Source organism: Alosa pseudoharengus, unplaced genomic scaffold, assembly GCF_046254945.1.
Source record: "Alosa pseudoharengus isolate Yale_2024_CS ecotype anadromous, Long Island Sound unplaced genomic scaffold, YU_APseudo_1.1 YU_APseudo_1.1_scf_12, whole genome shotgun sequence".
In the NCBI taxonomy this organism is placed as follows: Eukaryota; Metazoa; Chordata; class Actinopteri; order Clupeiformes; family Clupeidae; genus Alosa; species Alosa pseudoharengus.
This window is the reverse complement of record NW_027468587.1, coordinates 20,887,579-21,134,724: the sequence shown is the minus strand read 5'-3', so window position 1 is coordinate 21,134,724 and position 247,146 is coordinate 20,887,579. Positions and strand designations below refer to the sequence as shown.

The following is a 247,146-nucleotide window of genomic DNA, read 5'->3' as shown; positions in this document are numbered from 1 at the left end:
AATGGGCGCATAGGATCTCCCAGTAACAGAGGACCAGGGGGACGGTCAGAGAGCCGTCCACACAGCCAGACAGCTCTGCAGGAGGAGAGACCGCTCCACAGACACAGACTGTGAGTGACAGAAGAAGAGGGGGAAAAAGAAAGAGAGGGAACGACAGAGGGACAGTGACAGAGGGGGAAACGAGAGTGACAGACAGACAGGGAGACAAACAGAGAGTGGAGGAAGAAAGGGGGAAGCACACGGTCATCTCCTCATCCGTTACGGATGTTGAAAGGAAGAAGAGCTTTCAGGGTGATCGCTCTCTCTCTCTCTCTCTCTCTCTCTCTCCCTCTCTTCCTATCTCTTTTTCTCTCACTGTCACCTATCACTCACTCACTTTCCATGTCTTTTTTTTATTCAGATGCTTAAGCATATACACACACACACACACACACACACACACACACACACACACACACACACTCGCATATCACGGTTCAGACTGGCAAATGACTTGGGGGGTGATTGAGGAAGTTGGGGGGGGTGACAATCTGGCGTCAGGACCCATTTCTGTAGTGCATATCAGTGTCCCAGTCCACCACACAGCGATGCACAAGGCTCCCGCCTCACAGAGCGCTAAATAAATAAATAAATAAATAAATACAATGCTGCCTAATGACTGAACGTCAGCCTCCGTCTTGCTTGGGCTCACTACGATGGTCCCCCGTCAGTAACACCACCACTCCCTAAATACACACACACACGCACGCACAGACTCATACAAACACACATACACATACATGCACAGAAGCATACAGACACACTTATATACACACACACACACACACACACACACAGAGGCATACAAACACGCATACATACACACACACACACAGGCATACAAACATGCATACACGCACACACAGAGGCATACAAACACGAACACACACACACACACACACACACACACACACACACCCACACACACACACACCACACACACCCACACACACACACACACACACCCTTCCTCCTCCTTACACGGCTCTCCCTGGTTTGGTGATCCAAATGACCAGAGCTGTGTCAGTGAAGGAAGGAGAGTGCATTATGAAAATCCTGTCAGATGAGGGCAGAAAGCATGCAATATGTTTTTCATGATCCCTGTGAATAGGGAACGAGCCTATAAAGCATCCCAGTGTGACTAAGGAGCACTCCAGCACTCACAGAGATAGATAGACAGACAGGCGTTCACACACACACACACACACACACACACACACACACACACACACACACACACACACACAGGGCTAAAAAGTGTGGAGGGGATCAGACAAGGGGAACAGGACATCCCAGACCCAGCGATTATCCAATCTTACTCCGACTTGTTCCATTCCCTTCAAACACAAATGCACAAGACAGGGGGACCTAGAAATCCTCTGCACCACGCTTTAAAAGAGTAGTTAAAAACACGGCAGATCCCTTTCTTGTCAATCTCCGAGGCTATTTTGCGTGGCATTAGTGGAATGCTAGCTCCTGTGTTCGCTGATGGTTGCACACGGCAAAGTGAGAGAGAGAGAGAGAGAGAGAGAGAGTGAGAGACCTTAAGTAAGGTGCCTTTGTCTCAATTTGGGAGTCAGACTTCCATGAGCAAATGTGAAAAGAAAAAAAAGATGTTATTGCAACCCTAATTCTGCAACTATTCTAATATATAAAGGAAATTATGTGAATTATGATTTGTACACATATTAATGACACCACAGAGACGTATAGAGTATCTAATGTGTGTTTATTTGACTATTTTACAGAGTTTCATCATTAATGCCAGGGTTGAGGGGGTGTGACGTGTGGCACTGATAAAGCAAGGCAATTTCGATGGCTGCTATGCTGCCAAATTATAGTAGTACATCATGCTGATTCTCTCTCATCGTTCTGGTGTGTAAAGCTAACATTTCATTTGCATGCTGGCCACCGAGGCGACTGTGGATGAGAAAAGTATGGACACCTACTACGTCCAAACGGCGTACGTTGGCGACATCTTGTGGTCATAGATGTGGTACACTGTAGAATATCCGAGAATATCCTATGCCCCCCTAAGTGATCAAAACCTCATTATTAGTAGGCTAGTAGCCACTAGCCAGGCCTATGTCTATCCTGCATCTGGTAGGAATTCAAACATCTATCTAGGCTATCATAGGCCTACGTCTGGTGGGAATAGTTTCTTTGTATATCCTACAGCCATCATTTAATGTTTAATTCCTCAGCAAAACACAGACATCTGCTGGGTGCGTTCCCACCATGTCTCCAAGACCATGTAGCACTATAGACATGAACATTATCTAGGCCTTTTTATAGGCTAATAATTATAGTAGTTTTAGTAGTCTATAATGAAGGCCTATTTCCTTTTTTAATTAAATCAAATTACTCCATTCTGCAACATATAGAGGCTATCACATCATCACGTCGGGACAATGATCATTTAGAACGGCAGGAAGCCATTTACAGGATTAATGCGAGGATTTTTGAAAGAAATTAGTGGCCTAATGAAGTGGATAAATATGCTGTCATTGTTTTATTGTGTCTAAATTGTGTGGAAGGAGTCGAGCTGCCTCGCCGGCGCCCCACATAATGAGTCGTGACAGTAGCTGCGAGGCTTATTTAGCTTTGCCTGTCAACATTGGGTAACGTGCAGATACACAATGGCCTACCCCTATAATCTCTCGCCTCTTCAGTGAGCGAATTCAAAAATACTTTTTTTACATTGATAAAGACTGCCAAATAATTTACTCACCTTGGCCCAGAGGGTTTATTTAACCACAAGTGAGAGGATATTAAGCCTGTCCTCAAATAAATCGACTTCACTTCCCTTAATCGGCAAGTGAGGCCCCGGCCGTTTTGCAGTGCTGACATTGTAGGCCTAATCAAAGTTATGTGAAAACTCTGAATGCTTTCTTTCAAGTATCCTAATAAATCTTTAAAAAAAAAAAAAAAAACTTTAAGTAAAAAGAGTAGGACTAAGCACTTGGTTTAAAATGTTTCTTTTATTCTATTGAAATCATAATAATAATAATAATGTTTTAATAAGTAATACTAAGTATTAATAAGTAATAATAAGTAAAGACTTAATTGTCTATTATGGACAAAAAAACATCTTTTGATCTTTTAGACCAAACTGACCCCAACATTTAAAAAAAAAAACATTTGTGAAAAATTGTGAAGATGGATGTGTAAAAGGAATGAAACAGTGCAGTGCTCTGTTACTGTTCAAACAAGCCATGCACACATTTTGCATTGGTACACTGAGCCAGACGCACAATTTATCCCTATTCCTGGTACAAGGCATACCATGTCAGCATATCCACTGAGACACTAAGGGTGGGGGAAATCATGCCTCCTCTTTCTCCCTTTTTTTACATGAAATAGATTGTGTGTTCACACTTGAATTTGCAAATATAAAATGTAAAATCAGAATTATCCACATTACCCTCAGTCTACGACACCTGGTATGTTGCATCCATAGAATTATGGGGGTGAAGCTACATTCGTTCATGTTGGTTTAAATCATCAACTGACCATTTAATTTAAACTTCTTCGGACAGAGTAGATTCAGTATGCAAATAACAAGAAACCAATAAGATTGCTTTTGTTGATAATTTATTGGTTGCATTGCATGACGACAGTGATAAACAGTAAGGAGGGGTGGATGTGGGTCGTTGGGGTGGGGGGTGAGAGTCTGCACCTTCTCAAGGGCAGTCCAGGTGTGGCGAGTGAAGACATTAAACTCTGAATCCATAGATGGCCACTTGGGAGGAAATCTGAATCAAATCCATGCTGTTTTAATAAAATATATACTAAATGTGACGAGTAACCTATGACAGGTTAAAATGGCTCGCTGCGATTAAAAAGCTCTGCCTGGAAAGAGAAAGGCACTAACTTAAGGTGTTTACATGTTTATTGTCGTGAACATTTACACCTTGGGCAGAACTTAGGACAGACACATGAGAAATGAGAGCAAGCAAGAATCACTAGCAAAGGGTGACCCCACTGTTTCATTAACAAGTGATTTTGGTCACGATTCTTTTCCAGGATTTCTTAGAACTGTTAGTGCTGATCCCTTTCTAAACAGTCAATGGCATACAGATTACAAGAACTGTGTGTATGTATGTATGTATTCAATATTTTTTTCCATGATTCCAATTGATGCAAACATGCAGAGAAAAGATAGGCCAAGGGAATTTTGTCACACCGTAGGTGACGTGTCTGGTTAAACAGTATCCTATGCTATTTTGTCAGACACTTTAGTGAAATACATCATTGTGAAATAGGTGAAACATGGACGTTAATTACGTCGTTAAGCCTTTACTGACAACTTAATATACTGCTACAGACACCCTGCTCTGACTCCAGTAAGCAAAAGTGCAAAAATGGCATAACATCAAAGAACATTCATAATTTCTTGGTTCTCCTGTGCGCTTGGGGGCGGGCTAATAGCTGATCAGTGCCATTTGTGTTGCTCAAAGTTCCCCTTACATTCTCGAAAGTAATCTACGTCACAGTGATGCCGTCATTTGCACCAAAGATGGCGACTAAATTTGGGAGCATCGTCATAGAGGGTATCCTGGCTTCCGATCATAGCTATGGCACTGGCATCCGTAGTAAAACCAACACATTTTGGAATGCATGTCAGCATCCATGGATGGCCATCCAGCCTACTCCTAGGCCTCTGTCCATACACAACAAGCGTCTCAACAGACTCACAAAGTGGTTTCTGCCATAGACATTAAGCTACCACAGTTTTGCTGTGGAAGCATACTGAGGAAGGGCTCCAGATGTCACAACAGCTTTGGGCCTTGAGTCTACCCTATATGCCTCTAAATTCCACTAGTTAAATCAGTCGCTATATTCAATTAATCAACCACCTTGTCCTCATTCACTCCCTGATTTCGCAGGTACAAACAATACACGTCTGTTTCACTCTCTCGCTCACGCTCACACACACACACACACTAAAGTATGATCCCTTTTCAAGCTTGACAATCTGAAAATATGAAAACAAAAAAATGAAGAAAAAAAAAATCACAGGAAAGGTTTGGGGTGCATTGAGTAAAGTGGACAACAAGCTTGCAGCAAGCAAGCCAGCTTGCAAGCTCCATCTACGTAAGGCTTCGGAAGGGTAGGCCTGCTATCTGCAGGGCTAGACTCCAAGTGGCAGAACTCATCCCTGTCACCTACTCACATGCGAGTCTTTACTTCCCTTCCTCACATCCGTGGACAAGCAGCAAAAAAAAAATATTATACAGCAGATTCAAGAGGCTTCTTATGTTCACCAGATGGCGAGAGAGAGAGAGAGAGAGAGAGAGAGAGAGAGAAAGAGAGAGAGAAGATAGTCCTTGCAGGGAAGATTCTGTGTGCTTTCATTAATATGTCTAACTATGTTTCTCTCATCATCTACTCACACTTCTGCCCCCTGCTGGTCTGTTTCCCTCTCCTGTCCTGCCAGACAGTGTGTTAATGCCGTTCGTTCACGAAAAAGAGATTCGGCAATCGTCCCTCGCCTTCTCTTTTTGTCTCGTGTTCCCTTCCTCATCCTAACTTAGCAACACTCAGAGCTCTGGCACCGCTCCCTTACAACAGTCTTTTTTTTATCTTTTTAAAATGATTTTCTTGATTTATTTATGTGTTTAGTTATTTTATACTGTGGAGGTAGAGTCTCTGTCTCTGTCCCTGTACGGGGGGTTTACTCAGGTGCTGGTTTTAGGGTGGAGGGCAGGTGGGGATGGGGTAGGGTGGTAAGGTGGGGGGGTTATGGGTGGCATAAGGACATGCCCCTCTGCCATCTCCCTCTCCCAATACAGCAGCGCGCATTCCTTTCCTTCTCTTTTGCCTCCTTGCATTTCTTTTGCCCCATTCCGTTTCTTTTTCCGTTACATCTTTCTCTCGTCCTTGTGTGGTCCGCTCTTCCTCTTTTTTTTGTGCCAGGCCGCGGTCTTCTACACCGTGCTGCGCGGGGTGCCGTTGAGTGCCACGCCTTTCATCAGGCAGGGCGTGCCCGTCGGTGTGGACACTGTTCGCGTGCTTGACATGCCCACCTCAAACACCTCGTGGATGGCCTTCCGGAAACAGTGGAAGTTGTAGTCGATGAGGCCTACGGGACACAGCAAGCACTAATAATGGCACTCTGCTTTTATTGGCCAATGGTCATGTTTGTACAGTGATCATAAAGCAAACAACATCTAGCGCTAATCTAGGTGGACACCTGTGTCGTGTGGACAATAGTCCCAACAGTAGCTATCAATGAGACGTGACACAATGGCCAACAGCATTTACAACTTATTTTCCAGATTCATTGTATACATATTTAAATACATCTCTCAGTCACTGGCCACTAATGCCATAATAGCATTTTATTTCATACTGACAATATCAAAGTGTTAAACGTGTGTAATTTAGTTATTCAGACGTATTCCTTACTCAAGACACATACAGGACCAAGTGCTCCGTACGTCTTAAATCATTTAGCGTAGCTGGCAGTAAAAAGGCACCAGAGTAGTGTCAGAGGAATGACCGAGTACCTTTGCGCTCAAAGCTCTCCTCTCGGAGGATGCAGACGAGAGCCAGGAACTTGGTGACCTCCTTAAGGTAGAGCACTGTGGTGTTGTTCAGCTTAATGATAGCCATGGACTCCTTGTCATATGCACTGCCACTGCCATCCTCTTTAAGACTGGAGGAAGGGAAGACAGACACACACACACACAAACACACACACACACACACAATCAGGGTTTCTATTTTTTTCATTTAAAAATTCCATACTTTTTCGATTTCAAATTCCAACACTTGACAGTAGATTTTTCTAATCATATTTCACCACTTCCAGCTTCCAAACTGTGTTGGAATGTCTTTTCATGGATATTTTGTTTAGTTCTCTGTAGGTGCAGCATACATATGATAGGTCACTGCTGACAAAGGCCTAAGACTCTACTTCAGACACATTTTTGGTTGTAATAACAGGGTTATCAAATAATACAGTGTCTACTGCCTCTAACTTTTACCAAATCCAAGTGGATAAAAAGGCCGACCAAATTGTGTGTTTGTAAAAACACAATCATCTACAGAGTCTACCAGCACTTTAGCGGAGAATAATAGAGAAATGCAAATATATCAGTGCACATGTACATGCACACACTAGTGTAGGGCACTTACTATGGCCTAGATTCAACACTGAAACAAATCACGCTGTTGAACATCTCGCCTTGCTTAAAGTCAACAACATCAAGCTGACTCTGGTGAACCTTTTCTCACACGCTCGTGAACATTTTGGCAATTTCATATTTCAGAAAATGAAGTACATGCAATAGTCTAGAAAAAAAATTTCCCCCATAACCTTTTTCCTTTTTTCCATATTTTTCTTCAGACATGGAAAATATTACAAATCAAATTCTCTTCCTTTCCATGACTAAGAAACCTGAGTTATTCTTCAAATGCATTCTAACAAAGAAACCACACTGAACTGAGAAGCACTACCACGCTGCTGTGTGTATTTATAGAAAATAGAAACGCAAACACTCACTGCTCGCGTTTCATGAGTTGAAAAATAAATAAATAATAAAATACTATATATATCAAATGGTGTAAAAATGAAGATGGTATCAGCCACACTGCCATATCTCAGCCATCTGTTTGGCAATCTCCATTTCCTTCCCCCTATGGTTGGCCTATCTATCAACAACATTTGTAAATGGACCAAACTTTCAAACTTTGTAGTGGGGATTTAAAAGTTGTTTTTTTAGATGAATCAAACTATTGTCACATGAAGGACATGCTATCCACTGGGCCAACTCACCCATAGATACAGGACACATCAATGACCACGTCAATCATGTCACAGCACAACTCATACGACTGCATGTCCACCGGAGAGCTGTCTGTGGCAATGTAGATCTTACTAACCACATCGAACAAAAAAGCCTTCTCGATCACTGAATTCTGTTGCAGACAAGGAGAGAAAAAAAAAAGATTCAACTTCCTGGAAGTTAATAGTCATGCTCAGTGTGAACATAATTCGGGGGTTAAAAAACTGTGATAATTTAAAAAAAACTCCCATATCAGACGATGCTGAGGAATACAAGCACAAACTTCAAAACAGAGACTGTAGTTAAAATAGATTAGACATAACTATATCAGATATCCCATATTAACAGTAACTTGAACCAAACAAAAACTTACTGGAGCGTTCATGTACAAAAACATGCTTAGCCTTTCAAAAAAGAAAAGATAGCAAAAGTGCAAAAATTAGTACTTACCGATATGAAAATGTTTAGAAGATTCTCCAGAGTCGGCAGCTGAGGGATCAACTTCTGCACTACTTTACTGAAGGCTTCGAATATAGAATGGTCGTAGATACTCGTCAGATAGAAGCTGTGGCACAAGAGAAGATAGAGGTTAGGACAGATCAGTTTCAATCAGGCCCCATGAGAGTACTACTACCTCTAGACATATCTGAACAGCAAGCTGGGGGGGGGGGGGGTGTCCAAGAAACAATTCTCCAACATACTTCACTGAAAACCTCTGTTTTGAGTAGCATTGAGTAGTAGTAGATGCTCGTCAGAAACTATGGTGCAAGGTAAGACAAAGCAAATGCCTTGTAATCTTGTAATCTATCGTATGAAGGGGGGGGGGGGGTGTTAGGCAGGGATCACATTGACTAGAGGCAAGCGGCAGATTTCCTATTGTTCGCTATGGTTCGGCAGCCGAACAGTTGGAGCGGCCACGTAGTGCTAGCATTTGACACACAGTATCACATAGGAGTGAATAAAAAGGCACTGTGGCCATTAGATCATGGAGTTTGGGGTCATGGTGGGATGCCTGGAGACGTGGTTCATGGCCTCAGCCTCATACAGGCCTCACCAAGTTCAGAGGTCCGATGACCGGAAGGGTCAGTGGTGACGTGCCACTGCGGCACGCGACCCAAAACAGTAACTCGTTTGTTACCCGACTCCCCACCCTACCCCCATCATCTACCAGTACGCACAAACACACGCACACACGCACACACACACACACACATACACACACAAACTGTTAAACCAGAGATGGACAAGAGAAGACAGAACACACAGAGACATTTGACTGTGAATGCTCTGTACTCCACTACTTCACAAGCCACCTCAACACAATGAATGGACGCAACGAATGATAAAGATGCTTCATATGTAAATGAGTTACCAACATGAACTGGAGAAAACATTAGCAATCCTACTTCAGGGATGAAAAAACTAAAAAGCTAAAAAGACATCCTGTTCCGTCCATGAAAATGGCCATTCTCGTCCTTGTAAAATCAAAACGTTTGAAGTCAGAAACCACCAGTTTATTATACAGTCACTTAGGCGATTGGTTCTTATGTGTGGTGCACCGTTTCCATGACAGCAGTTTCTCTGGATCCAAACAGTCTTTCGAAGTAGCATCGATACCATACCAGGCAGAAATATTGCTACCATGGCAAACAACACATCATGGCTTCGGTACTCCATTGCAGAAGGTAATATTCGCGGGAGCAGGACTAATGTTCTGGCTCGGACACCGGGTCAGGGTCACGCTTAGTCTTATCCCTTTCCCTTTTCCGGTACAGCATGAGCTTCACTGACTTTGTCACAGAGGTCAAAGGGGTCACAGGGGTCACGTGGGTCCTTGGGTGTCCGCACAATAGCAGCGTGGCGATCTGACTCAGACGTCGCAGCACAGAGGAGAGGCCTCAGAGGAATCTGGCAGAGCGGACTAGAGAATGCAGAACATGTATTGTCTGCGTGCAAGCTACTGTGCCACAGTGTCCCATCTAATCATCTAGCCCTCCAAACATGGCAGGCGACCGCAGTATAGCTACAGCTGTTGCCATTGCGCCACTTTTTGCACCTCACTGTTAAAGCTCAACAGCTTTCGTAACTACTATCCCCTCATGCATCGGGCCTCTTTGACAAATCTGTGGCCTTCAGTCATGCATTTGTTTCAGTTGGTCTGCAATCGTGCCCAGTTTTCTTGGAAATAGCTTTGCTGAACAACAGGCTTTCAATGACACCAACAGGATTAACACAAGTAGCATAACCACACAAGCTAAGCTTGATGTGTGGATGGGAGCCAAATGCTTAACACACTTAACAGGCTTTTTCCTTGATTCAGATAGGACAGTGGAGAGTGACAGGAAACAAACAGGAGAGAGATAGGGAGCGATCAGGAAATGACCACGGGTCATACTCATACCCAGGTCCCCATGGACACTTGGAACCGAAAATGGCATGGAAACAAACAAAAATGTTGAATCAGTACAATTCCTGACGATGTCTATTGTGTGTTGCAAGTGTCTCACCACCCACCTGAGGTGCAGCTTCTCCAGGCTAGCGTCTGCCAGGTCATCATTGGCCCTCTGGTTGATGTCCCTTTGTGTCTCAATCTTGTGATCGTCGGACAGGCCGTCCACCTTGTGGATGAAGACCTCGAAGTTGATCTCGGGGTTGACCCTGTAGGCCCGCGACACGGTAAGGTGAAGCCGCCCCAGAGCCTCCACATAGTCATCCTATACGGCAGAACAGGGGAAGGGTAGCAGTCAGAATGAAAAGTGCTTGTTTGTTTACCTGCACTGTTTGTTTAACAGCGCAATTTAAAACACAAAATCATACTCATAATCAAATGCAGTCTTTCCTGATTCCCACTGGTTACAAGCCAGATTTTCTCAGACTCAGAGAAAAATGGTGTCAGAACTGGGTTTTGGATTAGCGTCTGACAAATAAACTTCAAACACAAACATGGATACGTTCCTACGCCAAGTGATCAACAGAGCTGAACCATGTGACAAATGGTACTTGAACAAAGAACTCATTACTGAAACTGATACGCTTGTATTTAAAACCCTTCCTCGTGATCAGGTGCTGCTGAAATGTGTGAGTTGTGTCATAATCCAACACCACCACATCAGGCAGACTCACCATGCCTAACAAGTGGGCAGATTTTCATATGTGCATGAATAGGTGAGACAATACTTTTAAAAGAAGTTAACATAAAGGTAATGAATATCCTGTCCTTCGGTCATCATGTTTGGTTGTAGTTGGTTACTGTACAGCAGTGTGAATCAGCTTTACTGCATGTTGAATTTTAAGAATATATATTGACATACAGACCGTATTCATTTAATGGCAAACATCCATGTCATGTGCTGAATGCCATGACTGGGGTGAGGCTAGCCTTGACGAGTCTGACACACTGGCAAGGTCTGATGACACTGGTGTAACCTGTGTTCATAACTCACTCTTTGTCTTAACAGTAAAATTAAGGATTTCATTTCCTTATGACAACCAAATAGCTTCGTCTGACTCACAAGTAAGAATACAAAACTCAAAGAATCCAAAGGTGTCAGAGAATGTGCGAATGGTTTGTCTACAGATCTCCTTAGAAATGGTCAACTCTACGATTTCACCTTGAGGGAAAGCATTCAGATCCAGCAATGCCACAGTCTGCAGGGCTTAAAGCAATAGAAATGTCTGTGCCTGAAGTTTCAGACATTTATGAGGACGTCATATATACTGTAGTCTCATTGTCCATTTTCAAATCTTAGGCATACCAGGTCACGCCTGAATTAATGCACGGTCCCTGAACACTTTAAGCCCCCGAGTCTGGGACTTAAATGAACTTCAACATCTCATGTTTAACATCAATCTTTACCTGAGCATCAATGACAAATATCAGGGCCCCCGTGCCTCTGAAGATCATCTCATAGTCGAAAGTGGGGTCAAAAAAGTCCACCTGCCCAGGAAAGTCCCAAATCTGAAAATTGACGAAGGAGCTACTCGAGATGTCATCCTTGTAGATCTTGTTAGTGCTCTCCAAGAACAACGTCTCGTTTGGAGACATCTTGTGAAACACCACCTAAGAAGAGATAAACATTTGAGATCAAAGCAGTTTTAAGGTAGCTTGGTTAGTACGCAGACCTTCTCAATTGTAAGTGAGAGTAGGTCTGGAAAAGGTTCACTGACGTACGACTTCCAGCAGTGGCATAACTAGCAGTGAATTTAAACTTAAATTGGTGCATTAAAACTCTTACCAAATCATTTCAAAAGCGTAGCAATCTCGCAAACCAAGGTTTTAAATGCAGTTGTTTACTCAATTCCAAAGAAATACACGTCAATGCCGGATTAGCAATTGTATTTGAGTGTCTGTGTTTTAGAGACATTGGAAAAGGGCTTCAATTGCTTCTTGGCCAGACAGACCTGCAGAGCAAATCTCAAATTTGCCAAAGGTTTGTATGGGTATTCCCAGGCTAGTGTTAAGGTGCTTTTAAAACAAATGGGAAATGTTCCAACCACTCAATTTAGGCCAGTTAAAAAGGCAATATGCAATATGAGTTTGCTTAAGGAACCCAACCCAAATCAAATGACATTGCTCACTCACCAGAGTAGCCCAGGCATTGAAAACACAATGAAGTGCTGTATTTTTTTTGTCTTAAGAACAACCTTTTCCTCAGTTATGAAACATGTTCCGTTGGGTACAAACATTTTATGAAACCAGTTTCCATTTTCAGAGCAAATTCCCCTGTGCACTGATTCATATTTTATAAAGCACTTTAATGTCATTTACCACACATGAAAAGATATCTTGCAAAAAACAAAAGTGTAGATATGTGATTAATTATTCATCTGTTCGATTCAGCTTTGTCAGGGAAAAAGCAACCAGATAGACCTTTTGTCAAAGTGCTGAGATTAAATTAACTCTGGTCTGTGGTAGTCCTAGCCTAGTGTGAATTACACTGTTAAACCCTGATAAACTTGCTTTGCCTCACAGGATATATGGAAATATTGTTTAAAGTGAAATTAACTATTAAAAGTAATACATTAACCCATCATCATTGGCAAACGCCAAAGTTCAAGTTATGCCTATATCAATTAATTAATGTTTGTGGTAGCAATTATTGTCGGACAACAAATTGTTATCGAAATTACTAAAACACTAACTGTGCGTCTGTCATCTCGAGGGATCCGTCACGCACACAGAACACATAACAAACAGTCATCGCTCCTCTCCGTCACGTGCCCTGTTCGCACCGGATGAGTGCCACTAGGCTACCGTCGGAGTAGGGAATGACTTGGATTTATGCTTCTTCATGCAGCTAGAAAGTTAGCTAATGATTAAGCTGACTGATTGACTACGAACCTATATCACCACGTATTGGGGGAACTGCTTTTACGTAATGACACTATAAGATTCATGGATCGTATAATGCTGACACTACATGTAGGCGAGGACATAGGGACAGCAAGCTAGCAAGCATTTGCAAATATGACCATTACATAGCTTGCTAGCCAGGTAGCCAATTTGCTGCGGTTACTGTACTGCAACTGGCTGACTGTATGCTCAGCAAGTTAGTATTTGTACCCCATTATGGATCATGCTTCTTCATCACTGTAGCCACCGTTAGCTGTTTAGCATGCCTGGGGATAACGTTATGTTTGGTTGGTGATATAATCGCCCAAGCAGGCATCAAGAATACACTACACAGATGAGCTCTAGGCTTCAGTGCTAACTTCGCTCATGTTTGCCAGTAAGCAAGTGTTAACGGTACCTTTTGGATCGAAGACTTGCCACTCCTTCGCAGCCCCATCAACAGTATTCTCGGTTTACTGTCTGAGGGTGATGGACTGTCTTCGATATCGGCCTCTTCCTCCTCCCCATAACCAAAATCTTTTGGGAAAGAGTCCGCTACCCCAAAGCTATCTGCCAGTGGTTCTTCATACTGTATCGACATTTTGACCCGACGACGCTCGCTTCCCCAATCCCCCCCTCCCCCTTTCTATTAACTGTGGTCTGTTATGTAAAGATTTCTTCGCCGTTACCTATGTCCATCAAATACTGGTCAGCGGGCATGGGTTATGTCTGAGAAGATCTCTACAGAGCAGAGATAAGTGATTCCCCGTCTCCTTTAAATCGTCAGGTCCCCAATGTTTCCTCTCCTGAAACGAAAGCTTGATCTGGTCCCGCCTTAAAATGCGATTGGATGTGTAGCAGTCGATGTCAACCACCACTGGTTAAAATATGTGTCATTCATTTACAGGAGTTGTTAGGTGGGCCATCCCAAGTCATGTGTTTTTATATCACCTGACTTGGCCAGTCGGCTGGCTGGTGTGCAAGGCATGGCTTGTTTTACTGACCTTTCACCTGGAGAAAATTTGTTTTTTTCCAAATTTACACTTAAGACATAACCTAACGTGCAGAATTGGTGATTCAAAAGGATTATACACTTTCGTAACACTAGAATTTGACACCTTATAAAGTTCAAGTAGCCTACAATGTTAGAGTAGGCCTAGGAGTTAGCCTGCCCTTGCATTTAAAAGCTATAGAAGCGGTCATTTATTGTAACCTAGCCTACTCAATCTTTTATCATTCAGTTACTTCCAACAGTTAGATCATTTGCAGTTCACTATTTCACCCCTGGATGGCGCAAAATAACATTTTCAGACTGCCCAAAACTTTGAAGCATGGTTATTTGGTCACTCTCGTTCTTGATACTGTCAACGTTTAATATCCATGTATATGTATAATACAAGTGTGGTCATATGCAGCAATATTAGACAACAACAGGCCTAATGTTCCTCAGCCCTCCAGTATGGTGTTTGTGTGCTAAACAAAAAAAGGAGGCCCCTGGTTAAAATCTTAGACAAGCCTTATAATCTGGGCCTGGTTTTACAAATTTTACACTATTAAATTTAAACCTAAAATATACCTTACTGTACTGTAGGCATTCCCAAAACCTAAGATAAGTAGAAGCTACATTTGGAATGTCTGGAGTGGACCACTCTTAGGGCTGTATTTTGCACCCTGGCGCATGGCGTAAAATTCGTTTTCCACCCGCGCAAAGTTTAATTTCTTATTTTGAATGTTTATTTTTTAAACAATGCGCCCAGGGGTGTGGCAATTAACAACTTAGGGAGTGGCTTAGCGCATTGTCTAAAAACCGCTATTGTACACCTGGTCAGAAGTCTATGGCGAGTTGTTTATATGTTATTTTAAGAGTTCATTGTCAACAGTCATATTGGCAGGTGCACAACGCACCATCCTTCTATCATCCATGAACGCACACCATTGCACATCCATGCAAAACATTACAAATTGGAAACATATTACAATGGGAAACATAATTAGAATAAAGATATTACGAAATACTGTAGGCCTACATCTCATGATGAGTAGTTATTCACCATCATTTGCAAATTGGTAATGACGGTTAAAAGTGATTAGCGGAGAGGCGATAGACACGTATGGAGCACAGCTGAAGACGCACTGTCACGAGATATAAGCAACTCCTCTGCAGGATAAATGTTTTTTATTCAGTCGTTTGAGCAATATTAGGGTAAGTGTTGCTTTTTCCAGCCTATGTTTTCGATGGTAACCCATTGTCAGTCAATAAGTAACTGCATATAACTGTCTTGTCGTTGACTGACACCATGGTGAAGTTAGTTTCACTTTGCCAATGAGTTCAAATAATAGAGTGCAAATGTGTGAAGGCTATGCTAGCCTAGTCTCGCAAGCAGCCTCCTTCAAATGTGCCGTTGAATGTCAAAATACCGATGCATTTATTTGACATCGCGCTTTGCGCCGGTAAAGGGAATGGCAGATGTCATTCTCATTGGTTTAAATGATGTTATACTCCCCAAACACACCCATGACTGATTAAAAAACCTAGGAACACCTTGTTGCGCCATGCGCTCGACGTTTGATAACGAACACCATCCCAATGTGGATTGGACATCCTACTAAATTTGAATAAGCTTTTGACGAGTGACGATGCGCTTTTGACTGTCATGTTAGGGCCCATAAAGTTATAGGCCTTCGCATCACAATTTCAGGATAAAACAAACATAGGTTTCTCTTTGGGGAATTCTTAAGAGATTGTTTGGGAAACAACTTCAGTAAGGTGTCTTGAAATGTTGTTGTAAAACTATTTAACATTACATGCTTATGCCAACAAGCATATAAGACCTACAGGACTTGGGGTGAATTATTTACAAACACTCTCAGAATTCACTTGCAAAACAGCGCATGAGTTCGGCTGTGACATCCAGGCAAACTTTTTTTGGTTACACTTGAAGGTATCTACATAGAGTGACATGACACTGTCATGAACGTGTCATAAACATTATAAACAAGTCATAAACGTTTATGACATAACGCTTCTGTCACTCGCTTCTGTCAAGTGTCATTCGGTTTTTGTCATGACAAGTTAGGGTTAATGTCATTTGTTTTTTGTCGGGAGCGTGTCTATGTTCCCACAGCCCTATGTTCCCTTACCCTAACCTTAGAAATGTGGGAACATAGGGCTGACCCCTTTTTGTCATGACAAGTTAGTGTTAGGGTTAGGGTTATAACAGTGTCATGTCACTCTTATGTAGATACCTTCAAGTAAAGTGTTACCCTTTTTTCTCTCTCTCTCTCATGTCATACTGTGTTGATAGTGGTATTATGAGAGAGGTTTAAAACAGAAGTGGCAGAGTGTGTAACAGCTCTGCTGAGTTACCGGGTTTGAAGTGCCTTTCAAACATCAGCAAAATAAAGCTTTGCTCAGTGTTGGGAAAGTTCACTTTCTATGTGAACTAGTTCAAGGTTCAGTTCACAAATTTTAAAATGAACTAGTTCAGTTCATAGTTCATAATTCAAAATTTTGAACTAAGTTCACACTTTCCAAAAATGAACTAGTTCATAGGTTTTTTTTTTCATATGTTGCTGCGAGCTATTATTTTTCAAAATTATTGCCACAGCCCATATAAAATGCAGCTCATTTGGGTTGAGGTAGTGATGGGGACGAGACCGCCTATGCCGAGTCCGAGTCAAGACCGAGTCTTTGAAGGGTCGAGACCAAGTCGAGACCGAGTCTGTAGGTTTCCAAATACAGTCGAGTCCGAGTCATGACCGAGTCTTTGAGGAAGCAAGTCCAAGTCGAGACCGAGTCCTTTAGGAGTCGAGACCGAGTCGAGACCAAGACCATAAAAAAATGTCAGTTTTCATATTCATAATTTAATATTACCCCAGTTAATAATCAACCATTAGGCCTACAGACTAAGCTAGATTGGGAATTGTTTAGAGGAGCAGTCTTAACGTCTTAATATGGACTATGCTGACCTACAGACACTCACCGGCAGCAGAGCCATAGAGATAAATAAACGGCTCTGACGGCAGTATCTTTGCATTGCACCATGGGATGTCATTTTTAAATAATGCCGGTCAACATTGCATTTTATTATTATTGTTGTTATGTGTTGTGTGTTTTTTTTATATGAACATAAAAAATGCGTTGGTCTCGAGGACTCTGTCTGAAATTACGAGTCCTTCTCCACCCACTGTGGTCCGAGACCGAGTCAAGACCGAGTCTTTGTAGGAACGAGTCCGAGACCGGACTCGAGTACTACATCACTAGGTTGAGGATCTGTCTTGACAGTCTTTTGATTTTGTATTGGCTTGCACATACCTTGAAAGGCTAGCCAGCTTAAGTTCAATGTGCCGTTTCAGGTTTGCTGTGGATGTGACTGAAGTGCGAAGTTTGCACAGAAATGTACGATTTTTCCCATCCTCACCGACCTTGTCATAAAACTTGTTTAAATGATCGTACGACGCCTCCTTGCTGCTTTGTCGTCTACATCAGCCTTTCTCAAACTTCTTTGACCTGAAGCCCAGTCAAGGCATACTTTGGGCCCACCTACATGAACCCACCCCCTCCTCCCACCCCCCATCAAATTATCATAATGATATCACAATTATTATTATTTATATACTATATTGCTATACATGCACTTCAAAACAGTCAATGTTTAAAGTGCTAAGATTGTTCACAAAAGTTTGTGAAAACATGCACATCAGAGTACTGCTTTACTAATGTAAAATATAATTACCTACAATAGTTTCATTGTTTTTGCATTGTTGCATGATGCTTGCATGATAAATACTTCTCAAAACAACAGCAATTATATGAGTGCCACTGCCGTTGTTTTGGGATGTTTCCCTCATGCAAGCATCATACACTGATAGAATATGTATATGCTATTTAATTACATTTCATTTGAATGCCTGAATGTAAGGATTCAGGAAACACAATACCAGCTTTTGTGAATGGTAAATGGCGGATCAGAGCATGCGTAAATCACTGATCTGGAGATCTTTAACTATCTTTAACTAAGACTAATTAATAGCTTTTGGCTGACTTTGGCAAATACTTAATGCTAGACAGTGTTTTATATAGTCTGTGCTCTGTTTTTTATGGAAGTTGCATAAATCCACGTCGTAGCCTTCCAATAGGTTGAAGCTTAGCTTTGCTACCAACGTGCACACGCATGCATTGAATAAACTCTCATACCACGACTTTTCTATGCCTCTATGTTTGATGACACCAAATTAACAAGTATTTCCTACTAATTGCAGAAACGTTTTTTCTTTTTCTGTCCTCGGTTCCTTGATCAATTGCGCAGCAAATTATCAGACGATGCCCCGGGAATAATTTCACTCTGCAGACCAGCATTGTCCATGTTGCGGACCGCGGCCCATAGTTTGAGAAATGGTGACCTGCATGCTGCCATATTAAGGTCTTTTTACGGTGTGTTTTAGCCGGGTTTTCGCGTGGAAGGCTGTGTAGAAATCTGGCACCCTGTTGAACGAAGTTAAACTGAAAGAGCGTGCCGTTCACAGACACCAGAATGAACGAGTTCACAGTAACGTTCATCAGGCAGTAATACAGTACGTTCAGTTCACGTTCGCTCAAAATATGAACGAGTTCATGAACTTTCGTTCAATGAACGCGTTCAGGCACAACACTGGCTTTGCTAAGCATAAGCTTTGATGAAAGTTTTCTTGCATGCTAACTAGTGCCTTTTGGTAACTTGCAGTGTCATGCTGCAAAATCTCTTCTTATTTTTTACCACATTGTAGCTAATTCCAGACCACAGAACTATAGTGCATAATAGTGTGTTTATCTGTCCTTGACATGACACATGACCATACCTTCAACCCCAAAACAGAAAAAGTTGGGACGTTGTGTAAAATGCAAATAAAAACAAAATGTGATAATATACATGTCTCATAAACCCATATTTAGCAGCAAAAAGGACATATCTAATGTTGAAAATGAAAATTTGGACTATTTCATGGAAAATATGTTCATTATGAATTTGATGCCAGCAACATGTTTCAAAAAAAGTTGGGATGGGAGCATGTTTACCACTGCACTGCTTCACCTCTTCATCTAACAAAATTCTGTAAATGTTTAGGAACTGAGGAGACTATTTGCTAGAGTTTTGAGAATGAAATGTTATCCCATTACCCCCCAATACACGATTTCAGTTGCTCAACAGTATGGGGTATTCTTAGTGATGTTTTTAATTCCATTGCACCTAATTTGACAAATCTGGACTGCTGACAGGCCATTTTAGCACATGGACTCTTCCTCTATGGATACTATTTAAATATGTGCAGAATTCATTTTGCCATTGTTTTCCTGAAATATGCAAGGTCTTCAAGTTGGATAGGTTGGATACTTGGATAGGCCCTCTCCTCTTAAGCCCAGATGAGTCCATGATTTCCAAAGAGAATGGCAAATTTTGATTGGTCTACCCACAGGACCTTTTTCCATGTTACTTCAGTCCATTTTAAACAAGCTCATGGCCCAGATAAGACGGTGGTATTTTCTGTATCGTGTTTCAATACAATTTTGGCTGAATTGAGTATCAACCTGTGCACATAGACCAGGTTGTCCTGAGCCCATACAATGACAGGTGTGGAAACAGGTCTGGTGTTGATGCAGTGCCATCTGAGGTCCAAAAGACCAAGACCATCCAATGTGTTTTTTAGCTCCTTCCCTTGTTTGCAAAGATTTCTCTGGATAAATAATAGTGTAAAAAATAATATTATGTCCTGTAGATGATGAACCCCCCAAATACTTCACCATTTCATCTTAATAAGAAGTATTAAAATGACATTGTTTCTTCATTTGTGCACACAGGTTTTACACAGAGTGATGAAAACCCCTACATCTTTACTTCTAAGAGACCCTGACTCTCTGGGATGCTCTTTTTCATACCCAATCATGTTGCCAGTTACCCTAATTAGTTGAGAAACATTCCTCCTTTTGTTTTCTTTATCATTACACACCTTTTCCAGCATTTTGTTATCCCTGCCCCAACTTTTTTTAAAACATGTTGCTGGTATCAAATTCATGAAATAGTCAAATTTGTAATTTTCAACATTTGATATGTTGTCTGTGTCCTTTTTGCAAGTTTAAGAGATTTGCAGATTATTACATTCTGCTCAACATTTACTTAGTTGTTTAAGCGCTTATGTGTTATGGTTTGTATAATATTGTTTTATTTTCATTAGGCTGTTGATTAATTTGACATTATTGTTTATTATTGATATTCTCCTTAATGTAGCCTTATGTCATTGTTTGTATATTATTGATTGAATGGACATTATTGTTTTATTATTGCTTTGTAACACACTGACGAAGGCCATCAGGCCGAAACGTTTATTTAACGTCAATTAACCCCTGTGCTAAAATGGATTAAAAGCTAGAAAAGATTTTTGGAGTGCGACCATTTGTTATTTTCTATGAGTTCCCTGGATTACGCACCCACAAAGAAACGAGAATAATCGGGAGAGCGCGGTGTTGGCCAAGAAAAGGATTATTGCTTTTCCCCTCATTTTCATTGCTTATTTTATTAGGCTATTGATTGAATTGATATTGTTGTTTATTATTACTATTCTCCTTATTATATTTGACCAACATTCTAATCTGTTCCCTGTTCAATTTTAATTATGTTGTTTTGTATTTGTGTGTCGCTTTGGACAAAGGCGTCTGCCAAATCCATAACCATAACCATAACATATTATTGTAATATTTCTGGCCATTTACATATTACAACTTTTGGACCTACATACCATCTTGACAAAATGTAAATAAAGTCATTCTCAGATTTGAAATTGTTTTATTATTATTATTATTATTATTATTAATAATAATAGATTTTATTTGTAATGCATTTTACATTTTCAAGAAACCTCCAAGTGCTAAAAGTTTGCACAGAAGCCTAAGTGAGAGAGAGAGCAGAGTGATCACAGAAAAAGCCCAGTGGTTTTGAGATCAGTGTTATGTAGAAACATTATTTTGGTGATATTTGTCTGTTTCCTTCCATTCCATGTAAATTGTTGTTTCAATGCCCATATGCCCTTGAAAGTGTATGGAACATTTATGTATTTTACATATCACAATAACATTGTATTTTTTTATTTTTTTTTATTTTACAAAGCAAACAAAGTCACACATGTTCAAATTTAACTACAAACCGTCACTTTCATACTGGCAAAAGCAGTTCAATGAGTAAACATCTAATCCTATCCCTAGGCCACTGGTTGCTCAGCTCAAATGAATGTGTACAGTATTGCTAATAACTAGTAATAATGTATTTGCAAAGCACACATGTAAACTGCTGCAAAATCATTGGAGCTATGCATATGTCTTAAGCATGGATTTAGGACATCCTTTGATTTCAGTCTGATGATTTGTACTGTGCAAAATCACTTTAAATTTAGTCCAACTCGTCACACAGAAATATTTCTACTGTAAATGAATAGTTACTTTGTACTGCAGTACTGAAACGCTCTGTAAGAGCCCCAATCCAGTCAACCAACACTTTGACATCTCAACAGAACTTTCTTTTAACAAACAAAAAGCCTTAAAAGCATGCAGATTGTCTCTATGTTTTGTGTGATGATGTCATCATGATGTCATGACCATGGCTAGAAAAGTTTTGGATAAGTGGACTCTACAGACAGTTCACATGTCTTTATTTTCTAGGGTTCTCCAAATGAATATCCTGTCACCTTGCGGTCGAAGTTGGGCACTTCTGATGGCCCGGCTGTCAGGCCGTTATATCTGCAGGTCTGTTGGGGCGGCTCGTCTGCTGCTGGTGCTGCTGCTGGCCACTGATGTGCGGCGGGCCGGAGACAACATTCTAGGGCTCCCCCTCGATTCCGAGCTCGTCTCCTCGATGGAGTCCGGTGTGCAGGGCCGGCTGGGTCTCTTGGACTTGGAGCCCGAGCGGGACCGAACGACGGTGTAGGGTGCGCTGCCGTTGGCACCGGCGCGACCCTTGGCACTCCCGTACGAGTCCGCCTCCGAGGTGTTGCCCTCGACCACCGTGGAGCAGTGCCAGGGTGCGGTGACCTTCCAGGGCTTCTTGACCGCACTCACCGGCAGCGTGGGGCACGAGGAGTGCGTGGAGTCCCTGGGCAGGACGGGCAAGTCAGGGCTGCTCTCCGACTCCCGCTCCTCGTCATGCGGGGGGAGGTGTGCCTGCTCCTCCGCCTCGTCCGGCTTGGGTGGAGTGACCGAGTTGCTCGGCCCTGAGCTGCTGGTGTTGTTGGAGTTGCTGTTGTATTCCGTGGGGCTATGCGCCGACTCTTTGAGGGCGTCCACCCCACCTTTAGGCGGCCCGTCCCCCTGAACCGGTACGAAGGCAGAGGAGGGGTTGATGAGAGGGGGGTAGGCTGGACCGTCAGGCGGCTTCTCCATGAGCAGATTGTAGCCGCTCGGTGCAGAGGGCAGCGTGGCCTTTCGCCCGGTGGTCATGCCCATTTGGGGGACCACCGAATCCTTCTTGCACTTGCTGGGGTAGTAGCTGTCTTCCAGGTCGTCCCTCAGGTGCGGGTAGATGTCCAGGATGCCCTTCTTGAGTGTCTTGTAGCCCAGGTGCATGATCTCCAGGATGTTGAGGAAGAGTGAGATGAAGGCGATGCACTGCATGAACACCATGAAGACGCTCTTCTCGGTGGGCCGCGACACGAAGCAGTCCACGGCGTTGGGGCACGGCTCGCGCTCGCACTTGAAGAGCGGGTCCAGCTGGAAGCCGTAGAGCATGTACTGGCCCGTGATGAAGCCCACCTCCACGGCGGAGCGCGTGATGATGTGCGCCACGTAGGTGCGCAGCAGCGAGCCGCGCAGCGGCGCCTTGTTCAGCTTGCCCTGGTCCAGCTGCCGCATCTCGCGCTCGATCTTCCGCCGCACCTCCGCCTGCTCCACGTCCACCTCCTCCAGCTCGCGGCGGAGCGCGATCTTCTTGCGCTGGCGCTCCTTCTCCAGCGCCCGCAGCCGGTAGAGCGCGTGGCCCATGTAGACGAGGGAGGGCGACGAGACGAAGATGACCTGCAGCACCCAGTAGCGGATGAGCGAGATGGGGAAGGCCAGGTCATAGCAGACGTTGCGGCAACCGGGTTGCTCCGTGTTGCAGATGAAGTCGGACTGCTCGTCGTTCCACACGTCCTCGGCCGCCACGCCCAGCACCAGCATGCGGAAGATGAAGAGGATGGTCAGCCAGATCTTCCCCACCATGGTGGAGTGGATGTGGACCTCCTCTAAGATCCCACCGAGGAAGTTCCAGTCCCCCATCTTCACACGCGCATCTTTGTGACTGTCCAGGAAAGGGATACATGGGTTAGAAGGAGTTTAGTTTTACGTTTACATTGATATGTATTCACAGCAGGCTTGTGCAAAATTCCAGAATTGAATTGAAACTGGCACTTAAATTCCAATTCAATTCTTGAATTTCACTTGCATTTCAATTGAGGTAGCAAACAGGAAGCAGAATTGCAATTCGAATTGTGCACAACCCTGATTCACAGCACTCAAGCTACAGTGCTTTAGGAGACCTACAGTAACAGTTAACAGAATACTACCTTACATACAATACAAAATAACCACAGGATCATAGGATAGTGCAGACGTTTAAGTAGAACCAGATCATGTATTGGAGAGAGGTACAAAAAAGAAGTGCATAAGTGCAATTTAGACATGTTGATAGAACTGTTAGGAGAGGAGGTATTCTCGGAAGAGCTGGCTTTTTTTTTTAAAGACATTAGATTAAAGACATTTGGTGACAGAGTAAGTGAGTTGGTTACAATAATGTCCGACTGGGCTATAGTCAACCTCTTATTTAGCCTCATTAGCCTTGCCAACAACAGAGACTGTACCTTTAAATAGACTATTGATGCTGATGCATGTTGTTATATAAACCCTTGAAAGAGAGAACAATGAGCAGTACCTAATGCCTGCAGCAAACAATGATTAATTACATTTTATTTCAAACAAATTGTACCTCTATGACATGCATCAGACATCTTGTTAATTTAATTTATCTAACTTTAAATGGCACATAGGACTGTCAAGCTAACTACTACATTATGAATATTACAATTATTTAGTATTGCCTATGACTGAAAGTAATAAGTAAAATTGATATTAGATTTTAAAAAACAGTTGCTGTATATTTGGAGATAGTGAAATGGCATTCAATTCAAATGGCAATCTATTAGACTTCAAATAGCCTACAGTAAACTAAGCATGTTGAAATTCTTTTTCATTTGATTTCAACTTAACTTTAATCAAATAGGCTATAGCCTACACATTGTTTGTGCTACTATTCATTATATTCACTAGGCTACATTTGCTAAACTTATTTAATTTACACATGTCAAAAGGGCGGGCGTTATGATAAGCTATAAATACATAATTATGACCTGTTTTAACAATATTGCAACAAACATTTGAATTAGGCTACTAATTAAGAAACAAAAAGTAGGAAGCTATATAATCTTACCTTCAGCCAGAAAAAACATATGTGAAACGCAACATAGTGCGGATTAAATCCCAGAATTTCACATTGTTAAACACTTGGCTTGTTAGCTCATGAGGAGAGCATCCACACACATAACAAGTTACATCCCCTTGTATCAGCAACTCCCTTTTATTGCACCCATTAGCCTCTCTTGTCATCCAAAAAAAAGTTGTTAGCCTCACTGACGATACACCATGTCAGGGATTGATCAATGCACCAGTAGTTGCCAGTTACCTTGCAGCAGTATGGACAGACTGCCGGTGATTTAAATCCCCTCGGGTCATGCAGGCGCGACGAGGCCGCCAAAATGCTTAAAAATCGTTGGTGCTCTGCACATCTGTCCCGGCGCATTACCTGAACTTTTTTGACCCCCCCTCGTTCGGTACTGCTGGCAGCAGGATGGTTTTCCACAACTGGGCAGCTCAGTGTGCGTGGGGGTGGGGACATCGGTGTTGGCATGTAGTCCGCAATCAATAAGGACAGCCACTACGGCTGAAATGAGCGCCGAGTTAACATGCACCATCTAATTGATCCAGCGTCCTCTTTGTAGCCGTGCTGTTCAGTTTTAGCCACTGATACCATATGTGCTCTTTCCCATGTTCGTGCATTTGTTTCAGTTAGTAGTATATGTTCAAGATTAATTGTATGCAGTTGAATTCACGTTTGGCCTCCATCCAACAACTGATAATCAAAACAATGATTATCCAAACTCGGAGTAAAAATGTAACTGCATTGTCTCCTACCAATGATTTAAGCTTCAAGTTGCAGTCTCTTTAAGTTATAGGCCTCTAATAATTTATACATTTTATATGTGCAGAGTATGGAGCTTGGCTGATTACATAACAAGGTTTTTGGTAGAGATGAACATACTCGACCATGGTGCTTTTACTAATCAATGTTTTTTGTGATGTAATCAATTGGTTATGTCCGATTTCATACTCTGCTAGTTCCCAACTGAATGTAATTAAAATGGTGTCCAAGTTGTGGCAAAATTTTATTTCATTTACAAGAAATCAATGGAGCCCACTTGTTTCACTTGCTAAATGTGTGGGTAGATTCCAATCAGCTTGGTACTATTTGAGGGCATTTTAGGATAGTCCAAAATGGTCTTTTGTTCTGCGGTTTCCTACAATACTGTTCTTCACTGTCAAACTTTTAGCAGTTTCAGATTCATCAGTACAAAAAACGTTTGTTTTTAATAATTATCCTGAGTAGATGAACATAAAACAATTTAATTAAATATTTATGACTCAGCACACTAATTAAAGAGAACTGGACCACAATGCATGTGAATGTCCATCAGAGCATTTCTCTTTTGCAAGAGGTGAATTAATCAGTCCTGTGGAGCAAAGAGTATAGCTCTGTTATGTTTCATACACATTGTCAGACCAGTCTCTGTGCTGAACAAAAAAAAAAACTGTTCAGAGCCATCCTTTTTAATAAAACATCTGAGGGGTATGAGGGGTTCAGAGCTTGATCCTCACGAAAGGTTGTTGATACCTGAGCTCAGGAGCCTATAGACACTGCATTCCTGAAGCAGTGATGTTGCTATCATCATTCTGTGATGATTGGCTATGTGAGTGTGTGCAGCAAAGTCAGGGCTGTGTAGGGGGTCTCACACACATAATGGACATTCAGCCAGGGTAATGTGGGGACAAGATTGCTAAATTCAGCAGGAAAGCTGAATGGGTTACAATCAAGGACAGCAACTTTACAAAAATGACTACCAGGCAGCAGAATACTTCCATCAACTTGAATCACGGGATCACAGATTCAGGTTTGATGACATGCAATAAAAGCAATATTCCTCTATACAAGCATACTGCTGGACCATGTGGACAATAAATAATAATAATAATAATAATAATAATAATAAACAATCTGCTTATGTCCATTGTTTGTTGGTTGGCTATCAAAATTATGCAAAAAATGACTTTCTCATGAAACTTTGGAGTGAGGTGTAGCACAGGCCAAGGAAACCCCTGTTACATTTTGGAGCAGTTCTGACTGTCAGAGTACCTGCACAATTAGGTTAGATCTTCCAAAAACAACAACACTTTGTATTTAATGTTGCAAGATGCATCATTGGCCTTGAATCTTAACTCTCCAAGTGTTCTAATGTAATGTAACCTACTGATTTCCCTCATCACTGACTCCCCTGGGACACAAATCCACACACACCGAACATCTCACACTTTCCATTCAGTGCTTCCAGTAGCTACCTACATACTGCGTATGTAAACATAGAGGTCATGGTTTATGACCAGACAGCATTCATAAACGGAAAGCAATGCGCTGTGTGTGCCCTACCTGTACCGTAAGTCCTTCTAAATAAAAGCTACCAAAAATTAAATGAGATGATACCAACAGCGGTTCACAATGTTGTCCAAAAAATCCAGCCATTCAAGCTAGACCCTGGCAACTCCCTTGTGGACGAAGTATAGAGCTGAAACAAGGGGGTGCAGCTGGAGTTCACCCAAGCAAAATGCCCTGCATCAGACCACTCTTCACCACCTCACACCAATGGCTCCTCAGGGCTGTATGCTTGACGTCCCCAGACTGCAGGCCAGGGTCAGCATCCCCCAGGAGGCAGCAACTTCTGCAGCAGACCTGGCTGTTGTCGAGGTCATGTTTATAACACCCAGTCAAAAATACATACATTATATCATCATCATCATTATTATTGACTGGCATGCCGTTTTCAGGTTGTCCGTCCATGCATTATGGCACAGGGTTTTTGCAATATCTCCCAGGTGAAAGGTCAGGGTCTCGTGGTCCGAGGTCAAGGTTTACAGCACTGGAGGAATAAGTAAGGATCTACTGAATCTAAATTCAGATATGAGGCTGCATGAGAATACATAAATACTGCTTATCCCAAACTCATCACAGATGGTTCCTCATCTACAGTAATTTCTCAACAATTAGCCATGGCTTACATTGATTTAGCAAAATTTCTTCAGCTATGAGGTTAATACACAGGGCAGTTAATATGGTATTAATATGGTTTTGTTTCTTTTAACTTGCATAAAACACTGTCCTCCTGCAGCTTACACAATGTGGCTAATACACAGGAAATTACGTTGATAAGCTGCTAATAAGTTTACAGATACAGCATGTAGTAGCCTGCTAGTGTATCTTAAGGAAGTTATGTCAATAATATCAAAATATTCACACAGTTTTTCCACAATATTTTAACAGTGTATGCTTATTGTCTATTTTGGACCTGTTCAGAACCACCTTGTAATGGTACCCTGAATTAAATAATTCTTAAAATCAATCAGTTAAAAAATGATTAAACCCTTCAGAACCAATCTATGCTCAACTCCATGCTAAAGTGCAGTGACTCATGATTGGGTCACCAGAGAGAGCCAACATCTCACTATCACCATATTTTGAAATAGTGGCCTGCAGCTCAGTAGTATAATGACACACTGAAAAGCCATAGCATTTAAATCCTCTTTTTTTAGCCATGCAAGACACGGGTAGTAGTCGGACCCCTGCTGTGCGCTGGGATGTCCCCATCGATGACCCCCTGGTGGAGGTAGGTCGAACAAATCAGAGCCTTTTGATACGGATTTGGTCATGCACATTGACCCATCATTTCAATTGCAGGTTATAAATAGCTCCATGTTGGGCGTGAGGGGGAGCTTTTTTGGGATCCATTGACCAGCCCTCACACATCACACAAATGAACCAAAGCTGAATTTTGTTTTGTTTTTTTGCCCTTTGGTTGTTCCAGTTGCTTATTGGTTTAAAAATGCTGTTATTGATCCTGTCTGGTGTGGATGGCATGAAATGATGGTCTCATGGTGAACGGTACGAGTCCCCACATGCCCTGCCCAGACCATTGTATGCTGATGTGGTCAGATCAGGTGTTTTAAAATGCCCCGCAGTTTCAGCAGTTCAACTTTTTGCATATTTAGAGTGCAACATACTCTGAAGTTTTGTACATTTTATTTATGGATACTATTTGATAATGGACTAAATTAGATGCTATCTCTTATAGACCCACAGCCAGACAAACAGTGTATGTATGAGATTGTGAGTTTTATGATGTTGGCTATGGACTACATTAACTGTGAGCAATAGGTGAAATAAGTTGATGCATTCAATGTATAAAAGAATTTTGTATTTCAAAGGAATTTCCAAGCATCATTCCGGAACTCTGTTAGACATCGAACACATAGCGACAACTCACTGTTTCTTCATTCAAATCTCACGCACAGCCACTCTGCCTGTTACAGAGTTTGTCTTTAATTATAACATCATGATGAAAATTAATTAATGTTGTGCAGCCACTCGAAATGAAGGTCAAGTCCTTACATTTGTTTATTAGTCCTATTTAGTGTGTTTAAGCCCATGTATTTTAGTGCATTCCAAATTAGTGCTGTCTTTGACCCGTATGCCTGGAACCAAGGTTTCTGCTTCTTTAAAATTGGCCCAAAGCAGTGACCTTTTAGGGTACTATGAAGCTCATTTGTGAGCTGATTTGGATAGAAGTGCTTGGCAAATGAATGAATGTAAATGCCAGATTATTTAGCATTGGGCTGAGGAACTACTTTCCACATGAGTAGGTCATATTTGAGCAACCAAAGGGAAGCAACTGTAAAATTCAGTGAATATTGATGATTCAGACTGGACCTGTTCCCTTAGTTGCTCCAATCATAACACTCTCATATCAAACCCCATTGATATATCAAACCCCTTTAAATGAATGCAATTGTAATCAATTTGATATTTTGTTTATTTGCTATGATTTCATTTGTTTCCTTAGAAAATGCATTGCCATTTAAAAACAAACACTACTTTACATGTGCTTTTGTTTTCAGATAATTATTGTGAAATGGCTGAAACCACTCACATTTGCTGACAAAAATGAAATCTTACCAAATATTAATATACTTACAAAACCCCACTAGATGGCACTGCAATGCATGTACACACAGAGACAGACAGACATGCAGACAGAGTGAGTGAGTGCATAATCAAATAGTTAAGTTATAGTCCTGTAGGAAGTTCCTACTGGAAATTTGTTCTCTGCATTTAAGCATCCGGGGGTAGTGTACACACATTCATACACACACACTCACTAGGGGCACACACACACACTTGGAGCACACATACACACCCGGAGCTGTGGTCAGCCCTTAATCCAGCGCCCGGGGAGCAGTTGGGGGTTAGGTGCCTTGCACCTCATCTGTGGATGTGGGAGAGCGCTGTTCAATCACTCCCCCCACCCACATTTTTCCTATCAGTCAGGGATCGAACCAGCCACTCTTCGGTCAAAAGTCGGATTCCCTATCAATAGGCCTTGGCCGGAATGTTCCACAAAAACTGGAAAGCTAGTAGCTCAAAGAGTATGATCAATAATTTTTCTGAAAGCTCCCGTCTATTCATTAGAAACAGAAACAAACAGTACCTAGTGCTATGACACACAGCCCTGCCAGGACACGGACACACACACACACACACACACACAAACACAAAATTACCCAACCATAACCCATTAATGGATTACACTTCATTAACCCTGCAGGAACACAAGTTACATAATAAAAACAAACTGGCTCAGATAGGTAGAAATAATGTATTTAAATGTTATTCAGTGAATGAAAAGGTCACATGCATTGGAATGTAAACGAAGGAAAACAACCTGAAACAAACAATACGAAAATGCACTACAATTTGCAAACTAAACCTGGATTGATGTCCATTTAACAAAACATGTTTACTAAATCACATGCGCTTTCTGTCTCTAGTCTCTTTCTTCTTCTCTAGAGGACGTTAATGTGTCCCACTACATTTGATGGACTATTTTCTTGCTGATTACAGGGAAATCTTCCATGATGAAGAGCAGCATGACACAGATGAGTGATACCCTGAGTGACTGCCATGGCCTGCCCTCTAGTGCCCAAAAGCTTACAACACAAAGCAGATGGACCTGGGGTGGTCATACAACATTATACATATTTTTGTTTACCAATAGATAATAAAAAAAATTACTGCATTAAAGCTTTTCTGTGATTAACAAAAACTAACCCTTCTGGACCACCTGCAGTGCCATCATTAGGACTGGAAGCATTACGCAAATTAAATGTGAAGCCTTTGCGGCCGTCACGGCGCCATCAACTGGTCTGGCATATGCACTACAGCACATTTAGCCGCTTTCACCTCTGTGTGTGCAAGCAAGTTTTTTCTTTACTGCTATCATTAAAGGTGTGAAAGCGGTAAGAAAAAATACACCCCGTTCTCTTACTTCAACATTTCCAAATATGCCACTAAACTACTTGGCAAAAAGTTCACTGGTGTGTGGGAACCAAGATACCAACTAAGGCTTGCATGGGACCTAAATCACTGCCAGAGCATCAGAAAATGGATACAGCAACAATAACACAAGTATGATGCACTTCACTGGTGATTACAGTTGACTGATAGCACTTCCTGTTTGGGAGGAAGTGACTACAATGTGCCAGGCCTACCAATCATCACCACGTGAAGTATGTTTTTCAGAACCTGACCTATCTCAGGACAAACACACCAACAGATAAAAAGAGCTATGGAAAAAAACAATCTTACAAAAGCTTGACAAATGCTCCCATTCTTTTAAGAAAGGAGTCAATATATGCTGCCGTTTTAAAAAAACGACCATATAGTATAGTACTATGTAAATAATATAGCCTATAAGTATTGCATCTTATCAAACTTAATATGAAATGGCCATATCGTACAAATTGTTTTACACAGAGTATTTTTTGTATTGAATCATTATGCAATCTGTGTGAATCTGAATTGCTTGAAAAGCTTTTCAGCAGACTTGCTGTTTTTAAAAAAAAACATAGAATACTTGGCCTACAACAACGCTCAAATCTTTGAAATATCACAAGCACCATCTAGCTCCTTAGACAGTTTAACCATTTTAAAATATAAGGCCAAATACAAACAAACAAACACTACAATTCAAATAATCATGCTGTCCTCATGCCGGAAACAGAAAGATATTGAAAAGTACAGCAAACACGAGACAAACTATGTATCCCACAATGCACAGCCAGAAACGTGGGTCCTTCAGGAGCTTCTGGTTATAGCTGCTGAAGAAGACGTAACCGATGGTCATTCCGGCCACTCCTCCAGCGATGTGAGCCACAAAGGACACCTACGGGCAGACACAGAGACAAGTCTCATCACCCTCAGAAACTGTGTAACGTATAGATAATTGAACTGCAATGCATTGCATTATGGCATTGAGGCATTAAGGTCGAAATTGGCATTCGGATGCCAGTGCTTTGGGTTTTCAAAGATTTGTTAAGCTTGATCTATTAGCTAGCAAGCACCCAACTTCACCTTCAAGGGGACAGCAGCATGTCTACATCGTTAAAACAAAACAAAAATACAGACTCTTGTACTGTAGTGTCACACAACCCATTGTAACTGGCCAGCTTTGAAAAGCAGGGCTTTCCAGTATTCGTTTTCATGGACGGACACCTGCTCCATGAATAGTATGGTCTTGCTCCAGCTAATAGAAACTATCTAGAAGTGTGGTAATGTGGAGACTGTGGAAAGGGGGAGTATTAGGGGGTAGTATTGTCTCAGGATTGTCTCATAGTATTGGGGGGCAGCCGTGGCCTACTGGTCAGGGCTTCGGGCTTGTAACCGAAGGGTTGCCGGTTCGATCCCCAACCAGTAGGAAAAATGTTGGTGGGGACAGTGGTTGAGCACTGCTCTCCTATGCCCACATCCACAGCTGAAGTGCCCTCAAGGCTCAAGCAAGGCACTTAACCCCTCACTGCTCCCCGAGCACCGCTGTAGCAAGCAGCTCACTGCTCCGGGTTAGTGTGTGTTTCACTAATTCACGGATTGGGATAAATGCAGAGAACAAATTTCCCTCACAGGATCAAAAGAGTATATAAACTATACTATACTGGATTGTCTGAAAAAATAGTGTAACTAAAGTGTATGTGGATCCCTTCCCCCACCCCCGTCTCTTTCCAGCCATAGCTAGGAATATGGCATGACTAAACTGGCCCATAGCCCTGAGACAATCATACTCCCCCTCCCACGGTCTCCACATTACCATACTTTTAGATGCTTTCTGTTAGCTGGAACAAGACCAGACCGGTTCAGAAGTGTGACCTGATCAAGTTACTGTTTATACAATTTAGGGGAATACTGGAAAGGCCTGCTTTTCAAAGCTAGCCAGTTACAATGGGTCTGTGACAGTACAGCAGTACAACACAACAACCCTCTCACACGAGGACACAAGGGAATATACAGTAGAGTTTCCCGTCATTACCTTCATACCAACTTCATCACTCAGAAATCTTCTGTAGAGTGCAAACCCAACATCTGTTCCCACTGGAAAAGAAGAGGAAATGCTACATGAGCAAATAATGGCCAAGTGTACACTGCCATGGATAGATATCAAGGACATCTAGCCTTGGATGTGTTTGGAAGGAAGGGTACAGGAAAGAGATTTCAATCAAACAGACCGATGGCTGACCGTGCTTTGATTATACATACCAATGAGCAAGATGAGCATTATACGAAATATTCCTAAAAGAGGCAGCATCTCTTTATAATTCTGCAAGGGAATAGAGAGACATTTTTTATGGGAAGGAAGAGTAACAGTGTTATAGTTACAGATGGGATTTGCATTCTGAAACGTCATGCATTTCAATTTTTTTACAGGAACATAATGTATAATGTTATAGGTGAACCAAAAGCAAACCACTACCTAGTGAAAATAGTGAGTGATATGACTTGCTACAATAAATCTACTTGCTGTGGATAATCACTAACATACATACTTTTGGATTTCTACAGACAAGAGGAAGAAGAACAAGATTGTTCTATCATGAAACCATGTGTTTCACTAAACCACAAAGGACTTGGTGTTGTCTCTTGGAGCTTCTGTCAAGAATAAATGAATGAATGAAGAATGAATACTATCTCGCTAAATATGTCATTGCCTTGAAGGAAGCTGGCCTGAAAATGTCTGTGACCTTTTGTTACTAACTGTTTACTCAGCAGCTAACTACACCATTGGGACATGACTATGGGGCATGTTTCAACTGATACTGGGGAAAATGCCTCTGCACACAATTGGATAAACCTTACCAATCAGAGCAACAAAATATGTGAATCCCGTAGGGAGAACAGCCAAAACATTCTTCTTTCTTGACTAATGCTTTAATCACTGTTTCAAAATCTAGCGAAATCTAACATCTAGCTTCTCCAGCGACAACATTTTACTTGTAAACAAAATCAAGTGAAGCACACTCAGGTGATGTGAATGGTAAGGCACATCACCTGTCCATCATCATATAAAGCCCGCCCAGACGATTTGATTGGTGTGCACAGCTCTCAGACAGGGCAAAGAGGCTTCTCAATGGAGCAAGTCTGACCGGATTTTGTAGGCAGGGTTAAATACAGGGTTGGCTTCCAGGCTAGCCATTCTACACATCAAAACAATTTGTGGTTCAGTAAACAAATTTCAGCAAAGTCAGGAGGAGCTAGGCTCAAACCCGCAAACTTTGTTGTAGAACGACTCCCGTCGTACAGACATACAGGACAAGGCACTCACCACCACTGCATTCATGAAGTAGCCACCCATGAGGGCGTAGACACCTCCAGATGCCCCGACCAGCGCACTCGAAGAGTCAAAGATAGAGCTGGCCAGAGATCCTGAGAAAAACACAGTTCAGTTTGAGAAGCGATCTACAACTCGACACACAGAGGGCTTCACAGTGACCCGCCACGTTAAACAGACTTTACACAAAACAGACTTATCTCTTGTTTTCTCTTTTTGGCACTGCCGTCATCCGGTCTTAAAATCAAACTTAAGTTCAACATTTCACCCTATATCCTCCTGTGAAAGCAGAGTGAATATTCCTTGAACCCTGACTTTGATTATCAGACTACAGGGACAAGTGTGACGGTTCACAGCCTACCAGCAAGTACTCCGGCCAGGTAGACCATGCCAACTTCGAAGCCTTTGTGTACCAGCTCCAGAGGGATGCCCAGTAGAAGCTGCATGATCAGGTTACCCATGATGTGCTGCACCCTGTTGGGGTGGATGGGGGATGTGGAGAGACAGGACAGGTTAGGTCAGATGGTGGGAAAAGAATCGAAATCCTCTCAGCTGAAATTCACATCAGCTGTTTCAACATCCCATGCTAGCCTATTTATTTAACTAAAGCACAGATGTGGAGTGATTACATGGGCAAACATGACGAACGCCCAAGCTCCTCTGAAGTTATTTCCATTCACTGTATGGAGACAGTAGAAGTAGAAAAATGGTCAACCGCACTGCGCTCCACCCCAGTGGATGAGGGCCAAGCACAGAACACACACAGGTTTGGGGTGGGTGGCAGGCAGAGACAAGTACCAAGTCCAAGTACCAGTAACTCACAGTTACTCCCTTACCTCATTTAGTAGTAACTTTTACCGCAATAGTCACTAGGTTATGTAATGTTCTGGTAATATGACACTACCACAATTTGGGTGACAGTCTGAGAGACGTGGAGAGATTACTACAAAACTCACAAAAATAAGAGAATTAACTTTGATTCATGTTGTATGTCATTATTTATGTCAAAGTAGGCATCGATCGAGTGCATCAGGCTGTGTGGGTTTTGAAAGTCCCAAAAGTGGATGATACACAGGGCAACATTTTGAGCAATTTTGCCGGTAATGTTATTGACCAATGTTGCCAAGTAATGTTTCTGACCAATGTTGTTTGAGCATCACTGTGTGTGCCTCCACCGCCACTGAACTTCTTCCTACATAAGCATTACAATTCATTCTAAAACTGATAGTTCCGGTCCTTGATTGTGATTGGCTGAATCACATTCGATGCCGTTGTAAAATGCAGCATAAACATACACCTTGTGTACCTATATTACTGCGCTACCATAACTTGATACAAAAGTTAAAGTAGCTGCGTCTCGACGTTGCTTGGCAACCATTCAGATAGAGGAAATATATTTCTTGGCGGAAGATTGATTATCTACGGCCTCTCGGGGCTTATTGCTTAATTATAACACAATGCCAACAACTTTGGATATGTAAAATGGTATATACCTTCTCGTTCAAGCTAGGTCATAACACCCACACAGTTTACACAACGAGGCAGATAGTGCCGCTAAAGGGTACATACAGATCACCATGGAGTTCAAGCACACCCAAATGCAGTTAAAAAAATACATGCTGCATGCGGTTAATTATCACAACATCTATTCAAATTGTGGCTTAACTGCATTATTTCATCTGAATCTAGTTAAACAGCTAGCATTATTTTTACAGAAATACAGTACAATGGTCAAACACACACTTTGGTTAAATAGTTAGACATTATTTTACCAACATCTGGTCAAACAGAACATGTGTAACATTTTGTGTGAATCAGTTATATTATAAGGATCCTCCTACAGTAGCTTCTGCTATTCTAACCCCAGACAAACACACTATAAGCTGTTGAATATCTGTAGCACATAGGAGACTTACTCACCCTGCATGGACAAACATATAGGAGATAAACCGCCAGGCCTGTTCCCGCAGATCCGGCCTGTACGATAGCGGACTGTTCCAGATGCCTTCGCCCAGGGTCACCCACTGCTTCTGCGGCTTCCACACTGCATAGTAGATAAACACCGCCAGCTAACCAGGGGGGTCAGAAACAGGGGATTCATCAAGAGTCTGTATGTAACTGAAACACCTTAGCCGTCCATCATACAGGAAAACCCTGTGAGTTTTGATCAAGTAGGGCTTTATCTGAATATGTGGTGCTGAGGCCATAAGGGCCATGTTCAAATATTGACACAGAAAACTACTCAAGTAAAAAAGTGACAAAAAGTCAGTAAATATTACATGTGAGGTCAGCGTTAGTAGTGCTTTCCTTCCTGGCTGCCCAGTCAGAGGGAGGAAGGGATGGTGGGAATACAAACAAGACATTCATGGCACATGCTTGGCCATTTTCATGCTTTCTTTGACTGGTGGACTGGTTCTGTTGAGCTGAATCTGGGCATTCAGACTGGCACAGTGTACCACCACAAACTGACCCACAGCAAGGTGGCGAAGTGAAATCAAAGTGTTCCTCAGTTATGCTACTCTCTTTGCTAGTCCTACATCACACTGGCAAAACTATCTTAGTTTTGGATGAGTAACAGGGACCATAAGACCAAGATGTCTCTGGCAACATGGGACGCCAACTGGCATTTATCTGTACTGATGCAAATAAACCAGAACAAAGTTGCTGGTGTCATATAGTTGCAAGTGTCATATAGTTGTCTGTGTGAAGCTGCATTATAAATGCCCACTCTTTCCCTTTAAAATTAGCACCTATAAACTATGCCACAAATCCTGATGAGGGTTGTTTGTCATAGAAATTGCTGTATATTTGTAAGGTAAGAATCTATCAATCCTCCTACATGGTGTAGCTCAAAAGCAGGTCTGATTCATAAAGTAAGGTGTGATCCAACTGATACTCCCTACCTCTACAAGGCTGATAGAAATTATAAAGATGGGTGGGGGGCAACAGTTGGCTCGTTCCATGTATATGCTGTGCAGGTCTTCTGGAAGCATCCATCTAGACAGAGAGGTATGAAACTTTCCACAGCAGCCGATATCATCAACCTCATCAGCACCTTCACCTCTCCTTCGGACCCTTTGCTCTTGCTGGTCAGATAGAGGGTCCTTCTCTTCAATCTCAATAGTCTCCATGATTCTGTGGACACAGTAAAATTATGTTGAAAAGGTCAACATTGCCGTTGAATTGTGGTAAGCTGCTATTCTATCCACATTCAACTGTAAGGAAAGTAGAGGTGGCCGCCAAGGGGTCATCCCTATGTTCCCCGGGTCCTATGTAGGCTATTTATTTATTATTATATCTGCAGCACCAGCTGATTTTAACTCTGTTGAAGAGGATATATTTAGAACTTGTCATTATTTCAATAAATTTGACAATTTTAAGCTTGACCTACCACTTTCTTAGAGCGATGAGGGACAGGTGGGGCTCGAGAATGCCCCCTCAAAGTGGGGAATGAAAGAAAAAGTTTGAGAACCACTGATCTAGTTTGTTAACTACCACAGTCACGAGTCGCGATAGTCTGTCATTTTTAAAAAGTGGGTCCCCAGAAAAAAAGTTTGAGAAACACTGTTAAATCTAGCCGAGTCTGCATGGCTTCAGTCCCAAGCTTGTCATTGTCTTTGCACTTGGCATGTCATTGTTGATTCTTACTGTACAAGAGGTAAGGGAGGTGGTGATCTATAGCCTTTGGTTGAGCTGTCGGAAGAATGGGATTAATTTAAATGGAACAAAGAGATATGAAAATATAGCTGCAAGCAGCAATGAGGGGGCCAAGCAGAATAGGCCGGAGTAGCCACGGTGACAAGATAGAACTCAGCAGACACTCGGGATCAACAGGGCTGAAACAGGGCTGAGAATTGCCACCGCCTCCGCCAGCCAGCCCCCCCCACCTAATCACCCCAGCCCGTCCCACCCCATCCTGCCCTGCCCTGCCCTTGCACGCAAGAATTAGAATTAACTGGATGGAACATGTTGTCATCAGTTTCACATCAAAAAATAAAAGATTGCTAAAACATCAGCAACTACAGATCAAAATACAATATTGCTAATTGCAGCATCCCCTACAGGTCAAAGGTCACCAAATTTTTTGAGCGTCCTCCTAATGGGGTCACAAATATATGTAGTAAGTTTGGTTATGATACATGGCAGGGTTGCTGAGATATGAGCTCACTTCCTGTTTGGCGGCTTCGCCACCAATTTCGATTGGCTGTTACGGGCGAATGCTTTTGTCAATTGTTCCAGAGAGCAATATATTGAAAGGTTATGGTGTGAAGATGGTCTCTGCCAATTTTGGTGAGGATCCGCTGAAATTTGTGACCTGCGAACACTTGTATGTATTTTTGATTAAATCCAATATGGCGGCCGAATCAATTACGATGACATCACAAGTTGGCTTGGGTCAGCCTAAGGACCTCCAACAGTATTACCAGACACCACTAGTGCATTTTAATTCTAAGCACAACTTCAGCTACAGGCCAAAAGGCATGTTTCTTAATTAGAGCGCCCCCTAGAGGTCAAAGGTCACCAGATTTCTTGAGTGTCTCCCTGATTGGGTCCTGAGGCCATGCACCAAGTTTGGCTTTGATACATGCAAGGGTTGCTGAGATATGAGCTCACTTCCTGTTTGGCGGCTTCGCCGCAAGATTCGATTGGCTGTTACAGCCGAATGCTTCTGTCAATTGTTCCAGAAATCAAAGCACTGATAATGCATGGTCTGAAGATGATGTCTGCCAATTTTGGTGAGGATCCACTGAAATTTCTGACCTGCGAAAATTTTTTACGTGTTTTTGATTAAATCCAATATGGCGGCCGAATCAATTACGATGACATCACAAATTGGCTTGGGTCGGCCTAAGGACCTCCAACAGTATTACCAGACACCACTAGTGCATTTTAATTCTAAGCACAACTGCAGCTACAGGCCAAAAGGCATGTTTCTTAATTACAGCGCCCCCTAGAGGTCAAAGTTCACCAGATTTCTTGAGCGTCCCCCTGATTGGGTCCTGAGTCAATGTACCAAGTTTGGCTTTGATACATGCAAGGGTTGTTGAGATATGAGCTCACTTCCTGTTTGGCGGCTTCGCCGCAAACTTTAATTGGCTGTTACGGGAGAACGGGTTTAGTTCCGAAAACAAAAAGGAATAACTTTTGTGAGGCTTGGTCTGAAGATTATGTGTGTCAGGTTTGGTTTTGATCGGACAAAATTTGTGACCTGTGAAGACTTTTAAGTGTTTTTGATGAAATCCAAAATGGCGGAAAATCCATCATGGCGGAAAATGACGTCACAGGGTGCGTTGAACTCGGCTTGGTCCAAGGATTCTAACAATACCTAATTTTTGACAATCAGATCAACGGGTCAAAAGTTACGTGCGTGAACGCACATCCAACTTTGGCCTGTTGGTGGCGCTAGAGCGCTCAAGGTGCCGGTATGAAACTTGGTGAAATTAATCATGAGACTGTCTTTAATCAGTGTGCCAAATTTCAGAACTTTTCACCAGACGGTTCTATGGGCTGCCATTGACTTCAATGACGGAAGCGTAATAATAATAATAATAAATATAGCTGCAAGCAGCAATGAGGGGGCCAAGCAGTATAGGCCGGAGTAGCCACGGTGACAAGATAGAACTCAGCAGACACCCGGGATAAACAGGGCTGAAACAGGGCTGAGTATTGCCACTGCCTCCGCCAGCCAGCCCCCCCCCCCACCTAATCACCCCAGCCCGTCCCACCCCGTCCTGCCCTGCCCTGCCTTTGCACGCACGCATTAGAATTAACTGGATGGAATATGTTATCATCAGTTTCAAATAAAAAAATAAAAGATTTATAAAACACATCAGCAACTACACATCAAAATGCAATATTGCTAATTGCAGCACCCCCTACAGGTCAAAGGTCACCAAATGGTTTGAGAATCCTCCTAATGGGGTCATGAATATATGTAGTAAGTTTGGTTATGATACATGGCAGGGTTGCTGAGATATGAGCTCACTTCCTGTTTGGCGGCTTCGCCACCAATTTCAATTGGCTGTTACAGCCGAATGCTTCTGTCAATTGTTCCAGAAAGCAATGCACTGATAAGGCATGGTCTGAAGATGGTCTCTGCCAATTTTGGTGAGGATCCGCTGAAATTTGTGACCTGCGAAAACTTGGACGTGTTTTTGATTAAATCCAATATGGCGGCCGAATCAATTACGATGACATCACAGGTTGGCTTGGGTCGGCCTAAGACCTCCAACAGTATTACCTGAAACCAATAGTGCATTTTAATTCTAAGGACAACAGCAGCTACAGGCCAAAAGGCATGTTTCTTAATTATAGCGCCCCCTAGAGGTCAAAGGTCACCAGATTTCTTGAGCGTCCCCCTGATTGGGTCCTGAGTCCATGGACTAAGTTTGGTTATGATAGATCAAAGGGTTGCTGAGATATGAGCTCACTTCCTGTTTGGCGGCTTCGCCTCAAATTTCTATTGGCTGTTACGCGCGAACGGTTTTAGTTCCGAAGATAAAAAGCAATGCATTAATGAGACATGGTCTGTAGATGATATATGTAAAGATTGATGTCGATCGGACAAAATTTGTGACCTCTGATACGTTTTAAGTGATTTCGATGAAATCCAAAATGGCGGAAAATCCATCATGGCGGAAAATGACGACATAGGGTACGTTGAACTCGGCTTGGTCAAAGGATTCCAATGATACCTCATTTTTGACAATCGGGTCAACAGGTCAGAAGTTACGTGCGTGAACGCAAGTCCAACTTTGGCCTGTTGGTGGCGCTAGAGCGCGGGAGGTGCCGACATGAAACTTGGTGACATGAATCAATGGACTGTCTTAAATCAGTGTGCCAAATGTCAGAACTTTTTGCCAGACGGTTCTATGGGCTGCCATTGACCTCCATTGCAAAATAATGCGCATCAGCAGCTACAGGCCAAAAGGCATGTTTCTCAATTACAACGCCCCCTAGAGGTCAAAGGTCACCAGATTTATTGAGTGTCCCCCTGACTGGGTCCTGAGTCCATGCACCCAGTTTGGCTTTGACACATGCAAGGGTTGCTGAGATATGAGCTCACTTCCTGTTTGGCGGCTTCGCCACAAATTTCGATTGGCTGTTACAGTCGAATGCTTCTGTCAATTGTTCCAGAAAGCAATGCACTGATAAGGCATGGTCTGAAGATGGTCTCTGCCAATTTTGGTGAGGATCCGCTGAAATTTGTGACCTGCGAAAATTTGTACGTTTTTTTGATTGAACCCAATATGGCGGCCGAATCAATTACGATGACATCACAGGTTGGCTTCGGTCGGCCTAAGGACCTCCAACAGTATTACCAGACACCACTAGTGCGTTTTAATTCTAAGCACAACTGCAGCTACAGGCCAAAAAGCATGTTTCTTAATTACAGCGCCCCCTAGAGGTCAAAGGTCACCAGATTTCTTGAGCGTCCCCCTGGTTGGGTCCTGAGTCCATGTACTAAGTTTGGTTATGATAGATTTATGGGTTGCTGAGATATGAGCTCACTTCCTGTTTGGCGGCTTCGCCGCAATTTTCGGTTGGCTGTTACGCGCGAACGGTTTTAGTTCCGAAGACAAAAAGCAATGCATTAATGAGGCATGGCCTGAAGATCATGTGTGTCAAGTTTGGTGACAATCGGACAAAATTTGTGACCTGTGAAAGATTAGTTTCACTTTCACTAAAATCCAATATGGCGGAAAATCCATCATGGCGGAAAATGACGTCATAGGGTGCGTTGAACTCGGCTTGGTCCAAGGATTCCAAGGATAGGTCATTTTTCAAAATCGAGCCAACGGGTCAGAAGTTACGTGCGTGAAAGCATGTCAAACTTTGGCCTGTTGGTGGCGCTAGAGTGCTCGGGGTGCGGACTTGAAACTTGAAACCCCACCTAATCACCCCTGCCCGTCCCACCCCGTCCCGCCCCGCCCTACCACACACGCATTAGAATGAACTGGATGGAACATGTTGTCATCAGTTTCACATCCAAAAATAACAGATCGATAAAACACATCGCAACTACAGATCAAAATGCAATATTGCTAATTGCAGCACCCCCTACAGGTCAAAGGTCAACACATTTTTTGAGCGTCCTCCTAATGGGGTCCTGAACCTATGTAGTAAGTTTGGTTATGATACATGGTAGGGTTGCTGAGATATGAGCTCACTTCCTGTTTGGCAGCTTCGCCGCAAGTTTCGATTGGCTGTTACAGGCGAATGCTACTGTCAATCGTTCCGAAAAGCGATGCACTGATAAGGCATGGTCTGAAGATGGTCTCTGCCAATTTTGGTGAGGATCCGTTGAAATTTGTGGCCTGCGAAAATTTGTACGTGTTTTTGATTAAATCCAATATGGCGGCCGAATCAATTATAATGACATCACAAGTTGGCTTGGGTCGGCCTAAGGACCTCCAACAGTATTACCAGACACCACTAGTGCATTTTAATTCTAAGCACAACTGCAGCTACAGGCCAAATGACATGTTTCTTAATTACAGCGCCCCCTAGAGGTCAAAGGTCACCAGATTTCTTCGACGTCCCCATGATTGGGTCCTGAGTCCATGCACCAAGTTTGGCTTTGATACATGCAAGGGTTGCTGAGATGTGAGCTCACTTCCTGTTTGGCGGCTTCGCCGCATATTTCGATTGGCTGTTACGGGTGAACGGTTTGAGTTCCGAAGACGAAAAGGAGTATCTTTTGTGAGGCTTGGGCTGAAGATCATGTGTGTCAAGTTTGGTGACGATCGGACAAAATTTGTGACCTGTGAAGAATTAGTTTCACTTTCACTAAAATCCAAAATGGCGGAAAATCCATCATGGCGGAAAATGATGTCATAGGGTGCGTTGAACTCGGCTTGGTCCAAGGATTCCAACGATACCTCATTTTTGACAATTGGGCCTATAGGTCAAAAGTTACGTGCGTGAACGCACGTCCAAATTTGGCCTGTTGGTGGCGCTAGAGCGCTGAAGGTGCCGGCATGAATCTTGGTGAAATTAATCATTGGCCTGTTCCCAATCAGTGTGCCAAATTTCACAACTTTTCACCAGACGGTTCTATGGGCTGCCATAGACTCCAATGGCAGAGGAAAGATGTTAAATAATAATAATAAATATAGCTGCAAGCAGCAATGAGGGGGCCAAGCAGAATAGGCCAGAGTAGCCAGGGCGACAAGATAGAACTCAGCAGACATCCGCGATCAATGCTTTCAACTAGTGTAACATCAAAACATAACTGACTTTGTAGGGCTGAAACAGGGCTGAGTATTACTGCTGCCTCCGCCAGCCAGCTCCCCACCTAATCACCCCTGCCCGTCCCACCCCGTCCTGCCCCGCCCCGCCCCGCCCTTGCACGCACGCATTAGAATGAACTGGATGGAACATGTTGTCATCAGTTTCACATCAAAAAATAAAACATCGATAAAACACATCAGCAACTACAGATCAAAATGCAATATTGCTAATTGCAGCACCCCCTACAGGTCAAAGGTCACCAACGTTTTTGAGCGTCCTCCTAATGGGGTCATGAATCCATGTAGTAAGTTTGGTTATGATACATGGCAGGGTTGCTGAGATATGAGCTCACTTCCTGTTTGGCGGCTTAGCTGCAAGTTTCGATTGGCTGTTAAAGCCGAATGCTACTGTCAATCTTTCCGAAATGCGTGGCACTGATAAGGCATGGTCTGAAGATGGTCTCTGCCAATTTTGGTGAGGATCCGTTGAAATTTGTGACCTGCGAAAATTTGTACGTGTTTTTGATTAAATCCAATATGGCGGCCGAAGCAATTATGATGACATCACAAGTTGGCTTGGGTCGGCCTAAGGACCTCCAACAGTATTACCAGACACCACTAGTGCATTTTAATTCTAAGCACAACTGCAGCTACAGGCCAAAAGACATGTTTCATAATTACAGCGCCCCCTAGAGGTCAAAGGTCACCATATTTCTTGAGCCTCCCCCCGATTGGGTCCTGAGTCCATGCACCAAGTTTGGCTGTGATACATGCAAGGGTTGCTGAGATATGAGCTCACTTCCTGTTTGGCGGCTTCGCCGCATATTTTGATTGGCTGTTACGGGCGAACGGTTTGAGTTCCGAAGACGAAAAGGAGTATCTTTTGTGAGGCTTGGGCTGAAGATCATGTGTGTCAAGTTTGGTGACGATCGGACAAAATTTGTGACCTGTGAAAACTTTTTAGTGTTTTTGATTAAATCCAAAATGGCGGAAAATCCATCATGGCGGAAAATGACGTCATAGGGTGCGTTGAACTCGGCTTGGTCCAAGGATTCCAAAGATATCTCATTTTTGACAATCGGCCATACGGGTCAAAAGTTACGTGCTTGAACGCATGTCCAAATTTGGCCTGTTGGTGGCGCTAGAGCGCTCAAGGTGCCGGTATGAAACTTGGTGAAATTATTCATGAGACTGTCCTTAATCAGTGTGCCAAATTTCACAACTTTTCACTAGACGGTTCTATGGGCTGCCATAGACTCCAATGGCGGAGGAAAGATGTTAAATAATAATAATAATAATAAGAAATCATAGAAACACAATGGGTGCCTTCGCAGCTTCGCTGCTTGGCCCCCAATAATAAGAAATCATAGAAACACAATGGGTGCCTTCGCAGCTTCGCTGCTTGGCCCCCAATAAATATAGCTGCAAGCAGCAATGAGGGGGCCAAGCAGAATAGGCTGGAGTAGCCACGGCGACAAGATAGAACTCAGCAGACATCCGCGATCAACACTTTCAACTAGTGTCACATCAAAACATAACTGATTTTGTAGGGCTGAAACAGGGCTGAGAATTGCCACCGCCTCCGCCAGCCAGCCCCCCATCTAATCACCCCTGCCCATCCCACCCCGTCCTGCCCCTCCCCGCCCTTGCACGCACGCATTAGAATGAACTGGATGGAACATGTTGTCATCAGTTTCACATCAAAAAATAAAGGATCGATGAAACACATCAGCAACTACAGATCAAAATGCAAAATTGCAGCAACCTCTACAGGTCAAAGGTCACCAAATGTTTTGTGCGTCCTCCTAATGGGGTCATGAATCTATGTAGTAAGTTTGGTTATGATACATGGCAGGGTTGCTGAGATATGAGCTCACTTCCTGTTTGGCGGCTTCGCCATCATTTTTGATTGGCTGTTATGGAAGAATGCTTTTGTCAATTGTTCCAGAAAGCAACATATTGATAAGTTATGGTCTGAAGATAGTCTGTGCCAATTTTGGTGAAGATCAGATGAAATTTGTGACCTGTGAAAACGTTTTGATGTTTTTGATTAAATCCAATATGGCGGCCGAATCAATTATGATGACATCACAAGTTGGCCTGGGTTGGCCTAAGGACGTCCAACAGTATTACCTGAAACCACTAGTGCATTTTAATTCTAAGCACAACAGCAGCTACAGGCCAAAAGGCATGTTTCTTAATTACAGCGCCCCCTAGAGGTCAAAGGTCACCAGATTTCTTGAGTGTCCCCCTGATTGGGTGTTGAGTCCATGCACCCAGTTTGGCTTTGATACATGCAAGGGTTGCTGAGATATGAGCTCACTTCCTGTTTGGCGGCTTCGCCGCAAATTTCGATTGGCTGTTACAGCCGAACGCTTCTGTCAATTGTTCCAGAAAGCAACGCACTGATAAGGCATGGTCTGAAGATGGTCTCTGCCAATTTTGGTGAGGATCCGCTGAAATTTGTGACCTGCGAAAACTTGTACGTGTTTTTGATTAAATCCAATATGGCGGCCGAATCAAGTACGATGACATCACAAGTTGGCTTGGGTCAACCTAAGGACCTCCAACAGTATTACCAGACACCACTAGTGCATTTTAATTCTAACCACAACTGCAGCTACAGGCCAAAAGACATGTTTCTAAATTACAGCGCCCCCTAGAGGTCAAAGGTCACCAGATTTCTTGAGCGTCCCTCTGATTGGGTCCTGAGTCCATGTACAAAGTTTGGTTATGATAGATCAATGGGTTGCTGAGATATGAGCTCACTTCCTGTTTGGCGGCTTCGCCGCAAATTTTGATTGGCTGTTACGGGCGAACGGTTTTAGTTCCGAAGACGAAAAGGAGTATCTTTTGTGAGGCTTGGTCTGAAGATCATGTGTGTCAGGTTTGGTGTCGATTGGACAAAATTTGTGACCTGTGAAAACTTTTTAGTGTTTTTGATGAAATCCAAAATGGCGGAAAAACCATCATGGCGGAAAATGACGTCATAGGGTGCGTTGAACTCGGCTTGGTCCAAGGATTCCAACGATACCTCGTTTTTGACAATCGGCCATACGGGTCAAAAGTTACGTGCGTGAACGCACGTCCAACTTTGGCCCGTTGGTGGCGCTAGAGCGCTTGAGGTGCCATCATGAAACCTGGTGACATTAATCATGGGACTGTCCCTAATCAGTGTGCCAAATTTCACAACTTTTCACCAGACGGTTCTATGGGCTGCCATTGACTTCCATGGCGGAATAATAATAATAATAAGAACAAATAGAAACACAATGGGTGCCTTCGCAGCTTCGCTGCTTGGCCCCCAATAAATATAGCTGCAAGCAGCAATGAGGGGGCCAAGCAGACAGTTCAGCAGGCCAGATTTGCCATGTAAGTCAATGCCGTTGCATCAGACATATAGCCTTAAGCAGTCACAGCATGTTCCATGCCATACAACCCAAGATTGGCTGAGTTACAAGGTCAAGTTTCACATCAAAACATAACTGATTTTATGGGGCTGAACCAGGGCTGAGTGTCGTCGCCCCTCACCCAGCCAACCCACTGCCGCAATCGCCCCTTCCTGTCCCACCCTGCCCCACCCTTGCACCCACGCATTAGAATGAACTGGATGGAACTTGCTGTCATCAGTTTCACATCAAAAATAAAAGATCGATCACTCTTGCTGTGATTTAAACATAGAGGTCAAACATTGACGTCATAGGGTGTGTTGAACTCTGCTTGGCCCAAGGATTCCAATGATGCCTCATTTTGACATTCGGGTCAACGGGTCAAAAGTTACGTCCGTGAACACACGCCAACTTTGGCCTGTTGGTGGCGCTAGAGCGCTTGAGGTGCCGTCATGAAACTTGGTGAAATAAATTATTGGACTGTCCCCAAACAGTGTGCAAAATTGAATATCTTTTTACCAGACTGTTCTATGGGCTGCCATTGACTTCCATTGCAGAATAATGCACATCAGGAACTACTGGCCAAAATGCATTTTTGCCAATTACAGAGCCCCCTGGAGGTCAAAGGTCACCAAATTTCTTGAGCGTCCTCCTGATGGGGTCTGAGGTACATGTACTAAGTTTGGTTTTGATACATGAAAACGTTGCTGAGATATAAGCTCACTTCCTGTTTGGCGGCTTCGCCGCGAATTTCGATAGGCTGTTACAGACCAATGCTTTTGTCAATTGTTCCAGAAAGCAATGCACTCATCAGGCATGGTCTGAAGATGGTCTCGGACAATTTTGGTGAGGATACGCTGAAATTTGTGACCTGCGAAAAATTGTACGTGTTTTTGATTAAATCCAATATGGCTGCCGAATCAATTACGATTACACCACAAATTGGCTTGGGTCGGCCTAAGGACCTCCAACAGTACTACCAGACACCACTAGTGTGTTTTAATTCTAAGCACAACTTCAGTTACAGGCCAAAAGGCATGTTTCTTAATTACAGCCCCCCCTAGAGGTCAAAGGTCACCAGATTTCTTGAGCGTCCCCCTGATTGGGTCCTGAGTCCATGGACTAAGTTTGGTTATGATAGGTGAATGGGTTGCTGAGATATGAGCTCACTTCCTGTTTGGCGGCTTCGCCACAAATTTCTATTGGCTGTTACGCGCGGACGGTTTTAGTTCCGAAGACAAAAAGCAATGCATTAATGAGGCATGGTCTGTAGATGATATATGTAAAGATTGATGTCGATCGGACAAAATTTGTGACCTCTGATACGTTTAAAGTGATTTTGATGAAATCCAAAATGGCGGAAAATCCATCATGGCGGAAAACGACGACATAGGGTATGTTGAACTCGGCTTGGTCCAAGGATTCCAATGATACCTCATTTTTGACAATCGGGTCAACAGGTCAGAAGTTACGTGCGTGAATGCAAGTCCAACTTTGGCCTGTTGGTGGCGCTAGAGTGCGGGAGGTGCCGACATGAAACTTGGTGACATGAATCAATGGACTGTCTTAAATCAGTGTGCCAAATGTCAGAACATTTTGCCAGACGGTTCTATGGGCTGCCATTGACTTCCATTGCAAAATAATGCGCATCAGCAGCTACAGGCCAAAAGGCATGTTTCTCAATTACAGCGCCCCCTAGAGGTCAAAGGTCACCAGATTTATTGAGTGTCCCCCTGATTGGGTCCTGAGTCCATGCACCCAGTTTGGCTTTGATACATGCAAGGGTTGCTGAGATATGAGCTCACTTCCTGTTTGGTGGCTTCGCCGCAAATTTCGATTGGCTGTTACAGCCGAAAGCTTCTGTCAATTGTTCCAGAAAAAAATACACTGATAAGGCATGGTCTGAAGATGGTGTCTGCCAATTTTGGTGAGGATCCGCTGAAATTTGTTACCTGCGAAAACTTGTACGTGTTTTCGATTAAATCCAATATGGCGGCCGAATCAATTATGATTACATCACAAATTGGCTTGGGTCGGCCTAACGACCTCCAACAGTACTATCAGACACCACTAGTGTGTTTTAATTCTAAGCACAACTGCAGTTACAGGCCAAAAGGCATGTTTTTTAATTACAGCGCCCCCTAGAGGTCAAAGGTCACCAGATTTCTTGAGCGTCCCCCTGATTGGGTCCTGAGTCCATGCACCCAGTTTGGCTTTGATACATGCAAGGGTTGCTGAGATATGAGCTCACTTCCTGTTTGGTGGCTTCGCCGCAAATTTCGATTGGCTGTTACAGCCGAAAGCTTCTGTCAATTGTTCCAGAAAAAAATACACTGATAAGGCATGGTCTGAAGATGGTGTCTGCCAATTTTGGTGAGGATCCGCTGAAATTTGTTACCTGCGAAAACTTGTACGTGTTTTCGATTAAATCCAATATGGCGGCCGAATCAATTATGATGACATCACAAATTGGCTTGGGTCGGCCTAACGACCTCCAACAGTACTATCAGACACCACTAGTGTGTTTTAATTCTAAGCACAACTGCAGTTACAGGCCAAAAGGCATGTTTTTTAATTACAGCGCCCCCTAGAGGTCAAAGGTCACCAGATTTCTTGAGCGTCCCCCTGATTGGGTCCTGAGTCCATGTACTTAGTTTGGTTATGATAGATCAATGGGTTGCTGAGATATGAGCTCACTTCCTGTTTGGCGGCTTCGCCACAAATTTCGATTGGCTGTTACGCGCGAACGGTTTTAGTTCCGGAGACAAAAAGCAATGCATTAATGAGGCATGGTCTGTAGATGCTATCTGTGAAGTTTGGTGTCGATTGGACAAAATATGTGACCCCTGATACATTTTAAGTGATTTTGATGAAATCCAAAATGGCGGAAAATCCATCATGGCGGAAAATGACGTCATAGGGTGCGTTGAACTCGGCTTGGTCCAAGGATTCCAACGATACCGCATTTGTGACAATCGGGCATACGGGTCAAAAGTTACGTGCGTGAACGCAAGTCCAACTTTGGCCTGTTGGTGGCGCTAGAGTGGTCAAGGTGCCAACATGAAACTTGGTGAAATTAATCATGGGACTGTCCCCAATCGGTGTGCCAAATTTCACAACTTTTTACCAGACGGTTCTATGGGCTGCCATAGACTCCAATGGCAGAGGAAAGATGTTTAATAATAATAATAAATATAGCTGCAAGCAGCAATGTGGGGGCCAAGCAGGCAGTTCAGCAGGCCAGATTTGCCATGTAAGTCAATGCCGTTGCATCAGACATATAGCCTTAAGCAGTCACAGCAAGTTCCATGCCATACAACCCAAGATTGGCTGAGTTACAAGGTCAAGTTTCACATCAAAACAAAACTGATTTTGTGGAGCTGAACCAGGGCTGAGTGTCGCCACCCCCTCCCCCAGCCAGCCCACCGCCGCAACCGCCCCTGCCCATCCCACCCCGCCCCACCCTTGCACGCACGCTTTAGAATGAACTGGATGGAACTTGCTGTCATCAGTTTCACATCAAAAATAAAAGATTGACTGAGATATGATCACACTTGCTGTGATTTAAACAGAGAGGTCAAAAATTGACGTCATAGGGTGTGTTGAACTCGGCTTGGCCCAAGGATTCCAATGATACCTCATTTTGCCATTCGGGTCAACAGGTCAAAAGTTACGTCCGTGAACACAAATCCAACTTTGGCCAGTTGGTGGCGCTAGAGCGCATAAGGTGCCGTCATGAAACTTGGTGAAATGAATTATTGGACTGTCCCCAATTAGTGTGCAAAATTGTATAACTTTTTACCAGACGGTTCTATGGGCTGCCATTGACTTCCATTGCAAAATAATGCGCATCAGCAACTACTGGCTAAAATGCATTTTTGTCAATTACGGAGCCCCCTAGAGGTCAAATGTCACCAAATTTCTTGAGCGTCCTCCCGATGGGGTCGGAGGTACATGTACTAAGTTTGGTTTTGATACATGAAAGCGTTGCTGAGATATGAAATCACTTCCTGTTTGGTGGCTTCGCCGCAAATTTCGATTGGCTGGTACAGGCCAATACTTCTTTCAATTGTTCCAGAAATCAATACACTCATCAGGCATGGTCTGAAGATGGTCTCTGCCAATTTTGGTCAGGATCCGCTGAAATTTGTACCTGCGAAAACTTGTATGTGTTTTTGATTAAATCCAATATGGCGGCCGAATCAATAACGATGACATCACAAGTTGGCTTGCGTCGGCCTAAGGAACTCCAACAGTATTACCAGACATCACTAGTGCGTTTTAATTCTAAGCACAACAGCAGCTACAGGCCAAAATGCCTGTTCCTAAATTACAGCGCCCCCTAGAGGTCAAAGGTCACCAGATTTTTTGAACGTCCCCTTGATTGGGTCCTGAGTCTATGTACTTAGTTTGGTTATGATAGATGAATGGGTTGCTGAGATATGAGCTCACTTCCTGTTTGGCGGCTTCGCCGCAAATTTCGATTGGATATTACGGGTGAACGGTTATAGTTCCGAAGACAAAACACCACAACTTTTGTGAGGCTTGGTCTGAAGATCATGTGAGTCAAGTTTGGTGACGATCGGACAAAATTTGTGACCTGTGAAGTTTTAGTTTCACTTTCACTAAAATCCAATATGGCGGAAAATCCATCATGGCGGAAAATGACGTCATAGGGTGCGTTGAACTCGGCTTGGTCCAAGGATTCCAACGATACCTCATTTGTGACAATCGGACATACGGGTCAAAAGTTACGTGCGTGAACGCACGTCCAACTTTGGCCTGTTGGTGGCGCTAGAGCGGTCAAGGTGCCAACATGAAACTTGGTGAAATTAATCATGGCACTGTCCCCAATCAGTGTGCCAAATTTCACAACTTTTTACCAGACGGTTCTATAGGCTGCCATAGACTCCAATGGCAGAGGAAAGATGTTAAATAATAATAATAAGAATATAGCTGCAAGCAGCAATGAGGGGGCCAAGCAGTATAGGCCGGAGTAGCCACGGTGACAAGATAGAACTCAGCAGACACCCGGGATAAACAGGGCTGAAACAGGGCTGAGTATTGCCACTGCCTCCGCCAGCCAGCCCCCCCCCCCACCTATTCACCCCAGCCCATCCCACCCCGTCCTTCCCTGCCCTGCCTTTGCACGCACGCATTAGAATTAACTGGATGGAACATGTTGTCATCAGTTTCACATCAAAAAATAAAAGATTGATATAACACATCAGCAACTACACATCAAAATGCAATATTGCTAATTGCAGCACCCCCTACAGGTCAAAGGTCACCAAATTGTTTGAGCGTCCTCCTAATGGGGTCTTGAATATATGTAGTAAGTTTGGTTATAATACAAGGCAGGGTTGCTGAGATATGAGCTCACTTCCTGTTTGGCGGCTTCGCCACCAATTTCGATTGGCTGTTACGGGAGAATGCTTTAGTCAATTGTTCCAGAGAGCAATATATTGATAGGTTATGGTCTAAAAATGGTCTGTGCCAATTTTGGTGAAGATCAGATGAAATTTGCGACCCGCGAAAACTTTTTGATGTTTTTGATTAAATCCAACATGACGGCCGAATCAATTATGATGACATCACAAGTTGTGCTGGGTCAGCCTAAGGACCTCCAACAGTATTACCTGAAACCACTAGTGCATTTTAATTCTAAGGACAACAGCAGCTACAGGCCAAAAGGCATGTTTCTTAATTATAGCGCCCCCTAGAGGTCAAAGGTCACCAGATTCCTTGAGCGTCCCCCTGATTGGGTCCTGAGTCCATGCACCAAGTTTGGCTTTGATACATGCAAGGGTTGCTGAGATATAAGCTCACTTCCTGTTTGGCGGCTTCGCCGCAAGTTTCGATTGGCTGTTACAGCCGCATGCTACTGTCAATTGTTCCAAAAAGCAATGCACTGATAAGGCATGGTCTGAAGATGGTCTCTGCCAATTTTGGTGAGGATCCGCTGAAATTTGTGACCTGCGAAAACTTGTACGTGTTTTTGATTAAATCCAATATGGCGGCCAAATCAATTACGATGACATCACAAGTCAACATCGGTCGGCCTAAGGACCTCCAACAGTATTACCAGACACCACTAGTGCGTTTTAATTCTAAGCACAACTGCAGCTACAGGCCAAAAGGCATGTTTCTTAATTACAGCGCCCCCTAGAGGTCAAAGGTCACCAGATTTCTTGAGCGTCCCCCTGATTGGGTCCTGAGTCCATGTACTAAGTTTGGTTATGATAGGTGAATGGGTTGCTGAGATATGTGGTCACTTCCTGTTTGGCGGCTTCGCCGCAAACTTCGATTGGCTGTTATGGGCGAACGGTTTGAGTTCCGAAGATGAAAAGGAATAACTTTTGTGAGGCTTCGTCTGAAGATCAAGTGTGTCAGGTTTGGTGTCGATCAGACAAAATTTGTGACCTGTGAAGACTTTTAAGTGTTTTTGATAAAATCCAAAATGGCGGAAAATCCATCATGGCGGAAAATGACGTCATAGGGTGCGTTGAACTCGGCTTGGTCCAAGGATTCCAACGATACCTCATTTTTAACAATAGGGTCAACGGGTCAGAAGTTACGTGCATGAATGCAAGTCCAACTTTGGCCTGTTGGTGGCGCTAGAGCGCTAGAGCTGCCCACATGAAACTTGGTGAAATGAATCATTGGACTGTCTCCAATCACTGTGCCAAATTTCAGAACTTTTTGCCAGACGGTTCTATGGGCTGCCATTGACTTCAATGGCAGAGGAATAATAATAATAATAATAATAATAATAATAAGAAAAAATAGAAACACAATGGGTGCCTTCGCAGCTTCGCTGCTTGGCCCCCAAATATAGCTGCAAGCAGCAATGAGGGGGCCAAGCAGAATAGGCTGGAGTAGCCACGGCGACAAGATAGAACTCAGCAGACATCGTGATCAACACTTTCAACAAGTGTCACATCAAACATAACTGACTTTGTAGGGTTGAAAGAGGGCTGAGTATTGCCACAGCCTCCGCCAGCCAGCCCCCCCACCTAATCACCCCTGCCCGTCCCACCCCGTCCCGCCCCGCCCTACCACACACGCATTAGAATGAACTGGATGGAACATGTTGTCATCAGTTTCACATCCAAAAATAAAAGATCGATAAAACACATCGCAACTACAGATCAAAATGCAATATTGCTAATTGCAGCACCCCCTACAGGTCAAAGGTCAACACATTTTTTGAGCGTCCTCCTAATGGGGTCCTGAACCTATGTAGTAAGTTTGGTTATGATACATGGTAGGGTTGCTGAGATATGAGCTCACTTCCTGTTTGGCGGCTTCGCCGCAAGTTTCGATTGGCTGTTACAGCCGTATGCTACTGTCAATCGTTCCGAAAAGCGATGCACTGATAAGGCATGGTCTGAAGATGGTCTCTGCCAATTTTGGTGAGGATCCGTTGAAATTTGTGGCCTGCGAAAATTTGTACGTGTTTTTGATTAAATCCAATATGGCGGCCGAATCAATTATGATGACATCACAAGTTGGCTTGGGTCGGCCTAAGGACCTCCAACAGTATTACCAGACACCACTAGTGCATTTTAATTCTAAGCACAACTGCAGCTACAGGCCAAATGACATGTTTCTTAATTACAGCGCCCCCTAGAGGTCAAAGGTCACCAGATTTCTTCAACGTCCCCATGATTGGGTCCTGAGTCCATGCACCAAGTTTGGCTTTGATACATGCAAGGGTTGCTGAGATGTGAGCTCACTTCCTGTTTGGCGGCTTCGCCGCAAATTTCGATTGGCTGTTACAGCCGAATGCTTCTGTCAATTGTTCCAGAAAGCAATGCACTGATAAGGCATGGTCTGAAGATGGTCTCTGCCAATTTTGGTGAGGATCCGCTGAAATTTGTGACCTGCGAAAACTTGTACGTGTTTTTGATTAAATCCAATATGGCGGACGAATCAATTACGATGACATCACAAGTTGGCTTGGGTCGGCCTAAGGACCTTCCACAGTATTGTCAGACACCACTAGTGCGTTTTAATTCTAAGCACAACTGCAGCTACAGGCCAAAAGGCATGTTTCTTAATTACAGCGCCCCCTAGAGGTCAAAGGTCACCACATTTCTTGAGCTTCCCCCTGATGGGGTCCTGAGTCCATATACTAAGGTTGGTTATGATAGATGAATGGGTTGCTGAGATATGAGCTCACTTCCTGTTTGGCGGCTTCGCCGCAAATTTCGATTGGATATTACGGGTGAACGGTTTAAGTTCCGAAGACAAAACACCACAACTTTTGTGAGGCTTGGTCTGAAGATCATGTGTGTCAAGTTTGGTGACGATCGGACAAAATTTGTGACCTGTGAAAAATTAGTTTCACTTTCACTAAAATCCAAAATGGCGGAAAATCCATCATGGCGGAAAATGACGTCATAGGGTGCGTTGAACTCGGCTTGGTCCAAGGATTCCAATGGTACCTTCAAATGGTTTTTCAAAATTGGGCCAACGGGTCAGAAGTTACATCCATGAACGCATGTCCAACTTTGGCCTGTTGGTGGCGCTAGAGCGCTCGGAATGCGGACTCGAAACTTGCTGAAATTAATCGTGGGACTCAGCCTAATTAGTGTGCCAAATTTCACAACTTTTCACCAGACGGTTCTATGGGCTGCCATAGACTTCAATGGCAGAGGAAAGATGTGTAATAATAATAGGAAAAGCTAGAAACACAATGGGTGCCTTCGCAGCTTCGCTGCTTGGCCCCCAATAAGAAATCATAGAAACACAATGGGTGCCTTCGCAGCTTCGCTGCTTGGCCCCCAATAATAAGAACAAATAGAAACACAATGGGTGCCTTCGCAGCTTCGCTGCTTGGCCCCCAAATATAGCTGCAAGCAGCAATGTGGGGGCCAAGCAGGCAGTTCAGCAGGCCAGATTTGCCATGTAAGTCAATGCCGTTGCATCAGGCATATAGCCTTAAGCAGTCACAGCAAGTTCCATGCCATACAACCCAAGATTGGCTGAGTTACAAGGTCAAGTTTCACATCAAAACATAACTGATTTTGTGGAGCTGAACCAGGGCTGAGTGTCGCCAGCCCACCGCCGCAACCACCCCTGCCCGTCCCACCCTGCCCCACTCTTGCACGCACACTTTAGAATTAACTGGATGGAACTCGCTGTCATCAGTTTGACATCAAAAATAAAAGATTGATTGATTGCTGTGATTTCAATGCCCCCATAGAGGTCAAAGGTCACCAAATTATTTGTGCATCATCAGGATGAACCAGACGGTTCTATGGGCTACCATTGACCTCCATTGCAGAATAATGCAGCAACTACAGGCCAAAATACATTTTTGCAAATTCCAGAGCCCCCTAGAGGTCAAAGGTCACCAAATTTCTTGAGCGTCCTCCTGGTGCGTCCTGGGGACCATGTACTAAGTTTGGTTTTGATACATGAAAGCATTGCTGAGATATGAGCTCACTTCCTGTTTGGCGGCTTCGCCGCAAAATTCGATTGGCTGTTACAGGCGAACGCTTCTGTCAATTGTTCCACAAAAAAATACAGTGATAAGGCATGGTCTGAAGATGGTCTCTGCCAATTTTTGTGAGGATCAGCTGAAATTTGTGAAATGCGAATACTTATTCATGTTTGTGATTAAATCCGATATGGCGGCCGAATCAATTACGATGACATCACAAGTTGGCTTCAGTCGGCCTAAGGACTTCCAACAGTATTACCAGACACCACTAGTGTGTTTTAATTCTAAGCACAACAGCAGCTACAGGCCAAAAGGCATGTTTCTTAATTACAGCGCCCCCTACAGGTCAAAGGTCACCAGATTTCTTGAGCGTCCCTTTGATTGGGTCCTAAGTCCAGGTATTTAGTTTGGTTATGATAGATGAATGGGTTGCTGAGATATGAGCTCACTTCCTGTTTGGCGGCTTCGCCGCAAATTTCGATTGGATATTATGGATGAACGGTTTTAGTTCCGGAGACAAAACACCACAACTTTTGTGAGGCTTGGTCTGAAGATCATGTATGTCAAGTTTGGTGTCGATCAGACAAAATTTGTGACCTGTGAAGTTTTAGTTTCACTTTCACTAAAATCCAATATGGCGGAAAATCCATCATGGCGGAAAATGACGTCATAGGGTGCGTTGAACTCGGCTTGGTCCAAGGATTCCAACGATACCTCATTTTTGACAATTGGCCTTACGGGTCAAAAGTTACGTACGTGAATGCACGTCCAACTTTGGCCTGTTGGTGGCGCTAGAGTGCTCGAGGTGCCGGCATAAAACTTGGTGAAATTAATTTTTGGACTGTCCCCAATCGGTGTGCCAAATTTCACAACTTTTTACGAGACGGTTCTATGGGCTGCCATAGACTCCAATGGCGGAAGAAAGATGTTAAATAATAATAATAATAGTAAGAAATCATAGAAACACAATGGGGCTTCGCAGCTTCGCTGCTTGGCCCCCAATAAATATAGCTGCAAGCAGCAATGAGGGGGCCAAGCAGAATAGGCCGGAGTAGCCACGGCGACAATATAGAACTCAGCAGACACCCGCGATCAACACACTCAACAAGTGTCACATCAAAACATAGCTGATTTTGTAGGGCTGAAACAGGGCTGAGTATTGCCAGCCAGCCCCCCCCACCTAAACACCCCTGCCCGTCCCACCCCGTTCTGCCCCGCCCCGCTCTTGCACGCACGCATGCATTAGAATGAACTGGATGGAAAATGTTGTCACCAGTTTCACATCAAAAAATAAAAGATCGATAAAACACAAGCAACTACAGATCAAAATGCAATATTGCTAATTGCAGCACTCCCTACAGGTCAAAGGTCACAAGATTTCTTGAGCGTCCCCCTGATTGGGTACTGAGTCCATATACTAAGTTTGGTTATGATAGATTAATGGGTTGCTGAGATATGAGCTCACTTCCTGTTTGGCGGCTTCGCAGCACAAATCGATTGGCTGTTACGTGCGAATGGTTATAGTTCCGAAGACAAAAAGCAATGCATTAATGAGGCATGGTCTGTAGATGATATCTGTGAAGTTTGGTATCAATTGGACAAAATTTGTGACCTGTGAAGACATTTCAGGTTTTTTGATGAAATCCAATATGGCGGAAAATCCATCATAGCGGAAATTGACGTCATAGGGTGCGTTGAACTCGGCTTGGTCCAAGGATTCCAACGATACATCATTTTTGACAATTGGCCATACGGGTCAAAAGTTACGTACGTGAACGCACATCCAACTTTGGCCTGTTGGTGGCGCTAGAGCGCTTGAGGTGCCGGCATGAAACTTGGTGAAATGAATTATTGGACTGTCCCCAATTAGTGTGCAAAATTGTATAACTTTTTACCAGACGGTTCAATGGGCTGCCATTGACTTCCATTGCAAAATAATGCGCATCAGCAACTACTGGCCAAAATGCATTTTTGTCAATTACGGTGCCCCCTAGAGGTCAAATGTCACCAAATTTCTTGAGCGTCCTCCCGGTGGGGTCTGAGGTACATGTACTAAATTTGGTTTTGATACATGAAAGCGTTGCTGAGATATGAAATCACTTCCTGTTTGGCGGCTTCGCCGCAAATTTCGATTGGCTGGTACAGGTCAATGCTTCTGTCAATTGTTCCAGAAAGCAATGCACTCATCAGGCATGGTCTGAAGATGGTCTCTGCCAATTTTGGTGAGGATCAGCTGAAATTTGTGACCTGCGAAAACTTGTACGTGTTTTTGATTAAATCCAATATGGCGGCCGAATCAATTACGATGACACCACAAGTTGGCTTGGGTCGGCCTAAGGAACTCCAACAGTATGACCAGACATCACTAGTGCGTTTTAATTCTAAGCACAACAGCAGCTACAGGCTAAAAGGCATGTTCCTAAATTACAGCGCCCCCTAGAGGTCAAAGGTCACCAGATTTTTTGAATGTCCCCTTGATTGGGTCCTGAATCCATGTACTTAGTTTGGTTATGATAGATGAATGGGTTGCTGAGATATGAGCTCACTTCCTGTTTGGCGGCTTCGCCGCAAATTTCGATTGGATATTACGGGTGAACGGTTATAGTTCCGAAGACAAAACACCACAACTTTTGTGAGGCTTGGTCTGAAGATCATGTGAGTCAAGTTTGGTGACGATCGGACAAAATTTGTGACCTGTGAAGTTTTAGTTTCACTTTCACTAAAATCCAATATGGCGGAAAATCCATCATGGCGGAAAATGACGTCATAGGGTGCGTTGAACTCGGCTTGGTCCAAGGAATCCAACGATACCTCATTTGTGACAATCGGACATACGGGTCAAAAGTTACGTGCGTGAACGCACGTCTAACTTTGGCCTGTTGGTGGCGCTAGAGCGGTCAAGGTGCCAACATGAAACTTGGTGAAATTAATCATGGCACTGTCCCCAATCAGTGTGCCAAATTTCACAACTTTTTACCAGACGGTTCTATAGGCTGCCATAGACTCCAATGGCAGAGGAAAGATGTTAAATAATAAATATAGCTGCAAGCAGCAATGAGGGGGCCAAGCAGTTGAGCAGGAGTTGTCATGGCAACCCAATGTTGCTACATTATACACACACCCAATTAACCCCCCCTGTCCCACACACACACATATACACAGATAAACTTCTTCCCCCACACACCCCAATAACCCCCCACACATATGCATACCTCAAACATCACCAAATTTATTGTGCGTAGTCAGGTTGTAGTCACAAGTCCACATACCAAGTTTGGTGTCGATACAAGAAAGTGTTGATAATTGTAGCACCCCTAGTGGTCAAAGCTCACTAAATATATTGTGCGTCTTCAGGATGTGTTCCCGAGTCCATGTACCAAGTTTGGTGTCGATACGATAAAGTTTTTCTAATTATAGCGCCCCTAGTGGTCAAAGGTCACTAAATGTATTGTCCTTATTCAGGATGTGGTCCCGAGTCCAGGTACCAAGTTTGGTGTCGATACGAGAAAGTGTTGCAAATTATAGCACCCCTAGTGGTCAAACGTTGCTAAAATTATTGTCTGTCCTCAGGATGAGGTCCCAAGTCCATATACTAAGTTTGGTTTCAATATGTGAAAGCATTGCTGAAATATGAGCCCACTTCTTGTGATTATAGCGCCACCTATAGGTCAAAAGTCATCAAATTTATTGAGCCTCCTCCTAATTGGGTCCTGAGACCCTGTACTGAGTTTGGTGTTGATACGCAAAAGCCTTGCTGAGATCACTTCACTTCCTGTTTGGCGGCTTCGCCGCCAAACTTGATTGGTCAAGACGGGCGATGGGTTTTGAATATGGGTCCAAAAAGCAATGCGTTTGTGAGTCATGGTCTGAAGATCATCTGAACCAAGTTTCATGAAAATCGGATGAACTTTGTGACCTTTGATGCCTTTTAAGTGATTTTGATTAAATCCAATATGGCGGCCAGATCAATTATGTTGACATCACAAAATCACATCTGTCAGCCTTAGGACCTCCCAGAGACATCACTAGTATATTAACATTAACATTAACAGACACCAATAGTAAGTTTTAATTCCAAACACATCACCCGTTACAGGCCAAAATGTAATTTTGCTTATTATAGCGCCACCTATAGGTCAAAAGTCATCAAATTTATTGAGCCTTCTCCTTATTGGGTCCTGACCCCATGTACTGAGTTTGGTTTTGATACGTTAAAGCTTTACTGAGATATTACTTCGCTTCCTGTTTGGCGGCTTCGCCGCCAAACTTGATTGGTCGTCTCAGGCAACCGGTTTTGAATATGTCTCCAAAAAGCAATGCGTTTATGAGTCATGGTCTGACGATCATCTGCGTCAAGTTTCGTGAAAATCGGAGAAACTTTCTGACCTTTGATGCCTTTTAAGTGTTTTTGATGACATCCAATATGGCGGTCGAATAAATTATGTTGACGTCACATGTTGGCATGTTTCGGCCTAAGGACCTCTCAAGGTATTAACAGATATCACTAATATGCTTTAATTCTAAACACATGACCTGTTACAGGCTAAAACATAATTTTGCTAATTATAGCGCCACCTATAGGTCAAAAGTCATCAAATTTATTGAGCCTCCTCCTAATTGGGTACTGAGACCCTGTACTGAGTTTGGTGTTGATACGCGAAAGCCTTGCTGAGATATCACTTCACTTCCTGTTTGGCGGCTTCGCCGCCAAACTTGATTGGTCGTCACAGGCAACCGGTTTTGAATATGTCTCCAAAAAGCAATGCGTTTATGAGTCATGGTCTGACGATCATCTGCGTCAAGTTTCGTGAAAATCGGACAAACTTTGCGAACTTTGATGCCTTTTAAGTGTTTTTGATGAAATACAATATGGCGGAAGATCCAACATGGCGGAAATTGACGTCATGGGGTGCGTTGAGTTCGGCCTCATCCAAGACTTCCAAAGATATTGCGATATTCAAAATCGGGCATACGGTTCAAAAGTTAATTGCATGGATGCAATGTCAACTTTGACCCATTGGTGGCGCTAGACTCTCTGTGGTTCAGGCATAAAACTTGCTCAAATTAATTTTTATACTGTCCCGAATCAATGTGCCAAATTTCACAACTTTTTACTGTACGGTTCTATGGGCTGCCATAGACTTCAATGACAGCGGAAAGATGTGTAATAATAATAATAATAAATATAGCTGCAAGCAGCAATGTGGGGGCCAAGCAAATAAGCAGAAGTTGGGATTGGACTGGACTAAACTAAGATAGACTAGACAAGTCTGGATTGGAATGGACTGGATTGGAATGGGATTGCTGAGATATTAGCCTACTTCAAGTGATTGTTGATTGGATTGGATTGAATTGGATTGGATTGGGATTGGACTGGACTGGACTGAATTGGAGAGGCCTGGATTGGATTGGACTGGACTGGACTGGACTGGACTGGATTGGACTGGACTGGACTGGACTGGACTGGACTGGATTGGATTGGACTGGAATGGATTGGGATTGGGATTGCAGAGATATGAGTTTACTTCATGTGATTGTTGATTAGATTGGATTTAATTGGGCTGGACTGGATTGGATTGGATTGGATTGGATTGGACTGGATTGGATTGGGATTGGACTGGACTGGACTGAATTGGACAGGACTGGACTGGATTGGATTGGACTGGACTGGACTGGACTGGACTGGATTGGACTGGACTGGATTGGGATTGGGATTGCAGAGATATGAGCCTACTTCATGTGATTGTTGAATAGATTGGATTTAATTGGGCTGGACTGGATTGGATTGGATTGGATTGGACTGGACTGGACTGGACTGGATTGGATTTGATTGGACTGGATTGGGATTGCTGAGATATGAGACTACTTCATGTGATTGTTGATTGGATTGGATTGGATTGGATTGAATTGGATTGGACTGGACTGGACTGGATTGGATTGGATTGTACTGGACTGGACTGGATTGGATTGGATTGGACTGGAATGGACTGGAATGGAATGGAATGGATTGGATTGGATTGGGATTGGACTGGACTGAATTGGACAGGACTGGACTGGATTGGATTGGACTGGACTGGACTGGACTGGATTGGATTGGATTGGGATTGGACTGGACTGAATTGGACAGGACTGGACTGGATTGGATTGGACTGGACTGAATTGGACAGGACTGGATTGGATTGGATTGGATTGGATTGGAATGGAATGGAATGGAATGGACTGGATTGGATTGGATTGGGATTGGACTGGACTGAATTGGACAGGACTGGACTGGACTGGACTGGACTGGACTTGACTGGACTGGATTGGATTGGACTGGATTGGATTGGATTGGATTGGGATTGGACTGGACTGAATTGGACAGGACTGGACTGGATTGGATTGGACTGGACTGGATTGGGATTGGGATTGCAGAGATATGAGTTTACTTCATGTGATTGTTGATTAGATTGGATTTAATTGGGCTGGACTGGATTGGAATGGATTGGATTGGATTGGATTGGATTGGACTGGATTGGATTGGATTGGATTGGGATTGGACTGGACTGGACTGAATTGGACAGGACTGGATTGGATTGGACTGGACTGGACTGGACTGGATTGGATTGGACTGGACTGGATTGGGATTGGGATTGCAGAGATATGAGCCTACTTCATGTGATTGTTGAATAGATTGGATTTAATTGGGCTGGACTGGATTTGATTGGATTGGACTGGACTGGACTGGATTGGATTTGATTGGACTGGATTGGGATTGCTGAGATATGAGACTACTTCATGTGATTGTTGATTGGATTGGATTGGATTGGATTGGAATGGAATGGAATGGAATGGAATGGACTGGATTGGATTGGATTGGATTGGGATTGGACTGGACTGAATTGGACAGGACTGGACTGGACTGGACTGGACTGGACTGGACTGGATTGGATTGGACTGGATTGGATTGGATTGGATTGGGATTGGACTGGACTGAATTGGACAGGACTGGACTGGATTGGATTGGACTGGACTGTATTGGGATTGGGATTGCAGAGATATGAGCCTACTTCATATGATTGTTCATTGGATTGGATTTAATTGGACTGGATTGGATTGGATTGGACTGGATTGGATTTGATTGGACTGGATTGGGATTACTGAGATATGAGACTACTTCATGTGATTGTCGATTGGATTGGATTTAATTGGATTGTACTGGACTGGATTAGATTGGACTGGATTGGATTTGATTGGATTGGATTGGGATTGCTGAGATATGAGCCTACTTCATGTGATGGTTGATTGGATTGGATTGAATTGGACTGGATTGGATTGGGATTGCTGAGATATGAGCCTACTTCATGTGATTGTTGATTGGATTGGATTGAATTGGACTGGATTGGGATTGGGTCTTGAGTCCATGTACAAAGTTTGATTTCAATCCATGAAAGCGTAAGATTTGAGCCTAATTCATGTCATAGTTTTCCCTAGTGGTCAAAAGACACCAAATGTATTGTAGCTATTCAGGATGTGTTCATGAGTCCACGTACCAAGTTTGGTGTTGATACGAGAAAGTCTTGCTAATTATGGCACCCCTAGTGGTCAAAAGTCACCAAATGTATTGTGCGTCCTCAGGTTGTGACCACGAGTCCACGTACCAAGTTTGAGGTTGATACGAGAAAGTATTGCTAATTATAGCGCCCCTAGTGGTCAAAGTACACCAAATGTTTTGTGTGTCCTCAGGATGGGGTCCCAAGTCTATGAACCAAGTTTGGTTTTGATATGTGAAAGCGTTGCTGAGATAGGAGCTAACTTCCTGTAACTCTAGCGCCCCCCTAGTGGTTGAAGGTCACCAAATTGATTGTGTGTCCTCAGGGAGGAGTTCCAAGTCCATATACCAAGTTTGGTTTTGATATGTGAAAGTGTTGCTGAGATATGAGCCTACTTCCTGTGATTATAGCGCCCCCATAGTGGTCAAAAGTCGCCAAATTTATTGAGCCTTCTCCTAATTGGGTCCTGAGCACATGTATCGAGTTTGGTTTTGATACATGAAATCTTGGCTGAGATAACAGTTCACTTCCTGATTGGCGGCTTTTCAATTTTGATTGGTCGTCACGGCCGACCTGTTTTGAATAAAGGTCAAAAAAGCAATGCGTTTGTGAGACATGGTCTGAAGATCATCTGTGCCAAGTTTCATGAAAAATGGATGAAATTTGTGACCTGTGAAAACTTTTAAGTGTTTTTGATTTAATCCAATATGGCGGTCCAATCAATTATGTTAATGTCAAAAGTTGATATGTGTCAACCTAAGGCCCTCCCAAAGTATTAACAGAGATAACTAATATGTTTTAATTTCAAACACATCACCCCATAGAGGCCAAAACATACTTTTGTTAATTATAGCGCCACCTGTAGGTCAAAAGTCATCAAATTTATTGAGCCTCCTCCTAATTGGGTCCTGAGCCCATGTACTGAGTTTGGTTTTGATATGTGAAAGCCTTGCCGAGATCTGAGTTCACTTCCTGTTCGGCGGCTTCGCCGCCAATTTTGATTGGTCGTGACTGGCGACCAGTTTTGAGTATGGGTGTCAAAGTCAATGCAATTATGAGACAGGGTCTGAAGATCATCTGTGTGAAGTTTCGTGAAAATTGGATGAAGTTTGTGACCTGTGAAAACTTTTAAGTGTTTTTGATGAAATTCAATATGGCGGTCCAATCAATTATGTTAATGTCAAAAGTTGATATGTGTCAGCCTAAGGACCTCCCAAAGTATTAACAGAGATCACTAATATGTTTTAATTTCAAACACATCACCCCATAGAGGCCAAAACGTAGTTTTGTTAATTATAGCGCCACCTGTAGGTCAAAAGTCATGAAATTTATTGAGCCTCCTCCTAATTGGGTCCTGAGTTCATGTACTGAGTTTGGTTTTGATATGTGAAAGCCTTGCTGAGATCTGAGTTCACTTCCTGTTTGGCGGCTTCGCCGCCAATTTTGATTGGTCGTGACAGGCGACCAGTTGTGAGTATGGGTGTCAAAGGCAATGCAATTATGAGGCATGGTCTGAAGATCATCTGTGTGAAGTTTCGTGAAAATTGGATGAAGTTTGTGACCTGTGAAAACTTTTAAGTGTTTTTGATGAAATAAAATATGGCGGAGGTCCAATATGGCGGAAAGTAACGTAATAGGAGTTAGTGAACTCAGGTCAGTCCAGGGGTTCCAACTGTATATGGATGTTCAAAATTGGACATACGGTTCAAAAGTTAAGTGCATGGATGCAATGGCAACTTTGACCCATTGGTGGCGCTAGACTGCCTGGGGTTCAGACTTGAAAATTTGTGAAATGGAATATGGGAATGTATGGAATGTATGTGCCAAATTTCACAACTTTTTACTGTACGGTTCTATGGGCTGCCATAGACTTCAATGGCAGCGGAAAGATGTGTAATAATAATAAATATAGCTGCAAGCAGCAATGAGGGGGCCAAGCAGTTGAGCAGGAGTTGTCATGGCAACCCAATGTTGCTACATTATACACACACCCAATTAACCCCCCCTGTCCCACACACACACATATACACAGATAAACTTCTTCCCCCACACACCCCAATAACCCCCCACACATATGCATACCTCAAACATCACCAAATTTATTGTGCGTAGTCAGGTTGTAGTCACAAGTCCACATACCAAGTTTGGTGTCGATACAAGAAAGTGTTGATAATTGTAGCACCCCTAGTGGTCAAAGCTCACTAAATATATTGTGCGTCTTCAGGATGTGTTCCCGAGTCCATGTACCAAGTTTGGTGTCGATACGATAAAGTTTTTCTAATTATAGCGCCCCTAGTGGTCAAAGGTCACTAAATGTATTGTCCTTATTCAGGATGTGGTCCCGAGTCCAGGTACCAAGTTTGGTGTCGATACGAGAAAGTGTTGCAAATTATAGCACCCCTAGTGGTCAAACGTTGCTAAAATTATTGTCTGTCCTCAGGATGAGGTCCCAAGTCCATATACTAAGTTTGGTTTCAATATGTGAAAGCATTGCTGAAATATGAGCCCACTTCTTGTGATTATAGCGCCACCTATAGGTCAAAAGTCATCAAATTTATTGAGCCTCCTCCTAATTGGGTCCTGAGACCCTGTACTGAGTTTGGTGTTGATACGCAAAAGCCTTGCTGAGATCACTTCACTTCCTGTTTGGCGGCTTCGCCGCCAAACTTGATTGGTCAAGACGGGCGATGGGTTTTGAATATGGGTCCAAAAAGCAATGCGTTTGTGAGTCATGGTCTGAAGATCATCTGAACCAAGTTTCATGAAAATCGGATGAACTTTGTGACCTTTGATGCCTTTTAAGTGATTTTGATTAAATCCAATATGGCGGCCAGATCAATTATGTTGACATCACAAAATCACATCTGTCAGCCTTAGGACCTCCCAGAGACATCACTAGTATATTAACATTAACATTAACAGACACCAATAGTAAGTTTTAATTCCAAACACATCACCCGTTACAGGCCAAAATGTAATTTTGCTTATTATAGCGCCACCTATAGGTCAAAAGTCATCAAATTTATTGAGCCTTCTCCTTATTGGGTCCTGACCCCATGTACTGAGTTTGGTTTTGATACGTTAAAGCTTTACTGAGATATTACTTCGCTTCCTGTTTGGCGGCTTCGCCGCCAAACTTGATTGGTCGTCTCAGGCAACCGGTTTTGAATATGTCTCCAAAAAGCAATGCGTTTATGAGTCATGGTCTGACGATCATCTGCGTCAAGTTTCGTGAAAATCGGAGAAACTTTCTGACCTTTGATGCCTTTTAAGTGTTTTTGATGACATCCAATATGGCGGTCGAATAAATTATGTTGACGTCACATGTTGGCATGTTTCGGCCTAAGGACCTCTCAAGGTATTAACAGATATCACTAATATGCTTTAATTCTAAACACATGACCCGTTACAGGCTAAAACATAATTTTGCTAATTATAGCGCCACCTATAGGTCAAAAGTCATCAAATTTATTGAGCCTCCTCCTAATTGGGTACTGAGACCCTGTACTGAGTTTGGTGTTGATACGCGAAAGCCTTGCTGAGATATCACTTCACTTCCTGTTTGGCGGCTTCGCCGCCAAACTTGATTGGTCGTCACAGGCAACCGGTTTTGAATATGTCTCCAAAAAGCAATGCGTTTATGAGTCATGGTCTGACGATCATCTGCGTCAAGTTTCGTGAAAATCGGACAAACTTTGCGAACTTTGATGCCTTTTAAGTGTTTTTGATGAAATACAATATGGCGGAAGATCCAACATGGCGGAAATTGACGTCATGGGGTGCGTTGAGTTCGGCCTCATCCAAGACTTCCAAAGATATTGCGATATTCAAAATCGGGCATACGGTTCAAAAGTTAATTGCATGGATGCAATGTCAACTTTGACCCATTGGTGGCGCTAGACTCTCTGTGGTTCAGGCATAAAACTTGCTCAAATTAATTTTTATACTGTCCCGAATCAATGTGCCAAATTTCACAACTTTTTACTGTACGGTTCTATGGGCTGCCATAGACTTCAATGACAGCGGAAAGATGTGTAATAATAATAATAAATATAGCTGCAAGCAGCAATGAGGGGGCCAAGCAGGCAGTTCAGCAGGCCAGATTTGCCATGTAAGTCAATGCCGTTGCATCAGACATATAGCCTAAAGCAGTCACAGCAAGTTCCATGCCATGCAATCCAAGATTGGCTGAGTTACGAGGTCAAGTTTCACATCAAAACATAACTGATTTTGTGTGGCTGAACCAGGGCTGAGTGTCGCCTCCCCCTCCCCCAGCCAGCCCACCGCCGCAACCGCCCCTGCCCATCCCACCCCGTCCCACCCTTGCACGCACGCATTAGAATGAACTGGATGTAACTTGCTGTCATCAGTTTCACATCAAAAATAAAAGATTGACTGAGATATGATCACACTTGCTGTGATTTAAACAGAGAGGTCAAAAATTGACGTCATAGGGTGTGTTGAACTCGGCTTGGCCCAAGGATTCCAATGATACCTCATTTTGCCATTCGGGTCAACAGGTCAAAAGTTACGTCCGTGAACACAAATCCAACTTTGGCCGGTTGGTGGCGCTAGAGCGCTTGAGGTGCCGTCATGAAACTTGGTGAAATGAATTATTGGACTGTCCCCAATTAGTGTGCAAAATTGTATAACTTTTTACCAGACGGTTCTATGGGCTGCCATTGACTTCCATTGCAAAATAATGCGCATCAGCAACTACTGGCCAAAATGCATTTTTGTCAATTATGGAGCCCCCTAGAGGTCAAATGTCACCAAATTTCTTGAGCGTCCTCCCGATGGGGTCGGAGGTACATGTACTAAGTTTGGTTTTGATACCTGAAAGCGTTGCTGAGATATGAAATCACATCCTGTTTAGCGGCTTTGCCGCAAATTTCTATTGGCTGGTACAGGCCAATACTTCTTTCAATTGTTCCAGAAATCAATGCACTCATCAGGCATGGTCTGAAGATGGTCTCTGCCAATTTTGGTCAGGATCCGCTGAAATTTGTGACCTGCGAAAACTTGTACGTGTTTTTGCTTAAATCCAATATGGCGGCCGAATCAATTACGATGACATCACAAGTTGGCTTGGGTCGGCCTAAGGAACTCCAACAGTATTACCAGACATCACTAGTGCGTTTTAATTCTAAGTACAACAGCAGCTACAGGCTAAAAGGCATGTTCCTAAATTACAGCGCCCCCTAGAGGTCAAAGGTCACCAGATTTTTTGAATGTCCCCTTGATTGGGTCCTGAGTCTATGTACTTAGTTTGGTTATGATAGATGAATGGGTTGCTGAGATATGAGCTCACTTCCTGTTTGGCGGCTTCGCCGCAAATTTCGATTGGATATTACGGGTGAACGGTTATAGTTCCGAAGACAAAACACCACAACTTTTGTGAGGCTTGGTCTGAAGATCATGTGAGTCAAGTTTGGTGACGATCGGACAAAATTTGTGACCTGTGAAGTTTTAGTTTCACTTTCACTAAAATCCAATATGGCGGAAAATCCATCATGGCGGAAAATGACGTCATAGGGTGCGTTGAACTCGGCTTGGTCCAAGGATTCCAACGATACCTCATTTGTGACAATCGGACATACGGGTCAAAAGTTACGTGCGTGAACGCACGTCCAACTTTGGCCTGTTGGTGGCGCTAGAGCGGTCAAGGTGCCAACATGAAACTTGGTGAAATTAATCATGGCAGTGTCCCCAATCAGTGTGCCAAATTTCACAACTTTTTACCAGACGGTTCTATAGGCTGCCATAGACTCCAATGGCAGAGGAAAGATGTTAAATAATAATAATAATAAGAAATCATAGAAACACAATGGGGCTTCGCAGCTTCGCTGCTTGGCCCCCAAATATAGCTGCAAGCAGCAATGAGGGGGCCAAGCAGAATAGGCCGGAGTAGCCACGGTGACAAGATAGAACTCAGCAGACACCCAGCAGACACCCGGGATGAACAGGGCTGAAACAGGGCTGAGTATTGCCACCGCCTCCACCAGCCAGCCCCCCCCACCTAATCACCCCAGCCCGTCCCACCCCGTCCTGCCCTGCCCTGCCCCTGCACGCACGCATTAGAATTAACTGGATGGAACATGTTGTCATCAGTTTCACATCAAAAAATAAAAGATTGATAAAACACATCAACAACTACACATCAAAATGCAATATTGCTAATTGCAGCACCCCCTACAGGTCAAATGTCACCACATTTTTTGAGCGTCCTCCTAATGGGGTCATGAATATATGTAGTAAGTTTGGTTATGATACATTATAGGGTTGCTGAGATATGAGCTCACTTCCTGTTTGGCGGCTTCGCCACCAATGTCGATTGGCTGGTAGGGGCGAATGCTTTTGTCAATTGTTCCAGAGAGCAACATATTGATAGGTTATGATCTGAAGATGGTCTGTGCCAATGTTGGTGAAAATCATATGAAATTTGCGACCTGTGAAAACTTTTTGATGTTTTTGATTAAGTCTAACATGGCGGCCGAATCAATTACGATGACATCACAAGTTGGCCTGGGTCGGCATAAGGACCTCCAACAGTATTACCAGACACCACTAGTACATTTTAATTCCAAATACAACAGCAGCTACAGGCCAAAAGGCATGTTTTTTTAATTACAGCGCCCCCTAGAGGTCAAAGGTCACCAGATTTATTGAGTGTCCCCCTGATTGGGTCCTGAGTCCATGCACCTAGTTTGGCTTTGATACATGCAAGGGTTGCTGAGATATGAGCTCACTTCCTGTTTGGCGGCTTCGCCGCAAATTTCGATTGGCTGTTACAGCCGAATGCTTCTGTCAATTGCTCCAGAAAGCAATGCACTGATAAGGCATGGTCTGAAGATGGTCTCTGCCAATTTTGTTGAGGATCCGCTGAAATTTGTGACCTGCGAAAGCTTGTACGTGTTTTTGATTAAATCCAATATGGCGGCCGAATCAATTACGATGACATCACAAGTTGGGTTGGGTCGGCCTAAGGACCTCCAACAGTATTACCAGACACCACTAGTGCATTTTAATTCTAAGCACAACTGCAGCTACAGGCCAAAAGGTATGTTTCTTAATTACAGCGCCCCCTAGAGGTCAAAGGTCACCAGATTTCTTGAGCGTCCCCCTGATTGGGTCCTGAGTCCATGTACTTAGTTTGGTTATGATAGATCAATGGGTTGCTGAGATATGAGCTCACTTCCTGTGTGGCGGCTTCGCCACAAATTTCGATTGGCTGTTACGCGCGAACGGTTTTAGTTCCGGAGACAAAAAGCAATGCATTAATGAGGCATGGTCTGTAAATGATATCTGTGAAGTTTGGTGTCAATCGGACAAAATATGTGACCTGAGAGGACTTTTTAGTGTTTTTGATGAAATCCAATATGGCGGAAAATCCATCATGGCGGAAAATGACTTCATACTGTGCGTTTAACTCGGATTGGTCCAAGGATTCCAATGATACCTCATTTTTGACAATCGGCCATACGGGTCAAAAGTTACGTGCGTGAACGCATGTCCAACTTTGGCCTGTTGGTGGCGCTAGAGTGCTTGAGGTGCCATCATGAAACTTGGTGACATTAACCATGGGACTGTCCCTAATCAGTGTGCCAAATTTCACAACTTTTCACCAGACGGTTCTATGGGCTGCCATTGACTTCAATGGCGGAATAATAATAATAATAATAATAATAATAATAATAATAAGAACAAATAGAAACACAATGGGTGCCTTCGCAGCTTCGCTGCTTGGCCCCCAATAATAAGAAAAGGTAGAATCACTAAGGGTTGCCGCGCAGCTTCGCTGCTTGGCCCCCAATAAGAAAAGGTAGAATCACTAAGGGTTGCCGCGCAGCTTCGCTGCTTGGCCCCCAATAAGAAATCATAGAAACACAATGGGTGCCTTCGCAGCTTCGCTGCTTGGCCCCCAAATATAGCTGCAAGCAGCAATGAGGGGGCCAAGCAGAATGGGCCGGAGTAGCCACGGCGACAAGATAGAACTCAGCAGACACCCGCGATCAACACTTTCAACAAGTGTCACATCAAAACATAACTGATTTTGTAGGGCTGAAACAGGGCTGAGTATTGCCACCGCCTCCGCCAGCCAGCCCCCCCCACCTAATCACCCCTGCCCGTCCCACCCCGTCCTGCCCTGCCCTGCCCTGCCCTGCCCTTGCACGCACGCATTAGAATTAACTGGATGGAACATGTTGTCATCAGTTTCACATCAAAAAACAAAAGATTGATAAAACACATCAGCAAATACAGATCAAAATGCAATATTGCAAATTGCAGCACCCCCTACAGGTCAAAGGTCACCAAATTTTTTGAGCGTCCTCCTAATGGGGTCATGAATCTATGTTGTAAGTTTGGTTATGATACATGGCAGGGTTGCTGAGATATGAGCTCACTTCCTGTTTGGCGGCTTCGCCACCAATTTCGATTGGCTGATATGGGCGAATGCTTTTGTCAATTGTTCCAGAGAGCAATATATTGATAGGTTATGGTCTGAAGATGGTCTGTGTCAATGTTGGTGAAGATCAGATGAAATTTGCGACCTGTGATAACTTTTTGATGTTTGTGATTAAATCTAACATGGCGGCCGAATCAATTACGATGACATCAAAAGTTGGCCTGGGTCGGCCTAAGGACCTCGAACAGTATTACCAGACACCACTAGTACATTTTAATTCCAAACACAACAGCAGCTACAGGGCAAAAGGCATGTTTCTTAATTACAGCGCCCCCTAGAGGTCAAAGGTCACCAGATTTCTTGAGCGTCCCCCTGATTGGGTCCCGAGTCCATGCACCAAGTTTGGTTTTGATACATGCAAGGGTTGCTGAGATATGAGCTCACTTCCTGTTTGGCGGCTTTGCCGCAAGTTTCGATTGGCTGTTATAGCCGAATGCTACTGTCAATTGTTCCAAAAAGCAAGGCACTGATAAGGCATGGTCTGAAGATGGTCTCTGCCAATTTTGGTGAGGATCCGCTGAAATTTGTGACATGCAAAAATGTGTACGTGTTTTTGATTAAATCCAATATAGCGGCCGAATTAATTACGATGACATCACAAGTTGACTTGGGTCGGCCTAAGGACCTCCAACAGTATTACCAGACACCACTAGTGCGTTTTAATTCTAAGCACAACTGCAGCTACAGGCCAAAAGGCATGTTTCTTAATTACAGCGCCCCCTACAGGTCAAAGGTCACCAGATTTCTTGGGCTTCCCCCTGATTGGGTCCTGAGTCCATGTACTAAGTTTGGTTATGATAGGTGAATGGGTTGCTGAGATATGAGCTCACTTCCTGTTTGGCGGCTTCGCCGCAAACTTCGATTGGCTGTTACGCGCGAACGGTTTTAGTTCCGAAGACAAAAAGCAATGCATTAATGAGGCATGGTCTGTAAATGATATCTGTGAAGTTTGGTGTCGATCGGACAAAATATGTGACCTGAGAGGACTTTCTAGTGTTTTTGATGAAATCCAATATGGCGGAAAATCCATCATGGCGGAAATTGACGTCATAGGGTGCGTTGAACTCGGCTTGGTCCAAGGATTCCAACGATACCTCATTTTTGACAATCGGCAATACGGGTCAAAAGTTACGTGCGTGAACGCACGTCCAACTTTGGCCTGTTGGTGGCGCTAGAGTGCTCTAGGTGCCATCATGAAACTTGGTGACATTAATCATAGGACTGTCCCTAATCAGTGTGCCAAATTTCACAACTTTTCACCAGACGGTTCTATGGGCTGCCATTGACTTCAATGGCGGAATAATAATAATAAATATAGCTGCAAGCAGCAATGAGGGGGCCAAGCAGGCAGTTCAGCAGGCCAGATTTGCCATGTAAGTCAATGCCGTTGCATCAGACATATAGCCTAAAGCAGTCACAGCAAGTTCCATGCCATACAATCCAAGATTGGCTGAGTTACGAGGTCAAGTTTCACATCAAAACATAACTGATTTTGTGTGGCTGAACCAGGGCTGAGTGTCGCCTCCCCCTCCCCCAGCCAGCCCACCGCCGCAACCGCCCCTGCCCATCCCACCCCGTCCCACCCTTGCACGCACGCATTAGAATGAACTGGATGTAACTTGCTGTCATCAGTTTCACATCAAAAATAAAAGATTGACTGAGATATGATCACACTTGCTGTGATTTAAACAGAGAGGTCAAAAATTGACGTCATAGGGTGTGTTGAACTCGGCTTGGCCCAAGGATTCCAATGATACCTCATTTTGCCATTCGGGTCAACAGGTCAAAAGTTACGTCCGTGAACACAAATCCAACTTTGGCCGGTTGGTGGCGCTAGAGCGCTTGAGGTGCCGTCATGAAACTTGGTGAAATGAATTATTGGACTGTCCCCAATTAGTGTGCAAAATTGTATAACTTTTTACCAGACGGTTCTATGGGCTGCCATTGACTTCCATTGCAAAATAATGCGCATCAGCAACTACTGGCCAAAATGCATTTTTGTCAATTATGGAGCCCCCTAGAGGTCAAATGTCACCAAATTTCTTGAGCGTCCTCCCGATGGGGTCGGAGGTACATGTACTAAGTTTGGTTTTGATACCTGAAAGCGTTGCTGAGATATGAAATCACATCCTGTTTAGCGGCTTTGCCGCAAATTTCTATTGGCTGGTACAGGCCAATACTTCTTTCAATTGTTCCAGAAATCAATGCACTCATCAGGCATGGTCTGAAGATGGTCTCTGCCAATTTTGGTCAGGATCCGCTGAAATTTGTGACCTGCGAAAACTTGTACGTGTTTTTGATTAAATCCAATATGGCGGCCGAATCAATTACGATGACATCACAAGTTGGCTTGGGTCGGCCTAAGGAACTCCAACAGTATTACCAGACATCACTAGTGCGTTTTAATTCTAAGTACAACAGCAGCTACAGGCTAAAAGGCATGTTCCTAAATTACAGCGCCCCCTAGAGGTCAAAGGTCACCAGATTTTTTGAATGTCCCCTTGATTGGGTCCTGAGTCTATGTACTTAGTTTGGTTATGATAGATGAATGGGTTGCTGAGATATGAGCTCACTTCCTGTTTGGCGGCTTCGCCGCAAATTTCGATTGGATATTACGGGTGAACGGTTATAGTTCCGAAGACAAAACACCACAACTTTTGTGAGGCTTGGTCTGAAGATCATGTGAGTCAAGTTTGGTGACGATCGGACAAAATTTGTGACCTGTGAAGTTTTAGTTTCACTTTCACTAAAATCCAATATGGCGGAAAATCCATCATGGCGGAAAATGACGTCATAGGGTGCGTTGAACTCGGCTTGGTCCAAGGATTCCAACGATACCTCATTTGTGACAATCGGACATACGGGTCAAAAGTTACGTGCGTGAACGCACGTCCAACTTTGGCCTGTTGGTGGCGCTAGAGCGGTCAAGGTGCCAACATGAAACTTGGTGAAATTAATCATGGCAGTGTCCCCAATCAGTGTGCCAAATTTCACAACTTTTTACCAGACGGTTCTATAGGCTGCCATAGACTCCAATGGCAGAGGAAAGATGTTAAATAATAATAATAATAAGAAATCATAGAAACACAATGGGGCTTCGCAGCTTCGCTGCTTGGCCCCCAATAATAAGAACAAATAGAAACACAATGGGTGCCTTCGCAGCTTCGCTGCTTGGCCCCCAATAATAAGAAATCATAGAAACACAATGGGGCTTCGCAGCTTCGCTGCTTGGCCCCCAAATATAGCTGCAAGCAGCAATGAGGGGGCCAAGCAGTTAGGCCGGAGTAGCCACGGTGACAAGATAGAACTCAGCAGACACCCGGGATCAACAGGGCTGAAACAGGGCTGAAACAGGGCTGAGTATTGCCACCGCCTCCGCCAGCCAGCCCCCCCCACCTAATCACCTCTGCCCGTCCCACCCCGTCCTGCCCCGCCCCACCCCGCTCCGCCCTTGCACACACGCACGCATTAGAATGAACTGTATGGAACATGTTGTCATCAGTTTCACATCAAAAAATAAAAGATCAATAAAACACATCAGCAACTACAGATCAAAATGCAATATTGCTAATTGCAGCACCCAGTACAGGTCAAAGGTCAGCAACGTTTTTGAGCGTCCTCCTAATGGGGTCATGAATCCATGTAGTAAGTTTGGTTATGATACATGGCAGGGTTGCTGAGATGAGCTCACTTCCTGTTTGGCGGCTTCGCCACCAAATTCGATTGGCTGTTACGGGCGAATGCTTTTGTCAATTGTTCCAGAAAGCAATATATTGATAGGTTATGGTCTGAAGATGGTCTCTGCCTATTTTGGTGAGGATCCGCTGAAATTTGTGACCTGCGAAAACTTGTACGTGTTTTTGATTAAATCCAATATGGCGGACGAATCAATTACGATGACATCACAAGTTGGCTTGGGTCGGCCTTAGGACCTCCAACAGTATTACCAGACACCACTAGTGCGTTTTAATTCTAAGCACAACTGCAGTTACAGGTCAAAAGGCATGTTTTTTAATTACAGCGCCCCCTAGAGGTCAAAGGTCACCAGATTTCTTGAGCGTCCCCCTGATTGGGTCCTGAGTTCATGTACTTAGTTTGGTTATGATAGATCAATGGGTTGCTGAGATATGAGCTCACTTCCTGTTTGGCGGCTTCGCCACAAATTTCGATTGGCTGTTACGCGCGAACGGTTTTAGTTCCGGAGACAAAAAGCAATGCATTAATGAGGCATGGTTTGTAGATGATATCTGTGAAGTTTGGTGTCGATTGGACAAAATATGTGACCCCTGATACATTTTAAGTGATTTTGATGAAATCCAAAATGGCGGAAAATCAATCATGGCGGAAAATGACGTCATAGGGTGCGTTGAACTAGGCTTGGTCCAAGGATTCCAACGATACCTCATTTGTGACAATCGGGCATACGGGTCAAAAGTTACGTGCGTGAACGTAAGTCCAACTTTGGCCTGTTGATGGCGCTAGAGTGGTCAAGGTGCCAACATGAAACTTGGTGAAATTAATCATGGGACTGTCCCCAATCAGTGTGCCAAATTTCACAACTTTTTACCAGACGGTTCTATGGGCTGCCATAGACTCCAATGGCAGAGGAAAGATGTTTAATAATAATAATAATAATAGTAAGAAATCATAGAAACACAATGGGTGCCTTCGCAGCTTCGCTGCTTGGCCCCCAAATATAGCTGCAAGCAGCAATGAGGGGGCCAAGCAGAATAGGCCGGAGTAGCCACGGTGACAAGATAGAACTCAGCAGACACCCGGGATGAACAGGGCTGAAACAGGGCTGAGTATTGCCACCGCCTCCGCCAGCAAGCCCCCCCCCACCTAATCACCCCAGCCCGTCTCACCCCGTCCTGCCCTGCCCTGCCCTGCCCTGCCCTTGCACGCACGCATTAGAATTAACTGGATGGAACATGCTGTCATCAGTTTCACATCAAAAAATAAAAGATTGATATAACACATCAGCAACTACACATCAAAATGCAATATTGCTAATTGCAGCACCCCCTACAGGTCAAAGGTCACCAAATGTTTGAGCGTCCTCCTAATGGGGTCATGAATATATGTAGTAAGTTTGGTTATGATATATGGCAGGGTTGCTGAGATATGAGCTCACTTCCTGTTTGGCGGCTTCGCCACCAATTTCGATTGGCTGTTACGGGCGAATGCTTCTGTCAATTGTTCCAGAAAGGAATGCACTGATAAGGCATGGTCTAAAGATGATCTCTGCCAATTTTGGTGAGGATCCGCTGAAATTTGTACATGGCAGGGTTGCTGAGATATGAGCTCACTTCCTGTTTGGCGGCTTCGCCACCAATTTCGATTGGCTGTTATGGGCGAATGCTTTTGTCAATTGTTATAGAGAGCAATATATTGATAGGTTATGGTCTGAAGATGGTTTGTGCCAATTTTGGTGAGGATCCGCTGAAATTTGTAACCTGCGAAAACTTGTACGTGTTTTTGATTAAATCCAATATGGCGGCCGAATCAATTACGATGACATCACAAGTTAACTTGGGTCGGCCTAAGGACCTCCAACAGTATTACCAGACACCACTAGTGTGTTTTAATTCTAAGCACAACTGCAGCTACAGGCCAAAAGTCATGTTTCTTAATTACAACGCCCCCTAGAGGTCAAAGGTCACCAGATTTCTTGAGCGTCCCCCTGATTGGGTTCTGAGTCCATATACTAAGTTTGGTTATGATAGATTAATGGGTTGCTGAGATATGAGCTCACTTCCTGTTTGGTGGCTTCGCCGCAAAATTCGATTGGCTGTTATGCGCGAATGGTTATAGTTCCGAAGACAAAAAGCAATGCATTAATGAGGCATGGTCTGTAGATGATATCTGTGAAGTTTGGTATCAATTGGACAAAATGTGTGACCTGTGAAGACATTTAAGTTTTTCTGATGAAATCCAATATGGCGGAAAATCCATCATAGCGGAAATTGACGGCATAGGGTGCGTTGAACTCGGCTTGGTCCAAGGATTCCAACGATACATCATTTTTGACAATCGGCCATATGGGTCAAAAGTTACGTGCGTGAACGTACATCCAACTTTGGCCTGTTGGTGGCGCTAGAGCGCTTGAGGTGCCGGCATGAAACTTGGTGAAATTAATTATTGGACTGTCCCCAATTAGTGTGCAAAATTTTATAACTTTTTACCAGACGGTTCTATGGGCTGCCATTGACTTCCATTGCAAAATAATGCGCATCATCAACTACTGGCCAAAATGCATTTTTGTCAATTACGGTGCCCCCTAGAGGTCAAATGTCACCAGATTTCTTGAGCGTCCTACCGATGGGCTCAGAGGTGCATGTACCAAGTTTGGTTTTGATACATGAAAGCGTTGCTGAGATATAAAATCACTTCCTGTTTGGCGGCTTCGCCGCAAATTCCGATTGGCTGGTACAGGTCAATGCTTCTGTCAATTGTTCCATAAAGCATTGCACTCATCAGGCATGGTCTGAAGATGGTCTCTGCCAATTTTGGTGAAGAACAGATGAAATTTGTGACCTGCGAAAATTTGTACGTGTTTTTGATTAAATCCAATATGGCGGCCGAATCAATTACGATGACATCACAAGTTGGCTTGGGTCGGCCTAAGGACTTTCAACAGTATTACCAGACACCACTAGTGCGTTCTAATTCTAACCACAACTGCAGCTACAGGCCAAAAGGCATGTTTCTTAATTACAGCGCCCCCTAGAGGTCAAAGGTCACCAGATTTCTTGAGCGTCCCCCTGATTGGGTCCTGAGTCCATGGACTAAGTTTGGTTATGATAGGTGAATGCGTTGCTGAGATATGAGCTCACTTCCTGTTTGGCGGCTTCGCCACAAATTTCGATTGGCTGTTACGCGCGAACGGTTTTAGTTCCGGAGACAAAAAGCAATGCATTAATGAGGCATGGTCTGTAGATGATATCTGTGAAGTTTGGTGTCGATTGGACAAAATATGTGACCCCTGATACATTTTAAGTTATTTTGATGAAATCCAAAATGGCGGAAAATCCATCATGGCGGAAAATGACGTCATAGGGTGCGTTGAACTCGGCTTGGTCCAAGGATTCCAACGATACCTCATTTGTGACAATCGGGCACACGGGTCAAAAGTTACGTGCGTAAACGCAAGTCCAACTTTGGCCTGTTGGTGGCGCTAGAGTGGTCAAGGTGCCAACCTGAAACTTGGTGAAATTAATCATGGGACTGTCCCCAATCAGTGTGCCAAATTTCACAACTTTTTACCAGACGGTTCTATGGGCTGCCATAGACTCCAATGGCAGAGGAAAGATGTTTAATAATAATAATAATAATAGTAAGAAATCATAGAAACACAATGGGTGCCTTCGCAGCTTCGCTGCTTGGCCCCCAAATATAGCTGCAAGCAGCAATGAGGGGGCCAAGCAGGCAGTTCAGCAGGCCAGATTTGCCATGTAAGTCAATGCCGTTGCATCAGACATATAGCCTAAAGCAGTCACAGCAAGTTCCATGCCATACAATCCAAGATTGGCTGAGTTACGAGGTCAAGTTTCACATCAAAACATAACTGATTTTGTGTGGCTGAACCAGGGCTGAGTGTCGCCTCCCCCTCCCCCAGCCAGCCCACCGCCGCAACCGCCCCTGCCCATCCCACCCCGTCCCACCCTTGCACGCACGCATTAGAATGAACTGGATGTAACTTGCTGTCATCAGTTTCACATCAAAAATAAAAGATTGACTGAGATATGATCACACTTGCTGTGATTTAAACACAAAGGTCAAAAATTGACGTCATAGGGTGTGTTGAACTCGGCTTGGCCCAAGGATTCCAATGATACCTCATTTTGACATTCGGGTCAACGAGTCAAAAGTTACGTCTGTGAACACATGTCCAACTTTGGCCTGTTGGTGGCGCTAGAGCGTTTGAGGAGCCGGCATGAAACTTGGTGAAATTAATTATTGGGCTGTCCCCAATCAGTGTGCCAAATTGTATAACTTTGTACCAGACGGTTCTATGGGCTGCCATTGCCTTCCATTGCAGAATAATGCACATCAGCAACTACTGGCCAAAATGCAATTTTGTCAATTACAGAGCCCTCTAGAGGTCAAAGGTCACCAAATTTCTTGAGCGTCCTACCGATGGGCTCAGAGGTGCATGTACCAAGTTTGGTTTTGATACATTTAAGCGTTGCTGAGATATTAGCTCACTTCCTGTTTGGCGGCTTCGCCGCAAAGTTCGAAAGGCTGTTACGGGCCAATGCTTCTGGCAATTGTTCCAGAAATCAAAGCACTCATCAGGCATGGCCTGAAGATGGTCTCTGCCAATTTTGGCGAGGATCCGCTGAAATTTGTGACCTGCGAAAACTTTTTGATGTTTTTGATTAAATCCAATATGGCGGCCGAATCAATTACGATGACATCACAAATTGGCTTGGGTCGGCCTAAGGACCTCCAACAGTATTACCAGACACCACTAGAGTGTTTTAATTCTAAGCACAATTGCAGTTACAGGCCAAAAGGCATGTTTCTTAATTACAGCGCCCCCTAGAGGTCAAAGGTCACCAGATTTCTTGAGCGTGCCCCAGATTGGGTCCTGAGTCCATGGACTAAGTTTGGTTATGATAGATGAATGGGTTGCTGAGATATGAGCTCACTTCCTGTTTGGCGGCTTCGCCGCAAATTTCGATTGGCTGTTACGCGTGAACGGTTTTAGTTCCGGAGACAAAAAGCAATGCATTAATGAGCCATGGTCTGTAGATGATATCTGGGAAGTTTGGTGTCGATTGGACAAAATATGTGACCCCTGATACATTTTAAGTGATTTTGATGAAATCCAAAATGGCGGAAAATCCATCATGGCGGAAAATGACGTCATAGGGTGCGTTGAACTCGGCTTGGTCCAAGGATTCCAACGATACCTCATTTGTGCCAATCGGGCATACGGGTCAAAAGTTACGTGCGTGAACGCAAGTCCAACTTTGGCCTGTTGGTGGCGCTAGAGTGGTCAAGGTGCCAACATGAAACTTGGTGAAATTAATCATGGGACTGTCCCCAATCAGTGTGCCAAATTTCACAACTTTTTACCAGACGGTTCTATGGGCTGCCATAGACTCCAATGGCAGAGGAAAGATGTTTAATAAATATAGCTGCAAGCAGCAATGAGGGGGCCAAGCAGGCAGTTCAGCAGTCCAGAAGTCCAGATTTGCCATGCAACTCAATGCCGTGGCATCAGGCATATAGCATTAAGCAGTCACAACAAGTTCCATGTCAAACAACCCAAGATTGGCTGAGTTACAAGGTCAAGTTTCACATCAAAACATAACTGATTTTGTGTGGCTGAACCAGGGCTGAGTGTCGCCGCCCCCTCACCCAGCTAACCCACCGCCGCAATCGTCCCTGCCCGTCCCACCCCGCCCCACCCTTGCACGCACGCATTAGAATTAACTGGATGGAACTCGCTGTCAATAGTTTCACATCAAAAATAAAAGATCGATTGAGATATGATCATGCTTGCTGTGATTTCAATGCCCCCATAGAGGTCAAAGGTCACCAAATTATTTGTGCATCATCAGGATGAACCAGACGGTTCTATGGGCTGCCATTGACCTCCATTGCAGAATAATGCAGCAACTACAGGCCAAAATACATTTTTGCCAATTACAGAGACCCCTAGAGGTCAAAGGTCACCAAATTTCTTGAGCGTCCTCCTGATGGGTCCTGAGGACCATGTACTAAGTTTGGTTTTGATACATGAAAGCATTGCTGAGATATGAGCTCACTTCCTGTTTGGCGGCTTCGCCGCACATTTCGATTGGTTGTTACAGGCAAACGCTTCGGTCAATTGTTCCAGAAAAAAATACACTGATAAGGCATGGTCTGAAGATGGTCTCTGCCAATTTTGGTGAGGATCAGCTGAAATTTGTGACATGTGAATACTTATTCATGTTTTTTATTAAATCCAATATGGCGGCCGAATCAATTACGATGACATCACAAGTTGGCTTGGGTCGGCCTAAGGACCTTCCACAGTATTGTCAGACACCACTAGTGCATTTTAATTCTAAGCACAATAGCAGCTACAGGCCAATAGGCATATTTCTTAATTACAGCGCCCCCTAGAGGTCAAAGGTCACCAGATTTTTTGAGTGCCCTACTGATGGGGTTATAAGTCCATGTACTAAGTTTGGTTATGACAGATGAAAGGGTTGCTGAGATATGAGCTCACTTCCTGTTTGGCGGCTTCGCCGCATATTTCGTTTGGCTGTTACGGGAAAACGGTTTTAGTTCCGAAGATGAAAATCGATAACTTTTGTGCGGCTTGGTCTGAAGATGTTATGTGCTAAGTTTCGTGAAAATCGGACAAACTATGTGAGGCGTGAAACTTTTTAAAGGTTTTTGACAAAATCCAAAATGGCGGAAAATCCATCATGGCGGAAATTGACGTCATAGAGTGCGTTGAACTCGGCTTGGTCCAAGGATTCCAACGATACCACATTTTTGACAATCGGGCAAACGGGTCAAAAGTTACGTGCGTGAACGCACGTCCAACTTTGGCCTGTTGGTGGCGCTAGAGGGTTCGACAGGGAGGCATGAAACTTGGTGAAATAAAATATTGGCGTGTCCCCAATCAGTGTGCCAAATTTCACAACTTTTTACCAGACGGTTCTATGGGCTGCCATAGACTCCAATGGCAGAGGAAAGATGTTAAATAATAATAATAAATATAGCTGCAAGCAGCAATGAGGGGGCCAAGCAGGCAGTTCAGCAGTCCAGAAGTCCAGATTTGCCATGAAACTCAATGCCGTGGCATCAGGCATATAGCATTAAGCAGTCACAACAAGTTCCATGTCAAACAACCCAAGATTGGCTGAATTACAAGGTCAAGTTTCACATCAAAACATAACTGATTTTGTGTGGCTGAACCAGGGCTGAGTGTCGCCGCCTCCTCACCCAGCCAACCCACCGCTGCAATCGCCCCTGCCCGCCCCTGCCCGTCCCACCCCGCCCCACCCTTGCACGCACGCATTAGAATTAACTGGATGGAACTCGCTGTCAACAGTTTCACATCAAAAATAAAAGTTCGATTGAGATATGATCATGCTTGCTGTGATTTCAATGCCCCGATAGAGGTCAAAGGTCACCAAATTATTTGTGCATCATCAGGATGAACCAGACGGTTCTATGGGCTGCCATTGACCTCCATTGCAGAATAATGCAGCAACTACAGGCCAAAATACATTTTTGCCAATTACAGAGCCCCCTAGAGGTCAAAGGTCACCAAATTTCTTGAGCGTCCTCCTGGTGGGTCCTGAGGACCATGTACTAAGTTTGGTTTTGATACATGAAAGTGTTACTTAGATATGAGCTCACTTCCTGTTTGGCGGCTTCGCCACAAATTTCGATTGGCTGTTACAGGCGAACGCTTCTGTCAATTGTTCCAGAAAAAAATAACACTGATAAGGCATGGTCTGAAGATGGTCTCTGCCAATTTTTCTGTGGATCAGCTGAAATTTGTGACTTGCGAATACTTATTCATGTTTTGATTAAATTCAATATGGCGACCAAATCAATTACGATGACATCACAAGTTGGCTTGGGTCGGCCTAAGGACCTTCCACAGTATTGTCAGACACCACTAGTGCGTTTTAATTCTAAGCACAATAGCAGCTACAGGCCAATAGGCATATTTCTTAATTACAGCGCCCCCTAGAGGTCAAAGGTCACCAGATTTCTTGAGCGTCCCCCTGATTGGGTCCTGAGTCCATGTACTTAGTTTGGTTATGATAGATCAATAGGTTGCTGAGATATGAGCTCACTTCCTGTTTGGCAGCTTCGCCACAAATTTCTATTGGCTGTTACGCGCGAACGGTTTTAGTTCCGAAGACAAAAAGCAATGCATTAATGAGGCATGGTCTGTAGATGACATATGTAAAGATTGATGTCGATCGGACAAAATTTGTGACCTCTGATATGTTTTAAGTGATTTTGATGAAATCCAAAATGGCGGAAAATCCATCATGGCGGAAAATGACGACATAGGGTACGTTGAACTCGGCTTGGTCCAAGGATTCCAATGATACCTCATTTTTGACAATCGGGCCAACAGGTCAGAAGTTACGTGCGTGAACGCAAGTCCAACTTTGGCCTGTTGGTGGCGCTAGAGCGCGGGAGGTGCCGACATGAAACTTGGTGACATGAATCAATGGACTGTCTTAAATCAGTGTGCCAAATGTCAGAACTTTTTGCCAGACGGTTCTATGGGCTGCCATTGACCTCCATTGCAAAATAATGCGCATCAGCAGCTACAGGCCAAAAGGCATGTTTCTCAATTACAGCGCCCCCTAGAGGTCAAAGGTCACCAGATGTATTGAGTGTCCCCCTGATTGGGTCCTGAGTCCATGCACCCAGTTTGGCTTTGATACATGCAAGGGTTGCTGAGATATGAGCTCACTTCCTGTTTGGTGGCTTCGCCGCAAATTTCGATTGGCTGTTACAGCCGAATGCTTCTGTCAATTGTTCCAGAAAGCAATGCACTGATAAGGCATGGTCTGAAGATGGTGTCTGCCAATTTTGGTGAGGATCCGCTGAAATTTGTTACCTGCGAAAACTTGTACGTGTTTTCGATTAAATCCAATATGGCGGCCAAATCAATTATGATGACATCACAAATTGGCTTGGGTCGGCCTAAGGACCTCCAACAGTACTATCAGACACCACTAGTGTGTTTTAATTCTAAGCACAACTGCAGTTACAGGCCAAAAGGCATGTTTTTTAATTACAGCGCCCCCTAGAGGTCAAAGGTCACCATATTTCTTGAGCCTCCCCCTGATTGGGTCCTGAGTCCATGTACTTAGTTTGGTTATGATAGATCAATGGGTTGCTGAGATATGAGCTCACTTCCTGTTTGGCGGCTTCGCCACAAATTTCGATTGGCTGTTACGCGCGAACGGTTTTAGTTCCGGAGACAAAAAGCAATGCATTAATGAGGCATGGTCTGTAGATGATATCTGTGAAGTTTGGTGTCGATTGGACAAAATATGTGACCCCTGATACATTTTAAGTGATTTTGATGAAATCCAAAATGGCGGAAAATCCATCATGGCGGAAAATGACGTCATAGGGTGCGTTGAACTCGGCTTGGTCCAAGGATTCCAACGATACCTCATTTGTGACAATCGGGCATACGGGTCAAAAGTTACGTGCGTGAACGCAAGTCCAACTTTGGCCTGTTGGTGGCGCTAGAGTGGTCAAGGTGCCAACATGAAACTTGGTGAAATTAATCATGGGACTGTCCCCAATCAGTGTGCCAAATTTCACAACTTTTTACCAGACGGTTCTATGGGCTGCCATAGACTCCAATGGCAGAGGAAAGATGTTTAATAATAATAATAATAATAGTAAGAAATCATAGAAACACAATGGGTGCCTTCGCAGCTTCGCTGCTTGGCCCCCAATAAATATAGCTGCAAGCAGCAATGAGGGGGCCAAGCAGTTGAGCAGGAGTTGTCATGGCAACCCAATGTTGCTACATTATACACACACCCAATTAACCCCCCCTGTCCCACACACACACATATACACAGATAAACTTCTTCCCCCACACACCCCAATAACCCCCCACACATATGCATACCTCAAACATCACCAAATTTATTGTGCGTAGTCAGGTTGTAGTCACAAGTCCACATACCAAGTTTGGTGTCGATACAAGAAAGTGTTGATAATTGTAGCACCCCTAGTGGTCAAAGCTCATTAAATATATTGTGCGTCTTCAGGATGTGTTCCCGAGTCCATGTACCAAGTTTGGTGTCGATACGATAAAGTTTTTCTAATTATAGCGCCCCTAGTGGTCAAAGGTCACTAAATGTATTGTCCTTATTCAGGATGTGGTCCCGAGTCCAGGTACCAAGTTTGGTGTCGATACGAGAAAGTGTTGCAAATTATAGCACCCCTAGTGGTCAAACGTTGCTAAAATTATTGTCTGTCCTCAGGATGAGGTCCCAAGTCCATATACTAAGTTTGGTTTCAATATGTGAAAGCATTGCTGAAATATGAGCCCACTTCTTGTGATTATAGCGCCACCTATAGGTCAAAAGTCATCAAATTTATTGAGCCTCCTCCTAATTGGGTCCTGAGACCCTGTACTGAGTTTGGTGTTGATACGCAAAAGCCTTGCTGAGATCACTTCACTTCCTGTTTGGCGGCTTCGCCGCCAAACTTGATTGGTCAAGACGGGCGATGGGTTTTGAATATGGGTCCAAAAAGCAATGCGTTTGTGAGTCATGGTCTGAAGATCATCTGAACCAAGTTTCATGAAAATCGGATGAACTTTGTGACCTTTGATGCCTTTTAAGTGATTTTGATTAAATCCAATATGGCGGCCAGATCAATTATGTTGACATCACAAAATCACATCTGTCAGCCTTAGGACCTCCCAGAGACATCACTAGTATATTAACATTAACATTAACAGACACCAATAGTAAGTTTTAATTCCAAACACATCACCCGTTACAGGCCAAAATGTAATTTTGCTTATTATAGCGCCACCTATAGGTCAAAAGTCATCAAATTTATTGAGCCTTCTCCTTATTGGGTCCTGACCCCATGTACTGAGTTTGGTTTTGATACGTTAAAGCTTTACTGAGATATTACTTCGCTTCCTGTTTGGCGGCTTCGCCGCCAAACTTGATTGGTCGTCTCAGGCAACCGGTTTTGAATATGTCTCCAAAAAGCAATGCGTTTATGAGTCATGGTCTGACGATCATCTGCGTCAAGTTTCGTGAAAATCGGAGAAACTTTCTGACCTTTGATGCCTTTTAAGTGTTTTTGATGACATCCAATATGGCGGTCGAATAAATTATGTTGACGTCACATGTTGGCATGTTTCGGCCTAAGGACCTCTCAAGGTATTAACAGATATCACTAATATGCTTTAATTCTAAACACATGACCCGTTACAGGCTAAAACATAATTTTGCTAATTATAGCGCCACCTATAGGTCAAAAGTCATCAAATTTATTGAGCCTCCTCCTAATTGGGTACTGAGACCCTGTACTGAGTTTGGTGTTGATACGCGAAAGCCTTGCTGAGATATCACTTCACTTCCTGTTTGGCGGCTTCGCCGCCAAACTTGATTGGTCGTCACAGGCAACCGGTTTTGAATATGTCTCCAAAAAGCAATGCGTTTATGAGTCATGGTCTGACGATCATCTGCGTCAAGTTTCGTGAAAATCGGACAAACTTTGCGAACTTTGATGCCTTTTAAGTGTTTTTGATGAAATACAATATGGCGGAAGATCCAACATGGCGGAAATTGACGTCATGGGGTGCGTTGAGTTCGGCCTCATCCAAGACTTCCAAAGATATTGCGATATTCAAAATCGGGCATACGGTTCAAAAGTTAATTGCATGGATGCAATGTCAACTTTGACCCATTGGTGGCGCTAGACTCTCTGTGGTTCAGGCATAAAACTTGCTCAAATTAATTTTTATACTGTCCCGAATCAATGTGCCAAATTTCACAACTTTTTACTGTACGGTTCTATGGGCTGCCATAGACTTCAATGACAGCGGAAAGATGTGTAATAATAATAATAATAATAAGAAAAGGTAGAATCACTAAGGGTTGCCGCGCAGCTTCGCTGCTTGGCCCCCAATAATAATAATAGTAAGAAATCATAGAAACACAATGGGTGCCTTCGCAGCTTCGCTGCTTGGCCCCCAAATATAGCTGCAAGCAGCAATGAGGGGGCCAAGCAGTATAGGCCGGAGTAGCCACGGTGACAAGATAGAACTCAGCAGACACCCGGGATCGATCAACAGGGCCGAGTATTGCCACCGCCTCCGCCAGCCAGCCCCCCCCCCCACCTAATCACCCCAGCCCGTCCCATCCCGTCCTGCCCTGCCCTTCCCTTGCACGCACGCATTAGAATTAACTGGATGGAACATGTTGTCATCAGTTTCACATCAAAAAGTAAAAGATTGATATAACACATCAGCAACTACACATCAAAATGCAATATTGCTAATTGCAGCACCCCCTACAGGTCAAAGGTCACCATATTTTTTGAGCGTCCTCCTAATGGGGTAATGAATATATGTAGTAAGTTTGGTTATGATACATGGCAGGGTTGCTGAGATATGAGCTCACTTCCTGTTTGGCGGCTTCGCCGCAAATTTCGATTGGCTGTTACAGCCGAATGCTTCTATCAATTGTTCCAGAAAGCAATATATTGATAGGTTATGGTCTGAAGATGGTCTGTGCCAATGTTGGTGAAGATCAGATGAAATTTGCGACCTGTGATAACTTTTTGATGTTTGTGATTAAATCTAACATGACGGCCGAATCAATTACGATTACATCACAAGTTGGCCTGGGTCGGCCTAAGGACCTCCAACAGTATTACCAGACACCACTAGTGTGTTTTAATTCTAAGCACAACTGCAGCTACAGGCCAAAAGGCATGTTTCTTAATTACAGCGCCCCCTAGAGGTCAAAGGTCACCAGATTTCTTGAGCGTCCCCCTGATTGGGTCCTGAGTCCATATACTAAGTTTGGTTATGATAGATTAATGGGTTGCTGAGATATGAGCTCACTTCCTGTTTGGCGGCTTCGCCGCAAAATTCGATTGGCTGTTTATGCGCGAATGGTTATAGTTCCGAAGACAAAAAGCAATGCATTAATGAGGCATGGTCTGTAGATGATATCTGTGAAGTTTGGTATCAATTGGACAAAATGTGTGACCTGTGAAGACATTTAAGTTTTTCTGATGAAATCCAATATGGCGGAAAATCCATCATAGCGGAAATTGACGTCATAGGGTGTGTTGAACTCGGCTTGGTCCAAGGATTCCAACGATACATCATTTTTGACAATCGGCCATACGGGTCAAAAGTTACGTGCGTGAACGCACATCCAACTTTGGCCTGTTGGTGGCGCTAGAGCGCTTGAGGTGCCGGCATGAAACTTGGTGAAATGAATTACTGGACTTTCCCCAATTAGTGTGCAAAATTTTATAACTTTTTACCAGACGGTTCTATGGGCTGCCATTGACTTCCATTGCAAAATAATGCGCATCATCAACTACTGGCCAAAATGCATTTTTGTCAATTACGGTGCCCCCTAGAGGTCAAATGTCACCAAATTTCTTGAGCGTCCTCCCGATGGGGTCTGAGGTACATGTACTAAATTTGGTTTTGATACATGAAAGCGTTGCTGAGATATAAAATCACTTCCTGTTTGGCGGCTTCGCCGCAAATTTCGATTGGCTGGTACAGGTCAATGCTTCTGTCAATTGTTCCAGAAAGCATTGCACTCATCAGGCATGGTCTGAAGATGGTCTCTGCCAATTTTGGTGAAGAACAGATGAAATTTGTGACCTGCGAAAATTTGTACGTGTTTTTGATTAAATCCAATATGGCGGCCGAATCAATTACGATGACATCACAAGTTGGCTTGGGTCGGCCTAAGGACTTTCAACAATATTACCAGACACCACTAGTGCGTTCTAATTCTAACCACAACTGCAGCTACAGGCCAAAAGGCATGTTTCTTAATTACAGCGCCCCCTAGAGGTCAAAGGTCACCAGATTTCTTGAGCGTCCCCCTGATTGGGTCCTGAGTCCATGGACTAAGATTGGTTATGATAGGTGAATGCGTTGCTGAGATATGAGCTCACTTCCTGTTTGGCGGCTTCGCCACAAATTTCGATTGGCTGTTACGCGCGAACGGTTTTAGTTCCGGAGACAAAAAGCAATGCATTAATGAGGCATGGTCTGTAGATGATATCTGTGAAGTTTGGTGTCGATTGGACAAAATATGTGACCCCTGATACATTTTAAGTGATTTTGATGAAATCCAAAATGGCGGAAAATCCATCATGGCGGAAAATGACGTCATAGGGTGCGTTGAACTCGGCTTGGTCCAAGGATTCCAACGATACCTCATTTGTGACAATCGGGCATACGGGTCAAAAGTTACGTGCGTGAACGCAAGTCCAACTTTGACCTGTTGGTGGCGCTAGAGTGGTCAAGGTGCCAACATGAAACTTGGTGAAATTAATCATGGGACTGTCCCCAATCAGTGTGCCAAATTTCACAACTTTTTACCAGACGGTTCTATGGGCTGCCATAGACTCCAATGGCAGAGGAAAGATGTTTAATAATAATAATAAATATAGCTGCAAGCAGCAATGAGGGGGCCAAGCAGAATAGGCCGGAGTAGCCACGGTGACAAGATAGAACTCAGCAGACACCCAGCAGACACCCGGGATGAACAGGGCTGAAACAGGGCTGAGTATTGCCACCGCCTCCACCAGCCAGCCCCCCCCACCTAATCACCCCAGCCCGTCCCACCCCGTCCTGCCCTGCCCTGCCCCTGCACGCACGCATTAGAATTAACTGGATGGAACATGTTGTCATCAGTTTCACATCAAAAAATAAAAGATTGATAAAACACATCAACAACTACACATCAAAATGCAATATTGCTAATTGCAGCACCCCCTACAGGTCAAATGTCACCACATTTTTTGAGCGTCCTCCTAATGGGGTCATGAATATATGTAGTAAGTTTGGTTATGATACATTATAGGGTTGCTGAGATATGAGCTCACTTCCTGTTTGGCGGCTTCGCCACCAATGTCGATTGGCTGGTAGGGGCGAATGCTTTTGTCAATTGTTCCAGAGAGCAACATATTGATAGGTTATGATCTGAAGATGGTCTGTGCCAATGTTGGTGAAAATCATATGAAATTTGCGACCTGTGAAAACTTTTTGATGTTTTTGATTAAGTCTAACATGGCGGCCGAATCAATTACGATGACATCACAAGTTGGCCTGGGTCGGCATAAGGACCTCCAACAGTATTACCAGACACCACTAGTACATTTTAATTCCAAATACAACAGCAGCTACAGGCCAAAAGGCATGTTTTTTTAATTACAGCGCCCCCTAGAGGTCAAAGGTCACCAGATTTATTGAGTGTCCCCCTGATTGGGTCCTGAGTCCATGCACCTAGTTTGGCTTTGATACATGCAAGGGTTGCTGAGATATGAGCTCACTTCCTGTTTGGCGGCTTCGCCGCAAATTTCGATTGGCTGTTACAGCCGAATGCTTCTGTCAATTGCTCCAGAAAGCAATGCACTGATAAGGCATGGTCTGAAGATGGTCTCTGCCAATTTTGTTGAGGATCCGCTGAAATTTGTGACCTGCGAAAGCTTGTACGTGTTTTTGATTAAATCCAATATGGCGGCCGAATCAATTACGATGACATCACAAGTTGGGTTGGGTCGGCCTAAGGACCTCCAACAGTATTACCAGACACCACTAGTGCATTTTAATTCTAAGCACAACTGCAGCTACAGGCCAAAAGGTATGTTTCTTAATTACAGCGCCCCCTAGAGGTCAAAGGTCACCAGATTTCTTGAGCGTCCCCCTGATTGGGTCCTGAGTCCATGTACTTAGTTTGGTTATGATAGATCAATGGGTTGCTGAGATATGAGCTCACTTCCTGTGTGGCGGCTTCGCCACAAATTTCGATTGGCTGTTACGCGCGAACGGTTTTAGTTCCGGAGACAAAAAGCAATGCATTAATGAGGCATGGTCTGTAAATGATATCTGTGAAGTTTGGTGTCAATCGGACAAAATATGTGACCTGAGAGGACTTTTTAGTGTTTTTGATGAAATCCAATATGGCGGAAAATCCATCATGGCGGAAAATGACTTCATACTGTGCGTTTAACTCGGATTGGTCCAAGGATTCCAATGATACCTCATTTTTGACAATCGGCCATACGGGTCAAAAGTTACGTGCGTGAACGCATGTCCAACTTTGGCCTGTTGGTGGCGCTAGAGTGCTTGAGGTGCCATCATGAAACTTGGTGACATTAACCATGGGACTGTCCCTAATCAGTGTGCCAAATTTCACAACTTTTCACCAGACGGTTCTATGGGCTGCCATTGACTTCAATGGCGGAATAATAATAATAATAATAATAATAATAATAATAATAAGAACAAATAGAAACACAATGGGTGCCTTCGCAGCTTCGCTGCTTGGCCCCCAAATATAGCTGCAAGCAGCAATGAGGGGGCCAAGCAGCATAGGCCGGAGTAGCCACGGCGACAAGATAGAACTAAGCAGACACCCGCGATCAACACTTTCAACAAGTGTCACATCAAAACATAGCAGATTTTGTAGGGCTGAAACAGGGCTGAGTATTGCCACCGCCTCCGCCAGCCAGCCCCCCACCTAATCATCCCAGCCCGTCCCACCCCGTCCAGCCCCGCCCCGCCCTTGCATGCACGCACGCATTAGAATGAACTGGATGGAACATGTTGTCATCAGTTTCACATCAAAAAATAAAAAATCAATAAAACACATCAGCAACTACAGATCAAAATGCAATATTGCTAATTGCAGCACCCCCTACAGGTCAAAGGTTACCAAAGTTTTTGAGCGTCCTCCTAATGGGGTCATGAATCCATGTAGTAAGTTTGGTTATGATACATGGCAGGGTTACTGAGATATGAGCTCACTTACTGTTTGGCGGCTTCGCCACCAATTTCGATTGGCTGTTACGGGCGAATGCTTTTGTCAATTGTTCCAGAAAGCAATATATTGATAGGTTATGGTCTGAAGATGGTCTCTGCCAATTTTGGTGAGGATCCGCTAAAATTTGTGACCTGCGAGAATTTGTACGTGTTTTTGATTAAATCCAATATGGCGGCCGAATCAATTATGATGACATCACAAGTTGGCTTGGGTCGGCCTAAGGACCTCCAACAGTATTACCAGACACCACTAGTACGTTTTAATTCCAAACACATCAACAGCTACAGGCCAAAATGCATTTTTGCTGATTGCAGCGCCACCTAGAGGTCAAAGGTCACCACATTTTTTGAGCATCCCCCTGATGGGGTCCTGAGACCATGTACTAAGTTTGGTTATGATAGATCAATGGGTTGCTGAGATATGAGCTCACTTCCTGTTTGGCGGCTTTGCCGCATATTTCGATTGGCTGTTACGGGCGAACGGTTTTAGTTCCGAAGACGAAAAGGAGTATCTTTTATGAGGCTTGGTCTGAAGATCATGCGTGTCAGGTTTGGTGTCGATTGGACAAAAATTGTGACCTGTGAAAACTTTTTAGTGTTTTTGATTAAATCCAAAATGGCGGAAAATCCATCATGGCGGAAAATGACGTCATAGGATGCGTTGAACTCGGCTTGGTCCAAGGATTCCAATGATATCTCATTTTTGACAATCGGCCATACGGGTCAAAAGTTACGTGCATGAACGCATGTCCAAATTTGGCCTGTTGGTGGCGCTAGAGCGCTCAAGGTGCCGGTATGAAACTTGGTGAAGTTATTCATGAGACTGTCCTCAATCAGTGTGCCAAATTTCACAACTTTTCACCAGACGGTTCTATGGGCTGCCATAGACTCCAATGGCGGAGGAAAGATGTTAAATAATAATAATAATAATAAATATAGCTGCAAGCAGCAATGAGGGGGCCAAGCAGAATAGGCCGGAGTAGCTACGGCGACAAGATAGAACTCAGCAGGCATCCGCGATTAACACTTTCAACAACTTTCACATCAAAACATAACTGACTTTGTAGGGCTGAAACAGGGCTGAGTATTGCCACCGCCTCCGCCAGCCAGCCCCCCATCTAATCACCCCTGCTCATCCCACCCCGTCCTGCCCCTCCCCGCCCTTGCACGCACGCATTAGAATGAACTGGATGGAACATGTTGTCATCAGTTTCACATCAAAAAATAAAGGATCGATGAAACACATCAGCAACTACAGATCAAAATGCAAAATTGCAAATTGCAGCAACCTCTACAGGTCAAAGGTCACCAAATGTTTTGTGCGTCCTCCTAATGGGGTCATGAATCTATGTAGTAAGTTTGGTTATGATACATGGCAGGGTTGCTGAGATATGAGCTAACTTCCTGTTTGGATGCTTCGCCATCATTTTTGATTGGCTGTTACGGAAGAATGCTTTTGTCAATTGTTCCAGAAAGCAATATATTGATAGGTTATGGTCTGAAGATAGTCTGTGCCAATTTTGGTTAAGATCAGATGAAATTTGTGACCTGTGAAAACTTTTTGATGTTTTTGATTAAATCCAATATGGCGGCCGAATCAATTATGATGACATCACAAGTTGGCCTGGGTTGGCCTAAGGACGTCCAACAGTATTACCTGAAACCACTAGTGCATTTTAATTCTAAGCACAACAGCAGCTACAGGCCAAAAGGCATGTTTCTTAATTACAGCGCCCCCTAGAGGTCAAAGGTCACCAGATTTCTTGAGTGTCCCCCTGATTGGGTCTTGAGTCCATGCACCCAGTTTGGCTTTGATACATGCAAGGGTTGCTGAGATATGAGCTCACTTCCTGTTTGGCGGCTTCGCCGCAAATTTCGATTGGCTGTTACAGCCGAATGCTTCTGTCAATTGTTCCAGAAAGCAACGCACAGATAAGGCATGGTCTGAAGATGGTCTCTGCCAATTTTGGTGAGGATCCGCTGAAATTTGTGACCTGCGAAAACTTGTACGTGTTTTTTTGATTAAATCCAATATGGCGGCCGAATCAAGTACGATGACATCACAAGCTGGCTTGGGTCGGCCTAAGGACCTCCAACAGTATTACCAGACACCACTAGTGCATTTTTAATTCTAACCACAACTGCAGCTACAGGCCAAAAGACATGTTTCTAAATTACAGCGCCCCCTAGAGGTCAAAGGTCACCAGATTTCTTGAGCGTCCCTCTGATTGGGTCTTGAGTCCATGTACAAAGTTTGGTTATGATAGATCAATGGGTTGCTGAGATATGAGTTCACTTCCTGTTTGGCGGCTTCGCCGCAAATTTTGATTGGCTGTTACGGGCGAACGGTTTTAGTTCCGAAGACGAAAAGGAGTATCTTTTGTGAGGCTTGGTCTGAAGATCATGTGTGTCAGGTTTAGTGTCGATTGGACAAAATTTGTGACCTGTGAAAACTTTTTAGTGTTTTTGATGAAATCCAAAATGGCGGAAAAACCATCATGGCGGAAAATGACGTCATAGGGTGCGTTGAACTCGGCTTGGTCCAAGGATTCCAACGATACCTCATTTTTGACAATCGGTCATACAGGTCAAAAGTTACGTGCGTGAACGCACGTCCAACTTAGGCCTATTGGTGGCGCTAGAGAGCTTGAGGTGCCATCATGAAACTTGGTGACATTAATCATGGGACTGTCCCTAATCAGTGTGCTAAATTTCACAACTTTTCACCAGACGGTTCTATGGGCTGCCATTGACTTCCATGGCGGAATAATAATAATAATAAGAACAAATAGAAACACAATGGGTGCCTTCGCAGCTTCGCTGCTTGGCCCCCAAATATAGCTGCAAGCAGCAATGTGGGGGCCAAGCAGGCAGTTCAGCAGGCCAGATTTGCCATGCAACTCAATGCCGTGACATCAGGCATATAGCATTAAGCAGTCACAGCAAGTTCCATGTCAAACAACCCAAGAATGGCTGAGTTACAAGGTCAAGTTTCACATCAAAACATAACTGATTTTGTGGGGCTGAACCAGGGCTGAGAGTCGCCGCCCCCTCACCCAGCCAACCCACTGCCACTGCCCGTCCCACCCCGCCCCACCCTTGCACGCACGCATTAGAATGAACTTGATGGAAGTCGCTGTCATCAGTTTCACATCAAAAATAAAAGATTGATTGAGATATGATTATGCTTGCTGTAATTTCAATGCCCCCATAGAGGTCAAAGGTCACCAACTTATTTGTGCATCATCAGGATGAACCAGACGGTTCTATGGGCTGCCATTGACCTCCATTGCAGAATAATGCAGCAACTACAGGCCAAAATACATTTTTGCCAATTACAGAGACCCCTAGAGGTCAAAGGTCACCAAATTTCTTGAGCGTCCTCCTGGTGGGTCCTGAGGACCATGTACTAAGTTTGGTTTTGATACATGAAAGCATTGCTGAGATATGAGCTCACTTCCTGTTTGGCGGCTTCGCCGCAAATTTCTATTGGTTGTTACAGGCAAACGCTTTGGTCAATTGTTCCAGAAAAAAATACACTGATAAGGCATGGTCTGAAGATGGTCTCTGCCAATTTTGGTGAGGATCAGCTGAAATTTGTGACATGTGAATATTTATTCATGTTTTTTATTAAATCCAATATGGCGGCCGAATCAATTACGATGACATCACAAGTTGGCTTGGGTCGGCCTAAGGACTTCCAACAGTATTACCAGACACCACTAGTGCGTTTTAATTCTAAGCACAATAGCAGCTACAGGCCAAAAGGCATATTTCTTAATTACAGCGCCCCCTAGAGGTCAAAGGTCACCAGATTTTTTGAGTGCCCTACTGATGGGGTTATAAGTCTATGAACTAAGTTTGGTTATGACAGATGAAAGGGTTGCTGAGATATGAGCTCACTTCCTGTTTGGCGGCTTCGCCGCATATTTCGTTTGGCTGTTACGGGCAAACAGTTTTAGTTCCGAAGATAAAAATCGATAACTTTTGTGCGGCTTGGTCTGAAGATGTTATGTGCTAAGTTTCGTGAAAATCGGACAAACTATGTGAGGCGTGAAACTTTTTAAAGGTTTTTGACAAAATCCAAAATGGCGGAAAATCCATCATGGCGGAAATTGACGTCATAGGGTGCGTTGAACTCGGCTTGGTCAAAGGATTCCAACGATACCACATTTTTGACAATCGGGTCAACGGGTCAAAAGTTACGTGCGTGAACGCATGTCCAACTTTGGCCTGTTGGTGGCGCTAGAGGGTTCGACAGGGAGGCATGAAACTTGGTGAAATAAAATATTGGAGTGTCCCCAATCAGTGTGCCAAATTTCACAACTTTTGACCAGACGGTTCTATGGGCTGCCATAGACTCCCATGGCGGAGGAAAGATGTTAAATAATAATAATAAGAATTCATAGAATCACTAAGGGTTGCCTCGCAGCTTCGCTGCTTGGCCCCCAAATATAGCTGCAAGCAGCAATGAGGGGGCCAAGCAGAATAGGCCGGAGTAGCCACGGTGACAAGATAGAACTCAGCAGACACCCGCGATCAACACTTTCAACAAGTGTCATATCAAAACATAGCTGATTTTGTAGGGCTGAAACAGGGCTGAGTATTGCCATTGCCACCGCCAGCCAGCCCCCCCACCTAATCAACCCTGCCCGTCCCACCCCGTCCTGCCCCGTCCCGCCCCTGCACGCATGCACGCATTAGAATGAACTGGATGGAACATCTTGTCATCAGTTTCACATCAAAAAATAAAAGATCAATAAAACACATCAGCAACTACAGATCAAAATGCAATATTGCTAATTGCAGCACCCACTACAGGTCAAAGGTCACCAAAGTTTTTGAGCATCCTCCTAATGGGGTCATGAATCCATCTAGTAAGTTTGGTCATGGTACATTGCAGGGTTGCTGAGATATGAGCTCACTTACTGTTTGGCGGCTTCGCCGCAAATTTTGATTGGCTGTTACAGGCGAACGCTTCTATGAATTGTTTCAGAAAAAAATACACTGATAAGGCATGGTCTGAAGATGGTCTCTGCCAATTTTGGTGAGGATCCGCTGAAATTTGTGACCTGCGAAAACTTGTACGTGTTTTTGATTAAATCCAATATGGCGGCCGAATCAATTACGATGATATCACAAGATGGCTTGGGTCGGCCTAAGGACCGCCAACAGTATTACCAGACACCACTAGTGTGTTTTAATTCTAAGCACAACATCAGCTACAGGCCAAAAGGCATATTTCTAAATTACAGCGCCCCCTAGAGGTCAAAGGTCACCAGATTTCTTGAGCGTCCCCCTGATTGGGTCCTGAGTCCATGTACAAAGTTTGGTTATGATAGATTAATGGGTTGCTGAGATATGAGCTCACTTCCTGTTTGGCGGCTTCGCCGTTATTTTTGATTGGCTGTTATGGGCAAACGGTTTTAGTTCCGAAGACGAAAAGGAGTATCTTTTGTGAGGCTTGGTCTGAAGATCATGTGTGTCAGGTTTGGTGTCGATTGGACAAAATTTGTGACCTGTGAAAACTTTTTAGTGTTTTTGATTAAATCCAAAATGGCGGAAAATCCATCATGGCGGAAAATGACGTCATAGGGTGCGTTGAACTCTGCTTGGTCCAAGGATTCTAACAGTACCTCATTTTTGACAATCGGGTCAATGGGTCAGAAGTTACGTGCATGAACGCAAGTCCAACTTTGGTCTGTTGGTGGCGCTAGAGCGCTAGAGGTGCCGACATGAAACTTGGTGAAATTAATCATTGGACTGTCTCCAATCACTGTGCCAAATTTCAGAACTTTTCACCAGACGGTTCTATGGGCTGCCATTGACTTCAATGGCAGAGGAATAATAATAATAATAATAAGAAAAAATAGAAACACAATGGGTGCCTTCGCAGCTTCGCTGCTTGGCCCCCAATAAGAAATCATAGAAACACAATGGGTGCCTTCGCAGCTTCGCTGCTTGGCCCCCAATAAGAACAAAGAGAAACACAATGGGTGCCTTCGCAGCTTCGCTGCTTGGCCCCCAAATATAGCTGCAAGCAGCAATGTGGGGGCCAAGCAGGCAGTTCAGCAGGCCAGATTTGTCATGTAAGTCAATGCCGTTGCATCAGACATATAGCCTTAAGCAGTCACAGCAAGTTCCATGCCATACAACCCTAGATTGGCTGAGTTACAAGGTCAAGTTTCACATCAAAACATAACTGATTTTGTGGAGCTGAACCAGGGCTGAGTGTCGCCACCTCCTCCCCCAGCCAGCCCACCGCCGCAACCGCAACCGCCCCTGCCCATCCCACCCCGCCCCACCCTTGCACGCACGCTTTAGAATGAACTGGATGGAACTTGCTGTCATCAGTTTCACATCAAAAATAAAAGATTGACTGAGATATGATCACACTTGCTGTGATTTAAACATAGAGGTCAAAAATTGACGTCATAGGGTGTGTTGAACTCGGCTTGGCCCAAGGATTTCAATGATACCTCATTTTGCCATTCGGGTCAACAGGTCAAAAGTTACGTCCGTGAACACAAATCCAACTTTGGCCTGTTGGTGGCGCTAGAGCGCTTGAGGTGCCGGCATGAAACTTGGTGAAATGAATTATTGGACTGTCCCCAATTAGTGTGCAAAATTGTATAACTTTTTACCAGACGGTTCTATGGGCTGCCATTGACTTCCATTGCAAAATAATGCGCATCAGCAACTACTGGCCAAAATGTATTTTTGTCAATTACGGAGCCCCCTAGAGGTCAAATGTCACCAAATTTCTTGAGCGTCCTCCCGATGGGGTCGGAGGTACATGTACTAAGTTTGGTTTTGATACATGAAAGCGTTGCTGAGATATGAAATCACTTCCTGTTTGGCGGCTTCGCCGCAAATTTCGATTGGCTGGTACAAACCAATGCTTCTTTCAATTGTTCCAGAAATCAATGCACTCATCAGGCATGGTCTGAAGATGGTCTCTGCCAATTCTGGTCAGGATCCACTGAAGTTTGTGACCTGCAAAAACTTGTATGTGTTTTTGATTAAATCCAATATGGCGGCCGAATCAATTACGATGACATCACAAGTTGGCTTGGGTCGTCCTAAGGAACTCCAACAGTATTATCAGACACCACTAGTGCGTTTTAATTCTAAGCACAACAGCAGCTACAGGCTAAAAGGCATGTTCCTAAATTACAGCGCCCCCTAGAGGTCAAAGGTCACCAGATTTTTTGAGCGTCCCCTTGATTGGGTCCTGAGTCTATGTACTTAGTTTGGTTATGATAGATCAATGGGTTGCTGAGATATGAGCTCACTTCCTGTTTGGCGGCTTCGCCGCAAATTTCGATTGGATATTACGGGTGAACGGTTATAGTTCCGAAGACAAAAAGCAATGCATTAATGAGGCATGGTCTGTCGATGATATCTGTGAAGTTTGGTGTCGATCGGACAAAATTTGTGACCTCTGATACGTTTTAAGTGATTTTGATGAAATCCAAAATGGCGGAAAATCCATCATGGCGGAAAATGACGTCATAGGGTGCGTTGAACTCGGCTTGGTCCAAGGATTCCAACGATACCTCATTTTTGACAATCGGGCATACGGGTCAAAAGTTACGTGCGTGAACGCATGTACAACTTTGGCCTGTTGGTGGCGCTAGAGCGCTCGGGGTGCGGACATGAAACTTGGTGAAATTAATCATGGGCCTCAGCCTAACTAGTGTGCCAAATTTCACAACTTTTCACCAGACGGTTCTATGGGCTGCCATAGACTTCAATGGCAGAGGAAAGATGTGTAATAATAATAATAATAGGAAAAGATAGAAACACAATGGGTGCCTTCGCAGCTTCGCTGCTTGGCCCCCAAATATAGCTGCAAGCAGCAATGAGGGGGCCAAGCAGTTAGGCCGGAGTAGCCACGGTGACAAGATAGAACTCAGCAGACACCCGGGATCAACAGGGCTGAAACAGGGCTGAAACAGGGCTGAGTATTGCCACCGCCTCCGCCAGCCAGCCCCCCCCACCTAATCACCTCTGCCCGTCCCACCCCGTCCTGCCCCGCCCCACCCCGCTCCGCCCTTGCACACACGCACGCATTAGAATGAACTGTATGGAACATGTTGTCATCAGTTTCACATCAAAAAATAAAAGATCAATAAAACACATCAGCAACTACAGATCAAAATGCAATATTGCTAATTGCAGCACCCAGTACAGGTCAAAGGTCAGCAACGTTTTTGAGCGTCCTCCTAATGGGGTCATGAATCCATGTAGTAAGTTTGGTTATGATACATGGCAGGGTTGCTGAGATGAGCTCACTTCCTGTTTGGCGGCTTCGCCACCAAATTCGATTGGCTGTTACGGGCGAATGCTTTTGTCAATTGTTCCAGAAAGCAATATATTGATAGGTTATGGTCTGAAGATGGTCTCTGCCTATTTTGGTGAGGATCCGCTGAAATTTGTGACCTGCGAAAACTTGTACGTGTTTTTGATTAAATCCAATATGGCGGACGAATCAATTACGATGACATCACAAGTTGGCTTGGGTCGGCCTTAGGACCTCCAACAGTATTACCAGACACCACTAGTGCGTTTTAATTCTAAGCACAACTGCAGTTACAGGTCAAAAGGCATGTTTTTTAATTACAGCGCCCCCTAGAGGTCAAAGGTCACCAGATTTCTTGAGCGTCCCCCTGATTGGGTCCTGAGTTCATGTACTTAGTTTGGTTATGATAGATCAATGGGTTGCTGAGATATGAGCTCACTTCCTGTTTGGCGGCTTCGCCACAAATTTCGATTGGCTGTTACGCGCGAACGGTTTTAGTTCCGGAGACAAAAAGCAATGCATTAATGAGGCATGGTTTGTAGATGATATCTGTGAAGTTTGGTGTCGATTGGACAAAATATGTGACCCCTGATACATTTTAAGTGATTTTGATGAAATCCAAAATGGCGGAAAATCAATCATGGCGGAAAATGACGTCATAGGGTGCGTTGAACTAGGCTTGGTCCAAGGATTCCAACGATACCTCATTTGTGACAATCGGGCATACGGGTCAAAAGTTACGTGCGTGAACGTAAGTCCAACTTTGGCCTGTTGGTGGCGCTAGAGTGGTCAAGGTGCCAACATGAAACTTGGTGAAATTAATCATGGGACTGTCCCCAATCAGTGTGCCAAATTTCACAACTTTTTACCAGACGGTTCTATGGGCTGCCATAGACTCCAATGGCAGAGGAAAGATGTTTAATAATAATAATAATAATAGTAAGAAATCATAGAAACACAATGGGTGCCTTCGCAGCTTCGCTGCTTGGCCCCCAAATATAGCTGCAAGCAGCAATGAGGGGGCCAAGCAGTTAGGCCGGAGTAGCCACGGTGACAAGATAGAACTCAGCAGACACCCGGGATCAACAGGGCTGAAACAGGGCTGAAACAGGGCTGAGTATTGCCACCGCCTCCGCCAGCCAGCCCCCCCCACCTAATCACCTCTGCCCGTCCCACCCCGTCCTGCCCCGCCCCACCCCGCTCCGCCCTTGCACACACGCACGCATTAGAATGAACTGTATGGAACATGTTGTCATCAGTTTCACATCAAAAAATAAAAGATCAATAAAACACATCAGCAACTACAGATCAAAATGCAATATTGCTAATTGCAGCACCCAGTACAGGTCAAAGGTCAGCAACGTTTTTGAGCGTCCTCCTAATGGGGTCATGAATCCATGTAGTAAGTTTGGTTATGATACATGGCAGGGTTGCTGAGATGAGCTCACTTCCTGTTTGGCGGCTTCGCCACCAAATTCGATTGGCTGTTACGGGCGAATGCTTTTGTCAATTGTTCCAGAAAGCAATATATTGATAGGTTATGGTCTGAAGATGGTCTCTGCCTATTTTGGTGAGGATCCGCTGAAATTTGTGACCTGCGAAAACTTGTACGTGTTTTTGATTAAATCCAATATGGCGGACGAATCAATTACGATGACATCACAAGTTGGCTTGGGTCGGCCTTAGGACCTCCAACAGTATTACCAGACACCACTAGTGCGTTTTAATTCTAAGCACAACTGCAGTTACAGGTCAAAAGGCATGTTTTTTAATTACAGCGCCCCCTAGAGGTCAAAGGTCACCAGATTTCTTGAGCGTCCCCCTGATTGGGTCCTGAGTTCATGTACTTAGTTTGGTTATGATAGATCAATGGGTTGCTGAGATATGAGCTCACTTCCTGTTTGGCGGCTTCGCCACAAATTTCGATTGGCTGTTACGCGCGAACGGTTTTAGTTCCGGAGACAAAAAGCAATGCATTAATGAGGCATGGTTTGTAGATGATATCTGTGAAGTTTGGTGTCGATTGGACAAAATATGTGACCCCTGATACATTTTAAGTGATTTTGATGAAATCCAAAATGGCGGAAAATCAATCATGGCGGAAAATGACGTCATAGGGTGCGTTGAACTAGGCTTGGTCCAAGGATTCCAACGATACCTCATTTGTGACAATCGGGCATACGGGTCAAAAGTTACGTGCGTGAACGTAAGTCCAACTTTGGCCTGTTGGTGGCGCTAGAGTGGTCAAGGTGCCAACATGAAACTTGGTGAAATTAATCATGGGACTGTCCCCAATCAGTGTGCCAAATTTCACAACTTTTTACCAGACGGTTCTATGGGCTGCCATAGACTCCAATGGCAGAGGAAAGATGTTTAATAATAATAATAATAATAGTAAGAAATCATAGAAACACAATGGGTGCCTTCGCAGCTTCGCTGCTTGGCCCCCAAATATAGCTGCAAGCAGCAATGAGGGGGCCAAGCAGGCAGTTCAGCAGGCCAGATTTGCCATGTAAGTCAATGCCGTTGCATCAGACATGTAGGCTTAAGCAGTCACAGCAAGTTCCATGCCATACAACCCAAGATTGGCTGAGTTACAAGGTCAAGTTTCACATCAAAACATAGCTGATTTTGTGGGGCTGAACCAGGGCTGAGTGTCGGCGCCCCCTCCCCCAGCCAGTCCACCGCCGCAACCGCCCCTGCCCATCCCACCCCGTCCCACCCTTGCACGCACACATTAGAATGAACTGGATGGAACTTGCTGTCATCAGTTTCACATCAAAAATAAAAGATTGACTGACATATGATCACACTTGCTGTGATTTAAACAGAGAGGTCAAAAATTGACGTCATAGGGTGTGTTGAACTCGGCTTGGCCCAAGGATTCCAATGATACCTCATTTTGCCATTCGGGTCAACAGGTCAAAAGTTACGTCCGTGAACACAAATCCAACTTTGGCCTGTTGGTGGCGCTAGAGCGCTTGAGGTGCCGTCATGAAACTTGGTGAAATGAATTATTGGACTGTCCCCAATTAGTGTGCAAAATTGTATAACTTTTTACCAGACGGTTCTATGGGCGGCCATTGACTTCCATTGCAAAATAATGCGCATCAGCAACTACTGGCCAAAATGCATTTTTGTCAATTACGGAGCCCCCTAGAGGTCAAATGTCACCAAATTTCTTGAGCGTCCTCCCGATGGGGTCGGAGGTACATGTACTAAGTTTGGTTTTGATACATGAAAGCGTTGCTGAGATATGAAATCACTTCCTGTTTGGCGGCTTCGCCGCAAATTTCAATTGGCTGGTACAGGCCAATACTTCTTTCAATTGTTCCAGAAATCAATGCACTCATCAGGCATGGTCTGAAGATGGTCTCTGCCAATTTTGGTCAGGATCCGCTGAAATTTGTGACCTGCGAAAACTTGTACGTGTTTTTGATTAAATCCAATATGGCGGCCGAATCAATTACGATGACATCACAAGTTGGCTTGGGTCGAACTAAGGAACTCGAACAGTATTACCAGACATCATTAGTGCAATTTAATTCTAAACACAACAGCAACTACAGGCCAAAAGGCATGTTTCTTAATTACAGCGCCCCCTAGAGGTCAAAGGTCACCAAATTGTTTGAGCTTCCCTCTGATTGGGTCCTGAGTCTATCCACCAAGTTTGGCATTGATACATGCAAGGGTTGCTGAGATATGAGCTCACTTCCTGTTTGGCGGCTTCGCCGCAAATTTCAATTGTATATTATGGATGAACGGTTATAGTTCCGGAGACAAAATACCACAACTTTTGTGAGGCTTGGTCTGAAGATCATGTATGTCAAGTTTGGTGTCGATCGGACAAAATTTGTGACCTGTGAAAAATTAGTTTCACTTTCACTAAAATCCAATATGGCGGAAAATCCATCATGGCGGAAAACGACGCCATAGGGTGCGTTGAACTCGGCCTGGTCCAAGGATTCCAATGGTACCTCAATTTTTAAAATCGGGCCAACGGGTCAGAAGATACATGCGTGAACGCATGTCCAACTTTGGCCTGTTGGTGGCGCTAGAGCGCTCGTGGTGCGGACTTGAAACTTGGTGAAATTAATCATGGGACTCTGCCTAATTACAGTGCCAAATTTCACAACTTTTCACCAGACGGTTCTATGGGCTGCCATAGACTTCAATGGCAGAGGAAAGATGTGTAATAATAATAATAATAGTAGGAAAAGATAGAAACACAATGGGTGCCTTCGCAGCTTCGCTGCTTGGCCCCCAATAATAGTAAGAAATCATAGAAACACAATGGGTGCCTTCGCAGCTTCGCTGCTTGGCCCCCAATAAGAAAACATAGAAACACAATGGGTGCCTTCGCAGCTTCGCTGCTTGGCCCCCAACTATGGCTGTAGACCCAAAGGGACATTTTTGGATTATTGACGAGTCAGACCAAAGGGGCTTCGGAGCAACGCGCAGTCCCCCCTGCAGGGTGCCAGCGAACGGAAAAATGAACAAAACCAATGAAATATCAACTTAAAAAGGCATGTAGTTGTAGCGCGTTTCTTCTGTGAGAGGTGCAGCTCGTGTACTTTGCTGTCCTCAATTTAGTGCTGAAGCGGACAATGCGAAGTTACCTAGAATGTTAACTTTGAACTCGTTATATTCAGTAAAGAAGCACAAGTAAAACCATTGTAGGCCTATGTTATGAAAAATGTTCTTCATCTATTCTTTTACTCCGCTATACTCAACGTGGAAGTTAGGAAAATCGCCCTTCTGGCTTGTGTCAATATTGCACCGTGCGCGTATGTGTGGTCTACCTGGTGTGCTACGGCAAGCAACATTGATAGAAAAATACACTTTGCTACCGTTTGTGCACGAAATGTGCACTCGCAAGCATATCTCATGCAATTTCCGTGGTCAGATACAAGGCGGGGAACATACAAATAGCGGGGTAGGACCCGGGGAACATAGGTACGCTCCCGCAGCCAAAGCCATACAGTATTTTGCCCTCGTAAAATAATTCGTTAAGCAGCAAAGAGATGGTAAATATAGCTTTCCTTAGAGATTAAGGGACTGACTCGCGCCCAAAATCTCTTCACTGGAATGCGCATGATGGTAGGCTACTCCAACAATTTTAAAACCTATGACGTCTTCTTGTTTTACACTAATGGAGGTGCGCCCCTTTCACTATTTTTTTTTTCAAGTAGGCTAACTTTAGTTACAGCCCCCAATGCACAAGTTTGCTTGTTCTGTACATATGCGCTTTTTTCAATAACCGTAGGCAACCCTCATTAGACAGTGGAGTAGACTAATGAAATAAAAAAGTTACTTACCAAATAGATTTCCTTTTTGTCTTTCTTGTAGGCTGCAGCCAAGTATGCTACAGACAGCAGTATAGGCTACGTTCACTTGCACCTCAGGCGCAACTCTCCCAGAAATATCACATCAAACTTCAGCCAAAGTTCCTGACGCGCGTGGCTTTGTGGACTATGAACCAGAAACTGTCTGTAGCTTTCAGAAATATTTACAATAAAACGACACAAAGGGACAATTTCATTCCAAAACTTGTGAGTAGGCTACCGTGATATTAACATGACCTACGATAGCCTAACTCTGGCCAAAAGTTGCTTTTCCTGCTTGGGGAATTTCCTTTGCAGCGAGAAACTGCTCTGAGCATCCCACACAAAAACAGACGCCACAAGTCCCCTTAATTTCAATAAACACAGCACAAGTAACGTCTTCACTCGACGTCAAATTCTGGCAGCCATTAAGCCTAACCCTGCATTTCCGCACCTTTCTCACCTGAGATCGCTGACGTCACTAAAGGTAAAAACGTAGGAGAGTAGGCTATAGCCTACAGCAGCTCATCTGATTTAGCCTAGGCCTACTCAGGGCCCGTCCACACGGAGACGCTTTTTGGGTTAAACACTGAGTTTTTGCTTAGTCTTGCCCGAGCGTCCAAACTAATCCTGTAAACGCACTGCCCGAAACAGAGTGGAAAAATCTGAAACCGTAGCCCTTTTGAATTCGTTTGGACAGCGAAACCTGCACATCCTAATTGGTATCGATGATGTAGGCTAATCGCCACACCTCAGCTGCCCTAGTATTGCCTAACAATACTAGTTTTCATACATGACATTACCTTCGATTACACTCCGTAGGATAAATATGAAAATATCACAACTGATGCTGCGCCGATAGCTTATGACTTGGTGGACTGAACACTTTTCCCCGGTGTTTTTTATGCATTTGTGACGCGAGAGAACTTAAGTTATTAGGGAAGTGCGGTGTAAGTTTACATTAATTTGTGCGTAGTGCCGGTGTCATTAATTTATTTTACATGTCTTACAACATAAATAAATGCATAGTGAAGTCAGATGTGAACATACAAAGACGCTTAGAACTCATGTTAAGCTATATAGATGCGCACTAAATGCCAATGCGCGATTTGATGCAAGCAAAAATATCGACTGTTACTAACAAAGGTATTATAGCAATATTATAAATGTGGCGACGGAATAGCCTAGAACTTGGGTACGCCTTTGCACTTGCGGTGATAACCAAAACTAATGTGAATCGCGGACTATCCTACAACCAAAGAAAGTAAAGGAGATTATTTGTACCTGAGTTAGCCAAATAAAGGATGGGACTGCACCCTTCACAAACCGTAAAAATTAAGTTTATTAGTTTTACAGTTGACTACAGTTGACAGTTCACTATAAGTCCACACAAACAATTCTGGTTTCCTTGCACTAGCCATTTCGTCGTAGCCTATTCTGTCTGTTTGTATACAGCGCAAGCTTTGGTCAATTTCTGTAAAGAAACAGTGCCACCTATAGGCCTGGGATATGAAGTAACGTGTTGTATGGAGGGACAAAGATGCCATAAGTTTTCAAAACAAAACTAGACTGCATTTCCGGCGGGAACTGCGAAAGTGTGCTTGCCCTGGTCCGGTCACCAACGTGAGCAGACAGTGACATACGCTATGCTGAACCTGGCTTGATCCAAGCATTCTAACAGTGCCTTTCAGTGTTGGAGCAGTGGCAATACCTCAAAAGCTCTATTCAATGAATGCGGTTCGTTGGCTTTTACCTGTGGCCTGCCTTCGAATTTAGCTTCTATGACTAAAATCAAATCAATAAAATAAAACAAAAGCAGTGATTGGCTGCAAAAATAAATAATGTCACGCGTCTTGCACCTCTCAAACTGGGCTATCAGGTAACCTAGAGAAAAATTTGAAATTATGAAATATGACTAAGGCATTAAAATGCTGCTTGTTTGTCAGGATACTTTTTCACTGATTTATTTTAGAAATATGAGCTATGAGTGTGAATGTTATATATTCCATCCCCTAATTCTGTTTTACTGGTTTATTTGACAAATAATCTATATGGATTTGCTCTATAAAGACCTTATGTCTGTTTAGGATTGTTTTGAGAGCCTATTGATGTATCTCAGAATAAAGGAATGTCCACAACATTAGTGATGGGGTTTTTTTTTGTGTGTGAATGTATTTTACTTAACTCATTGAATGTAGCTGGATACTCATGAACGCATGTCTCTAATAGCCACAATAGGAGTAATTTTAGCAACACCGTATTTTGTGTGGCCCATAACGACCCAGTGGATCATGAAAATGTGCCAAAATTCACATTCCTTGCTTGTTGTTGGTACATTAATCCCATTCAGATTGCCACTTATCTGAGATGTAAGAGTTCAGTATAGGTTTAAGGTCTGGGTTCTAGTTGATCAAGCTCAGCTTTGGTTGTACTTTTTGCGTGACATTAAAGCCTACTGGAAAGATTTTTAATTGCAATTTAATTGAATGCAATTTACTTTTACGATTAAATCAAATTAATTTATCCCTCTCACCCATAGTTTTTTATTTATTTACAAATGTACATAGGCCTACTGTAATTACATTTATACATAGTTATTCTACTGATCTTTATACTATTCATCCTGCACATAGACTTATTCTTACTACTCTTATAATGTTGTTTCTGCACTACAATGACACTGTTTCCACACTGCACATAGCTGTATGTTATGTACATATCTGTTATATATTTGTCTATTGAATATCCATATTTATTCTGTTTTATTATATTCTGTTAATACACTGCATATATCTATATTATTATTTCTACTATTATAATGTTACTGCTACATCTACATAGCCTACATTATTCTACTTATTGTATGAGATAACTGCTAATACACTGTACATATTTATATTTAATTCATATTACTCTAAACCACGTTCTGTAAATCAACTGTATACTACTGTCTACACTGCACTATATTTCTTGACCTGTCTCTGTATGTTTCATCACCTTTCTATACTTTGCCTCACATTGCAACACAGCTCAGATCTTTGGTTGCTATGAAGGCCAGTTGTTCTAAATGGATGGTTGCTATGGCCAAAGGCCAGTTCTATCTCTGCTGTTGTCAAGCGGGCATATCGTAGAATTCTGATTAACCTTATCTTATTTAAAACATCTCTATTTTACTTAGCCCACTTCCATACAGTGGGTCCCATTAAGAAGTGGCCACTTCATTCACCGTGATTACCGTGATTCACACAGCAGCATTATTAAACTAGAAAATGCAATTCCAGGGAATTACCAGTGCATGAAAATGCAAAACATATGGTGTGAAATATATTGTTAAAACAGATGATGTGCTAATTGGCAACCAACATGATGAGGTTTAATATAGTTCAAATGACTGAACTAGGTAGATGAGGTTTAATATAGTTGGAATGACTGAACTAGGTAGATGAGGTTTAATATAGTTGGAATGACTGAACAGTTAAATAGGTGGATAGTTTATATAGTTAAATGATTTGCTTGGTAGATAAGGTTTAATATAGTTGGAATGATTTAACGGTTAAATAGGTGGATAATTTAAATGGTTAAATTATTTAGGTAGATAATTGACGATAACTGACAGTTGGAATGGCTCTAATGTTTGCTAGTAGTTATGCTAACTATGTTATCAAAGATAATAATGTTAACTAAGTTAGCTAATGTTTTCATTTTTAGTAGTTATGCTAACTATTCTAACTAGCATGCTAACTATGCTAACCATGTTACTTAGCTAATCATTTTAGCAGTCTTGCTAAAAATGCTAACTAGCATGCTAACTATGCTAACTATGTTACTTAGCTAACTTAGCTAATAATTTTTAGCAGTTTTGTAAAAAATGCTAACTAACATGTTAGCATGCTAACTATGTTAACCACGTTACTTAGCTAATCCTTTTTAGCAGTTTTGGTAAAAATGCTAACTAGCATGCTAACACCTCAGCATGCTAACTATGCTAACCACGTTACTTAGCTAACTTAGCTAATCATTTTTAGGAGTTATGCTAACTATGCTAACCATGTGACTTAGCTAATCATTTTTAGCAGTTTTGCTAAAATGCTAACTAGCATGCTAACATGCTAGCATGCTAATTATGCTAACCATGTGACTTAGCTAACTTAGCTAATCATTTTTAGTAGTTTTGCTAAAAATGCTAACTAGCATGTTACAGTTAAAAAGTTCAGTAGTTTAAAGGGTTAAATTGTTTAACAGTGAAATATTGTAGTGAGGACTTTTATTTTGAAACAGTTTTTGGCAGAGGAAGCAGTCGAACAGGATGTGTAGTCTTAATAGGGCCAGTTTGTATGCTTAAAGCCTGAGAATGGCAGTTGATGCAGGTGGGGCAAACGCTTTCGAAAATCAATGACCTGTGACCTGTGAAACTTTAGTTTCGCTTTCCATTCAATCCAGTATGGCGGAAGAATGACAAGGGTCAGTGACATCATTTTCAATTTCCGCACTACACCGGTTCCGGCCGGACGTTCCAGAGTTGGACCGGTGGCGATATCTCAAAAGGTCTAGGAGCAGGAGCTGGCCAAAAATCGGGCTTACAGGAATAATAAGAAAACTTAAGAAGAACAATAAGTGTGCTGCTTTGCAAGCACACTTAATAATAAGAAAACTTAAGAAGAACAATAAGTGTGCTGCTTTGCAAGCACACTTAATAAATGAATATTGAGTAATTGAAATCAAATAATTATATTTCAACCGCACAAATTCGGGTTGGAAAAATTCAGATGGAAAAAATTCAGATAAAAAAAATTCAGATCGACAAAAGTCAGATGGGGAAAAATTCAGATGGAAAAAATTCAGATTGAAAAAATTCAGATCAACCTTTGATGCAAAGATTCTAGAGCACTGCCGTTCACATGAAGAAACAATGGACTGTTACTATGGACAAGTTACAACTGTTGCTAAGGACAGCTGACGCCTGACATGATTCAAGATAGCCTACTAGCAGCTAGAATCTACCCTTCTCATCTCCACCAGCTCAACACTCTCTGGCAAGATGAAGCGGTAAGTGAAATCATCTGAGACATCTAACTTTTGTTTCGTCTGAGTTTTTTAATAGCGAAATTATCATAACATAACATAATGCAACGCCCACCGGTTGAGTAGGCTAACGTTACAAATGTATGAATGAATTTAGAAAATGTATAATGATATTGTAGCGATCTCACCCTCAGACCTCAGACAAGATTCACCTTTGGCCAGGACGGCCATTTATTGGAACAGGAAGACTCAGACGCACACAGACATACGGATAACTACATAGGGCAACACAGGGGTAGTCTCAGCCGCACATGTAACACACAATAAGGGTTTACCACACACATCAACACGAGGATAAACACATGAGGTACAACTAAAGAGACTAACACGCTAACAAATACACAACATGCTAAACGTAACTACAACTATTATAACCGACATTACACATTCTAGCATTCACTCGCACTGCATTCTGGGAGACACTCATTCAACGTTAGACATGTACATCCACCGACGCTACAATATGTAGCTAGCGCTAAACAGTGGAGTAACGCCCACTGGCGTCATTTATTAATTATAAAGTTGAACAGCGAATTACATGTCATAGATATGCATAACGTTACTTCGTGAAGTTTGATTTAGTTTCCTCATCATTATCCCGGTCTATATGCTTAAGGTAGCGCCAGAGGCACCTTATATTTCTCCCTTATCTTTGCTGCTAGGTGTTCTGTGCAACGGTTCTCCTTAAGTAGGCCAAGATAAGGAGAAACCTTAAGGGAATTCTAAAGAAAAAATTAGGAGAATAGCCTACTTTAAGGGAAAATCTTAACTTAAAGGAACACGCCACCCAAAATCTGTAGTAATATATGTTCTTACCTTAACTTTCACGAGTTGAGTCATACCTCTCCCGCGCCGGTAGGTGCACTCAAACGCTCTGTCGCGCGGCGCGAATGTGTTAGCATGTTGCTATGCTAGCGGGCTCTGCCGTGGCCGTAGAGAGGAACATAGCAGTAATCAAACACCTCCATTTTTTCCCTACTTAAATACAGTTGCACGAGTAGTTGATAAAAATGTGTACGTCACACAACATGAAACGTGGCGATTTTCCAAGCGAATAAACAGGAGAACTACAATGTGTGGCGCAATAGCACTTGGGAGTACTTCGACCTAGCGTGGTAATATTATTAACACCTAATTGTAGATCCTATCCACCACAGAGTTTAGAATCCATGCTGGATCGACCCTCAGCCTCTCCCTCCCCTCTGAGCGAGAGAGAGGCACACACACTAGAGATGCGCTGATGGGCTATTATTTCAACCATAACTGCATAGCAAAACTTATCATCCATCAGCCATCCATCAGCACCAAAGTTTGTTGACCAATTTTCAAAACTGCACCCGCCCTCCGTTGGTTGTTTTAATGTAGGCTATATGGGTGATGCAGCGCTGCTGACGTGAGGCTAGAAAGCCCTTGCCTGTTCTAGAAAGACTGATCTAATGCAGCAAATATATTAAAAGGCTGAAGTCGTACATTGGCTAGGCCTATCCCCAGAATATCAGCAGCAAACTCAGTCTCTGTCGCGCAAAACAGTCTCCAAATAAAACGCACATCGGCCTGTTGCCTATTCTGCCATGCAGCTTGTGACAATATATCGTCCAAAATGCTTGATTGCATTGCATTCTCCACATTTTTAGCTAAATTTTCATGTACCACATCAGCATTTTTGTTCAGTGAATCTTTTGTAAATTGCTTTACAATTACCGTCGGGCCTATAGGCCTATTGCCTGGCTTGCCTCAGCTTCGGTCACGTCCTTTTACAATTTTATCATTGTAGCCTAATAAAAAACGCAATTTGCCACATAATTTCAGCATGCTCCTGGCCTACTAATGAATGCCTATTGTACTTTATTTTTTGCAAAAAGAAAGAAATCCTTGATAAAATAACAAGTCATTCACATTATAGGCTACTTTACACATATGTCAGGTTGACTGACAAGCCTGTTCTGAAGACTCCCATTCATTTTGACTGCACGAGCGCGTCTTTTTCAGACAGACATCGCAATTCATTTTATAGCAGGCCATCGGACAAATATGACGCCTCGATATTAAAGAAACTCCGACTCCATTCATTCTGAAAGTCCACCGCACAACAGTGCAACGTGCATGTTCACATTTTTAGTAACAACCGCCAAACTTGCTTGCTTGCCTTACACATCTAAGTTTTCCGACTATTTTTCTTGCCTTCTTTTTCCGCTGTGGATGTTATGGAGTTTGTAGAAGTTTTAGCTCTTACGTTCTAAACATCTCGCACTGCCATCGCCCGATGTCATTTCTGAGTCATATCACTCTCTGTCTCTCTTTTAAATGCCTATTCCCTGAATGGTAGGCTACAATTATGTGTTTTATATATAGGCTAATATCTAAACAAAATTACCCAGGCAGTCTCATCTAGGATATAACACAGGTTGAAGTCAACGTCAAGTTGGTTCTATTTAGGGAGGTGAATGTGTGTAAACATCTGTAGATGACTCAGAAATGACATCGGAAGACAAGGAGTGAATAGTGGCAAGAGGCAAGCCGAAGTCTGCTGACAAGGGCCCGACAGTAATTGTAAAGTAATTTACAAAAGATTCACTGAACAAAAATGCTGATGTGGTACATGAAAATGTAGCTAAAAATGTGGAGAATGCAATGCAATCAAGCATTTTGGACGATATATTATCACAAGCTGCATGGCAGAATAGGCAACAGGCCGATGTGCGTTTTATTTGGAGACTGTTTTGCGCGACAGAGACTGAGTTTGCTGCTGATATTCTGGGGATAGGCCTAGCCAATGTACGACTTCAGCCTTTTAATATATTTGCTGCATTAGATCAGTCTTTCTAGAACAGGAAAGGGCTTTCTAGCCTCACGTCAGCAGCGCTGCATCACCCATATAGCCTACATTAAAACAACCAACGGAGGGCGGGTGCAGTTTTGAAAATTGGTCAACAAACTTTGGTGCTGATGGATGGCTGATGGATAATAAGTTTTGCTATGCAGTTATGGTTGAAATAATAGCCCATCAGCGCATCTCTAGTGTGTGCCTCTCTCTCGCTCAGAGGGGAGGGAGAGGCTGAGGGTCGATCCAGCATGGATTCTAAACTCTGTGGTGGATAGGATCTACAATTAGGTGTTAATAATATTACCACGCTAGGTCGAAGTACTCCCAAGTGCTATTGCGCCACACATTGTAGTTCTCCTGTTTATTCGCTTGGAAAATCGCCACGTTTCATGTTGTGTGACGTACACATTTTTATCAACTACTCGTGCAACTGTATTTAAGTAGGGAAAAAATGGAGGTGTTTGATTACTGCTATGTTCCTCTCTCTACGGCCACGGCAGAGCCCGCTAGCATAGCAACATGCTAACACATTCGCGCCGCGCGACAGAGCTTTTGAGTGCACCTACCGGCGCGGGAGAGGTATGACTCAACTCGTGAAAGTTAAGGTAAGAACATATATTACTACTGATTTTGGGTGGCGTGTTCCTTTAAGGTGTTTTGTGCAACTGGGCCTGCCTTTCATTCTAGTCTAAGATAACCGTATCTTGGGCTAATATAACAAACACCCCTTTTCTTCCTCAGAACTTGCTCTTGGATTATATTCTGGGACGTTTCCGCTCTCGTTTGGAGCTTGCTCTTGAGCGTACACCTATCGACAGTGACTTCTTGGAGTTCATCTGCACACAGGAATTTATCTTTTTAAGTGCAATTTCTGAACAGACTCCGATTGATCCACGGATTGTATCTGAGCTTGGAGATGTTCTAACACATATCAGAGCGCAAAGGTCAAATACAGAAGCCCCCACAGTTACAGTAGGCCTACAGCAGGTGCAAGGAACTATGGGACGTCCACGTCTAGTGGTTTCACCTGAGCACATCGGAAATTTGTTAGACTCGAGGGTGGCAGTGTCAACCATTGCCGGTCTGCTTGGGGTGAGCAGAAGAACACTGTTCAGACGGATGGCTGAATTTGAACTGTCGGTTCGTGGCAGATACAGCCAATTGACTGATGAGTTGGACGCTGCTGTAAGAGCGGTGAAAGCAAGTATGCCTCACTGGGGATATCGCAGTGTAAGATCAGCGTTAGTGACTGAGGGAATTCGAGTACAGTAGGCCTACGGCAGAGTCCGAGCGGCAATGCACCGAGTTGATACGGTGGGGGTGATTGCTCGCCTGTCACAGATCGGCTGTGTGGTCAGAAGAACCTACTCCGTCCCTGGCCCAAGATCCCTAATGCATATAGACACAAACCACAAACTGATACGGTAGGCTTGTATGCTATCCTTAATCATTGCTTATTACAGTGCATGAAAATGCACTGTATTGTTCTTCCAAAGTTTCTTATTATTACAGTGCATGAAAATGCACTGTACTGTTCTTCCAAGGCTTTTTCTTCTTCTTCTTAATCTTCTTCTTCTTCTTCTAATGCAGTTAATGCAGCTTCAACCGTTTAACGTAGAAACTTCATTCAAACATTGATGCGTAGGTCTTAATTAGGACATGTGGGCTTTGTATTTTTCAACTTTGTAACTTTTATACTTTTTAAACTATTAATTAAAAACGATAAAAATGTCCCCATTGACTTAACATTGCCCTTTATGACATCACAGCAATTAGAATCCTATGGCAGGTGTTCAGGCCACCTGGATCAACTGCCAGTCTCAGGCTTTAAGCATTCAAACTGGCCCTAAAAGACTACACATCCTGTTCAACTGCTTCAAAATAAAAGTCCTCACTACAATAATCCACTGTTAACGGTCTACTTTTAAACTATCATTAAACTTTCTATCTATTAAACTAGCTGTCTATCAACAACATTTAAACTATCTACATTCAACTTTTAAACTTTTAAACTATATACATTCACTAGCTGTCTATCAACAACTTTTAACTTGTCATCAACTATGTCAACACTTTTCATCAACTATGACTCCTACCCACTGTAGCTAGTTAGCATGGTTAGCATGTTAGCATTGCTAAAAATGATTAGCTAGGTTAGCTAAGTCACATGGTTAGCATAGTTAGCATGTTAGCATGCTAATTAACATTTTTAACAAAACTGCTAAAAATGATTAGCTAGGTTAGCTAAGTAACATGGTTAACATAATTAGCATGTTAGCATGCTAGTTAGCATAGTTAGCATAACTGCTAAAAATGATTAGCTAGGTTAGCTAAGTAACATGGATAGCATTGTTAACATGCTAGTCAGCATTTTTAGCAAAACTGCTAAAAATAATTAGCTAAGTTAGCTAAGTAACATGGTTAATATAGTTAGCATGTTAGTTAACATTTTTAGCAAAACTGGTAAAAATAATTAGCTAAGTTAGCTAAGTAACATGGTTAGCATAGTTAACATGCTAACATGCTAATTAGCATAGTTATCATAACTATTAAAAATGATTAGCTAAGTTAGCTAAGTAATGGTTACTATAGTTAGCATGCTAACATGTTAATTAGCATTTTTAGCAAAACTGCTAAAAATGATTAGCTAAGTAACATGGTTAGCATAGTTAGCATGCTAATTAGCATAACTACTAAATATGAAAACATTAGCTAAGTTAACTAAGTTAAGTAACTTGGTTAACATTATTATCTTTGATAACATAGTTAGCATAACTGCTAGCAAACATTAGAGCCATTCCAACTGTCAGTTATCGTCAATTATCTACCTAAATAATTTAACCATTTAAATTATTCATCTATTTAACCGTTCAATCATTCCAACTATATTAAACCTTATCTACCAAGTAAATAATTTAACTATATAAACTATCCACCTATTTAACTGTTCAGTCATTCCAACTATATTAAACCTCGTCTACCTAGCAACCAAAATAGTTTGTTTTTACTCTATGATATTTTACATCATATTTTTTGCATTTTCATGCACTGTATTTCCTTCAGGAAATGCTTTTCTAGTTCTTCTTCTAACGCAGTTAATGCAGCTTCAACCGTTTAACGTAGAAACTTCATTCAAACTATGTTACGTAGGTCTTACTTAGGACATGTGGGCTATGTATTTTTCATCTTTGTAACTTTTATACTTTTTAAACTATTAATTAAAAACTACTCAAAATTTCCCTGGTACAGGTATGATAAGGGATCAGATTCCTAAAATAATTCAGTGGAAATGCATGGATTCCAGTTTCTTCCAGTAGCAGCAACTGGAATCCATGCATTTCCACTGAATTATTCTTGGAATCTGATCCCTTATCATACCTGTTCATTCTTACTCGTAGCTCGACTTATCGTGACTAAATTCAAGATGGCTGCAAACGCTAAACTTCGTGAAGATACTGTCTGTATAAATCGTCTTGTAAGTAAACTACCAGTGCTTTTTCAAAGTTCTCAATGTCTCGTTTTAAATGTCAGGGCCCTCGGAAGTCTACCAATTAAGTGTGGAGATACATTGAGCCTCGTAAATGGTGTAAAACAGTTATTTATTTGCATGGCTAGCCCGATGCAGAAGCACCACAATTGAAAAAGCTGTTGGTAGCATCGGCTAACTAGCGCCAGATTTTGGAGTGCAGGGGACAAGCCGAGATGGGCTATGAGACATACGTTCACACTCTGTATCATGTTTCAATACACTTTAGGTCAATATCACACCGGAATTCTCCTTTAAGCATACAAACTGGCCCTATTAAGACTACACATCCTGTTCAACTGCTTCCTCTGCCAAAAACTGTTTCAAAATAAAAGTCCTCACTACAATATTTCACTGTTAAACAATTTAACCCTTTAAACTACTGAACTTTTTAACTGTTCAGCCATTGTAACTGTTACTTGTCATCAACTATGACTCCTACCCACTGTAGCTAGTTAACATAGTTAGCATGGTTAGCATTGCTAACATTGTTAACATTTTTAGCAAAACTGCTAAAAATGATTAGCTAAGTTAGCTAAGTAACATGGTTAGCATAGTTAGCATGCTAGTTAGCATAGTTAGCATAACTGCTAAAAATGATTAGCTAAGTTAGCCAGTGGTGGAATGTAACGAAGTACAAATACTTCGTTACTGTACTTAAGTAAATTTTCCACGTATTTGTACTTTACTTAAGTAGAATTTATAGTGCATACTTTTGACTTTTACTTCGTTACATTTTACAGCAATTATCTGTACTTTTACTCTGCTACATTTCTATAACACCATCGTTCCTTTTTATGATACATTTTATGATCAGATTTTTTTTCTCTCTGACAAACACGTTTGTTTTACCAGGGGGCGGGGTTGCTACCACAGATTCTGGAGCGCTACGTGCCCAGCTTCTAAATCTTTGAAACATAAGCTTCTAGTCTAGACCAGGCAAAGCGTGAGCTTGTAGCCATTTGCGCAAGCTTGTAGCCATTTGCGCAAGCCATTTTGTAGCCATTTGCGCAAGTGAAACTAAACCTAATCATAAAGACACCTTTCTCAGCAACTTTTCTGTTCAATCAGCAGAATTGGCATTACGATCCACCCGACGTTTCCCTGGTCTACCCCGTTAAACTTCAGGCTCTCGTGTTTTGCTGAATGATATACTCAGCAGATCACCCTAGTAGATAACCAGAATTACAGTCTCTAGAATTGTAGGCTAGGTCAAAATGTAAACTGGGCCACAGAAGCACAATTGCATTAGCTTAAAACTATCTAGTCGAGTATAACCTAAAACTAGCTTAATTAAAATGCCACAGCCCATACTAATTTTTCTTTTAGAATATAGATATTAAAAGAATAAATCATTATGCAAATACTTTTACTTTTAATACTTAAAGTACATTTAAAACCAGGTACTTTTTACTTTTACTTAAGTAGGGTTGTCATTGTGGTACTTTTACTTTTACTAAAGTAAATATTTCTCTGTGTATTTGTACTTTTACTTAAGTACTGAGATTCAGTACTTCCTCCACCACTGAAGTTAGCTAAGTCACATGGTAAGCATAGTTAGCATGCTAACATGATAGTTAGCATAGTTAGCATAACTGCTAAAAATGATTAGCTAAGTTAGCATGCTAGCATGTTAGCATGCTAGTTACTGGTTCAGATTAAAAGACACCATGTCGAAGTACCACGCAAAATGCTCTGTTGTTGGCTGTACAAAAGAGCACAAAATACTTCATCTTGTCCCAGCCGAAGAGGACAGAAGAGCGGCATGGATTGAATTTATTTTTGATGGCAATATCCATGCTACAGTTGGCAAGAAACTGGCAACAATCATTTTGAGACTGACTGTTTCTCAAACTACAGTCAGTACAAGGCAGGATTAGCCGGGAAACTCATCTTAAACGACGGCGCAGTTCCAACTTTGTGCGAAATACCTGCAGATACCTGCAAATACCTGCAAGTGTGTGTGTGGGCGAGATTACAAGTTTGGTCGTCAAGCTAACGTTACAGTAGATTTTTGCCCACCACATCAGAAGATACAGTAGCTAGGCCTAGCTCGCCCCTAATCCAAACATATGTTTCTGATCTTTTTAGCAGCTAATTCATGTACAAGGGAGGTGTCAAATTGTGCACGTATTTACCTGTGTTTATTTTGCAATTGTACACGAACTAACCAAGCAGTGTTTTGCTAAACTAACCAAGTAGGTAGTGTTTTGCCACCGTACAAGGTAACGCTAACCGCTAGCTTAGCAATCAGCATTGTCTCGACATTCAAACCCTGTGACAAAATCGGTCATGCAGTACACATCCCCGGCGGTTTCGGGGAATTTGCTAAAATAATGCGTTTGGAAATGTTTTCTGAACTGGAATATGTTAGTGTTGTCCAGGGTAGAACGAGTGTATGGTTGAAATTGCTACATCACTGGACAATTTACACTCAAAGCCAAACATTATTTGTAATTAGTTTCTTCTCATGTGTAGTATTTATTAGTGATCCTGTTTTTACTTGTATGTAGCTGTTGGCATACATGTAAGATGAAGTTGATGTCATTTCTCTTTTTGTATAGGCCAGTACATCATTAACATTACATACAGAAGAAAGACCAGCTACAAAATATATTGGTTGCCAGACTGAGCCCCCTGAAAGAAAGAGTGTTGGCACACAACTGTCTAGGACTCTGCAATTATGGTCATTACCAAAAATATGATATGTACTATATTTATTTTTTTTGTCTTGCAGGAACTCCTGCGTTCTACAATCTAGAAAAAGGAGCTGACCAGAGACTGTCCTGAAGGATATTGCCAAAGTCAGTCCCCACTACCAGACGTCCTCTTTGGAGGCGTTCCATAGTGTCATTCTGCGGTTCACACCCAAAAACGTGGTCTATCCATATCTGGGAATGCTGTGCAGGTAAATGAAACTGTGTTTATTCTGAGAATATTTGCCCATTCCTTGAAATTGTTTTCATGTCTGATTTTCTTTTTACTGTCCAAGACTCTACCTCGCTGCACTGCATTATAATGAGATTGCTAATCGAGGACAAGCCACCACATCTTCAGGGGATCTTCTTTACAAACTGAGCTTTCCCAAATCCAGGAAGGGAGAGTGCAGAGCCAGACCAGTGAAGACATTCCGTAAGTTTTTTTTTTACACAAAAACAAACATTTACATTGTACATGACAAAGTACTGCAACAGTGCTTTCAACACAATAAATAAAACCAAACAAACTTACTTAAATACCTGAGAAACTACAAAATTTCACATGCAAAATGTCAATATGAACAGTTGTTGAATAGTGTAATAAATGATACTAGTGATTCACTTTTTTGTGTGCATGTGTATTGCACCGGGTATGTTGATTTGATGGACATGATCATGGAGAAAGTCTTTGTTGACCCATCATCGTATGCAGACGAGATTCTGAAGATAAACATCCCGCCGGACCTGTCTTCACAATATGAGCATCCAGACAAGGAGGAGGTCATCGCCAGCTATGTCTCAAGATTCAATCAAGGGGCGGGAGTTTGAAGCCTACATATCTTCCATGGGCGTCAGGAAACTCCCGTCACGACACATAAGGGGATCACTACCCGTATCTTTCTACCAAGGAAGCCCCAGCACCAGCTCACAAAACTTCTGTAGGCTTAATACCTGTAACGACTGAGAAAAATGAACATTGCTAGTCAACAGGTTTTATAATGTCTAATTTGGATTCAGTGAATCCTTCAATACTGTATTTTTATGTACAGTGGTAAATAAATGTTTATTGCATGTGTAAAATGCTTCATGTGAATTTGTGTAATATACAGTTTGCTAAGGAAATACTTGGCTATAAGTTCAAGAAAAAATTCTGAAATAGAGGCTTTGGCAGACTATATTTGCTTTATTATGTTGTATGAACAGTAGGGCTGAACGATTTATTGCATTTGCGATAATATAGCGATATGATGAAACACAATTTTCAAACCGCAAAGGCTGCAATTTGTAATATGTGACGTCACCTAAACGCATTTATACTTGCCTTGCCGACGCGCCACCGACTCTTCTCACCGACCACTGAAGAAGCAAAAAATGTAAACAAGAGGACCAGCTAACAGTGTCAAGAAAGGTCTGATCAGTAGAGCTACTTTGGTTAAAAATAAACCTCTTCATTACCTTTTGCTCAAACCTGCCATGTCCCTGGTTCTAGTTCCTAATTAGCCTACCCTGTGCTGCTACTCTGGCTGGTAACTTCGTTCACTTGTCCAGCTGATGATTAAAACTCCACGAGTGTTTAGGCTGCACAGCAGCCATTCACCTGTGCACTGGGGACTTTGTTTACTGGAGTACAGTGACAGTGGGGGCATTTGCGATATCCAAGGGGGTTGGCGGCACAAACATTTAATCTCACAGGTAATGAATTGATGCATAATGTTATCCGCAAGTAGTTGACACAGCTAACCACCAAAAACCCAGCTGTTCTAACATTAGCTTACCAGCTAAGGCTCTAGGCTACATACATGCTGCTAACTGCTGATAACTTTGCCTGTTTAAAGAGTTTTGTCTCCGCGATTGGCTTTGTTGTGATATAAACAAACTAGTTAATTTGCATGCATGCGTATTGCGCTGCGGTGTTGATGATGCTAACCTTTAGTTAACACCGAGCCGAACGGTCATTCGGCCGCATTTATTTGCGCTACAACAATCTACAGTAGTTTGTTCCGATTCACGTGCAAGTAGCCTACAGAGGAGAGGAGCGGGTCTGTGTGTGTGTGTGTGTGGGGGGGGGGGGGGGGGCGTGTATGGAGAGCACAGGACAATGAGAAGCCGTGTCAGTGCCACTCCATGTATTTGTTAACTAACGAAAGAAGGTCATATCTACATGAAATAGAAACAAAATAGAAACGAATCATTAAATGTTTACAAGGCTGGAAGTTCAACAAATATAGGTCTACTAATGTGATTAAAATAGTTAAATAAAAAATATTTCATTCATCAATCTTATTCAATGACCTAATGCCATCATAACATAGGCCTGGGCTCCAGGAAAGAACAGTTTATGTTTAACTTATCTAATTTTGTGTTGGTCATACTATAGAATAATATATTGCTTGTCTTTGTTGAATAAGACAGAAGATAAAGAGCTTAAAAATAATCGCATATCGAATCGCAATCGCAATATTGGTGAGAAAAATCGCAATTAGATTTTTTTCCAAAATCGTTCACCCCTAATGAACAGTGAATGTAAGTAGGTTATTACAGATAACTCACTGCTCTATTCCCCGTAACTGTAAAGGACCGTAGTCAGCCCTGTAAATGTTGCATGCATTCTGCAGTGAGAACACATTTAGACCGTCCTGGTTTAGAACCTGTTTGCCTATCATACATGGAGGCCTTTCATCCAGCTGCTGCAGCCGTCTTGTAACCTATTATGCATAACCTAAGGTAAGTATCTGCAGTGGCATCTTGTCTGCAATCATATATTGCTGACATAAGTATAGGAAAGATCATGTTACCTGTGGTACCTCCTGGCAGCAAGTTCTCAGGCTCTGACGGCATTGTTGCACAATTTCCACATGTGCACCTAAACAAACAAATACGAAACGAGTCATGCATGAATAAAGCTAAAGAAATAATAAACCTGGTATTTTTTACCCAATAATAGCACCCACAATTCATACTTTGCAGTCACGTGATTACCATGGATACCTGGCGGGCAAGAAACGCTAACAAAATGGCGACGAACAGTGGCCAGCCAGGGGAATTGCAGATTTCCAATACTACAATCAATTAACTATTTAAACCATATGTCACCAAATGTTCAAATAGATATCAAGAAAAGATTAACATACTCGGAACGTGTGATCCATAACGTTACACAGCACCCGCTGATGTTTTCATTGCTTTGAAGCTGGCAAAGTCTCTACCAGACTTGGAGTTTGGAGATATTTAGATCTAGCTGCTACATATTTTATAGAGAATCCGTCACCTTACACCGCACAAAATATGAAAGCCTACAAAAGTACAGATGGCTATCTTTTTATCAAGAGTGGATGGGTTAACCACGCTGTCATATGGGAGGTGAAAAACAGGAATATCTTCATAAAAGGTGAGTGTTACTAGTTAGCTAGCTAACATTACCCGTTTGCTAATGTTTGCATGTTTGTAACGTTAGCTATAAGTTACACAAAGTGACATCTGTTTCATCGTGTGATGAAGTCTTCATCTGAATATGTACACCCTGCCTGCCGGCGAATGACAGCTTGATAAGTAGTTAAAAAAAAAAAACGTATGCCAACTGTATCATATATGGCTAGCAGGATGTCAACATTGTAGCCTACCTGCTTATCCACTCCACATAGCATCAGACAACAGACAAGAGCAGTTGGGGCAGCGAAATGCGTATAATCCTGTTAGCAATTTGTTAGGTTGTAATGTAGTAGTGATAAGTGTACGATAGTATGCATGCAAAGTAACTGTAAATAATAAGTAGACGCAGTACAACAGTAACGTGTCATTCATTCACCATGTAATCTTCTTCTCATATCATATCAAATCACGTACAGATGATAACGCGTTCTCGCCACCTACTGGCGAACGTGTAAGCACGTTTAGATAAGATTACACGATTGACATGAAACATAACATCAGCGAATCATAAATCTGAAATTATCCATTATGTCAACTGTCTCTATGACAGGAGACTTCATGACCGTCACTTAGAAGTGAAACCCAGCTGGACGCACAGCCTGCAGTTTGTCTGATGTGTCTACCCACGTGTTGCCACATGTAAACATATATGGTAACCTAATTAAAAAAAGGAAAGAAATGTGTAGCTTTAAAAAATATCTGTTGTAGGCTACTGTGCTTGTGAATGATATACTTTATCTAACTAAAACCTTTTTCTATGTTAGGTACATCATTCCTACAGCTTGAATGAATCGCCCCTGACAACTTTGCTGTGGAAAAGGAGGGACTGATTCGATTTGGCCACTGCACCTGTATCGCCGGGTGAAGTGTGCTCACATGTAGTGTACATCAGGAATCTGTAAGAGACTGTACATGCACAGAAGTTGTTTGCAGACTACTGATCTTAGTGTTTTGAATTGGAGGTGGTGTCTGCAAACAGGAATTGGCAAAACGCAAGTCAAGTCAAGTCAGATTTATTTGTATAGCGCATTTAACATGCACAGAGTGCAACCCAAAGCGCTCCACATATAAGACATTGTCATTGACACAGACTAACAAAGACAATAGATGCCGGACGGAGCGGCGTAGTCGCCAGCGTACCCGTGACACCAAGACATACATTTAAGAAATAACAAACACAAGATGCCGGACGGAGCGGCGTAGTCGCCAGCGTACCCGTGACACCAAGACATACAAGACATACAACAAACAAATTAATAAATAAAATAAATAAATAAAAAAAAAAATGAATGAAGTGTGCACAAAGAAAACAAATGAAAAGTGCTAAATTTTGAATTGCACTGTTAGACAGACAATTACAGATTTATTCCATAAATAAATAAAATGCACATACATAGATAAATAAAACAGATGAATACAAATAAATACAATGCACAAAGGTATTTAAAGTGAAAATGTAATACATGTATTATTGTAATATATAAAATGTCATATATTCATTATTATTATTATTTACAGTGTGTGTTTGTATAAATAAATCATTGCATATTTACATTGTAGTATTGTAGTATTTAACCAGAAGGAATTGAGGGTGCCACATTTGTAACGGCACAACACACATGGACTAGGCTACTTTGTCTAAAACTGTTGTTTGGCCTCCCCATCCCTTAGATATGAATAATATGACTGTTCCTTGTGGGGATATGCCTATTAGGTATTTCATGGTGTGATGATGTTTATAGGTCGAATATGTTTGTGCTCTTGCTTCTAAGTCTTTGGGTTTTTCTATAAAAATTTCGAAACAATCAATTATGCAGGCACATCTAGGGTAAGTTTGTCTAAATATCATGGGCATTGACAGCCGAAGCTCTTCTCTGTGGCCAAAATAAAAATGATGGGACAAGCTTTCCATGTCTTTCTCCCTTTTCCTTCTTTTGGTGGCAGGGGTGTGAGAGAAGACAGACGGAACCCAATCAGGGGAGCGGGTCATCAGATTTGGCACCTGAAATAATAAAATAAGATAATATAATAGATAAAACACGTTATTGCCACACAAGGTTTTGGGTATTTTCAACATTGAGTCTTGTAACGTTAGTTCCAGGTCTTTCTAGTAACTATCTGTTAGCAAGTTAGCTGCATAAGGGACTAGGATTAACTAGCTAAATTGTGTGAAGCAGACACATTTTTTTAAATTTTTTTTTTTAATAATCGAGCAGTAATAATTCCTCCGTAAATAATCTAGCTCTACTGTTGGGTCATCTCTGGTTCTCATTGAAAACCATAGATATCACAAACCTCAAAACAACCTATCACACAACTTGTGTTGTTGTTAGCAAACTTACTTTTTAAACTATTAATTAAAAACTACTCAAAATTTCCCTGGTACAGGTATGATAAGGGATCAGATTCCTAAAATAATTCAGTGGAAATGCATGGATTCCAGTTTCTTCCAGTAGCAGCAACTGGAATCCATGCATTTCCACTGAATTATTCTTGGAATCTGATCCCTTATCATACCTGTTCATTCTTACTCGTAGCTCGACTTATCGTGACTAAATTCAAGATGGCTGCAAACGCTAAACTTCGTGAAGATACTGTCTGTATAAATCGTCTTGTAAGTAAACTACCAGTGCTTTTTCAAAGTTCTCAATGTCTCGTTTTAAATGTCAGGGCCCTCGGAAGTCTACCAATTAAGTGTGGAGATACATTGAGCCTCGTAAATGGTGTAAAACAGTTATTTATTTGCATGGCTAGCCCGATGCAGAAGCACCACAATTGAAAAAGCTGTTGGTAGCATCGGCTAACTAGCGCCAGATTTTGGAGTGCAGGGGACAAGCCGAGATGGGCTATGAGACATACGTTCACACTCTGTATCATGTTTCAATACACTTTAGGTCAATATCACACCGGAATTCTCCTTTAAGCATACAAACTGGCCCTATTAAGACTACACATCCTGTTCAACTGCTTCCTCTGCCAAAAACTGTTTCAAAATAAAAGTCCTCACTACAATATTTCACTGTTAAACAATTTAACCCTTTAAACTACTGAACTTTTTAACTGTTCAGCCATTGTAACTGTTACTTGTCATCAACTATGACTCCTACCCACTGTAGCTAGTTAACATAGTTAGCATGGTTAGCATTGCTAACATTGTTAACATTTTTAGCAAAACTGCTAAAAATGATTAGCTAAGTTAGCTAAGTAACATGGTTAGCATAGTTAGCATGCTAGTTAGCATAGTTAGCATAACTGCTAAAAATGATTAGCTAAGTTAGCCAGTGGTGGAATGTAACGAAGTACAAATACTTCGTTACTGTACTTAAGTAAATTTTCCACGTATTTGTACTTTACTTAAGTAGAATTTATAGTGCATACTTTTGACTTTTACTTCGTTACATTTTACAGCAATTATCTGTACTTTTACTCTGCTACATTTCTATAACACCATCGTTCCTTTTTATGATACATTTTATGATCAGATTTTTTTTCTCTCTGACAAACACGTTTGTTTTACCAGGGGGCGGGGTTGCTACCACAGATTCTGGAGCGCTACGTGCCCAGCTTCTAAATCTTTGAAACATAAGCTTCTAGTCTAGACCAGGCAAAGCGTGAGCTTGTAGCCATTTGCGCAAGCTTGTAGCCATTTGCGCAAGCCATTTTGTAGCCATTTGCGCAAGTGAAACTAAACCTAATCATAAAGACACCTTTCTCAGCAACTTTTCTGTTCAATCAGCAGAATTGGCATTACGATCCACCCGACGTTTCCCTGGTCTACCCCGTTAAACTTCAGGCTCTCGTGTTTTGCTGAATGATATACTCAGCAGATCACCCTAGTAGATAACCAGAATTACAGTCTCTAGAATTGTAGGCTAGGTCAAAATGTAAACTGGGCCACAGAAGCACAATTGCATTAGCTTAAAACTATCTAGTCGAGTATAACCTAAAACTAGCTTAATTAAAATGCCACAGCCCATACTAATTTTTCTTTTAGAATATAGATATTAAAAGAATAAATCATTATGCAAATACTTTTACTTTTAATACTTAAAGTACATTTAAAACCAGGTACTTTTTACTTTTACTTAAGTAGGGTTGTCATTGTGGTACTTTTACTTTTACTAAAGTAAATATTTCTCTGTGTATTTGTACTTTTACTTAAGTACTGAGATTCAGTACTTCCTCCACCACTGAAGTTAGCTAAGTCACATGGTAAGCATAGTTAGCATGCTAACATGATAGTTAGCATAGTTAGCATAACTGCTAAAAATGATTAGCTAAGTTAGCATGCTAGCATGTTAGCATGCTAGTTACTGGTTCAGATTAAAAGACACCATGTCGAAGTACCACGCAAAATGCTCTGTTGTTGGCTGTACAAAAGAGCACAAAATACTTCATCTTGTCCCAGCCGAAGAGGACAGAAGAGCGGCATGGATTGAATTTATTTTTGATGGCAATATCCATGCTACAGTTGGCAAGAAACTGGCAACAATCATTTTGAGACTGACTGTTTCTCAAACTACAGTCAGTACAAGGCAGGATTAGCCGGGAAACTCATCTTAAACGACGGCGCAGTTCCAACTTTGTGCGAAATACCTGCAGATACCTGCAAATACCTGCAAGTGTGTGTGTGGGCGAGATTACAAGTTTGGTCGTCAAGCTAACGTTACAGTAGATTTTTGCCCACCACATCAGAAGATACAGTAGCTAGGCCTAGCTCGCCCCTAATCCAAACATATGTTTCTGATCTTTTTAGCAGCTAATTCATGTACAAGGGAGGTGTCAAATTGTGCACGTATTTACCTGTGTTTATTTTGCAATTGTACACGAACTAACCAAGCAGTGTTTTGCTAAACTAACCAAGTAGGTAGTGTTTTGCCACCGTACAAGGTAACGCTAACCGCTAGCTTAGCAATCAGCATTGTCTCGACATTCAAACCCTGTGACAAAATCGGTCATGCAGTACACATCCCCGGCGGTTTCGGGGAATTTGCTAAAATAATGCGTTTGGAAATGTTTTCTGAACTGGAATATGTTAGTGTTGTCCAGGGTAGAACGAGTGTATGGTTGAAATTGCTACATCACTGGACAATTTACACTCAAAGCCAAACATTATTTGTAATTAGTTTCTTCTCATGTGTAGTATTTATTAGTGATCCTTTTTTTACTTGTATGTAGCTGTTGGCATACATGTAAGATGAAGTTGATGTCATTTCTCTTTTTGTATAGGCCAGTACATCATTAACATTACATACAGAAGAAAGACCAGCTACAAAATATATTGGTTGCCAGACTGAGCCCCCTGAAAGAAAGAGTGTTGGCACACAACTGTCTAGGACTCTGCAATTATGGTCATTACCAAAAATATGATATGTACTATATTTATTTTTTTTGTCTTGCAGGAACTCCTGCGTTCTACAATCTAGAAAAAGGAGCTGACCAGAGACTGTCCTGAAGGATATTGCCAAAGTCAGTCCCCACTACCAGACGTCCTCTTTGGAGGCGTTCCATAGTGTCATTCTGCGGTTCACACCCAAAAACGTGGTCTATCCATATCTGGGAATGCTGTGCAGGTAAATGAAACTGTGTTTATTCTGAGAATATTTGCCCATTCCTTGAAATTGTTTTCATGTCTGATTTTCTTTTTACTGTCCAAGACTCTACCTCGCTGCACTGCATTATAATGAGATTGCTAATCGAGGACAAGCCACCACATCTTCAGGGGATCTTCTTTACAAACTGAGCTTTCCCAAATCCAGGAAGGGAGAGTGCAGAGCCAGACCAGTGAAGACATTCCGTAAGTTTTTTTTTTACACAAAAACAAACATTTACATTGTACATGACAAAGTACTGCAACAGTGCTTTCAACACAATAAATAAAACCAAACAAACTTACTTAAATACCTGAGAAACTACAAAATTTCACATGCAAAATGTCAATATGAACAGTTGTTGAATAGTGTAATAAATGATACTAGTGATTCACTTTTTTGTGTGCATGTGTATTGCACCGGGTATGTTGATTTGATGGACATGATCATGGAGAAAGTCTTTGTTGACCCATCATCGTATGCAGACGAGATTCTGAAGATAAACATCCCGCCGGACCTGTCTTCACAATATGAGCATCCAGACAAGGAGGAGGTCATCGCCAGCTATGTCTCAAGATTCAATCAAGGGGCGGGAGTTTGAAGCCTACATATCTTCCATGGGCGTCAGGAAACTCCCGTCACGACACATAAGGGGATCACTACCCGTATCTTTCTACCAAGGAAGCCCCAGCACCAGCTCACAAAACTTCTGTAGGCTTAATACCTGTAACGACTGAGAAAAATGAACATTGCTAGTCAACAGGTTTTATAATGTCTAATTTGGATTCAGTGAATCCTTCAATACTGTATTTTTATGTACAGTGGTAAATAAATGTTTATTGCATGTGTAAAATGCTTCATGTGAATTTGTGTAATATACAGTTTGCTAAGGAAATACTTGGCTATAAGTTCAAGAAAAAATTCTGAAATAGAGGCTTTGGCAGACTATATTTGCTTTATTATGTTGTATGAACAGTAGGGCTGAACGATTTATTGCATTTGCGATAATATAGCGATATGATGAAACACAATTTTCAAACCGCAAAGGCTGCAATTTGTAATATGTGACGTCACCTAAACGCATTTATACTTGCCTTGCCGACGCGCCACCGACTCTTCTCACCGACCACTGAAGAAGCAAAAAATGTAAACAAGAGGACCAGCTAACAGTGTCAAGAAAGGTCTGATCAGTAGAGCTACTTTGGTTAAAAATAAACCTCTTCATTACCTTTTGCTCAAACCTGCCATGTCCCTGGTTCTAGTTCCTAATTAGCCTACCCTGTGCTGCTACTCTGGCTGGTAACTTCGTTCACTTGTCCAGCTGATGATTAAAACTCCACGAGTGTTTAGGCTGCACAGCAGCCATTCACCTGTGCACTGGGGACTTTGTTTACTGGAGTACAGTGACAGTGGGGGCATTTGCGATATCCAAGGGGGTTGGCGGCACAAACATTTAATCTCACAGGTAATGAATTGATGCATAATGTTATCCGCAAGTAGTTGACACAGCTAACCACCAAAAACCCAGCTGTTCTAACATTAGCTTACCAGCTAAGGCTCTAGGCTACATACATGCTGCTAACTGCTGATAACTTTGCCTGTTTAAAGAGTTTTGTCTCCGCGATTGGCTTTGTTGTGATATAAACAAACTAGTTAATTTGCATGCATGCGTATTGCGCTGCGGTGTTGATGATGCTAACCTTTAGTTAACACCGAGCCGAACGGTCATTCGGCCGCATTTATTTGCGCTACAACAATCTACAGTAGTTTGTTCCGATTCACGTGCAAGTAGCCTACAGAGGAGAGGAGCGGGTCTGTGTGTGTGTGTGTGTGGGGGGGGGGGGGGGGGCGTGTATGGAGAGCACAGGACAATGAGAAGCCGTGTCAGTGCCACTCCATGTATTTGTTAACTAACGAAAGAAGGTCATATCTACATGAAATAGAAACAAAATAGAAACGAATCATTAAATGTTTACAAGGCTGGAAGTTCAACAAATATAGGTCTACTAATGTGATTAAAATAGTTAAATAAAAAATATTTCATTCATCAATCTTATTCAATGACCTAATGCCATCATAACATAGGCCTGGGCTCCAGGAAAGAACAGTTTATGTTTAACTTATCTAATTTTGTGTTGGTCATACTATAGAATAATATATTGCTTGTCTTTGTTGAATAAGACAGAAGATAAAGAGCTTAAAAATAATCGCATATCGAATCGCAATCGCAATATTGGTGAGAAAAATCGCAATTAGATTTTTTTCCAAAATCGTTCACCCCTAATGAACAGTGAATGTAAGTAGGTTATTACAGATAACTCACTGCTCTATTCCCCGTAACTGTAAAGGACCGTAGTCAGCCCTGTAAATGTTGCATGCATTCTGCAGTGAGAACACATTTAGACCGTCCTGGTTTAGAACCTGTTTGCCTATCATACATGGAGGCCTTTCATCCAGCTGCTGCAGCCGTCTTGTAACCTATTATGCATAACCTAAGGTAAGTATCTGCAGTGGCATCTTGTCTGCAATCATATATTGCTGACATAAGTATAGGAAAGATCATGTTACCTGTGGTACCTCCTGGCAGCAAGTTCTCAGGCTCTGACGGCATTGTTGCACAATTTCCACATGTGCACCTAAACAAACAAATACGAAACGAGTCATGCATGAATAAAGCTAAAGAAATAATAAACCTGGTATTTTTTACCCAATAATAGCACCCACAATTCATACTTTGCAGTCACGTGATTACCATGGATACCTGGCGGGCAAGAAACGCTAACAAAATGGCGACGAACAGTGGCCAGCCAGGGGAATTGCAGATTTCCAATACTACAATCAATTAACTATTTAAACCATATGTCACCAAATGTTCAAATAGATATCAAGAAAAGATTAACATACTCGGAACGTGTGATCCATAACGTTACACAGCACCCGCTGATGTTTTCATTGCTTTGAAGCTGGCAAAGTCTCTACCAGACTTGGAGTTTGGAGATATTTAGATCTAGCTGCTACATATTTTATAGAGAATCCGTCACCTTACACCGCACAAAATATGAAAGCCTACAAAAGTACAGATGGCTATCTTTTTATCAAGAGTGGATGGGTTAACCACGCTGTCATATGGGAGGTGAAAAACAGGAATATCTTCATAAAAGGTGAGTGTTACTAGTTAGCTAGCTAACATTACCCGTTTGCTAATGTTTGCATGTTTGTAACGTTAGCTATAAGTTACACAAAGTGACATCTGTTTCATCGTGTGATGAAGTCTTCATCTGAATATGTACACCCTGCCTGCCGGCGAATGACAGCTTGATAAGTAGTTAAAAAAAAAAAACGTATGCCAACTGTATCATATATGGCTAGCAGGATGTCAACATTGTAGCCTACCTGCTTATCCACTCCACATAGCATCAGACAACAGACAAGAGCAGTTGGGGCAGCGAAATGCGTATAATCCTGTTAGCAATTTGTTAGGTTGTAATGTAGTAGTGATAAGTGTACGATAGTATGCATGCAAAGTAACTGTAAATAATAAGTAGACGCAGTACAACAGTAACGTGTCATTCATTCACCATGTAATCTTCTTCTCATATCATATCAAATCACGTACAGATGATAACGCGTTCTCGCCACCTACTGGCGAACGTGTAAGCACGTTTAGATAAGATTACACGATTGACATGAAACATAACATCAGCGAATCATAAATCTGAAATTATCCATTATGTCAACTGTCTCTATGACAGGAGACTTCATGACCGTCACTTAGAAGTGAAACCCAGCTGGACGCACAGCCTGCAGTTTGTCTGATGTGTCTACCCACGTGTTGCCACATGTAAACATATATGGTAACCTAATTAAAAAAAGGAAAGAAATGTGTAGCTTTAAAAAATATCTGTTGTAGGCTACTGTGCTTGTGAATGATATACTTTATCTAACTAAAACCTTTTTCTATGTTAGGTACATCATTCCTACAGCTTGAATGAATCGCCCCTGACAACTTTGCTGTGGAAAAGGAGGGACTGATTCGATTTGGCCACTGCACCTGTATCGCCGGGTGAAGTGTGCTCACATGTAGTGTACATCAGGAATCTGTAAGAGACTGTACATGCACAGAAGTTGTTTGCAGACTACTGATCTTAGTGTTTTGAATTGGAGGTGGTGTCTGCAAACAGGAATTGGCAAAACGCAAGTCAAGTCAAGTCAGATTTATTTGTATAGCGCATTTAACATGCACAGAGTGCAACCCAAAGCGCTCCACATATAAGACATTGTCATTGACACAGACTAACAAAGACAATAGATGCCGGACGGAGCGGCGTAGTCGCCAGCGTACCCGTGACACCAAGACATACATTTAAGAAATAACAAACACAAGATGCCGGACGGAGCGGCGTAGTCGCCAGCGTACCCGTGACACCAAGACATACAAGACATACAACAAACAAATTAATAAATAAAATAAATAAATAAAAAAAAAAATGAATGAAGTGTGCACAAAGAAAACAAATGAAAAGTGCTAAATTTTGAATTGCACTGTTAGACAGACAATTACAGATTTATTCCATAAATAAATAAAATGCACATACATAGATAAATAAAACAGATGAATACAAATAAATACAATGCACAAAGGTATTTAAAGTGAAAATGTAATACATGTATTATTGTAATATATAAAATGTCATATATTCATTATTATTATTATTTACAGTGTGTGTTTGTATAAATAAATCATTGCATATTTACATTGTAGTATTGTAGTATTTAACCAGAAGGAATTGAGGGTGCCACATTTGTAACGGCACAACACACATGGACTAGGCTACTTTGTCTAAAACTGTTGTTTGGCCTCCCCATCCCTTAGATATGAATAATATGACTGTTCCTTGTGGGGATATGCCTATTAGGTATTTCATGGTGTGATGATGTTTATAGGTCGAATATGTTTGTGCTCTTGCTTCTAAGTCTTTGGGTTTTTCTATAAAAATTTCGAAACAATCAATTATGCAGGCACATCTAGGGTAAGTTTGTCTAAATATCATGGGCATTGACAGCCGAAGCTCTTCTCTGTGGCCAAAATAAAAATGATGGGACAAGCTTTCCATGTCTTTCTCCCTTTTCCTTCTTTTGGTGGCAGGGGTGTGAGAGAAGACAGACGGAACCCAATCAGGGGAGCGGGTCATCAGATTTGGCACCTGAAATAATAAAATAAGATAATATAATAGATAAAACACGTTATTGCCACACAAGGTTTTGGGTATTTTCAACATTGAGTCTTGTAACGTTAGTTCCAGGTCTTTCTAGTAACTATCTGTTAGCAAGTTAGCTGCATAAGGGACTAGGATTAACTAGCTAAATTGTGTGAAGCAGACACATTTTTTTAAATTTTTTTTTTTAATAATCGAGCAGTAATAATTCCTCCGTAAATAATCTAGCTCTACTGTTGGGTCATCTCTGGTTCTCATTGAAAACCATAGATATCACAAACCTCAAAACAACCTATCACACAACTTGTGTTGTTGTTAGCAAAAGACGACAGCTGTTAGCCTAGCTTAGACTCATAACACAAACAGCTGACTCGCGGAACCAGCTGGTGGTGTTGATTGACGAACTACAGGGTAACTTAAGACACGATTAATTACATGATCATATACCTATTGTATTCAAACAAATGTTGAAATTACCTTTGATGAAATGATCACTGCACAGACGTGTAGGGCCTATACTGTGAAGGTTGCCAGGTCCCATTTCCTGAAACGATTTCACGTCTGATAGCCTGTATCCATAGTTGTCTTCTCTCTGAATTCTCCTTATCAGATCCGGTAAAAACATAACCCCGGCTTATCTCCTCGGCGGTTAGTGCATCCAATCGCACAACAACTAGCTGGCATGTTATTTACACCTCAAAAAAACAACTTTTGTATAGTAAAATTATACTTGGTGGTTATTTATCGCCCTCCAGGACAACTTGGGAACTTTGTGAACGAGTTGGACATTCTACTGTCTGCTATTCCAATGGATGCATGCCCATTATTAATCCTTGGCGATTTTAATATTCATTTGGATAACTCGTCTGCAATTGACTTCCTGTCCTTACTCTCCTCATTTAATATCACACGTGTCCACAGTCCTCCTACTCACAAGGCTGGTAAAGATCTTGATTTAATTCTGGTACGTAACTGTAATACAGACAACGTTTTGGTTAATCCATTACATGTATCGGATCATCACTTTATCAGATTCTCTGTGCGTCTCCTGGATAACCCAGCAGCTCCTCCTCCGATAATTTCGTTCCGGCGTAATCTCAGAAGCCTCTCAAGTGACCATTTTGCAACATTAGTAACATCTGCTTTACCTACTCCTAGCTCATTCTTGACACTTGAGGTTAATGACGCTACAGAGACTCTCTGCTCTACACTGGCATCTTGTCTGAATGCAGCATGTCCTCTTTCCTCAAGACCTACTCGTTCTAAACCTCGCCATCCATGGCTGACGAACAGTATAGTCTCAGTACGAAAGGAACTTAGAGCTGCTGAGAGGAAATGGCGTAAATCCAGAGATGGAAATGATCTTAGTAACTACCAGTCTTTGCTGTCATCCTTTTCATCCACTGTTACACTTGCAAAAAAGGCATTCTATCAAAGCAAGATTGAGAGCGCCACTGACAGTAGACAACTTTTTTCTACTTTCAAATCTCTCCTCAATCCTCCACCACCACCATCAACTACTTCACTGTCAGCAAATGACTTTGCAACATTTTTCACTGAAAAAGTTGCTAAAATAAGTGCTCAGTTTGATGCTCCTATAAGGAGGGCTTTGCCTTGTGTTAGTATGACCCCATCATTTGACTCTTTCTCTCCTCTTGATGAGGAAGCAGTCTCTCAATTGCTTCAGCGATGTCGTCCAACAACATGCCCATTAGATCCTGTCCCGTCCACTCTTCTACAGTCTATCTCACCCGCTGTTCTACCAGCAGTCACACATGTATTTAATGCTTCTCTCAGTTCTGGAATAGTTCCTTATTCTTTTAAACAGGCTAGGGTTACACCTCTGCTAAAGAAAAGTACACTTAATCCAACTGAGGTGAAGAACTACAGACCTGTCTCCCTTCTTCCTTTCTTGTCAAAGGTTTTGGAGAAAGTGGTCTTCAAGCAAGTTTGTGACTTTCTTCATCAGAATAATCTACTAGACCCTATGCAGTCTGGTTTCAAGAGTGGTCATTCTACTGAAACTGCTCTTCTGTCTGTGACTGAAGCATTGAGAGTAGCTAAGTCCTCTGCTCAGTCATCAGTATTAATTCTACTAGATTTATCTGCAGCCTTTGATACTGTTAACCATGACATTCTCCTATCTATACTATCTGAACTGGGAATTTCTGGAAAAGCTCTTGACTGGTTTGAATCTTACCTTAAAGCGCGTTCTTTCAACGTGTCTTGGCAGGGACAGGTATCTAAGTCTCATGCCCTCACCACAGGTGTGCCTCAGGGATCAGTATTAGGACCCTTGCTTTTCTCTATTTACACCACTTCCTTAGGTGATACCATTCGCTCCCATGGATTTGACTATCACTGTTATGCAGACGACACTCAACTTTACCTGTCTTTCCCACCTGATGACTCTAGTGTTTCCCACCGGATTTCTGCATGCCTTAAGGATATTTCAGCCTGGATGAAAGATCGGCACCTTCAGCTTAATCTCTCAAAAACAGAGTTTTTGGTGTTTCCAGCTAAAACAGCTATTCCCCAACAGATTAACATCCAGCTTGACTCAACTTCACTGACCCCAACTAGATCGGCACGAAACTTGGGCGTTGTAATTGATGACCGACTTAACTTCTCTGAGCATATAGCTTCTATTGCAAAATCATGCCGGTTTATGCTTTACAACATTAGGAAGATCAGACCTTATCTGACACAAGATTCCACACAACTTCTTGTTCAGACCATGGTCATCTCTAAGCTGGACTATTGTAATTCACTATTAGCTGGCTTACCCGCTTGTGTAACAAGATCATTACAGCTGATTCAAAATGCTGGAGCACGCCTGGTCTTCAATCAGCCAAAGAGGACACATGTAACTCCTCTCCTAGTTACTCTCCATTGGCTCCCTATAGTAGCCAGAATTAAATTTAAATCTCTCACTTTGGCCTATAGGACACTAACTAGATCTGCTCCTAGTTATTTTAATTCAATAATCAAGCCTTACATGCCCAACCGCCCACTGCGGTCTTCTGGTGAGCGTATGTTGTGTCGACCAGTCATAAAAACTGGGTCTAATTCCAGACTCTTTTCTTCAGTGGTTCCATGTTGGTGGAATGAACTGCCCAGTGCTCTCCGTTCCTGTGGTAGTTTTGGGTCGTTTAAGAGGGGTCTAAAGACATTCCTATTCAACATATACTTAGTTGTTTAAGCGCTTATGTGTTATGGTTTATATAATGTTGTTTTTATTTTAATTGGGCTGTTAATTAATTTGACATTATTGTTTATTATTGATATTCTCCTTAATGTAGTCTTAGCATGTTATTGTTTTTATATTATTGATTGAATTGACATTATTGTTTTATTATTGCCTTTCCCCTTTTTTACATTGCTTTTTTTATTAGGCTATTGATTGAATTGATATTATTGTGTACTACAACTATTCTCCTTACTATATTTGACCTAGATTTTAATCTGTTCCCTGTTCATTTTTAAATATTATTATGTTGTTTTGTATTTATATGTCGCTTTGGACAAAGGCGTCTGCTAAATCCATAACCATAACCATAAAACTGGCGACGTCCTGGCCAGATCCTAGACTAATTTACTGGATTTCCTTGCTGGAGAACTACGTTCTTGCCCGCCAGCCAGTGGTTGTGACGTCACGTGCAACATTTGAACGAGCGTGCTCCAGCTAGTTAGTACTTTTTCTCAGCCTGACGTAAGTAGGTGAATGGTAAGTAGTGCTAGGCTAGACTTTCTCAAGTTTACAATGAAAACACACCAGTATACACCAATATATCAGGCGCATACATGCAAGTCTCATAAGTATGACAGAAAAATACTTCTGTACTTTAGGAACACTCAGTCTGTAGCCCTCCCTAATTTTACTGTGAAAAACTGTAACGTTATTATAAGTTAGAGCAGGTTACAGGATCTGTCAACCGAGCAAAGCTTGAAGCAGCGGGGTGTTTAGAAGACATAACTTCACGTTTAGTGAACAAGAAGCACAATATAGTTTACTACTGTGTGAATACAAATTCATTAAGTTGAATAAATAATGAATAATAATTCATAGTGCCTGACCTGGCACTAACGTTAGCTAACGTTCTATCGATAGCTAGACGTTAGCTTTCACGGGCTAAACACTGACTATCTAAGTTTAAAAAAAAAAAATAGAAAGTTTCACTAACCATTCAGAAGCGTCTTGCTGAATTCTCTGAGTCTCGGGTAGTGCAGGAGACTCCCCTCCTTCAGGATCAGATTCTGGTTCGAACATGTATGGTTGAACTCGTCTACTACAAGTGTGACGCCAATACTGGAAATGCAGCCAAATTATTATGATGAATATTTGGTTTTCCTTTAATCCTGCTGAATTTGTAATTATGTATCACCCGTTGTAATTGCCGATACTGATGTGCGTGTATGGAGGGGGATAGCTGTCAAAATATTCGTGTCCATAGATTTGATACACGTGCGTATTTGTCTGTAGTTGTGCATAAAATAAATATTTGTGAATTCTCGAATGAGTCCAGTCGTGCATAAAATATATTGTGTGTATTTTATCCATCAGAATACGGATGAAAAAAAAATATGAATTCAAAAATTACAAGTACGAAATCAAACTTTACAGTTGGCTTTCTTTGGTACGAGTACGACTTCGCACAAGTGACTCAACTGTCAAAATACGTCATCACCGCATTCACAGGCATTACTTGTTGAGAAAAGAAACATAGATCGAGATCAAGACTGCGCATGCGCTGAGACGAATCCGGCGGGGGCAGTGCCATTACTGCGGGTTAGGCACGTCGGCGCTAACGTTTGTGATAGCTGATAGCTACCTGTGGAGTTGAACAAATCGTCTTTTCCCCCCTTCGTTTATTGTCTTACGATGTCGGGAAGAACCTGTTGTGTGTTCGGCTGTTACAACAGCAGTGGGAAAATACAGATATGGAACAAAAATATATAAGTTCCCCCGCCGTTATTACACAGCCTGCCCCTGTGTAACACCATACATAAGTGTGAATGTATTTTATGTATTTTGTGACGTAATCATGCAGATCTGGTAACCCGTGCAGATCAGGTACCCACATAAGCACTACACAGATTCCCAGGGCGAGCCGAAGACCAAGCTGTTCGTCAGAAGTGGATTGTGAACATCAACCGAAAGGATTTTGTTCCGAACAAACATATCACGGTAAGTTTTGTTTAACAGTATTAATCTTAAATCTTGTCAGTTGCCACAATGACTAGCATGCTGTTTAGTCTTGCATGGCGATACTTTAACGCTATCTATTGGTGTGTTAAGACATGGCACCAAATATTTGACGTAGAAGCAAAACTGTAAAGTAAGTGTGTGCTAGGAACTTCGGTAGTCGCCAGAATAATTATCTCCATCAACTAAATGGCACTATTGAACAATTATTCGCTTTAACTACTAACGTTAGGGCAGCCATGGTGGCCATCAAATCAACATGATTTGGCATTACAAACAGAAAACGTATGGAGTTCGGGGGCAGGCGACACTATGCTAGTTGCAAGATTGCTTTCCTTCTTTGGTAACGTTAGGCTAACCATGAAAACATCAGTCATTTGGAAAGATCTTAGTGCGTTTTCCTCCGATTCAGTATTGTAATAAACAGTTTTTGGGTAGCACTCACATTTAAAACTCACTTGGATATTTAATGTAGATGTTTGTTTTTGCGTTAAATTTGTTGTTGTGCTGAGTTATAGTCTACATGTAAGTCAATGTCCTTTTCTCTATATTTGTATTTTATCAGGGGTCTATGTCATCTGGAAGAGCACCTCCCAAAAGATGTCTTCAGCCACAAGAGGACACATGTGCTTGGAACTTGTGCACAATGGAATAAAGAACAGTTGTTGATGTATTAATTACAGTTTATTTGAACTTGACACTTCATTTAATTTATACAATACATGCATCACACATACCAATTGTTGTTATATTATTATTACTACAATTACATTACATTACATTTGGCTGACGCTTTTTAGCCAAAGCCACTAGCAACATTTAAAGCTTTTAAGAGCAATTCTAACAATAAAAAAAACCCACAATAAGTGCATCAATGAGTGCAATTGTCTGTAGTAGTGCTATGAGAGGAGATGATCTCTGAAGACCTGGGTTTTCAGACATTTTTGAAGATGTCGAGGGATGTCCCTGCTCTAGTAGGAACAGGTAGTGTGTTCCACCAACGAGGGACACAAAGTTTGTATCGGCCATATGTACAGAAAGGTTCAAATATGCTACTAGGCCGAGGTCAAATAGACTGGACCAGGTCAGTCTCTGTGGAAAATATTTAGACAGGATATCAACAGTAATGGCTCAAATTTAAACTAATGATTCAAATATAAATATAATTCTCTGTGTGGATATAAGGGCCAAAAAGGTACACTAAAAAGTAGTGGTTCAAAAGGTAGGCATAGATTAATCAATAAATCCCTGTGTGGAAGTATGTGCAAAAAAGACACTAAACAGTAGTTATTCAAAAGGTAAGAATAGATTAATGAATAAATCCCTGTGTGGAAATATGGGTAAAAAGACACACTAAACAGTAGTAATTCAAAAGGTAAGTATAGATTTATCAACAAATCCCTGTGTGGAAGTATGGACGGAGCCTCATTAGAACAAGCAACAGTTGTTCAGCGACAGCTAACTTGATGGTCCTTAGTTGTGAGTGAAAAGCCATAATGGCGTACAAAAATTGCCAAAAACTGTCCATGCCCAAGCCTGTGTAAATTTTGAGTCTTTGTCATCCAAATCATAGGCCTACACTGATCGATCAGTTTGTGTCACAGTCTTTTGTTGACTTAAAACTGTAGTTGTGGTCTGCAGTATCTGGACACTGGATGCCATCTTCTTTTGGGAGGTGCCATTGAGGTTTGGGAGATGACATTGACCCCTGATAAAATACAAATAGAAAAGGACATTGACTTACATGTAGACTATAACTCAGCACAGCAACAAATTTAACCCAAAAACAATCATGAACATTTTGCACAACATCTACATCAAATATCCAAGTGAGTTTTAAATGTGAGTGCTACCCAAAAACTGTTTATTACAATACTGAATCGGAGGAAAACGCAATAAGATCTTTCCAAATGACTGATGTTTTCATGGTTAACCAAAGAAGGAAAGCAATCTTGCAACTAGCATAATGTCGCCTGCCCCCGAACTCCATCATACGTTTTCTGTTTGTAATGCCAATCATGTTGATTTGATTGCCACCATGGCTGCCCTAACGTTAGTAGTTAAAGCGAATCATTTTTCAATAGTGCCATTTAGTTGATGGAGATAATTATTCTGGCGACTACCGAAGTTCCTAGCACACACTTACTTTACAGTTTTGCTTCTACGTCAAATATTTGGTGCCATGTCTTAACACACCAATAGATAGTGTTAAAGTATCGCCATGCAAGACTAGACAACAGCATGCTAGTCATTGTGGCAACTGGCAAGATTTAAGATTTATACTGTTAAACAAAACTTACCGCGATATGTTTGTTCGGAACAAAATCCTTTCGGTTGATGTTCACAATCCACTTCTGACAAACAGCTTGGTCTTCGGCTCGCCCTGGGAATCTGTGTAGTGCTTATGTATGGTGTTACACAGGGGCAGGCTGTGTAATAACGGCGGGGGAACTTATATATTTTTGTTCCATATCTGTATTTTCCCACTGCTGTTGTTACAGCCGAACACACAACAGGTTCTTCCCGACATCGTAAGACAATAAACGAAGGGGGAAAAAGACGATTTGTTCAACTCCACAGGTAGCTATCAGCTATCACAAACGTTAGCGCCGACGTGCCTAACCCGCAGTAATGGCACTGCCCCCGCCGGATTCGTCTCAGCGCATGCGCAGTCTTGATCTCGATCTATGTTTCTTTTCTCAACAAGTAATGCCTGTGAATGCGGTGATGACGTATTTTGACAGTTGAGTCACTTGTGCGAAGTCGTACTCGTACTGCTCGTACCAAAGAAAGCCTAACTGTGAAGTTTGATTTCGTACTTGTAATTTTGAATTCATATTTTTTTTCCATCCGTATTCTGATGGATAAAATACACACAATATATTTTATGCACGACTGGACTCATTCGAGAATTCACAAATAATTATTTTATGCACAACTACAGACAAATACGCACGTGTATCAAATCTATGGACACGAATATTTTGACAGCTATCCCACTCCATATGCGTGCCTGTGTGTGTGTGTGCGTGTGTATATGTGTGCACCACCATCTACAGGCCAATGAGTGTACAGTCACTAAATGTACACATAAGGGACCGTTCGTTATTTATAAACGGGATCACCGGAGGGATTTTAAGTCAAAAGTTGCATGACCCTCCCCTGCCTGCTATATAATTTTCAACAACCCTCCAGCAGCATTTTCTAAATTGACATGACCCTCCCCGGCCAATTGTCGATGTCTTCCGCCGACGCTCTTACGCGCTATAGTCTGGACCAAACATTGAAAAAAGGCCTCAGAAATGAGGCATTAGGCATTTTTGAGGAAAAGTTGTTATACAGCATTTTTAGATAGTTCAAAGGGTCCTTAATACAAATCCACCATATAACATTTTTTTTAGGTTTTTTTAAGTTTCTCAGAATTTTCCTTCAAAAATGGATGCCTTGCTCTCAGGCGAGAAAATACTGGTAGATAGGGTAAAAATTTAAACCTTTATGGATCACCACAAAACTTTCCCAGTTTGTCACGTACATTAAGACAAGTATTTTTTGTATTACAAGTTTTCTGAAATGTAATGTTTAAATATGCAAATAAGGCTTAATCTACTGAAATATGCGCTAATATGCACAAATTTACAAACTTGACACGTACACATTGGACGAAGCATCAATTGCATTTTTGAGGAAAAATTGTTATACAGCATTTTTAGACAGTTCAAAGGGTCCTAAATACAAATCCACCATATAACTTTTTTTTTAGGTCACAAGTTTCTCAGAATTGTCCTTCAAAAATGGATGCCTTGCTCTTAGGCGAGAAAATACTGGTAGATAGGGTAAACATTTAAACCTTAATGGATCACCACAAAACTTTCCCAGTTTGTCACTTACATTAAGACAAGTATTTTTTGTATTACAAGTTTTCTGAAATGTAATGTTTAAATATGCAAATGAGGCTTAATCTACTGAAATATGCACTAATATGCACACATTTCCAAACTTAGGCTATGGGTACTACTATGATCGCATCAAAATGGCTAGTTTTAAAATACTAAGGCGGCTTGACACAACTTGACACTTTGCTTGTACTATTATCAGGCAGGCTTCCTACATATGAACTCGAGCATTGATAACATTGTTCGTTGCAAAGAATTTACTTTAAATACGTTTTTGTTGGCACAGGACCTACATCGCCTTGTCCTCCGGTTGTTGCCATAAGGTCCAGTGTTGTTATTTTAAGGAAACTTCTTCTAGGCTACACAAACAATGTTCCCAATGCTTGAGTTCATGTGTAGAGACCCAGGTGATACTACGAGCAAAGTTTCATGTTGTGTCGAGCCTTCTTAGTGTTTTAAAAATAGTGATTTTGATGCTATTATAGCAGTGCCCCTAGCGCTCCCATTCAAAAAGCGAAAAGTTTGGCCAGGGACCAGATGATAACTACATCCATAGTGAAAAGACAAAAGGCAGAATGAAACGGGACAATGCAGATGAAGATGCTTTGCTTGCAGTCTTGCAGAGGTTTGGCCTTTTCTCTGCCAACCTGTCCCAGACCCTGCAAAACATTGCAAACCTGGCCATGCAGGATATTGAAAGCGAGCTGTTGACAGCACCACAGAATGGTCAAAGTCAATTAGATACATTTGTTGTTGAGAGGCTGTTGCCATCTGGGGGGGGGGGGGGGAGTCTCGTTCAGGGACAACCTTAAATAGAACAAGTATTTAACGTTTGCGTCTTTGTTTGAAGTTAAGAAGTCAGATCCAAAAACTGGAAAGGTGAAAACTGTCAAGTCAGACCGAAACATTCTGCAACGCCTCATTGCTGCATATGATGCAGGGCGCCCAGTCAATCTTGACAGCATTATGATGCATGAACTATTTGTTGTGCCCTTGTCTCTGGCAGATGTAAATGGACAGCTTCGTTCAGGTTCAAAGGCAGTGTTTACTAAGATTCTAGCTGCTGGCATTCCATGTCCCAACCACCTTGATAACAGAGACCTTCGGGATGAACCAATGCTCATCATTTATGGTCAAGCTCTGGTCATTGCCATTGGAAAGCCACAAGCAGCAAAGAGTTTTGGGGACCTTGCTTGTTTTTGTGGAATCTGTTCTCAGAAGTGGAGCACAATTCCAGCGAATTGATGTTTTGTTTGATCGCTACCACACACATTCTATCAAAAGTGGAACACGAAAGCGCCGTGGAAGCGGCTTGGTGGCAATCAGAAGACCAATTGAGAGCAGAGATTTGCCTCTTCCTGCAAAGTGGGAGAACTGTATTGCTCATGCAGACAACAAGGCTGATCTTGCACACTTTTTATCCCAACAGCTGATTGTTGGAGCTCCAGCAAATAAGATCATAGTTGCTGCAGGTGGCTTCAGTGATGAAAAGAGAGTTGAAGCCTCTAATTCAACCTTTAACACTGACTGCTTGGAAGCCAAGCATGAAGAAGCAGACACAAGAATTGTTCTTCACTGCATTAGAAGCAACGCATCAAACATTGTTGTCTCAGCGAGAGACACCAACATCTTGGTACTGCCGATTGCCCATTTCCACATGATGTCATGCCAAAAGATCTGGATGAAGGCACGCAATAGTGGAACATTTGCAGATGGAACCACAGGTCCTCGATCTGCTTCCAGGTTTTCATGCACTGGAACTGGAAGTGACTCAACTTCCTGGAATGGAAAATGGAGGAAAGTTCACTTGTTCCTCAACTCATGTCACTATCTCCGGTTCCGGATGCTTGTGAGGAGTTTATATCCTGTGGTTGCACCAAAGAATGCAAGACAGCTAGATGCAGTTGTAAGCCTAACCCATGTACTGCTGCTTGCAAATGCAGAATATCATGTGTACTTGTATGAATCAATAATAAGTAAAAAGTAACATTTCAGAAAACTGAGTTTTACGGTGATCTGTTTTTTTTTTTTTTGCCCCATTCATACGGTGGTGTTTTGAAAGTGTGAGAGACGCATATTGTTTCAGTACAAAATATTAAGAACTGGTACCCTAATGAATATGTTATATAGTGGATTTATATTCAGGAGACATTGAACCTTCAAAATATCATGTATAACAACTTTTCCCCTCAAATGGCTTCATCCAATGTGTACGTGTCAAATTTGGGAATGTGTGCATATTAGTGCATATTTCAGTAGATTAAGCCTCATTTGCATATTTAAACATTACATTTCAGAAAACTTGTAATACAAAAAATACTTGTCTTAATGTAAGTGACAAACTGGGAAAGTTTTGTGGTGATACATAAAAGTTTAAAATTTTACCCTATCTACCAATATTTTTCTCACCTGAGTGCAAGGCATCTATTTTTGAATGAAAATTCCGAGAAACTGGGGACCTAAAAAAAATGTTTTATGGTGGATTTGTATTAAGGGCAATTTGAACTATCTAAAAATGCTGTATAACAACTTTTCCTCAAAAATGCCTACAGGGTTACAGAATCCTGAAATCTGGTCCTGACTACTATGAAAACACATCAACATATACTACCGCCTTAAAACCAACCTCTGCTTTCTGATCTTACACATCACACTTCACCAAGATGGTGGCCATTTCAGTAGATTTAGGGACCGTTCGTTATTGATAAACGGGATCACTGGAGAGATTTTAAGTGCTTCGATCAAAAGTTGCATGACCCTCCCCTACCTGCTATATAATTTTCAACGACCCTCCAGTAGTTTTTCCACAAGAACATGACCCTCCCCGGCCAACTGTCGATGTCTTCCGCCGACGCTACGCGCTATGAATACACATCGACATGTGCTGCCGCCACAAAATCAACCTCTGCTTTCTGATCTTACACATCACACTTCACCAAGATGGTGGCCATTTCAGTAGATTTATTCACTAACATTGTTGTGGAAACACAATGGAAACTAAATGCACACTTCCTGCAACTGCATTAGCCTACTTGAAAAGTTACTCCTCTAGTAATTATTCACATGAAATAAAACAATAAAGCATTGAGACCATTCAACAAAGCACACTGGGTAATAACAAATTCAACACATGAACTTGTTGCTATGGACTCGTCTAGGCTTCCTCAGTCATTGTAAAGCTGCCGAAGCTGAACATTATCCAAAACTCAATTTCTCAGATGAGCGTCAATTTGGGAGCTTGCGCTTCCTTCTCAAATGACTTGAAAAGGCCGTTTGCACAATTTCACAAATAATCACAGGGACCGAAAAATACCTAACATGCCAACTTTTTCCGGGTTTATCATTTTAACGTTTCCCCGCTGTCTTGCCGTTTTAATATATTTTTCCGTAGAATATCCCATATTAGTGTAATACTCTCATAACATTAGTCCTGCATTCTGGCCTGTCTCTGTGTTGTCCTGTTGTTACCCCTTGCCCTTCCAGAGAAACAGATTCAAATCATCGTTTTGCTTGCTTGAATGCGAACTCAAGAGTGATGTTAACCTAGGCCTATTTAAGTTAACGACGTGGTTGTCGTGAAAGCACGAATTATTAGCGCTTGCAGTGTTCGGCCGTAGGCTGTGCGCACCTGCCACTCAGCTAGACAAAGAATTCCCCCTGTATATTCACTCCAAGTTGGCCTACCATAACTTACCAACTACACTGTAGTAGACCATAAACTGGCTATTTATATGACCAAATGTATTTGTTCAACTTTATGAAGCAGAATTACGCACTGCTACTCGGAACGTAACACATTTTTGTTGGCAGGAGAGAGAATGACAGCGAATAACAAATTGCACTTGTTGCTGGTTACCAATAAATACTATATATTTTTTTGCAAACAACAAAAACAGAAAGGATGGAGACAGCAAAGCTAGAGATGGGCAGGAACAAGGTCAATTGGTAGAAATGCTTGTCAAAACGTTAGGAGCTGGATGTGTGGATGAATGAAGCACAAGTATGCTTTAGGGTATGTTAAGCATGCACACTGTTTAAAGTTAGGCTACACGGTAAACTACAAGTAAACCAAAGTTAAATGTAGCTTTTTTAGGGCTGGATAAAGTTGGCCAAATGGATATAGGCTGTTAGGCGTGAATAAAGTAGGCTACTTTGTTGCTCCAACCCTTCCAACGTTAATGGGGACGAATGTTGACATTTTCCGTATTTTGCGTGAGAAACCCGGGAAATCTCCCTTATTTTCATTGTTCAATGTTGACAGAGCTATGGAACGAAAGAGAACGTTATATGGCGACAGAAATCAACAGTCAAACAAGCCACTTTGATTTTTTGCGGTTTTCATTAATACAAAAGATGGGTGACCCTCCCCTCAACAAAGAATAAAAAAGACATGACCCTCCCCTATTTTCCTCCGGTGACCCCGTTTATAAATAACGAACGGTTTTTAGACACACCAAAAATTCAGGAAGTAGATGACTGGGGGAAAAATAAAAAAAATAAAAAAATTGACAATCCCTATATGACCGCTTCGCTAGCGGCGGTCATAATAAGTGGCATGTTATGTGAACTCTAAGTCTAGGCTTCTTTAGCATTCCATCATGATAGCATAATGCTTATTACATGTAGGCTACAGAAGCCTACCTGGCTGCGATGGCACCACTCAGACTAATAGACAGATGTGTCACGTGTTCCAGTGCACTCATTTCAACGGATGTTTATCAGATCACATTCCACCAGTATTCTATAGCAGTAACTACCGTTTCAGTTCTTCAGCTCCTGTACCCTTGAACTGTGTGTGACTAACTGATTTACTGCCAAGCAAATGACTGCCTAGCAGCAAAAAAATAGAGCGACTGCAGAGTGACAGATAAAGGCAGAGAAAAATATATGCCATGGGGTCTCCTGTTTTTATGGCCTGATACTAAATTTCTACAATGTACCTTCCTTCAGTGACCAAATCAGTTTGCACATAAATGTGCAACATCAATAAACTGAAGAACCTTAAACCAAATTTTTCATGAATGACTGCTAAGCGATCACACAAAGTAGTAATTTTAGTAATCGTTCAGGTGTTTTCTAGCATTGAAATGGTCCTGCTTTACCAAAAGTTTAAATTTCTACATTGTATTGAACTTTATTCAAAAACATAACAGTCAACACAAAATACACAGCACAACCAAAATTAAACTGCAGAAACTTTATTTGTCAAAAAGGAGAAAAAAAGAAGAGAAATCCACATCCTCAGGTAAAGACTTGAAAGAAAGAAAAATGGATGGATAGAGAGGGGTGGTGAGGTGGAGAGAAAGGCAGGGTTTGGTTAAAGCGGCTGCAGCAAGTCAGTGGTTGGTATACAGAACCACCACATCGGCCAAGCATTTCTACAGCGCGACAGACACAGACCTGATTCACTTTGGGGGGGGGGGGGGGGGGGGGAGAGAGTGAGAGTGTGAGAGAGAGAGAGAGAGAGAGAGAGAGAGAGGATTATCAAAATTTGAAAATTTACATTTCTTTAAACTTTCAAAGGGGTTTATTGTCGGGCCAAAAGTTCTGACAAAAGTCCTCTGGGGATTTAAAATAATAAAAAAAAAAGTGGATTAACAATGGCACCCAAGAATTGTAAAATGAAAATGAAAATGAAAATAAAAGAGGAAAGGAAAAGCAGCTGGTATTACAGCCACCGTGTTATCGAAGGACAGACTGGTACCAAGTGAGGAGATTCTTCAAGAGACATCTACAAGATATAAGAGACAAGACATAAAAATATTAACCATAGTGGACTTGAGAATTACTAGATGAAAATGTATAACATGAATGAAGACCTGACCTGCACTGAAATTCTACAAAAAAAAAAAACCCATAAACAATACTATATTAACTTATTTGAATTCCCAGGACATTCATGGCATCTCTTCACAGCTACGCTAATTGCTCTGTATTGCTCAGGGCTCTGATGGCCATCCTAGAGTGTGTTCTCATTTGTACTCACAGCTGGCGGGCCGGGCGCCGTATTTTCGCATGATCTGGTCTTGCGTGAATTTCACAAAGGATTCATATTGTTCTGTAACGGTGAGGGTAAAAAGCGTTCAAATGATCAAAAGGTGGGAACAAGCATTTCAATTATATCTACAGTGAAGACAAACACAATTTTCATTTTGACTCCATATTAGTCATGAGGGCAAGCTTTATATACTGTATAACAAATTTGTGACATCCTACAGAGGGAGGGAGGGCCCTCTACTGGTTGTAACGCAATATTGCACAGGCCTATTTCCTGTGGCTGCAAAAGCCATTTAGCAGGGGGAGGAAATGTCTGCCATTCTACCTGCATTTACATGACGAAGGCCCCATAAAGTCTCCACTACACAGCACTCACAATCACCACAAACACACAGTTGAGTTCTCAATAGAGTGAAGGTGAAAAGGAGAGAAAATGGCTTCCCTATTGGCCACCATTTCAGCTTGTTTTACGAGTGAGATTCTGTTCTCCCAGTCCTAAAGGATGCCTGATATGTCTGTGAAAGCTATCTACATACTTGACAGAGGAAACTTACTGACAGAGGATATTGTGATTAGATTTAATTTGATTGTGATTTACAATTTCAATTTATTCAGATTTAATAGTCAATTTGGCAAGATTATTACTGAATACAAACTGTGAAGACCACTAAAGAGGCACACAAAGGCCAGTGTGTAGTCTATATTAAATGCTCTCAAATTGATACACACATGGGTATAGTTGCTTTAACAGCGGGAGAAAAACGTTCCTGAACATTTCCTCCAAGCGTTTGTAGTTAAATGAGAGCAACAACTGATGGAGGGCACTGGTAATTGGACTGCCTTTAAATATTGAAACGAGTTTTAAGGGAGCCTGGGAGAACAACTTCAAATGTTAACCTTCAGGACTTTCACCTTAAAAGAGGCAGAAAGTGGTTTCAGAAACATCAAGTAATGGTGGTGTATTTTCCATTACAACCCGTGCACGTGGGTGTTCCTGTTCCTGGCCTGGAGGCTACTCACCTGCGAGTTTTGTGTTGAGAACCTTTTCGTACTCTTCACGGATCTTCTCCTCGTGGTCCTTTAGCAGGCGCTCACACAGGAAGCCCACCTGTCGCAGCGTGAATGACGGCTGATCTTTCTTCACAGACGAGGCACCTACACAACACACAAACAACAGTAAATGAACCAAATCCACTTCATGAGCCCCTTACACAGACATTCATCATAGTCATCGCTAAGGTGTTTGGTAGAAGCTTTTGTCCAAAGCGACTTTTAAAACAAGCAACCCTGTGTCCCAACGTCACCTGCTTATATACACACACATACAGAAAGAGTGCAGGGCCGTTCGGTCCACAGAGTCCTTGCCATAAATAGATGTACACAGAGGGGCGATTTATTGCCTGCTTTTTGTCATCTCGTGCTGCAGCAACAGCAGAAGCAGCAGCCGCTCAACTCGTCTGCTGCAATGAGGCAGGTCAGATTCCAGCCATGAATCTGCCCCTCCAAGATCCCAATGCAGCTGCCGCCGCCCAGCGCTACAGGCCAGGGAGCCCAGGGCTGTGTGTGTGTGTGTGTGTGTGTGTGTGTGTGGTGGTGGGGGCACACGGCGCCTGCTCAGGACAGGAATGCGTGTGTGCCTGCATGTTTGAGGGTGAGAGCGTGTGCCTGTGTATAGTAAGAGAACTAGTTGTCTCTTAAGAGGGATTTCTTTCGTGGGGTGGAGTCATACATGTAGATGATTAAGGCCCACAATTGCACATAATCAGAGCTGAAATCTTCAGAGTTTATTTATCCTCAGTGAACATGACACTTGACCACCCTAAGCTCAAGTTGCTAGTTCTAAGCAGCCAGGCAGCTACAGCGCTACACTAAAAACCACAAAAGAGCACTGGCATATTAACCAGAATATACGGGCACACACACACAAACACGCTAGTTTGAAAATGCCCTTTGATGGAATATTAATTTAAATCTACCCATGTTCATGCAAATAATTTTGGTATCTTGGTTGGTTGCTCTAACAACTTGGAAATGTGGCAAAAAGCATGGTTTGCACTTCAGGAGCGAAGATGCGATTAATTTATGTATTCAAATCAGAGTAGAATGTCAGGGAATTAATCAATGGGCAAAAGCATTGTAATAGATCCTTAAATGGATGTGAAGAACCCAAAGAAGCAGGTTTTGTGTGCATTGCTGACAAATCAGCAATCGGTGGAATACCCTAAAAGCAAAACAGCTACTCTGATCCAGTCAGTTTCACCTATTTTACTGTCATGGATGAAATTCTAGGACAGAGATTGTTGACGCCATAATGCCGCAGCTACTACTACTGCAAGTCACTGGTTCATATGAAATATGTTAATTAACATTTTGCTGCGCATGTTACATTATATTGCTTTAACCAGAATGGACCTTAAAGGTGCTCTAAGCGATGTTACACGGTTTCTAAGCCAAAACATGTTTTGTCACATACAGCAAACATCTCCTTACGATACGCTATCTGCCTGTCCCCTGATAACACTGAAAAAAAAAAAAAAAAATGCAGTCTCTAGACGGCCCAGGCTCTAAAAACGGTCAAGGCAGTTTTTGTTGCCGTTTTTGGAGTCTGGGCTGTTTACAGAGACTGCGTTTTTTACAGTGTATACAGTGTATTCAGGTGACAGGCAGCTAGCAGATTGTGAGATGTTGGTTTTTTTTAGAAGAAGCATAAAACGGTAACCAAATAACTAAGACTCGTGAAGTTTCCAAAGTGGCGCGGTACCTGCCATAATTCAGCCGCCAATGCAAAAATCTACTCGCCATTGGCGCTAAAAACCTGTAGTTGAGCCAGTCCAGCTGGCTGGCTGACTGACCTGGGGGAGAGCTGGGAGGCATGAGCGCAGGGTTGGGGCTCTGGCCTTCACTGGAGCTGCAGGCTTCGCTTTGGTTGAAGGCCCCCTCCAGCTGCCGTCGCCTCTGGTAGCGGCTATACTCCTGCCGAATGTTCTGGAAGATCTGCTCTGTTTGGGGAAATGGAGACAAAGGAGGACATAGGATGGGAGAGAAAAAAAACGAGAAATTAGAATAAGTATTTTAACAGATTGACTACACAGATTAAATGCAAATCATAGTTTCTCTCATCTGTCAGTGCTCATGACAGGAGGTCAAAGTGCGTGGCCTATTTCATTTGGAGAACTATGCCACTGTTGAGTTCCGTTTTATTGCAGTTGCTGAGCCTTGGCATAAAGCAAGCGATGGACTCAAACACACTGTATCAGCCTACAGGGCACTTCCTGTCTTCAGCTGAGACTGTGTGACTGAGGCGAGCGAAGCAAAGACGCTCTGCTTTCCATTTCCTCTACAAGACATGCCTGCCACCATGACGCAGTTCAGTCTTTTGGCCTACAAACACTAGGCTCAACACTGCACACTTTAGACTACACACCTTGTGGTCCTGTGGATCAACTGTACAGAGCAACCGGTAGAGCGAGCCAAACCGCCACCCAACTTCTCATTCAAGACATTTCAACCATTTTCTATGACTTTAAGGGCCTAATATAATTTCCACAACCCTTCACATCACATACAAAGTTACACACCTGGGTCTTAATTAAAAATAACATGCATTACATTTGTATACGGCTTAATAAACAGTCATAGTTTTTTGGGGGGATTGTTAAGCCTTTAATGTCAGTGGAGAGTGACAGGAAGCAAGTGGGAGAGATGGGATGGCAGGGTTTCCCGCAGAACTTTGCAGTCAAGGCGCCGCCTTGGCAAAACAAGCCTGCCGCAGAACGCATTAAAAAATAAGAAGAAACGTGTCATGAATTGAAAAAAAAATTTGATTTTATAATCTTTACATATGTGATATGCCTCCGAATCAGAGCTAGTGCAGAAAAAAAAAAAAAAATTACACAAATATTTAGAAATATTTGTATACTGTTGTATAGTTTGTTTGGTGTTGTTACTTTGTTCTTTGTTAACTGTTATTTTGAGAAGCTGGTTATTTATTTATAATGTAGTGTTTAATAAATAATTGTTAAATATACAGAGTCTGTAGTGTATCGTACAAACAAGACGCCAACACCCACCACCCACACACCCCCACCGACGGCAACCGATACAAGAACTCCCTACCCCCCACCCCCCACCCCCACTGCTCAGATGGCAACCGATACACCAGACCCCCCCCCCCCCCCCCGGGACCTACGACCTACCACTTGACTAACACATTTCCTGCGGGAAACCCTGGATGGGATCGGGAAATGACCCGGTGCGGAATCGGACCCGGGGGTCCGTGGTCACGTGGATATAGACAGCCGAAGTCACGCCCCTTCCCTTAGCCACCATGGGACCCATCTTTCAAAAAATTATGAACGGCAGTCAATGGCAAAAGAGAAATTATTTTCTGGTCCTGATCGACTTGTGCCTTGAATTACCCATATGATGTTTGTCAATTTTAAAGACAATTTTTCATGTAAAGACATTTGCAGTTTGTTTCGTAACTATTGAATTACAACATTGTGAAAGATCGTAATTCCAACGACTACAAACCCATCATTCGCGCTAGTGACGTTAGCCCATTTACAGCCACACCGGATTGTACAAGCATACCAGCAACAGGTCTTACTTGAGCTTCCCTTGCCAATGAAAATACCATAAATCAGAGGATTAAACACATTTCAGGTAAGTTGTATTAGTCCATAGACTGTACATAAACTACTGTTAAGTGACACATCTAGCAGCAAGATGAAACCGTCAACTAGCATAACAGCTAGTCGTATCGTTCCATTACGTTGCTGACGTACATCGTTCGAGACGAGTCTGTATACGAGTTCTGAATACCCCTACTCAGAGCGCCCCTTTGTGTGCCTGCTTCTTGACCAACATGAGCATATTGCATTATTTTTACTGATGATTACTTTGAATCATCATTTTGGTAAGAAGTCCTGACTCCTGAGCTTGCGAGATGAAACCAAACATTCGCACTTTTGTTCTTCAGTGGTGAGTGCGGACTTGGTCCAGATGAGTAAACAGGAGTTGGTTTTATTCAACAAGCTGCACCATTCTACATCACATTGGGAGTTTTGAATGGCTCACTGAATCACATGTTTCCAGACCTGGGCAGCCCATAAGAACATGCGAGATAAAATGTTCATGACATGGGATCTTTAAGATGGATACAAGCCAGAACCACATTAAGCAAGGCAACCCAATCAGGCCTTCACCCATTATTCTTTAGGCTATGACATGTGGCATGTAGTATCAGCCTCAATATTTCAATTAATTCTTATGCATTTATTGTTTAGGCACAAAAAGGGATTGTGCTTGTGTGTGGGGAGGGTCAAAGAGGTGTAGAGAAACAGAAAGAAACTAACGAGACAGATGCAGCGAAACAGCTGTGCACGCACACAGCTGTGACCATAGCCAGTCTTCAACTCCACCCCCTCTTTCGATTCGACCCCTTTTTTCCCCCCTCAACCTTTTCAAAATAAACATGTTTTGTGGTTTCAGGGGTAAATCCTGCCTCTGAATCAGTGGGGTTTAAAGATAGCTTGAGGGGAATGAGGGGAATGAAAACGAAAAATAGGTCACCAGAACGAACCTGGGGTTTAGCAGAAAGAGAAGCAAGTAAAGGAATGGGTGGGGGGGGGGGGGTCTTATTCCAGGACTGGAGAAGCCAGCTCCACACGGGGGCCTCTATCTGAAGGTGCCGGGGCACATTTATCTTGGGTGGGAACACTTCAAGAGGGAGGCCCTCGCTCCCCACGTCACTGATGGTGGGTGACTAGCAGGAAACATGCACGGGGTGGGGGAGCACCTGATGGGCTCAGATGTCATATTGCGCAAGGAAGGGTCTTTAAATGACAGTCGGAGCAGCTGTGGCCGGGTACCATAATTCTGTTGTCAAAACAAAAGCAAAAGTAAAGGAAGAGACAGTATATTCTGCCAAGCAAACAAAGATTCAGACAAACCTATTTTTTGAACGATCAAAGGACTCAAGCTGAAGTCATCCACATTGTAACAAAGACATCAGCCATTTCAGAACTAGGTCTTAATACTGTACAAATGCATTGGTGTATATCAAGCACACAAAAGGAGCTAATTTATTAGCACAGGCTCCGTGCCTTAAGGATGTGCAGGCTTGGTGAGAGCCACTTGAATGACAGGCCTTCCCCTGCTGCTAAACACCCCCCACCCGCCCATGCCAAGTCACTGGTCTTCAATCCGGGGGTGTCGCCTGGCAACAGTGTCCTTGCAGTGGCAAAACCAAGTGATCAGAGATATTTGCTGAAGACAGAAAGTGGAATAAAAAAAAAAGGGGGACAGTTCTAGACAGGCCTGCAGACAAGACCAACCAATTAAGCAAACAGATGATGGTATGAAAGGAAGCAGAGAGAACGAAACAAACACATACCTACATACACACACACACACGCGCGCGCGCAGAGGCGACCGATTTGGCTTGAGGGGGTGGAGGGTGGGGTCACAAAGGCAGCCTGGCTCATTTCACCCTTCAGTGCTGATGTATACGGCCAGGACTTAGGGCTCCTAAGCTCACAGGAAGCCCATTGCCCAGGTCAACCCAAGTTCTCACACACACACACACACACACACACACACACACACACACACACACACACACACACACACACACACACACACACACACACACACACACACACACACACACACACACACACACACACACACACACACACACACACACACACACACACACACACACACACACACACACACCCCTCATAAAAAGTTTGGGATATCTGGCTTTCGGCTGAAATTTAATGTTTAAGTACAGAAAGTACTGAAACATTGAACTGTTGGAGATGCGCATGCAAAAGTTAATACACCGATTCTAAAATCGTGATTCAGAAACAAGAGTAGAGCGTGAGCGTGAGCCAGGACCAAAAGGGAAGTGGGCTGGGAATCTGGGTTGGGGCTCAGAAGCGGCAGAGATGGGACATGACTTGAGAATTAAATAACACAAAAGGCGTCCCTGGGCTGTTGGCTTTGTGTGGCATGCTGCTGTTGTCAGCACTCTGGCAATGAAGCCATTCAGGATATGAATGACTTGAACAACAAAAAAAAAGCAGTACAGATCTTGTATCAACACGAAATTTTAGGAGACTGAATTCACAGTGAAAGCTTGCCGAGGGCCCATTTATCAAGCTGTACCTTAAAAGGGCTGATCCCTAGGCAAACTTGCCACGTCTGATGCTTCAACGACAACAGTACAACTCCACACAACAGCCACTGACGCTTCACCAGCTTAACTGACAAACTTTGCAAAGAGAGAAAGGTCTAGTGCTCAAAGCTCTGCAGAAGTGAGAACTCCACAGCATTCACAGCTCATGAATAGGGAGGTACAAAGAAGACACAAATCAGACAGGAAGCTGACATGGAGAGGAGAGATAAAAGGAAAAAAACCCAGGTCTGCTTGTTGACATCACACCGCTAGGCCAAGAGAGATGTACAAGTGCTTCAAAACATTATTCCCCTGGCCTGTCTGCTTTGCTCAGCTGTTCTTAGAAGCACTCTCAGTAGAGAAACATGCTTTATCAACAGGTACGCATGCGTCAGAGGCTTGATTGGGTGAGGGAATAGCAAGTGTTGCATTCCCTGGTTGTTGCTGAGGCCACAAAACACAAAATCCCCCAGGCAAGAGGGGTGGGTGGGGGGGTGATGTGATGAGATTGAGTAACTGCCACAGGCATGTGGAGGTGTGGGAAGGAGACTAGGTGTGACCCAACACATGAGCCGCAAGGCAGCTCTGGCAACGCTGGCTTTGAGAGGGGCTTGCATTACGGAGTCTAGTCACGCTGCAGCAAGAAGGCTGGAGCCAGTTTTGACAGTCCAGTAATGATAATGATAGTGTCAGTTAGGCTACCGAGTCTATTTCTCCATCAACTCTCTGACCGGGGGGGGGGGGGTGGGGATGGGAGGTTTGTGGGTTTGAAGGAACTTGCAGAAACACTGCCGTTCTCTATGGGACACAGTGTGCAGTGTGCACGTCGGTGACCAAACTTGGCCAAAACTGCAGAATTACTGTCGAGAGAATGAATGATGAAGTGTCCGTCTTCCGAACAGCAGGATAGGGCTGCCTACTCCCCAGGAAGAGCTTGAGATTATTCAAGTTTTAGAGTGAAAGCAGGGGAGGTTTGTTACCTCTTTCATCAGAGACAACAAAGCTGGCGAGAACAGCTTCCCTTCCTTTCCCGTCTTCAGTCATAGCAGCTAATGCCACTGTCGACACCTCCAAGTGTGACAAATCTCGCATCGCAAGTTTTCCGCATCTTCGCTTGTCCAATCACATTCCCACATCCCCATAAAGGATGGTAGTCTCACTGATTTGGGCATCTCTGCACCTCATCTACAAGTCTAAAAATCACAGCTTTTGTTCTGCAGCATTATCGTTTTGTTTCCAAATCCTATATAAACCTACTCATGTATTTTCCCCACAACACCGGGAGGGGCAAACAAGACTGCCAAAAGAAACATCAGAACTATGTCCCGTTTTACTTTCACTTGGCAACACTTGCCGTTACCACACAGTGCGTGCCCAGGGGTTGGCAGTCTTATGGGGCAGGTCGTAACAGACCCAAGCTCAATTCAAAACGAGTAATTCTCCACCCACCGCACCAATCAAGACAGGGACTTCCCAATTCTTGCTGCTTGCTGAAATGTGGCAACAATGTTTGGCGAAGCACAGAGCTTACAAGATTTGGGCTAAGAGTTTCACATGTTAGCATTCCAAGGGGCTGGAAATCCCAGAAACCCTGAAAGTGAGAAGACCACCAAGGAAGTAGGTGAGGGTGAAAATGTCCTTCAGGATTCATGAAGTCTTTAGTCAGGGTGCACGAAATAGAAAATGGGAAGTGACAAAGAAGTAAAAGGAGAAGCACACAGTGCCTAGAACAGTCCGGTAAATGTGATTTGGGTGTGGGGGGGGGGGGGGCTCTGTGGAGGAGGTGCCTGTCATTAATACACTCGCCAGAGATGAGGATAGGCGAGCTGCTAAAACAAAAGCTGATTGTACTACTGGTGGCCTCCTCCACACACAAAAAAAAAACATGGCCACACATAAGATTTCTTTGAGTCATTGAAATGCCACACATGTCAGAGAGAGCAGGCACACACAACTCAAGAGAAAGCAATGGAATCTTTAGATGAAATGAGGCAGTGAATGGAAGCGTCAAAAGGAAAGCATGCTCTGGGACTGGCATTTGGCATAAGGCGTGAAGAACAGTAAGGATTATAGAGTACTAAAATCAGGCAAAAGGCTGGAGTTTCAGAAAAGCTTAAATCTTACATTTTAACCTGTCCACCTCCATTCAGATATGTTGCAGGATTGTTGAGTGAGGGTTGTAATTAGGATTCATGTAGAGCACGGATTAGTTGCCGTCAAATAGCTCAACCTCTCCGGGAACGGCGCATAATGCGCTTCGCTGGATCCCATGAGAGATAGCCAGGTAATTATCTCTGGTAGCCGTGCCTCACACCAAACCCATTCAAATCCGACAGAGGGAAGCTTTTCAAATGGGTGGGCTGCAGCAGCACGAACAGAAAGGGAGCACAACAATGCCTTTTCGAGCAGGGGAAAACGAGAAGGTACAAAACCCCCAGTCCTTTCCCACACCAGACAATGCAACAGGGCACACGGGTGGGGGAATAAAGGGTTGTGATTTCCCTTTGCTTGGTCAATGGCCGTTAGCCTTCCAAACTTAAACTGAATTTAAAATGCTTTTTGTCAATTGAAAAAAAAAAACATCACGATAAATATACAGATTCTCATTTGATATAAATTATTGGCAAACTCGCGCTTATGGGACCACTAATGGAATAATGACTAGTTGGACACAAGCAAGCCCTCGAACTGCATGATATAAATATATATATATCATTAGCGTTCACTCGAATATGTCAACCTTATGCCATTTCACTTTGACACCTTCAATCCTAAACTTGACAAAAGTGTAAGATGAAACAGTCGTTCTCTTACTTGGCAAGTAGACCAAGTAGTCAAATTGTCTAGCCAAGAAAAGCTATACACGCTAGCTGGACAAGCTAAATGACACCGACTTGAGCTAAGACGACGTGAATTTAAAGAACATTTGATTGGCGAGGCAAATGGAGTTGGCAAACACACAACATGATGAAGCTGCTTTTTGGTAATCCCAAAACAAAAACTAGCCTCTCCACAATCATGAAATGTGGTTCAAAGAGTAGCCTAGAATTTAAAATGCGACACACGCCGGCATGAGGAGGAGTCTACACCCAACCCCCATCGATAAAGCAGACACAGCGGCTAACATATAACCAATATTAGCTAGCGACTCGGTCCCTTACATGCCATCAGATCAGAGACAAAGGATCATCCAATTCTCAGAAACCTAGACCAAAACAAATAACATTGACAAGATGTGCCGTAACTAAACCATATTCAACACCCTGGCGTGACCCTCCTTATTGATCATACCTTAATGGCGACTGAAGCATTAGCTGGCTAACCAGCAGCTAGCTAGATACCAACAATCCACATGACACAATGTTATCTTTCCATAAACATGGTGCGTTATGCCTGTTCGCAGAGGTGCCAATTGCTTGCGTTTGTAAGCTTGTCGATATTAACGTAACTGAGGTTGGCATAACGATTAAACGTTAAGTCTTCAGGGCGTTATCTGCATCTTGTTAATCGTTTTAAGTTAACATTCACGTTAACGTTAATGTCTAGCTGACTGGATAGCAAGCAACGCTGACCTGTCGAAATCAAAGCAACTCACGTTAACCTTAAATTAATCCATCCCTGAATAATGATGGTAAATCGCGTAGCAGCTATATTACCTAGTGTTGAGCTAATGTTATTTTGCTATCTTCTATACAGCCTCGTTTGATTGTATGTCGGTTTGCCATTGTTAGACAATGGGGTTAAATGTTAACATCAAGGCAGCTAGTTTTAACTTATATGTAACGTTAAGTTTATGTTACCGTTAGCACATTTGGAAGGAGCGGCACCCAAGCACACATCTAATGGCTAATGTAAAAAGGTATCGTTAACATTAGCTCGGTGGCTAAACTAAACTTAACGTTACCTTTCCAACAGATTAACGACAATGCACAGAAATTGGTCAAATTAATGGCCGTATCCAGGGGTTGTATGTTATCGCTAGTGCTAACGCAAATTAAGGTTGGCTGGCGTGGCTAACGTTCACGTTATCGTTCGTTAGAGGATCACTTCCCAACACACATAAACTGTACGTTATTTCAAGGGAACACTTTTAGCATGCTTTACTACGTTAACGTTCCATTGCCTTGTTCTTGTTAGCCAACTGGTCTACATTAGCGACCGACCCCCTACTTCCTCTTGCTCGTGCTAACGTTAACCAGAGAATGTCTCTGCGTTAACCTAGCGTAATAGCTAAAGCTAGCGTTAGCTCCACTCCACCCAGCCCCCTCCCCCATATCGGCTAATGTTGGTTAAAATTCTATTAAACATCTTACCAGGAGTAAGCCTCTGTTCTCCTCCCATGGTCTGCGGTGACATAGAAAGCGACGGACTGTCTGTTGACGGCCGAAGATTGCATCTTTGAGGAGACGGAGTGCCAGGGGTCCCCGGTAATGGACTGCACCTTCTTCGTTTAGGAGACTGAGGACTGAGCAGGGCCTCAAACTCCATGGAACGTTTTAACGTTGCTCCACACGCCATAGTTGCTAAAAATGAAGTTAGAAAAACAAAGAACTTGTAAAGATATCCAGCAATGTACAAAGAATGTCCAGGAGGTAAAATAATTGATTGCTAGTCCAAATTTCAGCGACGTTTCCCCTGAACAACCACCCTTGACGCCGGGTTGGTTTGCCAACTGCCAAAGCTTCTATCAAAATCCCGACGTCACAATGGGAGACTGTACCATTATACCAATAAGGGGAATGCCGCATACATTTATTTAACCGCACTATTTATTCATTGGTATAATTACTTACAACGGCTCGATTACTTTCACAAATACTGTATGTGAATGTAGCATGAATTGATAGAAGCAAGTATGTAAGAAAAATCCCTACGTTCTAATTATCTAATTTTTTTATGTCCCCTACAGTATTGACAGAATCTTTTAAATCTAGCTAACTCAAACTAGTTACAAGTTAGCTGGTTGTTGTATTTACTCAAATGAGCAGATCAATTAATTAGCTGGTTAGCATCAAACCACAGAGATTAATTAGGCAACTATGTATCTTTATATGTTAATTATACACAAAGGAGAATTTCATTCTGTGTCTAATAGGAGCGGCCTCTAAAACAGTATACCGTTTTTGTTGTTTATTATCAAAATCCATGGACGACAGTCTGTCATGATCTTTATTTAGCCTACTTCCACGTATTTCAACACATTTCACATCAGTTTATAACATTTACCTTCCGATTCGCTCTCTTCTTCCATTGTCACTAGCCATTTGTAAAATTTCAACTGATTACTGTATTAGGCAACATATTTAATTTATATGACTAGGCTATATTTCCACTGTTCGCACTGAAATATTTCTTGAACAACTTACTGTTATGATGTGTGTGTGTATCCAAAACATTGTCATTGCCATTGTGACAGTACTCAGGGGTCAAAGGTGAATTGATGCTGTATGCTGACAGATGCTTTTGTCAAAAGCAATTACATAAAGATCACTTTAACATTAAAATGAACAGCTTCTGGTAAAATCAAATAGCATAAAAATACTAATATTCTTAATAGATTAAATCGAATTTAACAGAAAAATAACATTAACATTAACCATAACCATATACAAACTAAGGGGAAAAAGGACTGTCTTTGGACAGTTTTTAGACGGTTTTTGAAGATCCCAAAGCTATAACAAAGAGCATTAGGTAAATAATTCCACCAATGAGGAGTCAATGAACTGAATAATGAAATTAAGAAAGTGCAGATCCAGTGAGTGTCCATATAGGCCAGAGTGAGTCATTTGAATTTAATTCTGGCTGCCATATGAAGCCATGAAGAGTAACCAACAGATTAATTAAGATTAAATTGGACAGATTAAAGACCAGATAGGTTGTTGCATTCTGAATCATCTGTAATGGTCTCACTACGGAAGCAGGTAGGCAAGCTAACAATACATTGCAATAGTCAAGTTTGGATAGAACCAAGGCCTGCACAGGATGTTGTATGACATATTGTGTTAGATAAGGTCAGATCTTCTGATCATTGTATAGGATAATAAACCATCACTTGACTTGGTGACTGAGTGCTCAGAGAAATGTAGTCGGTCATTGATTGTGACACCCAAGTTATGTATTGTTTTAGCAGGAGTCAGTGAAGATGAGCCACACATGGTGCTGATTTATTGGGGAATAGATGAGAATACCAAAATATCATTTTTGGAGAGATTGAATTAAAGGTGTCAATCTTTCATCCAGACTGAAGTATCCCACACAAAAATCCATGCAGAAATAGTGGTCAGATGGGAAAGACAGGTAAAGTTGAGAATTTTCCACTAACATTGATATGCAAATCTGTGGAGGCAAAATATACTGCTCAAAGTATTAAGTAAACTTAAGTAAACACTTCAATCATACACTGGATCAGTACTCTGACACTGTTTGGTTCTGAGCACAAGTAAAACTTTTGAGGCGAGTGTTTTATTTTGCAAGAACTGTCAGACATTCTGTGAATGTATATAGTTTGAGAATGGAGAAAAGGGTGGAAGGTTTCAAAAATTTTTTTTAACAATTGTGGAAAACTGTAAGTGTTCCCTTAATTTTTTTGAGCAGTGTATTTCACCTAAGGAAGTGGTGTAAATGGAGAAACAGAGTAGTAACACAAGTACTTAAATTCATGAGGTAGCCTCCACCTGAGGTTACCTTTCCATACCTTTCCTTAAGACACACTGACCGTCCTTAGAGGTAGGAGGCAAACCAATTAAACAAACCATTGCAAGGATGCAAACCAATTAAGAAGCAAAGGGCCTTCTCCCTGTGGACAGTGAAGTACTGTAGTTGACGGCGGTGGTAGAGATTTGAGAAGAGACTTGAAAGTAGAAAATATCAAAGTGGTGCAGAAAAGTTTTGATGCAGACCAAATACAAACCTTAGGCAGTAGCCATGTGTTACCATGTCAATTGCTTCTTCTTATAAATGTGTTCCATAAGGAGCCAAATGGCATCATATCTGTAAAACGTAGTTTGAAGTGACAACATGTCTGATAAGTAGTTGTATAGGCTATTAGCCTACTATTCTTTTAATAAAGAGCACAAATCCAGGTCAGTCTCGACACTTGTTTACAAGTTTGCATTTTAACAGTGTCTAATTATAATTTTTTCAGTAGAATCATATCTAGTATAACCAGCTGGACTTACACCTGAGACTAACAACCCATTATTTCTATTGACAGACACAATAATTAGGCCAGTGGTTCTGAAACTTTTTGTCAGGCGACACCCCCAAAAAACATGGGCCAAGTCTTGCGACCCCCTTCTCTCTAACCGGCGGAATTTGGTTTCAAAATGTTGCGAGATGGGCATTGGAAGTAAAGGCAGAAAATGTCTTCTCTCATAGGCAGGCTATGTCATCACCAAAGGCATTATGTCAATGGCAGCCTTTGATTAAAAACCTTTAGAAAATGTTTTTAATCCAGACCGCAAATCTTATCATGACCCCTCCATTATTTTTGGCGACCCCCAGTTTAAGAACCACTGAAATAGATCACGCTGTCCATTTTTTCTTTTCTTATGTTATTGTCATCCATAGAATCCAGTACTGCCGTGCCAAGAGCTTCTCGTTGGACATAATAGTATTCGATCATTCTATGTAGTCACACCTATGTACCATAAAACAGCCTATATACAGAAAAGCTTTGCAGTTAAAGCCTTACAGACAACCTTGAAAACATTCTTATTTTACACACACACAAAGATCACTACACACACATTGTGACACACAATCTAGAAAGGGAAAGGTCAGTTTTAAAACAGTGCCATAGGTCAGAGGGGTGTATGGTTTTCCTTGTAAATCAAATGAAGCCCTAACCTCAGGCTTCAATGAAAACTCTTGCAGGGTGGACTGATCTAGAAAGGACATTGGCATTTAGTGACATCTGCACATTTCAAACACACACTGAAATCTAAAAATACACATACATTTTTTTTGTCATACAATATACAGTGTTTCCCATACATTGACTTATTTGTGGCGGTCCACCACAATATCAACACTGACCACCACACAATGATTTTCTATGTTTTACTACTTAAACTGGATGAAATCCTTTCATTGTAGAGCTATGTGCACCTTTGCACAGCCTCTCCTTGTGTCTCTGTCCCTCAACAAACATGCATGCACGTTTAAAGAAAACATTAAAAATCCTGCAAGGATTGTTGTTGGCAGAGAAGACGACTGGCTAAATCGTGATTAAATCTGTTAGCATCATAACCACGTCGCGCAAATTTGTTCAAAACTGTAAACACCCCCGTCATCTACCACCACAAATAGAATTCAATTCTGTGGGAAACATTGATATATAATAGTCAGTATGGAATTATTTGATTACACTGATGAAGACATGAAATGCATTTGAATGGGATGTGATAGTGTCAAGACACTGCATAATAATGCAGTTATTAACAAGAAATGAAATCACACTCTAAGTCTGATGCTAAACATTGTTGTGAGAGGCATGGTGTGTTATTATATTTTCCATTTCCTGTATTAATATAACAAATGATAAATAGAATGTTTTACAATAAGCTGTAACAGCTTTCTTAAATATAATTAACAATCTTTCTATCTTGAGAGGTCATACTGCTACAATCTCACAACTTAAAGTTCCCCTAACATTTTCAGTTGTTTGTTAACAAAATCAATATTTCCCATTCATAAATGTGGCCCCATTCTTGTTTAGTTACGACCACCACCAAATCGAAGCATACCTATAGGCTTAGAAATCCTCATTTATATCTACATAGTGCAGTGTCGACTCAGCTGTACGTGCGCCATTTTAAAATAACGGTGGCCTGCAAGGGACATATGCGAAATACACCTTAGTCAAAGATGGTTGATTACGAAGATACTTCCTGAGAGGCCATTTACTGTCCCTGGGAATGTATGCAAATATGTTAGCAGTAGTACACGCCCCGCACATTTATGCAGTGATCGGGCTCCCTTTTTAACATTGAGGTCTATGGCAGAATCCAATAATGTCCCAGAATTTGTCAAAGCCTTATTTTTCTGAGCAATGGATGTACATTTCGGACACGGTATCATGATCTCCATACCCTCCTCCCCATTTCAGGAGAATGTCGTGACAGTATGACCCTCCAGCATTAATGAAGGTGTACACCAAGTTTGTTTTGTACTCCAGCTTCTGTCTGGCGTGGAACCGAGGCGTTCAAACGTCAGTCATACGTCAGTGACACGCTACTTCGCAGGCGGGAACTGAACCAAAGCCCGTCTCTGACTGAACTCCACTTTGCCCTCATAGACATTAACTAGGACGACCCATCTTGCTACGCATTAATTATCTTTGCCTCAGTCTTTGGCGTCTGCATGCATAGAAAAAACATTAGCTTGGATTCATCTGCAGAATTTCCCTACATTCAACAATGTAAGTTACGAACCCATAACTGTTCCCATTCACACGTTAGCTAGCTCGGTTAACAGGCAAAATTAAACTATTTATTCCTTGTGTTTCATTGGCATCACACACAAGCAATGGCAATAAATTAGTACACAAAATTATATTAATATGTTGTTATAGAAGTATATACTCTTTTGATCCCGTGAGGGAAATTTGGTCTCTGCATTTATCCGTGAATTAGTGAAACACACAGTGAGGAGAAGCACACACTAAACCCGGCGCAGTGAGCTGCCTGCAACAACAGCGGTGCTCGGGGAGCAGTGAGAGGTTAGGTGCTGTGCCTACTGGTCGGGGTTCGAACCGGCAACCCTCCGGTTACAAGTCCGAAGCGCTAACCAGTAGGCCACGGCTGCCCCAATTGTTATTGCTTATTCAGAGAGTTTATGTTATGACGTGCCTAGGAGTAGTAACTAGTAACTAGTGCCAGTTTTGATGTGTGACGGTTACCGTAGTTGTAAACGAGGCAGCGCTTGAGACGTTAGTTGCTATATAACTCCTAACCACAGATGGGAGAATTTCTTACACAGTAGGGCTTTAAAGCAGCACTAAAGAAGATTTGCTCTCTGGGTCCCCCTACAATTAAAGGTGCTGTAAGCGATGTTAGGTAAGGTCACTTCTGTTGACGTTCAAACAAAACAGAGAGCTAGCTCGCTACTCCCTCCCCCTCCCTCCTGTGCAATTGAAACTTTCCTAAACGTGCATCTCGTCGGTGATTGGCGGGAACAGTTTGTTATGTTTTTATGGTCTAGGGTGAACCAAGTTCTTTTTGTTGCCGTTTTTGGAGTCTGGGCTGTCCACAGAGACCGCATTTTCTTTTACAGTGTATTCAGGGCACAGCCAGCTAGCGGATGGTGAGGTGATGCTTGCTGTATGTGACAAAAATGTTTTAGCTTAGAAACAGCGTAATATCGCTTAGAGCACCTTTAAGAAGCGCAATAATAAATTAACTAAATGTGCGTCTTTGCTATAAACTATAACGTCCAATACAATATAGAGAGAATGCACTAACAGCAGTCTGTAGAAACAGAGATCCATATCTTTGAACTCTACAGTCTTTAGCATAGCAGCTCATTTTGATTTCCGAGGGGGCCGGCACTGTATCTACCTGAACAGCAGTTCACCCTATTAAGAGTTTTATGATTTTGATGGAACATAATTTTAAGGTAAAAAAACTCTTTAGGGGGCCTTTCAGAGGTGCTCTATGTGTACTTACCTTGTAAAAGTTCTTGATAATGTGTCAAAAAAAAATCATGAACTCCTTGTATAGTCTGTGAAGTGGAATATACTTTTGATTGACTACTTGACCTCAGTATTTATTGTATCTACTATAATGTGCCTTTTGTCTTACTGAAAACAGATTGCTATAATTAAAACAAACAAAACAAACACACACACACACACACACACACACACACACACACACACACACAAAAGCCATTAGAAAAAAAATGTTCCTCACATTAATATGAACCTTATTGCTCAGCTGTGTTGTGCTGTCTCTGGTCTACCTCTTTACACACAGACACAGTATACCTGCCCATTCTTTCCTCATTGTCCACACTTGAGCTACAGTTGCTCCTCTCTTCCCTGCACTGATCATCTGCGCCACTTCTGGACCTCCATGACCCACAGAGCCGCCCTAACATCTGACACAGCTCCCCTCTCAAGTCCCTGCAGCGCAGTGCGTACAACAGGGGGTTGACAGAGGAGTTCACCAGACAGAGGGTGCTGCAGAAGGCGAACGCCCTCTGCTGGTCGGGGCGCAGGTTCACAGACACATCGGCGAGCATGAAGGAGAGAGCCGGCAGCCAGCAGCCCACCATGATCACCAGGATGAGACCCAGCGTCCGCGCCAGGTGGATGTCCATCCGCAGGCGCGCCTGCCCTTGCAAGCCAGTGACCGACGCCTCATGTTGGTGGGCTTTCCACAGGATCAAAGTGTAGGACACGATGATGAGCAGGAGAACCACCAGGATGAAGCTGACCCAGCAGGCCAGGTAGCGGTGGTCCACATAGGGGAAGAGGTTGGAGCAGGGAGGGCTAAGCTTAGTCGGGCACCTCCAACCCATCAGTGGTAAGAAGGAGATGACAGCAGTGACAGTCCACAGAGCCAGTAGCCCCAGCAATGCTCGCTGTCGCGTCATCAGCACCTTGTAAATGGGCGCCTGGTAGATGCAGAGGTAGCGGTCCAGTGCCGTGAGGAGCAGGCTGCCCACGGAGCCTGTGAAGGACATGGTCACACCCCCGAGCTTGAAAAGGTAGGCAGCTGGAGTGTCGTGCCGACAGAAGAGGTGGAAGTCGAGAAAGCTGATGGTGAAGAAGCAACTGGCGAAGGCGTCGGCCAGTGCCAGGCTGGCGATGAACAGGTAGGAGGGCCGTCGGCGTAGTGTGGCACTGGAGCAGATTATGCCTAGCACCAGGATGTTCTCCAGGAGAGTGATGGGACCAGTCAGGAAGAGGATAGAGCCGATGGCCATCCGCTCTGTCTGGTTGAGCACATAGTACCTCTCCAGTGATCCATTCCCTGAGGCAATGTGTGATTGAAAAGAAGGATGTCAAAAAAAGTTCAAATCACACATTATTTCACAACTTGTGAAAGTATTATTTCACATAATACTAATAACATATAATACATAATACTAAAAACACATAATACATAAAACTAACTAGACAAAATATGACCGCCGCCCAGTCCTGCACATTCTTTTCGCGCAAAAAAAAATCACACTTGTCAATTTTTCTCCATCTCCCACATCCCCTACTCTTGCAACTTTTATGTAAATTAATGTGTGCATGTGTGCTTCTCTGTGTGTGTGTTTTCACTTGTACGTGTGTGTGTGGGGGGTAATGGTGTGTGTGTGTGTATCTGCTTGCCTGCATGTGTGTGTGTGTTTTATGTGTCTGTCCATGTGTGTGTGTTCATGGGGTGTGTGTGTGTTTATGTGAGTGTGTGCATGTGTGTGTGCCTGCTTGCCTGCATGTGTGTGTTTTTATGTGTGTGTGCGTGTTTGTGGGTGTGTTTATGTGTGTGTGCATGTGGGTGTGTTTGTGTTTATGTGTGTGTGCATGGCGTGCTTGTGTGCAGGCCTGTGTGTGTGTGGTTTGTGTGTGCGTGCGAGTCTGTGCGTGCATGTGAGTGCATGTCTACTGTGTGTGTATGTGTGTGTGTGTTTATGCATGTGTTTGTGGCCACTCTGATGGTGTCAACAACACGCATGTCTATCTTCTTTGGAACAGAGTAAGCAATTGCTTTTAAAACCTTTGTTTACAAGAAAGATGTGTTTGCTGTACTTCCGAAAAGATTCAGAAAGAGTTTAATGTACCAATTTAAATTGAATTTTGTTGCTTGGAGAGTGGAGGTGAACTGTATGCAGGGTCCCAGATCAATTCTCTTGGTCAAGACATGGATTTATGCACTTGTCAGTACAATGATAGTACTTCTCCACATCGGCCTTTGAAGCATTTCAATTCCAGTTGAGTGTGTGCAATGTTGTGAGGGTTCATATGGCAACAAATTATGTTTTGTTCCAGACACACTGGACTAAATGAAATTAATATATTTACCTACAGGCGCCGCGGGGGAGCAGTCATTAAGCCATGATGATGTGACCTCCAATGAATTTTCTGTGGTATCCTATAGTATCGGAATAGAATTGCATTGCTTAGTTATAGCATAAATAGCTAAATACAACCATTTCTAATCGTTTATTTGTATACTGCTGCAGATGAAAAGAGAGCCAAATAATAAAAAAATACGCTATAAATACATGTCCAAGAATCCATGTAGCATTTTCAAATAAATTCAAACAAACATTTTTATTATTATTATTTGTATTATTATTTTTAACATTGAGTTGGAAGCTCAGAGGGGTATTTCACAAAACCTAAGGGATTAAGCTGTGATTTTTAGGTTATCCTGGATGAATAGCCTTGACTTGGTTTCACAAAAGAGAGGGCACATAAGTTACCATGGGGATTTATTCTCTGCACCTAGCCTGGTCGGGAGGTATTTTCAACTATAATATTATGGTATATCATACTATGTGCATCTTTGCAGTGGCAAGCGCTTTCTTAATGATGTTGCGTGCCCAGACAAGGAAGCACTCGTGGGTGCATACGTAAATTTGCATTCAGTTGCTCTAGCACGCCTACTTCTGCTGTATTACAGAAATAGCCATGATTCCCCATTCCAAAAAGGATAACTTTGCCCTCATTGTATATATGAAAAGCGGTTATTCGCTTTGTGTTAATGACGCTATTTCCCGCGTCTTTTTTATTCCAACCGTGGGCACTTTGGAGCAGAAACGAGCTAGTTGAGCTAGGATGACCAGACAACGCTATGTCAAACCTCGCTTTTTCACTTATCTTGGATGTCTTAATTCTGCCTTTGTGAAATACCCCTCAGATATGGTAAACGTGCATTTCCTCATTTTTACCCCACTTTGATTGAAAAGTGTTTCAGTGACCAAAAAAAAAGCATTGACCTTCAGCTCAGCCTCCATTGCTACATGAAGATTTAGCAAAATCAGTGGCCATATCATCTTTGGTTTTTGGTCTTTCTGCATTGCTTTTAGGATTCAATAAAGGTGAGTCACACCACTCGGTTCCCTGAAGTGTGCTTTTAGCAGATGTGAGGTGACGAAACATGCATGGCTGCTGGAAGCTCCTCAGGGGCCTCAGTGGTGTTAGGTTGATGGATACCTAAGAGTATTTTAGACATAGTTCAAAGGCATGGCTTTTAGCAGGATTGCTCCAGGTCTGTCGGTTTCAACCTTCCATCAGTCGAGAATAGGCTGGTGGACACCAATCCGGAGTTCATTCTCCATAATGATGATCAGACTGAGCTGGACTACAGAGGCCTGTGTCAAAGTGAACAATCATATATATTGGCTGAATAGGTGGCACATATGCTGTCTGACATCGGGTCAGTGAAAAATTATTAAAAATGAAAAATGAGCTCTCACAGTCTAAAGGCTTCTCCCTGGTGGACAAATGCAAAAGCATTTCAAAATGACGAACGTGAGTCAAATTCCAGGTTCATTCAAAGCACAGGGGAGACTCACATATTGCTGTTGAGGAATTGCAGGGTATGCACCTCTCTAAAAGCAGTCTATATTGCTTTTAAAGAAGGGGCAACGTGAAGGCATTATACTAAGTTAGGTGGATGGATGGATAGAGACAGATGCAGTTGCATTCAAAAATATCAACACACAATAACACAGCACTGAAGAGATAGTTTGGTCATAAGAACCACTGTGAGCTGTGACCATGATATATGCACCAGTGGAGGTACAAATGCAAGGAGCAAGAACAATATTGTAAATTATACAATTATAAGTTGGAGATAAGAAATATGTACGTGTATATATATATATATATATATATGTTCTCAGGGCAATTCCGCGCATCACTGTCACGTCCATAACGCCAACACAATGCCATATTATTTAGTTGCCGTTATGGACGTGACAGTTTTGCGTGGAATTGCTCCTAATTTAATTCACATTGTATCAAAACCCAAGAATGTTTCATATTGTTGACTTTGGATTAAACGTGTTTGCTAAATGAAATGTAAATGTTGGAAAAAAATGCTTTGTAACACAATTTTGCATGTCATCTTCCCCTGTTCCTTTTTTGTCATCTTCACTGTTGCAGCTGCACGTCCATTTAGTCGGCTACAACTGCATTTCATAACCAGGAAGACCTTTTATGCAACTCTGAACAACTAAACTGAACAACTGTAAATGTTCTATAAGACAGAGAGGATGATAATCTATAAAAATGCAAACTTAGTTGTACTTCAGGAAATGGAATCTTATAAAAAAGACACTGTGGTTAGATCAGGCTGACAGCAGTTAGAGGGAGTCCTCTCTCTGGTTTCATCACAGGAAACCAAATCACTATGTTTGCATGCAATGAAGAAGCACACAAATATTGTTATTATTTACAAATAAACAAAACAATAATGTCAATATCATCAATCCAAACCACTTACATGATCATTATACAAATAGAGAAGAAGCAATAATGCATCAGTTATTAATACAACTTACCATGACTGAGATGGCTTCACTTTTGTTCGTGTTTGACTTGTAATACTTCTGTTTAATAAGAAACTGACTTACACAATCAATATCCAGCTCATATATTGACAGCAGTACACTGCTCTGACTGCAAGACAACTTCACGCCCCAGTTACTATCGACATCATGAGAGTGGAGAGGAGGGGACAGATGAGGGGAGGAGTGATGGCAAAGAAAAAAGGGTACAAAATGGCCTCTCTATAAGCAGCAATCCCCCTCTCTTTTCTGTAGATAAACCCTAACATTAACACACTCCTTCATATAGTTACATCTCAACCTGGAGAAATACACATCCAAAAGCCCCCTAAACTTTTTCAAACCTCCTTATATTCTCCAAGCAAAATGACTAAAATGAAAGTGGCCAAATACCTTTTCACCTTTCAAATACCTTCTTTCTTTTTCCTTAGGCTACACTTTCTCTCAGCTTCTGATGAAACCCAGTCAACCTCTTCTGATGAAACCCACAGATCAATGCTTTTCTCTTTTTGCTGCCTACAGAGACAGCAGTGGCCTAATTCATCCAACACACATATCACTCTTCCAAGGCTTCGCCCCATGAGAATGGATGTTGCCAAAGAGAGGGAGCACTACATGAAAACGCCCGCCTCCCTTGCCCCCCTGGCCTGATTTTTAGGTCCATTTATTCATCTGCTCAGCAACTGGTGTGAAAAGTAGGAGTGTCTGTGGTCCTCCAATGTTACCAATTCTAAACGTACAGAGCAGGGGTCTCCAACCTTTTTGGGAATGAGGGCTACCTGAAGGATCCAAAATCATAGGGCTACTTATTTAAGTAGAAGTATATAAGTATATCACACAGATCAGTATAATATACTGTATATACTATATATACTGACAGATCAGTATAATATGTTAGACTATGAACAAAGAATACACGATTAGTAGGCTATGAGATAATGGGCAACCTTGCTGCTGTCATTTATCCCTTACTGTCGATAAATGACAGTAAATGACAATTGCACTTTTCAGTAGAGCCACTGAGTCACAACGTTGCCTAACGTGTATCTTGTTTTGACAAATATCCCACTTCCTGAGATCATGGCTTTTGTTGTGTAAGTGACATTGGTCAGACAGTCAGCCAGAGTAAGATGCAGGGACCACAAGATCCGTACACTTTATGGGGCAACAGGCTATCTGCAAACCAAAAGCATATGTGACATTGGTCAGTCAGCCAGCCAGAGTAGGTAGGAGACACAGAGGGGACCAGTTACACCAGTGGTTACCTTTCAGTCGAACTACTCGGCGTTAACTAATGGGAATACATTCCACGATCACGTGATCGCACTGAAGTCCTCTTACAGGTCCTGGTAAGGTTCTGTTGGCGCAAAACGGCTCGGCTATAATAAGCCGCCACGGCCAACAAGAATCACTCTTTCATTCTTTAGCGACATCGCTAGGGAGTTCCCACAAGAAAATTGGTCTTGCGAGCAGGAGGGAAGCTGCGGGATGTGGATCCCCGCTCTGGACCCACACCCGGTCTGTATAAGCTGCCTGGGCGTCGACCATACCCGGGCAGCGTTAGCGGTCCCCGAATTCTGCCTGCACTGCAAGAGGTTGGGTCCGAAAGCTGTCATATAACGGGCGCGTGTGCTCGAAGAAATGGCAGTAAACAGCCCCCTCCCAGCTTGCGCCTAGAGATGCGCTTGCGCTCGAAACGGGGCAGGGAGTGGTCCGCTTCACGCCCAGCCCCCACTGGCTAGCCCCAGGCAAGCTGACTGTTAGGGCGTTCACGGGAGGTTGGCGAGCCGTTCCCCAAGCGCGCCAATTCTCCCAAGTGACAGTTTATGTGCAGTTGCACTGTTGTATCCACAAGCAAAATAAAAAAAAACAAATAAAAAAAAAAAACATCAATCAATAATCATCATGAGGCACGGCCACGCCCGTGTGCCTGCTGCGGCGCTACGGCCTGCACCCAAAACACAGCCGGCCCCAGACTTGGTGGCTCCGAACGTGGATGCCCCGCCTGGAGTGAGTCGGCCTGGGTTAAACCCGCAGCCGCCGTGTCTGGCGAACCACATTGCGGAGTGGCGGAAGTGCACAAACTCCCAATGGGTTCTCCATACACTGGAGCACGGGTACGAGCTACAGTTCGCCCATGCTTTGCCCGTCTTCACGGGCGTCAGGCGGACAAGGGTCTTGCACATGCTCGCCCCGGCGCTCTGCAGGGAGATCCGGGAGCTATCGGCCAAGCAGACCATACACTCCCGGTGCTGCGGGGCCAGTGGATGGAAGGGGTGTACAGTCAGTATTTTTTAGTTCCCAAGAAGGATGACAGCCTTTAGCCCATTCTGGACCTCCTGCCACTGAACGCATATTTATCAAAGATTCCGTTCAAGATGCTGACCCTGCAGCGCATTGTTCAGAGCGTGCAGCAGGGGGATTGGATTGTCACGATAGACTTGAAAGATGCATATTTTCATGTTCCGATTCATCCTCGAGGTGTGGGAGTTTTCAGTCTTAAGGCTGTGGTAGTGTCCTGCGTCACATTTGTTCTAAAAAGCCTTTCAAACGTGTCAATGACGTCATTCATTAGCACAATGCTAGTGTGTTATGGGCAACAACGACCCAACCTGTAAGAAATCAAAAGGACATAAGTACTCATTCATTCAACTTTAGACCTATAACCCATGTTGAAGTTATACAAACTACAATCAAATCTGAGATTTGTCAACGACAATCAGGTGAAAGAGACAAATTTAGCCGTCTAGCTCCATTGACTCCCATTCATTCTGCACTCATGGCGATCGCCCCCAGTGGAACTCTGGTGGAACTGCAACCAAACTTCGGTATAATTAATACGGAGTGGCCAGGCTCTCTGTAGACGGGCTCTGCTAATATACACGAATCTGGCGAAACTACCGGAAGTAGGCGAGTGACATTACTGAGCTGTTGCTGGGTAGCGTTGCACCAGTTAAAGATTCTAGAGCGCTAGTAGCAGGGAAAGAAGTCAAAAGCGAGTGTGTGTGTATCTGTGTCAAAGAGTGCATCAGGGCAAATAGGTAAGTAGGAAACTATACCAGGCCCAACTGAATCGTAAAATTTATTTGACAAGAATGGATTATTTTTTTCGAACGTACGCGCCGCTATCACATACGGTGTAGCTACTTTCATTGATTACAGTGGAAGCTAATTGTTGCAGCAGACACAACGCGAACGGAACGCTTCAGTTACGTGCCTGGTGTAGCTTATAACTGAGATTAGGAAATGTTTCAACCACACGCATCACGCACAAAGTCACCAAGGGGCAGAGGGGATACCAAAATGTAGCCAATAAATAGCCCCGAATCAGAACAGAACCCCGAATGATTGCCTGCGTCTTGGTCGGGAGATTGGGCACATTACAAGATCATGTAGCCTATCGTATCCTTCTCTGACATGCTAGACTTTTGTATCATCGCTATGGTAACCATAACCAAACAAGTCTTCTTCTGCATTGGTTTGCTGCATTTTAGGTGTTCAGATTCTATGTGTTCCTCCTACTGGAGGGGCATGTTTACAGCAGTTCCGTTTCACACATGTGCAGTCTACGTGTCAACATGACGTGCGGTCTTAACTTTCGGACGACTCAAAGACGCGACGCATACCGTAAAAATGACGCAATTCTCATCACGCACTCACCAGTGCCGCGTGCGCGGCGTACCATAGGCCTTGCTTTGGGCTAGCTCTAGCGCCCCGCACCTTCACCAAGGTCGTTCAGGAAGCGTTGGCCCCTCTCAGGAGGCGAGGTATTCGCATATTGAATTGGCCATCTCGAGCGACTGGGTATCCAGGTGAATTGGGCAAAGAGCAGAGTCACGCCCGCGCAGGCAATCCCCTACCTGGGACTCGAGCTCGATGCGGTGGGCATGACAGTGAAATTCATTCCCCTAACAACCAGGACAATGGATTCCGGCAAAAATGTAAGATCCCATCCGGAAAGGGTATATACAGGCCCGGGGTGGGTAATCGGGAGAATCAGGAGTATTCCCGATGGGCCGCTTCACTTTTGGGCCGGTCGAGGAAAAAAAATGTTGACATTTGTCACGTTAGTCTATAAGTAGGCTATACACGTTCCGCATTCTGTGCATGACACCGTTGCCTCTGCATGGGTTGTAGCCTACCATGTGAGGGAGTTCTCCCCTCCCAAAAAGAGTTGGTTGGGTCCATATAGTCCGTCTTTTCCAAAAAGTTTTCTCAGCCGGGCCGGCCCTACAGTAGCCATAAGCGTCAGGAAGGATGGATGGTACTGTAGAAAGAGGCCAGGAGGGACTGAAATGGCCAGGTAGATTGCTGCTAAATGTGCATAGCTTCCAGATTACAGACAAAAGTGGCAACTGGTAAAGAGAGATAGCCGTTGTAGCGTTGTCAAGCTATTCGTAAGCAACATATTAAATTACTTAAAATATAGCCTTTTGTATCCGATTCATAGACTTTGCAGTATGCAAATAACAAAACTGAAGCTTGATCTGTGTAGGCCTTTGCGGTAAAAATTGTAGCCTCTGAACAGCAGATCAACCAGTCGACCATTGAAAATGATGAGCCCTATATTAGTGATGAGGAGGCCATGTCACAGGGACAAGTAGAGAGGATAAATTAAAGTTATTTAATGTAAGAAAGTGCAATTATGCTACATGATAAACCTATATGTCTTGTTTGCTCAGAAGAGGGTGTAGTAAAGGAGTAGCCTAGGCTAAATCACCAAACAATATAGCCTACCCATGCAAAAACGCATGTAGCCTAAATATTAGTTCAATATGCCTCTTTGTGGAAGCGTGGGATAGGCTACATTTCAAAGGCTTTCTTTCTTTCTTTCTGTTTTTGTTAACTTGTGGAATAGTGGAATATTTTTGTTAGCTTCTCAGTTGAAGTGAATTATTATGACCGCCGCTAGCGAAGCTAGCGAAGCGGTCATATAGGGATTGTCAATTTTTTTTTTTTTTTCCCCGTTATCTACTTCCTGAAATTTTGGTCAACGATACCCGGGGCACCGAAACACCGGGGCACATGAAATTTGGTGGGTATGTAGCCCCACTAGACTTTTACGGAAAAATTTCGTTTGGTCCCCGGGGGCCGCTCCCCCTCCGCGCTGGGCCCCCCGAAACCCAAAAAATGCAGTTTTTCCTAAATAACTACCTGAACCGTGGCACCTAGGATGACGAAATTTTTATGGTATGTTGGTCTCAAGGGCCCACATCAACCTAGGCCATAATCACTCATTTGTGATTTGCACCCCCCCGGTGAAAAATGAAAATGCAATATCATTCTGCTTTAATCGCCCCTCTCTTCAGTAAAGACGTTCAGAACTGCACCAAATTGTATGTGTATGATTAACCTGACATTCTCTGGGGGTATGCCAAGTTTCGTAGAATTTCATCCATGGGGGGTGGTCTAAAAAATTAAGTTATGTGTATATTTAGTGACTGTACACTCATTGACCTGTAGATGGTACACACGCACACACACACACAGGCACGTATACCATCAGTATCGGCAATTAGAATGGCCGATACATAATTACAAATTCAGTAGGATTAAAGGAAAACCAAATATTCATCATAACTAGATGTACCGCGTAGAGGTACAAAATATGACCGCCGCTCAGTCCTGCACATCCATTCCGCGAAAATAAATCATATTAATGAATTTGTCTCCATCTTCTACTCCATCCCCCACTCTTGAAACTTTTGTGTATGCTTGTTTGGAATGTGTGTTTGCACACATTCCGCACACAAAGTAGCCTACTGGCGCTGCAAAGGTGAATAGATTTGTTTCTGGGCCAAAAAATCTGTAACATTGTTATAAAACCTTTAAAATCTCTAAACAATCACAAGTAGGGCAGTTCATCATAGTCCATCCATTGCAACTGGACTGATGAAAGGTACACCTGTAGGCTACATTGTATTTGGGAAAAGCAGAAGGTAGCAGCATAATGTATTTATTTATTTATTATTAAACTAAAACAATCCCTGTCAGTTCCATGCAGTTTTCAACAGCTATCAAGAAGAGAGGTCATGTCATGGATTTTTGTGAATGTTTCTTCTTCTACATATGCATAGGTTTAGTCATCTAGTTCAAATTATATTCAGCTTTATTGTCAATGCACAAATTAAATACCAGTAGTCTAAAACAAAATGCCGTTTTACCCAGTGGTGCAAATAACTGACATGTCCAAAAGGGCCTTCATGAAATGCGTTGCGAGACTGTTCATACACATTTTAACGGGCAAAGTTGAAGAGCTACTCTCCGTTATTGTTTGTGCAAATAATATGCTGATTCATGTTCCCTTGCATTTTGCAACCATGAGGTCCATGGTTAAGCTCAATCTTTTGACGCAATCTTTTGATTTTCACCCAGCCTAGTCCATGGTAGGCGCCCGATAGAAATATTGTTTAATTTTGCGATTGAGATATCCACGCACTGGCGCCCCCCCTGCGACGTGTTCGCCCCCCGGTTTTAGAGCTATTCTAAATGCAAAAATGCATAGACATTGCATGACAAACCCGTGACTGTTAACAAACTATAAGCTATATAAGGTAGGCCCTATGCTAGGCCTATTACACAACACAAATTGTCACCAGGCTATGCTGGCGACCCAAATAAAATCTCCGTTGGAACCAATGGCTTACACCTTACAGTATCAAGCTGCCACCTCTTGGCGAAAAGTTAATAGTTTTGCATATCAGTAGTAATACATTTCACGTAGCTGTGAATCACGGAAAGGGCGAATGAAGTGGACACTTCTAAATGGAACCCAACCCACTGTACAGTAACTCAAGGTCTGTGGCTAAAGCAGCCATAATGAAAGCGTTATCATTGTTTGGATACTTCACACACACGTGTTTTTTAATCGCATAGACTACAACTACCAAGCTGGAATCAAATCACATCGACTCCCCTCTCACACCCTAAACACGCAATTCGAACAAACAAAAAGCGCCTCAGTCTCACGGAATAGCCATAGGCAAAACTGTATCTGACCGGTGTAACGTTGGTACTAAATCATCCATCGCAAAGAATGATTTTTGTAGCACGTGCAACAAATATGTGTAGGTACAGCCCTGCCCTGAATACATCTCAACGTGCGCTCTAAAACATCTGGTTTAAATGGAGATGTAGATCATCACGGGATCATAGACAGGTTATCTTTCAGGTAGCCTAGGCCTATATATTTTCCATTAAAAAACCATCACGTAGCGAACGTGTTGTGGCTAACTCACTTAGCTCCTGTTAGTAGCCTAGGTTATGGTCATAAGCAAATGAGATGACAGTCGAAAGATACAATTAGTGCTGTTATCGATTTGCTTGGTAGCCTATAAACGCATTTATGGTTTTCTACAAATACATCAATAATCAAATTGGCCTCCATCACTCAACCATGCTAACGGTAACATTATTTTACCTACGTTCTGCTATTGATAGGATTAACGTAGCCTAACTTACCTGCAGTAAAAAACAAGCATGTCCGATAAACATTCTCAGATTTATTTCGGCTTCAAGAGGAAATGGGAATTACATTTCATGCAGAAATCATCCTACCCTTAGACGTTCTCTGCGGTAAACTACTGTAGCCTACAGTCTTGTCCTTGTAGGAAGCATAGTGTCTTTCTAACCCACTTTAGATTAACTTCCAACAAAATTACGTCTCACTGCAACGATGCGCCATCTAGTGGACAAACGACTACTTATCGCCAATACTGGAAATGCAGCCATGATGATGATGATGAATATTTATTTTGGCTTTCTTTTAATCCTACTGAATTTGTAATTATGTATCAGCCGTTCTAATACCGATAGTATGTGGGTGCCTGTGTGTGTGTGTGCATGTGTATATGTGTGCACCACCATCTACAGGCCAATGAGTGTAGAGTCACTAAATGTACACATAACTTAATTTTTTAGACCCCCCCATGGATGAAATTCTACGAAACTTGGCATACCCCCAGAGAATGTCAGGTTAATCATACACATAAAATTTGGTGCAGTTCTGAACGTCTTTACTGAAGAGAGGGGCGATTAAAGCAGAATGATATTGCATTTTCATTTTTTACCGGGGGGGTGCAAATCACAAATGAGTGATTATGGGCTAAGTTGATGTGGGCCCTTGAGACCAACATACCATAAAAATTTCTTCATCCTCGGTGCCACGGTTCAGGTAGTTATTTAGGAAAAACTGCATTTTTTGGGTTTCGGGGGGCCCAGCGCGGAGGGGGAGTGGCCCCCGGGGACCAAACGAAATTTTTCCGTAAAAGTCTAGTGGGGCTACATACCCACCAAATTTCATGTGCCCCGGTGTTTCGGTGCCCCGGGTATCGTTGACCAAAATTTCAGGAAGTAGATGACGGGAAAAAAAATAAATAAATAAAAAAAAAAAAACTTTGACAATCCCTATATGACCGCTTCGCTAGCTTCGCTAGCGGCGGTCATAATAATAATTTGGCTGCATTTCCAGTATTGGCGTCACGTAGTCGTTTGTCCACTAGATGGCGCATGGTTGCAGTGAGACATAATTTTGTTGGAAGTTAATCTAAAGTGGGTTGGAAAGACACTACGCTTCCTACAAGGACAAGACTGTAGGCTACAGTAGTTTACCGCAGAGAACGTCTAAGGGTAGGATGATTTCTGCATGACATGTAATTCCCATTTCCTCTTGAAGCCGAAATAAATCTGATAATGTTTATCGGACATGCTTGTTTTTTACTGCAGGTAGGCTACGTTAATCCTATCAATAGCAGAATGTAGGTAAAATAATGTTACCGTTAGCATGGTTGAGTGATGGAGGCCAATTTGATTATTGATGTATTTGTAGAAAACCATAAATGCGTTTATAGGCTACCAAGCAAATCGATAACATCACTAATTGTATCTTGAACTGTCATCTCATTTGCTTATGACCATAACCTAGGCTACTAACAGGAGCTAAGTGAGTTAGCCACAACACGTTCGCTACGTGATGGTTTTTTAATGGAAAATATGTAGGCTACCTGAAAGATAACCTGTCTATGATGCATCCTAAACACCGCTGGGACATTTCTGCTCAAGGTCTCAAAAAGCATCTGAGTCAACGTTCATTCCCAAACACCCATATAGGCTACTTCAATCCTCTATTTTCAAAGGTGATTCAAGTAAGGAAGAGCATGGCTCAAAGTAAAGTAACTGAAACTACATAAATTCGTCAAAGTGAATAATTTGTGTCAACTCGCCGCAATGTAGATTTATTAACGCACCCGTGATGATCTACATCTCCATTTAAACCAGATGTTTTAGAGCGCACGTTGAGATGTATTCAGGGCAGGGCTGTACCTACACATATTTGTTGCACGTGCTACAAAAATCATTCTTTGCGATGGATGATTTAGTACCAACGTTACACCGGTCAGATACAGTTTTGCCTATGGCTATTCCGTGAGACTGAGGCGCTTTTTGTTTGTTCGAAGTGCGTGTTTAGGGTGTTTCCAGCTTGGTAGTTAGTCTATGCGATTAAAAAACACGTGTGTGTGAAGTATCCGAACAATGATAACGCTTTCATTATGGCTGCTTTAGCCACAGACCTTGAGCTACTGTACAGTGGGTTGGGTTCCATTTAGAAGTGTCCACTTCATTGGCCCTTTCCGTGATTCGCCAAGAGGTGGCAGCTTGATACTGTAAGGCAGCGGTTCCCAAACTTCCCCCCCCGCGTACCACCACCTACATTCCGACTCGGCTCGCGTACCCCCACCATCCGACACATAAACACATAAAACGCATTCTATAACCCCCCCCCCCCCCCCCCCCCCCCCCCCCCCGTTGACAATATTTGTCCGTTTCCCGGTTTTAGGTGCGTGCATTTGGCGTCAGTTAATAAGTTATGAAAAGTAGCCTGCATAGTAGCCTAACTACATCCACATACAATATATAAGATATATATATATATAATATATAATATATAATATATATATATATATATATACTAGTATAATATAGTTATATATATATATATATATAAGATATATATAATAATAGGCCTACAACAACGCCTGACAAGGATGTATTCGTTTGGACAACATTAGGCTGCAGCCTAGAAAGGCTAAACTTTCTGAAATAACTCCTTTGCTCCTTCCCTCCTTTCTGTTTTTGTTGTTTTCAAAAACCTGTTATATCCGCGAAACTTTCTCTCCACGGACCACGGACCATCCAACGCATTCAAAAGTAACGCATTCTATTAGCTATTCCAGGCGTCATTAACTGCCCTTTTTTGATGAACACATACAGAGTTTATAAATGATATCCTTTAATTTCATGTTTCCATATCATTATGACCTGATTCGAAATTATGTATTTATTCATGAATTAATTACAAAAGATTTACAATTTTCATTATATAGGGCCTACACCTGTCCGCCATAGCCCTTTGCATCTCGCGTACCCCCTAGAAGCAGCTCGCGTACCACCGGGGGTACGCGTACCACAGTTTGGGAATCCCTGCTGTAAGGTGTAAGCCATTGGTTCCAAAGGAGATTTTATTTGGGTCGCTAGCATAGCCTAGTGACAAGTGTTGTGTAATAGGCCTAGCATAGGGCCTACCTTATATAGCTTATAGTTTGTTAACAGTCACGGTTTTGTCATAACTCCTTCTATGCATTTTTGCATTTAGCTCTGAAACCGGGGGGCGAACACGTCGCAGGGGGGGCGCCAGTGCGTGGATATCTCAATCGCAAAATTAAACAATATTTCTATCGGGCGCATACCATGGACTAGGCTGGATGAAAGTCAAAAGATTGAGCTTAACCATGGACTTCATAGTTGCAAAATGCAAGGGAACATGAATCAGCATATTATTTGCACAAACAATAACGGACAGCTCTTCAACTTTGCCCGTTAAAATGTGTATGAACAGTCTCGCAACGCATTTCATGAAGGCCCTTTTGGACATGTCAGTTATTTGCACCACTGGGTAAAACGGCATTTTGTTTTAGACTACTGGTATTTAATTTGTGCATTGACAATAAAGCTGAATATCATTTGAACTAGATGACTAAATTTATGCATATGTAGAAGAAGAAACATTCACAAAAATCCATGACATGACCTCTCTTCTTGATAGCTGTTGAAAACTGCATGGAACTGACAGGGATTGTTTTGTTTGATAATAAATAAATAAATACATTATGCTGCTACCTTCTGCTTTTCCCAAATACAATGTAGCCTACAGGTGTACCTTTCATCAGTCCAGTTGCAATGGATGGACTGTGATGAACTGCCCTACTTGTGATTGTTTAGAGATTTTAAAGGTTTTATAACAATGCTACAAATGTTTTGGCCCAGAAACAAATCTATTCACCTTTGCAGCGCCAGTAGGCTACTTTGTGTGCGGAGTGTGTGCAAACACACATTACAAACAAGCATACACAAAAGTTTCAAGAGTGGGGGATGGAGTAGAAGATGGAGACAAATTCATTAATATGATTTATTTCCGGGGAATGGACAGGACTGAGCGGCGGTCATATTTTGTACCGCTATGCGGTACATCTAGTTATATAACCTTTACACATTTGTTGAACCATACTAATAAAAACTACATTCATTTATCCAATTTCCACCACTATGGAAAAATTGGGCCGGTCTTGGGCCTGAAACTCCCGGGCTGAAAAGTGGCCCCACTCCGGCCCTGGGTATATAAATTGTCTTTGTACTGAAAATGTCAAAATACAGTCACTTTAAGTGGTTTAAATAGTGTTATAATGCTTCGTGTACATAACTGCATGAAGTAGTTGGTGGAATTTTGAAGTAGCGACGAGAATTCTCAGTCTAACCGTTCATGTGCCGTTTAAAGGGTGGAAATAGACGACCCACCAGGCCAGCACTAACCTCGGAGCGCAGTAAAAAAAATCGGATATTTCAGGCAGTAAAAGCTCCGGTAAGAACCAAACCAGATTTTGTTCAAATCTACACACCTATGGCTACTGAAAAATGTAAGGTTTATTATGACCGCCGCTAGCGAAGCTAGCAAAGCGGTCATATAGGGATTGTCAAAGTTTCTTTTTTTTTCTTTTTTTTTTTCCGTCATCTACTTCCTGAAATTTAGGTCAACGATACCCGGGGCACCGAAACACCGGGGCACATGAAATTTGGTGGGTATGTAGCCCCACTAGACTTTTACGGAAAAATTTCGTTTGGTCCCCGGGGGCCACTCCCCCTCCGTGCTGGGCCCCCCGAAACCCAAAAAATGCAGTTTTTCCTAAATAACTACCTGAACTGTGGCACCGAGGATGAAGAAATTTTTATGGTATGTTGGTCTCAAGGGCCCACATCAACCTAGCCCATAATCACTCATTTGTGATTTGCACCCCCCCGGTAAAAAATGAAAATGCAATATCATTCTGCTTTAATCGCCCCTCTCTTCAGTAAAGACGTTCAGAACTGCACCAAATTTTATGTGTATGATTAACCTGACATTCTCTGGGGGTATGCCAAGTTTCGTAGAATTTCATCCATGGGGGGGTCTAAAAAATTAAGTTATGTGTACATTTAGTGACTGTACACTCATTGGCCTGTAGATGGTGGTGCACACATATACACATGCACACACACACACAGGCACCCACATACTATCGGTATTAGAACGGCCGATACATATTTACAAATTCAGTAGGATTAAAAGAAAGCCAAAATAAATATTCATCATCATCATCATCATGGCTGCATTTCCAATATTGGCGATAAGTAGTCGTTTGTCCACTAGATGGCGCATCGTTGCAGTGAGACGTAATTTTGTTGGAAGTTAATCTAAAGTGGGTTGGAAAGACACTACGCTTCCTACAAGGACAAGACTGTAGGCTATAGTTTACTGCAGAGAACGTCTAAGGGTAGGATGATTTCTGCATGACATGTAATTCCCATTTCCTCTTGAAGCCGAAATAAATCTGAGAATGTTTATCGGACATGCTTGTTTTTTACTGCAGGTAGGCTACGTTAATCCTATCAATAGCAGAACGTAGGTAAAATAATGTTACCGTTAGCATGGTTGAGTGATGGAGGCCAATTTGATTATTGATGTATTTGTAGAAAACCATAAATGCGTTTATAGGCTACCAAGCAAATCGATAACAGCACTTATTGTATCTTTCGACTGTCATCTCATTTGCTTATGACCATAACCTAGGCTACTAACAGGAGCTAAGTGAGTTAGCCACAACACGTTCGCTACGTGATGGTTTTTTAATGGAAAATATGTAGGCTACCTGAAAGATAACCTGTCTATGATGCACCCTAAACACCGGGCTGGGACATTTCTGCTCAAGGTCTCAAAAAGCATCTGAGTCAACGTTCATTCCCAAACACCCATAGGCTACTTCAATCCTCTATTTTCAAAGGTGATTCAAGTAAGGAAGAGCATGGCTCAAAGTAAAGTAACTGAAACTACATAAATTCGTCAAAGTGAATAATTTGTGTCAACTCGCCGCGATGTAGATTTATTAACGCACCCGTGATGATCTACATCTCCATTTAAACTAGATGTTTTAGAGCGCACGTTGAGATGTATTCAGGGCAGGGCTGTACCTACACATATTTGTTGCACGTGCTACAAAAATCATTCTTTGCGATGGATGATTTAGTACCAACGTTACACCGGTCAGATACAGTTGCCTATGGCTATTCCGTGAGACTGAGGCGCTTTTTGTTTGTTCGAAGTGCGTGTTTAGGGTGTGAGAGGGGAGTCGATGTGCTTTGATTCCAGCTTGGTAGTTGTAGTCTATGCGATTAAAAAACACGTGTGTGTGAAGTATCCAAACAATGATAACGCTTTCATTATGGCTGCTTTAGCCACAGACCTTGAGCTACTGTACAGTGGGTTGGGTTCCATTTAGAAGTGTCCACTTCATTCGCCCTTTCCGTGATTCACAGCTACGTGAAATGTATTACTACTGATATGCAAAACTATTAACTTTTCGCCAAGAGGTGGCAGCTTGATACTGTAAGGTGTAAGCCATTGGTTCCAAAGGAGATTTTATTTGGGTCGCCAGCATAGCCTAGTGACAATTTGTGTTGTGTAAAAGGCCTAGCATAGGGCCTATCTTATAGTTTGTTAACAGTCACGGTTTTGTCATAACTCCCTCTATGCATTTTTGCATTAAGAATAGCTCTAAAACCGCGGGGCGAACACGTCGCAGGGGGGCGCCAGTGCGTGGATATCTCAATCGCAAAATTAAACAATATTTCTATTGGGCGCCTACCATGGACTAGGCTGGGTGAAAATCAAAAGATTGCGTCAAACGATTGAGCTTAACCATGGACCTCATGGTTGCAAAATGCAAGGGAACATGAATCAGCATATTATTTGTACAAACAATAACGGACAGTAGCTCTTCAACTTTGCCCGTTAAAATGTGTATGAACAGTCTCGCAACGCATTTCATGAAGGCCCTTTTGGACATGTCAGTTATTTGCACCACTGGGTAAAACGGCATTTTGTTTTAGACTACTGGTATTTAATTTGTGCATTGACAATAAAGCTGAATATCATTTGAACTAGATGACTAAACTTATGCATATGTAGAAGAAGAAACATTCACAAAAATCCATGACATGGCCTCTCTTCTTGATAGCTGTTGAAAACTGCATGGAACTGACAGGGATTGTTTTGTTTAATAATAAATAAATACATTATGCTGCTACCTTCTGCTTTTCCCAAATACAATGTAGCCAGGTGTACCTTTCATCAGTCCAGTTGCAGTGGATGGTCTGTGATGAACTGCCCTACTTGTGATTGTTGAGATTTTAAAGGTTTTATAACAATGTTACAGATTTTTTGGCCCAGAAACAAATCTATTCACCTTTGCAGCGCCAGTAGGCTTAGCCTGGCGGGCCATCCTATATCATTGACATGTATAGTCTGGAATCGAATCATTCACCTGCTTAATCCAAGGGGCGGGCAGAGAATTGTCTTTCAAACTGCCTAGGCATGCAATAGGCCAGCGCTACGACCATATCCGTATCCGGTCGGGAAAACTGCAAATACATCCTTCTTCGAAAGGAATGACTTAAGTGCATTGTGTTGCTCTACTTTCAAAGAAAAGCACAAGTCCAACTCGTCCAAAGTTGACGCCAACGCCGATTCAAACAACCACTCTTCGTTCGCCATAGCCACCTTCCTTGTTGTTCACCGTCGCAGGATGTCGTTATCCTGTTAAGCCCGCCTTAAGACTCTCTTACGAAATAGAGCGCTGTGATTGGAGAACATCCACGGTGTTAAGCCAATAGAAATTCCTATGGTTCGATACTAGACGTACAGGCTGAGCAAATTCATTTGCCGCCGCTAGGGTGCGTCTAGATTTCTAGGCTACCAGTAGGCTACTTTGTGTGTGGAATGTGTGCAAACACACATTCCAAACACAAAAGTTTCAAGAGTGGGGGATGGAGTAGAAGATGGAGACAAATTCATTAATATGATTTATTTTCGCGGAATGGATGTGCAGGACTGAGCGGCGGTCATATTTTGTACCGCTATGCGGTACATCTAGTTTATCAAATGTTATTTTGAAGTATTAAAAAACATCGTTGTTTTAGAATTTTCGAAAGAAATGGGTAATAATTGAAGGTGTTACGATACCGTATGGGTGCTTAAAGGAAAATTCCGTTTTTTAGCACTTTAAGGCCCTTTTCTGGTTTGTTTTGGATGAACACCGAAATTTTGACGATTGGTCCTGTCTCGACTTTTCTGACTAGTTTTGAATTGTCTTTGACTGCTCAGGGTGGCTGCCAACAGGCATACTGTAGTAGGCTACTCAAACATGTCCTAAAACAACCCTTAACGTTAATTTTCAAAACTGTGCAACTCACCGAGTGGAACATTTTCCTTTAAGTTACTCTGGTTAAACAGCAGGCTTAAAAGGTGAGAACCTTACCCTAGGACCCAGGTTACACTATCACACCCCTCTGAGGCAAAAGAGGGCTACATGGTTTTCTACAAATGCAACAACAATCAAATTGGCCTCCATCACTCAACCAATGCTGTAAACGGTAACATTATTTTACCTAGGTCCTAGGCTATTGATATAAATCGTATAAGATTAACATACCAGCAAAAAACCAAGCATGTCCGATAAACATTCTCAGATTTATTTCGGCTTCAAGAAGAAATGGGAATTACATTTCATGTGAAAATCATCCTACCCTTATTAGACATTCTCCGCGGTAAACTACAGTGTTGTCCTTGTAGAAAGCGTCAATTGTTTTTCCATTCCACTTTAGATTTACTTCCAACAAAGTTACGTTTTGCTGCTGCACCATCTGGTGGACCAATGTAACGCCAATACTGGAAATGCAGCCTAAATGATGATGAATATTCGGTTTTCCTTTAATCCTACTGAATTTGTAATTATGTATTGGCGGTTATAATTGCCGATACCGATAGTATGTGCGTGCCTGTGTGTGTGTGTGCATGTGTGTGTATGTGTGTGTGCATACATGTGTGTGTGTGTGTGTGTCTGTGTACAGTATGTGGATGCGTGTGTCTGTGCCCATGGATGTGAGTATGTGTGCATGTGTATGTGAGTGTCTGTGTTGATGTATGTATGTGTATGTGTATATAAAAGTCTAGTGGGGCTACATACCCACCAAATTTCATGTGCCCCGGTGTTTCGGTGTCCCGGGTATCGCTGACCAAAAATTCAGGAAGTAGATGACAGGAGGGAAAAAAAATCCCTTGACAATACCTATATGACCGCTTTGCTAGCTATAGTTAGATCAAGTTGGACAGCGAACTGATTATCTTAAAGGAGCCACACCACTTTTATGACACTATGGCATATGAATGCTGTTCTGCCAATTTTGAGTTCTGTCCAACAGAAGTAAGTTTAGAGAAAAATTCGGCACATTTTAATCATATCACATAATGCCGAAAACCGGGACCATTTAGGTTTCTATAATCATGATATCACATTTTATACCGTATCTATAGTGGCTAGTAAAAATAGTTGAGTGGCTTTTTTTTTTTATGGGGGGGGTTTAGTGGGTAGTGTCCCCACCGAAGCTCAGACCAAACCTACGCCCTTGGTTGTACTACAGGAAATGGAATCTTATAAAGAGACACACTGTGGTTAGATCAGGCTGACAGTAGGGAGTCCTCACTCTGGTTTCATCACAGGAAGCCAACCAAGTCTTTTTGCATGGAATGAAGCAGCACACAAATTATTGTGTGCCGCTTCATTGCATGCAAAAACATATTATGTTCCTTATTTACAAATAAACAAAATAATAATGTCAATATCATCAATCCAAGCCACTTACATGATCATTGTACAAATAGTAGAGAAGTAGCAATAATGCATCAAGTTATTTATAAAAACGTACCATGACTGAGATGGCTTCACTTTTGTTCGTGTTTGACTTGTAATATTTCTGTTTAATAAGGAACTGACTTACACAATCAATATACAGCTCATATATTGATAGCAGTACACTGCTCTGACTGCAGGACTCCACGCCCCCGATACTATTGACATCATGAGAGTGGAGAGGAGGGGACAGATGAGGGGAGGAGTGATGGCACCAGGGATGGAAATTAGCACCATGCCACCCGCCAAATGCAGGTGAATTTGTGTACTGGTGGGTGAATTTCGGGGGAATTTCGGGTGAACCCACTGTGGCGGGTAAATAAATAATAATAATAATAATTATAATACATTATATTTGTATTGCACTTTACATTGCAGCAATTTCAAAGTGCTACTGTTCAGCTGAAGGAAGTTGAGCTTCATCCACGCCTCTATCTCATCCAGGCAGGTGGTCAGTGTGGATGTTGGCAAGGGGAGCAGAAGAAGTGGGGGTTGTCCTGAGGTAAAGCCGTGTGTCATCAGCATAACAATGGAATGATATACCATGTCTGCTACTGACATTTCCAAGGGGGGGCATGTAGATGGAGAAGAGGGTGGGGCCCAGCACAGAGCCCTGAGGGACATGGCAGGTGACGTTGTGGGTGTGTGATTTTGCTTTGCGCAGGGCGACGTGCTCGGTTCTGCCAGTCAGGTATTAGGTAAACCAGTTGTGAACATTTTCTGAGAGTCCAATGGTGTACTGCAGACGGTGGAGGAGGATATTGTGGTCTACTGTATCAAAAGCAGCTGTTATGTCCAGCAGGATGAGTAGAGATGGGAAACCAGTATCTGCTGCCATCAGGAGGTCGACCCTGACCAAAGCTGTTTCTGTGCTATGGCCAGGGCGGAAACCAGACTGAAACTTTTCTACCTGTTGGCTATTTTAAGAAGGTGCACTGCAGGTGCTAGGCGTCCCACAGACTAGCTGGTGAAGAGCCCTGAGAGCATTTCTCAGAACCCTGTAAAAAAGAAGAAAAAAAACCCCTCTGCAGTCCATGAACAGTGAAAATGTTGAACGTATGCTTTTACGGATTGTGGGAGATCAATAACATTCTCTTCAAAATATGTTCATGAAAACTGTAGAAACATTAATATATATCCTACAATGATTTGAATCCTAGCTTATTGTTTGCAGGTGATTTTACTTTTACTGCAGGAGTTCTGTTTTTGTGTGCTGCAATACAACTGGCCTGTGATAAGTGACAACAGTGCACATATATTTTGAAGGAGAGGGGCTCAGGTGAAAAAAGGGCAAGTCCCATATTTTTAAAAGGAACAGTACAGTAGCAAATCTCTGACGTACTGATTAATCAAAATACCCTCACAGTCATGCAAATGTTTAATACTCAAAATACTTCTAAATGAATCTGTTCACACAGAGACACAAATGTCTGGTTATTACACATTCCCCTCTTTCACATACAAGGGAAGGCTGTCTGTATCATGCATTGATGAAGATCTATTGGAAAAAAACAAACTAGAACGAATAGGCCTAGAATTCGCCTTATTCCCCCGGCGGCCACAGCGAGGCTACAGGGTACACTTGCCATAACACGTCAGTCCAGCAGATGGTGGTAATGCTCTCCGTTTGCAAAGTGGCAAAAAAAGCTTGCTGGCCTGTTCTTCTTCTTCTTCAGTGAGTTTTTTCGGCAGTTTGCAAACAGAGTCAATTACCACCACCATCTGCTGGACTTAGGTGAAATGGCAAGTGTATACCCTGTAGCCTCGTTCTTGCCGGCGGGTGAATAAGGCAAATAAATAGCCTACAAGGAGCCTACAATCAAAATTACGCAGTACTGTTTAAAACATTTTTCCCCATGTGGGCTACTGGTCAGTTTTAAGATTTTAGTTTAGGCTACTAGCGTATGTTCATTATAAGCAAAGCCCACCAGAGGCTGCACTTTTTGCGCCAGCTGAGGAAGTAGCTTGGGATGCAATGCTCCAGTTTTACAGAGCTACAGTGGAAAGTGTGCTTGTCTTCTCCATTACTGTCTGGTATGGTAACACCACCTCTTCAGAGAGGATGCAGTTGAAGAAGGTGTAGCATTCTGCATCCAAAATCATAGGACATGTCATCCCATCTGTAGCCTCTATCTATGCCACACGGATTAGCCATAAAGCCCAGAAAGTACTAGGTGACCCCTCCCACCCTGCCAGGTACCTTTTCCAACTACTGCCCTCTGGTAGAAGAGTCCAAAGTCTCAGGGGTAGAACATCTCGTTTCTGCAACAGTACTTACCCTGCCACTATTAGGCTCCTTAATGCTCAGTCACCTTGCAGAGCAAATCTGTACTAAATTACCTCTTTCATATGCACTTTATAGACTGCACAAGACACTTTATGGGAAGGTTTTTTTTTTTACTGCTTTTTACTGGTTTGAATGCTTGTCTATGTGATTGTCTTTCATGCTCTGTATGTGTCTTTCATGTTCTGTATGTTCCTGTGTTTGTCCTGTGTATTGTCTTGTATTTTTTAACTGGAATGGCACCAAGACAAATTCCAATCAACTTTGTTGACATGGCAATAAATTATTGAACTTGAACTTGATGTCTTTTTTCACATAATGGATATGTTGTTTGTTTTGTTTTGTTTTACAGGCTACCCCTGTTTGCTCATCATCCTCCGTAAAAGTGGTGAGGATGGAAGGACATTACGCTTACGTGACATTACGTGACGCTTACGTGACATTAATCAGACAGTCAGACAGAAACGGAGAGGCGGTGGGGACCAGTAACCTGGGGCGTGGTGCAGCAGTGTAAAGATCAGACTTCAAGATTCAAGTTTGATTGATCACATTTAAAGGCGCTCTAAGCGATGCATGGTCACTTCTGTTGACGTTCAAACAAAACAGAAAGCTAACTCTCTACTTTCTTCCCCTCCCTCCCGTGCAATTGAAACTCTCCTAAACGCGCATCTCATCGGTGATTTGCTGGAACAGTTTGTTATGTTTTTTATGGGCAAGGTTTGCCCAAGTTGTTTTGTGGCCGTTTTGGGTTGAGCATGGGTTGTCCACAGAGATTGCGTTTTTTTACAGTGTATTCAGGCCTCACCAGCTAGCGGATGGTGAGGTGATGTTTCCTGTAAGTGACAACAAATGTTTTAGCCTAAAAAAAACGTATGACATCGCTTAGAGCACCTTTAATGTCTTCCTTATAAGTTTCTTGTGATGGATATGCTATTATAGCTTAAATGTAAAATCATGCAACTAATGTAGGCTAGAAATCTAGACGCACCCTAGCGGCAGCAAATATAATTTGCAGGGTAGTCTAGCAACTCTCCGTTGGCTTGCGAGCTGGAAAAATTAAACTTCGATCAGGCCAATCACATTGTGTATAGAGTCGGTGAGCGGGCTTAACATAATGATGACAGAGTTGCGACGGTTCCGCATGAATTCCCTGCTACTTGAAAACAAAGAAGATGGATGCATGCTGCTGGCGAACAGCGCTTTTTTTTAAGTTGGCAAAAGTTTGATCAACTAGCTAATTAGCTCCGCTGGTGGGAAAATGCATGGGACTCATGAGTTGTAGCGCTATCATATTGGAAATTCGAAAAGTAAGAGGAAATTTGAAAGACAACCATTTATCCCGCCCCTCGGATTGAGCACTGCCAATGGTGAGTTCCCAGACCCTACATCTTGATGTGGGTCTGGCTCGTCAGGCTAGTAGGCTAGGCGTACAATAACCAGAACAAATAGGCTACTATTTTTAATAGCATCTATTTAAACTTTGAATACAGTTTCAACACAGAATCAAACAGATTTCTAATTAATAAAGGTAGGCTATGTCCAGACTTAGCTTCTTTTTTCCGACAAGAGAAGTTGTGCAGAACGCTTTTTTAGTTATTTAAATCTTCCGTTTTTGTTCCAAAAAGCAGCCAAAAGCATCTTTTGTGATATGCAAAGTATCCGCTTGTGATTGGTCAGCGTTTTTTCCGCAAGTTGAACATTTCTCAACTTTAAAAATAACTCTGCAAACTCTGAGCTGCGTTTGAAAACACAGTCTATTCCGGATTCTAATGTAAAAGCATGACAAGTCTGCACATACTTGAATTTCCCCTTGAGGATCAATAAAGTATCTATCTATCTACCATAAGGGGGTGATCATACAGGACGCACTTTGCCACTTTTTTTTGCATAAAAACACGAAAATAGCCGGGTGCTTTTCCACTTTGAGTTGAACTTTTTTCAATTCGAGGTGCTCAGGGCGCCTCCGCAAAAACGTGAGGCGCAGCAGGCAAACAAAACATGATGCACTCTGGGTGCTTAAGAAGCGTGCAAAACACTTACTGCCATTAGGGTAACTATGTTCTCTTTTTCCAGGACATGTCCTCTTTTTGAGACCTAAAAATCATCCAGGATTTTGTTTTTCTAGAGCCTCATACGTGTTTACAGCGAATTTGCATTGCGTTTTTTCTGTGTCTTTCACAAATGAGTTCAAAATAGCCTTTTGAGCAGTGTTTTCTCTTGTGTCCTCTTTTTCACAAACCTCTTTGTCACAAACCAAAAAGAGGACACAATCTGGTCACCATAGCAATACGGACGGATTTGGACCTGGAGTGGCACCAATGAATGCATCTGGTTTCATACCATACCAGTATGTAAGTTAGGGGCTGTATTTTGGGCACCAGCGCATGGCGTAAAGTTCGTTTCTCACCCGCGCAAAGTTGAATTCGGTATTTTGCACGTTTATTTTTTAAGCATTGTGCCCAGGGGTGTGGCAATGAACAACCTAGGGAGGGTCCTAGCGCGTTGTCTAAAAATCGCTATCATACACCTTGTTCATATGCTATTTTAAGAGCGCATGATGAGTAGTTATTCACCATCATTTGCAAATTGGTAATGACGGTTAAAAGTGATTAGGGGAGAGGTGAGAGACACGTATGGAGCACAGCTGAAGACGCACAGCTGAAGACGCACTGTCACGAGATATAAGCAACTCCTCTGCAAGATAAATGTTGAGCAATATTAGGGTAAGTGTTGCTTTTTCCAGCCTATGTTTTCGGTGGTAACCCATTGTCAGTCAATAGTGAAAGTAACTGCATATAACTGTCTTGTCGTTGACTGACTCCTTGGTGAAGTTAGTTTCACTTTGCCAATGAGTTCAAATAATAGACGAGTGGAAATGCGTGAAGCCTATGCTAGGTTTTAGTAAAGCATGGTTTAAGAATGACTATTCCATACGGTCTCGCAAGCAGCCTCCTTCAATGCGCTGTTGAATGCCAAAATACCGATGCATTTATTTGACTTACCTAGCGTTCATGGGCTTCGGAAAAACCTTTCTCTGAATGAAAACATCATCATTCCGCGTCATTCACGTCACTTAATGTGTGAGTCAGAGGTCGGAAACTGGGGCTAGATTTTGCTAACATTTTGATTGTTGATGCTGAAGGCCGCTTCATCAACGTCTTTACTGGAATGGCTGGCAGAGTGCATGATGCCAGGATGCTGCGGTCTTCCCCATTTTTCCAAGAATGGCAGGAGAAGAGAAGGGAGTACCGTCTGCTGGGGGATAGTGCTTACATTTCTCAGCATTTCCCCTTCATCATCACCCCCCGACGTGACAACGGGGCGCTTACAGATGCAGAACTGCGCCGCAACGCCGACATCAGCAGGAGTCATCGTTGAGCAGGCATTTGGGAGGATGAAGTGCAAGTGGAGGCGTTTGAGAGACTTGCAAAACACATGCACGGTCACTGTGGTGAAGATCATTTTGGCTGCATGTTACCTTCACAACTTTTCCCAAGGTGCCTTGATAGGATGTGAAGAACACCGTCTTGGATGTCCAAGAGAGGAAGATGAAAACGACTAAGAAGTGGTGTTCTAGCAAAGTTTTGGCAAAACCAAAGACAAAGTTAAATATATGCTTCTATCAACATTGTGTTGGTTGTATTACGTATATGACGTGTCTTGCTGACACTATTCCTGTGTTTTGTAATAAAAGTGTTAAACCTTACATTTTATGTTTCTTTATTTATAAATCAGTATATAATGAGGGGGACATGGAAAGGCTTGTGTCGCACAGTAATCACATTGTAGAACCATATAAAGCCATTCCAATGAATGTGTATGAAAATGTCACATTCCAGACTCAAAATGGACCATTTCAGCCATTTGCACCTGTTATTTTTAAAAGGCATAAGCACTTAAGTCTACGTGCATCAGAAAATGTGACATTCCAGACTCAATGGGCCATACAGTGGCAGTGTCATGTCACTCTTATGTAGATACCATTATGAAATCCTTCCAGCTTAATCACACCTACTTACAATTAATGTTTCTGTCATTATATACCAGTCTATTTAATGGGGGGGAATTGAAAGTTCACATTCCAGACTCAATGGGCCATACAGTGGCATTGTCATGGCACTCTTATGTAGATACATACCATTATGAAATCCTTGTCCACAACTTTGCACTGACATGGTTCACACTATCTGCGGGTGAGATGGCTCATATGATTTATGGGTGTGATAACAATGCAAGGTATCCTTTGCATGACTGCAGTGAGGTGCCTTTGTAACTAAACATACTTGGGTGACATATAAACACTCAGGCTTGGATAAGTTACACAATATGTGTTTATTTTGAATAAAAAAGTTACAACAATAACAAAAGTGCAAAATAAGATTACAACACAAAAGGTTAATTTAAGTAAAAAAATAGAAAGTTTAAATAGTACAGTTGTATCAAAAACCATTTACAAAAAAAGTCAAAAAAGTCAAAAAATAGTCAAAAAATCATCACAAATCTTCCCGCCTCACTGCTTCTCCACCATCCTGCTGAACAACTGGATGAGGGCACTTCTATCTTCCCTCATCGCCCTCATCTCCGCCAGGGTCTGTTCATGGCTCTGTGCAAGCCTCTGTGCAGCAGTCAGCAGACGTGTGTCAGCAGAATCAGACCTCTCGAGGTAGGCCAAGAGGCCATCCTCGAGCCTCTGCCGCTTCCACGCCCTCGGGGTGCCAGAGGGTCTGGTGGGGACGCGAGCTGGAGTGCGCCTGGCTGAGGGTGAAGCTGGAGATGGAGAAGAGGAGCTGGTGGACTGCACTGGAGAGGGAGCTCTGCCAGACGGTGTGGTGGGGTCACGAACTGGAGTGCGCCTGGCTGAGGGTGAAGCTGGAGATGGAGAAGAGGAGCTGGTGGACTGCACTGGAGAGGGAGCTCTGCCAGACGGTGTGGTGGGGTCACGAACTGGGGTTCGCCTGGCTGATGGTGAAGCTGGAGATGGAGAAGAGGAGCTGGTGGACTGCACTGGAGTGGAAAGTGGTGCAGTGGAAAGTGCTGCATCCAGAGGGGTATTTCACAAAACCTAGATAAGGGATTAAGCTGGGATTTTTAGGTTATCCTGGATGAATTTAGCCTTGACTTGGTTTCACAAAAGAGCTGGCACATAAGTTACCATGGGGATTTATTCTCTGCACCTAGCCTGGTCCCGACCAGGCTAACAGCCAAGCTAAGTTAATTCTAATGGTAATTATGTCGTCTTATTGGTTCTGCTAGCTGTCATTCACATCAGACCTCCATGCTAATTTTTAAGGAGCTTTATTCCATTTATAAACTATTTGCTAAATGTATTTGCTCGCAAAACAAAACAGATTGTCTGCCTACTACCATATGGTTATTATTTTAATTGTGATAGCCTTATAATAATTAACATAGGTTATAGGTACTCATTGTTTGCTTATTTTATTGATAGACGTTTGATGAATAGCATAGGGCCTACTGTAGTTGATTGGGAGTGGAGGGGCAAGTTTTCGAAGGTATTTTCAACTACAATATTAATATTGGTATATCATATATGTGCATATTTGCAGTGGCAAGCGCTTTCTTATTGACGTTGCGTTCCGAGACAAGGAAGCACTCACACGTGGGTGCATACGTAAATTTGCATTCAGTTGGTCTACCACGCCTACTCCTGCTGTTTTACAGAAATAGCCATGATTCCCCATACCAAAAAGGACAACTTCACTTAATTGTTAGTCTATGTCAAAAGCCGTTGTTCCCTTTGTGTGAATGACGCTATTTTCCGCGTCTTTTTTATTCCAACCGTGGGCACTTTGGAGCAGAAACGAGAACGCGCACACATCCTGAATTACTTACACCTGGCTTGACATAGTCGCTCCTACTCATCCTAGATTGGCATTAGTGAAACGAGTTGAGCTAGGATGACCAGACAACGCTATGTCAAACCTCGCTTTATTACTTATCTTGGATGTCTTAATTCTGCCTTTGTGAAATACCCCTCTGGACATTGCAGATATCTGAATCATAACAAAGAAACAAGTCAGCACAGTACTTGCAGCACCCAGGGATAAATTACTGTAGAAGTATGCTCATGTCTACGATATAATGCTTTTTAATAACTCACCCGTGCATGTACAGTCCGTCAGGTGTAGGACAGCTGGCACCATGTGGCCCTCATCTACGAAGTAGCTGTTGTCATGTTGATAGAGGTTGCCCCGGTAAGGCACGGTCCTTATTTATGAAAGACACCATGTTTTGGCTGAGGAAGACTAAAAAGAAAATAAACACAATACATGTTACAGATATTGTAACAGATATAGTATTCCTATACTTATAGGAATACTATTGTATTTTGGGACATACTATAGAAGTACTATAAAACTACTATAGTGGCTTTAGGATATTATAGAGGTATTACAGAACATAACAAACGTCTGATCTGTACTGTAATCACAGAAGTAGTCATATAGTACTTTTATAGTATGCCTGTCCATTGTCTACTAAACCACTAGCAGCAACACACATTATAATGTTTTTCTACAGAAACACGAACATTTCAAGTAATTCCATTGTTGCAAGTCTTACATTTCAGTACTATTTTGCCATTTTCGCCTATTTCATTTTTCAACAAGTGCAGTCGCGTTTTTCTCGAGCCACCACCAGGGGCAGTGGCAGGCTAGTTGTTGTTATTGTTAGCAACGTAGCCTTTTAGCAAACCAGTTCGAAAACAAAACGTTACATTGTATTGCACGCACAGCAAAACCGTGTAATGCATACATTGGTGACCGGACTGAAGCAGCAATGTAAATAGGTTTGTACGAGCATTTAAAATCGACATTAAAACGACCAACGTAGTACAAATACAAAGACAATACATATCAACTTACCATGAAATGTGGGCGCAGCCATCTTTGTTTATCTTTGTTGTAGAGTCGTACGTTCTTCCTGGTTCAGCTCGGAGTACTCTGAGGAGCCCGAGTCGGACGGCTGATATTACGACCTAAAGGGGGCGTATCCATAGACAATATACTAACGTTCATGAGCTTCGGAAAGACCTTTCTCCGAGTGAAAACATCATCATTCCGCGTCATTTACGTTACTCAAATCCATAAAATAATTCACTTTTCTGTTTCAAAAATGTTTTAGCTATCTAAGATTGTTTGATTGCTAACGTTAGCAAACGCCATTCAAGTGACAGCCTTTGTTGTGCTTGATTGCTTACTTACTTGCCAGCAGTGAACAAACTTCGTTATGTAGGTCAATTTTTATTGATATTACAGAAGTCTCTCGCTAGCAGGCTGTGCAATGTGATGCCTTACGCTAAATAATACTGTAACAATCTGCAAGGTTGTCTCAAAATGGTCTTTATTGGTTTCGCACCAAAACACACGAACGTCAATAACAGGCAACACAAGGGAGGTCAATTAAACAAGCACGATACACAAACAGGGTAGTCACATACAATACACGGGGTAAACACATGAGGTACAACACAAAGAAAGACCATACCAGCTAACACATACACGACAAGGCAAACGCCACTACTCATACTACAACCAACATCAACATTATACACACACACACACACACACACACACACACACACTCACAGCATTATGGGAGTACAGTCATACAGCTAGGCTCAGATCATTACACAGCCCCCCCGAGACTTAGTCCATGTCCCCTTGACTCAAGTCTTACCCTACGTCAGTCCATGAGCCTGGCTGGGACGCGACGCTGGCGTTGTGGGCGCCCCGCTGTCGCGGCGGTGACTTCCGGTGAAGGCTGCACGGTGATCGGTGTTAGAGCCACAGCTCCATTGTCACCAAGTTCCACAGAGTCAGTGTCAAAGTCTCCACGACCCTCAGCTGAGGCCAGGGGTCGATACGGGGCCAGTCGATCACGGTGGAGAGCCACAACTCTCCGACGTTTAATAAGTCTCACACGATAGACCACATCAGACAGCTTCTCTAAGACATCGCACGGCCCGACCCACTGGCTAGTGAGTTTCGGGGAAATGCCTTTCTTTCTCTCCGGCCAGTACACCCACACTTTATCGCCGGTCTGGAACTCCTGGCCGCGACAGCGCGTATCGTAAGCTCGCTTTTGACGTATTCCAGCTTCACTCATAGCCTGCCGGGCCAACTCGTGTACTCCCTTCAGTCTCTCGCGTAGCTGCTTGTAGTACTCCAGCCCTGGCTTACCTCCAATCTCCACTTCCGGAGGCGAACCGAACACCAAGTCCACCGGCGTGCGTAGCTCTCGCCCGAACATCAGAGCTGCCGGTGTGCATTTCGTTGACTCTTGCACCGCTGTGCGATATGCCCAGAGCACCAGGGGCAAGTGTAAGTCCCAGTCCTTTTGTCGGCGGTCGGCCAATATGGCCAGCTGCACTGCTAGTGTCCGGTTAAACCGTTCGACCAGCCCGTCGCTTTGTGGATGCAGAGGTGTCGTTCTCGTTTTCCGGATGCCCATGCGCTGGCAAACCTCAGCAAACACCTCCGCCTCGAAATTCCGCCCTTGGTCGCTGTGGAGCTCTTCCGGTGCCCCGAACCGGCAGAACATCTCAGTGACCAGTTTGTCCGCTGTCGTGTGGGCGCTCTGATCTGGCACTGCATACGCCTCCGGCCACTTAGTGAAATAGTCCATAGCTACGAGCACGTAGCGATTTCCCCGCTCTGTGACTGGCAGTGGGCCCATGATATCGACGGCTACCCGCTCCATGGGAGCCCCGACTGCCTATTGCTGCAGCGGAGCGTGCGAACGTCGCGTGGGGCCCTTCTTCGCTGTGCAGGCGTCACAGCAGTGAACATGCAGTTCAACGTCCAGCCTGCATCCCGGCCAATAGAAGTGGCTTCTCAGCCGACGAAGAGTTTTTGCGATGCCGAAATGAGCCGCCCCCACAGCCCCATGTACCTGTTCCAGTACACGGGCTCGTAATCCAGCAGGAACCAGCAACTGGAAAATGTCAGATTGTCGATCGGGGGCTCGCCAGTGTCTATACAACAGTCCTTGACGGGCTACTATTCCCGGCCACTGTGAATAAATCGCTTTGGTCTCTGGATCGACGCTGATACGTCAGTCCATGGCGGTCGCTGACCGGCTTCGATCCATGACCACACTCGGCCAAGCGTGGCGTCCTCCGATTGCGCCTTCCGGATCTCCTCCCTCGACATCACGTCCACCGGCGACTGCGCGTCCATGGCCTCAGCTGCCGCTCTGCAGTGCTGTGTTGTGGCGTTGGGCTGCGGTGCGTTGTCTCTCTCGCTGGCGTGAAGCTGGCGAGCGGTGGCTCTCTTGATGGCGCGGCACTGGCGAGCGTTGAGTCTCTCGCTGGCGTGCTGTTGGCGAGCGTTGACCCTCTCGTTGGCGCGACGCTGGTGAGCGTTGAAAACAGCGACTCTCTCTCTCTCTGCCAGCGGTGATGCAGCCTGTAGCCGATGAGCGGGCTCCGGTTGAGCCGCGGCCAGGCTCCTCTCCTCCCTCCGGTGGCAGTGTTTGCACTGGTCTGCTGCACACGGACGCCTGGACAGGGCGTCCGCGTTGCCGTGAAGGCGACCCGCCCGGTGTCGAATCTCCATGTCGTAGTCCTGGAGCGCCTCCAGCCAGCGAGCCAGCTGGCCCTCCGGTTCTTTGAAGTTCAGCAGCCAGGTGAGTGACGCGTGGTCCGTTCTCAGCAGGAACCGTTTGCGTAGAGGTAGGTTCGGAAATGGCGCACTGCCACCACCACAGCCAACAGTTCTCTGCGTGTCACGCAGTAATTCTTCTCCGCTCGGTCCAGTGAGCGGCTGAAGTATGCGACCACTTGCTCGCCCTGCTCGCCTGCTTGTGAGAGGACGGCGCCGACGCCCACGTCGCTGGCGTCGGTGTCCAGGATAAACGGCAGTCGAGGGTCAGGGAAGGCGAGCACTGGGGCCTCGCATAGCGCCCTCCGCAGCCGCCGGAATGCCGCGTCGCACTCTCGTGTCCACTCGAAGAGCTGGCCTTTGTGCGTCAATCGATGCAGCGGGCTGGCGACTGTAGCAAAGTCCCGAATGAAACGCCGGTAATATGACGCCAGGCCCAGGAAGCTCCGCAGCTCAGCACCGTCGCGTGGAACAGGCCAACGCCTCACCGTCTCCACCTTAGCTGGGTCGGTGGCCACTCCGGCGGCCCCCACGACATGGCCCAGGAACCCGGTTTGCCTCCGGAACAGGTGGCACTTTTTCGGGTGCAGTTTGAGCCCAGCACCTCGTATTGCGTCGAACACCTTTTCCAGATGTCCTATGGCACCGGTGAAGTCCGTTGCATGACACAGGATGTCGTCCAGGTTAACCACGCAGCATGTTCGTGGAATGCCCGCCAGGACACGCTCCATCAGTCGCTCGAAGTTGGCTGGCCCGTTGCATAGGCCGAACGGAAGCACCCGGAACTGCCACAGCCCTTGCCCGATGGTGAACGCCGTCTTCGGGCGAGCTTCCGGGGCTAGCTCAATCTGCCAGTAGCCACTACGCAAGTCCAGCGAGCTAAACCAGCAGGAGCCGGCAATGCTGTCCAGCGCATCGTCGATGCGGGGGAGCGGGTAGGAGTCTTTCCGGGTTACCTGGTTGAGGCGCCTGTAGTCAACACAGAACCGCCACGAGCCGTCCTTCTTCCGGACGAGTACAGCCGGCGCAGCCCATGGACTACTGCTTGGCTATATTACTCCTGCTGCGGCCATTTCCTTGATCTTTTCTTCAGCTGCTTGTCGTTTGGCGAACGGCAAGCGGTGAGGTTGAAGTCGGATGGGCCGGACATTTCCGGTGTCGATATCGTGTTGGACCAGGGTCGTTCGGGTGCAGTCCTCATCTCTTGCCGCGAAGATGTCGGTGTAGGCTGCTAGTAGCCTCCGCACCTGGCTACCCTGTGCTTCACTCAGCCCCTCACAGCTACGAGTGCAGAGTTCATTTACGGCTTGCCTTGTCTCTACAGAGGGCCGCGCTCTCTGAGCGGAGAGTGGTGATTGCTCAACCCGCGCTCCTGGCTCCTCTCTAGTGGGCGTGAGCTGAGCAGTGGCGAACTCAGCAAGCGGACTTGGACGAGACCTGTTGTTTTCGCGGGCTTGAGTTTCGCGGGCTTGTGTGGGGAGGGGCGGAGACTCAGCAAGCGGACCTGGATGAGACCTGTTGTTTCCGCGGGCTTGAGTTTCGCGGGCTTGTGTGGGGAGGGGCGGAGTCTTGGATGGCGAGCACTCTTTGCGAGTTTGCTTCCTGCGGGCTTGTGTGGAGCGAGTTGGAGAGTTCTTCGTCGCGCCAGCTCTCCTCACTTCATGCTCTGTTTTCCCCGCCGTGTGCAACACTACGCTGCTCGTCCCTAAGTGTAGTGTGAACCGGGAAATGTCCACCACAGCCCCCCATTTCTCTAGCACGTCCAGGCTGAGAATGCAATCATCCTGAATGCTAGCCAACCAAAGCCGGCGGCTCGCCGTCTCACCGTTGATGCACACGCACACCACTTTTTGTCCATACAGTTCTGCTCGCTCTCCGGTAACTGTTGTGATGTGCGTTTTTGTCTTTTCCCAGCCTCTGGGTCTGGCTACCAGCGTGCCGAGTAAGAGACCGGGGCGCACAAGCGAGATGGTGGAGCCAGTATCGATCAAGGCGCGACACCGAGTCCCATCTAGCGTGCAGTCCACATACAGTCCTCTGGTTTGGCCGAGCCGGCCCAGCCGTATGCAATCCATAGCCCCTCCCGCCGTGCCACCTTCTTCTAGTAACTGGGGTGCGAGCGTGAGGGGTGCCGGAGCTGGGCAGTACCACGCGATGTGTCCCGGCTCGCCACACCGGTGGCATCCGTCTCCGCTGGCCGGCCTCTTCCACTCGCGTGGGCGCCGTTGTGGTGGCTGTGCCGTGGTCTGCCGCGTCACCTCCATCGATGTCTGGCGTACGCAATGCCGCGACTCTGTTGTGCGGAAGATGTTTTCCACCCGTTCGGCTTCCGCGAGCGCCACGGACAGCGAGCTGGGGGCGCTCAGGCGAAGGTGTTCTTTTAGCCGCTCTGGGTGGATGCCTCGCACGAACGCTTCCAGTGCCATCTCTTCATGTAGACCCTGGCTGTACCTTTGGTAGCCCCGCCGGGCATACAGCTGCAGGTCAGCCGCGAACTTGCCCAGTCTCTCGTCCTTGTGTCGCCGTCTGGAAACGAGTTGTTCTCTGGCATCGCTGATGAAGATTCTCTGGCCGAATCGTCGCTGCAGAGCTGCTTCGATTGCGGTCCAGCTTACTTGCTCCGCCGGTGGCAGGTCTTCTAATACTTGTAGCGCTTCCCCCTCCAGGGCCAACGCCACCTGTACGCCCGTTCTCTCCGCCGACCAGCCATTCAGCTTGGCTGCCAGCCGGACCTGTACCAGGTATGTCGCCAGCGGCCTTTCGCCATTGTAGTGGGGCAACTTTACGCTGGGGCGCCCTTCTACCGCCGCCGTCGCACCGAGGACTGGCCGGTTTCCATCGCTCCCGTGTGGAGCGGGTTCAAGTGGCGGGATGCTGCCATCAGCCCGGTTCGTTTCCTCCTGTGGCCGGCGGCGGGTCTCTTCATCACGGTCACGCTGCAGGCTGGCTCCGTCTGCTGGGCTCAGCAGGTGGCCATGGGCGAGCGTGCTGTCGAAGAGCCGTCTTGGCAGGAAACTCATCATCGCCAGGTAATCGGTTGCAGCTTTCTCCTCCCGTCCAGTAGGGGTCGTCATCCCACTTCTGACACCAATGTGACAATCTGCAAGGTTGTCTCAAAATGGTCTTTATTGGTTTCGCACCAAAACACACGAACGTCAATAACAGGCAACACAAGGGAGGTCAATTAAACAAGCACGATACACAAACAGGGTAGTCACATACAATACACGGGGTAAACACATGAGGTACAACACAAAGAAAGACCATACCAGCTAACACATACACGACAAGGCAAACGCCACTACTCATACTACAACCAACATCAACATTATACACACACACACACACACACACACGCACAGCATTATGGGAGTACAGTCATACAGCTAGGCTCAGATCATTACAATACATTACTGCTGTGTAGGCTAATGTCATTATTCTGTGGCTAACAGCACAGGTAGTCGCAAAGTAGCACAGTAGGGGAGTTCGACTTGCGGCAGATCTGTGCAGATCTGACTTGATGTGATGCATGCTGGGTTGAACACAATGCATACTGGGATGGACGCAATGCATACTGGTTAGAAATTCTGTCCGTCTTCTGTCAGCCGGGGACTTACCACCGTGACACCATGTCACATGGCCTTAAAATATCGCGGGAGTCTTAGCCTGCAGACAGATCTTGCAGTTGCCTTCCCTAGCGTTCATGGGCTTCGTAAAAACCTTTCTCCGAGTGAAAACATCATCATTCCGCGTCATTCACGTCACGTAATGTGTGAGTCAGAGGTCGGAAACTGGGGCTAGATTTTGCTAACAGAGTTGCCCAGTTAGGGGCTCGTCATCACTTTTGTCACGTTGTAGTTCGTTTGTAGTCCATGTGGCATTTCATGTCCAACAGTTTTAATGTGAACTTGGGAATTTGCCCTTTTTATCACTTGAAAAGCTGCATATCTTTCTTTCACGAGCATCTTACACTATATTTTAAGCAAATACAGTTGTTTGTTTAGGATTAGTGAGTGTATGTTTTACCCTTTGTTGTGGCATCCGTGTTTGTCACACATTCGATGGCAAAGCACTTGAACACTTGCTGTCGGAAAAACAAAGTAGCCATGGGGGTGGTCTTTGTCATTCCGAGGTGCTCTGAAATTACCATGAATGCACCATTCCACGAGCTGCACGAGCTGAAACACGCCCTCATGACGTCAGTTCAAAGACGTGATAGGGCCATTTGGGAGGAATGTCCTCATGACGATTATGACTAGAGGCTCATGCTGCTTCCTTATGTTGGAATATGCGAAAATAAACAGAAATCGAAGGGATACCTTCTTATACGTGATTTCTGCAACAATGGTAGGCTAGCCTACTGAAAACGTTTGGATATTCTGTTATTTTCTGCTGTTGGCTAAATAGATAGACACACATATAGGGAAAACACTTGATATTGAATTTATGTGCTACAATGCAGGCCTGTTAACTGTATGACAACAGTGGTTTATTTAAACTACATCATAAGAATTTATTTCGTCAGTCATCATGCTCATTTTAATGAGTAAGAATGAAAGTTCTGCTGTGTTTATTGCAAACAACATTCCGCGATATCTCCCGCGATGTCTCCCGCGAGTCACGTCAGGCAGACTGTAGCCTTTCTGTCCGGGATGAGCTGCCCTCTGTTGTAGCTCCTCCCGGCTAGCCTCTGAAGATCACGTTTACGTAGAAAGCCAGACGAAAGTCAGACTCAGACAAGACGAACAAGCCTAGACTGTAGCCTTTCTGTCCGGGATGAGCTGCCCTCTGTTGTAGCTCCTCCCGGCTAGCCTCTGAAGATCACGTTTACGTAGAAAGCCAGACGAAAGTCAGACTCAGACAAGACGAACAAGCCTAGTGACGCATGCGCGACTCACATCCGGTAGCGACTCACATCAGGGAGTGACAGCGGTCGATGCAGCGTCTATGGGTGCATTCAGGGCACTTCGGAATGACAAGGACCGCCCCTATGGCTACATTAGGCTTGTTTGACTTCGGCTGAGTCTGACTTGGTCTGGCTTACTACGTAAACGTGATCTTCAGAGCCTAGCCGGGAGGAGCTACAACAGAGGGCAGCTCATCCCGGACAGAAAGGCTACAGTCTGCCTGACGTGACTCGCGAGAGACATCGCGGGAGATATCGCGGAATGTTGTTTGCAATAAACACAGCAGAACTTTCATTCTTACTCATTAAAATGAGCATGATGACTGACGAAATAAATTCTTATGATGTAGTTTAAATAAACCACTGTTGTCATACAGTTAACAGGCCTGCATTGTAGCACATAAATTCAATATCAAGTGTTTCCCCTATATGTGTGTCTATCTATTTAGCCAACAGCAGAAAATAACAGAATATCCAAACGTTTTCAGTAGGCTAGCCTACCATTGTTGCAGAAATCACGTATAAGAAGGTATCCCTTCGATTTCTGTTTATTTTCGCATATTCCAACATAAGGAAGCAGCATGAGCCTCCAGTCATAATCGTCATGAGGACATTCCTCCCAAATGGCCCTATCACGTCTTTGAACTGACGTCATGAGGGCGTGTTTCAGCTCGTGCAGCTCGTGGAAGGCAACTGCAAGATCTGTCTGCAGGCTAAGACTCCCGCGATATTTTAAGGCCATGTGACATGGTGTCACGGTGGTAAGTCCCTCCCCGGCTGACAGAAGTCGGACAGAATTTCTAACCAGTATGCATTGCGTCCATCCCAGTATGCATTGTGTTCAACCCAGCATGCATCACATCAAGTCAGATCTGCACAGATCTGCCGCAAGTCGAACTCCCCTTTTGTTTTTCTGACAGCAAGTGTTCATGTGCTTTGCCGTCGAAATGTGTGACAAACACAGATGCCACAACAAAGGTTAAAACATACACTCACTAATCCTAAACAAACAACTGTATTTGCTTAAAATATAGTGTAAGACGCTCGTGAAAGAAAGATATGCAGCTTTCAAGTGACAAAAACGGCAAATTCCCAAGTTCACATTAAAACTGTTGGACATGAAAGGCCACATGGACTACAAACGAACTACAACGTGACGACAAAAGTGATGACGAGCCCCTAACTGGGCAACTCCGTCCTAGCGTTCATGAGCTTCGGAAAAACCTCTCTCAGAGTGAAAACATCATCATTCCGCGTCATTCACGTCACTTAACGTGTGAGTCAGAGGTCGGAAACTGGGGCTAGATTTTGCTAAGTTGCCCAGTTAGGGGCTCGTCATCACTTTTGTCGTCACGTTGTAGTTCGTTTGTAGTCCATGTGGCCTTGCATGTCCAACAGTTTGAATGTGAACTTGGGAATTTGCCCTTTTTATCACTTGAAAAGCTGCATATCTTTCTTTCACGAGCATCTTCCACTATATTTTAAGCAAATACAGTTGTTTGTTTAGGATTAGTGAGTGTATGTTTTAACCTTTGTTGTGGCATCCGTGTTTGTCACACATTCCGATGGCAAAGCACATGAACACTTGCTGTCGGAAAAACAAAGTAGCCATGGGGGCGGTCCTTGTCATTCCGAGGTGCTCTGAATGCACTAATATCACGCTTTGCGCTGTTAAAGGGAATGACGGATGTCATTCTCATTGGTTTAAAATTATGTTACGCCCCAAACACACCCATATGACTGATTAAAAAACCTAGGAATACCTTGTTCCGCCATGCGCTCCACTTTTGATAACGAAACCCCTCCCAATGTGAACTGGACATCCTACTAAATTTGAATAGACTTTTGACGAGTGACGATGCGCTTTAGAATGTCATGATAGGGCCCTAGGTGTAGATCTGAGCATAGGCCTTACTATACAATGTCAGAAACCCACTGAGGCGAGATAGTGGTTACCTGGTAAGTTGCATTTTTATTATTATTATTATTATTATTATTATTATTATTATTAATTGCAACGATAGGCTAATATGTTAATTTTGACAGCCATAAAGAAAAATGTCCTGAAATAATTATTGGCACCAGTTCAATGATCTGCTAACACACAATGGCTCTTCCCTCACAGATTTTGTTTCCCACTAACTTTGTGAGGCCTTAGAAATTAAGAAGTGCATGAGGGCTCACATTTATGCACACTTTACCCAAGGAAAAGACCAACAATTCATAATGTTGTGATGTGAAACACAGGGTTACTCAAAGGGAGGCTACACATTTTTGGCATTAACAATATGTCACAGGTGATGTCACATTCCTGTTATTAGCATGTTGAACCCTACTGTAAATGTGCCTGTGCAATATTTGACATTTGTCTTTAAATGTAGACTGATATGATAGGTCTAATTATTATGGATTTGATCTCAAAACTAGTAGTGAAAGGAGAAGAAAAAACACAAAGAAGATAGGGCCCTGGGAACATAGACATAGGACCATTGGAACATAGGACCCTTGGAATAGGACCCTCTAACTGGGGAACATAGGGCCCTGGGAACACAAGACCCTTTTTCATGTTCTCATTACCATGTTAATCGGGGGAACATAGGACCCTGGGCACATAGGTCCTTGGGAACATAGGACCCTGGGACAGGAATGAATCCTATGAAAGCTATAGCAGCCTGGGCTTTTAGCTGCAGCACGCTCAACTCCTGATCCGAGGTGCTGTGTTTGGGGGACATTCTCTCGGTCAATCACTCAACACCACCACCACAATGGGAACCTACAACCACGCCTCTCAGGGTTGCACAGCGGCACAGCTGGCTAAACCCCAGCACAGGCCAGTTAAAGCAATTCAACGTGCACTCGACATAGTGCCTCGACACGGGACAAAAAAAACAAAAACGTAGCCTCTGGCGCCATCTGCCAGTCAGTGGGCACCAGGGCAGGCAGTTCAATAATCTGAGATCTAAAACCCGAAGTAAAAAGTTTAGGCTGATATAATGGATTGGGGTGCAGTGTCACCCCTTGTGAACTGCAAGCATGTTGAGTTAACAGACAGGGCTGTAAGGCTGCCTATGCGTTTGACTGATGCTAGAGCAAGTAGCAGCACAGTCTTTAGCAACAGCATTTTCAGGTTAACACTGGCCATATAAATGGCTCAGCGGACAGAGCTTGTAGTACAAGAGAAAGGTCCCATAGTGGAACTGAGCGTGGTTGGTGTAATCGCCCGGCACCTTTGATATAGCGGGCTGCCAACGGGTGAGCACCAGGTATCACACCAGACTAGCCCACGACAGGCGGAGATATCTGCCAGATAGACTTTAAGTGTAGAGAAGGATCGGCCCTGCTCAAACATATGTTGTAGGAAGGTCAGAATCACTTCAGTGGAACATGTTGATAGGTCATGGTTATGCTCTAGGAGGCAAAAATAAGCCACTTTAGAGTAGGCCTATAGAGTGACCTAGTGGAGGGCACTCTAGAACTCTGTATAGTCTCTGTATAGAGTCAGGAGATGTTGCCATTCGGTGGCCAGGCTACCAGCTGTCAATGCTCTGGAGGATGCCACACTGTTCCTCTCGCCTGCGAAAGCAAGTCCTTGTGCAGGGGGAGTGGCCACGATTCCCCTTGTAATAGAGAAATCAAGTCTGCAAACCAAAGTCGGCCACCGAGGGGCTACCAGGATTACTGAGTGCTTCTCCATCCGGTTCAGCACAGGCTGGAGGAGAGTGATGGGGGGGAAAGCGTAAAGCAGCAACTGGGGCCAAGAGTGTGACCATCGCGTCCACCTCTAGCATCGAAGTAGCAGCCGTAAAGCCTAGAGTGCGAGGTGGGTGGAGGGTCCGGCGACAGGATAGCTGCTCGGTCCAGTTCTGAAGAGAGCAGCGTGAGCTTGCTCCAAAGTGGACGTGTCAGAGTTTGCTCCGTCACCGAAGCTGTCTGCATCAGACATGTGGAGATGCTGTACCACAATCTTAATCAACAGTCAACAAATATGAAATGTAATTTGTGATCAAAATATAAAGTTTTCACATTGGGTCACAGATACAGAACCAGATGAATAAAAATGTTTTTGTATTATCCAATGATAATCCTGTGTGAGTCTGATATAGGATTTTCTGTTTTTTTTTTCATATTGATATAGCCACACAATCTGACATATATAATCTTATTTGCAATGCCATGCCATCTATAGAACTGAATTTATAAAATAATAGAAGTAATGCAGGCTTGTATACTTTGAACATATCTGAAAGTGTACAAGAGACCATACTATTACTACCAATGGCAGGTATTATTTTGAATAACGAGAGTGTAAAGGTTCTATTTGACTTCTACGTAGATAGAGAAATGAGCTTCATACTCAGGACTCACTATAACAATACATCCTATGTCAATTACCATGCAAAGCAGCTGTTCGCCATCCATTACCCTGGCTGGACATTTATGGACAGACATTGGTTGGGCCATAGGTCTGACAGTAGGCTCCTGTTGTTGGTATAGCAGACAGACCCTGTCTCCTCCCCCTCCCCCTCAGCATTATCCTGCTGATGACTCCTATGTGGCAGGGAGGGAAAGGAAGGAGGAGGAAACTTAATTACAGCAAGAGGTCCTCCAGCATAGGGGATTGCTGAGCTGATATGATTTCTCAAGATATTTTTTAAAGAAGAGAGCAAATGGATCTTATATGCAACAGGTCAACAGAGGAAACTTGCACAGTCACAACTCATATACAACAGAATGTTTTTCATTGGCTTCAGCTTAGAATTTAACACTGCGATTCCTAAGCTTAGCCAACTTGATTAGCACATCCCTCTTCAACTGGACTGGACTAACTCATAGACCCTGATCTTTTGACTTCTTCCAGTGTCACTATGGACTGTAGCCTGAGGGTCATACCGTTAACTCTCAAAACAGGAATACCACATTAGCCATAAGGTTACGTGCTGAGCACTCTGTACTCACTGTTCCCCCATGACTGAGTTAATGTTTATGGCTCAAACCCTACAATCCAGTCAGCAGATAACATCATGGTGGTGGAGGTAACGAGACAGGCTATTCGCCTTATTCACATGGCGGCCATTGTGTAAACCAAAAGGAGGCTAAGGGGCACACTGACCTAATGCGTTTTCGCCACTGGCGACTGCATAGAACACAACAATCCTATTATCAGGGGACCAATTGTCAGGCCAAAACTGATATTGCAACTTTGTCGGAAACCTCTGGTAAGTTGACAACTTCAGTATTACTATTTAACCCCTTAACATGTGTTTTAGCCAGGTTGTCAGCTTAGAATTTTTTTCAATTTTTTTTGTAAAATGGTAAAATTTGTAATTGGTAAAATCTGATTTTTTTCAAAGTGCTTCCAAACCTCCTGTAATTTTGAGGAAATGTGCAATTATGTGCAATCATGACCAAATTAATAATCAACCAAAAGAGTATCACACTGATCCAATACGCAGTAAACAAGTCAGATTTAATTTCTGCCTATATACTAACCACCTATCTTTGGACCTCTTGGCTTTCACTGAGACTTGGATCAAACCACCACCTTTATATCAACCACACACTTCCCTATACCTCCTGCCAGTCTGGATGGAGCGGTGGTAGGGGCCTGCTCATTTCCAAATACACTAAAAAATATGACTTACCATGCTATCATTGTGACAGCTCTGGTCAAAATCTATTTCCGTCCACCGGGACAATTGGGCATTTTCCTTGATGAGCTGGACTCCCTGCTCCCCACTATCCCTGAGAATGACTGTCCGATGCTTGTCCTTGGTGACATGAACATTAATTTAGATAATCCAAACTTAATCCAAACTCTGTGGACTTGTCTTTCATACATTCCTTTGAACTTCAACGGATCCACACTCCGCCAAATCACAAAGCAGGCAGAGAGCTTAAAAGCTTAAATGTTAAAATGCTGAAATGTTAATAGCTTTTAACCTTTAAAAAGGTTATTATATTGCTTATAGCTCTGTTGCTTAAATGTTAAAATGTGACAGCTTGGATGGGAAAAACATAGCCTACCTTTACCATATGACATAGTAATTACTACTAAATACCAGTAGTTTACTAACCCTATCTATAAAAACAGCAGTTGAATTTTGGTGGAATTTAGTGATATGCCAATTAAATATAATTCAAATCAAATAAAATAGCACCAAAGGCCACTATCTAGAATTCTAGATTTCTGTCTGGACATTAAAGTACTTATGCAGCGTTGCACTGTTGCACACAAGCTTTAAATTTGGCATGACGTGCCCATAGATGTGGCTACTGAATGATAGAGGTTTTGGGCTACTTATGTTTCCAAGCTGATATCCACCTTGAAAACTGTTTTTCTTTAGGCGTAGATTGATTTCTACATGTTAATAGCCGTGGCCTACTGGTTAGCGCTTCGGACTTGTAACCAGAGGGTTGCCGGTTCAAACCCCGACCAGTAGGCACGGCTGAAGTGCCCTTGAGCAAGGCACCTAACCCCTCACTGCAAGTGCTGCTGTTGTTACAGGCAGCGCACTGCGCCGGGATTAGTGTGTGCTTCACCTCACTGTGTGTTCACTGTGTGCTGAGTGTGTTTCACTAATTCACGGATTGGGATAAATGCAGAGACCAAATTTCCCTCACAGGATCAAATGAATATATACTTATACTTAAAATAGAACTTTGATTCTGACACTTCTGCAGAAAGCCCATGAGTGTTAGCATTTGATACCATGTTTATATGGTCCTTGGTTGTGGAGATATTCAACATTTATTGGGGCATGAACCTAAAAAAATTGGTGTGAAATTGCTTGTTAAATACACAAAAAGAAATTTTCAACTTGACAACCACCCTAGGACTTATGGGTCCCTTCTAACTAAAAAAATAAATAGGTTGTCAGCTTGTACTCAAACATGTCTACAAAAGTCTTAATAGAAGTCCTTTTCAGAATTGTCTCCCTGACTATGGTTTGTGTCGCCTGTAGGATCGTTTTGGTTTACAATGGCCACCATGTGAATAAGAGGGGTGAGGTTTAGCACTTGGCTGCATGGTGTGCCAACAATCTGCTGTTGAACACCCAGAAGATCAAAGAAATTACAGAGAGTTCATGGGCCATGCATACAGATCCATGTACAGTATATCAATGTTACTGCCTGTCGCAGAGCATGTGTCAAGTAAGCTTCAAATTGCTTGTAATTTATTGTTTTCAGGTTGAAGTCCTTGAAATATTGGACTCTGCTAAGTCTCCTGTGTGGTACTCACAACACTCTCTGAAAGGGGTCAATTGTGGATTGCCTCCTTGCTGGTGTATGACTGAGGGGAGCTGTCCTTGCAACCTATTTTCCAAACATAGTTCCCTCGAGCCTATGGGAAACAACCCTGGCAGCCAATCAAGAGGTGTGTGTGTGTGCGTGTACTCTCAATCCATATAAGGATCTAGGACACTTTGATAAGCAAAAGATTATGTAACCTCATTTCAGCCAGGTGTAATAATCTATGGACCTATGAATGCACCATGTGACCTTACCTGAAAAGTCACAGGTGCAAAACAATTGCAACATTTTAAACTTTGTACCCTATCAACATTTTATAAACCTTCACCTTGATACCCTTTTCTTTAAATGCCTGAACTCAAATGATCACAATGAGAATTTTTCAGTGTAGTTAGACAGTAGTGAGAATTTGGAAGCAGATTCTGTGGGTGCAAAGGTCCCTGGCAAACATGATTTTCAAACTTCTGCAGCCAACCCATTGCAGGTTGGTGCTGGATACTGACATCTACTGGAAACAGAAAGTTTCATCGCTTCGCACAATGTCCCATAGTTTAGCCAGACAGTAACATTTTCAGAACATCGTTTTAATACTGATATCATCTACCAAATAATATTCATAGTATATGGCCATGTCAAGAACTGATAAACACAGCTGTGGTTCCAACTAGCTGCTATGCACCATGCTTGTGGTGGGTTGCACCAGCCCACAAAATGCAGAAAAAAAGCTTTGCACAGCATTGCCAACTAAACACATGCATGATAAGCCTTTTAACAGTAGGGCCTATCTTTGCTGTTTTTGGCAAAAGGTTTTTGCATGCCTTTCAGTACATTGCTATAGTTTCCAAGTTAAACTTATTATACCACTTCCACCCACCTGACTATGTGAGATATTTGCTTTTATAAATGTATGTCTGATAACTATCTTGATAAATAATACCTAACCTATAAGTTTATTTACACAATAGTAGCCTATAAACTCAAAATGAACCCAGACCTGTTTCACTTTTCATTAAAAAAGACAAATCTATTAGTCTGTGACACATTTGAAGACCTCACTTAATCCCTGATAATTTCACACCATAGTAGAGTGTTGATGGGGGAGGAGATTTGGTCATTTGGTATTGGGCCACTCCTGTCAGCAGGAAACCATTTGCCCAGACTTGTTTAGGTGAGAGTGTTACTTTTGAGGTCTAACCTAGGCTGTAGCCTGAGGGAGATACCGTAAACTTTTAAAACAGGAACTTGTCTTTGTTTCAACGCTCACAGGATGTTTGGTTTGATTCCTGTAAGCATAGGCCTACATTCATAGCCGAGCCGTCTTCGTTATTTTGTAGCCTAGGCTACATAAGAATCAGGCTACCAGTGGTGTTGGGGAGAATGCTCTGAGATTAGGAAGGTCTTTAATATCACCAGAGCAACAACAAAAAAAGGACTGTGGAAAAAAATAAACTTTTAAAAAGTATTTAAAACAACCAAACCAACCCAATCATCCACCTCCTAGGCAATTTTAATGCTGAGGAAATTGGTCAGTTGGCTGCCAGTAAGATTGGCCTAAGGCCTATTGAAATCTCATAACAAAATGTATCTGATTTGATCTGATAGTCTAGTCCAGTCTGTAAAATAGTCATCTGTCGGTTGGCCATTTTTGTTGTTAAAACTTGATCTAACTTTTGTAATTTTGCTATTTGAGTTGATCTATTTTCCTGTCAAAGAACAATGTTGTAGCCTACTGAGAGCGTGTGCGTATAGAAATGTATTTCAACATATTTAGAAAACTCTTATTTAATCAGACTAATAATTCGGAACACTTAAGGAGGTATTTCAATTTCTGGAATTTCCTTGCACCAGAAAAATAGGAACGGAAAAATGCCCTTCCCCCCACACAAGTGACGTCAACAGTTAGGCAGCTGGCAACAGGCGTTTTTCCGTTTCTTTCTCTTCCCTGATTGGTCTATCGCTGCATGTACTATTGAATGATTGGTTCAAAACGAACAAGAGCGAGCTACATAGGTTTGATTAGGATGCCATTTTGTTGCAATTCAGACGGAGAGACGGAGAAGGAAGTGTAGGAGACGAACCATCTCGCTGCAAATCGTTCGTGGGTTTCAACTTGTTGACATATCGTTAACATTTTCTTCGCCCAGAGCAGTTAAGCAGCGGGTCGTGAACTTTTTTGACGAAAGGCTTTCACCATCAAAGCCTGAGGAAGTCGGTAAGATTCTTTTCAATATTCTTAGTTTCGTTCGATGTTATGGACGCCATGTTGAGTTGAGTTCTTTGTTTTGGTCCGTAGCCAGAAAATGAGACCTATTTCTTATACAATTTAGAAAAAAAAATCTGGTTTGTTCCTTACAGTAGGCCCTACGCTCTGTGCTGCAGAATCATTATTCTTTGCTATCATTGATATCGGTTTATCTGTCGAACATCTATTGTTTTCTTGCCTAGCATATTCATAGGTGCAGTCGTCGAATCCGATTAACGTTAGCGTGTAGCTAAACCTTTTACGTAATCACAGCAAAACAGTTTCCATTAAAGCTACTCGTTTTTAACACACATTCTTCTACTTGGTTGTATTTTTTACCATTTGCATGTTGAGTCCGTTGGTTTCATGATATCCTTGGGTTGGTCAGTCGAAAAAACCGTAAACGGGGTGACGTCAGCTGTTGACTAAATTTTAAGTTTTAGTTTTAGCTTAGTTTTTTGTCTGTGTACGTTGACTACTCATTTTCAGTCAATTTTGTAAGTTATTGACAACCAAATATCGTTATTTCTTGCAGTTTGCCGACTTCTGAGAGCACCGTGCGCCGAGGTGAATTGATGTTCAGCTCGGTAACACGACAGAACACCGCTCATTGGCACATGAAAACGTCAGATCTTGCTGGACATAAATGTGCAGCGAGAAGTAGATTTAGTACTACTTCGAGGACCTGGAGCCCGGTTGGTGAAGAGAAGTTAAGAAGCGAAATTATCCACGTACTCAATTTTTTGACAACAAAGAGGTAAGGCTGAACCAGCAAACAAGAACAAGTGGGGGATGGTAGACGGGGCTGTTCCGTGACGCGACTGGCTGGTTAGCACGTAGCCTAGATGTTTCTTTGTTGTCGACCTACTGCAGAAGCCGAGGCTAACGTTACAAGGTTCAATAGGGCAGTGGTACTTGCACATCTGACCGAGTAAGCCTGTTTTTTTATTAGTATGTCGACGATTGTGCGTTCAGTCTTGACACGATACAGATCAAATGGCTTTTGTTGATTTTATCTGATCATGTCGTCTCAGCGTTTTGTGTCAAGGGCAACATTCAGTGCCATGGCGATCAACTAACGTTAATTGCATTTCACATAGAAAATGTCAACGTTAAAAAATAAAGGCAAACAAGAATATTGTTTGAAAACAAAAATAATGTTTTAACGAATTACTACATGTCCTTGATGAAATGTCCCTTTCCCCCAAATCAAATTTCAGGTGACAGAGTGTGAAAATGGGAGGTGGCGAGAGATACAACATTCCAGTTTCCCACCCGGAGCGCCCTGTGCCTAAAAAGAACCACCAGCTCGGCCGGGGCAAGCAGAGGAGCCGTGATCAGAATGGTGTGCCTATGGTTACACCTACCGGCTCTCCAGGCGGGCCCCACCACCATGGCCACCGCCGGGTGGAGAAGGGCACTGGCTATCCCTGGTCTCCCGAAACGCGGCAGGCCGCGTCGGCAGAGAAGAAGAAAAATGCCACTGTCCGATTTGCCACCACCCACAACCAGAACTTGGAGGGCGCCATGTCCCACCTGAACTCTTTGCTGGCGTTTCAGTGCAACCAGAACTACGCCGGGCCCAAGTTCAGCGAGCCGCCCTCCCCCAGTGTTCTGCCCAAGCCCCCTAGCCACTGGATGTCCCTTCCCATGGGCCCCTGTGACGGGCGTGAGATGATGGCCTTCCAGCTGAAGAGCCTCCTCAAGGTTCAGGCCTAGGCGGACCTCTAAACCCCCACTCAGATACCAATCTTGGGGTTCCGTTTGGCTCCCGTATCTCTCTTGCAACACAGCAGCACTGTAATGCATTTTTAGACCTATTTTTAGACCCAAGGTATTGCAGGATGAGTGGCAGTTCTACAGATTTGCCTCTGTGAGCGGTCACTTGCCCTTTTAATTTTTTTAAAGCTAGCCCAAACTGAGGTATTATAGCGTTGCAGTCTTACAAGAGAGGGCTCGGAATACCTAAATGGGACCTGTTTTTGTGATGAACGATGAACTGGATATCCTTCTTTGTTTGCTCTATTTTTTTTGTTTTGTTCTTTTTACGTTGGCCGTTAGATGTTTTCATTCTTCTCAATCATTTCCCCCCATCCTTCCTGTTTGGGAAGCCTAGTGCACAAACGATCACTCCTTAGTCTATATCCATGGAAGTCCACTTCCCTTCCCATGCCCCCCCCTCCACCCTCTAGCTTGTTAGTTGAACTTGAGGCGTTTGCTTTTGGTCTCTCGTTACAGACCTCTCGGTGCTAAAGCACATCAGCGTTTTTAGTTTCATTCTAGTGAAGCACCCCAAATTCTGCATTTTCATTTCAACTCTTGCTGATGCTGGGAAGTTAAAGCCACTTGGTTCTGCAGGGAGACGTGAGCTCAGTGCGTGTGTGGAGAGATGCAGCTTTAGTCAGTGCAAGTCACATGTGAACACAGCCTCAAAGCAACTTTTAAGATGGGACAGTGGCACAACGACCTTGTACTGTGCCAACAACTCCTGTATTTTACTGTTTTGTTTTTCTGCATTGTACAGCGCTGTGCGCTCTGCACTACGGGAGTTGGAACTGTACAAGGTCTGCAACAGCTTACACAGTAGCCAATTTTCTTTTGTCCATTTCTGTTGTGCGGTAGTTGCGTGCCGTAGTAGTTCTTTCTCATTCTTATTTTGGGTAAACCAAAGCAGTTACATTAATTCCAACTTTACCCCCCCCCCCCCTTTCTGCAAAATGGGTGTGGTCACAAGTGCCATATAGATCACAACCTGGCGGCTCACCTTGGGAACTGCTCTGCTCCCGTGTCCTTCCTTTATTGAAATGCAATCAGTGTGGTTACCTCCTGTCTTATCCTCCTCCTCCAGCAGCTTCTGAGTCTCCAAAGCAGGCCATGCGGAAGAGGGCAGTGGTATCAGTTATATTGATTCCACTGCCCTGTTGGCTTCCCCCCCCCCCCTTCCTTTCTTTTCCCCCCCCCCCCTTTTTCTTTAGTGGAGGCTTTGAAGCTGAAGCAGTGGGGCAGGGAAAGTTGGTGGGTGGTTAGAGCGCAGAACCTGGCACAAGAGGGCTTGAGCCAGAGGGTTTGGGTTATGTTTACATGTAGAGTACTAAAGGTCACACTGGTGACTGGCGAGCAATATCCCAAGGAATTACACACTGCCCCATCCCTTTCAAAAATGATGTTGCACTGCTGTTGTATACTGTGTCTTAGAAGTTACAGGCCCAGACTGCCTATGGCAGTGGGTACGAAATCTGCTGTCTCTTAAAGTGTGTGTGCGTTTGCATGTGTGCGCGTGCGTGTGTGTGTGAGAGCGTGTGTTTTCGTGAGGCAAACTTTTGGATGAGGTCATCCATCTCTTTGCAGAACGGGAAAAGTTTAATGGCCATCTTAAAGATGACAAAACGAAGCAATTAGACATCGTAATATGTTATAGTAAAAGAGCCATGTAAATAATGAAATGTATAAAACTGTAGCATATGTACATTTATGCAGGATCATTTTAACCTGCTGATAAAGTATTTTTTAGTAATAACACTGAATGTAAGGGTCACGTGAAGGCCGTGACTCAGTTTAAGAAATGCTGAAGAATATTTTTGTTAAAAAAAAGTAAAAAGAAAATACTTGCCTATAGCACGTGTCAATACCCCTGCACTGTCATGTTGCCAGTGATCTTGCACATGTTTTTATTTCTTTTTTAATTTTCTATAATGAACAGTGTAGGGAGAATGATGAGCTTTAAGTTTAAGCCTTGTTTAAAAAAAATTGACCATTGAAAGAGATTGTTACATGTATGTCTTTTTTCCATCTTTTTTTTTCTCCTTCCTGATTAAGTTCCATGTTTAAGCCATTTAGTTGAATATCATTGCTAGCTGTCAATTGTGTAGGCTTTGAAATGTATCAAAATTGTTATGATCTCCTAATGACATTTCCACCATATGCCTTGTTTTCTCAATCAATGTGTATGACTGAACAGACTTGGGTATCAGCCATTCTTCCGCTGGCTGGTAACTACCTCTGGTCCTTTTTTTTTTTTTTTTTTTTTTTTTTTTTGGTTTGAAATATATATTTTTATACTTTGGCCTTTGATCCCCTTATCCCCAAAACCTTGTTCATACATGTAATAATCTCTTTATTCCAAATTTACAACTATAACAGTGTCCTGTTACCAATTGGCTTTGAATTTTGTCCCACTTGATGTCATGTCACCATATGAATTAAATTGCCCAACTGAATTTGATCTAAAAAAAAAAAAAAACGAAATAAAAGAAAGCACTATTTTAAATTTGGTTCCATCTGAAAAAAAAGAAAAGTTTAATAAAACCCATTCCCTTTCCCCCCTAAACTGTTCTCTGTGTGTTCCATGGTTGCTGTTAACATGTCAAACACTTTCTACGGTAGGCATTAGCATTACATTTACTGTATTCTCCACACCACATAGCTTCACACATTAGCTTTGACTGACCACACCCTAATGCTTTTGGCTTTGCAAGCAGATTAGTGGCGTAATGCTTTCTTCTACTGTTTCTTGGGTGATGTGGTAATTATGCTTGATTTGACTATCTGTAACGTTAAGCTCCAGTAACGGCTTGCTTGACTGAGGAAGGTGCTCCAAGAGCACACAGGAGCTAAAGTGCTAGTGATGCCCATTCCATTACTGGTAAGATATCATTAAAATAATTTTACCTCCACTATAAGGGCAACAGTTTTTACAATCTTCCCAAAAAAGTAAAGTAGAAATAATTATTTGACCTGCAGATCATAAACCCTATATTTTACTGAAAATAGTGTAAAGACAACATATCAGTTGTTGATAACTATCCAATCACAGAATTGTTCTCTGCTTTGCCTCCGTATTTTAAATGAGTAAAGGCCATTTCTGTATCATGTCTAAATATGGGTTCTTTGCGTGGTAGTTTTAACCAGCAGATGGAGCATCAAACTGTCTTCACGGACAATGGTTAACGAAAGTTCCCCAGAACCCATACAAAGATTTTTGTTACAAAAATAGGTCTGATTTTAATGCAGTACCATTTGAGGCCCCGAAGATCATTGGTATCCCTGTTCCTTGATTACAAAGATTACTTTGGATTCTGTGCATATTTGATGTACTAGGCTAGCTGATTAAGTCCCCAAATTATTTGCCATTTCATGTTGAGCATTATTCTAATTCTGCATTATTTGTTTACGCAGTGATACATAGGCTACCTCTGCATCTTCTTCTGAGAGACTGCCTCTCTGGGATGCTTTTTTAAAATACCCAGTCATGATAAGTTAACCTAGTTGTGAAATGTCTTTCTTTCCCCTTTAGCATTACACAACTCTCCCAGCCTTCTTTGGTCCCAATCCCAACTTTTTTGAGGTGTTGCTAGCATCAAGCTAAAAATGAGCTTATATTTTCCATCAAATTGGTCAGTTTACAAATGTATACTGTATATTGTCTCTTATTTGCAAGCTGCAACTAAATGTGGGTTTACAAGATTTGCACATGATCACATTCAGTTTTACCTACCTACAAAAACAACCAATACTTGCCTATGCCACAAAACAGTAGTGAAATGTCATCCCCACCATAAATGAAAGAAAACATTTCATTTACCCCAATAAATTACTTGCATCATTATTTCCAAATATGTTTGTGAACATATAAAAGTTCACATTTTTTTCTTTTATAAGCAGTGCTGCTAATTGTACTTTTGTATGGGCACTTCATCCACACCAAATCTGCAGTTACAATCTCCTATTGTGTGTTTTGTCCATGTTAATGCGAAGACTACCAAATCAGATTTAGAAAAAAAAATCTCTTTATTGACATATGAAACAAAGTAAGAAACATAGATGGAACAAACTTCACTCTAGTACAACTTTCCCAAAAATATATATCGTTCCTGACAGGTCAACACATGGTACAAGTAGGCATAACAAAATTAAAGTGCCAAAAAAAAAAAAAAAAAGTCAGCATCAGGAAGAAGTTTTTAAATGTGACCTCAAGCTTGACATGGTTTGCAAAATGAGGAAGAGCCAATACCTATGGTGTGTAGAACTATGTACCTTACAAAACCTTACAAAGAATCAACCACCAAATGGCCACATCATACGTTACTGGCTTCAGCACAAACTTTAGTTTCCATTTATAATACAAAAAGACTGACCCAGACTTTAATGTTTTCTGTAGACCTGGAAGAAAAAGGTTTTCTTAGCTTTAAAGATTTTACTCAGATTTTCTTAATGTACCAAATGTTACAGTCTCAGATTAATCAAAGAGACAATTAAAATCTTCTTTTAAAAAAAAAGAAAAAAGAAAGAAAATGCGGTCATGACACCATTTCAAAAAGTGTCAAAATATAATGTCTCTTTTTGCAAACCTGTTTTCTCATAAGTAGTAAACTCATGATCTTGTCTTAACTAAAGATGTATAGTGCCTGGCAACACTCCATACAGTATCTGAATATTATACATATGATGTAATAAGTGATATTGGTTGTAAGAAAATGGTCAAATGGAGGTGTCCCAGGTGGGGTGGGGAGGGATGCCGGGGCGTCTTAGTGCCCCCCAGATTTGCGTCCAGCCCAGGAACGGGAACGGGATCTGGAGCGAGACACGGAGCGCGAGCAGGAACGGGACGGTGAGCGCACATGGGACTCCTTCTGAGAGTCGCGGGATCCAGAGGTCTGGCGGAAGTTGTCCACGGCGGGGCTCGGGGACTTGGAGGGCGAGTGGGAGCGGCGGCCCTTGGCCTTAAACCTGTCGGGGGAAGGCGAGTGGGACGGCGAGCGGCTGCGAGAGGCGGCGCCCCCACGGTGCGCTCGGTGGTGCTCACGCTGGGGAGGCCTGTACCTGTGGAGAGCCAATCAAAAGGCAGTACTGAATGAGAACAAGAGAGTTATACAATACACATGCTGGAGCAACAAAGGGTAAGAATTACACAGAATCCAAACAGAGTGGGGAAGTCAGCCGGAAGCGTGTTGTTTTTTGTGTTAGCATTTCAACATCCAGTTACCAAGAAGAAGAAAAAACTGCGAAAATGAATGGGGTTTTAAATAGGGTGGGAAAATAAGGTGTGGGTTTGTAAAAGGCATCTGTATGACACATTTGCCAGTGAAAAGCACCAGGGGCCATATTCACAAAGAATTTTAAGGCTAAAAGTAGCTCCTAACTGACAAATTTAGGAGCAACTCTTAAAAATAATGGGCGTGTCACTCCTAACTTTAGGACTCCTAATTTTTTTCACTAAAAGTAATTCACGAAGCATTTTAGACCTAATAGTAGCACCTAAGTCTGGGACAGCTTAAAAGAAGTCGAGAGGACTCCTAACTCACTAAGACCTATTCACTAACATCTTTTTGTGGCATTTCACGTTGCGATGTTTTGAAATGCGTAGCCTATGCGGCACCAGGAGCTTCCAATCGCGAGGGAACAATTTTGCATTCATAAAAGGGATGCTATAACGCCACCAACAACAACCAAAACTACTCATTGTTAACATGTAAATTAAATGTAACATTTCATTGTGAATCAAATTAAAATGTTCTCCTCTTTGCAAATGTAGGCATATGGTGACAGATTAATTTAATAAATGTTGCAAAGATACTGCATCAATCCGTAGGCCTATGTTTCATTAGGCTACTAGGCTATTTGTTTTGCCTTACTCTTTATTCATTTAGGCTAGGCCTTTTTATTAAGTTATTTATCATCTTCCGTCCTTCGCACTACTTGTGTAGCGCACTCATTCTCAGACCTGTCACTCATCATGGTAAGGGAGGTGTTTGGAATCATTCCCGCGTTACAATCATCAGCCAATCAAGGTGGTCACTTTAGTCAAGCTTGTGCATGAGTAATGACGTCATCTATAGCAATGAAGTCTCACTCTTAAGTTTAGGAGTCATTAGAAGTCATTTTTCCTTACTAAGAGTAGGTCTGAAAGGCTTTGTGAATAACTTTTAAGAGAAAACTCCTAACTAAAATCTTTTAGTGTGATTTAGGAGTACTCCTAGTGGTAAGATAAAAGGCTTTGTGAATACGGCCCCAGACTAAGTGTCTCTTAGCCAAAGGAGTCACTAGGCAAGCAGAAACGAATCATACCTGGTATACCTTCTCACAACAATCACGCAATGAACATAACATATCCATTACAGAATTGGATAGTATAAATCAGGACCTGTATTCACAAAGAATCTTGAGGCTAAAAGTAGCTCCTAGCTGGCAGATTTAAGAGAAACTCCTACAAATAAGGGGCGTGTCAGTCTTAAATGTAGGACTCTTATTTTTTTTGTAACAAGTAGTAGTAATAATTCACAAGCTTCCAACGGACTTAATGAGACACAAATAGGACAGAACAGCTAAACAGCACATATCTATGGCTCACATTTACTGCGCCCCCCCCCTCCCCGCCACCCTAGTGAACAGAGGGCCATTCAAACATCTGACACTCACAAAGAAAAGGGTTGACAAGTCAACAGCTCAGTAGGGCACCGAGCTGACACCTTACTGTGAAGAGGGGTGTGAAACATCTGGCCACTCTGATGTTAAAGGTCTCCACAAATCAGACCCTTTGACTCTAACATCCAATGATATAGCTGTGAGCCCTCAGAAGAGAGGTGTGTAGGTGTGTGTGTGTGAAAAACGCTTTACTGACCATGGTAAGCCTACCTGTCATTCTCATGGCTTCGGCTGCGTCTGCGCCTTCCATATGATCGTGAGCTGCAAAGGGAAAAAACACAGAGTGAAATCCCACTGTGGTTGACTACAAACACTGAGTAAGTAACAGGAAGAGAGTGGGAGAGACAGATGGGGTGGAATCGGGAAATGATCTTAAATGTCCCCTTGGGGATCAATAAAGTATCTATCTATCTATCTGATCACTGCTCAGATTAAAACCCCTGAGCACCCAAATGTGATACGGCTGCTGTAGCTGCTTGCGCCACAGCCCCCCCCCCCCCCAATGTGAATGAAGACGATGTGTGATGTTCTTACTCTCTGGGGCTCTCCGAGCGGCGGGGCCTGCGCTCGTACGAAGGGCTTCGAGAGCGGCGACGCTCATAGCTGCGGCTACGGGAGCGCCTACGCCTGCTGTCGCGATCATTGTCGTCATAGCGCGAGAAGCTACGTGGGGAGTGCCGCTCCTTTGACTTCATCTGGCCAGGGGCTGCAGGGAAATTACGACGTTAGACAAGGAAGATATTACGTTTACATTCATTCATTTGGCAGACACTTTTTAACCAAAGCAACTTCAAATGTCAATTATATGGATTGGGATAAATGCAGAGACCAAATCTCCCTCATGGGATCAAAAAGAGTATATATACTTATATTACAAGGGCCCTTGTCCTCGGAGCAACTCTTGCTCAAGGTCACAACGGTGGAAGCCAAGAACTGAAGCCACAACTTTTCTGGCTACTAACCACCAATCCATATAATACATACTACTCCCCATGCATGCAAACAGGTTGTGTTACCCAAATTCATGGTGGTGCTGTTGTAACAATGAGACTGTGCTCAACAAGATATTCTCTGGTATCGAAACGTGTCGTAATGTAATTGAAACACATTTGGTCATTTGGACTCTGGCTTTGTGTTTAGCAAAGACTCACTTTTGCGATCCCCTTGGGCAAACTGGATTTCAATCTGGCGGCCACACACCCACTTGCGGTCCAGGTTGTGCAGAGCATCTTCGGCGTCACGCACGTCTTCAAACTTGCTGCTGGGGTTAAGGTTTTGCATTGGGACAAAAGGAGTGGTGTAGTGCTAACAGGGAATAATGGGGTTCAGGGTGGAGGGGGGGGGCTACCAGCTCGAAGAGAAGCATTTCAGCTTTACTGCAATTCATTTACATGGCAGTCAGTGTCAGGAAAGGGTATGGCGACATGATTAATAGTTATCACTACACAGGTAAACAAAATACCACTGGAGGCTTATAAAAGCGATGACAGGGTGTTTAGGCTTATACATATATATTTTTTTCTGACTTGTTTTGTGATGTTCAAACAGCTACAAGATAAATCAGCCTCTTTTTGATTTGTATAAAAGTTAAATCAAAATGAAAAAAAAAAGGAAATGTAAATATTTCAAAGGGAAACAGTTTTTGTTTGATGTAAATGCATTCGCTCTAGCTTGGGTAGGATACAAAATTAAGACTTGTTACCTTTAATATGCTTGACCTTTGACCTTCAGCTTGACCTTTATGCTGTTTACGTGCTTCCCAGAGGACCTTGGGAGGGGGGCTTGAATTTCCTGCTTGACTTTCTCCCCATAATTTCTGTTCTTTTCTCTTTGGAACATATCGAAGCCTTGACGCCCACTCTGGTCCCCTTTTTGTTCCTCTTTGAATCTTCAAGCTTTAACTTTTCTCTTTCCTCTTTTCCCTTCTACTTCTTGACGCCTGAATCCTTACGGTCTCTTTGGGGCTTGAATCTACTCTACACCGGTCTTTACATGATCTTTGTTGGGAGGGTGTCCAGAACTGTATGTCTTTATATTTTCTGAGGCAACAACAGAAGAAATTGCAGTTAGGAGCCATTGCCAAAATGTAATGCAAATATAATGATATAAACATTCCCTTTTCATCCACAACGTCATGTCATGATGCGATACACTGGTTTTACAGGATTAATACAAAGGGCAATCCACCTTTTCATGCAGAATTCAGGAATCACACTGAGAAGGCATCAGAGGCTACAAAGGATATTGAATGTATGCAAATCCTCTTGCCCGACGAGTGTGGAAGTCAACAGGAATGTAGACATCTACAATAGGCCCATACCGACCAAACTCACGACGCAAATCCTCTGGCCTAAAGTACCGTGAAATAACAGGACATTCACTTACTGGCTAAAACATAAATAACCCTAAGGCAGTTTGAAAGTGACCTTTTGAGATGGACCCCAACAACCTGTAAATATGTTAAATTTCACAGAAATCACATGTCATTCACACATAGGATAAGGATTGTAAATAAACAAACACCGAGATACTTCAAATAGGAGTGTGTTTGGAAGTTTGAAGGGTCTGGATTCTTTCCCAAACATGTATTCAACCAAGCTCGTATTACACAGTTAGGCGCAATTTAGGATTCTAAGTTACGCGCAAGTGAATTTGATACGTGGTATAGATACTATAGTAACAATATTCGGGAATGGCATTTAGGTCAGACTAAATTAGACAAAAAGTTATCAACCCCCGACCACCCCAAGTGTCTGCGTGATCGAAATGCCAATGCTGATTCTATTTTAGGATGCTTGTGTGCCACCTTGCCAAATACAGGCACTACGCTACTTCAGCTGTGAGGGACTGATTTGAACAAGACCCACGTTAGTAAACATGAGTTGGTAGGTTAATATAGCCGCATCGTACTTGGTATCTTAATAAGTATAATAATAACAACATCTTAAAACGAATGTTCCCCACTTCCATTCCAGGGTTGCCATGGAACTCAAAACAGTTTGTTTTTGTATGCAATGTTAACCTTTTGGATTAGCCAACATGGCTTGAAACGGAAGATTAATACATAATAGATAGTAGAAATATCACACAATGGTGTTGACTGGCTACAGTTAATACTTGTGCTCCCAAACTGTGCTAATTTTCAAAAACGTATTTACGGTTGTGTAGGAACACACGTTGACTAAACTAAACAAACCTTAGCTATGCAATTAGCACGCTATTGCTAGCTAGCTAACATAGCTTTTCTAGCCAATAGCTCGCGTTGCTAACGTTAGCCAAGCTATCGCTAGTTTCACTATAATCTTACGATTTCCGCAGTAATCGAATCGCTGTATATAAACATACGCTAGATATATGTATTCTAATAATAAGATTATGAGATTTAATAGCTAGCGTGAGTATCTGACTTCGCAACAACATCGACGTGAGGAAATTATTCACTTAACGTTAACGTCTGACTTGTTTCTGGGCTAGCAAATATGGAGGCCCCAACGCTGGGCCAGTCTCCACAGGTGTGCAAGCTAACGTTATCGAAATTATCGTTTCAGTTCGTTAAATTTGGCTTAATCATATTGCAAGGTCTTACCTGGATTCGTCAGAAATGTTCCTGATGAAGAGAGATGTATTTGGTGGCCTTAAGTATCTGGCCATTGTTAATATTCCTTAATCCTCTAACAAATTCAGGAAAGCAAGGACAAGCACCTAGCACACGTCGCCACCGTCAATTGTGCATTCAACGCATGCGCAGAGGAAGACCGTGTGCATCCACCACGTCACTAGATCAAATCAAAACCAAAGTCCTTTCAGGCAAAACCCAAACCACGCCTCTTGCCTGATGTAGTGCTATCTTTGGAGCAAACAAGGCTATTTTTGGTTTAAGTAGTTATCATTTTAATAGTCTAGTTTATGTAATTAACTGCGAGAGAAAAACACTTGCACACGTTTTGTTAATGTTGTGAGAAATCCGGAAGAAGTAGCCAAAATGAGTGTGTTGCATTTACATTAAGACACTAACTGGATCTGCTCCCTGTTATTTTAATTAAATGATCAAGATGTAGGCCTAGCCTACATCCCTAACCGCCCAGAGCGGTGTTATGATGAGCGTCTGTTGTGTCAACCAGTCACAACGTCAAATTCAAGACTCTTTGCCTCCGTGGTTCAATATTGGTGGAATGAGTTGCCCCTCCGTTCCTGTGTTAGTTTTGGGTCTTTCAAGAGGGGTCTAAAGGCATATCTGTTCAACATGCACTTATTAAGCGCTTCTTATGCGTTGTGGTTTGTAGTAATATAATTATAATATTGTTTATTTTCCTTTGGCTGTTGATTACTTTTACATTGTTGTTTATTATTAATATTTTCTGTATTTTTATTTCCCTTCCGCCTTTATAATGGTATGTAGGTTATCTTATTATTTGTTTTATTTTGTTTTATTTTCCACAATTATTATACTATATCTCTTGTTATTCCATTATTATTGTGTAATCTCGGCTTCACTGAAAATGAGGACTACCCTCAATGAACCTCCGAGAATAAATAAAGATTGAATGAATTATTGTATTATCTTTAATGTAGTCGTATGCCATTGCTATTGTTATTATATTATTGATTGAATCGACATTATTGTTTATTATTGCTATTTCCTTCATTTTCATTGTTTTATTTCATTAGGCTATTGATTGAATAGACATTGTTGTTATTATTGCTGTTCTCCTTAATGTAGTCTGACCAACATTTTAAATTGTTCCCTATTAAATTATAAATTTAAGTATTGTTGTGCATTTGTATGTCACTTTGAACAAAAGCATCTGCCAAATCCCATAACCATAACATATAAGAACATCTTGATTTTTTCCATTTTTTTATGAATAAATACAAAGGTCACATCATGTCCAATTTTGTGTCGTATGCCAAAGTTTATTTAAATATTCTCCTGAAATGTCCTCCGAAAATCCTCATACTTTCTTGCTCTTTCTGACCATGGTTACTCCTCCTACTGTCATGTTCTGCAGAGGAAACAAAGTGATGGAATTAACACTTATAAATGCCAATAATCCTGTTACAAGAGTTGCTGTTGAAATACACACTGATGGTGTTTGACTGAATTAAATTAGGTTAAAAGTGAACTTTGCTTGTATTTTGTGGTCCTGTATTGATTTAACTAATTTGTCATGTGTTGGTCATGACCATAGACAGTGGGGCATGACATGATTCCTTGGTAGGTACCAATGTTTGCCTTGATGAATACTCTTAGGCTATGAGTTGAAACACGTAGGCATATCCATTAGAATAAAGGATTTTTAACGTATATTTGATCGGTGTGCCTCAAAGTTTTTGACTGCCTCAGAGTCTATATCTTAGGCCTACATACAAGACAGTCACATTTTGCCTTATAGGTTAAAAGTGACACTGACCTCTACCATTTCTCCTCCAACAATTTCCTGATCATGAGAGAACTTGTCTGTCTTACAGACGAGTTTCCCTCCCTGCAGCTGAACAGTGCACTGCCAACACAAAGGAGAAAAAAAGAGTTGAAAGGGACAGAGGGAGATAAATTGACATTCACTTTCTTACAGATATTGGGTTTGTACCTTTAGCAGTTTGGTCTTAAAATGTAAAAATATTAGGCCTTCAACATCATGGTGCCATATACAGTACGTAATATCATTACATCAAGCATCATACTGTAAGTGACAGTATCAATACTTTCACGATACAGAAATTAAATTAAATTAGTTTATCAGATCCTTTGTCTCTCATTTTATATCAAGTATCTGAATTTGCTTAACCACATCTTAACAATACAATACCTTGAGCTTCTTCCCATCCATGGTAGTGATATCGGCTTCTTTACCAATAGTGAAGGAGTTGGTGACAGACTGGTGAGGGGTTTTTGAGGTGATGACAAAGTCATTGCCAGTCTGCTTGATCTCAGTTATAGGTTTGATGTCCTTGGCCATTTTGATGACATCGTCGGGGAGAGCTAAATAGGGAGATAAACACTTAGAGGAGACACTGAAGATTTTCATCATAGAGTTTATTTGGAGCTCACCATTAGGTGTCACTGGTGTCACATAGGCTAGACAATTCTTTTCCATAAAAAATATTGTTAATTTACTCTGACTATCATGAGGCTCCATGACTTTGTTAACACATAGCATCTGAACACAGAAACAAATTTGTATCATTTTCATAAAAATGTGGGTGTATTCCCGGTCAAGGGGACCGGCTAAATGAATGGGTGAGAAAATGGACATTGTATAAAATTGAGTCCAGGCACATAGCTTTTGATCAGATGCCCTGTATCTGTGTTGCTGTACATTCACACACACACACCCTCACTCTCCCTCTCTGCTTTTATGCCAGCCCCCACTGGAACTTTTCCCCAATAGTATCTTCCTCATCCTCACTTGCATTAGCTCAGGTCAATGAGGCCTGACGGCCATAGCAAGTAGAAGTTCAAAACTGGTAATATCCAATCGAGCTTAAGTAAGAGCTTAATGTCTATCAAGATGACCTTTATCAAAGGTCTATTAGATGATAATATACGTATGTGTTAACTATAGATATAACAAGAAAACATAAAACGAACACAACAGGAGGGTTAAATATAGATTAAATAGGGTTAAATATAGATGCATTCTGTAACTCTATGACAGTACTGTACTTAAAGAACTTACAGAGGGCTTTGAGGAAGTTCTCATAGTTCTCCTGTGTGTACACTTGCCATGTTCCGTTGAAGGCCATATTGGATTGCTGTTACTTTCCCCCTTGAGTTTTCCCTTCACCAAATGGGTCAGAGCCTGAGACAGCTGTGTGAAGCCCAACACAATGTGAAGACAAGGAGGACAGTGGGCCCTGTATTTATACCATCTGGATGTACCTGTCTATGTGCATCTAATCATTAACGCTCAAACTCTGTGGAGGTGGCTTTTGTTTGAACAACCCAGAGTTCGCTTGCTCACCCCCCTCTGCACAGCTCCTATTCCCAGCGCAATATTGTTTCCACAATGGACTCTGATATTCATTTAATTATTCATCTATAATTAATATGTCTAATCATTCAAACAAGTTTACAAAGGATCTATTCCTAAGACCACTGAGGATTTACATGCATGAAATGTGATCCATGCATATACGCTTCACAAAGCTATAAGAATAGGCGACTTGAAAATGTGATGGTTATGTGCACCTGCAGCAGTAACAGCAAAGCAGAGGGACTCCACACATTTATCTTGATGTTTATTCAAGAGCTTTGTTGTAGTGTGGTCTTTTTTGTTTATTTATTCATTCCCCCCCCCCACAAGGCAACATTTCATGCAAGAGAAATATAACCCCAAACTTGAGGTTATGCCTGAAAATCAATGGTCAAAACTACAACGCATGGGTGAATGACACAGAGGACTGTTTGCTTGTTCATTTGCACAGAATACGTAGGATTGCATAATGAATACATAAAGTAAGCCTTATGCCTTATGAAATGCTGTAATATGCAAAGTAGAGACAAGGAGAGAGTTTAATGTGGATCTATTTTGAAATCCCTTTCTTCGCACTGTACAAGAGAAGATGATGAATGACAATGTGTCTCTTGGCCTAGAATACAGAATGTCCTCCACACATGATTACATTTGTAGCCAATTTCACAGGCTGCTGTGCATATATTATGACTTAGAGACATGTGTAGTGTCAGACATCCTGTGTAATGGATCCTGTGTAATCTATAATATATGACTAACATGAAAAGCATAATATAATATCAATAGTAGAGTAATTGGATTTTTGAATGAGGGCAATACTAATTATGGTAAGCATGTGGGTTCCTTTTTCATCGTTGTACTGTATATTTTGGACATATCTACTGTATAACAGTGTGCTCTCCTGCTTCTCCTTGATGAAATTAGCCATAACTCACACTTCCTCTATGACAATGGTTCTCAAAGTGTGGGGCGGGCCCCACTAGTGGGGAATAGAGACATACCAGGTGGGGCGCGATGAACAGGAGGACATTTGTTTTTTTGTGCCTTTCTTTTTTGACAAGGAAGATCTTAGATTCAAAACAAAATAGCCACACACAAACATAGGAGTCATAAACTGACTAACATATGAATCAAAATAACAGCTGATCCAGTGGACTGAGCTGGAAAATGTAATGTGGAACCAAAATGGTGGGATTGTTTTTTTAACGTTTCCATTTTGCCGGGTTGATGGGGTCTCGTGGGGCTTGAAAATTCCCCACCTCCAAAGTGGGGAATGACAGAGAAAGTTTGAGAACCACTGCTCTATGGTGTTAGTGAGCCCAGGGGCCGTTTTACATACACGATTGTATCAATGTAATGTAATTTGACTTAAACAGAATTTGCACTGGTGGGTTCTGGTTTGTACTTGCTTGAGAATAAGTTTGTTTGTCAAAGGTAATAGACAAGCAAATTCTCTCTAATGTTTCTTATTCAGACAGAGAAACACAAATAATAAAAAAAATTGTTATTATTATTTTTATTTGGGTGTTGCTGTCAAAAGCCAATGCACCGTAACACAAACAAGCAATAATGCAACAAGTGCATCTGGTAATAGCATTTCTCATGAAAGCTACTATGAAGGTGTCAAACAGCAGGCCGGGCTCCCTTGGAAGTCATGGGCCTCAGTGACACTACATCTCCACTGCATCAGCGCGAGGCTTTTCCCCGTGCTTATAAACACTCACGGTCACATTAACCGTTTCAGTGCCATACTGGTTGCGTACAAAGATGCTATAGTTGCCAGAGTCTTCCATAGTGACTTTGTTGATGGTGAGGGTGGAGCACTTGTGTTCCTTAGCGACGTGGAACTGGTCTCTCGTGACTACTTCTCTGTCGTTCTTCAGCCAGAACATCTCTGGCGCTGGTTCCCCATCAGCAAAGCAGGTGAGGCACAGGGACTGTTATAGTGGATAGACATATGAGAAGAGATAAATCATGATGAGGTCATCATGAGAACACTGCTGAAATGTGAACAATAGTACAATAATGTCGCTTTTGTCGTCTGCAGAACTGTAAAGAGTTTATACAATAATGGTTCATATTACAAATATAAATATATTTAAAAATAAGGCCTTATATTCTGGAAGTGTCCTTGAGTCCCATGTGATCAAGGTCCGCAAGTCGATTTTCAAAGAAAGAATTTAACAGAAAATGTACTGTACACTGCCAGCTTCGACTCATTTTATGTTACAAATGGATGTAATCCATTTCACACTTGAACTTCTCATTCCAAGAACTGCAAGTCTCACACAGACATGAAATGGTTCATTAAATTTCATATCACACCTTTTCCTCCTTGATAGCCACCACATCAGGCAGGCCCTTGGTAACTCGAGCTCGGTCTGCGGGAGACGAATTAAGCAGGATTACATTAGACATCTGCAGTGCTCCCACTTAGCTGCTTCGCAGCGCAGATTATATAAGAACAAGAATGACTGCACATATTACATAAACCAGGCCTTACTTCGCTCGGCCACCGCAACTTGCCTGAAGGAAGGAATGAATCACACAATTAATACTGGTTCCACCACAGAGCGCATTTGCATGGCGCTCCAGTGAAAAGGATAGCGTCATCTAATAAGGACATGCAGTAAGATTTGAAAACACACACAGGCAGGCACACATCAAACACACTAGTCAATGGGACTACCACAGTGAACATGCAAAGCATGGAAGCTAGTTTACTTCAGTCTCTGGTATTCCAACATGGCATCATCAAATGCTTCAAAAGGAGAAACACAGAGAAGGAGATCAAGTGAGTGTTTTGAAATGTGATTGCCTATAATGGCCATCATCTTTATAGTCATCTGCCCAGTCATTTTCGAACGGGACATTAACCATATGCCATGCTGAGGCTCATTACCTTGGCCAGACAGGTCCAGTGACCGCTTGTGAGTGTCCACACCATCGAACATCTCCAGAGTGTACTTCCCCTTATCGCTCTCAGTTGGATGGAAGATCTCAATCCACAGCTTCAGCATGCTGCTTCCAGGCTTTGTCCTCTCGTCCAGATCAATCCTCCTCTCCCTGAAGCCGACGACAACACCAGCGAATAGTCACAGATGCATATAAAATGCTCTTCAAGTACATTCTTAAAACTAATGTGTTGTCCCTATCTGGACACAGAGATGTGTTTAAAAACAATGCAAGTTGTGTTGTTTTCAACGCAAATTATGTTATTATCAACACATATTGTGCAACAAGTAAAAAAGAATTTCCCCTGGGGATCAATAAAGTATCTATCTATCTATCTATCTATCTATCTATCTATCTAAAAAGGAACAAACTGTGTTGTCCCTATCTGGACATAGAGATTTGTTTAAAACAACATAGTTGTTTTCAACACATTCATTTTATGAACTTAAGATGGTAAAAGCAGAGTAGTCGCACACTCTGACTTCTTGATATATTTATTAATGACCAACATTTCGGCACACGGCCTTTATCAAGGTTCAAAACAGGCTGCGCACCGAAACGTTGGTCATTAATAAATATATCGAGAGGTCAGAGTGTGCGGCTACTCAGCTTTTAAATTGATAACCTCTTGGCCAGCACCTCTAGTTGGGTCTGCATTCCTCCTCCACACTTTTTCAAGTAAGATTGTACACACAATCTTAGACCGTATTGAATTTTAGCTCTGACTCAATCTCAAATAAGACTGTAAATTTGCCATAACCTAATTCAATAAATGCATTTAATCATTTGTATCATTTTGAGGCAGTTGGGTATGAGTACATTCATATTCATATTCACATAGGGCAATAAGAAGATGTGTTTAATGCCTGAGTGATAAAGTGATATTTGTAACACGCACAAGTACTATAGATGTCATTGAGAAATGCCACAGCAGGACAGTGTTGGACAGGAAATGCTGATCACGTTTTCCCTGTCAGCACTCAAGGCTTTGAATTGTAGAATGCCTGAATGGGCCTACTCACTTGAAGTGCCAGCTGGTCTTTAGGTAGCTCAGGTAATACTTCAGGGAACAGTAGAGCTTGAAGCCTTCAGCAGTGCACTGGATCCTCATTGGACTAGCAGACAAGGCTGCACAACAGATAAGGCATGAGAGGGCACACACTCAAAGAAATACACCAGACACACACACACACACACACCTCACACACACACATACACACACAGACATGCATGCACGCACGGCCGCACGCACACACACTCACACACACACAGAGCATAAGAGCCCTTGATGTAAGAGGAGGAGAAGACCCCATCTGTTCCAGGATGAACTCAAACATTGTATCTTCTCTCTTCCTGACTGAATTAAATTCCCAAAGTGAAAAGTGGCGTACACACACTCACCACAGGCTTTACTCAGGTGCTGCATGAGCCGGTCGAACTCTGCCGATCACAAACACAGACAGCATTTGGAGTGGCAGCAGGTTTTGAAGTGACAGACTGGAGAATAAAGCAGGAGCTTATTGATGAGTGGTCACTGGTCAGTCACAAGCCTCACCTTCATTCAGCAGCTCCAGAACGCTCTCGTCCTCCCCTCTGCTGTCCGACACCACTACCTTGTACACACCTGCCTCCCCCTTGGTCACCTGGTGGAGGAACGTGGCTTGGTCATCATATCATCAACTGATAATTAACAAGGTCCATTATAACCAATTATGAAAAGTATAATTTTACACCAGGATCACATTATTTTATGTAAATGAGTTATGTTAATATTTCATATCACAAACTCTGATTGTGTGTGTGTGTGTGTGTGTGTGTGTGTGTGGTGACGCCACACACCTGAGGAATGGTCAGGGTGCTAATGCATTTGCTCATGTCAGTGACCGCCTGCTTCAGCTCCACCCCGTCCTTGAACCACTTCAGAGTGGTGTCCTTGTTCATGTTGGTCACCTGTACTCAGATGGTATACTTGCACATTAATGCCTTTGAAACTGAGTCTGTGTTGATTATGATTAAAAAAAAAACAAATACAACCTCACACTATCAATTGTCTGTCAGAAGCGTTTATAGAACAGGTTCAATTTTCTGTATTTTTTTGCATCCATATAGTGTCAGTGAATAAGGTTTCTTACTATCTTTCTCACACTCTCTCTCTCTCTCTCTCTCTCTCACACACACACACACACACATTTTTGAAAAATGTCACAGTGATGGATTACCTTGCATGTCATTACCATCTCACAGTCTGGTGTCACGACCCAAGACAAAAACTGCTCAAAGTGAGGTCCTTTGGAGAAAAAAGACAAAGAGAACCTTTCTGAATATATCTGATGATTACTTTGTCCACAAGACAAAATGAAATATCTCTATGAAAAACACGTCAAACAACTTTTAATGCTTTTGTGCTTTGAAAAACTTGAAAAGTCAAAGGAAAGCTACTACAACTTGCACACTACAGTGGCAAGAACCGATTCTGGGAAATGGAATGTAGTGGGTTTCATGTTGCAGGGTGCCCCCCCACATCAATAATAGAGACAGAGCAATGGAAGCGTCTCCGGTTCACTGCTAGAGGAGGGACTCGGCCTGTCGCCCTCAGTACCCTGACACCGTTTGATGGAGAGCTGTGATTGGCCGGGGGGACTCTGAGGTGAGGGCACACGGGGCAGGTGCGTGCCCCGGAGGTCACTCACCCGCTTTTCTCTTCCAGTCCCGTCTGTTGGCCTGGGATTTGGCCAAAGTCTGTCGGAACTCTGTGAAAAGACAAAACATTTTTTTCAGTAAATGACATACCCTAGGAAAGGTAAATGCAACAATGTGAATTTATTATGTATACCTTACAAAATGATGTTACATTATCACACTTTAGTCACAGTTAACCTGAATAACAGTTACTACAAATGACAAGTCCAATGCACCTTTTCTCTAAATTTAATCAAATCAAGTGAGTTACTGTAATAATAACAGTGTACCATGTATATGGTCAGAAGATGTATTTGTAACCATGTGTAAAGACCTAATCTTATGCCAAATGTCCTTGCAGTGAGTAAAGACAAGACTGAATACAAATGCTACATTATTCACCTGAGGCCTGAGATTAGTTCATGACCTGATCATTACTATCCTGCTGTATAATCTCATTCTGGTCTCTTGGGCTTCAGACACATATTATGTAGTGTATGCAAATTATATGATTTTAAACTCTGCACACTTTTGCCCTCTGAACAAATTCTCAACAGCAAACTCACTGGGGCCCTATACACACTCTGCTATCAGAGGGTGAACTCACTCTCATCCACAAACACCAGGGTGAACTGGTTCTTGGCACGGCCGTCTCTCATCTGTGCAGTGTACGAGCCCTCATCCTCCCTGGACAGCTGGTCGAACATGATCTCCACCAGACCATTGGCCTTGTCAAAGTTGATCTTGCGGGCCTTCGTTTAAGGGCATGGCAGGAGCAGATACATCAAAATGGACAATTAAAAAAATGGCCATTACCACGACCACAGATGTGTTCACTGTAAATGTCCTTGACATTGTCCCCAAGCAACACCATTTTTTAAATTTAATTAGCACTTACCGGTATATTTCAGCTAAAGTGAACAGAAATTGAACCAGAGCATCGCAATAGCATGACATCAAACATCATTTTCAGTGTCCCGCCGGCGGGACGGTTACCCCCCTCCCCCACCTCCCCCCAACATTCTAAATCAATTGTATGCACCATATTGCTATGTAGCATAGTACTGTTACACACCATTTCAAAGCTTTGGCTCTTGGGAATCCAAAAATTACAACTTTTTTCATGTACAATCTGTATAGTGCTTTACATTCTCAGATTCATTTTATTATGTCTCAATTAAATTTGATCCAAAATGCCCCCCTCCCCCTCCTCCGCTTTTGGGGCTACCCTGACTTCTGGCTGCAGTGTAGCTGCAGCACCATAAGTAGATGCAACATATTGGGTACTGAAATATCACAAGAATCCATATAAATTTAATCTTCATGTTGTATTATCCAATATTAGTTGTACAGATGTATAGTCTATCTTATACACACTCATTGAACCAACAAAGTAAATGCAAAAATAGAGAAATTTTTTTGTTATTATTCCATATTTTGTATAGTCAGTCTATATCAGAACACCTGACATACAATAAAAATAGTCCATAGTGTTTCATTTGAGACCAGGGTTATGCTTCTACACAAAGGGGTTCATGTGCAGTAAGCATTTTAGTGTCAGTATGCATTTTGGATAACAAAAAGTCCTATGGGGAGTTTCCATAGGCATTTTACAAAACGCATGAGCATACCTTGGCAAATAATGGTCTAAAGCACTCATATTTTCATTCTATTTTGGTCTACTTTTGCACACAGCTTCACAAGACCTGGTGCTAGGGCTCAGTTGTGTTTCTAAGGGATATCAAGTGACCTAGAGTGATGAAATGTGGTCAGTTCAGAGATGCTTGTAATCCGGCAGAAAGAAAAAACTATATTCTAGCCTCTGTAACTCTGTGTGAGTACATCACACAGTTATTTTGACTGTTTCATATGAAAACTACAGGTTTTCAGCTTTCTATAGAGGCCCAACATTTGATGGTAGGCCCCAAAAGAGGTGGGAACAATGCCCTTGTAAATAGGCACAGTGCAATTTTAGGCAAAAACTTGAAATTTGTATTGAGATCAATGTGTTTTATACCGATTAGATAACAGTAGGGTCAAAGAGGGACACTGAATGTGTCTAAAACAAAGAGTTTAAGATGAATGAAGCAGCCTACAACAAATGTTATGAAACCCTGTGCACGTAAACCATTTCATAATGAAAGTGCTAAATCCCCAGGTAAGATTAAGACACATGGCCCAGCTACCCTCTCCTTCATCTCCAACACTGGCTATTTTCAGAGCAGTTTCATAACACTGTGGCTACGTATATGTATAACCTTTAAGGCAAATTACTATATTTGTTTGCTCTGGCTAAATTATAGCCTGTGGTTGTGAATGTAAACATCATGCCTGACACTTGGATTTTATTAGGATAGAAAGGGCACATTTTTTTCAGAATGCAAGGACATGGAGTTTCTCACATTCACATCTGACAAGAAAGTGTGTGTGCTCATGTGTGTGTGTGTGTGTGTGTGTGTGTGTGTGTGTGTGTGTTTATGTGTCTGTGTGTGTGCATGTGTACCTGTGTGCTGGAGATCTCTTTGTCGTTGAGGATGAGCCTCAGTTCAGCAGCGTTGGACAGGGCTTCAGTCTGTAGCCACAGGCGAACATTACCCTGCTCCGACACGTCCACTTTCCAGCCTGACTTCAGCTGGATCACTGACCCAGACACAGCATCCAACAAACACGTGTTCAGAGACATCAACACAAACCATAATCAGAAGAGACCATAAACAAACATGCAGATGAGGGGCAAAAACACAAGCTTTCGGGGGGAAAGGGCATAAATATTGTGGGGACAACAAATGCAAGGAGCCTGGGTAATTCATTAGCTGTGCCCCAGCCAAGTACCTCCATTTATCTCACTTACATGGGTTTCTGATGTGCCAGCTCAACTCTGTGAGACGCTCGAGGTCTGAGAAATGAAACACAAGAGAGAGAGAAAGAGTGAGAGAGAGGGGGAGAGGGGGAGAGAGGGAGAGATTTCTGAGAGGCTAAGTGGTACATTAACATCTGCATTGTGCCTGACACAGATTCATATTTCCCAAGCAGAATGATTCATGAGGTTGACTCCGATAAGGGAGGCACGTCGGCCCAGATGTGCTCCAGGTCTGGAGCTTGTGCTGGTGGGTATTGAGCATAAATGCATAAAGAAAATCCATTTTGTGCAACTTAATGAATATTCAAAAATGCACATAGATCCTCTACAAATGCAGTTAGTCACTCATCCAGTTAATGTGAAGTTCTTTGGTATCTATTCTTGGTTTTCTTGGCGGGCTGCAAAAAAATGCATCACTTGAGCATGTATATGTATTTTGTGTGCAAATGATAACTGTACAGGCCTACAAAGCTATAGTGAAGCCTGCACAGTGGGGATGAGAGCATGGCAAATTGAGCGCAAACGGGGTTCTATTCAGAGAACAGAAAATGACAGAGTGAGTTGTGAGCGAGCAAGATAGGGAAGAAGGATAGGGAACAGGAGGGAGAGGAGGGCTGTGGCGTACCCTCCGCAGTGAAGGTGTAGCTGGAGGAGGCTTCAGGGTTGTCGCTAAGCTCCACTGTGTACAGGCCCAGGTCTTCCTCAGTCGGCTCAAGGAAGGTCAGAACGGACCTGTAGGGAGATCGAGAGCATCATGATACACACACACATGAACACACACATGCACGAACACACATGCACGCACGCACGCACACACACACACGTACACACACAACTGGACACGCACACAGCTGATCATGCACATTAACACATACATACACAAACACACATACATACACATACATACACAAACACACACAGAGAGACACACAGCTATTCTCTCCTTACTTATTATTCTTAGTCTCCACCCTGACTCTTCCGGCATCAATAGCCTCGTCATAGTTCTTGCTCCAGACAAACTTGCTGTCCTTGGTCATTTCATCCGCCTCAAAGGCCAGGTAAATAAAGCCATCGTTATCCACTCCAATCTCCACCTCCTTAGTTCCTGAGGAGAAAGTAATCATCATTTAGGCCTGCACATGGAGGAGCACAAACGGAATTTGAGAAGGTAGGAGATGTTATGTGTGGTGCTGTATACCTGGTTTAGTTTGAGCTGTGATTGGCTCAGAGGGCAGGGAGGGCATGCCCACACCAGCTTCATTGACACCAGAAACACGCAGACGATATGTCTGACCTGCTTTGAGGCCAGATACCTGAGCAGGAAATGGGAACAGCCATATCACACACTTATATCAACATATCAACAGCCACATCACAAGACTTACAACACAACCCCTTATCAGATATTAATACCAATAACATACACACCTTAAAGTGAGTGCTTGTGACTGGCTCGTCATTCACAGGTGTCCAGTCCTCAGACTCCTGCCCTTCGCTGAGCTCAATCATATAGCCGCTGATCTCTGACTGGCCCTTATACACAGGCACCGCCCACATGAGCACCAGGGAGTTCCTGCGGACCTCACGGAACTCCAGGTCATAGGGGGGGCCTGAGAGGACGGATGATGGGGAGAGCGGAATCTGTCACTAGCTGTCACCCTCCATCTTCCATTTGTCAGTTTTTGCGTCTCTTCATCCACTCATCCAGCAATCCATCAATGGACTCATTTGTTTGCATATCCATAGAGCCCTCCTTCCACCTAATTACTTATTAAGGCATTTATCCATCCATCCATCAACTTACCCATCCATCCATCTAATGTGTAAAATGTGTTCTTACTCATGTGCGGTCTGTTTGTACATATCATGCCATGTTTTAAGGCACAAGCAAAGCATGAAACAGGCACTATTCTTAAAGCAACACCAAAGAGTTTTTTGTACCTTAAAATAATGTTTCCAAAATCGTTTCAGTGGTTCATCAACTCGTAACAGGGTGAACAGCAATTCTGCATTCGCTTCGCGGCCCTCTATCGGCTATAACTGCACTATGTAAGTTTGCCAGATCGGGTAGCGGATCTGTAGCTCGATGGAATGAGACATAAGAAACTACAAATTTGACTTGCGTCTGATGTCGCAATACATCGTACTTTTATAAGTCATGCAAAATATTCTACCTTGTCTGTGGACATCGTTATTTGCAAAGCCGGTGCTGGATAAACAAATAGCGTGCGTGCGAAAGAGGGAAAGTTCTTTGCCGTTGCTTTAAGTGCATCAGCTCCTGAGTCTATAGGTTTTTCTTTCTTAGTGCTTACAGTGGTAACAGTGGTAACATGTAACAGTGGTAACAGTGTAAACAGCAGCATTAAATGTGCTAATAGTGTCTGTGAGTCACTCTCCCTCTGTGTGTGTGTGCACAGTGGTGTATGTGTGTGTGTGTGTGCGTGTGTGTGTGTGTGTGTGTGTGTGTCTGAGAGAGAGAGATGTGGTTTTTGTGTATATGTGTGTGTCTGGATGTGGTTTGTGTACACACTCACCTGGCTCTGCCATTGTCCATTCCTCACACAGAAAAAATTCACTGGGATTTGAGGGCTTGCCAGTGCCGACAATATTTGCAGCAAACACATGGAACTGATAGTACTGCCCCTCATGGAGATTAGTTACCTGCAGAGTCGCACAGACAAGCTGGGAGTCATTTGTGGAGAAAGACATGGAGAAAACAGCATGTGGTAAAAACAGCATGTGGTAAAAACAGTTTGGATTCAGTGCTTGATATTACAAATAATTTCAATACATATCTAAGACAAAAGCTATCGGTGTTCAGCTGACCAATGACTTCAATTTTCCAACAGCTTGACTGACCAGACCGGAAAGAAAAGCTTCATGCATGGAGATGCTTCGACACTCACAGATGGAGTTGTTCTTCCACCTCTGAACACTAGATGGCAGTAGAATGTTTCCTCACTATGGCGGGTTGTGCGGTGCAAGTCCTGAGGGGTTCGCCTTTCAGACGGCCTCTAATGAGGCTCGATGGGTGGCTCGTCTCCCTGACTGTCCAATGAGCGGCTAGGCCCAGGAAGGCAGCGGTTCTCTAGCAGCCGGACCCAACTGGCCTCACGTCCCTGTCTCTCCATGATCAATACAACCTAATTAATGCTGCATTTATTGAGATATAATATGAACAGGATATGGCAATACCAGCCAATATAATAATAATGCGATTTGATGGAGAAAGTAACGAGGAACTTTTTTTTTCAGATATAGCAGCTTCTGCCCAACAGGGGGCGCTGTGCCCAAAAAGCAAGCATGCTGGTAGATAAATGCCACAAGGTTGCACGTGCATCCCACAGGAAATGTAATGTCCGCTGTTTCTGTCAAACTGTTTCAGCTCTGACTGAAGCTAATCGGACCTCTTCCCAAACAGCAATAGTCTACACATTTATCATGCTCCATGTGTCAAAGATTCCAGCTCACGGAAGCCCAGGGGTAGTGTAGTCTTCCAGTAGTGCAGCAATGGGCAAAAGGAAGGGAAGGGCTGGGTGACTACATGAGTGAGTGTGTGTGTGTGTGTGTGTGTGTGTGTGTGTGTGTGTGTGTGCGTGTGTGTGTGTGTGTGTGCACTCAACGTGTGGAGACTGGTCGCCATGCTGTCTCTCCCTGACCACATTTTAAAGGTGAGCTAATTAAGACCGTCACCGCACAGAACGAGGGACAGAGGCTTTTGGATTTTAAGCTTTAATGAGGTCTCGGAGGACACGGTTCACTGCAGGCGTAACCCACTTCAGCTGGCAAAAGAGCTCGACGGGAGGAAGACACATAAAAGTCAGCCCAGGCAGAAAAAAAAAAACATCAATGCCTGTCACCGAAACCCAGCACGAGTATGAGGGGGAAAATGCCAAGTCACCTTGAAGAGTCGCTCTTTGATGGGCTTGATGTTCACCTCACGCCAGGTGGTCTCGGCCTTCTCTCTCTGGTCCAGGTAGTAGCCCTGGACAGGAGAGCCGCCGTCCCAGGACGGAGCTCTCCAGTTGAGCAGCATCTCCGAGCCAGAGCAGTGCAGCAGGGCAATGGCCGACGGAGGGGATGGGACATCTGGCCAGAGAGATGGAGAGATAGAGATGGACGTGAAGAGAGATAGAGATAGAGATGGAGATTATAGAGGGAGAATGGGGGTAAAGAGAGAGAGAGAGAGAGATAAATCATGTAGAGAATAGATGTAATGAGTAAGAGATGAAGGAAAGAGATAGAGAAAAAGAAAGAAAGAAAAAATAAATGCAATAAGAAAGAGTGAGTGACAGATACTGTATATAGGAAAAGGAGATAGGGAGAGAGAGAGGGAGATAGAGAGAGAGAGAGGGAGAGAGAGAGAGAGAGAGAGAGAGAGAGGTAGGAACACTGGAGAAATATCCCAACCTGAACAAAAATATGCCCTTTTTACACACTGGACAGCCATGAGGTTTGATTAACGCTTCAAGCTGGCAAAAAAAACCAATTAGACCAAAGCATACAACAAACTGCCCTGGACGTTAGTAGCCATGGAGCCCAGTGGACACTTCGCTCTGTATGAGGACGACAGAGGGGAACCAGCCGCAGCAGCGTCCGTCCTATGTGACTCTTTTCCGTAATGTTCCACCACTTTTATGACGCTGATCTTGTGTTTGTGCTCTCCAAGCCCCCCCCCCCCCCCCCCTTTTTTTGCTGTGTGTCAGGCCCTGTTTCATTATCTAATCAAATCAACAAACTGTTGAATCAGTGGCTGGTTAATAAATGGAAATCCAGTTAAGGTAATTTTCTGTCTGTGCAACGGCTTTAATTAGTTAATCTATAGAGCACTGAGGCTTGATGAAAAGCTGGCTGAGCCCTCGCGCCCCCACAAGTCAAGGGTGAGCAATCAACCATCCGGCCAGAGCAGCAAATCACAGACAACCTACAATATGTCATTCCACTGACATTCGGGTGCTGAAATAACTCATTTATTTTGACCCATCTGTATCCCCCTCACTTGATCGCTGGAGCACTCTCTTTTCCCTTTCTCCCACTCTATTCTTTCATTCTTTCGTCCTTCCCCTCTTTATTTTCCCACTCTTTGCTGACTGAAATGAGTAATGATACTTCGCTCTGTGGAGCTCTTGAGTGCCGTACAGCAGAACCAAAGTGCTGACGATGTGCGTCTGCGTGTCCTTTGGTTCATCTCAGGACACAGCAGGGCCCAGTTTACATGAATGGGACAGAAATGTCAGGCCTGTCATTATCTGATCCTACATCAGTGCATTGGTAAATTACATCAGGATGAGTGACAGGCGAAATGAGCCGCTATTACTGGGGAGCCGGCAGCACCACAGAGATAATCAGAACTGCTATTATAGGTCACAACTGTGCCAGGAATGGAGGTGCTCCTTTGCAAGATAGATTACCTCTACACCAAAAAAAACCCTCTCATTGAAGGTGAAGGAAGCGATATTTCCCAAGTCATGTAGTGTTTTGAATTATGGAACATTATACACTGTGTCCCATTCCAGGGGCTGGATGGTTCTAAAGTTAGATTCATAAACCAATTGTGTCATAGTGGTGCAGTGCTGTATATAGCATACTAGATCAAGGTTTTCTTTCTGTTTGCTTTGACCGCAGAGGGGTTTCTTCTCTTATGTGGTGCTGTGCCCACATTCTTACCTGTGGAACCTGGACTGATGTGTGAAAACGATTCCCCCCTGGGGAGATTAAAGACTCTATCTATGTTCTTCGTCTATTAAAGGAGCTACGTGGAATTCTGTAGGATTCAAGCTGTCTTAAACGCAGCAACCTTACAGCACTCCTCCATTGACTGACTGGTAAAGTTATATGACAGCCGGTCCGGCGCTAGCTGGTTTGCATCTTAACTTCAGTGGATCTCTTGGCACGGCAGTGTGTGTGTGTGCCGGTGGGCAACCCATGGCCAGTCGGGTTAAGTACTCACATACGGCTGATTTGACCAGGACCGGTTCTGACTCGTCAGAGTATTGGCTGTTTCCGGCACGTCCCACGGACTTCGCGCGGAACACATACTGCTTCCCCTTGGTCAAGCCATGGACAGTAAATCTGGGGTGAGAAAACGTTACCTGAATATGCCTGAAGGGTTCTGAGCACACATATCCAAAGTTTCAGGTATGCAGAGAGAAAAGATAGCTGTCACTATCAGCTCTTTATCATATAATTGTCTCATTTAGACAGCACAGTTAGGATAAGAGACACCATATGTTCAAAGATGATGAGATTTGTAATCCTCTCTGATGAAGTAAAATTGGAGGATAAAGAAACATTACATGCTTCAGTGGGTTTCCCTGTCCAATTTGACATCTACTATAATGCTTACTGTTTGTGCCACTCATTTCTCTGATGAGATTGTATGAAACTGAGAGATAGGACACTCTGTATAATGTTAACCTTGAATGTACAGGCAACATGTTGACAGATAACAGCCTGTATGTTTAGACATATGCAGCTCTAAAAGAAGATGGCTTATGGGATTGATGAGTGGGATTGATGAATAAACCTGTTCGCGGTGATGGGTTTGTTGTTGATGGTCCTCCATTCACTCTTCCCAGCCTCACTGAAGTACAGATAGTATCCTAGAATGCCCTCTATTTCCTTGGGCTTTGTCCACTGCAGCAGGACAGACAAGTCGGTGTCCCTCGTGGCCTGGATGCTCTTAGGAGCAGGAGGTGTTGCTGGGAAGGAGAAGGGGAACGTTGGGGTGGGGTGGGAGATGAGAGAATATAAAGATGAGATATGAGCAATCAAAACAACTGGTAAGACAGATGATGCAGGCACCAGAAAATACAACTTCAAAAAATCGTACATGACATGTCACACACACACACACACACACACACACACACACACACACACACACACACACACACACACACACACTCTCTCTCGCCATCAGACCAGACACATCAGATAAATCCTTA

General features: G+C 42.9%; 9 protein-coding genes and 1 long non-coding RNA gene across 17 annotated transcripts in view; 1 reads left to right on the top strand and 9 right to left on the bottom strand.

Annotated features, from left to right (window-relative positions):
* Window positions 1-3,616: 3,616 nt before the first annotated feature.
* rragca (Ras-related GTP binding Ca) lies at window positions 3,617-13,971 on the bottom strand. Its single transcript, XM_076280460.1, has 7 exons — window positions 13,583-13,971; window positions 11,689-11,892; window positions 10,347-10,546; window positions 8,283-8,397; window positions 7,823-7,965; window positions 6,552-6,700; window positions 3,617-6,124 (listed from the first exon to the last, which is right to left on the bottom strand). The coding sequence occupies exons 1-7, from the start codon at window positions 13,763-13,765 to the stop codon at window positions 5,970-5,972; spliced, it is 1,149 nt and encodes a 382-aa protein (XP_076136575.1). The 5' UTR covers window positions 13,766-13,971; the 3' UTR covers window positions 3,617-5,969.
* A 7,951-nt stretch (window positions 13,972-21,922) lies between these two features.
* Window positions 21,923-24,949, bottom strand: gja9a (gap junction protein alpha 9a). The gene is made up of 2 exons (XM_076280459.1): window positions 24,900-24,949; window positions 21,923-23,462 (listed from the first exon to the last, which is right to left on the bottom strand). Exons 1-2 carry the CDS (start codon window positions 24,947-24,949, stop codon window positions 21,923-21,925), a joined length of 1,590 nt encoding a protein of 529 aa, XP_076136574.1.
* A 5,284-nt stretch (window positions 24,950-30,233) lies between these two features.
* rhbdl2 (rhomboid, veinlet-like 2 (Drosophila)) lies at window positions 30,234-106,980 on the bottom strand. 2 transcript variants are annotated; one of them, XM_076280456.1, is made up of 8 exons: window positions 106,504-106,980; window positions 37,155-37,386; window positions 36,172-36,320; window positions 34,613-34,725; window positions 34,246-34,346; window positions 33,183-33,243; window positions 32,956-33,017; window positions 30,234-31,818 (listed from the first exon to the last, which is right to left on the bottom strand). In XM_076280456.1, exons 2-8 carry the CDS (start codon window positions 37,380-37,382, stop codon window positions 31,642-31,644), a joined length of 891 nt encoding a protein of 296 aa, XP_076136571.1. In that variant the 5' UTR covers window positions 37,383-37,386; window positions 106,504-106,980; the 3' UTR covers window positions 30,234-31,641. The 2 variants fall into 2 exon arrangements, with proteins under 2 accessions (XP_076136571.1, XP_076136573.1); XM_076280458.1 differs by lacking the exon at window positions 106,504-106,980 and having other exon boundaries at window positions 36,172-36,295; window positions 37,155-37,377.
* Window positions 106,981-129,049: 22,069 nt separating this feature from the next.
* On the bottom strand, window positions 129,050-146,821 carry LOC143118400 (uncharacterized). Its single transcript, XR_012986134.1, has 4 exons — window positions 146,743-146,821; window positions 139,061-139,185; window positions 132,229-132,296; window positions 129,050-130,393 (listed from the first exon to the last, which is right to left on the bottom strand). It is a non-coding gene; the product is annotated as an uncharacterized LOC143118400 (long non-coding RNA).
* A 2,336-nt stretch (window positions 146,822-149,157) lies between these two features.
* On the bottom strand, window positions 149,158-161,822 carry akirin1 (akirin 1). Of its 2 annotated transcripts, XM_076280454.1 has the most exons (5): window positions 161,472-161,822; window positions 152,825-152,971; window positions 150,993-151,127; window positions 149,962-150,033; window positions 149,158-149,706 (listed from the first exon to the last, which is right to left on the bottom strand). In XM_076280454.1, exons 1-5 carry the CDS (start codon window positions 161,674-161,676, stop codon window positions 149,696-149,698), a joined length of 570 nt encoding a protein of 189 aa, XP_076136569.1. In that variant the 5' UTR covers window positions 161,677-161,822; the 3' UTR covers window positions 149,158-149,695. The 2 variants fall into 2 exon arrangements, with proteins under 2 accessions (XP_076136569.1, XP_076136570.1); XM_076280455.1 differs by lacking the exon at window positions 149,962-150,033.
* Window positions 161,823-164,178: 2,356 nt separating this feature from the next.
* cnr2 (cannabinoid receptor 2) lies at window positions 164,179-172,762 on the bottom strand. 3 transcript variants are annotated; one of them, XM_076280452.1, is made up of 3 exons: window positions 172,666-172,762; window positions 170,177-170,246; window positions 164,179-169,136 (listed from the first exon to the last, which is right to left on the bottom strand). In XM_076280452.1, exons 1-3 carry the CDS (start codon window positions 172,666-172,668, stop codon window positions 168,085-168,087), a joined length of 1,125 nt encoding a protein of 374 aa, XP_076136567.1. In that variant the 5' UTR covers window positions 172,669-172,762; the 3' UTR covers window positions 164,179-168,084. The 3 variants fall into 3 exon arrangements, with proteins under 3 accessions (XP_076136567.1, XP_076136566.1, XP_076136568.1); XM_076280451.1 differs by lacking the exon at window positions 172,666-172,762 and adding an exon at window positions 171,097-171,874; XM_076280453.1 differs by lacking the exon at window positions 172,666-172,762 and having other exon boundaries at window positions 170,181-170,419.
* A 43,350-nt stretch (window positions 172,763-216,112) lies between these two features.
* Window positions 216,113-220,564, top strand: pnrc2 (proline-rich nuclear receptor coactivator 2). Its single transcript, XM_076280450.1, has 3 exons — window positions 216,113-216,280; window positions 216,846-217,067; window positions 217,531-220,564. The coding sequence occupies exon 3, from the start codon at window positions 217,547-217,549 to the stop codon at window positions 218,027-218,029; it is 483 nt and encodes a 160-aa protein (XP_076136565.1). The 5' UTR covers window positions 216,113-216,280; window positions 216,846-217,067; window positions 217,531-217,546; the 3' UTR covers window positions 218,030-220,564.
* Window positions 220,565-222,078: 1,514 nt separating this feature from the next.
* srsf10a (serine and arginine rich splicing factor 10a) lies at window positions 222,079-228,442 on the bottom strand. 2 transcript variants are annotated; one of them, XM_076280448.1, is made up of 5 exons: window positions 228,318-228,442; window positions 225,883-227,081; window positions 225,266-225,437; window positions 224,942-224,992; window positions 222,079-223,129 (listed from the first exon to the last, which is right to left on the bottom strand). In XM_076280448.1, the coding sequence occupies exons 2-5, from the start codon at window positions 226,010-226,012 to the stop codon at window positions 222,835-222,837; spliced, it is 648 nt and encodes a 215-aa protein (XP_076136563.1). In that variant the 5' UTR covers window positions 226,013-227,081; window positions 228,318-228,442; the 3' UTR covers window positions 222,079-222,834. The 2 variants fall into 2 exon arrangements, with proteins under 2 accessions (XP_076136563.1, XP_076136564.1); XM_076280449.1 differs by having other exon boundaries at window positions 225,883-226,770; window positions 228,318-228,407.
* A 1,241-nt stretch (window positions 228,443-229,683) lies between these two features.
* On the bottom strand, window positions 229,684-231,499 carry fabp10a (fatty acid binding protein 10a, liver basic). Its single transcript, XM_076281258.1, has 4 exons — window positions 231,409-231,499; window positions 230,539-230,711; window positions 230,143-230,232; window positions 229,684-229,734 (listed from the first exon to the last, which is right to left on the bottom strand). Exons 1-4 carry the CDS (start codon window positions 231,473-231,475, stop codon window positions 229,684-229,686), a joined length of 381 nt encoding a protein of 126 aa, XP_076137373.1. The 5' UTR covers window positions 231,476-231,499.
* A 1,738-nt stretch (window positions 231,500-233,237) lies between these two features.
* Window positions 233,238-247,146, bottom strand: part of myom3 (myomesin 3) — a 56,517-nt gene continuing 42,608 nt past the window's right edge. For 2 of the 3 annotated variants that reach the window (XM_076280445.1, XM_076280446.1), the window contains 22 exons: window positions 246,726-246,900; window positions 246,150-246,271; window positions 244,101-244,288; window positions 242,734-242,860; window positions 241,628-241,809; window positions 241,398-241,512; window positions 241,148-241,304; window positions 240,825-240,931; window positions 240,191-240,235; window positions 239,843-239,979; window positions 237,947-238,091; window positions 237,351-237,410; window positions 236,880-236,947; window positions 236,500-236,610; window positions 236,216-236,303; window positions 236,062-236,100; window positions 235,683-235,788; window positions 234,608-234,771; window positions 234,430-234,466; window positions 234,209-234,231; window positions 234,031-234,086; window positions 233,238-233,642 (listed from right to left, as the gene is read on the bottom strand). In XM_076280445.1, coding sequence (XP_076136560.1) covers window positions 233,376-233,642; window positions 234,031-234,086; window positions 234,209-234,231; window positions 234,430-234,466; window positions 234,608-234,771; window positions 235,683-235,788; window positions 236,062-236,100; window positions 236,216-236,303; window positions 236,500-236,610; window positions 236,880-236,947; window positions 237,351-237,410; window positions 237,947-238,091; window positions 239,843-239,979; window positions 240,191-240,235; window positions 240,825-240,931; window positions 241,148-241,304; window positions 241,398-241,512; window positions 241,628-241,809; window positions 242,734-242,860; window positions 244,101-244,288; window positions 246,150-246,271; window positions 246,726-246,900 — 2,519 coding nt within the window. In that variant the 3' untranslated portion in view covers window positions 233,238-233,375. The remainder of the gene's footprint in view (window positions 233,643-234,030; window positions 234,087-234,208; window positions 234,232-234,429; window positions 234,467-234,607; window positions 234,772-235,682; window positions 235,789-236,061; window positions 236,101-236,215; window positions 236,304-236,499; window positions 236,611-236,879; window positions 236,948-237,350; window positions 237,411-237,946; window positions 238,092-239,842; window positions 239,980-240,190; window positions 240,236-240,824; window positions 240,932-241,147; window positions 241,305-241,397; window positions 241,513-241,627; window positions 241,810-242,733; window positions 242,861-244,100; window positions 244,289-246,149; window positions 246,272-246,725; window positions 246,901-247,146) is intronic. The other variant, XM_076280447.1, reaches the window with a different exon arrangement.

What these genes read in the sequence shown, in the direction of transcription:
- rragca (XM_076280460.1), bottom strand. Translation starts at nt 13,765, where the DNA reads ATGTCGATACAGTATGAAGAACCACTGGCAGATAGCTTTGGGGTAGCG. An exon ending in GCAAGTCTTCGATCCAAAAG is followed by an intron (nt 11,893 to 13,582) that starts GTACCGTTAACA and finishes ATCTCTTCTTAG; the next exon opens with GTGGTGTTTCACAAGATGTC. An exon ending in TATTTGTCATTGATGCTCAG is followed by an intron (nt 10,547 to 11,688) that starts GTAAAGATTGAT and finishes TCTGCCGTATAG; the next exon opens with GATGACTATGTGGAGGCTCT.
- gja9a (XM_076280459.1), bottom strand. Translation starts at nt 24,949, where the DNA reads ATGACCCGAGGGGATTTAAATCACCGGCAGTCTGTCCATACTGCTGCA. An exon ending in TCTGTCCATACTGCTGCAAG is followed by an intron (nt 23,463 to 24,899) that starts GTAACTGGCAAC and finishes TTTCCTGGACAG; the next exon opens with TCACAAAGATGCGCGTGTGA.
- rhbdl2 (XM_076280456.1), bottom strand. Translation starts at nt 37,382, where the DNA reads ATGGAGACTATTGAGATTGAAGAGAAGGACCCTCTATCTGACCAGCAA. An exon ending in AATGCTCATCTTGCTCATTG is followed by an intron (nt 33,018 to 33,182) that starts GTATGTATAATC and finishes CTTCTTTTCCAG; the next exon opens with TGGGAACAGATGTTGGGTTT. An exon ending in GTGATGAAGTTGGTATGAAG is followed by an intron (nt 31,819 to 32,955) that starts GTAATGACGGGA and finishes GTCTGCCCGTAG; the next exon opens with GTGTCCTTTGTGGCTCACAT.
- akirin1 (XM_076280454.1), bottom strand. Translation starts at nt 161,676, where the DNA reads ATGGCGTGTGGAGCAACGTTAAAACGTTCCATGGAGTTTGAGGCCCTG. An exon ending in GCCTCCCAGCTCTCCCCCAG is followed by an intron (nt 151,128 to 152,824) that starts GTCAGTCAGCCA and finishes TGTGTTGTGTAG; the next exon opens with GTGCCTCGTCTGTGAAGAAA. An exon ending in TCTCAACACAAAACTCGCAG is followed by an intron (nt 150,034 to 150,992) that starts GTGAGTAGCCTC and finishes TCACCGTTACAG; the next exon opens with AACAATATGAATCCTTTGTG.
- cnr2 (XM_076280451.1), bottom strand. Translation starts at nt 171,177, where the DNA reads ATGCAGAAAGACCAAAAACCAAAGATGATATGGCCACTGATTTTGCTA. An exon ending in CAATGGAGGCTGAGCTGAAG is followed by an intron (nt 170,247 to 171,096) that starts GTCAATGCTTTT and finishes CCGATACTATAG; the next exon opens with GATACCACAGAAAATTCATT. An exon ending in CTCCCCCGCGGCGCCTGTAG is followed by an intron (nt 169,137 to 170,176) that starts GTAAATATATTA and finishes ACATTGCCTCAG; the next exon opens with GGAATGGATCACTGGAGAGG.
- pnrc2 (XM_076280450.1), top strand. Translation starts at nt 217,547, where the DNA reads ATGGGAGGTGGCGAGAGATACAACATTCCAGTTTCCCACCCGGAGCGC.
- srsf10a (XM_076280448.1), bottom strand. Translation starts at nt 226,012, where the DNA reads ATGCAAAACCTTAACCCCAGCAGCAAGTTTGAAGACGTGCGTGACGCC. An exon ending in TGCCCAAGGGGATCGCAAAA is followed by an intron (nt 225,438 to 225,882) that starts GTGAGTCTTTGC and finishes ATTTCCCTGCAG; the next exon opens with CCCCTGGCCAGATGAAGTCA. An exon ending in CGAAGCCATGAGAATGACAG is followed by an intron (nt 223,130 to 224,941) that starts GTAGGCTTACCA and finishes GGCTCTCCACAG; the next exon opens with GTACAGGCCTCCCCAGCGTG.
- fabp10a (XM_076281258.1), bottom strand. Translation starts at nt 231,475, where the DNA reads ATGGCCTTCAACGGAACATGGCAAGTGTACACACAGGAGAACTATGAG. An exon ending in GAACTTCCTCAAAGCCCTCT is followed by an intron (nt 230,712 to 231,408) that starts GTAAGTTCTTTA and finishes CTCCCTATTTAG; the next exon opens with CTCTCCCCGACGATGTCATC. An exon ending in TTGGAGGAGAAATGGTAGAG is followed by an intron (nt 229,735 to 230,142) that starts GTCAGTGTCACT and finishes TTTCCTCTGCAG; the next exon opens with AACATGACAGTAGGAGGAGT.